This window comes from Anas acuta, chromosome 4, assembly GCF_963932015.1.
Source record: "Anas acuta chromosome 4, bAnaAcu1.1, whole genome shotgun sequence".
NCBI lineage: Eukaryota > Metazoa > Chordata > Aves > Anseriformes > Anatidae > Anas > Anas acuta.
The window spans coordinates 30962766-31209395 of record NC_088982.1 but is presented as its reverse complement, the minus strand read 5'-3'; the positions used below and the strand labels follow the sequence as shown (position 1 = coordinate 31209395).

General features: G+C 42.7%; 3 protein-coding genes and 2 long non-coding RNA genes across 18 annotated transcripts; 1 reads left to right on the top strand and 4 right to left on the bottom strand.

Moving 5' to 3' along the window:
* Positions 1-7003: 7003 nt before the first annotated feature.
* On the bottom strand, positions 7004-29454 carry ABCG2 (ATP binding cassette subfamily G member 2 (JR blood group)). 5 transcript variants are annotated; one of them, XM_068680496.1, is made up of 17 exons: positions 24090-24349; positions 22573-22690; positions 17719-17928; positions 16976-17035; positions 16418-16532; positions 15949-16101; positions 15438-15595; positions 14610-14761; positions 14139-14243; positions 12930-13180; positions 11405-11487; positions 10567-10656; positions 9799-9923; positions 8904-9058; positions 8583-8672; positions 7783-7874; positions 7004-7328 (listed from the first exon to the last, which is right to left on the bottom strand). In XM_068680496.1, the coding sequence occupies exons 3-17, from the start codon at positions 17919-17921 to the stop codon at positions 7178-7180; spliced, it is 1983 nt and encodes a 660-aa protein (XP_068536597.1). In that variant the 5' UTR covers positions 17922-17928; positions 22573-22690; positions 24090-24349; the 3' UTR covers positions 7004-7177. The 5 variants fall into 5 exon arrangements, with proteins under 5 accessions (XP_068536597.1, XP_068536598.1, XP_068536596.1 ...); XM_068680497.1 differs by lacking the exons at positions 22573-22690; positions 24090-24349 and adding an exon at positions 29319-29454; XM_068680495.1 differs by lacking the exon at positions 22573-22690.
* Positions 29455-32964: 3510 nt separating this feature from the next.
* PRKG2 (protein kinase cGMP-dependent 2) lies at positions 32965-77449 on the bottom strand. Of its 3 annotated transcripts, XM_068680486.1 has the most exons (25): positions 75976-77449; positions 75345-75528; positions 73222-73318; positions 72778-72915; positions 71723-71773; positions 70350-70462; positions 64401-65455; positions 60973-61494; positions 54387-54553; positions 53843-53956; positions 51218-51323; positions 49882-49945; positions 49018-49095; positions 47953-48047; positions 46307-46375; positions 45069-45167; positions 44153-44303; positions 42752-42888; positions 42515-42604; positions 40570-40711; positions 39630-39793; positions 38794-38916; positions 37805-37867; positions 36841-36907; positions 32967-35991 (listed from the first exon to the last, which is right to left on the bottom strand). In XM_068680486.1, the coding sequence occupies exons 8-25, from the start codon at positions 61479-61481 to the stop codon at positions 35896-35898; spliced, it is 2334 nt and encodes a 777-aa protein (XP_068536587.1). In that variant the 5' UTR covers positions 61482-61494; positions 64401-65455; positions 70350-70462; positions 71723-71773; positions 72778-72915; positions 73222-73318; positions 75345-75528; positions 75976-77449; the 3' UTR covers positions 32967-35895. The 3 variants fall into 3 exon arrangements, with proteins under 3 accessions (XP_068536590.1, XP_068536587.1, XP_068536588.1); XM_068680487.1 differs by lacking the exon at positions 36841-36907 and having other exon boundaries at positions 75976-77448; XM_068680489.1 differs by lacking the exons at positions 45069-45167; positions 46307-46375; positions 47953-48047; ... (11 more) ...; positions 75345-75528; positions 75976-77449 and having other exon boundaries at positions 32965-35991; positions 44176-44303.
* A 1110-nt stretch (positions 77450-78559) lies between these two features.
* Positions 78560-82951, bottom strand: LOC137855862 (uncharacterized). The gene is made up of 3 exons (XR_011096019.1): positions 80497-82951; positions 79782-79864; positions 78560-79523 (listed from the first exon to the last, which is right to left on the bottom strand). It is a non-coding gene; the product is annotated as an uncharacterized lncRNA (long non-coding RNA).
* Positions 82952-87655: 4704 nt separating this feature from the next.
* Positions 87656-221986, bottom strand: RASGEF1B (RasGEF domain family member 1B). Of its 8 annotated transcripts, XM_068680477.1 has the most exons (15): positions 221942-221986; positions 212924-212977; positions 105226-105408; positions 103732-103854; positions 102724-102861; positions 98517-98729; positions 98346-98420; positions 97232-97327; positions 96831-96933; positions 96029-96108; positions 94645-94740; positions 92292-92387; positions 90949-91072; positions 90187-90259; positions 87656-89029 (listed from the first exon to the last, which is right to left on the bottom strand). In XM_068680477.1, exons 3-15 carry the CDS (start codon positions 105400-105402, stop codon positions 89005-89007), a joined length of 1419 nt encoding a protein of 472 aa, XP_068536578.1. In that variant the 5' UTR covers positions 105403-105408; positions 212924-212977; positions 221942-221986; the 3' UTR covers positions 87656-89004. The 8 variants fall into 8 exon arrangements, with proteins under 8 accessions (XP_068536578.1, XP_068536580.1, XP_068536579.1 ...); XM_068680479.1 differs by lacking the exons at positions 212924-212977; positions 221942-221986 and adding an exon at positions 150296-150318; XM_068680478.1 differs by lacking the exons at positions 212924-212977; positions 221942-221986 and adding an exon at positions 148329-148473.
* On the top strand, positions 182047-187312 carry LOC137855860 (uncharacterized). Its single transcript, XR_011096018.1, has 3 exons — positions 182047-182579; positions 182782-183166; positions 184571-187312. It is a non-coding gene; the product is annotated as an uncharacterized lncRNA (long non-coding RNA).
* Positions 221987-246630: the final 24644 nt, after the last annotated feature.

Sequence of the window (246630 nt, the reverse complement as noted above, 5' to 3'; positions counted from 1 at the left end):
TATATCTGCATAAATCTATCTTCTGCTGTTTCAGGTAGCAGCTCTGACTGCTAATAACTGTGTCCCTTTAGTACTTCACAGTTGCTGTTTAAGCTAACTCCATTACTCTTTTGTTCTTTTCCACTTAATTTTTCCCTTTGTTTCAGACAATCCTACATGTGGAGAGTTGAATGCAGCTTGAAAATCCCAGGCTCACATACCAGCTTTATAGTTCTGCCCGGGCAGCGAAGAGTAGGCAACTGTCTCACCAGCAAAAAAGTAAAATGTATTAATGAGAATAGAGTGTTTAATGTGAAATCATCACAAGTTTTTAACGAAATTCATACATACTGAGTTTAAGTATTAAGCCTCTAGTCAGTGTACAATAAAAGTCACTGAGCGTGGTAAGAGGGAAGTTTTGTTAGTGAATGCTGTGTGTGTATGCTGTAGTATTGTTGACTTTGGAAAATTTCTTCAGAAAGAGGAGCTTGAGATGCATGTTTGCCACATAATTCTTCTGAATTCATTCCCCACAAGCAGAAGGAGGGAGAACAAGAAGTGGAGATAAATCATTTACTTTATGCTTGGAACACATTTGCCTTTTTTGATAGCCAGCAGTGAGATGAATGTAAGTTCTGACAGAAGGAAAACTTTTTTTTTTAATTAAAAAAATGTAAAATATTTAGGATGAAAGAAGCTATTTGCATTTGTTAGAATGATAATCACACAAACACACATTATTGAGAAAATAAAAATGGGTAGCATGGAAGATTCATAGGTCTAATTGAGTCTTTGTTGGCACTGCTGCTATTTAAATTTTAAGACTGTGCTCTCTCTCATGCTGTGCTGTGCTATCATTTTTGTGAAAAACACTAAGACAGTGATTGCACTTGACCAAACAAATTGATGTTTACAAAAATTAGCATTTAGTGTCAGTAAATCATTGCTTTTCAATTCAATGAGGGTCCTTTTTAGAAGACTATTTTAATAAAATGTGCAGAAAACCTAGAACTGTTGGGCTATAGTGAGGAATACTGAAATATTTTATCCAGGAAAGAAAAATTCAATGCTTAAGATATTTATCAGCAACACAGAGAAAACCTGTAAACAGGACATTAAAAATGGCTACAACAATTATCCCTAGAAAAGTAAATAACAAAGTAATAAACATGTATTTAACTAAAATTAAGATCTTGTTGAAAGTTGTAGTAACCACACCAAAAGACAAATTCAAATATATATGAACAAACAGCAAAAATGCATTTATGAAGTTCGGGATTTTTTTTTTAAACTAGGAGATTAAATCATAACATAGTAGTGTAAATTTTGTATTTGTAAGGCAATTCTCTCTTCCAGCAGTTTTTTGGACTCAGGCCACCTGCATAGTCAATGAAGGCTGTTAGTCTGTAATTAGGACAAAATACTTTCAAGAGGGTAACCTTCTTAACTTTATAACAAAAATAAATAATAGTAGTACATGATAAGAATTATTAGGCAGTTTGTTATTGTAAGTATTGGTAATACTTACTTAAATGTATTTATTTCCAAAGTTGTAAGAACTAAAATTTTGAAAACTCAGCCTGAAATTCCATTGGCTACACACAGCAAATCCTCAGCAAAGCTTGATAATGTATTCTGATTAAAATTAATAAAACCTTGCATGAGTAAGTCTTTTAAAGTTTCCTAGAATCCAGATTAAATCACTTACTCTTCAATGTCAAGAAACCACAACAGGAATTTTTATACACAAAAACACATTTTTCAATCAAGTCAGTGACATAATCAGAATGATTACATTTTTACATCGCAGCTGTTTAAGTATGTAAGACAAATCTCAGAAAAAACAATGGTATCAGGCAGTTCTGTCATGTGTAAGCCCCAACCATGCCTGAGCCTTACCACTCTAAATCACTTGGTCTGGGGAACCCTGTCCCCAAGATCTTGCCGACAGGAGCAAGTGTCAGGGATAATTGAGCTCTGAAGCCAAGTGTACGGGGAAAGCAAGGATCCTAGCAAGACCCCTTTGGAGGAGATTAATGAGCAAGGCTTAATGAAGCGTGTACTTGTAAAGGCATGCGTGTAAAATCCATCCCTAACGAGGTGGGGAAAGAAAAGAGATTGTGAGAAAAAGTCAGGACCATTAACCTTGGGGTATTACAAGATGGGTGAGAGTCTAATTCTTGTCACAAGGTCAAGCTTTTACAAAGCAATTATTAAGGATCTCCATCAGATCAGCATACAGACACACACATGTACTCGGAGCCTTTTAACCTTGGCAACTCCAGGCTCATTGCCCTACTGCTAGTAATCACTTTCTTCTTCTTTTTTTTTTTTTTTAATGCTTCTTGACTTTTTTTCCCCCCTTCCATTGCACTTCAATGTACATGTGATAGTGACTACATATTTTTTATCTCCGGAGGTTTTTTGGTGCATTGTTTCTTTTCTTTTATTTTTTTATTTGGGCTGATGGATTTTTTTCTCCTCCAGAAAAAGCATCTCTAATTTTCCTTTTGTTTCTGTGTTGTGCAAGGACCTGCAGTACTCTTCTGCTGATTGCTTTGCACGAACCCATTGCTGTTGATCGCCTCAGTGTTATCTTCTACTTACAAAGGAAAAATACGTAAAATAAACTACAGGTAAGAAACATTGACTGGCAGCTTTGGTACTCTGAAGGCTTTGTTTTTCCCCATCAGTAAACAATCAAAGCAGTACAATAATTACTGATTAGTTCAGCAGGAACCTTGCTGACTAATTTTATTGTTAAGAAAAAAAATATAAATGGAAAGTGGTATTAATGAAAGCTCTATTAGTGTTCTTTGTTCACATCTCTGCAGTTTTCTGCACAAAGCAAGGAATCAAAAGAGAAATTAATGTTGGGGTAATTCCATGAGACAGAGACCTGAATGAAGCAGGAAGAAGGCATTTCTAAAACCATGTTATCTTCTTGGTATGCCTCACAGGTTGGTAATACTACAGCTATTGGGGAATTTGCACAGGTAAAGAAATGAAGTGTTTGTATTTATTTACCACTGTATGTACAGCACCTATTTCTCTTAGCTATCGTGCCTAACGATGTTGGATATAGTTTATAGAAAGTGTGTTACTGAGCTTTCAAAAACAAATCATAGGACTTGCTATATCCCCAGTATGCAAAGAATTTCCCTTGGGTTTCTTAGGAGGTTATATTGTTACGTTGCTGTCTTAGAAGCTCTGATCCAAGCAGTAAAGCCTTAACTGTATACTCAAGTATTTATGGATGCAAGTCATAAAACAAGCTGGAATCCCTGCTTCAGTTCAAGTGCTTTAATAATGACTAGCTACACTTAGGATTTTTCACCAAGTTTCAATATATTTTTTTTCAGTATTTCAATGGAATAATGTAATGACAAAGTGATTTTTTTTTTTTTTTGAGGAGAATGCAAACACGAAAGCTAAAAAAAATATTCCTATCTCATATGCAATGTTTTTTTTAATTTTTACCTAAGAAAGATACCAAATGGTGACATGCTGGATGGCTTTTAAATGCTTGCAAACAGAAAGGAGAATAGAAATCTTCAAAAAGAATGCTGTAATAATTGCAACAATCGCAATAATTAATAACTTTAATAATTGCAACAATTGCCTGCATTGTGAGAGTACCAGGTCCATCTGTGGTGTTCGTGGGAGGCATATTCTTAACAAACATCTACAAAGTACAACCAGGTAAAGGACAGTTTCCAGGCAGTTTGTGTGGTAAATAGGAGGAAAAATACTCCCTCTATCCCTACAACATGGCCAGAGAAGGGCTCATGATTAATTTCTGGTGCACTTCAGATTGCTGATACTTGTCTCTGGAGCTCTGAAAGCTGTGGACTTAATAAACTTAATAAACAGCATGTCGCGTTTATCTGTTCCAGATAGTTGTGACTCATTTAGGTGGTTTGTCCATGAATTCCTCCTAGGGTCCTATGAAATGTTGAAGATGGAGGCAGGACATTCCGACCGCAAAGCACCGATCACCAGACCTTTTCTACCCCAGGAACTGATGACTGTTCCAAGATATTCAGGTAAATAGGCTGCACACTATTTCTTAATAGAGCTAGGGTATGTGAAATAAATTGATGGTAAGTACGGTGTCATTTAAAACCAGAGAAGTGCCATGTTTTAATGAAAACAGCGTCTCTTTATAAGCTGTATGGGAACCTGTTGTCTTGGCATTTTACTCAGCAATCTGTCATCTCAGAGCTTCACCAGAAGAGAGCTGAGGTACCTTATATTTACATCTTTCTTTCATAACCAAAGGGACTGTAGTTAATATTGTTTCCCTTTACAAACAAAATCCACATAGTGCAAGGTGAAAGTTTTCCTGGTGATTAGAGCCCCCAGCTGATGAAAGCTCTCCAATCTATCTGAAGTTACTGGAAAGCGTTACGAGCAGGGCCGTGGTACAGCAGGCTTACTGTCAAGCTATCAAATTCTTCGAATATGGACTACTGAGGCTGATGAATGGAAAAAAAATATATTGTTTTCCCTTGCCTTGGCATCCTGAATGTAAACAAAAATAGGAATGACATTCAACCTCTGCGTTTTTCCTTCCACAAATTCCTTGTATGAGAAATTCTGCTATGTCAGGCTGAATCCTGACATCCTTTTCCATATTTAAATAGCTTTTATGAAATATATTGTCACTGATGTTGAAGGGATGTCACTTAATTAAAATCTGAGCAAAAGAGGAGGATAGGACTTAGTGCTCATATGCTATTTCTTAAATTATTTTCCTGGCAAGTAACTAAATTTCATGTGATCCTGTTATTGCTTTGATTACTTAAAAAAACATAAATATTGTCCCAAAGAAGGCTTATGGAAAATACTGCCTAACTTATTTTCCTTTGCAAAAAAAAATATTTGTGATCTCTTTGTTCAAATAATTATATCTTGTAAATAATTATGTATGAATTTTTGCAGAAAGCACACAAAAATAGACATTGGCTATATCTTAAAACCAAAGCAGAGAGAGAGATGGGTATGGTCACATCTCCCAGAACAAAGTAATACCATGACTATGCTCCCAGATCTCAAAAACAAAAGACACACTTTGAAGAAAAAGCAAATAAGCATCAACTTGGAGATATATCTATTCCAGTGGGGCTGTCCTAAATGATGTGTTGTTTTGGTTTAAATGCAGTCCTTTCTACAGAATTATGGAAGAGCAGATGGGACCTGACTCCTAAAAGAATTAGACCACAATTCGATTTATATAAATTGATATGTCAGTGTAAATAAAATATTTTATATATTTGTATATGTCTGTCAATATATGGAAAGTAGTATAGAGAGGCATTATGTAATAAATTTAATTCTGAAAAGAATCTATAGAAGTAAATGAAATGAGATAAAAGCAAAGTAAGCTGGCTTCCTGATGGGGTTAACATTGAATCCTTAACACCTTCACCCAGCTTCTGTGTATAAGGTGGAAATCTGTCTAAACTCAAAACCTGTTCAGCCACAAAATACAGCTCAAACTGCCATGCTGAGAAACCTGAGGTTTGTTTTGCTGATCTCTTCTTTCTCCCATGAAGCAAAAGACTCAAACTTATACTGCAATTAATATTTACGCTCCGCAGAAAATGTCCATGAGTAGCAAGTGCCTATACTGAGCAAAGAAGTGCCATGAAGATGGAATGTGCACATCCCACATTCAGGGCTTAAACAGGAGCAACTTAAGATTGGTTACTTCATCTTTTTATGCATAGAAAAATCAGAGCCATATGCTGCTTGCTGAGATGTCTCTATGGCAAATACAGATGATATAGAATAAATCTTTTGCTTAAACACAGAAATATTTGTCACGCCACAGGGTTGTAAGATTGTGTCAAGGCTGGGCCTCATCGTCCCACTATAAAACAAAACCAGAAATACTCTATTTGTATATTTATTTTGTTAATTTGGAAGTCTGTATGTTTAGATATGTGGTAAAAATCAAAATAGCAGGTATGTGATGAAATCAAAATAGATATGTGGTAAAATCAAAACGTGGTAAAATCAACTAATAGGGGACCTGAGTAACACAAAACTATTATTCATATTTGGTTCTAGTTGTTAGTGTTACATACATGGAAATGCTTGAAGGTAGACTTTTGGTTCACCCATAACAGTGTAAAAATAAAGAATGTTTGCATAGTTTTTTTAAATAAGGAGATCAATTCATGATAAGAACAAGAAGTTTTCATTTTGAAAAACTAATGTTATTTTATCAAAGTGTAAATGGATGGCAGCATATGTTGTAATGCAAAACTGGCAGGCTGCTTTTAAAACTAAGGATCATAACCTATTTTGGGAAAACCAAGTATGTTCAAGTAACTGAACAGAGAAATATTAACGATCTTCCAAGTACTTAGCTTTTCTCAGTTTTTCAGGGCTCTTGGCAATGTCATGGATCTCTTTTGTGTGTATTATTTTATTGCATGCATTCTCTGTCACTTTGTCATGTGTTTTTGTTTGTTTGTTTTTGTTTTCTGTAAAACTGAGGTCACATTTAACACCTTCCTGTATGATTGCATATGTGTACTTTTTGAGGACTGGCAATAAATTTGTGATTAAGCGATTCAGTGTGGGTGAAGTTGTAAATGAAATCATGTCCATCTTTTGTCTGCCATGAAAGACACTTCTAAAGAATGGTTTTCAGCTGCTAATTCAAGTAATCTTTGCCTTTATAGCAATGGCAAAGAAACCATACTAAATCCTACTGTTTAAAAAAAAAAGATACTGGTTTTAGGACTGGGCCTTCAGGCACTTTCTGAAACAGAAGCACTTCCAAATATTTAAATTCAGTGTGCTGTGTAAAGTCACTATGTGACTAGAACCAAAGCTGCCCTCCGTGCCCGCTGGTGCGAGTACAGGGTTTGTTTTGTCGGGTTAAGCCACTAAATGTTAGTTTCATTTGTTAAATCTCAAACAGGAACGTGCTGAAGGACTGTGTGGTTTGCTGAGGAAATGAGGACTTGTGCACTTGTTACAGCGATAAAGAGAAGTGAAGTGTGCCACGTTTCATTGAAGTACATCAACACTATGTCTTTAATGTTACACAAAGATCAGCGTTACATCAGAGAGCTTTGCGATCAGGAAAGTACAAAGGAGGTATCATAAAAACAATCAAGTCAGTTGCATGGTCAGTTTATCAGGCTGCTGAACAGAGCCAGTTGAGTTTTTATTTCTTGGTTTAAGAAAACTTCTTCATGAAGCGGAGTTTCAGGTATGAAATTGCAAGGAATATTACTGTCATGCAGGCAAGAGCCACGTGATTCTGCCACAGGCCCCAGGTACTCACGTCAATGCCTTGACTTTTAAGATACTGGTCTCCAGTACACCACCTACAGATAAATACAAACAGATTTATAAACGTTGTCTGTTTTAAGTATCTAGGAGGATCCCTAGAAGTTGTCCTCTGATTTCATGTCAATAGGAGGATGGGCAAACCTCTGTTAAATGTTGCTGGTTTATTTTCTATTTATAAGTTTGTTTTTCAGGTAGCTACAGTCAGTTTCTTGCAGGGGGCTGAAACTGATTTTGTTAGGCTTCATGATCATAATGTGCATATGCATTTTAGTAAATACAGTATTAGAAAAGAAAAGCATAATGGCAGGTATGTCTAATATTAACAAAGTGTGACAAAGCACAGACCGTTCTCTGCAGACCGATGCAAAAACCCAGTAAGAGTCCATCTTCCATATAAAAGCTCCTGTGAATTCTGCTGGTCATTGATAAACGTCCATGAACAGACTAAGACTCATGGTGGGATTCATTTTAATGCACCCAAATACTTACATCGGGATTATTGGCTGAGAGTTATCCGTGCCAGGAAACCCTGTGTTGTTGGTGCAAAAGTTCAGACCAGACAGTTCATTAATTTGTAATGCCTTTTAAAGCAAAAGAAACAATGACAATAGAAATTAGCAGGTAAAGGAATGATAAGTTAGCAAGCTGAGACATAATTCAATTGATATATATTGTAAAAGTATGATGGTATAATTATTTATTATGTTGGCCAAATCTACTCTTTACCAAGAGCAGCTCAGTGTCTTTTATGGTTAAGAGAGAAATGTGTGCAGTCCACACAGCACAATGCTCGAGTGTTTGTAAGCTGTAACACCACCCATGGGTTAGAGTGCTTTTGCACAGGAATATCCCAGCCCCAATTTCTCAGTGAAACACCACCATGCCTTAAATTATCAAAAAATGGGAGAGAAGTTGTCAGCTTGATGTGGGTTTGTTTGATGGCAAAGAGAAAAAATACTTTTTGAGGGATAAAACTGTTGTTCTTTATGATGTATCATTTTCGTCCCTCTATGTTCCAGTGCAAAGCTAATTAGTTAGCTTTGTCTCTCTCTCATTTGAGGTCCTTCCTTCTTATTGAAATTAGCTCTTCTAAACAGCCGTGGGTGTTACCTGATGAGAAGCCCTTCTTTCAAGATGATACCACACTAAGTTTGAAGATCGCTGTATTTTAACTAGCTTACCTTTTGCTCATTAATGCATTAAATTTGGAATTTCTTCTACCACTAGTAAAGGGCTTCCTTTTAAGCAAATCATTTTCATGTCAGTACACAGGAAACTACAGCACTTACTGTCATTCCATATCGAGGGATGCTAAAGTACTTGAGCCAGGAAAGCCAGGACATGATGCTCGTGAGATTTACCAGCAACCCAGAGAAAATCTAGAGTGAAAATAAAGAACATTGCTGCGAGCACTTCTCCACATTGCTGGCAGTACTCTGCCTGCTGGAGCTGCTGAGAATACCGCAGGGAAACTCTCCCCGCCTTGCACCCAGCCCCAGGTTGTTTTGGAAAGCACAAATCCAAACTCAACCCCGCAGTCTTTCTGCAGAATTTGGCTGAACTCTGTGCAGTTTGGATTTCTCCCTAGTGAAGTAAACAATGCTACTCACAATCATAAAAACAAATGCGATAGTCATGAATAGGTTGGCTACAGCAACCACGTCGTGTCCTGTTGCGATGGCGAGAGCCATGGAAGTGGCTGTGTAGGACACCATCGTAAGGGTAAACAGCATTATAAAGAAGGCTTCTGCTGTCGGCTTCAAACCTTAAAGAGCAAAACAAGAAAGTTTTCAGTATGACCCTGCCAAAAGCAATACCACAAGCTCTACAGTGCTGTGCTGCCTACAGAATGTCTTGTCTGCCAGCATAGGCTGTGTGGTTGAGACCCAAGACTGCAGTTGGACTGTGACATCCAAAATGTGCATACCCTGTCAGCAGAGTTATGCTAGGAAAACAGTCTGCCTGGGATATGTTTGAGCATGGCATTTGAAGGCGTTACAGTGCTGTAAAAGTCGGTGCTAGCAATTTTCAAATTTCTGCTCATTAACCAGAAGACTTTTCACCAGAAAGTGTAAGTTGATAGTAACTCAAACTACATGATGTTCTTATAAAAACAAACAAACAAACAAACAAAAAAGACACTTTTCCTTTGATAGGTATTATTGCAAGCATAAAAAAGTATCTCGTAAGAGTCACTGAAAGTTAAAACAGCTATAAATGAAAAGGAAGAAATCAAACACGTATGGTAAGGTAATGACTGTGACTCTCCTCTTTCTAGGGGCAGTGGAGAAGTAACACACTGCATGTTCTGACCAGAATGCTCAAATCTTAAGAAGTGTGTCTGTAAAAGCATGGCATGCTGCAGGCAAGCACAATAACCGGTGCCATGCCAATGTAGTGCTCTAGCAAGTATAAATCTACGTATATACATGTGCATATATACAAGTGAGAGCCTTGTTAATTTGTTGGGGGGCTGGTAACAGAAGCGTGGAAGGCAATACTTGCCTAACATGAAGTATGTTATGCAGGTGAAGATGATGCTCGGTAAAGTCCTAACAGGTATCAAATCAGCCATCAGCTTTGAGATGAAATATGCAGCTGTTCCGTAGTACCCGCTGATATACTCATGTCTGGAACACAGAAATATGTACAGCACGTCACAAAATCTGATCACTAAAGTAAATTTGTTTTAACTTGGAGACAAAAGAAGCCTGGTGTAAACTGGAAAAAGGAAAAAAAAAAAATTCTTTCATGGATAGGCTGTAATGTTAGTGTCCAGTAAGCCATTCACTACAGTAATGGTGCTGTTTTCATATGCAAATTAATATGAATACTTGTGCACATGTTTTTTTAGTAAAGGTCTGTATTGGCAAAACAGAGAGAGTAATGTGGAATTAACTTTCCTTTTCTCGGTAGTGCAATCTGTACAGCCTTAAAGAGTCCAGTGAGGCACAATTTAATGTTGTCACTAGCAAGTCACAATCTTACTAATCAATACCTAAATAGGGTGTTCACTGATTTTTTCCTATAAATATTAATTTAAAACTCATATGCAATCATAGATATGCAATCATAGATAGGCATATGCAATCATAGATATGGTTTGGGGGATTTGCAGACAGTTCACTAACAGGCTAAGAGTACGCATGGAGCACTGACAGGGAAGTAATTTGAAAACCATACACAAGGCATACTTAAATGTCCAGGAAGATAAGCAAACAGATGACCTCTCTAACAACAGACCGTGTTCATGTTTTAAAAGGTTTTACTTACATAAATATCTTCTTTTCCACAACAAAGAGTTCAATAGCTGAAATACTGCTGAAGCACTGGTTGGTGGTCAGAAAGAACATGGCACCAACTCTACAAACAGCAGAACGGTAGGCAGCATTAAAAACGTGATACAAATGCAGTTTTTTTGCAGTGTGCCATGTGCAGGCACACATGCACATTGTGGCCCTGGTGTGTGGCAGCGTTTGACCCCCCATACAGCGTTCCCCAGGAATTTGTGTGGCTGCAAATTCGGGGCCACAGCAAAGCTGACATGGTTCGCACAGCATTTTGCTACACGAGGGCAAGGATGGTCTGTTCTTTGATACAGTCAAAAGCTTGAAAATGAATTTCCTATTTTCTTTAGTTTAATTTCCTGAGAGTTTAAAAACTCTCTGGCTGCGAGGCATATGTCTGATAAAAGACAAGGAAAGCTTGCTGTCACACTTTTATAAGTGGTTTAAAACTAGACGGTGGATATGTCAGTGCTCTGAAGCAGTTCCCTGCAGTCTGCTGCAGCTCTGCATTTTCAGCTGCCTGACGGGCACTGAAAAATGTCATCCTGCTGAGGAACATCGTTCCCTTCAGCTGCATGGCTCGGCCAGGCTGCAGCACACCAGGCAGGACCGGGTTCCTGCATCGCTGTTGGGCAGGGAGGAAGGAGACCACCCTCACCTCCACATCACAAAAGCAGCATGACCTGACGTACTGAGGAGGAGCATTTGCTCTAATCAGGCTGATAGGTTCCTAAAGCTCTCAGTGGTTGCTTATCCAATCCTGTCCCATATCCTGTCATAATAATGAGGGAGCTTTTGGAAAGCCAGTGAGTGAACTGACTAACCTGTTCTGGAGGCCAGCGGTGTCGTTTTTAAGTCCAAAGAAAATGGCACCTACAACCAGTCCCAAGAAAGCTGTAACAACCACCTAAATGCAAAAAGAAATAAAAGAGCAGGAAAAGTATTTTTCTCGTTGCTTTCAAAGCCTCAGCAATTATTTTCACTCTCCCCAGTGTACAACTGTGGGGCTCAGTTGCACACCTTATTCACGGGATTTGTTCTTAACAGCATTGGTATCAGGCAGTTCTGTCATCTGTAAGCCCCAGCCATGCCTGAGCCTTACCACACTAAATCACTTGGTCTGGGGAACCCTGTCCCCAAGATCTTGCCGACAGGAGCAGGTGTCAGGGATAATTGAGCTCCGAAGCCAAGTGTACGGGAAAGCAAGGATCCTAGCAAGACCCCTTTGGAGGAGATTAATGAGCAAGGCTTAATGAAGCGTGTACTTGTAAAGGCATGCATGTAAAATCCATCCCTAACGAGGTGGGGAAAGAAAAGAGATTGTGAGAAAAAGTCAGGACCATTAACCTTGGGGTATTACAAGATGGGTGAGAGTCTAATTCTTGTCACAAGGTCAAGCTTTTACAAAGCAATTATTAAGGATCTCCATCAGATCAGCATACAGACACACACACACACACGTACTCGGAGCCTTTTAACCTTGGCGACTCTGGGCTCATTTCCACTCCATGCTGGCTGCTTTGTTCACTTGTTATGTAGAATGTAACGAAGGCAGCAGTCCCTGCCCCTGCCTTGGGCCTGATTTCTCTATTGCTTCCCCTGCTGTGAATCGCTGTGGGAGGTTTGATGGCCTAGAGCCTGCAGGGTTTGGTTGGAGCACTGGGGGATTCCTGAGGCCTGGTAGCCTTTGTGTGTGAAGGCAACACACGACTTTGAACCAGACCACACTTCTGGCTTTGGTTCTGCTGAAAAAGCAGCGCTAACAGGGCCAGTTGGTAGAGCATGCTCATGTTCTGTAGCAAGAGCTAGGCTCTGGTTTTCATGACTTATTTTTCAGAAGGTATCACACTCATTGTGAACAGATGGGAAAGTATCTCTACATACGAGCCAACACTTAGTGAGCTAGGATAATGAATTATGCAATCATAGTCATTGAACTATCCTTGGGTGGAGGTGAGGGGCAAGATTTGAGGGCAAATCCTGCTGTGCTAAGGTTGGACAATCAGCCTAGAGTTTGAGGCATGCTCCTCAGACAAGGTGTGCAACTGTGGAGTTGTCTGTCCCTGGCCAGCAGCAGGGAGCAGAACACCTTGCTGGAGAAGACTCTGCCTCCTGAGGTTTTATGTAGCCCAAAATACATCACTGAACTCATTGCGCTGTTCATGTGGGAGCATTCAGGGCATCCTCTGGTGAGCTGTCAAACAGCACACACTTTTGCACACACTTTTTTTCAGATGCTACCTTCAGTCAAAATACCAAGAGGCAAAACTCTTCCCCACGGCTGGTCTAATACAGGAAAGGCTGAAAGTGAATGTTTATTACAGACCAGATAGATACAAATAACCTTACCTGAGCTATGGAAGCTTGAGGGTTTCCTAGCATATTTTTGAACGTGCGCCTGGACACCCACTTCAGCTGGTGACAGAAGGAATTGGTATATGTAATTTGTCTGAAAAATGCTTTTGTTTTCTTTGTATTCCCCAAAGAAATATTCTCTAGTATTGCTTTTGTTTCTTGGTAGTAGGTAGAGTTGCAGTATTTTTCTGCTAACTTCTCAGCCAAGGTTGTGTTGTATTCAATGTGTTCTTCAATGCTCTCTGCTGGAAAAGTTGAAAAAAAAAAAGAAGATTAAAAAAAAAAAAAAGAGTAATGTAAGGGATGGGAAGATGCGTTAGGAGCTAGGCCTAAAGAGTTCCACAGTTGAGGTGGGAGCATTACTAACGAAGGAGAAGAATTGATATGCTTGTTTAGCTCCAGAGACCCGCTGCACTCAGCCTTGTGCAAAAAAGCATGTGTGAATGCAGGTGAGAGTTGCTGGTTTGGGGATGATTTCAGCCATAGCCCAACTTCAGGGAAGCATTTCCCCATCCCTATTCCCAGCTTACTTGGAGCTGAGAAAAAGGAATTTCAGAACAGATAAGCCGTTGTTCCATTATCTTAAAACTAACTGTCCTGGTAAATATAAATTAAAAAATTATTGTCCTGGTTTGTCCTGGTTTGTTAAAAAATTAAAAAATAATTGTCCTGGTTTGTCATTAGAGCTAGTGCAGGACTTCAGTTGATTTGCCTTGAAGATGAAACCAGCTACTTCCCTGTGCTGAGCTGTAACAAGATTTCCTTAAATTCCCAGACATTACAGCTTCAGCACAGGTAAATATTCTTTTGCCTTTAACACCTAGTAATTTGATTGTGACACAAAAGCATGCAGGTCAGCTTGTTGAAGAAATGGATAGCAACAATAAATGAATAAACACCTCTCTATGAGAGGCAAACTATTGCAGAGACAGGAATATTTTATATAGCAGGGCTGTACGTGAATTTGGTATTTACTTCAGGAAGTGTTAATTATTTTCAGTGTATAAACAAACAGTATGTAGGAAGGTCATAGCCTTAAAGCAGCAGGGCTCAGCAGTACATAATAACCCGAGGCACACAGATAACCGTATGCGTGTACAACACTGTTACTACTCGTCTGGCACTGTGAGGGATGTGTCTGTGCTGGGCTGGACACCTGGCTGCAGACGTGGCAGATATTGCATTCAGCTCTCTGCCTTGTACCTGAGTTGTCTTTGTCGGTCTTGTTCACCATCACCGCCGTGGAGTCCCCGTTGATGATGTCCAGGAAGAAGTCAGCAGGATTGTTGTAAGGCTCGCACTCGTAGCCTGCAGTGACAGCGTGACAAGTGCTAAGTGGCAGCTCGGTGATGGGCAGGAGGCTCGCATGTCTGTACGAGGGATGCGCGGCGCTGCTGAACCCCAGCCTGCTGAATGCCTGCTGAACCCCAGCCCACGCTTTGTCTGATTAACACGTGCCCAGGAACAGCAGATTAGAAGTCAGCCCCATCATCCAAAACACATACAGGTCAAGAGGTGGTACCCCAAGAGAAACACTCAGCCTGTTAAAATCTTGGACTTGCTAATCCATACCACATCCAGCTCTCATGACGTGCTATTGCTGTTTTTCTTGCTCAAGTGCTCATGCAAGCTGGGGATGTAGGCGCAGCAGTCACCACAGTGTGTTATGCTCACCGATAGATTGGAAGTAGGTGATGGCCTGCTGAGCGGGGCCGTGGTACAGCATCCGCCCCGCGGCCAGGAGCGTCAAGCTGTCAAACAGCCGGAATATGGAGTACCGTGGCTGGTGGATGGAGAAGATGATTGTTTTTCCTTGCTTTGCCATCCTGAATGGAGAGTGAAGAGTAACAGAGGTGTTAGCTGCAAGAGTCCTTTCAGCATTTAGACAGAGAATTTGCAAGGTCATTTAAGGCTTGGTCAAGGGCAATTAAGTCAGGATGTGAGAAAGGGGAAGGGGGAAGGAAAAAGGATGCAGAGGAAATCTATAGGTGATACCTAAAGTGCTTCTGTGAGAAAAGGGAAGTTCCCTCTCGCTGGGGAGGCCGCAGGGGGAGAAGGTCCAGGAAGGCTCTGGTGCAAATTGGAAGGCTCTGGAGAGGGGCGTTTAAGTCATTGAAGTGTAAGAAATGTAAAATGATGTAAAATTTGCAAGTTTTTGTTTTCCCAAAGATAGGGCTGAGATGTTGTGATGGGGAAGAATCTAGCTGCGTTCTAACTAATATCTGTAGTCAGACTGTACAGCAGGCCTATTTATCACTGTTCTGGCCAAGGCAGATGTGAAAATAAACACTTGCACCTAAGAACATAGCTGTCAGGGACAGACAGCAGCCCAGGTGTGCACCTGGGACATTGCTTGGCACTGGGAGACCAGACTGCCTTTTCTTACTGCCTTTGCTGTTTTGGCTCGTTGGAAAACAGTGCTACGTGTGATTTCCCTGTCTGCTTATTCTAAACACAATCCAAGTGCAAACCAAGTGCAGGCACTGGTTCCAAGGACATCACCTTTTCAGTAGCAGCAGGACGGCGTTAGCGGTGCTGGCATCGAGTCCAGTGGTTGGCTCATCCAAAAAGAGGATGGTGGGATCTGTGATGAGCTCCATCCCAATATTGGTCCTTTTCCGCTCTCCCCCGGACACCCCACGAGTGAACTGGGTGCCAACCTGGTGCGGAACAAGAAATTTGGGTCAGGTGGCCTGATAACACATGCTGCAGTGACCAGCATCCTCCTGGCACAGCGGCATTCTGGAAGAGCTGTAAGAAATTTCTTAACATCAGAGGTAGCTGCAGTATCCTCACTACCTTTCCCCGTCCCCATGGTGTGATAACACATGCAGTAGCAGCGCAGAGCCTGTACCAGTCACCACGCAGAGGCCTTGTTAATTCTTACAGTACTGAAATTCTCTGGGCTGCTTTACTTTTTTTTCCCTTTTTTTTTTTTTTTCATCTGCCACGTGACTAATTAAATCACTTCATTTTTCTTCGTGATTTAAGCACTGCATTTAAATGCCATTACCTTGGAGTCCGCCACTTTGCTCAAACCCAGCTCCTTGATGATCTGATTAACTCGTTCATTTCTGTCCTGCTCCTTCACAGAGTTTGGCAAACGGAGTGCTGCTGAGAACTGGAAGTTTTCTCTGATGGTCAGGGTTCCCATCACCACATCATCCTTCAAAAGAGAAAGAGCAGATACTCGATGTTCGCTCGGCAATTTGTGTTTCCCCTGATAACTGCATCTAGCTGTGTTTTATGTGGTCCTTGCATGGAGAGGGGTGGTGCCAACTGCCACAACATGTAGCAGGAGCTTCCAAGGAGGAAGGAGGGAAAGGTATGCCCTGAGGGATGTCGTTTTCCTTCACTTCTTGGCATGTGCTGCTCCCCAGCCCACCCCGGACAGACCACGCATTGGTGACACCACCCCTGGGCAAGTGGAGATGACAGCTGTGCACTTGCAGCACTGCTGCCGTTTCTCGCAGCTGTCCTACCTGCACTACGTATCCAGAGGTACATTTAAAGTTGGCAGGCTGAGGAGCTCCGTTGATCAAAATGTCACCAGAAAGCCCGTGAGGGTCTTTCCTTGCAGCCAAAATGTCGAGCAGCCTAGAAGAGAAGGAGGTCACTTTGTGTAATTGGCATGTACGAGGTCAGATGACACAAGATGGACAGCGATGTGTAAGCATTCTGTGGTAGAAACATGCTATTTAGAAAACATCTGGCAGCCTTCGAGGAGCTGAGTTTCTTTTCTCCTGGCTTCTTAAGGAAGTGAGGTCTGTGCAATTTCACAGTTTGTGTCCATTCACTCAATAGCAGAAGCTTAACCCAGAATGATACGCAGTGTATCAGTGAAGTGTGCTACACTTAAATTACATATTTGTCACTTAAGTTGTCTTTTTGATTTCGGGTATTTCTAGAAATCAGTGAGATTTGCATAGTTGTAAATGAAACAAAATCTTTCCCTTAAAGTTTTGTCTATTACTGCAAAATATGTGCAGATTCATTTTCTCCTTGGTGTAAATGATGCATAGAACAGAGGGGACACTTACGAAGATTTACCACTGCCAGTGGGCCCCAAGATTGCATTCAGCCCTGGTTTCATGATGCCACTGTAAGACAAAATAGATAGATGACATCAGTAGTTCAGAGTTTCTCTCAATCTGATTTTCAGGCAGGCTACACTCAGAAGCCAGGTGGAAACAGCTTTTAAGTGTTGAGCTGGGGAGAAGAGCCTGTAGAAATGATGGATGGGGATGCTGCTGCCTTTTCTCCTGGTTGCTGGAGTGTGCACAGGTGTTGCTGCTGATAGTTCTGCCTAGCCCCTAAATGTGCACTCAGCGAGTACTTGTGTACGCAAGAGGCAGGCTGTACGTGCAAATGCCTGCGTGTTGTGATGGCAGCTTTGTCTGGCACTGAACTCTGGTCCCTGTTGTGAGTACCTGGGCTTAGGGTCTGGCCCAGGACAGCCATTCTTGTGGTCTAGCACTGTGCAGCCTTTGAGGCTTGGTTTTACTTTCTGACCCATGCTTCTTCTGCTTTAATTTCTTACTGTGGAAATTTCTGGTTCTACAGATTAAGAAACATACACGGTACACAAGTGGCTCATTTGCCACAGCCACAGTACTCTGGCCATGGCCATAACTCAGGCAGGTGAAAGCAAGGATATCTATTATATGTAACATTTATATAATTCTGCACATTGTGATCAGTGGCTGAGTGATGGCAGCGGGCTTCGCTGCCAGGAACGGAAATAAAAGATGGGCTTACTCCAAAGAGAAGTCAAAATACCTACTTGAGATCTCTCAAAACTTCTTTGCTCGCTGTTTTTCTACAGCACAGGAACCCGGACTTCACCTTCACACTGTAGGAGATGTTGTGGAAAGTTAGTGTGCTTCCTCCCTGGTCTGCCGGGTCTGGAGAGAGCTTGCTGCTCGGGATGCCATTTGTGCTCGACTCTGACATCTGAATGTTTATGTAGGACTGGCCTTCTGCCATTTTTCCTCTAGAAATTAAGAAAATGGGGGGAGGGGAGAAATAACTTGGTTAGGTATGGAGAAGAAAGATGTGTCTGGCCCAGTGTGTGGCACTGGACCTGCTGGGGGCCTTGCAGATGCATCCATCCCAGTCTCTCTCCATCTGGGGAGGAGCCTCCCAGCCCTAGCGAGCCCTTCTCCTGTCTGGGCTCCAGGCACCTTTCACTGCAGGGCTTTGCTGACCTGATGCTCCTCCTGGAGGGCAGCCTGGGACAGAGGAGCGCTGCAGGTAAATCCTGCCAGCATGTTTGAGACTGCCGGCGCAACAGGCTCTCTGAAAGGCCAGCTGCAACCCATGAGGGGCAGGGGGACCTGGCTTGATATTCCTCTCACCCCTGGCACTCCTGTGCAGTGACAGCAAAATTTAGAAATCGTTGGTTTATGTTTATAATCGAAATAATTCGGTGAGGCTACAGGAATGCAGCAACTGGCACCGTTCCCAAGGCTTTCTTTTCCTTGGGCTTGTTTTTATGTCAAATCTAGAAGGCTGTTGCAGTGTAATAGCCATCATTACCCCTCCTCGACTGACCCCTTGTCAGCCAGGCTCCTACCTGTAAGCCCATCTCAAGGTGCAGGCAGTACAGGGAGAACATGCTCCTGGGGGATGCTGCCAGCCTTGCTCAGGCAGAGCTTCGTCCCCTTTGTGCTGCCGAGTGGCACGGGCTAGCTGAGACAGGGACAAGATCCGCCCCCCCCATGTATATCGGGGGGACTGCTCTGACTCTAACTAGGGCAGCTGGCCCTGGGGGAAATGTTGGTAACACAGCAGTTTGGGGAAACAGAGAGGCAAGAGGAGCTGCCAGGAGCTGTGGGAAGGTCAGTCCCCTGCGTTAATGTGGCTGTTCCCTTGCAGCAGGGAACGCAGATGGCGAGACCTTCTCAGGCATGCTGAATAAATGGGAGAGCAGTTAATAAAACGAGCCTCTCCAAAACAGCCATTTAACCTATCGCAGTCATATGGTCACATAAAAACCCAGCCCTTATCTTTTCCAGCATCTTTTCCACTGATGCTGGCATGCTGTTGTGGTTGTCTGACAGCCAGCCAAACCCCTGGCAGCGATGAGCAGAGTGAAGTGCTGCCTTCAGGACCAGGCTTTCTGCATGTGAGGGCTGGTGGCCAGCAGCACGGTCCCACCAAGGCCACCTCTTCTGACAAAACTGGGCAGCCAGCTGCACGATGTGGGTGCAGAATACACCAGAAGAAAGCGCAGCACTGCCCTAGGTATATTGATGCATCTGTACGGCACCTAGATGAGGATTTTACTCACCCAGATTTTTCTCAGCTTAGTGTTTCAGTATTCCCAATGAAACATTGTGAACATGCTGTGTGAGCTGGGAGTCTGTGGAATGGTTTCGCTGATTTTCATTTTGTTTGGGTTTGCTGCTTACTGGCAGGCTGTTCCAGCAGTGCTTTGGGTCACGGCTGGCACAGCGCAGGGAGAGGAGCAAGTGCTACCTGTAGAAGTAATGTCTGTGCGCCCCAGCATGAAGCTTGAAATTTGGTTCTCTCTTTTGGAGACTTTGTTGTGTTGTTTTTTTTTGTTTGTTTGTTTGTTTTTACATTACTGTAGGGTAAGTGCTGCCAGTGAGATGCTCATTTTATAAACAAACCCTTCCACTTCTGATCTATCAATAAGCTTCTCCATAGGAATACAGGAGGATGCTCCTTTATGGCAAATGTAATTGTTAGCTGTTTGTAATTGCTTCTTAAGAATGGATTTGTAAATATTATTGTAGTTCTTGTAGAGAAAATAATTTATCGAGTTTAATGTGAGATAGAGCTATGAAGCATACTAATTCAGAACACTTGGAGGACAAAGAAACAAACTCAACAAAATCTTAATCAAATTGTTTCATATGCAATGTAGAATTCCCTCAATGAAGTTGCCTATAATTCACTGCAAACTGCTTTCAAATATCAAATATTTCAGATCAGAAAGGAGCAGGAGAGTCAATGCTATTGTGTACTGGCCGCCGTATTCAGAAACACTCATTAATATGATGAAATATTTCATATCCTCATCAAACCAGCTCTGGTTAAAATCCAATTTTATATTCAACTGATGCAAAAATAATGATGCGCTCTTTGGGAATATTACAAATTGGATTTATTTGCCCCAAATCTTCTAAAATATTTTTGTTGCAACTGCTTTCAGCATCGATCTCAGTTCAAGCCTAATGGAAAACACTTTCCTTCAGAGAGACTTAGTCTCAGAAAATTTTTTCAGGAGACAAAATATTGGATCTTGAGATTTAACATTTTACTAGTGGCAAAATGAAATTACTTTCTTAAATATACCATGAAATCTCATTGCCTGATGTTCAAATGCAAAGACAAACTCATTGTGCTCACTCTTCTGTGTCTGCTTCTCAGACCTATAAAGTACAAAGTCTTATTCTCTGTTCATATGCAATGGCACAAAGCAAAACTAGAAACAACTAAACATACCACAAACTACCACTGACTTAAACTTACCTTAACTTTTTAACTGCACCAAACCCTATCTGGAGTATTTCAAACAGTTTTAGTGAATCTGATTGAAAGCCTTAAGGTATAGTGTATGTGTAAAAGCTAAGTGACATTCCTTCATGCCAGTCTTCCTCAAAGCTTTGGCACAGGCAAAATGTGCAGTTCAAATACAAAAAAACATCCCAGTAAAGTGGCAGTAAAATTTCAAGTGGCAAAATTCAGCAGTGCATTTTGGATGATTTTTGAAAATCTGTCTGGTTACTGTAAGTATTTTATCTCTATAGAGAATTTGAATTGAAATTACTTAGGGAGGAAGAGTTGTGGTGACCCCAGCAGCTTTTGGCAAAGTTTTCTAGACAAAGGTCAAAGCCTTCAAATTATAACCTGCCCTCCTTTTACTGAATCCTTGAGCCTGCCAGGGAAACTACTATTGAAACAGCTTTAATTTCTCTTATCGATAACGGGTGCAAAGTTTAGCTTTGTGGCGTGCTAGCTGAAATGGTTTCTATTATAAACATGCATCTTAAACTGTGGACAAATATAAATTCAGAGGGCTGCACAGCCTCACACTGCCAGCCCAGCACCGCACAGCCTTCTTTCTCAGGAAAACGCATAGGAAAATAAAACCACCTGAGTAAGTAAGGATAATGTGATTCGGACAATCTGCATGTTGATTGGAAACTGATTTACCGGGGATTTGTAACCTGCCTTCGGTGCAAAGCAGCCCTCTGCACTTGGGTAAGTGTTGTCTGTGGTGCATCAAAACACACAGGCAAGCTCTGAACGCGGCTCTTCCTGCAAAATAGTCTTAACTTTTCACCATTTCACTAATTTGACTTTAACCCTCGAAGCTTTCTCCCCCCATTTACAAATCATATACTCATGAATTCCACACCGAACTTCTTGATCCAATTCCTCAGAGAGCTAGGAAAAAGTAGGCAGGTGTTTTGCCACATTTTCCCAGCCTCTGGATAAAACAGATAACCAAACCCAGGCACACCGTGACAGAAACGCTTTGCAGTGGCAGAACAGCCCCTGTGTGCCCCGGGGGCAGAAGAGCAAGCCCCCAGCCCGAGATGTGCCTGCTGCAGCCACAGCGGTGGGGCTGTGGCCAGTCACTCACCCTCAGCGCTGGGTCAGGACAGCAGGACAGCTGGGGTGGAGGCAGGGTGGTGGGAGCCGTGGGGAGCAGAGCAGTGTCCCCAGCCGCTGGCTCGGCCGGCAGGGACAGGTTGTGGCTCCGGCGTCATCGCGTCTTCTGCTCAAGTTGGGTTCCCCCTGCGCCGTCACCCCGGGGAGTCTCCACCCTCCACAGGGGTATGGAGAGGGCAGGGCCAGGGCAAGGCAGGACTTTCACCTCTTCTTACTTCAGCCCGCTGAGTGGTGGTAGTTTCATGGGATAACGGCAGGGGCATGTCCTTGATGCTGTGCGGGGAACCAAGCCTGGCACAGCCTGATGCAGGCAACTTGGTCCCTGGCACATCCTGAGTCCATGTCCATGCCTGGACATCCTCTCAAAGATGCCGTGGCTTTCCAGCAGCTGTGCTGAGACACACAGTGGAGGTGGTGCTGAGCACTCTGCTCCTCAGGTTTGCTGCCTGTCCTGCTTCCCTGTGCCAGGTCCGCTGCAGTTCCCAAGCTCAGTGCGCCCAAAGGCGAGTCGTGCCTGGAGAAGCTCCGTCTGTCATGTGCCTGCAGCCCCGGCACCGGCACCAAGCCAGCTTTTGTAGATGAGTGAGTTAATCTCTTAATGTTCAGGAATCGCATTCCTGGGCTCTTACCCTTTCTTTTATTACTAATTTTAACATGATTTAATTTTTTTTAATTTATACAAGACTTGCAAGTGTCCTAGCAACTAGTGAAGGCTACAGTGTGGTCCCAGTAGTGCTTGACAAGGTATTTATGTGACTAAATAAACGACTAAATAAATATATAAATAAATCAGTATATGACTAAATAAATACCAGTATCTCATGCAGGGAGCACATCTGCACTCTCACCTGATATCAGGTTGGGTATCCCCTGTTGAGTCAGCAAAAACCAGAGCACATGACCCAGAGGAGGCTATCACTATCATCAGCATGACTGATAAAGCAAAGAAGGAAAACGGAGATGACAAACCCTTGTTGTCATAGATACTCACCCCTAGAATGCAATGTGATTGTTTTGTTTTGTTTTGTTTTCCAGTTGAGGTCACAAATCATTCGTGCAGATCAGTTCCAAGCAGCTCAGTGGGTGCTTGGTCCTGCCTTCGGGACCACCTAAAAGAGAGCTGCAGTCTGAAACAAGGAATGAAAAGTATTCAACCTCTCTTTCTTCAGTGTTGTGGGGGTGGATGGGAGTTATTTAATTTGACTGGGAGGTTTCCTCGCATACAGCAAGCACATAAACTGTTCGGATCAAGTGGGGAGTCAGTCTAGTGAGGCTACTGGGACTAAGCTATGAACTTCACTAGTTGTAGAGATGCTTGAAAGTTTTGTAGGAGTATAGTACTGAGGTAATTCCATTAAAATTAGCAGTAAAAGAAGGACAAACAGTGTGGGCACATGGTTCCTGAGCAGTAAGATGAGATTTCATCAGTGGGGACTCTGACATCTCAGGGGGTTTGCTGTGACTGCAGTCACACAAAGTCTTGGCAGGAGCAGCTGAATCCAGACCTCATGTTGCTGCAGGGCTTGAAACCTGCTCCTTCTGAAGTAACTGATAAGAATGTTGAGAGATAAGGAGCTTCCACCCTAATCAATTTATTTATCTTACTGTCCTCAAGGCCATGCCTGCCATCTGCCTGTCAGCTGCTAAAAAGTCCTGGCACACTTATTTGTCAGATGAGAACGCATGACAAACATTCATACATTTTTCAACATCTATTTCAAGACAAACCTGTGGCCATATCACAAAAAAAGAAAAAAATAAATAAAAACCTGAATATTATTAACTGATTAAGTAGGGAGTTCAGCCTTTCAGACCTGTGTTTTGTGCAGTCAGGTGTGTGACACAGCCCTGTCACAGAGCAGACCTTTGGCCAGCTCACAATACACAGAGCAAGAGATGTCTCATCTCAAACCACGAGTGGGGCGTAGCCTTATCAGACAGTGCTTCAGAATAGCTTTCAGCCATTTGCATGCGCTGTTTAATATTAAATCTGACAGAGGGCCATTACCCCCGGCATCCTGTAGCTTGGGCAGGAGCTGCGGTCCTTGCAGCCACCAGCTGCGAGGCTCCTGGGGCAGCCTGTGGCTCTGCCGAGGTGGGAAGGGCTCCGTGCCGGTACCCCAGCACCTGGAGGCAACATTTGTAAAACAGGAACAGGAACATTTGTGAAACAGGAACTGTAGTTACATAGGAAGAGGAGATGAGCGTTAATTTGGGAAGAACAGTTGTTGCTAAAAAAAGGCCTGCAGTGGCGAGGGCTAGGACGGGCTGTGGAGCCTGAGTCTGATTTTACCTGCGGTGATGCAAAGCAGGAATGGCTCCTGAGCTGAGGAGCAGGGTGGCGTGGTGCAGTAGGGCAATTACACCGTGATATCGCAGGCAAAGCTCTTAGCAGCAAGAACAAGATGAAGATGGTGTGAGACTCGGCACACACACCGTAGGACGTTATCTGTGCTGCAGAAAAGGCCAGTTAAGTCACCAGGACGTAAACATCACATGTATTATTACCTGGTGCAGGGATATCTGGTCAGTGCCACTGATGCTCTGCCTCCTGGTGGGCCTGTCTGGGGCCCCGCGGTCCTCTGGCCTTACGAGCGCCTTGCCTCTGTTCTGCTTTGTGGACCCAAACGTGATGCACGAGCAGTCCCATTTGCAAGCCACGTGGAAAGGGTGAGGCCGGCAGTAAGAGCAGCGGGTAGGTGGCTGTCTGCTGTGTCAGAAGGCTGCTCCGCTATCGAAGTATCGCGAGCTCCTTCTAACGACCACAAGCCACGTCCTGTCTCGCTCTGTGCCCCAGCGGCCTGCTTTCTCTCCGAAACAGAGCCACAGCGAGCGCCGTGCTGGCTGGGAAGTGAACTCGGTGACATTCCCCATGCACGGCCCGGAGTCCAACCAGTACAAGGTCCCGCACCCAGGCGGGGCAGTGCTGAGCCCCAACACAGGCTGGGCAGGGAGCAGGCTGAAGGGATGGCTGTGGGGCTGCATGAAAACCAGGCACGAGCCGGCCACGTGTGCCAGCATCCTGAGAGCCAAGGGCATCTGGGCCCATGGTGCTGGGCTTCCCTGAGGGGCACAGGAAGGACTAGGGATGAGCAGCTGCAAGCCAGAGGGTGGGGGAACTGCTGAAACTTCCCAAAAGCTTAAGCCTTTCCATTCATAGAAAGAGAAGTTAAATATTTAGGGTATCTAGTATCTGAGGGGGAATGAAGAATAAATCCAGAGAGGATTCAGGGAATTGTTGAGCTACCACTACCCAAAACTAAAAAGAAGTAAAAGTTTATGAGGAAGAGGTGTTCAAGGAATTTGGAGTCATGAAATCCAAAGGAAAATAGATACTCCCTGATGGGAGAGAAATGCTGAATAAAGTGCTAATGAGACAAATATTAACTGTTTTACATCAAGAGGGTCATTGGGGAATTCAAGCAATGTGTGATGCTGTGCTATGGAAATATGTACGTGTAGGAATACGTATACTCTAGCTGAACAAGTATGCAGGAGTTGTGTAGTATGTCAAAAGGTAAATAGTAAAATTATCAGCAGTCAGCCCAAAGGGGCAAAGAGCCAGGAATTCAACACTTCCAAAATGTACAGGTAGATTTTACAGAACTCCTTAGAGTAGGTAGATTTGAACACTTGTTAGTCCTGGTAGATCATTTGTCAGGGTGGGTGGAAGCTTTCCCTTCAGTATCTGCTACTGCGAACATAGTAACGAAAGTAATTCTAGAACAAATAACTCCCAGGTATGGAACTGTTGAAAATATTGACTCTGATCAAAGAAATCACTTTATGTCAGAAATACTGCAAGGGCTAATGTGGACTCTAGGAATCAAGTGGAAATTTCACACTCCTTGGCATCTGTCCTCTTCTGGAAGGGTGGAGAGGATCAGACAATAAGCAGCAATTGACTAAGTTCTGGAAACTCAGCTTCCCCAAATGGAGTGCTTACCTTTGGCACTTCTCCAAATTCAAACTGCACCAAGAAAAGATGTGTGAGTTTCACCATATGAAATATGATTTGGATTGCTGCACATGGACAAAGGGAATGGATTACCCCAAATTGAGACAAAAGATGCTTTTCTTAAGAACTGTGTACTCGGGCTGTTGTCCTCTTTGTCATCTCTCAGGACCTGTGGATCATTAGCTCAAACCCCACCCTTGGAAGCCCTGATCCATCCACTCTGAGCAGGAGATTGGGATCTGATGTGAACATGGAGAGAACTGAAACTGCAGCCTGAGTGGGACTGTTCCAAGTGCTCCTGGCTACTGAGACAGCAGCAAGAACGGCTGAGAAACGGTGGACTCATACCTGGGTAAAAGCATCAGCTGACCCTGAGAGACTGCATTAACAAAGACTTTTATGGTTAAAACTGTTAAAACTATCTATTGTAAACCTTTAACTTCTCCTAAGAAGAATTTTTCATGAATTAATGAGTAAAAGGGATTGAATTACACAGACTTGGAGTGTTTCCAGGGAACACTCCCTGGAAGTGGGAGAAAGGGGGGTATTTAATCCCCACCAGAAGAATCCTTATTAGTTTGTGATTTTTATTGTTTTTCTTAATTATTACTTCTTAATTATTATAGGGGTGTATATATACATAGAAAGTATGTATTTTATTCTAGTAATACCTATTCTCAATGGATTAGCGATAGGATGGAAAGAAAATCAGCATTTCCAATTAATCCAGAACATCTCTTGAGTTCTATCTCGAAATAATTGTTGGATTTGCACCCAGATGCCTAGAAAGACTGAAAAGGTCTTGTCCCTGATTGCTATTCCCAGCAGCAACTGTGTCTGGATTCTCTAGATTTCTAAAAATGACAGATCATACCCAGTCCTGGGAAGGAACAGATTTTGAAGTTGAGCTCCCTACACCTAGTCCTAGCTACAATATACTGCATTATCAAAGGTGCCTTTTAAACAACATTGATAGAAAACTTGGGGAAATATTAGTGACCCTGGGTGTGGAAATATCCGTGAAAATAGGGAATAATCCAGACTGTACTAAATATGGTAGCCACGGGAATGCTAATATACATAAGGCACACTAGATAAAACATGAGAACCCTGTAACCAGATGGCCTGTCCCAAATGGCAAGGGGTGGTACTGGCTATGTGGCAATAAAGCCAGGAAGGTGTTGCCCCTAGAATGGAAAGGAGCTTGCACCCTGTAGGCAATAATTCCAAATGTAACCATTATTGAAGACTCACAAAACCAAAGCCCCTTGAGACCACACGCAGAATTAAGTGGACTCCAGGTAATCCTCCAGTAAAATTCTCTGCCATCTCACAGTTTTGCAAGGTGTTTTTTTACCTTGGTTAAGGGTGAATGAATTAGAAAAACCTATTGTAAATATCTCAAAATACAAAAATATTGTAAATATATTGAAGATCTAGAAAATAAGTTAGATAAGTTTGCAAAAATAGTACTCTAGAATCAAATAGCATTAGTTTTATTAATAACCTCATAAGGAGGAGCGTGCACTGTAATTAATAGTAGTTGCTGTATATATGTAGATCAAATGGGATGAATTTGACTGATCTCAAAAATATTTGGGGGAAAAAAAAAACAAACACAACATGATTCTACATAGAGTAGCTCAAGATTTCTAAGTTCCTGGGGACTTAGAAACATTTGGGAGAAACTAATTTTGTGATTACCTGAATAAAATCGGCTCAAACAACTATTTGTTGCTATTGTAATAATAATGGCATTGGATATCTGTCATCCCCCATGACATCCGAAGAAGAATACTGCACTTTAATGTTGGAAAAACTCCAGTGCGGTATGTGAAGAGGTGCAAAAACAACAATAGGAGTAAGAAAAGAAGAGGGGGAAATTGTGGGAAATTCAGTTGTGTTTTTTCAGTAGAGAATAATTTTCTGTATTACAAGGTAGTTGTGTAGTCATAATAAGGAGAAATGCTAAGTAGGTAAGTGGACAGCAGAAGGCCTCACTGTTCCAAAATAAGGTAGAAGCTTGAGAAAAACAGGATGAGCAGTGTGAGAACAGTAAAACAAAGATCACAAGTTCTCAAAACATAAGAAAGGAGAAATTAAAGGGTTGAAAAACAAGAAAAATTGTACATATATGGTATAGTGGAGCGTCGAGTAGCTTGTGAACCTGTAGCACTCAGCCAATGAGGAAACAGGGGAGGTAATCCGGTGTTGGGTAATAGGGAATAAAAGGTTATGATTTGGTTACTAAAATGCACTCCTGATTTACAGGATGCCCACCACTGCAATCACAAATAAAATAGCTTCACAGAAAAATTATTTGAGATTTTTCTCACAGTGGGGTGCCTTGGGTAGGTGGGCTTTTGGGCAGGCAAAGGAGAGAGGAGGGCCTTGGGGCTGGGCAGTGGGAGGGGAGCACACTGGGCGTGCAGACCCTCACTGGAGGTGGGGGTCCAGTCGTGTTGGTCCCTGACCCCAAGGACGCTGTCATGCATCAGGGTGAATAAAGGGTTCGAGATGGACAAAAAGGCACTTTCCCCCCTTCCCACATGTACTCATTGTCTGGTATAGTTCCCACCTTAAGTGTCCAATATTTATATCATATTTGGACAATGATGACAGTTCCTATTAACATGAAGTTATGGCAGTGATTGATTTACCACCTTGGCCACATACCAGATTGCTCCAATGAGCCGGAGCTCCCATTTGCTTAGAACCAGAAAAAGCTTTTATTGAGCTGGAACTGCAGCGAGCTTGGAACAAGCAGGAACAGGAGCTGGGTAGGGCTGGAGCTTTGAGGCACTTTGTAACAAGAAAGAGCATTTCTGGAGCCAGAGCTGTGATTAGCTGCACATTCCATCAACTTCAGGCATCAATTAGCAGCATCAATAATACAACCCAGTCCCCTGGTGGCCTACCCAGGTTCCTCAGCACCAAAGAGAGGTAAACAAACCAAATTGTCTGAAGTCAAAAGAAAGACAAACCAAGCAAGCTGGCTACAGACCAAAGAAGCAAATGGATCAGTGACTAACAAACACGAAACCACAAGCAGAAACACTTCCTCCTAACCCCTAGCCAGTGCCAGCTCCCTCACCTTGGCGTTCCCTGGGGAACTGCTGCTTGCCCAACCCTGCCAGCTGCCCCCCCACACCAAACTGTCAGGGCACTCACCAGACATTGCCTTTAGCACCGATATCCCCCGGTGCTGCCAGGTCCACACTCCTCGTCTGGGCTCAGAGCTGAGGCTTCCTGGCTTTCGGCCATTCCCATGTGCCATCAGCTGTGCTGGAGAAGCCCCCAGTGAGGTGGCAGCCCCAGTGAGGTGGCAGCCTCACGTTGCAGCTGGGAAGACACAGCTCTCGATGCTGCCTGAGCTCCCGGCCCTCCAAAGCAGTCACAGCAACAGCCACCAGGGTGCATGAAAGCAGAGACTGGGGCTCTCAGGAGTCTGCAGTAGGTGAGGGCTGAGGCACCGTGTCTGTAGGCTCAGTCACCCCCAGTTAGCAGACACTAGCATGTCACTTAGGAGACCCAGGTGTCAATATACCATCAGTTAGGGCCAAATCATCACTAGGAAGGCCAGCATCTGTTTCAGGAGCAGAGCAGGTGCTTACCTTACAAGTTAATTCAGAATTCAGCTCTTGAAGCACGTGTGTGCCCCCTGAGCCCTTACCTGTGCGTGTTCCCATGCCCGTGTGCACCCATCCACAAGACACACCACGGCCGGGAGACCCCTGCAGAGGGGCTCCTTTTGGGTAGAAAGTAAGTAAAATTTGTACCTTTTTCATGCTGGTGCCTGAACGTCAGCTCCCGGTCTGTCCATTGTCGTGGTTTCCCAGCGCTGCCACTCGCCCCACCAGGGGCCCTCAGTGCCGGCCACAGCTGGGAGAAAGCCTCCAGCTCGGTGTCCCAGTTTGGGCTGGGAAGGCCGGTGCAGGATGCGGGCAGAGCTGCAGTTACCCGTGCTGCTGCTTGTCGCAGGGTGGCAGCAGAGCTATCACCACTGCTCGCTACTCCCTTTCCTCCTCCTCCAGTGCTGTTCCAGCCCAAGCGCCAGAGCAATAAATCGGAAGCGGTTATAAGTTTTTCTTGACACTTTTATAAGTACTTACGCAAAATATTTAACCTGTTGTCTGTCTCTCCCCGTAGGCAGCAGCAGCTCGTTTGTATGGTTATTGATGGTATACAAGTGCATTTCCATTAAAAAAAAAAACTTAGATCAGATGCTCTTTGGGGTGGTGTCGGGAGAATATTAAAAGACTTCTGGTTTCTGGCTTCTTCCTTGCACCCGACTGCCCGGCCAGCCCTCCACAGTATTTCCTTCTGCAGACAGTTCATTTCCAGATCTCTGCTTTGACCGCCGGGCTCCTCAGCTGCAGATTTCAGTCTCCCAGTGGCTTCGCCCTGGCCATAACGTGGCTGTACCAGTTGTTAGTCAGTTCTGTTGCCCTTACTCCTTCACACATTAAACCCTCCCTGCTGCTATGGGATGGTGCTAGTGGCCCTTAACTTACTTAAATCAGGCAGCACGGCGAGCTCTGCTTAAATAGAAATCCTGAGCCCTGTCCCTGCCCACCTCACCAAAGTTGAGAGCCTCTGGGTAAGGATTAAGGGATGATCAAACAGAGGGGATGTCGTTGTGGGTGTCTATTACAGGCTACCGGGCCAGGATGTCAACACTGATGAATTATTCTTTGACAGATGGTTGAAATGTGGCCGTGGCTTTCAGGACAGTTGGAAGCAGCGACATGCACCAGGCTGCCTGTCCTGCAGGGCTCACCTGTGAACCCCCTGCTCTGCTGCAGGGCCCGGTGTCACCAGGGCACAAGGGGGGGGGGTGGGGCACTGGCTGAGCTGGAAGGTGGCTCCAGTTCTCGGACTGCAGGCCCTGCAAGCACGAGCAGAGGTAGGGGCTTCCCCTAGCTGCCTTCTGCAATAGCTGCATGGATAAATGCCTTGTTTATGTGGTTCTGCACGGTGATGGCTACTGCTAAACAGCGTGCAAGCTCAAACAATAAACCTAACCCAATCTAATCTTCTATTTGTAGAGAGCTTGTTGCAAAACAGATTTCACCCACCACAGAGGAGAAGGTACCTCGGAGCTGTTCAGCTCCTCACAGGAGAGCTGGAGCATCCTCAAACTGCAAATGAAGCCGCTGCCTCCGAGAGGGGCAGTCAGATCCCCAGGAAACACGAAGGGAACCAGGCCAAGCCCCAGCATCCCACTCACCTGGGGAAGCAGGAGCCACTGGCTCTGGGGCAGAAGGTCAGGGCTGAGCTGGGCTCAGTTCAGTCTATGCCTTCTGTGCCACCTGAGTGTTAAACACAGCACGGGGGATGCTCCCACCTCCCTGCCTGCCTGGCTGTGGCACCTCCTAGGCACAGCATGAGCATGAAGTTGGATGCAAAGGGGCTGGGGGAAGTGTCCCCCAGCACAGACACCTGCCTCCGACATCCCCTGCGTAAAGTGCAATGCGCTGACCCAGAGAACAAGGACACCGTCCCCTCTCGCTTGGTCCCCAGCAGAGCAACGTGCCACAGAGGACATAGCTCATGATAAGGTGCAGCACATTTCTGTCGGCTTCCCTAACCAAAAGGAAACATGACAGCAAACGCCAGCAATGTAAGCTCTCGGCAGCCAGGCACTAAAGCTGTGTAGCCATACAACATTGCTGGGGGCCTTTTTGAGACACACCAGGGTGTATTTAAGCTTTCGTTTTCCTGAGCATGTTCTCTTTAGCAAAATGGTGTGTCCAGCCATCTTCCTGGGGACGGACTTCCCTAGTGACTTACTAGATAATTAAGCAGCCATGCCTGCTGCTATCAGCCCAATAATTTAATTGGAATATTCATTCTGGCTTTTGATGTAGCTGGCCAGTGGCCTTGGTAAAGGTAATGGCTTTTGGCTCTGCAAAGAACATCAGATAAGCTTTTAAAAATTACATTTGCCACTTCTCAGCTGCTGTGCATCAATGCAATACTGGCTAAGGGAGGTCAGCCACAGTTTACCCTTGACTTGTGTGGATCAGGAGCTCACCTTATTTCAGTAGCTTTGTGCCAGCTCCCACCAACCAGCCCGAAGTCCCCGTGTATCAGAAGTCACAGTGATCTAACACTGAGGAGTTCTGCGAAAGGATGCACTTGAATGCTGAGGGAAATCTTGCTGATGTCTCGCTATCCCCCAAACAGATTGTCATGCAACATTAGTGGGGCAAACAAGGAACCTCAGACTTGGAAGAAAACAATTAGCCACCTTGTGGCTGCTGTGCAGGCTAAGCTACTCTGAAACTGTAACTCTCTGTCTGGTGTGATTTTGTGCACAATGTAAGGAACCAGGCTGTTATCTCAGGGAACAGAGTAGCTAGCCCCCCCTTTCCTGAGGCCCGATGGGGCAGCTGTGAGGACATGGTGAAGATTAATCACTCCCACTAGCTGGATAGAAATAGCATATACCTGGGAATCTTGGCTTACGCTCTGCTGCTGCTCTTGCCCGTCTGTCCCTCTGAGGTGCTCCCACGTCTCTGTTCTAATGCGGGAGCTGAGAAGAGCTGCTTCTATCTGTGCAGTGCAGGCCAACTGGTCTTCAACTCTGTCCTCCGTTGGGAAGAATCATCACTCCTCCTGCCTCCAGTGGCAGAAGTTAATGGAAAAAAAGCAGAGAGACACCCAGGTTGCTCAGAGCCATGAAATAAAAGCAATTTGACAGAAAGGTGTAACAGAAGTGAGAGCACTGAGGAAAAACCTCAGACAAGTGACCTCAGACGTATCCACAGTGTGCCCAAAACCTGAGTATCAAAACCCGTTTTTAACTGACCTTAAGACTGCGAAGTGCAACAGTAAGTGATAATGTGATCACACTCATAGCTGTCCATTCAGATCTCCCACCATCTCCAGCACCATGGAGGTACTTGAGCCTGAACTGCCAGTCTGAGCTCTTGTTTTACAACATCATAACTCCCCTGGGGCTGGAGTTGAAGCCTGAAGTACTTCCAGCTGTTAAAGACAGTTTGGGATAGTTCAAGTCATGTTTAGTTTGTACTGTATGAGCTTCTGTTTCTGGAAAATTACAGCTCAGTCATCTGCATACATGGCAGAAAAGAAATGAACCAAATGTACTTGGGACCTCTACATAAATACAAAAGGACTTGGGACCTCATTTATTGTAGTGTCTTATGCATTCATTATGTTTTCTCAGTGTCAGCCAGGGAATGCATAGTTGGGGGGGGATGCTGAAAGAAGTAACATCTGTGACTCTGTGCCCAGGGTAGTCTATTCTGCCTCAGTCTCTTCTGAAACATGTGGACCCCAAGCACAATTCAGGACTAAGAATCCAGACCACTGTATGGAATGAGACTGTACAAAGGGAAAGTCCTGCACATTCCACTGTAGACTTCTTTTATTTGCACACACTGCAGGTTAAACAAAATATATGATTGCTGTATAAAGAAAACATATCCTACAGTTGCACAGGCTTAATTGCTAACTGCACTAAACATCCTACTTTTATTTCTTCACTTAAAAAACATATATATATATTATATTTATATATATAATTTATATATATAAAAGAAAATTACCTATAAATACAATGGAAAAATACATTTGAAAGCTTTTTATAAAACTTGGCTCAACAGTATTTTAATAAACATATTTATGAGAGAAAGACATAAACGGACACACAGAGAAACACACATCCATAATGTCTAATGCTTTTCTAAATCCTGAAAAGAGAATCTGCTCTTTGGTGTTATTAAGCAGAGTTAGCTGCAAGAGTTTGAAGCATCTAACGTCCCAGCTTAAAGCCTCTGCTCCACCCTCGTGGCTGTGTATGCTTACCACTACTTCACACAGGCTTTGCTGGCTTCGAGCTCCCATGATAGCTTACAACCAGGCAGGGAAACAGAATTAGAAAAATGGGTCCTGTCTTCCTCCAAGGGCCCCATCCAACCTCCTTTACATTCAGTGGAAAATACTACTTTACTTGGACTGCATTTTCTACAGAATACGTAAAGTGATTTGCTGTCAAACCAATGACCACTCAGCAGTAAAAAATACTTGTTAACATGGAAAAATCAATTAGCCCACACAGTGTAATAAACAAGTTCAATAAGTACATTGTTTTGTTTGTTACAATTTTTTATGGAAGCATTTTGTTAGCCTTCTGCCCAAACCAGCCAAATGAACATTCTGCCACAGCACAACCAGAAGTTCATCCAGCAGAGGTTCAGTAAAGAACAAGTTCCTCCAAAAAGAACATTCCCTCCTCACCAATTACTAAGGGAATCCAGCCCCAGGTCCCTGTAGACTCCTATTAAAGGCAAAATGAAGTTTGGCACTGGCCTTAGGAAGTTGAGGTTCAGGTTCCTTCACTTACCAGAAATGGGGAAAGTGGACAGTCCCTGGGGCAGTCCCTCTGTTGCCCAGTTGGGATAGGTCACGACCAGCAGCTAAGCATACAGCAGTCATCAGTAACTAAGCCCTGAGCACATTTTACAAGTTTACTGGGAGATTTTCCATCGAGCATGTGAAATACAGGATGCTGAGGCATCTTCATTATCTCCATTTAGATTGGATTTTGCCTTAGCGGGAAATGAAACAAATCCTAGTAGGGGCTGCAGATGCACTGAGCTTGGAAGCCCAGCATGACCCCCAGGAACACGTCTGTTCCTACAGCAGTTGTGGCTCATAACAGAGCTCAGCAGAGTTTTTCCATTTAAACCATGAACACACAACATCCAACTGCATTTATTATCCAATCAATGTTTTGGACTGACTCCCCTGTTCTCATGATCTAAAGGATAAGTGACAAAAATCAGGCATATATAAAGTCATATGGGAAAGCACATCTTGCTCTTACTTACACCACTGGCTGACAGTTAAAATTATTTCCTAGAATCCCAGAATCATTCAGGCTGGAAAGGACCTCAGGAAGTCTCCAGTCCAACCTCCTGCTCACAGCAGGGCCAACAATGGATTCAGACTGAGATTCTCAAGGCTCTACCTGATCATATAAGGTGCCCCAAAGCTTTCCCTCCTCCAGGCTGAACAAGTCCATGTCCCTCAGACTCTCCTCGCAGCTTCCTGACCACCTTGTTTGCTTTTTGCTGGCCTTCCTTGCTCAAGCTGTTTGGTGGTTCTGGTTCACAATTTGTTTCCTTGTGCCAAAGAAGGTGAAAATAGAGCTTGAACATTTGAGCAACAAGAAACAATCATATTTCTACATTGTTTTTGAGAAAAGCTTGTCATTTCTTGCTTTCTAAACGTCATTCACAGCCAGGAGGGAGAAAGGAAGATGGTCAAAATAGAACACAATAGTTAAACTGATTCATGAACAGAATTTTCTACAAAAGAAAAAAAAAAAAACACCTCTCTTATTTTCCCACTGTACATGTAGAACTAAGAATAGGTATATGTTAATGAAATATGATTTGAAACGGTATTTCACATCTAGTGAGAACAAGCAGAACATTGAAAATGGGTGGGAGTTTTAGCACTGATGTAAACATATCTAGTGCTTCTGCAAAATACCAATGAAAACTAAAATATCAGTGAAAGAACGTTTGAAGGAGAACACAGGATTCTGTACTTACGTATTTTTTCTTGCAAGGTAAATGATATTTGTCCATCTATTTTATCTTCACACTACATAAAAGCACAGCATTTTAAGAAATTGACATAGCTCTTTGAAGCAGTTAGAGAAACACATACTACAGTCTGCTTCTCCAGGAAACTTCTATTATGCATACAACTCATTTCTTACTGGATTTTCCTTTGATGTGTTACAGCCTGTCTCATATACTCAACTCAGTGCAAAACTAAACTGGTAAGCAGTTTCCAACTGCAGCATCAAATCAACGTTGCAGAAGTCTTTTCTACATGCTTCTGGATGAAAGCGGTTCTGTCCATTACTGGAAAAAGTGAAACAATAAACTTATAATGGAATGAAAAATAAATGCCTATAGTGTCATCTATTGACAAATGCCACATGGGCCTCTAATCCTAACCCTTTTTTAAAAAATTAAGACATATAGGAACTTTTTTAATATCAAAATAGTAGCTAGTGAAACTTCCAATAGCAAAACCATACATCCCACCCACAGTGCCTGAAAATGCTCACAGAGACACCATATATCAAAAAGTATTCAGGTCTCATCTGCATGCCCTTGTTATCTAGAGGCACACAGAGAATTTGGTGTGTTACCCAAACAGATTCTGGTTGCTTCACTGTCTTCTATTCTTCAGGGAACATCATGCTTGTCAAAAACTTTGCGTGCTTTGATTTTAAGCAAGAAACATGAGAACTGGTTTAGAACTGATGCCTATGAGTCTCTATAAATGTCCCGGAAGAAGGAAGTATCAGAAATCCTTGTCCCAGCCTGAAAGTTCATCTGGAGGGGTTCCCTCTTCAGGTGGATAGCTATCAAAGTAGCTGTAATCAGTTGGTCCAGACAACTATGACGTGAAAAACACAAAGAAATAGTTATTTCAGAAGGTACCTTTTGAAAATACTTTCTATTGATTATGCATCGTTTATATTGCTGCCAGTGGAGGGAGGAAAGGCTAACATGACAAGGGATGATTTCTTTCACTGGATTAAATTCCTCCTCCTTTAAAAGCTACAACTCTAGAAACTAACTTGTACAACAGAACAATAGCTTTAGCATCCATGTACAAAAACACTCCCCAAATATTATGAAATCCAGGATTTCATCCAGAGGCCTATAAAGTTAGTAAGAAAACTGGGCCATGCTAAGTTCAGTTTTGATTCAAATTTGTTTAACACCTCATCTACAAACATGGGGTAACTACTCAAAGCAGATCGTGGAATTGTTTATTTCAAATTGTGTTCAAAGTCAGCTTCAGATTCTTTACCCTCAATCTTTTTTTTCATTTTATGGCAAAGAGAAATGGTCTACTTAAAAGGTGAAGTTTATTTATGGATGTGCCATAATACCATGAAAATATAGGAATTTGCATTCTGCACAGTAAAGTGAGCAGTGCATCTTAAAATGCCCATCTAAGAAAATACATTTTTTTGGTTCATCATCACCATTTATTATAATAATGGTGAAAAACTACTGCGAAGTACACAGGCAGAACTACATTTCCATTATCTAACCAAATTTAAGTTATGTATCACTTGGGTCTCTCTCTCCTTCCTTCAGCTTTCATTAAACATGGAGAGCTATAATAATGCAAATACATTTGGGGGAAATTCTGCACTTCTCATCAGTTGTTTCTTTGCAGTCAAGCACCTTTATATTAGTAAAGCATGAAGATATTGAAAGCCAGAGCCAATACCTCTCTTTTTAAAGGTGATGTTAATTTCCTCACTTTCAGACCATCCCAGTTAAAACCATTCAACCACCTGATTAAAAAGAAATGAGAGACTGACAGGGAGAGACTGAGAAACAGACCGTTTTCTGTTAGAAGCATTATATTATTAAAAGTTTAAATGCATGTGAACAAGGGCTATAGAACATTTTTGCATGACAACAGTCCATGTGACAACACACTTGTTAGGAGTGGGAAGCTTCAGCACTGTCTTTTCCATACAAGGAAGCAGTAGCAGGGAGAGCTTCAGAACCAGCAGGTACATGGCATCTCCTCTCTGCAGAAGTGTTGAAGTAGCAGGCAGGCTAAAGTAGATGGTTTAGTGCACATGGATGCATATGCATAAGCAGTACCACACAAAGATGTATGTGCCTGTCGCCTTGGGATTCAGCTCTCTTTTAACAACATGAGAAAAGGGAGACAAATAGAAGAGCCAAAGCACTTCTTTTCCACAGAACAAACTGCAGGGCTTAGAAATAACTAAGATGAAAAGAAAAAGCAGGAAATGTCTAATCCACTGAGGTCTTTCTTGATTAAAAGAAAGAGGACATAAATCTGATATTGCTCCAGAGCCATTAACTACTCTTATTGAACAGCAACTGTTTGGCTTTAGATCAGAGACTCAGGAGATCTAAGAGGGCAGATAATCCTGAATACTACTGGCATTCATTTTTCTGCAAATGGAATTAAACTTCTGTGTCAGCAACCTGTAACAAAAAACAGTCAACAAGAAGATGTTTCTAGCTGATCCTGCTGAGGATTTATGTTGATATTGTTGCTTGCTGAAGTAGCAAACATAATCGAGTATCTCTTACACAATCTGTCTGGAAGGGTCTGAAGCCTTATGGAGTTCGTGGACTGGGTTCTAAAATACCAAAAATATTCTCAAATTAAAAAACAAATTTTCTTCCTGGAAGTTTCTTTCACTTACCTGTGCTTCTTGATGTCATTAATTCCATTCCTCAGATTGCCTAATCTTTCTGTAGGGTTTTGCCTTAAAAACAGAAAAAGAATAAGCATAAAAATTTTGAAAATGTTCTTATTTTTGGAAAAGAGCATTGGTTCTGACTGCTTGCCCTGAACAGTTACTCAGGGAGGAAGCTTGCATACAACATATAGTCAGATGAGGATACATAAGGAGGTGTTTCTCTCTCCTCCTTTCTCCCAAAGATGGAGAAATCTTCCAATTTAGAAGCCAAGACAGTGTCACTCTGCTGTTAGAAGTAGTAGGAAAGCTAAGTGGTTGAATTTTAGTTGCACACCTTACATCTTCTTGGCCAGAAGGTCTGTTCATGAATTGTAAAAGGAGGCAGGCCAAAATTAGCAGCTTCAAAGATCCTTTTAATCCCACTGCGCAAACACAGCTATGTGTTCCTAGAGCCGTGAATGAAATCCCACAGGAGCTGGGACTTCAAAGTCAGCAGTGTCACCAGTCACAGGCTGTGACTGTGACAATGTGCTAATGCTTCTGAGTTAGGCAGCTCCTTTTGAAACAGAACCTTTTTGCACACTTTTGAATGGGCTTAAGCCGGCCCTTAAATCAGGACCTAAGCTTTGTGGAGGAGCCATATGCCTTAGTAATTTTGGAAGCATATCTTAAAACACTGCACTTGGTAATAAAACTTAGTTCTCTATCTCCTTCCTTAGCCCTCAGCTACACACATTTTCCCTGAAATGTCTTTCAGAAAACTACAGAAAAATTCATACTTACAGAGGAAGCCCACACCCTGCATTTAAGGCTGTGCAGACTAAGAGGCGTGACATGCTCAGAGGCATGCATGTGTACTGAACATAATCAGAATGGACCATGTTAGGCATAACAATGTTAAATGGAGTTGTAAGGAATTTATGACTTTAGTCTGGATCTTAAATAGCTCAAACTATCTACACCCAGTCTCTGTCACAAACTGCCCCTCCTACCTGCAAAGTCTGCGGATCAAATCCTCAGGCCGCCTTGTTATTATTTTAGGAAAGTCCAGTTTTTCAATGCCTTTGAGAATCAAATTATACGTCACCATTTGATCAGCCCCGGAGAATGGTGGACTAGAAAAAGAAAACAACGTTACATAAAATTGCTGGCAAGAACACATCTGGTCATTTCTTATCCAAGCAAACATCTGAGAATATGGAAAAACAAAACAAAACAAAACAAAACAAACAAACAAAACCTTCCTAGCTTGACAACCTGCATTTCAGCCTGTTTAAGATAGTTGAAGGGTGTGAAGTTGGCAAACTGCCTGTAGGAATCAGGAATACTGCATGACACGTGTCTGTCAAAGCTAACCCTGCCCCAAGCCTGACTCAGAAGCTTCCATGTTGTACTAACATCAACTGGACACAAAGAAGTGTCACGTAAGTGTGCATGGGGACAAAGAATGAGCCCTGCTCACAGTTCACCCAACCCGCTGCACCCCTTCGCCCACTGAAGGTGAGAACAGCCTGCTGTTAGGTCTTCCTTATAGGGAGCATGAGCATCTGTTAAAGGAACTCTACAATTGTGTCTATAGCCTGTGTCTGGCTCTTTCCTTGGATGGATAAGCCAGAACTGAAGATAGGTCCCCTTCCTCCATCGTCTGTGACATTTCTGAAATGATGTATGAGTAGACACACAGAAGAGACAAAAAAAAACATATCAGTTTGCAAGTTGTTCCTGTTTACTGATGGGGAAAATAACAAAATTCATTTTAAAAATAATCTTTAAAGTGTTCTTCAAAACAGATAAATAAGGTAAGAACTTGGGAGTAGTGGGCACTTACCTGCCAGTAAGGAGTTCGTACACAAGAATCCCAAGGGACCAAAAATCCACACTGAAGTCATGGCCTTTACTCAAAATGACTTCTGGGGCAACATACTCAGGGGTTCCACAAAATGTCCAGGTTTTCTGTCCTGACCCAATCTTCTTTGCAAATCCAAAATCAACCTGATGAAAATGAACATATGCTGTATAACACAGACATGCTTTGCACTGAGAAAGTTTAAGGTCCTAATTGCTTCCACATCTCCTCTAGAGATCTCACAGTCACCAGTAAAAACCAATTGTTCATAGCTGAACAATTACAGTGTTACTGGGAAGGATAGAGAAGTAATTCCATGGGATTACTGAATATTAGTAGTCCCATTTGAGTAGTCCCATTTACTTTCATGAGTAATTTCCCAGATGATTTCTTGTTTTGGATAGAACAACCCGTGTTCTCCTTGAGGATACAAGATTTACCGCCCATGGAAAAGGGTGGGTTGTTCATTGTCCTCAAGAGTGGATGTTTCAAGCTCTCTGATGGATAATCTCTCTCTAATTTTACTGTCATAGACAAGTACAGGAGGAGTTGTTCACTGTGTTCCCTTTCTACAGAGATAATGTAGAACCTATGATTGCTTGAGGCTGGACAGGGAGGGCATTCTGGTCCTGGGAAAAAATGGTTCCTGCCTTTTCATTAAGAATGGCTGGTGGGAGACAGTGCTTTTAGGGTTTACTCTGTGGCAAGAGCTCTTGGAGGCTGCAGATCCCCATTTTGTGGCTTGAAATAGCTTTGCAATGTCTTTGTTCCTCACCACACAACCAGTAGCCTGCCCTCTTTTCTATTGAAAAGTAAGGGATATTAAACTCCAGGATCCTGGTACTATAATTACATGCTGCCTATTTATATCCCCCTGCAAGGAAACAGGATACAGGCACAAAAAGATAACAGTACGTCTTACCAATTTTATGTATCCTTCAGCATCCAAAATTAAATTTTCTGGCTTCAGGTCCCTGTAGACAATTCCTATGTGATGTAGATAGTCCAAAGCTTCTGTCACACACCCAACACAGAACTTGGTAGTGGGTTCATCAAAACTGCCTCTGGAAGAAAAAAAAATCATTAACTTTGCAGACAGTATTAACTTCTAAAAATACCTCACTCAATAATCAGATAACATGTAACACCCAGAACACGAACAACATTTTTGCATTGACATTCTGTATGTCACTCATGTGGTTGAAGCTAAACCAAATATCTTTTCATGAGACAGCCTTTGAATCATCACATTTTGTAAATCATTTTGCTTGTTTTGACAATATTTTGAGTGATACTTCATCTCTCACTGCAAAAAAAATCTCAAAGGTTTAGATACACTGCAAATGCACAATAACCTCATCTAACAGTGAAATGCAGCCACTTTATAATAAAAGAGCCAAATGACACCACAGTAAAAAAAAATAAAAATAAAAATTGAGAACAAGGAATTTTTCAACCAATTGAAATGCCAGGTGCTATCACAAAGAACAACCCCACTTGCAAACAAATTTGCTTTAACCACTTTCTGGTGAAAGAAAGGGAGCAAAATCCTCAGTCCTACCTCCCTGAAGGACAGCACTTCCAAATGTGAAATAAATCAAACACTGTGTTAGGGCAACAGTACTGTTATAACTCAAGAATATCTTCAAACAAATTATTACTGTACTTTTTGCTGAATTTGGTTGTTCCCGTGCTGACAGATTATATCCAACCTTTTCGTACATAAAGAAACAACCAAAAGAGACAATCTCTCCTAACTTGCTTACAGTCTGCACATTTGTGGATGTGTACAAATGAATTACTCCAAGTAATCGTTTTTAGACAAGTTCATGAAAGCAAGCATCTTGCTTCTCTAATGCTAACAGAGATCCCACAGCACTTCTAGCCAGAGCAGGGATTCCATTAGTTGCTAAGAAGGATTCCCCTTCTCTCAGTCAGAGAGGGCTGCTTACAGTGTTTTCTTTCTCAGGCTCATTGCTGACTTTTCAGCAGCATTCAGTGCAATAATCTTATGGCAGTGGCCCATGCCATGGTTGTCAGCAGGGAAAGACTGCTCTGCTGTTAGTTACCTGATAATGCAATGTCTTAGCTTAGGACACACTTCACTCATTCCTTTTCTCAAGTTCTACAGATCCCTATCCTTTTGTATAGGAAGCTGCTGCTCAGTTTTTCATAGGACTTGTTCTCTGCTTTCTGGAGAGATGCTGAACTGTGGTGGTGGGCAGCAGCAAACTCAGAGACACCTGCATTAGAACCACTAGAGACATGTTCTTCCTCTACCTACATAGATGGGGCCAAGGGACACGAGCTGAGCCTGAAGAACAAACAGTTGCAGGGGTTATGTCCTCCAGGCAGCTCAAAGACAGCCTCTGGCACAATGTTTATGCTATCCGGTTCTTATTTTGCAGTATGTTCACTGATGAGCTGCCCTGCTAAAAGCAGTCACATATTGCAAGTCTAGCCATGAATACAGAAACCATACTATCATCGGCTCATGCCTACTCCTTAGAAACCAGCCACCAAGAAAGTTTGAATACCCCAATAGTCTCTTTTTCTCAAATCCAATGGGAAATTAACAGAATGAGACTGAAATGGTATGGCTCTTCTGTGAAACCAGCAGGAAGTATTTATTTTCAGCATCTTGTGTATACAAAGAAGTGATGATTGCTCAACAAATTCTCTAACTTTAGAAAGGAGTGGGGAAGAAAGTATTGTAGGGCTATGAATTTTGAAAATCTGGTCCCTTTCCCATTCACAGCCTCCGTAATAGATCTATACCAGTCAAGCTAAACAGAGAACCTACTCAGCAGATGTATGTAGCTGACTAGTGGTTTCAAAGGACAAGGTTCCATTTCTGTTGCCGTTACCTGTCTCTCAGTAAGCTCCACAATTCGCCTCCAAGGCAAGCCTCCAGTAGCATGTATACGTACTTACTATCCTTGAATGTACGATATAGTCTGTGGAGACACAAAAACAGCTATTTAGGACAAGCAAAATGAATTGCAAGACCCACAATATCTTTTCTCCAGAACTCATTTATGCGAAACCTCATTCTAATGCTGTTCAGTGGGTCAGGTTTTAAGGAAACTCTACGGTGAACTTACTTCACAATGAATGGAGAACATATCTGTTCGAGAATTCTCTTTTCAGAATAGATATGCTCTTGCTGTTTGGTGTCCACTACATGTTTCTTCTTTATACACTTCATTGCAAAAGCGATGTTCTCATTTTTCACTTTAACCTGGGAATAAAAATGGTAAGTATGTATGAGGTAAAGAACTTTTGTCCATTTGTTCTCAATAGGTATATTGGTGTCAGTCCATTTCAACACAGCATGAGACTGAAACTGATGACTAGAATGAGGGATAAATGCCAGATTTTCTGCACAACTATTCTGTATGATTTTAAGTAAAGCATCAGAGCTTTTTAGGGTCCCAGTCCATAGTTGGGAACTTCACTATAATGAAGATAATGCTATCTTTGTCCTTGATGTGTAGAGAAAACAGCAGCAGTTTAGATAGGCACTGTATTTTAAGATTAGTTTATACTGCAATGGGTCCTAATTTCAGTTTGAGGTCTCTAAATACTAGCATAATACAAATAATAATAATAATAAAAAAGCAGAGGTAGTTTATGAAGAATGTTTACAATGAAATATTATCCAAAATGGAAGATAAAACAGGGCTTCCAGGAAATCAAAGTAGCAGCTATCAGTGCTCTATGGCTAGCTAAAAATTTAATTTTTAGCTTATTTTCCAGGTGAAGCTGTAGAATTCCCATACTGGCAGTCAACCAATGTGGAAATTTGTTTGGTGAAGTGTGATTCAGAATAAAACAACTGATTGTCTAGCTACTGTAAAGACTATATGTGTTCATTAGAATCACCTTTTGTTTACCATTAAGTCCAGCAACCTGTAGAAGAACTGTTCACACTTTTTTTTTCAGATATTTGGTACCCAGCCAGAGCAAAGTGGAATTTTAAGACTTAAGTCTAATGAGGCTCTTCACATCCCAGAAACGTATCTGTTCATATTATAGAATATGACCCAAAAGAGCCATTACAAATTGTGGGAAAATTCAAAATGAACACAGCTCAGAATCAGATCGCACTGTTTCCTGTAGCTGTTGCCATACCAAAGCAATTCCAATAACAAAGGCTATGTGACCCTGGAGATCACTTCAGGCAGAATCTGGGGAAAGGACCTGCAATTCAGGGGACACAATACAGGTAGGCACATCGGTAAACATCACAAGCACAAACTGATGAATATACATGTAGTGATGAGGAAGATACTTTTAACAAGAGGTGAAAGCACACAAGAGTAGATTTGTTTTTTTGAACATCTAAGTCCTGAAAATACCGTTTAATAAGCCTTATATAGAATTATCTCTGTCCAGGAGTCACATCATGCAGAATAAATGTTAAAATCCTCCACATCTTTCAGCACCTCAATCAATTATTTAAGACCGAGAACTACTTGAATATGTTTAAAACAAACTCTTACAAGCTCAACCCTTCCGAACCCACCAACACCGAGAGTTGTGACAACTTCTAAATTCTGGAATGGGGAAGAAGAGAACTGGGCTACTTTCTCCTGCAGCTGTATCATCTCCAAAGTCACCTCTTTGGTCGACTGTCCACAGAAGGATCTTCTTCTGCATTAAGACAATTAACATAGGTTAATGCTTTCCTTGCCAGCAATGTGTATCACAGTACCCTAACACTCCTATAAAAAGAGAGGAGAGGTGAGGTGAAATTTCTTCTTAATTTGGAGAAGAAATTTCTCTAGTGTAACAGTTTGAGCAGAATTAGCAGAAACAGAAGTGAATCTATATTTTTACACGGAAGAAAAACATACTCTGCTATTATTCCAGCAGTGCTTAGGCTGAAATCAGAGGCACAGAAACAATAGGTGTGGTCCACCATTAGAAGCAAACCCTTTAACAACACTACTGCTTAGCTGAAACATTAAAAATAGACTGCTTCTTCTATGTCTGCCTATTTCTATTGGAAATTTTATCTTTTGGCAATTTATCTTTTGTACAGTAATACAGTTTCATTAACTCCTTTGGGGGTTGAGGTTGACGTTATTGGTTTTACCAGTCAACTTACCATCAGAAAGCAAAAGATAAGTCCATCATTTGAAAACACTTTCACTTCTTTTCTGTGTTCAGTTTTCTTTGGATAGAGTTAGTTCTTGGTTGAAAATCAATATACTGAGACTCTATGTACTCTAATTTTCAGAAAAGAAAACTCCTTGGACTCAATAACCATACCTACACAGTTTTAGTGTACTGATTCCTATTGTTTCCAAAGGCCCAACTCCATCAGCTACCATCCATGATTTTACTGACATATCTATCACTTTTATTTTTTTGTGTGTGATTATATACTGAAGAAGAACAAATGATCTGACTTACTTTGCATGTCGCTTTTCATCAGCCCGGGTCAGGTTAGCCACGTAGCCTTCAAGGTAGGTTTGGAGCTCCTCATAAGTTCCAACGGTTTGATTAAATGTCCTAAAAACCCAATGAAATAGTATAAACTACTGTACATACTATGGAAAGTGAAAGAAACCAAAATCCATGTTGCTGTATCAGGACTTTACATTGCCCCTAAGCCATGACCCAGGCAGAACTTGACCCTATTATTTAGATGGAACAAGTTTTAAGAGATCTGATTAGGTGCTAACCCGCTGAAGTACCAAATTTGGTTTGTGAAAGGGTAGGGGGACAGAGCACTTGATCTCAGATCATTTCCTGTTATGTTGAAATAATTCAGAGGAGGCTGGACATAGTTTGACTCTCATAGACACCGATTATTAAGCGTGGTTCCACTATCCCAACCACAAGGACTAGCATAGCGTGAGTCTAGGCTATCATTCCTTCCCTCCAATGGACTGCCTGTGCAAGCAGTGCCAAAGCAAGTGACGTCACCTTCTCCTTCTTCACAGTTTAGTGACAGCACTGTGGGAATGATGTACCACCAGCTTCTGGCATGCTTCTCTTCAACCCATTTAAACAAGCTAAAGAACTAAAGAAGAAAATGCATTCAGAGCCCAAGACGTCAGTTCCTGGGTTGGGACAGAATCAGCCCTCAGCAGGACCCTTTTGGGGATTCAGCAAGGAAAAGGAAGGTGGCTGTCCACGTTCCAAGGAGGCATCGTTGAAGCAGTTAGCCCTGAGAAACATGGGTGTGCTGTTTTGCTTTCCACTGGGAATATTCCTCCTTATATCCTCCAACTTTCCACTTTAGGAAGTCTGCAATTGGCTTCTACTGGACAAAAGCAGCAAATTGGGCTGCATGATCCCCTTGACAAATGGACATACCCAAAACAGGGACATGTGAGGGATTTTGCTGTCCCCTGAGCCAAAGAATATTACTTAAATGTCAAATATCACCACCATGAGGAGAGAAAGAAAAGAATGACTGAATTACTCTTAAGTTTCTCTGCTCCCTCTGTATACCCTCTGTGAGCCTTTCTTCATTAGGTCTCTGTCTAAAGCATGACCACAGCTCAGAATACCAGAAGTATAACCATTTGTTCAGTACTCACTTAAGAAAACACTGTGGTTGTGCTCATGCTGAAGTTACTTCTTACTGTTGTTCTGCCTAAGAAGAATGCAGATCATTCCTTAAAGCATAGCATGATACTTACTCTCTATCTATAACAAGGCACTCCACATCATATTCATCTGCAATAACGTTTGCTGATCTGACGTCATCACTAAGAATTGAAACAGATGAGAAGAATTCAGAAGCATATCAAAATCCTTGAAGTATCTTACACTGTACTTATTCACAGAGGGTAACAGCTGCTAGAGGTGAAACTCCTTCAAGGCCTCTGTAGGTTGTATTTGTATTCATATTGTCAAACCAAATACACACAATTCTAGCATTTTACAGGTCCTTACTATTGTCTAGCACAGTTTGTATTCCCGCTTCAATATGGTTCGAATCATGACTCTTTAGAAACCTCCCAGAATATTAGGTGGAGATGTAAATAGCATTCAAACAGATTAACTATGCACTTCAGAACTGATCCTCAGAGATAAAACATTCCACACACCAAACATTCTCCACTCAATCATCCACATAAATATTCATAGAAATGGACGCAAAAGTGCCCAGAAACTCAATTATTTGAGTATTTTCTAAGTTCCTCAATCTTTTGTTGTTGTTTTTTCGTAGCCTGTATGTAAATATTTTAATTTCTGTAAATGTCTTTTTAAGACATAATTCCTTTTACATCAGCCTGAAAATTGTGACTGCTTATTGCCCAAACACGTGAGTGCCTACACGTGAAACAACACAACAATTTTGAACTGTAAAAATAGGTGCAGTTTTCTTCTCTTGGCCCAACTTTCCAGTGGCAGTTTTACATCCAAATGTATTTGGGAGTTTATTGCGCATTATTCATACTTGTCATATTTTCAGTTGTGAGAGGGAATGAAGAAAGCTTACTATAAAATATTTATGTCTTGTGTGAATTTACTCATACAGTTGGTTACTAAAAAAAAGACCTTTCAAGGTCTTAATGTAACCTCTGAGACGTGATTGCCCCGGATACCCTGAGCAGTTCCTAAAGGCCAACAAAGCACAGCAAAAAGAAACTAAAGAAAGGGAATGCTCAAGATAATGAGCACAAAAAAGTTCTTCAAAGTTTAGAAGTTTTTAATTTATTTATTGCAAGTGCTATCCAACACAGGTTTAAAATTAAATGAGTGACCACAGCAACTTCGCTAGGCAAATTCACTACAAAAATTCTATCAGATCCCCAGAAGCCTCTTTCAAAACAGTGCTGACATCATGTAATGCAGCAGTATGGATAAAAATTATCTGGAGCCCAGAAATAATAAACCAGGACCTTCTGACAGCTCATGAAAGCCTGAAAACATTTACTAGGAAGAAGCTATTGACTCATAGGTCACATACTCTCTGTACTCCTAACAATTGAACTTACCCATGCTAGGAGTCATAGAGAGCCTGGAACAATATTTCATGGCAGCTTTTTAGAAACAAAAAGCAACAATGAAGAGAGGGCCAGCAATTTTATTTATTTTTTTTTTTCCAGGAAAAAACAAAGGTAAATGACAGTGTAAGTTTTAAAGTCTTTTCTGGAAACAAAAAACATATTAAGACAAATTCAGCCATTGCCTCGACCTGCTGGCATTTCAAATGGTTTTGATTATATTCATTTGATATTCAAATGGTTTTGATTATATTCAAAACAGCCATGAAGTGTACGATCTGACACAGTGACATATCCATTGAAATACTATACACCAGACAGTGAGAACTAACCTAATGAGAGCCTTTTCTCCGAAATAATCTCCTTTATGTAGACTTTTGATCAGCTGAGGCTGTGAGTGATCTGCAGTACTCTGGGTAACTATCACCTTGAAAGGACAGGAACAAAAAATTAGGAAGGTAAGAGTCAAAGCATTCCATGGTCTCCCCTTCTTTTGGTATATTTCATAAATGCTTAAAACTCAGTGAAGCTGCAGCATTTAACATATAAACGTAAATTCTACTTTTTCTCAAAAATTAAAACCAGTAAACATCCTGCAGCCCCTCCCACATTTTTGATGAAATGGCAAAACCAAACTTATGTATTATTTCTCATCCTCTAACATTTTCTCATCACACCTTTTAAAACAAAGCAAAATAAATTCAATTTCAATGAAAAAAGAAAAATACTTCAGGTTTGCACAGTGGGCAGACATCATATTATCTTTTTGGCTTCTCAGTTAAACAGCCTGCAGAAATATTAACTAACATTTTGTACCTTTACAAATAAATCATCCCTGAGAATTTATGAAATAATCAGAGTTTTATATTTGTGTGTGTTGATTTTTTTAAAAAATAAATATCTTATCATACCACATATTTGAGCACCAATATAGTTTAAAATATTGGAAGAAGCAAATTATATTCTTTAGTTCCTCAAGTAGCACTTTACTGTTTCAAATTAGTTTCCTGGATTGCCAAATCATGAAATAAATACAACGAATAAGGAAAACATGGTTCCTACTGGTGTTTGGACTGTAAAATGGTCTACTTAACCTGTCAGATTATGAAACATGCAGAAGAAAGATCAAATCTCATTTACAAAAAAAATGACATTATATCTTTGCTACAGAGTTGAGAAACTTCAGAACAAACTTGAATTATGTTGTAACAGCATAACATGGCTTCATTGCCAAAGAAAATAAGGTTCCCATCTCTGCAATACAACTCTAGGCTTTTATCACAGCATTGTGAACATAAAAGCAACTGAACAGATTTTACCAAAGACCACACCCCCCAAGATAGCTTTTGAAATAGCAGTGTTTGTATTTGTTATAAGTTTGTTTTATTACATCTTACCTTTCCTTTTGCTATTATAAAGAAGGTATTTCCTTCTTCTCCTTCCCGAATAACATAATCTCCCTTGTCATAGTACTCCTGTTGGGTGATAAAGAGAGAGACAACATTGCCTGATTTAACATTAGCTTCTTTGATAAATTGCATTGTTTGCAGAGCTGTCAATATGTCTCAATGTTCCATTGATGTTTAACTTCCTAACTCCAGCATAGGTTGTGTCCCATAATAATATGCAAGCATTCCACTGTGTAAAGCTTGGTGGCTGATCTGTAACATATCTAAATGCAGTACTATGTAATAAAAAATATTAGCACTGGTATCATCCCTACAAAGCAGGGAAAAAAATAGGATAAAATATAAAAAGCTGTTAAAAGAGTTCCAAATCCAAGTCCAATTTGGGGCTTGTCACCGCAGTGGCAGTGCCTAAATCATCTATTCCAAGCACCAGCTTGGATTAAACCACCAGCTTTTCTGTCTCTGCTATGGAATCCCACCTTCACTGCCCAATTCTTTAACTGTCAGTCAAGAACTTTTTCCATGCTAATTTTCAATTTTGTGATTTGTTAAAAATCCACTTAATTTTTTCTTCTCCTCCAATCATTTGTAGAACTGTTCCAAGACCGGAGTTCCTAAAGACTTTCCCAATACAAATAATATCAATAGCTACCACTACTCTTTCAAGACATCACAGCCATGACTATATACCTAAATTTTACCTCCAAATGCTGTTGTCAGATGCATCCCTAAGACAGACAGGTCTGTTCTCCCTTACATTTTGCAGTGTATGTATTCCAGGACAAATGAAAATATTACATATCCACACTGTATGCCAGTAATACTGTTCAGGAAAACTTAACAGTATCTTACCACCTCCAGGCAGTCCATGATCTTGGTTAGTTTATCTTCAGGTAAATTTTTTAGGAGGGACACACTACCAGAAAACAGAAATGCAAAGCCAAAAAAAAAAAAATCATGACTAACATTTTTTCCCCATAATTTCTTCTCATTATATAATTTGTACAATCACACTTTATAACTAGCTAAACTGGTGTTGTGATACAAAACACATAATATAAAACATGCACTAAATATTTGAAAGGTCAAAACACTCTCACATCTTGCTTTTTAGGTAAGCAGAACTTGCACAATTATAGAAATGTAGCAAACATTGCTTAGTTTGTAAATCACCTTTGTATTTTGTTAGGTAGAAAAAGCTCTAGCAGGCACATGGCCCAAATTCAAAATTAAGTCATACAGAATCCATTCATTGCAAAAACAAAACACTGTAATACTCCCGCAATGTATTTTCAAAAGCATTGCGGAGACTGCGAAATCAGACAAAGTTAGAAACTTCATTATTACTTTTGTAACTATTAAAAGAGAATTCAGCTACTGTGATGACTTAGTGAACTTGCTGCTAAGCATGGAAAAACCTCTCCTCCATAGTACTCTGACTGGTAAAAGTTTGGAAATCATGGAGCTCTCTAGCTACTGGGCTCAACAAAGAAATACTGGTGGAAATCAAAGATGGAGATAAGCAATAGATGCAAAAAGACATGCAGGGCCAGGCTTGAGATCTCAGTTTGAAACCGTATCAGAACGGCGATGCTTTTTAAAGGAAAAGAAAATATGAAATCAGCTAATTATGATTTGGAACCTCTAACTTAATTTCTTCTAAAGGAAAAAACTGCACATTCCTCAGTATTCCCTGTATGAGAGAGTATTATTCTCCTTTACCTCTCTGCAGATTTTGTAGTAATTTATATTGGAAAGAGTTCATAAATAAAGATACATAGTTCTCATATTCAAGTCTCCAAGGGATGAAGAATATATTATTTAATCTACTCCAGCAGCAAATGAACTTCTAGTAGGACGATTTCATTAACTCTCTTCATTGAATGCATCCTTTTAACTTCTAGCCATGTAACCTGCCTATACATTTGTTCCATTACTTAAAAGCATGCATTTCATCAAGCAGATACTGCTGTTTCCTAATGCAATAGATAAAGACAGTCAAAATAAACAAAATAATTATGTGAATCCTAAAAAAAATTGAAAGACATAAATATTAAGGTTATTAAGGCCCTTTGCATTTCTTAATGCACCTCTTTTTGTCCCTTTGTAAGAAACAAGCATAATACTATCGTGCACCTTACCAAGTAGCTTAGACCAGTACTTAGAAACACAAATACATGAGGTTTACCTTCTAAGAAAGCTTCTGTACTGTTCTTGCCTTGTCTGTGCTGTCACTCTCATGATGTTTTGAAACACTTCTCTGTCCAATGCCCATGTTTTTACATCAGTGATTGCTTTAAGAAAACAAAATAAAACCAAACAAAACAACAACAAATCAGAAGTTTCCTTATGATCTGGTGGCAGATATTACAGTATTAGGCCATGGTACAAAATAGACTAGCCTTTACAAATTGCCCAAGGACAAATTTTTAAATCTGCAACACCTAATGCAATCAGACTTTTAAAAGAATCCAGCTCCCACATTAGTAACCCTCACTAAAATAAAGCTTAGATTTCCAAATGGCTCCTTCAGTTTGCGCTTTCAAAGCAGCCCCATGGAATGAGTAACCCTGAACAACTAGCCATTTGCTATGGGCATAATCAGGGCTGAATGCTCATGAAAATATATTCCTAATCATGGATAGACTTTGCACTTGAAAACTCCAATGTAATTTGTAAAACAGATGATCTGAAGGAAGAAAACTTGGCTAAAGTATGTGTGACATAAATGTATGACATAAATGTTGAATGCTACGGCTCAGATCCATCTCTAATTCAGATTGATTACATGCCCATGTTTGTGAGATATGGAAGAAGATAGGAATAACATAGGTGAAGAAATTCATGTAATTTCATTTAATCCTATGATTTTCACACATATTTTCCTCTAATTTAACCATTTTCTAAGGGAAAGAAGAGCAAACAAAACAAACCTTACAGCTTACTGACTATATTTAGGAAGGTAATAAAAATATTAATGCAGCAAGTGTGCACAAGACCCAGCATCAAAGATGCAAACAACTAAGCGGCCTCTGTGTGCAGTCACTGACACAACAGAACATGCTGCACTTTTTATTTCTTTCAGCAAAATACAGTGATTCTATTTAATCTAATCTCTCTCTATTTCTCTCTCTCAAGGTGCTACATTGTACTCAGTAGTTTTCCTTCTGTAAGTTGAAGGAATAAAACTTTTCTCTGGGAAAAATGCTGCAGAAAGCTACAGGAAAATAAAATATAACAACTGATTTCCCCAGTTCGACTATTTATCAGAAACATAAAACCATTTTTACAGGAAAGAACAACGCTAGGTTCAAAAAGATGCAGAGGTCAGTTGTCAGTCATTGTACTTAATCCTGATGTACACATACACTCTTGACTGGCATTTATTAAAAGAGCTCAAAAAATGTTTCTGGATGCTGGAAGGGAAAGCAAAGGTTTTGTTTTGGTTTTGTTTTTCTCCTAAACAACATCTTTCAGTTTACTTTCCATGAAGAAAATATGACAAGTATTAAAGCTTTCCATCTCCTGTATCTTGTACCTTAACTAAATAAACCAATTACATAGCTAGAAAATAAACAAACAAACAAAAACCTGCAATTCCAAAGATGAGACAGAAAAAGAGGAATCTAGAAAGAAACACAGCAGTAAATCTTGTTCTCAGTTTCAAATACAGCTAATGCATATAAAGATGCTGCTGGGTAACCACGGCCATTAAAATGCTGTCTGGCTAAATTCCTTTGCTTGTCATTTTTCAAACGTTGCAGGTAAGGGGGTTGACTAGATCCAGCATCCGCATCAGAGTTTTCGCCTACGTATTTGCTAGCTGTGCTCAGTTTTGGCATTGCAGTGTTCCTCCTTCAGCACGAGGAAACGCAGGAAAGCTAGTGGGGAGGTGTGGATTTCTGGAGGGATTTTAAGTATACAAATACCCTTTCTTGTCAACAATTGGAGAGACCTTGTCCTACCTCAGAAACAATTCACGCTGATCAAGATCCAAAACAGCATGACATCTTACTATGCTGAAACATCACTTTACAATGCTAATACTATACAGCATGCAAAAAAGGAAAATAGGGAACAGATTCAAACGCTAGGATGAAAACTAATCACATTAGTGATGCTGTTCTATTTATCAGACAGCCACACACAAAAAAAAAAAAAAAGAAAGAAAGAAAGAAAGAAAGAAAGAAAGAAAGAAAGAAAGAAAGAAAGAAAGAAAGAAAGAAAGAAAGAAAGAAAGAAAGAAACAATTACAAGAGCTTACTCCATCTACATAGCCAGCAATGATTAAGTACTTAAATTGGGTGCAGGAAGAAAGACCATGAGCTTTTAAAGCAAACAACTTTTGTTTTATTCCATTTGCTCCCTTTTAAGTAAGCATGAACTCTTCATACTTACTGGTGGTTCAAGGTTCCTCGACTGAGACAAGGCCAGAAATGAGCCTCCAAACACGAGTTATTTTCACAGAATGGTGGAGATTGGAAAAATGGGGATGAGGAATGAAAACCCTATTTGGTCACTTACTGGTCTGTCACAGAATAATATGGCAGACTAGAAAAGGAATCTAGGGATATTTAAGGGATAATTCTCCTTAATGCCAGTCACAAATGCAACATGTAAAGGGATCTTGGTGAGACTCAATAACTTAACGATATGGAAACAAAAAAGTACAACAGCAACTAATTCCTACATACTCTATTACCTCTCAAATTAGGATTTTGACATCTCTTAAATGACAGTTTCAAAGATAAACTGGATATCTCAGGAACCTCACAATAGTCCACACCATATTGTTATAAAACACTTTGTATACCTTTCACAGAAGCTGTCCGTGTGCAGTTGTATAAAATGGCTAGTTCACCAAATGCTGTCCACACAGGTATTGAGGAGAGGAGTTTATTCTGCTGAAAGACTTCCAGTCTGCCCTCTGTCAAAAATCAGCAGGATAATACGCATTAAATCTGAGCTCTGTTCCACAGAGAGGAGGGAAAGTAAATCAATGCATTTCTGGCTTCACCACTCCCTCAGGCACAGAAATGGGAGCAGCAAGGATGCAAACAGTGCCTTGAAACGCAGGTATAAACCAGCCTCTCCTGGCCTCTAAGTTTCAGAGCTGGAAGAAGCACTTCAATTTATTTTACCAGGAAATAGCATTAAATCAAGGTTCAAGTTTCTAGGGTATTTTTTGTTGCTCTCACTGATTCACAGAAATCACAGATAAAACTTGCATTGCCCTCAGTGGGGCCAGCATGAGTGATTTAGGAATGCAGATATCAACAATCCTGTCTCTCACAAAGACTTATAAATTATTTTCCTGGTTTTAGCACTTATGCATTGTACAGGCAAGCAGTACTCACCTTTGAGCACAAAAATGTGATTGCCTGGCTCTCCCTGTCTGGTGACATAACTCCCCTGCTGGAAAGTCCTTTCATACATACATTCCACCATATCTCGGATTTGCTGAGGCTCCAGTCTCTTCAAGAACTGATTTTTATTCAGGGCGTCTGTGATGAGCTTCTTCTCACTGGTTTCAATCAAAAAGCAAAGTTTCAAAGATCAAGCACTGCTGGGATATATTATTCACCAGGCATTCATTCCTCTCAACATGCGTTTTCTAATTTCTAACACTGATAACATGACCGGTATCATTGATGCATATTACAATCCTTGCAACTAACATGCATCCCAGAAGCAGTGCCACACCACGGCCTCTCTCCTCCTGCACGATCCCATCAAAGAAAGCATCATGTTAGATGTGAAAAGCCTCCAAGCAGAAGGAACACTCCCCAGATATTTCGCACTGTTTCTCACCATGCTTTCTGCAATGCGTGACCAAAATATACAGCCTTGCTTATGTGAAGGAATGAAATGGGAAAGGTCTGTCTTCACATTCCTCTGCCTGTACAGAAACGGCAATCTGTTATAAAATCAGGTCCATTTCTCTAACATTCCTGTCTATTTTTTTCTTAATAGCCAGCAGAAACAAAACACCAATGATAGTAACAGAGTTAAATTCAACACCAGTGGTATGAAGAGTTTCTTCTTTGTAGTGGGGTAAGCAGCAAGGAAAAAAAGTATGCCAAAGCATGATTAACATGGCACTGCTGGTTCTTAGGAACATGTTAAAAGACATTGGTGGTGGGAAAAATGAAGCAAGCTGTAAATGATTGTGATTAAACAACTGAGAACTTGCCCTGAACCTGCAAAAGGCCATTGATCCTATGGCATTCCCTTGTCATAGCTACTAAACTAAGTCATGAGTGGGACACCATGGGAAGGTCAGCTAGCAGAGTACCTGCTGAACATTGTCCCCACGTTTTCACAATAAGCCCAGGATAGAGGGTGTAAGGGGTGGGCAGGGGTGAGGGCTGGGATTAACGCAGCTCCCTTCAGCACTGCTCTTTGTCCTCTATCTTCCTACACACAAAACTCTGCCTACCTCTGCTGTATCCACTTTCTCTGTGTGGATGACAAAAAAAAACAGCATAAATGCTCCTACCTGTGCAAAAGTGCGGTAGTGGTCTGCCCATTTGGGATGACAAACTGGCCCTGTCTCCTTAAGAAGGAGCAGACAGGGGAGAAGTCTTCCCTAAGCATGCCCCTTGCGAAGTACAACTATACAGGGTGGTTTCATTGAAATGTCTTTGGAAAAGCTTTGGGGTATTCACAAAAGTCGGACAAAAGGCATGTAAAGCAGGCACACTGGAGATCAAGGAGCAGCCTGTGAGGACCCCACTGGCAGTAACAGGCCATCGCCACCCTGATCATCCTCACCTGGGACCTCCATCCACACACCCACTGATCCATTGGCATGCATACTCTATTTACACTCAGGTCTGGGAAGTCTGGTTTTATTTGAGCAATGTTATAGGGATTTATTTTTGTATTTTAGAGGGATTTTGGCACCACACTGTTAGTACTTTGCTTATGTTTCCCGGCTAGAGCTTGCACTTGGACTGATTGATTCTTGGATGAGATTTATGCTGGGTGCTGTCATCACCACCCTGCTCTGTCTAACCTGTCTGGCCCTTGTGGGACAGTATCCTGGTCAGGGAGGGTGCTGTGTGGTCATCTGAGGCTCCTAGCTTGCTTTTCCCTGGGGACCAGCCATGTTCTTACTGCTCCCTGCGATGCTGTCTCTGCACTGTCTCCTGGAGTGGGAAATGTTGATATAGAAAAGGATGTTTTAAAAACAAGATCAGTGTATTTTTCCAGCTGATAGAAGATCTCAGTGGCTGGATTTTAAGAAGGAGAGAATGTGGAAAAATCAAAGCTGGCTGAACTGACTAACAATGAGCGATCAACTGAGATAAAGCTGGCTCTGTGTACACATTGGGAAGCCTGTGAAGTCTGATTGACTGACACATGCTCTAGGTCAAGGGCTTCCTGTAAAAAGCCTTGTAGTGCTTTGAATGCATGCCAGAAATGAATGCATTTAAACAAACACTGCATTGATAAATCTTTTATGGAATTACTGAGTGATTTTTCTTACTGCTGCAGTGAAAGTTACATTCTGCTTTCAAGTCCCCTTGTTCCTATTATGCTGGTGTAGGCAAACTGCCTAACAAAATTAACACCTTCACAGCTTTCTGGAACATCTAAGGCTTCCTCTTGCTTCTATTTGTAAAACAAGGCAAAGCTTTTATCAAACACAGGTAATGTGGGAAAGTTTCCTGAGGGAAATCAGGAATGAACAGAGGTAGACTTAACATGTTACTAGGCATCTAATGTCTGAAAATCAGTAATGGTAATGACAAGAGGCAAGAAAATAAAATCAAGCAGTAATGGTTAAGATTGTGTTTAGAAATAGAGATAATAATTTAGCTTTTCCTGAAAGCAACAGCATTATTAGAATATAGTCTCTAACTTGATTTTCTGCTGAAAATGACCTTGCTTATTTAATTTATCCTGGCCTGCATCATGCACATTATACTGCAATAAAATACAGTAATGGCTTATAAACTGATACTTAAGAGCAAGCACTAAAGCTTGCAGAAATACTGAACCTTCTGATGCTGCTGGTTCAGGAAGTGCAGTGGGCTACTAAGCAAAGGACCTAGAAGTATCATAATCATGCCTCAAGCTCTTCAGTCAGTTGCCTGCTCATTTCATAGGCATCTAGCACAGTACATATTGTTTTGTTTTTCTCTGCTTCCCCTACACCTACCTTAGCTTTAAGACCTGCTGGAAATAATTACTTGTCCTGAAAGGACAGGTGACACTTGATACTGCATTTGTACCAGTTACTGCACTGTTCTTTCTAGAGGCTAAAAAGGGGATGCACAGCTCCATACACCTGTTCTGGTGTTCCTGAGGTATTTCTGGGTCCCACCACTAGCAGGACTTTCCTTTACTGCACTGCTTGAACTTTGCTATAGCGCTCCTGTCCAGGCTTGGTTCCCTTCCCTGCTGTTAGCTATTTTACCAATGTTCCTTGCAGCCCTTGTCAAAACAGTCACACTCCCATAAATACCATTTGACAGTTCAAAAACATCTTTCCGTGAACAGTAGTGAATTCCCTCCCACGAGGAGATACCTGTCATCCCACAGGTTAAGGGTATGACATATTTCAGGATGCACTGATTTCCCTCAATCTAACTTTGTCCTAGTGATGAGAGATCTTGGATTTCTGTTGGTATTGACTGGTAGGAGACATAACTGTTAAATGTGAGATAGGTTTTTATTCTCCCCTCAGGGCTCCATTAAATCCTTACTCTATAAAGGGGAAGCAGCTGCTTACACTAACAACTCTAAAAGCTCCTATAGCCACTGCTAAGATAAAGAAACATTTTTTTTTAAACACGATGGACAGAACTCTGTAGACAGTCAAGGTTAGACTTTGTCCTTTTATGAATGCCAACTGTTTGAATTAGACCTACCTGAAGTATTTACAACCTGTGTAAGGAAACCAAATGCTTGAACCTCTAGGCATTTTATCTCAGTTGCAAGGGGATGACTTCAACAAGTGCACATGTATCACAGGCTTACCTAGGTGGTGGACACAGCACTACTACGCCTCTAGCACTTCTGGTGTTATTTCCTCACTTCTGAAGCATTTGGAAGATCAAAAGATAGCTTGGTCACTATTGCATCAGAAGAAAGACCTCATCCCAGAAGTCTGAGCGAAGTCTTCACCCATTACTTGATTCACTGAGTAAAGTCTGATTTGTTCCCTTGGTGCATATCATGTATGTGAGTTTATAAAATAGCCTTTTGATAAAGGTACTAAACATTCTGAGTCTAAAAGTTGTCCAAAGGACATATATCCAACAAATTATGACTGCAACAGAAAAAAAATATGCCAACTTGCAAATGAGCATTATTCCACAGGAAATGAGTTTTTGATAGTGTACTGCACCTATATTAATTCAAGGCACCAGTTCTTGGTGGTTTTAGTCTAAGTTTCTTGTCTTTCAAAGCCCAAGATATTTGAACAGAGTCACTTCAACTGCATAGCAGAATTCTGCCCATAATGCAGGCTAAAGTTTCAGAGCCTCAGCCAGAAAGTCATGAACTCTTGGAGACAGTTGCAAGTGTATATAAAACCAGAACTATTCTGACATGCCTCTACTTTACTTTCCAGACTTTAAAAAACAAACAAACAAACAAAAAAAAAAAACTACTACAAAGCACCACTTAAAAAAAATAAGTTTTGTTGCTGTAATGCTATTAAGAGTCCATAATCAGCTTTTTAATTGTCTTAGTAACTATTGAGCTATGTCTCTAGATCTACAAATAAAACTTGGATATATTGCCATTTTATATCCTACCAAAAATATATCTAGAAAATGGTTAATTATGGAAGATTACTTGGTAATTTAAGAACAATGGGTAAAATATGAAGTTGAGTTTGAGTTTAATAATGTAAGAAAAGGTAATTTAATCTCTGGCATGATCTATCGAATACTGAGGATACCCTAGAAATCATTTTTCCTAATTCTAGCTCTTCTGATTTAATAAAGATACTCTAAGATTCTATGATATACTTTTCTTCATTCATAATCCTGCCAAGAAATAAGTTCATGTGAGCTCTTGAGTCTGCTACAACAAATGTTCCATCAATATTTAGTGTTAAAAGCTGAAGTTTTGGTTGCATTTCCAAATTTATTTATTTATTTATTTATTTATTTACTTTTTCTCACTTCAGCTTAGGGAGCAACATAGCTAATTCTCTCATGCTAATTACTCTGGCAGAGTTGATGCACTTACTAGCAGTGTGTAATGAAACAAATGATGAGTTCAACTTCACTATAAAATTACTTATACTCAGGACAGTAGTTAGCAGACAAATGAAAGCTGAATTCTCATCTTCCGTAATGGCCATTAAAATAAAAAATGAGGTGCGAATGAAGGAAACATGGATAGCATTGAACAGAAGGAAATAAGGTGAAAAGAATAACACAAAAGCTGGAAATGGTGGGGAGGAGAGTAGGGTGGTCTGTTCTTAGTGCTTTTTCAGTGAATACTAAAAGAGTTGTTTCCATTAAAGTCAAGATCAAATCAATACAGGAATGATGTATTCTAAATTGTTATGGATCTATGGGAGCCCTACCATAACTATTTTGAACCAGACTGTTAAAGATAAAAGGGAGGGAAAATGAAATGGCCAGTTCTCCTTTATCCTTTCTGTTTCATGCCATTGTTTAGGAAGACAAGAAAATGAAGATGGCATTCAAGAAAAATGGCAGTGTTAGAACTGCTTGGCCACTGAATCAGGACAGAAAATTCCTGGCTCTCTAATCTATTGTATGATCAGCATTATGTTTAGACTGCATAAGCTGCAATACTTGCTTTTGTACTGAATGGTGAAGTCTGTGATGCACTTGGTAAATCACCCTGTCCTGTGCTTCACTCTGCAGTGTTATTACAATTCTACTTCTGAAAGCACCCTAGAAAACAATCTGGTGGACTTCAGCACAAGGGTTATGCCAAGAAGATAGGTAGTAACATTTTATCACAAGTTGTAATTACAGTTCCCTTAGTTCCCATACACAGAAAAACACTGCTTGCTGAAGCTTTCAGCTCCTCAGGGTGATTCAGGCAGCCTTTCAGGCTCGAAAGATAGCTTTGAGGATATAACACAGGATGGATGACAACTACATTGAGCCTGATAACTCCTAGTTCTACTGCGGTACAGGTTCAAATGTGTCATGGACTCCTCAAAATAATAAAGCTCCCCACAAAGAGGAAACACTTTGTTTGCTGGCTGAAGTCCACATATTTGCTGGCTATCATGATATTAAATCAGATAACCATAAGGTAAAAGAGGGTCTACAGTATGGGTAAGAACACTAGTCTGAAAATTGTCCACAAGGTGAGCTGCAACTGCTGCTCCTTCTGTCTTCTGTGAAGGTTAGAAGTGTAACGATTCAAAGCAGAAAAAATTAAAATGGGTTCCTTAACAAGGACTGAATCTGGGGGAAGAGGAGGAACCTACTAACAGGTTAATTTGCAAGAGTGAGTTGACCCCGGGCTGACAAAGCTAGTACACAGCTGAGAACTGGTGTCTATTCTGCACTTGAACTGAGGCCACCTGCTTCTTCCTAAGCCATCCATAAGGCAGGACTAAGAATCCACCCCTATGTGAGGACATCTAGCCTTCTGCCCATCAGTACTCCAGAGAACAGCTTAAACTTTAAGCAGTAGGCAAACCTGGACCTGAGACTCGGGTTCTGCTTAGCTGACGGTAAAGACAAACACTGAAGGGGCTAAAAGTGAAGATGCAGATGCCACCCACCACTTGATCTGAAGTTAGGGGGATGCAGATGATTCTTGGTTGAAAGCTAAATGGAAATCCAGCGAGCATCTAACTACCATAGTGACAAAACCTATGCAAAAAAAAAATTGGGTACTCAAATTGTAATTTTTCACAAAGACAGTATCACTGGGATCGCAGCTGTATTCCTGTAACACAAACATACAACCCCTCTGCAATAAGCTTACCTGAAATCCTTTTGGACTCTTGATTTTTCAAAGGAGAACTTAGCTTGCTTGCTCAAATCATACAGCTGTGTTGTTGGCTCTGCAGATACACCTTCCTTAGCTCCTTTCCTCCTGTCAGCAGAGACTTGATTCTTTGGAGTTGCTCTAAATGGAGAAGGCTGAAGAGAGTGTTCTCCTTGAGTATTAATAACATCCTGCAGCTTGTTCAGCTGTATACACTTGCTCTGAAGTTCCTTGGTGAGTTCTGCTATGACCTTAGTCTGCATAGCCAGCTGCTCCTGAAGCTCAGCAACAAGACTTTGACCTTCTTGTAACTCTTCATCTTTTCTTTTCAGCTCCTTTTCCAGTTCAACCACCCTGCTGCAAAGAACATCAGCTTGCCCAGTCACATGGATGCCTAGACCTGGGTCCTTCAGAAACTTATAGTTGCCAGCACAACCAATAGAGAGGTTTGCTACGTGTCTATCTGGCTGTCTCAGGTGCTTGGGTTTCATTGACAAGTTCCCCATTTTGTCCAGAGACCTAGGTGCACAAACACATTTGCAATATTACTTAGTTACACAGCCAGAAGTAAAATATTTTTGTTAAAGGGCAGGTAATTATTTATCTGGCAGCTAGATTTGAGGTAGACTGCAGTAAACATTGTAGCGGATGGCTTTCATCCTTCCCAGTCCTGAAAGCCAGAGAAGGACAGGGCAAAGAAGTAGTGGTGGGTTGGTAGATACAAAGCAAAAGTGGCTGTAACTTTTTGTTTGTTGAAGAAATATATAAGCTCCTATCACCCTAATAAAGAAAAAAAATAATTAAGAAAAGCAAAACGGTCAAGAAGAAAAGTTCATGTTCTATTGTTAAATCAAGAAATATGCTAAATGGAAAAAAGAAAGGTTCTTTAATTTTCCCATTGAGGAATAGCTATTGATCATACAAACTCAACGAGTGGGTATATATCTGTCTGGCTGAAACAACGTGTGGTTTAGTAAAGATATGGGCAAATAACATTTTAAAAAAACAGGCATACTGACCAGGAAACAAGGATCTGGCAGGCTCATAAACTGTCTCCAACTGTGGCCATAAGGAGATCACCATGAAAGAGTATCAACAGGACAACTGTAGAGCCTACTTGATTGAAATGGTGTTCCAAATTTCAGATTACTGAGGCCAATAGGCATTTTTAATCCTCAATAGATCTCTGTTCCTTGTACTTGTCCTGTTTCCCCCCTAACCCCTGTAAACCTCATATCTGCAGAGACTGTGGCAAGGAATTGCATAGGTCTGTTGCTTGCCTGAAGAACTTCCTCCTGTTTGTCTTTCCAGCACAAAACCAGGTACAAATCAAAGTTAGGAGGAGCCAGTTTCAGAAAAAAAATCTCTCTCCTAATCTTTTCTATGCTATTTTGCAAACTTTTGTCCTACCTTTCTGCCTTAATGTGTGTCTGAATTCTTTCCCAAAAAAAAAGGTTCTAGCTTAATCAGTCCTTCCTCATCCAGGACCCACTCCAAAAGTTTCAACAACGTTGCTGTCCTTTGATAACAAATTGAGGGCTGAACACAGTTTGACCTGATGTACTCCCACCAAGAGCAGGCAGCTGGCATTGGTTCTGTAGCTCTTAAACATTAAAAGCTGGTTCAGGCTTGTTAGTGTCACAGCAGCTACTGCTGTCAAGGAATGATCAGCTTTCATGAAAAGCTGTTCCTCTCTGTCATCTACTCAGGAAAAGTGACCAGGAAAAAAGAGCCTGGATTCCTGTTGGAACACTTGCTCTCCCAGCCCTTGTTGCAATCAGCAGCATTCAGTGGGTTTACAAAGTGACCTGCCTTCTTCCCTGGACACAAGCTTTGGCATATCTTCTATTGTTTTAAGAGAAGCAAGGAAGCAGTATCTGCTGCTCAGGTCAGAGTGTATTCAATCCACACATATATGGAAAAGAAATAAAAAAAACTAGCACACTGCTTTTAGTGGTCCAGTATTCAAGAACCATTAACCCACTGCATGCCAGAAGCAATCTTGGAGCAATGTCTGTTTACAGATCCCACATGTGGACCACAACAGTGCCAGGTCACAGCTTGGTGTAGTTTGAGCCTACAGAGATCTCCGCTGGGAGAGAAGGAATGAGTTTAGGGCTGTATTGCCCAGGCACCACACAAAGGTTTTTCAAAAAAAGCCTGCTCAGGTTCCTGATGAAGCCTGTTAAATTGTACCTTGCTATAGCAGAGGCAGAACACCACAGCACAGGAGACTCCTGTCTCAGGTGAAACAAGATTTTTTCCCTTGGATTCCAATCTTTGCCTTATCAATATAGTATTTTACTAAGTTTTATAGAAGTATTGCTGCATGGTGCTTTGGCTTGATGACAGCACTATGCTGTTAATAAAGTTTATAACACATAAATCTGTACTGCAGAAGAGAATTTAAGCAACTTGCACATCAAGGTACCAAATCAACTCATCTCTGAAGAGGGACCTGTATGTTAATACCTATGGCTCAACCAAAGCATGCAATAAAACTAAACTGTTTTGTTACGTAGGTGAAAATGAAGATTACTGGAAATATTGCTAGCACACACAACAGCCTCCCACACAACATGCAGTATCATTCACCGCATTTCAAAAAGGCCATCCCAGACTTAAAAAATGACCTCTGAAAAAGGATAGGGTGAATGCCTAAAGCACAGGAAAACACAGTACGAAGATTGAATGCAGCAGCACAACAGGTTTACCAAATAAAGAGCTGATGACTTGGAGGTTAAAGTTTATAATGTAGCAAATGAACTAGAGTGAAAATACAGGAACTTCTCCCATCGAATGTGCAAAATTTAATAGGCAGTGCACAATGCAGCAAACATCGAGATCTTACTGTTTCCACGCAGTGCCCTTTATTGGCTGCTGGAATAGGAAACTCTCAAGGCCACATATAAACAGGACTCAAGAAAAGCCAGACAGGTAATTAATTCAGCACGACAGTAAGCAATTTAACAGAGAACTCAAAACATTACACCTCAAAGGTTTGAGCAGTCTTCACCTGTAAGTGAAGAGACAAAAGAGAGCATGCCCTGTTCATTTCCTACAAAGCATCTCACATCCTCTGTGGGTCCATCACTGGCCGAGACAGGGCTGGGGAGCAGAGAGACTCACCCTACCTGGAGAGGAGGACACAGACCACTCGGCGGATTCAGCCCAAGCCAGTGCTGGGTGCCCAGGCTGCACTGCTCGCAAACCACAGCCAGACTGGGCTGGTGCCTCTGCCAAGACCCCCCCGGCCTCCTTGTGGGGCTGCTCTCACCTGGCAGGCTCAGCCCGATGCCTCTGCAGAGCTGAGGTGGGTGGAAACGCCACCGCACGCTGTGATCGTTGCCCGTCACCGTGCTCGTTGCCCGTCACGGGTGGCCAGGAGGTGCGGCGGAGGCGGGTGGGGAAGCAGCAGTACTCACCCGGGCCTCGGTGCTGAGGGGGCTGTGGGCCGGAGAGAGGGCCTGGCGTGTCTCACGGGTGGGCGGCTGAGCTGCTGCAGGGATCCTGCAGCCCTCGCTCACCGATCAGCTCCCGGGTGGCGGCACGCAGCCCTCCTGCCTGCTGCAGCCCCTTTGCTTGTCCACGGGTCCGTCCTCGGGCAGGCTGGAGCTCCTTGGCTGCCCCCTGGTCCTGGTTTCACAGGGGTGGGTTGCTCCCGGCAGGTGCCTCCATGGTGCTTCCACACAGCTTCTTCTCTTCGAGGAGTGCTGGCTCTAACAGTGCCAAACGCTGAGTGAAAGGATTTCACAACAGCCGAGGAGCTGCACACACGCTGCTCCTACTGGCGCTGTCAGGCAGGCTCAGCCTGACCCCAAGCTGTAGCCTCTAGGACTCTGGGTCTCCGATTTTCTCCTCTATACTTCACTGCTCCTCTTGGGAGTGTCTTTACATTCACCTCAGATTATTTTTTGCCCCACTCACGAACTCAGAATCACTGCCCAAAGATGCCAGCACTGGAGGAGAAATACCCTAAGTCAGTGGTTTTCACACTGCTCCTGAAATCCCTCCTGCTTTCCCTTCTACATCCTGACAGCCCCACCAGCAAAAAACCTCCACATAGGCATATCAATGACATAAATACTCCAGGCAACTCCATCACATGAGCAAATGCCAATTTCCCCACCTGTAAATCCCCTTTGACTTTAACAGACATCCGTGTTCAGCGTGGCTGCTGCAGTCCCTGCCTGGGGTTGCAGTGAAGCAGCTCACGTAGACTCACAGGACCCCTCTGAGGAGAGCTGCACACATCTACTTACAATCTAGTTCTCGATTACAAAAGACAGAATTATAAATAAACAGTGGCTGTACATTTTGCTGCCTACTCACAACCTCCAAACGCCAATGCTGTAGTGATCAGAGGAGAAGCATTTGATGAGAAAAGATGCCTCAGCAATTGCTTGTGCTCTGAAAGTCAAATTCTGTCACATCCACCGAGGCGTACGGCAGTTTGTCAGTTTGTCAGCATCCTCTTTTCCTGTTGCAAAAGTGTATGTTTTTGTGGGAATCCTGCCAGGAGCACACTTGTCTACAGATACTACATGCTTTATTATCAAAAGACTCAGGCAAGACGAAGGCCCTCCTACACTTGTTTCTGCGCAGGCATGGAAGGAACAAGACTTCCTATTTTAAGTGTTTGCAATCACAGTAGATGAGGTAACAAAAGCGAGGACAGCACAGTCCCAAACAGAGAAATGAAACAAGTAGTCTATGAACAAACAGGAGTGAGTGGCAAAGCTCTGAAATGAAATGAACACACTGTCAAGGCCCTGAAGGCTCTCATAACCCTTAATGGCCCTGACCACCCTCACTGGAGCCCCCTCCCCACAGCTATGGGTCCAGGAGCTCTATTTAAGCTCAGCCAAGGGTCTTTGCTCCTTCATCTTAAACCTTACATATGGAACGATTTTTCAGCTTGACCTTGGATCTGCCTCATCAAGTCGATATTGCCTAATCCTGTGGACTCTTGGCTGGACTGGCTATGATCTCTGGTTCTGCTGGGCTCCTTCACTGAGGTACTGTTGCACTGGGCCCTGGACAGTAAGGTCCTTGCTGTCCAATTTCTGTTTCCCTGTCACCTGCCTGGCTTGTGGCTCATGTTCTCTTTGAAAGCACCTCTCCTCTTGCTGTTCCCTAGCACAATAGACTACTGACTTATGTCTTATGCATAACATCCTCTGTTGTGTACATAGGAATCAGTTCTCAAAGAGCAACATAGCCCAAGCTGCTTCAGATGTGTTTGTTTGTTTTTGTTTTTGTTTTTGTTTTTTTCCCTGTTGACTCTCAATTTGGAAAATGTAAGGTGGAAAAGATATTACAAAGACTCAGATGGGGTGCAAGGGGAGGGTGGAAACACACTCTAGAAAACTAACCCAGTAAAGAAACACTTCAGAGTATACAGAGCCAGCAATATTCCTAGAAATCCCAAGATGTCCTATTCTAAAAAATGTCTGGTATGTGTTACAGAGCCTCGTATCAGATAGCATTTCAGGGTGGCAGTATGAGGGGGATACAGCTGGGAATTCTTGGTTCAATCTAGACTCAGAATGAATTTGATGTGGCACTAGTTAGTTCAAAAACTTCAAAACCTGCTTTTCTGGCTACTTGTTCTAGCTTTATTCTGGGTTTTTCTTCTGCCTTTTGAGCAGGTTAGCACAAGTGTATTATAGCTTAGGTTTGGGGAGTTGGAGGTCATGCTGTTACTTGACCAGCTCAAAGGTGACTCACCTCAACTGAAAGTCACCAGCAATCACCCAGCTTTATATTCCAGAACAGGCGGAAACTGAAAAATACAGGATCTAGAGATCAGCGGTGCAGATTGTTGGGTTCAGCAGTCATAATGAGGTTCTGGACAAGCATGAAGCTGCAGAAATCAAACAGAGCCTTTTACAGATGATGCAAGTAGAAATCAGTCTATCAAGAAGTGTATCCTTTCAGATAACCTGTAATTGCATTCATGGGTCAAAGACATTTTGACTGAGAAAGGAGAATTCCTCCTTCCTCTCCCCATACAGAAATGCCAAAAAACTACCCTACTTAAATGAAAATACCTATTGTAGTGTAACTTAGGTATGTGCATCAAGGACTGAGTGACTAATTTTGTTGTTGACCCAAATTAATTTCTAATGTCTGGCTTCACAGGAGACAGATTTCTTAAATGGCAGCCCAGAAGCAAAGCTCCCTGCCCAAAGGGCTCCTGTGACAGCAGTGACAGACAGGAAGCACTGGGGAGACCTGGTGATGGCAGGTGAGAAGGGCCATCATGGGAAGCATGGGGTTGTGTGTGGGTAAGGTGGAATAAACAGGAATGGGGGGGGAGGAGAGAGAGATCCTCTGGACCCCCAGGTGTCAGTCTGGCTTCACAACAAGTGGACACTGATCTAGCAGCCTATCTGGTCACAGTGGACCTGGAGAAGACTCTAAAAGCCCATACACAGCAAAGCCCTGCACTGTCTCTGGCCACCTTGAGTGTTCATAGAGCTATTGTAAGATGCCCAAACACCCCTCTAAGCCTCTGCAGAGGGATGTGTGAGGAGAGCAGCCATAAAGGAAAAATGTTGACAGAATAAGACATTCACTAAAATACTGACAGAGAAAGATACCTGCCAGCCTTGGATCTCAGAGCCTGGCACCCCAGAGAGCATCCTTGAGAAGTGTAGCTGGCATCTTTGAATCTCAGCTAGGTACCTGAGAAACTGAGACATCCTGAGATCTTTAGTGAGCACAAAAAAATAAAAAAAAATTAAAAAAAAATAAAAATAATTAAAAAAATAAAAAAAAATCTGTGATAAGTAATCAGCCTGGGAAAGCAGCAATCAGCCTGGCTATTGGCTGTTCCAGGTGGGAAAAGAATTTAGCCTGGCTTTCTCACAATAAAAAGGAGATAGAGCTGAAATTGCTCTGAAGCAACTTGGTTTTCACTTTCAATTATTTCCTGGACAGCATGTACTAAAAGAACACCAGTATTGCACAAGCCCTATAGTCTATAATTCCCACTCAATTATTTGCAAGCCTCTGGGACAGTAATAAAACCTGTAAAGTATAATGGGTATGTCCTAATTATAATCCTTTCCATTTGCAATGCTGTCTATTATCAAAAACTGGATCAAATTTACTACCATAAAGTAGGGAGGAGCAGGAACATGAAAATATGGAGCTTTAGATTGTGCCCTGCTGTTATAAAGTTGGCATTTTGAAACAGAGCAAACAATGTTATTAAATATATTTTCCTTGCAGATAAGAATGAAATGGTTGGGGATTACAGATTAGTAATGCTATTCTTCCTTTCTGATTCCTAGACATATTTGCTTTGTGAAAATTTTGTTCTTAATTCTGTGGCTAGTCTGCTGAATCAGTAATTTAAAAGGATGGCTTTTTACCAGGACCAACAAACGCATCATTCACCAGTTTTAATGCCTGAAACAACATCAATTAAAACATGTGGTCTTTTTAAAAAAACAAGTCCAAAGTTCCTCCAGAGCCTCCTGGCATCAGAATCCTTATGTGGTGCTATAGAGATGGTACATGTCCCTAATGTCTTTCAAGAAGCAACAGGACTCATTTCAATATAAGAAAATCAAGACCTTTAAAGTTATGTTTTATCCCTGGCCAGCCTTTCAGAATTGCAAGTTCAATACTGCAATTATTTTTGTGTGTTTTCTGATACTTTTACATGGTATTGCATTTAGAACTGGAAGTAAAAAATGAAACACTCTCCTCTGTTTAGGACAAGTATTACAGAAGAAATATTGTCTCAATTTCAACAAGCCTGCATTTGACCCAGCACTTACACTTGAAGTCAAAGCTTCCCAGGGGGGTTATATCTTGCTGATGTTTTCCAGTTTCAGACACATTACACAACCTTAATTAAGTTACTCTACCTGATGTTCTTTGCCATGGACCATGTGATAATTGCCTGTGTCATTCCTCCCCTAGCAACCCATAAGATGCAGCTTTATAACTACACAACAATAGCCTGCCTAAGTGCAGTGTGTGACCTTAACAATGGTGATCTGATTAAAATGCTACAAGCACATGTCCAAGGCAAATATTCAGCTAGTAGTTTTGTTACATAGGACATCACTACTCATGACCATTAACAGGGGCAGTGAACATATTTAGATTCTACTGGGACCTGGAGGCAAAATCAGATTGACATGATGGAGCACTAAAGTCACCCTGCAGTGGATATAGAGACACGGGGCAGCTACATTTTTGAATCCTGTGACTATGGATATCATAGGACAAATCAGACTAATTAATCTCCCCAGAAGTTCCCACAGCTGACATGCTAATAAAAGACTTAAGACAAGTTCTGTGATAAGCATACTACTCCAGAGCTTCTCAATAGCGTGATTCAGTGAGATACTTTAGGCTGTACATCATTTTAAGCACAAGAACTGGCTGACCTGAGTCAGGAATGCCACCCCGTGCTACTGTACAGGCTGTTGGTTCCACACGCCTTTCACACACCTTGTCAAGACCTTTGAAACCTCTTCTTTTTTCTCTCCTCTAAGCACACAATGACTACAACTTCTCTATCTAACAAAATAGACTACAGTACCTTCTTTCCCATTCAAATTCTTCATTCAGCCTCTCTGTGTTCCCTTGAGCAGACAGAGTCTTTTTTTGTGTTAACATTTCTAAGAAAATAAATGGAAACAAACAATAAATATATAGTCACTGAGGGCAGTTCAGTGCAGAACTAAGAGACAATATACCGTACCTTGCCAGCCCTGAGGCATTTATAAGGAACAGTAAAAAAACAATAAAGCTAGTTTTATTTCCAGGTTGGGAGAACATAACTTGAGATTCATAGAGGAAGCTGAATATGCTAAAAAAAAAAAAAAAAAAAAAAAAAAAGTAGGGAGTAACTGAGTTCTGTGAGTGGCTCTGCCCTCTCTTTATCCAGCAAGGCAATTCAGCATGTGGTGCTCTGAACATGGCTTACAATCTCACACATGTGGCTAGGTGCCCTTCTGTGGTTAGTGTGACCAGGGCACTGCAGGAAGGCACCTGAAAGCTAGGAAAACAAATCCCAAGCCTAATAAGACAGCATAGAAAGATAAATGTCAATTATAGGGACCAGAAAAATGGGGAGCTAGAATCAGAGGTAGGCTTGCATGTGACAAGGGAGAAAGAGACATGACATTTGAGATGTCTGTGAGACAGTGGAATAGAGAAATCACAACTTATAGCTCATAAAGAACATAACTACTACATCTGCAAAAAAAGGCTAGCAGAATTTAGGGAGGTGGCATATTTTTCTCAGACTGAACGCACGAGGCAGGCACGCACTTAGACATTTTTCTGTCTTGAATTACATGTATAGTATTTTCCTGTGGCTTGGCTGTATATGACTGTGTACTTACCATGTCAGCCTTCTTCACTGCTGCCCAACTCCATCCCTTTATCTGGACAAACTGACTCTTGCTTATGACCATGCATGGTTTTTCTTCCTCTGTGATGTGACAGGCCTGTTAGCCTGAAAGAAAAAAAAAAAAAAAGAAAAACAGAAATAAGCAAGAGGAACATATGGTAAAAATGTCTTGCTGGATCCACGTGAATAAACAAACAGCTGTCTATCTGTGTCCTACAGGAGGTCACAGAAGCAGAGATAGCACAAATATATATATATAAAAAAAAAAAAAAAGAAAAAAACAAAAAAAAAAACAAACAAACAAAAAAAAAAGAAAAAAAAAACAAGCATTTGGACTGGAACTTTTTAATTGACAGTGTGGGGGACCTGTCTATTTCTTTACCTCAACAAATTTGAGAGCATTTCTTACAGCAGTACAGAAAAAAGTGTACTTAAGATTGTAATTAAATTATATTTTACCTTTTCATTCATGCAGTTCATTTAGAATTTTTTTAAACATATGTGTGTGCCTATAGGCCCCAAAGGTCAGAGGTGGAGGTTAACTCCAGACCTTGAAGACTGGGGGAGCACAGTGCTCCATCTGCCAGGGTAAATCACACAACCAGTACCCCCTAATACTGATGCCAAATGTGTACCACCACTACCACGTCCTACACAAAGGCTATCTGGAACTTGATGAACCTCACTTTCCAGGCCCTTTGAGATCCTTTGCACTTCCCCTCTCTGCCACTTGGTTCTCCTTTCCTTCTTCCAACTGCTTTTCTGGAGGATATATTTAATTTTTCTGTTCAGTGCAGACATCTGGTGCTTCAGTTGGTGACAGCAGCTGAAGAACTGTAAGGAATAGACTAGGATAGAATAGTTCAGTTGGAAGGGATCTACAAAAATCATTAAGTCCCACTGCCAGGCCACTTAACAAATAACCAGAAATTAAAGCACATTCAGGGCATTATCCAAATGCCTCTTGAACAAGGGTAGCTGAGCAGGGTCTTTTATCTTGCCACTCGGCTTAAGGGTAGAAAAACTAACTGTATTTGCAGCAAGGATTTGTTCTCCTGCTTGCTCCCCATTAGCTCACAGCTCATCTTTGTCCCTTTTCAAGCTATGGGGACCTGCTGCTCCCAGGTGTTGAGGGACAGCTGGCTGTGCACGCTGACTGTGGGCTCCTTCTGCCAACACAGACTCAGTCTGCAGAACGAACAATACCTGCAATGAAACAGGGGAAATATTTACCCTCTCTGAAGTATTACCACATCCATTGCATCTTCAGTGGCTGCTGGCACTTTTAGGATCTGCAATAATCTGTATTTTTATCCCTTTTTTGCACATCACCCGAGGGAAACTGAGGCACATCTAATGAATTACCTGGCCAGGTGGAAGAGTGGCTCTGCTCCACAGGTAACACGCAGACACATACTTGCCCATCCAAAAGGAAAAAGGTGGGGGGTGATACAGACAATGCAGAAAGAAAAGAAAGCAACAGCAACAAAAAGAAAACCAAACAACAAAACAAAACAAACAACAACAACAGCAAAAAAACACAGATCAGTATAATATTCCTCATTCTGGGAAAGTACTCAGGAATCAACAGAGAACATTTCTTCAATACTCCGAGTAAAGCCCACTAAGTTTCCAATCAAGATGACAATTACTCTCTGCTTCTGCAGGAGAGCTACTCCCAGGCAGGCTTCTCCTGTGGTACTCACATGACCAAACTTCTTCAGAAACACTTTTAGAGTTGTGGACCCAAAACAAAAGCTCATCTGAGGATTCTGACAATGTAAGCATATTCTTCTGTAAGGAATCGCTGTATTATAGGGTTCAAAGAATCTTAACTGCTGATTTGGTCAGGACACCTGGATGACGTGTTTCAAGCAGTTCTGGATAACCACATGAGAGTATTTACAAACATCTATAAGCATACTTTTAAAAACTCAATCAGAATAAACATCATAATAGATACAGCTAAGGATTTTGCCAGAAACCAGGGATATTTTCATAGGATTGACTATGATTCTTCAATTCTCACTCCACTCTGAGTGCCTGTGCATGATTACTCATGTTTTGTGTTTCTGAATTTAACTGTTGACTTCAAATATTTCTGGAAGCAAATCTGATCTTTCATAAATGAAGCTGTTGGCATCACTGTGGCTATGAGAAGCAGATCACCAAGACAGCTACAGTGCTCTGTAAACAGGGAAGTCCAGAGCCAACAGGGACAGCTGCTTTATTAAAGGACAACTTCCTAAGCACCATGACAATTAATCAGGATAAATCTCAATTGCAATGGATTTCATTGCTCAACATCTTACTTAAAAAAGGAGCCTGAGGAGCCCAAGCCCCCGTTGGAATGCATATGAAACTATCTTAGCAAAAATGCTCTGTTCCCTGCTAAATAAATGATTAGTTTCCGTTCCAACCTTTGTAATTGAACCAACCTCTTCCGGGAATCCTCACACACTCTCCTCGAGAGCAACAAGCTGGAATTCATCTTCTCACTGCTGAGAAATAGTCACTTACTTCCCATAATATTGACAGAAGGGGATGTATGAGCAGCCCTAGAAAATAAAACTCTCTCCTTATCCTTAGAAGGAGACAACTCTGCCAGCACCACACAGATCTACCCGGAGATGGTCCCCACACGCAAGGGACAAATTAGCTTTTCTGCTTTGCTGACTCTGCCATCCCCACATCACACAGCATCAATAGTGAAGCCAAACACTTAAGCAATGCGCCAACAGTAAATTTGCAATTAAAACAAACAAACAAACAAAAGGCCCAGAACCAATGGCAAATTGTGATACGCCCACAGAGGTATAAGAAAACAGATCATAGCATGAAAAAACGCAGAAATAGATTTTTACCAGATCTGGCATTTATGGTTTCTTGGTTTTGCTTTGTTTTCCAGCCACGCTCTGTTCAGCAAATGAAGGATAATTGAACAGTGCTCTCAGCTTCAACCTGTTTGAAAAGCAGCACAAGGCAGTAAGCATCTCATAGCTGCATTTTGCAGCCATCTCTACAACCTGCACTGGGTGACATAGGCAGCAATGTCTGCCTTGAGAATGTGCTCTGAAATGGGTCTGACTGGTTGTAAAAATACTGCTTTTTGATTTTGCCTTTCTCCCCATGTTTCTGATATGCAACATCAAAGCCTCAGTGGCTGAAAATCACAAACAAACTGGGGCTGGGTGTAGATTAACAACTACCTTTTTACTTTTTTTTCTTTTTTTTTTTTTTTTTTTTTAAGATTTTTATGTCTGTGTGTGTATTTTGTGTCAAGGTTTCAGCTCCAACCTTTTTCTTGATGTAACTTATCTGTTTCAGCAAACTTACCATGTAAATGTCACAACAGATCATTTTGTGAGATTGATTTCAGTTAGTGCTACCTACATTATCTACTTCTTAAGTGATAAACTGCCACTCTGAACAAAAAGCTGCTCTGAGAAATATCCTCTTAGATATTTCACTAAAGAAATACCAAAGCAGAGCAGAGGTACTAAAGAGGGGTGAGAGAGAAGCTGAGCTATCAGATGAGTACAGCACATTGCCAATGCAAACCATCCTCCCCCTTTCACATCAGCCTCTGGTCCCCGACTGTGAAAGCCTGTTGGAGAGCTCTGCCTTCAGCTTTGATGAAAGCAGGGAAACAGCTCGGGCTCTGCATGTAATTCTGTGCAGACTCTGCTGTACCATGGGAAAGGCAAAGGCCACTTTCTGTAGACTTCAGGGTGGAGAAGATGGGCTGCAGATCCCACAGCTATACAGGATACCTTAGTTTCACTGCAAGCTCACTGTATACCTGTTGTTTAAATTAATAATCATTGCAACAGGTATATTTAGGGGACTTTGGGGACTTGTCTGCACCTAATGCTAACTTATAAACATCCATAAGGTCATTTTGATTGTATCTTAAGACCCCATGCAAACAAAAGGATGACTTCTGAACTTGCAGCCCCATCACAGCTCCCCTCACTTCAGCCTCCTCAGAATCCTTTTTCCTGGAACAGAATTACAGTTTGTTAATTCATGCTATAGACAGAAGTCAGCAGGCTTCCTGCACAGTTTTCATCATCTGGGTGAGATATGAAGATGACAGACACATTCAGCCATGTTTCAGAATTAAGCTCGAAAACCAAGGGAAGGGAGGTTTTTCACTCCCAAGTACCGTCACTGTCTATCGCCTTCACACCACAAACATTTATAGCACAGAATATTTCTACAGAAATGGGATTTTCTCACAGCTACAGTCAGACTTCACTGAACTTTCACACAGTGCTGACACTGCTGTCTCCCATTAATTACAGCACTACTCTACTATGGGCTGCTGTAAATCTGGCTTGGATTGTTAAACCCTGTATTACCGTGCTCAGCTTCAGGTGAGCTACTTCAGCGCTTTCCATCACTCTGGCCTAATCTGCCACCTGGAGTAATGGGGTAGACAGTATAAAGCCATAAAATGGGACAGTTTAAAACAGAAAACAAGAAATATGTCAACTCTGGAAAGCACAAAGGCTTCCACTTGATCAACTCATTCACTCCACAAGGTATCTGTGCTGCTCTTCAATTCATTACATGTTTCTGGATCTTTTCATCTCTTCATCTTTCACTTTTTATTTCCCTTACTTTTGTCATTATGTTCAAATTGAAAATTCATCTTCCTAATACCTCCAGGTTTTCTAAGAAGCAAGATTTTTAGGAATTTGTAAATACAATAACATTGGGAATTCATGGCCAGAACTAGAACAAAGTCCTACATAGTTTATATGTAAGAAACCTAATCTGAGAACTGTAACTGAGGTTGTTAACCTTAGCGAGTCTTTATGACAGGTAAACTATTTCCCAAAGATGAACCTAACTTCTAGACCTATCTTTTGATCATGGGGATGAACTGATGGCTCTTTAAAAGAATATGCTCACAGTTGTGCATCTACATAAGAAACACAGCATTAAAGCATGCAAGGGACATACGTTGTCTCAAATTTACCTTGTACTCAGTTCCTAGAAATTTAGAAAGGTCTCATATGAGTGCCATAATTTCCATCATTGTCTCTGAAACATAATCCAGTTGAGCAGATCTCTGTGGATCTGTATCTATTTCTTTGGACATTTGAAACAGCAAAATTTAGTACTTCTCCTTTATCAGTACTCCTGTACCTTGATTTTGCCTGCTGTGTTACGAGAAAGCAGGATCTAGTCAAACCAGGACACAAGAAATAGCTCCAGTGAGTACGGAACATATACTAAACACTCCCAGAAATAGTGCTTCCCACAGGAATTAGCGACCAAGTAGAAAAAGCTATTTTTAGCTTAAATACACACTTTATAAAATTGCTGTTTCTATCTCCTCGGGAGAGAGCAGCCGACACACTTCTCAGGCAACAGCAGTTTTACACATTTTATAATCTAGCTGACAACTGGTCCCATTTCAGCCGTTTATTACATCCACTCTGACTAAACATACACACACAAGCCAGTATAGTCATGCAAAGTATATGTTCCTCCAGGAAACAAGAGCGGGTTTACATGCTAGGGAAATTTACCCTGTTGAAATAGAGACTAGAACTTGATTTCCTGTGGTATTTCAACAGCTGCAGGGGGGAGAGAGACAAACTCACCTCCCCATCCCAGTGTTTGTGCAGCTGACTGGTACTTTTTCATCCAGGGGTGTAAGGTTTTCTGCAGGGCAGAAAATGATGGCACTCACGATGACAGTTTCTTGGCTTTGTACTGATTAGTCACACAGCTTCCTGGAGGTGAGGCGTGCAACCCTTGAGATTCGCTTTCTCCAGGCGATATAAGCATGGCTTTAAGCAAGCTATTGTACTGTTCTATCCTTCCGTCTGCCCGGAGGTGATAGAGAACACGATGTACCCACTCTTTTCCACTGTCTTCAGCTCATTCTTGGGTGATTTTATTTTTGAAAGGACTTTCAGTATCTCAGTGTAGCTCAAGTGGTATTCCACAGTGACAGATATCTTTGCTTATTCCTCCTAGGGTGCTACTCCAGTTTCCATTCCCAGCAGAAACCTCCCAGGCACCATGATGACAGCTGTGAGCCTGGAGCACCTGCCGGCATTGTTGGAACCCAGGGGGCCAATGCAAGCTGCTGCACCATGCTTCTCCAGACACGTACCTCTCCCATCGTGCGTGCCGCTTCATCACTCAGTTTCTGCCGCATTATTCCACAAATACTGTTGGCATTGTGGCTTCCCAAGATAAATCAAATCTGCATTTTCTGCCCCAGTAACAAGTTTGATCCCTCACAGCATGCCTGGCAGTTTTGTGGGCCCACTTGGCTGCAATTGGTTCTCCATTATGCTCCCACATCACATCTATGTGTTCAAGTTGGGCCAACTGGTCAGCCTGGTCTCTCTTCAGACAGGTTTCTCTTCCCAAATTGCCTCTTAGACAGGTAGAAAAGGAAATAATATGCTCTAAATATGATTACAGAAGAACAAAAATGCTTACTTCTTTCTTTGTTGGCATTGTCTGGTTTCAGCTAAGTGAATGCAATGATTATAAATGAGAACAGGTGCAAACAGTTTTCACTATATCTAGTGGTTATTTGTAGTGTTTGCCTAGCTCTGCTAGTCTTACTTTAGCTGTGCAGTGAAACCTGGCAAGCGGAACATTTTTGCAAGATAGAGCCTATTATTCCTAGCAAGAGGAGGGAGAAAAGAGGTACATCAATTTGTTTTAGTAAATGCTAAAGAAGCACTGCTTAAACAAGACCCAGATCCTTCAATGTATGATGCATCTGGAAAGGTCTTCAAGCTCTCCCACTGATAGCAGTAGTAATATATGCACGAGAGGAACTTTATAGGGTTAAGGACTACTGCATGCTCTGTCTGCTAAATGGGGCATCAATCCCAGTGATGAGATGAATCACCCTCTGGAGATACCCAGTTCTTTCCAGTCTTGTAAAATACATAAACAAGGCATTGTTTATGTAGGAAGACACTGTTAAGGCAAATTTAGGCATTGGAACGGGCTGCCCAGGGAAGTGGTTGAGTCACCATCCCTGGAGGTCTTTAATAGACATTTAGATGTAGAGCTCAGTGATATGATTTAGCGGAGGACTGTTAGTGTTGGGTCAGAGGCTGGACAAGGTGATCTTGGAAGTCTCTTCCAACCTAGATGATTCTGTGATTCTGTAACTGCTTTTGGGCCTCCTCCAAGGATTCTGTAACTGCTTTTGGGCCTCATCATTGGATTTTTCTTCAGAAATTACTTTATTTAAACAAGAAGATACCTGGACTCTTCCAAAGGCAGCATAGTTGTTGGAAGACATCTCGTGCTGGTGGAGTATTGCCTTCATCACACAAGCCTTGTGTGAATAGGTTTACTGACAGCTCTACAGGATCAGAGTGACGGGGTACTGGCTGAAGGAAGCAGGGATGTGGTTCTGTTTGAGAACTGCTTCATCAATGTAACTAGCCAGGCCCACTTAACATGAGGTGTTGGATGTCATTAATGTAGAAGCACTAAACTGAAGCTTGGGAGACACGTGTTTAAATTATGGTTTAACTTAAATTATCTAATAAGTAAATCCGACATGATTTATTTATTACAGATTATTTTCATTTGAATCCATGCAATGTGTGTTATCATACATTGTTGCTAACACAAACTAGTTCAAATCATTATCACCTGGGGAAGTCATTCAGCTCCCCAGTGCTGCTACCCCAAATGGGGAGTACGTCCCTGGTCTCTTACCAGCTGTCCTGCTTCCATCCCCCCCTGGGGCCTACTTGCCCATTCCAAGGATCACACCTGCGCAGCAGTTGTGGGGAGCTGGGAGCAGGTCGTGCCTGCAGTCAGAGCTGGGCTCAGGGATATGAGTAAACTCCACTCCTGAGGATGTGTAACTGGAAAAGCACAGTGCTTGAACTGGTGGGATGCTTTGAGACTGTGGGGCTCAAATATAAGAGCATAGCACAGAGGTGACATGCTTGTCTGACTGGTGTTCTGCCAGCTGGAGCTAAAATTACTGATAAAGAAACCTGCAGTTCTTGAACCAGTAAAATAAGGATGCAAATACAAAGAAAATAAAGAAAAAAAAAAAAAAGTCAAAATGTTTGACACACAAAAAATGAAGTCTTCAGCTACTACACATTTCTTACTCAATTCTTCATTTTATTTTTAGTTAAAAAACAAAAAAAAAAACAAAAAAAAAAAACAAAAAAAAAAACAAAACACTAGAAAGTGAAGCCCTTGAATAAAACCTCTGACCACAAAGGGGTCTGTTTCCTTTTGCAGGATTTATACATGTTAATGACAGTGACCTGCATGGGAAAGAGTTAGAGATCTGCCTTTTTAATGGGGAAGCTTCCCAAAATTTCCAGGAGCCAGACTTAGGAGGATATGTAGGCCTGATAGCCCCACAGATGAAGCAAGTAAGGACAGAGAAAGTCTAAGAAAGTCAGATACCTCTGTTAGTCTGTTGAATTTAAGTGCAAACCTGTTATTTTTCATTAGGTGAGGGGGAAAGTGGACAAGAGATGAGCTTCAGCCTGTCTGAAGAGAGGTGGGATTCACTGAAAGCCATCCTGTGTTCGGACCAGATCAAGAATGAGTGGCCAGACCACCATGTCTTAGCAATGTTGTGTGGGACCTTCTCCCTACTATCTATGAGTACAATAGATAAGAAAGTGAATGACTGGGGAGTCTAGGGAGCAACCTTGGCCTGCTACATAAATGGTTGTAGCAGACAGTTCAAGCCTGGCCTTTGGTGAGAGCCTATGCATGCCATATTTCTCACTGGTAATGGAGGAAAGCTGTGCGGGAAGCCAGTGCATACTGGGCTCCCAGAATTGCTCACAAGGGAAGAGAAGCCAAACCAGACTTCTCACCTGCTCTCCGTCCTCTAGCCACTGTGCTGCCTGGGGGATTGAGAGTTGTGCTGCAATGCTCTCATTCACCCTGTTAGTAGTCCTCAGAGCTTCAGCTCAAGCCCAAACAGATGCTAAAGGGGAGACAGTGTGATCTGATGCCAGACACTTTGATGTGTCAGAGCTTGTGTATGCTCAGGCTCCAATTCAAATTGTTCTGTCAAGTGCATTATCAGCATTGCTTATCATAATAAGAACTAATTTCTTTTCTCTGTCAGACTTAACTAAGAGTTAAAGCTGCATTTATGCCGTCCGTTACACTTCGTAGCCATCTGCAAAAGAAGCCAATTTAGCTATGAATGATATTTCAGTGCCTCTGAATTCTCAGTGGTACATTGTGTGATACTATCTCCTTTGCTAATGCACTGAATTTTGCCAGGACTTACACTGTTTAATTTACATAAAATAAACTGCTTCCTAAGATATTTGAAGAGACATACAATGTAGTTCTAATAGTAGGCTGAGAACATTTACCTTGCTAGCAAATCATTATGAATGATAACTCCAGGATGAAGACACAGGTTTTTTACCTTTCTGTAAAACAGAGGTGCTTTTGGGAGGAAAAACTTCACATGCCCTGAAAGGTGGATCTATTCCAGGAAACTGCCTGAGGCTGCGGTACAAATCCGATGAGAATTAAATATCATCATAAACTTTACTGAGCCTATTTCCTAGACAGTCACAGATATCTGAGCTTTTACCTTTAAACAGCTACTTTGTAATTGGACTAAAGCTAAAAAACAAAAAAACAAAAACAAAACAAACAAACAAAAAAACCCACCAGCAATAGCAATTCAGCTAGGACACTACAACCTATTTGGTGCCACTGTAAAATGTTCAGATATTCTGGAGATGGGGACAAGGTAAAATGAGAAACTGAAAAAAAATAAAACAATCAGAGCATGAGCAGAGTCTTTCCTTCTCCTTGTAATTTCACAACCTACTGAGTCAAATTTGACAGATACTGTCAGGTACTACAAATAGACAAAGAGCAGCTAGATGTTGGGATTACCTGCTTGCTCTAGAGATCACCATTTTGGATTAGCTTAAATTACATTTATGTTTGACTCTTCAGGTAAAAGAGCATTGTATGCCAAGATAGATTCACACTGTCTAGGGTGTCACACAAAGCCAAGAAATAAAATAACTGCTGGTGCCTTTCCCCACTGTTCAAACACTCTCAACCCTCTCTCATCAGTGAGGACCTTGCCCTCAGCCAAAAGTGCACAAAAAGAAAATCCCTACCAAAAATCTTTGGTAACCGGTCACTGGAGAGGAAGACTTCACACCCAAGACTGCTGAGGCATGATCTGTGGAGCAGCTGTGTTTATCTCATCCGTGGGCCCTCCCAAAAGGGTGGTGCAGCCAGTCCCTGCCCACACACCCAAATGAGCCCCGCAGCTCTGCCCAGGCTGTACCAGGCCCACCTAAACCACAAGAACCACAGCTGTGCACTGAGCTGGAGAGGCTGGGGAGTCCTTCCTCCACCCCAAGATCCTGCAGGAGGGTGTCCCATTGTGCAGTCAGCTCTGCACTGTGCTCAGGAGCTGGCAGAACCCAGCTGCAGAGGAGATAGTGGGGAATGGGAGCCACAGAGAAACTGCTGCTGCAAACAGTTTTACCTATGACATGTCAAAGATGGGGTGAAGTATGCGTAAGGATTATCCTGCACTAAAAATATCAGCTTAGTGTTTTCTTTGTTCTTTTGTTTTGGGTAGGAACAAAGTCTGCCAAGATTACTGCTGCTTTGCTACTGTGTGCATTGGCTAGAGCCTACTTTAGTGTGTAATCATGGAACCTCAGAGGACTCGTAACTAATTTGTCATGACCTCGAAAAATCGGCAATTTGGTGCAAAAGGTTATACTAAGGCTAATGTCCAGCAGCCATACCCTTCACTTGCTCCCCAATCACTGACAGCATCAGGATCAGGTTCTAGAGGTGCGTGTCAGGGTTTAAGTGACTTACCAAGAGTTATGCAGTAAATCTGACCAGCCTCAGAGACTGTAACTTTCTGTTTTCCTGGAGATAATTCTGATCATCCCTCTAGGAAAAAGGAAACAGTTCAACCCTTAAAATAATCCTCAGGCATTTACTAAAGCCCTTTGATAGGTGCTACCACTTCTTGATACTGTTTCTACCACAGCTTTTTTGACAGTTTTTTCACAGGTCAGTGAAAGCATTCAGCTCCTGAAATAATCTGGATTATACTGAAATGTCTGGATTATACACACTAAGGCAGGAGTACCTTCAGCAGTTCAAAATGTTCATATAAAAACTGGTAGGTTCCAAATTGTTATCACTATCATCATCACTCAGTTACAACAACACCAATGGTGCCACCTGAGACAAAGCAGCGTGGTCCTGCCCCATCACTGGACATGGCACACCTAGGAGCCATGGCTGCTCGTACAAGAGCCTTTCTCTGGCACTGTACCAGCTGTCACATTGCTGACTGAAGTCTGAGCCCTGCGGGGCAGTCCTGCACCTCTGCACCCCTCCTACAACAGGATGCACGGGCCAGGACCAGGCTTGGATTCTCCCCTGGGCCACAATCCTCCCCCCAGCGTCAGCTGCTGAAGAGCACCCTGTGGGAAGCCAGTGCTGGGGCAGCTAACAGCCTCCCACCAAGGAGAGCCTGTGCCAACATTTACAGCCATTTACACCAGCTGGGCAGAGCTCTCCAGGCTCAGGGAGGAAGCGAGCTGGGACTGAGGAGCCTGGTGGGTGTGAGAGCCCCAGCAGCCTTCCCAGGACACAGCCCTGCAGAGCCAGGCTCTGCTGCTGCCCTGTCTGCCAGCAGAGGCACATCTCCAGCTCCTGGCTCTCCATCCTCATCCCTGGAACTACAAAAGCAGCCACAGCCATGCAGGACAGGCTGGCCATGCTGCCTGGCTGGGGAGAGGGGATCCTGCTGCATCGTCCTGCTTTTCTCATTGCTGCCACCACCACAGGCACAGCAGCCAGGCGGGGCTGTCTGGTTTGTCCCCGGTGCTGTCACAGACCTTTCCCCATGTCCCTTCCCAGCTATGTTTCTGACAACACTCCAGTCCTAGCCCATGTTTAGTAACACACGGGGGGAGTGGATGACCTGCAGCTTGTTCTGAGGCTTAACACAATGAGACAAATAAAAGCAACCTGTTTTCCCTCCCCTCTTTCTCTGTTCCAACTCAAGGGCTTCACTGTCGCACTGCAGGTATCAGGCTAGATTGAGATGGGCAAACAGAAATCGCCATATGACCTGTGAAGAAAATCACAGCGCAGGCAAGAAGGCAGGAGGAGCTAACTCATGTGTTCTACAGACCCAAGCATGTGCTAGGAAAAGGCTTTTAAATACCAAGGGCCTAGGACAGATATACATAAATAATTAGGCAACAGGAGCTCTGTAACCCCCACATAAAAATATTTCTACACACGCACTTCAAAATACACACTGAAAGGTGCTAGTGAGCCACATGCCAGTCAGCTAAGTGCCATGTGGTAGCACAGATGAGGTGATCAGGGAATTCCCAAGGCAGGAAATCCCTCACACATTATTTATGTTTGAGACGTTTTGGGTTGCCGATCTGCCCCCTCTCCACGCTGAGATGTCCCTGAGAGGATGGTTCACAACCAGCCTGCAGCACTGGGCTCAGATCATGGAAAGCCCTACATTTCTCAGCTGCTTGGCAAAGTGAGCGACTCCTGACCAGTGCTTCTCCACCAGGGCCACAGACACTGTGTCCCTGTGTGTATGGCAGGGCTCCCTGTAGGCATTACTGGGGCCAGGGCCGCCTTGGTGCACTTCTCTGAGGCAGCTGCAACAGGTGAGGCCCAGGCACAGCCCAGGCCCTTGGACATCCAGAGCTGGGGATCTGCCCTGGTGCATCCCTTGGAGCTCAGCCGAGCTGCTTTGGCTCGCAGCCTGAACATCCCCAGCTGGGAATGCCTGTGTCCCCTGGCACGCATCCCAAAACTGGCCTCTTGCTTGTGCCATTTGTACTGCACGCCACCACAGTCCACAGGAGTAGCACACAGTGATGCTTCTGTTTCCAACTCGCATTTAAATTGAGTTGACTTTCAAAGTTCCTGTCCTGTTACATGCCAGGTACCCTGCAAATATGGCATAGCCTTATACCTCCTGTTCAGTGAGTTCGAAGGAGTAGCTCTGCAGAGAAATTTGCTTTCTGCTTATGTTTGATGTGCTGAAGTTTGGACTCCAATTGTGTTTATCCTTAGCAGTATGACAGGTAGAGTATTTCTCAGAGGTATTGCTCCAAGAGTCACGTAACTATGGGAGAATCACTCTGGTTTTTTTTTTTGAAGAATAGTGGAAATTACAAGCTCTGATAGCTGCAGTGAAAAAATAGTGGGTAGAGAGATCCTAAAATGCACTCACTGGAAAGAACCCTGACTGCATTCGCTCCCAATATTGTGGTATACAAGCTAGACTTCTGTTTTGAGCAGTAAAGGGATTATTTTCAATGTACAGGACTATAAACACCGTGAAAATTGAAAAGGAACTTAGAAGAAAATATTGGCTTCTCCTACTCTGCCATCCCAAAACCACAGATAGTGCAATAAATAAAGCTCAGTAACATACCTTCACTTGTGAACCACTTTTCTTTCAGAGAAATTAAATATAATTTCTCAATAAACAATTTAATGTTGCTTTATCAGAGAAGAATGTAGATGACACATTATAAGCACAGCACAAAGTCACAGCATGGTGCACTACACATCTCGCTCTCTCCTTTCCCTTAGCTTCCAGTGGTTACAGCTGACTGACACTTGCACCTAAAACAGAGATTTACAGATCAGATTTCTTTAATGCTCAGCCCTCAGAATTCAGATAACATCTGTTCTCTGCAATGTTGATTGAGAACATATAGTACCACGCTTTATTTATTTATTTATTTTTAAACGGGAGTCAAATGGCTTCTGGGTATCAGCTCTGTTGATTATCAAACTGGCTTATGTGGGGATCAAGGGACACCATTTGCTATTTTCTCTAGACCTGATTGCACTGCCATACAGAAATGGGCACAAAATACTCAAACAAAAATGAAAGGGAAACCCTAACGTTCTCCATTGGTTACATCAGAGGAGTTTGTTACGCTGGCAGCACTGGTGAAACATGATGTTGGGGGGAAAAAGCATCTCAATAAACATGTTCTTTCCTTATTTCACATGCTAACTTTCTAAACTATCACCTATCCATACTGGTAAGTATATTCCTTACTAATTGCTCTGATTTCATATTAACTTCTACTGTTTTATTATTAGACCCCTCTTGCTAGAACTTCACATTATTATTTCGTTGTAAGCAATAGATCACTTTGTCTAGTTTAACAGATGAAACAATCCTCCAATTCCCTTTGTAACAAGAGTCACGACAGCATTTCTGGTTACAAACAGACTTTCTGTGTCAGCAAGCCCAAAGTTTGACATAGTTCAAATGAAGTTCTATAGTCAAACCAACTATAGTAACATAAACTTTGCTTGCTTGCTTGTTTTTCCATTCAATACCGCTGTCTGTAACTAAATGTCTCAGGAAATGCAAACCCATTTCCTGTCATATCATCTTTTCCCTTGCTGCATAGATCCTCCTCTGACTTCTTCTGTAGACCAGGAAAACCAAAACTAGAAAGAGGTCTAAGGAAAGCCTTTCTCCCTCTGAAATAATCTTAATACTATACTTGCCATTTAAAAAAAAAAAAAAATCAGTTCAAAGGCCAGTTTTTTGTTGTTGTTGTTGTTGTTGTTGTTTGTTTGATTGTTTTCCTTCTAAATACTTTTTTGTTAGGAGGTCCTAGGCTGGTTTATAGTTTAAATGATAATTTCTAAGGAAGGCTATGTCATCGTGACTTTTGACTGCAAGAAGAAACTGGAGTTTACAAAAGCATCCTGTTGTAACACCAAGACGAATGCTCTGTTTGGTGTCCCTCTCTGGAATGGTCTGGTTCCAGATGCTGCTTTCTATTGCAGCTACAAGACCTAAGAACAACTTCTCTTCCAAACTCTGGACTTCATAGGCCAGGGGAGAGAAGCAGTAGCAAAGCACAAAATCCTACCCCACAGGGTATTTGGCCTATAACAAAACATCTTTTGGGGCTGTGCTAGACCTAGAACTTTCTAGCAAAGAGAAAATAAACATACTCCAGAAGAGCTTAATGCAGCACAGCAGAGTAATGGCAGAGCATCTGCTGGTGTCAGTAATGTACTTTCTGGCACTAAGCTTACACTTCACATCCCACTGACCTACTCCATCAGTTTGGAGTCTGCAGTGTCAGTTTAGCAGAAGGCTAATGAGAGTAACACCGTAAATAGGCAGGTTCCCTTGAAAATCCTTACCAGCCTTGTTTTCAAGCTGAAAACCAGCTGATGACAGAAGACTTCATGACCATAAAAGTAGGTTAGGGTACAGCTGCTTGGTAGAAGTGGGACCATCTGGATCTGTCTGACAGCAGCTGCAGGAGCAGGACAGATGGAGTTGCGAGGGAATGAATGTTGAGGGGTTAGCCCCTCTCTCCACACTGCTGTCTCTCCTATGTACCTGGAAAAAATCTGTCCAGCATGCCCAAGAAAAGACAGAGAGGAGCTGATGGAGCCAGCAGACATACTACAGAAGCCTTTTTTTTTTTTTTCCCCCGGCAGAAATACCACAATAAGCCCACAAGGGGTCCCACTGCACACAGCTAATACCAGGACCACCACCCCAAGTGCCAGGGAAATTTCCCAACACAAATAGCCTTGGAAGATGAATCGCATTTTGCTTCCTATCTATAAAAGTAAATTTTACTGCTAGATAAAGCACCTGTTTCCCCTCTGTCAAGACCACACAGCCTAGGAAGGCTGAGAAGAAAAAAAAAAAAAAAAAAGCATCACTTGGAAGTACAGCTTCATTGGAGATGATAGTTTTAAGCAGGCTTTTGCACATTATTGAATGCAAGTTATTTTTTCATTATTATAGCATGAAACTGTACCCAAGTAGGAGAAAGAAAATGGGGGCTTAGCTGGACATCTAAACTCTTCGGAATAAGCTGATTCATAGGGGTCCTTAAGATCCACATTTTTTGTCTGCTTGCACCACAAGGAAAAAGAGGTAGAGGTCATGTGTGAGCTATTTTTACAGCTATTTTTTTTTTGATGCTCCTTCTGTCCCTATTAAGTACCAAGCATCTGCCAGCTCTGAACAGGCATATTAAGTCCTGACTGAACACTCAACCTGTGGAGTTGAGTTCTTGTAACTCCTCATTTCAGAGTCTGCAATGTTTCCTTTAGGAGCTGGTTAGCCATACAGGTCATTTTCTCTCTCATTTGCTACATGTACAAGCTACTAGCTGTTTTTTCAAGCCCATGATAACAGCCTAACAGTAGCTTAGTGTTCACAGTGGACACCCAGAACAGAAGGTTCACGGAACGTGGGAGGAGAGGGTATGGAGTGTGATGAGATTTGCATCACTCTGACATCAAACGCTGAGTTTATAACCCCTACAGGAGCGGCCTCTGGCTTGCCTGGGGCTAAAGAATTTGCATTCTCCTTTCAAGCACCAGTCACAGCCTCCTGCACCTGCTGCCCAGTTACTGTGCCAAGGATGCAGCCGCCTCCTCTGTTGCTGTGTGCTGCCTCTTCTCTGTAAGAACCTGGCCCACAAGACAACACCCAGAGCCCACAGGCTGGAGGGAGACAGCTTAATGCTATTTCTCCTTTCATTTACAAAGGCTCTGTTCAAACACATAAATAACAAATCCATTCCTAAGCCAGGCGTGTAGTCAGACTGTGTTACAGTGCAGAAGAGAAGTGCCTAAGTTATTTTCACAAGTAATCTAACCCTTTGCTACAGATTGTGGCTTTCCTTAAAAATGTAAAAAAAAGAAGGGTAATAAGGATGCAAATATTGTGTCATGGAAGCTACTTTCATTTATGAACCTTATGATGATATCAGCCTATTTTCAGGAGATGTAAAGGTGGAATACACCATTTTTGTCAGCACTGTACATCAATTAAGTCCTGCCTGTAAGCCGCAACAATGGGGAATGCTGTAAAGGGAAAGGTTGGAAAGCCCTCACCTGACAAAAACTGGGATGCAAATCTGTGAACTGCAGAAAGTCTCTTCCTTTCAAAGACCTGGTCTCTTCTTTCTCCTTCACCTTAACTCACTGAATGGGAGAAGAGGAGAGGAATCCTTCTGCAACGTCAGGGCTTGAGGCACTCCCATAGCTGGAGCTCACGGAATATGCAACTCATTGATTTCCAGCACCTTGTTTCCAGCAAACAGGCAGTAGTTAAGGACAGGATGTATTCTCATTATTCTTATTGATTAAGGCTACTTCAGCATGTTCTTATGGAACTCAGAAATTAAATACTTGCCTGAAAAAGGATGGTCAGAAATTAAATACCACTTTATCTGAAAACTCAGGAGATACAGTGCAACAAATAGATATCTTTATTCTTATTTCTTTGCTTTTTTTTTTTTTTTTTTTTTAAGTAACAGTGGCAGGATAATTGCAAATACCTGTTTTCCCAAGTATGTGCCTTTACTTAGTGATTTCACATCCAGGGTGATCTACAGCTACAGTTTCTTTTTTTTTTTCTCATCAGGTTCTTCCTAGGATAAATAGAGTGGCTAAGTATTCAGAGCTACTACAAACTTATTAGGTGTGTAACACAGTGAACTACTTCACAGTCATAACTATAATCCATAAAGCAAACAAAGGGAGACTGCTTTGTTCACAGATGTAGTTGAGAAGCCTCTTTTTTTTTTTTTTTCTTTTCCTTTTTGGCATCTTGTTATTTCTGTCATACTGGATTGTGTTCTCCATTGTTACCCTTTCAAAAAAGCTATTATAAAAATGATTTAAAAACATACTTTCATATTTTAACATAGCTTGTACATCAGTTTCTCAAAGACCATTCTAGAAAAGTCAGCTTGTTCAACCTAATATAAGAAGGTCAAGTATGGAAAATAAGAGTAACAAAACAGCATAGTAAAAATAAGAATGTCTGTAGCATGTAGTGGTTAGTTGTAAACAACTGAAAGAAAGGAAAAAAAAAGCTCTCTAGAAGTTGTAAAATAGTCCAAGCTACAGAGCTACTATATTTTTCTACCAGGTGTGTTTTCTACCACAGCCTTAATTTTATTACTTTATATTTTTTAAATAACTTAATAATGAGTTTGTCTGCCAGCAGCCAACTCAAAAACATAATGGAAAAAAAAAATAGCCACCATTACAGTGGTGGGGAGAAACTCTCCCTCCCCAGCAGCCAATATGTTGTGTCCAGTCCTTTCCCTTGTTAGCAATCTCAGTCAGGCCAAGTTCCTGCTATATTCAGCTTATTAGGAGTGAAGTTCTTCGATGCAAACCTGGATTTCACTGAAAGGAATGGTAATTTTTTCCCCTCCATAATCCAGTATTAACTCTGCAGAGTCCTCGTAGCAGCTAGCTCCAGCATAGGGAGGGGGAAAAATACTTCATCCAGGTGTGAAATGATTCATAGGCGGCATCTGAGTTCTTCAAAGGGTTCTGCCAGCGCTGTCTTCAATCAATAGTTAAGCCAAGAGTGGGCTGTGATTTAATTTCATCTGTCTGATGTGAGAAGCTGCCTGTTTGTTCTTGAGTTAACTTGTCTCATCTTTGTTGACAAGGTGTTTTAACTGACTGCAGTTTTCATCACCTTGAACGCTGCTCAGTACACAAAGAAATAAACCACGCCATGCCCCTTGACGAGCCACGAAACGTAGCAACAGCAGAAACAGCAGCCATCTCGTGCATTAGACTCTGCCCAGAAGTGTTGACCTGAAACAAAGAGGGAAATGTAAAGAAGAGAACCATTATGTACGTCGTCTCAGATAGCTTTGGAGTGACTCAGCTAAGGATCCCGTGGAACTGAGGTCAGCATTACCACAGATCCATCCCTGAGTCTTTCTCGGTCCATCTCGCCTCTGTGTGGGATGCACTGGGCCAGAGTGACCACGCACTGATTGTAATTGTCCTTTTTCCTCCCCTCCCCAAATTCACTGGGACCAGTCAAATGTAACTCTTACATCCCCTCATGATATCCCAGGAAAAAACCCCGTGGTTGTAGTGCACAGCTGCCTCCCAGAGTGGATCAGGAGAATTGGGGCATTATATTCATGGGTGCCTCTGGGCGTTACCGCACCAGCTGCCAGAAACAGTGACAAGAACAACTGCCTAATGGTCAGTTCCTTGGGATAGTGATAGTTTAAAAACTGACGTGGAGGTGTGGTTTATGGGTGAAAACACAGATCTATACCTATTTAATTCTAAATCTCCATCTAGATACCTGATGAGGTTTCTGTGCTGCCACAAATTCACCTTTTTTTTTTTTTTTTTAAATAAGTTAATTGGCAAAGCAGAAGCTAAACCAGTGCTGTAATAGTTCCTGTATCTTTCCATAATTAATAAAATGAAAGAATTGACTCGGCTATGTTCAGCCAGCAGTGAAAGGAAAGCCAGCATTTGCTGCAATTCCTTTTTCCCAGACTGGACTCTAATAAATCGTTACCTGGTTTCATGAATACATTTGACACAGAATGATCATTGTGCAAACCTCTCTGAAAACCTACGTGCAGAAAGGGATGGAGTGGCTCCAGAAATGTCTGCTTGAAGCCAGAGTGCTCTGTAGTACTTGTGAGGAAGTACAGATTTCTTTGAAGTTTAGAATGTGTTTTTCCTACACTGAATAACGTAAGAAATTAATATACACAATTACTGACTTTAATTCCAGTCCCCTAAGGGAGAGAAGGCTTGAGAGGGCTACAGATAAAGACTGTGCTCATTTTTCTAAGAGTCCCAGAGTGAAAGGGGGATTTATACAGATGCTGTGCCCCATCTGTTGAAACATACAGCATGCCATTTGGTTTTAACTATTTGATGCTAGCTCCATATCCTATTCTCTTTATTTATTGATGCGAGTAACCTTTGACACAAACCTCAGAGTCTTCCATCTGTCCTTTTCAATGTGATTCTCAGGACTTTCACTCTCGTAAGAAGCCAAGTAAAGTGCTGCAATCACAAGCAAATACAATACGTTAAACCTACTGGCATTTTTAAGTGTGCTCTCCCTGGAAAATGGATGGAAGTTAATTGAAGCAGGCTTATATTATCCGTCCCTCAGATGAGGGCTCCAGATTCCCATTAGAAAGTACAGCATTTTGCTTATAATTACATACAGACAATACTAACAAAAAGTGTATGAGAACAAAGACTACCCTGAAGGGGAAAAACAACTATTGGAAACTGAAAAGCATGAGAGTGGAAGAAAGCACTCAAGGAAAAAGTGAGCCCAGGGCAATGGTGCTTTACAAGAAACCAGCCAAGTACCAGTTTTCTTTCTCAAGCAGCACCCTTTTAAGTGTCCTGAAAGTCCATATATATACACACTTCAGATGATATTTACAGGGACCACATATCTAAATCATTTTTTTCATTTATTTCATTCAGTTTTTAGAGAAAAGGAAAAAATTGAATTTCCTAGGCCACATGCACATCATGTGAAAAATCTTATTTTCCCACTCATTCGTAAGGGAGAAGCATTTTTTTTTTTTTTTTAACTTCCCAGACAAAGATGTTTCGGGTCAGCCTTTTTTTTTTTTTTTTTTTTTTTTTTACTGGGAAGAAGCAGTAAGTTAACATGGACAGAGACGAGCAATAATTAGTGACACCCGACCTGCATGAAGTCCAGAGCTCCTTACCATCATCACTGAAGACGGGGATGGTGAGCAAATACTGCAGAATCTTCCGATCCCTTTCAAATGGACACTCCACTTGTTTCCATGTCATAAATTCACTGACTTGTTTTGCTAATTCCCAGAATTTCTGCCAGAGTAGAACAGGAAACAAAACAGATGCTATATTGGAGAGTACTAATTACCTGAACATTTTTGAAAGAGAGCGAGCCCTGGATTTCAAGCCCCAGGCTTGGGAACTTCCCAGCTTTTAAACTAGTACTGAACATGACTGAACAACTCAGCTTCTAACTTTTGTGTTTCTACTTCAACCTGGGATGACTTCCCACTCCTCCACCATGGTGAAATTGGTGTTAATCATGAATATAAATAGTAGATCATGATTTGCACTCAATTTCTTTTCAAGGAGCTGATAACAGTTCTGTGCCTAACTTTTAAGTTTGATGATGCTTATTGTTTGCCTGTTTCACAGTGAAGCATTTAGTAATTTCCACATCAAATCTCCAGATGCTTCATACTGACATTTTGAAATCCAGATGTTCCATTTTTTAAGTTAATCGATCTGAAACACTCATTTTTCTTGCTGGAAGTTCATGCCAAAAATAAAAATTCCCCATGTAGTGTGTTGATGTCACTCACTGACAAGCTCTTTTAAGAGAAGTTTAACATGTCTCAAGGGCACTTGACTTCTTTGTGAAAAAGGGCATTCCAGACTATAAACATTGTCTAATTTTAGAACCAGGCTAGTTGAGGCTGATTACAAGAAGTGAAATTACTGTAATTTTGTGTGAGTGACCCAAGCTTCTTTAAAACATAAAGCACAAGAAAACAAATGATTGGGTAAGTGTAAATTCAAAGGCAGAAGAACTCCTGAAAGGGACTCAGAACTTCTTCACTGCTGCTCTGTCACACATTTCTTCAGAGACGATCTTTAACTGTCATGCACAAAATTACTGTATGTGTATCTTGACAAAGGATGGACCTAATTTTTACATTTGAAATTTGAAAAGAAGACCCAAAATACTAAATTGTATAATTTTTGGATAGGCATAATAAGCATGTGAATTGAAATGTTTAGATGAATTTGAGCACTGGGAAGAAGTTCTGACTTTTCCCACTAAAAACCGTGACTGTTGAATAAGTTCCTATAAACACTCCAACTTCAGCAAAAACTGCATTTTCCTGACTACCTCTCAGCTCCTGTGAGAAGTAACAGATTTATTCAAATTACAGTCTAGTTTTGCTTTCCTAGAACCAGTGGAAGCTGAATCGTAGTCTGCCTTCAGCCTTCTGCTGAAGGGGCTGAGTCTATATTAATACCCCGCTCAGTGCCACACTGCTCTACTTACTTCAAAATTGACGTGACCATTTGGAAGACGATTGGCACAGCCCTCATTGAGGAAGTAAATATCTTTGATCAAGAGGCTGAAGAAAGGTATCACGATCTAAGGAAAGAACAAGAATATTCTGAGTCTGGTACTGAATCAAAATATACTGCTCTATAGAGAACAATTAAGTGAAGTCAGGTGGTAGAAAAGGTAAACATAATACCAAATAACCCTGATCTATATAATTTCTCTCTCAATCCACAGAATTTTTGTGTTCACTACATTTTATAATACATAATGTCCTCCCTCAGATGGTTAACTAATCCCTCTGATTTCCTTTCCACGTTTGTGTTAAACAACTGCTTCCATTACCTTGAAGGCTTCATGACATGTAGCTCTCTCAAGGTCACAATTTCAGCACCCACTGGCACTCCACTGCTTGTCCAGTGTGGCTACAAGGTGTGTTTAGAACAACAGTTTGCCTAGCTCACTTCATTTCTATTTCTCTTCCCTCTTGCTTTCACTTTCTCATATTCCTTTGCAGATTCCACAACATACAACTCAAGAGGTGCCTACTTCTTGCACATGCTTTATCAACAAGTATGTGGAAGTCAATTGCTGGGATAAAATGTTGTGGGGAACTGAGGAAATCCTGACCAAAAAACAAACCCACAGGCAAGAGCTGGCAGCTCTAACTCTGTTCTGCTTCTTGGAGTAGGTGCACTATTGATTCTCAGGCTCAGGAACTGTCTACATACAACAGACCAAAGCTGGCAGTGGAAAAAACAAAACCATGCAATTTAATCACAGCAGGCCACCAAGCAACAACAGTAAAGGTAAGGCATCAACCTATTTAACACAAGGGTTAAAATGCAACCTTGTAGGCATAAAATCTCATGGTTTCAGTAGGCACTGAGTAAACAGGCCAGCATGGAAAATATTTGTTGGAATGGCTATTCATATAAGAATGAAGACATGAAGAAGTGAGATCAATTCACTGAAACAGAAGAAATTTCATCCAATAAAAGGTGATGCTGTATTGCCTCCCTGGAAGTTGACATTAACCTCCACTTGTGCCCCAAATTCCTGCAGGGTATCTCTTCAGAATGCAGCTATCCCTCTTGACAGGGACTTGTCTGGTAAAAGAGGGGAGATCTAAGCTAAAGAACAATATGGCAAAGTTTGGAGCTATAAGCCCACTTAAATAAATGACTGTTGATCTACAATTCTGTGAGCTCAAGCAAGAAATTGATCCTTACCGCTGACTGGTTCAAAACAGAACACTTCCTGCTGACTGAACAAATCCAAGTATTTGCCTTTGGAGAATGCTGGAACATGCTTACGTTCTGAAAATGACTGAATTTCTATTTGCATCCTACAAAAATTTGTGTAGCCGCACATCCTTGTTGCAACCGAGCACAAAACAAATATCAGCATATCACAAATTCCAAGCAAGACTTGGCTGCAATATTTCAATATGTAAAAGTTCTTTCTCTGAAGTCTTAAAATTCACTTTTCTCTCAAAAAAAGAAAAAAATCCACATTTAAATGTCCGATATTTTGAATGCTGTTCAAACAGATTCTTAGGACTCAGAGAAAAAAAAACAACAAAACAACAGATTTTATTTACACGTGCATAACATCAGTATAGACATGCAGTCTGCACATGGAATTGCTTCATGCTGCCTGGTAGTTTAAATTATTTGATGAGCACCAAGATCAGGTTTATTAAACACAGCACAAAGTGCTAATGTTGTAAGCAGTTGACGAACAACAGCTCCTAAGTGGATGGCAGCTAGGAAGCTATTTGGCTCCTTTCCACAAGAACTACAACCGAGACTCTGCATGAATGTCTGACCAAATCCACCTTACTTCTTAGAAGCTAATTATTTTTAAAAGTAAAGAAAGATGCCACCTCTGTTAATGCATAATTTGCAGTCATTCCAGAAATCTGCAAAGGGGGATTTTAACCCACTGTATCTCACTAATACCTGACTCAGCTCACCTTTTCCACTAAAACTCCAGAGTATATTTAATGCTCATCGAACAAATACTGAAATACTACGTTTGCAACTTTCAGCCAGTACCAAACAAGACTGGATTTCAGCAGACCGCTGTGACAAACAGTCATTTTCTTGATCCACCTGGTTTCCTCAAATATTGCATTTATCTAGGTGCTAGCTCACAGGTAGTATTTAGACATTCTGAATAGTCAGGGATTCCGTTTTGAGATTTTATTTCAAAAAAAGAAAAAAAAAAACAAAAAACACTGAGGTAGAACTGTTGAAAATCAGACTCCCCAGACAAAAGCTTACCATGTGACTTAACAAGCATATTTCTTTTCTGCCCATTGCCAAGTCATTTGCAAACATACCTTCTCTCTGTTGCTATGAGCTGTCAGGGACCTCTGAGCGGCTCCACGCAGAGCAGTCCGGTAATTATAAAAATTGCTGGAAGGGTCCATCTGATGCTACAAAGCATGAAGAAATGTAAATAATGAGCTCCAGAGAGCCAGCGTCATCACCACACACAACACTTTTTCACTTGAGCAACTATTTTAAAAAGCAAGAGGTCTGTGTAAGAGCACCACAAACACAGCCTTTTAAAGGACTATGGCATCTCTTTATCTGTTCTTTCAATCAGAACAGAAATGCGATTTAAAAAATGTTCGCTCATCACAATGAAAGTCAGGGGCAGGAAAGCAAAGGCAGGCACTATGGACCTTTTCTTTCCCTCTTCACCAATAAAATAGCTTCAGCTTTAACTCAAAAGCCAAAATCATGAATTAAGACAACAGTAGGTCTTGACACTAATATTCTACTCTTCCTATGTATGCAGATTTCTCAGAGCTGACTTGGCTGCAGTGGCAGAGTAAGATCAGGCAGCTAAAGCTGTCAGTGGCCAGGATGACTGCATCGCTCATGAAATGCCCTTAACCAGCACAGCCCAGCCTGCATAATAGGTTTGAATTAAATAGGACTGTGATATTAAGAGCTGATTAAGAGCTTTGCAGCCACCCCTTGACACAAGGAAGGCTATCTCCCACCCAAGGGTGGGGGAAGCAAGTGTGAGGTGGCTACAACTGTCCGGTTTTAATCTGTTGTCATAGCCCGAGTCAAATCTCTGGATGATAGCAATAAGCATTCCGTGTTTGCGTCATGACCAGAACATTGCATTGTCTCTGTATTACTTATAGTCTGAGTTAACCGATTGCCATGTTTGCCATAATTAACTTGTTGGTAAATAATCTGTTGGGTAGATCACAAATTCTTCTATTACTGCACTTACATGATCTTTGCCAAAGGCATCTACTACCTGGAAGTAATTGGCAATCAATCAGTTCAAGATAAATTTCTTTGAATGAACAAGGCAGCTGACTTACAGCTAAACTGCATTTTCAAAGGTAGAACTGCATTAGGTGAATCCACACCAACCTTTTTGAATATATCTGCCTCTCGAGACGTTACCTACTCTTTTTTCTTAATCACAATACTGCCATTTCGGGGGTGTTTTTTAGAAGTAACAAGACAGTTGCTTCAATGTCCTTCTTCCAGGTTGAAAGAGCACAAGATAACTGAAACATTCTCATTATACCTTCTGGAATGCCCACTAAGAGCATATATATATATATATATATATATATATATATATACACACACTAAATTAAGTGTGTCAGAAAGCAGCCATATTTGCACTTCAGAGTTGCTTAAAGTAGCATGCTATTAACAGCCACATGTCCAAGTACTGGTCAAACTTACCTCAAGAATATCAAACTTGGCTGTCTTCACTTTTGCCCATGTTTTCTTTAATCGAGAGACAGGACTCATGTTCATGCCAGCTGGATGTAAGAGAGAGAAATTGTTTGAGCATTCAGAAATCTTTGAGGTGCCTAAAGCTGTTAAGTATTTCTAGAGCAAAGGAGCTATTAACAATAACAAATATTTTCAGCAGAGATACTCTAAACTCAGACTTACTGTTTTCTTGAAATTCCAGTGGTAAAAAAACATTGGAAACAAAAATCAACATCTTTTAAAGAAAAATCTCTTAAAAAAATACCATGCTATAAGTTCATGTGGTCTTGATAAACGTGAATATGGAATAAAAAAGTCAAATGAGTTGTCTTAACACCACCTTTTACAAATGTAATGGAAAGCTATGTTATCTGGGAAATTTTACCATTTCCATAAATATTCCCGATATTTTCCTATCTGATATAAAAGCGTGGAATTTTTACACTGCTAGGATATTCATGGTGCTGTAGAAATAATAGAAGACATCAATCCTCCATATTACAGGAGTGTCTATTCCAACTTAGCATTAGAACTTGTTTCAAAAAACAGAGATTTAGATCTCTGAAGAGTTACAGTGAAAACTTAGCTTCTTCTGTGATGTACACTAACAAGTCATTAATTTCTTACATAAGTAATACTACAAAAACATCTAGCAATTCTCTGCCATTTCCCCTCCCAACTGCACATCGCTGTAGAGTTCCCTATGAAGCACCACAATTCATTTATCCAGACTCAAACAGGGACTAAACATCTCAAGATGCATACTTACAAATAATAGCCATTAAGGAGTTAAAGTTGCCAATGTTAAAACATTCCCGTGCCACGTCGATGAAATACTCTATCACTCTTGCTCTGTGCTTCTTCTTCACAGGCTGCAAGAGATGACATTGGAGCGTTACTTTCAGCTGGAAACAGAGAGCTCTAACGCATCCCCAAAAGAAAGAAATAATGTAGTTTAACATCACCACTTTGTCACATGAACAATGCAGGCGCACAAGTATGATGCTGAAAACATGCAACCTATTTCCTCTTCAGACACATGTGAATACACATGGAGCTGAGAGAACGGAAAGTCCAAGGGCATACTGAAGGGACACCAAACCTAAATAGGCTCCACGGTTTTGACAACTAGACTAAGCAAAACCTTTAGCAGATAAAATCCTTACTTACCATACAGATTTCTGTTGCAACCAGGTAACTGAGCCTGTTGAACCATTCTACATAGGCTTCCAGATTACGGGTCTTCTTTCGATCTCCGTAGCAGCTCTGCAGAAGAAAAAGAGCAATTTTTACTGTAATCTTCACCTTTTCCCTAAAATGGACCTTTTGGCTTTCTGCCTTGCCATCTCGAGACCCTGTCAAGTAACCAGGATCAACTCAATTGCCCTCAAACAAAAACCTTTGAAGTAAAGCAGCAGTGATTGTATCTGGGTATGCATCATTTCTTCCTGAGCTGTTGGCTCAGTAAAGCACTCAAGCAGACATGCAGAATCCATCACCTGCTCTTAATCCCACCAGCATGCTTTGGGGAATTAGGATAGGTTTGTGCAAACAATCAAAGATAAATATCTGCTTAATATTAAATTAAATTGAAATAACTTTGAGAGACTGTCTCACAAAAATACAAATTATAAGCTTGGGTCATCCTATTCTGTTCATCAGTTTTATGTTGGATAGTAACTGTAGTGTTAACTGCCTGATTTATGCTCTTTAAATTAACTGTGCTAAAGTAATTTTGAATCCAGCAGCTAAAGAGCTAATTCCAGCACACTTAGCTAAAAATACAGCATCTTTAACCTTCATTTTATGTGGATATAGAGCTCACTGCCTGCTTTTCATGATGTGTGCTCTACCTACAAACTGCCCCAGTTGTCAGTTTGCTGCAAAGAGTTCAAGAGTTTAGTAAAAGGAAGAACAGATGTTAAAAATGAGTAATGCAAAAGCCAAAGTTAATCTCAGCTTTTTCCAGCTGTAGACTAACTACGTAGGTGGATGGAAGAAAACATTCAGAGGATTAAGTTTCCCCTTAGTTTAAATCAGGAAAAATAGCAAATGTGTTAAACTGATATCAATTTGTTTTCTGAATTCTGGAGCACCTGGACGTTTCCTCCAGAAAGAAAAAGCATTGATAAAACAAAATTATTAAGAGGAGTACAGAAGCATTTTCACTTTACAGTTTGCTTCTGCTGGTTCTCATTTGTTTGCTGGAACTTCTAGTTCACAGGCACCTGAACTCTAGGATGTTAAATGCCACACTTCAGAGCTGCTCAAGATCTCTAATTACCTTGTCATTATCCAAAGGGTCCTTTTGCACAAATGCCTGGACAAATTCTTCTGGTCCAATATAATTAAGTCTCTCCTAAAAAAAGCACACAAGCAATCAAGTCAGATCCTAGGTTAATGTGCATATCAAAGGGAGGAGAAGGATGAAATCATAATGGAAAAATAAACTCACAAGCTCTATGTGTGTAAGCTGTTGAGCTAACGCGTAGGGATCATTGCAGACTGTGATTATGTCCCTCTGGATGGACTGGGGCTTGGTCTTTAAGACCGTGAGGCGATCTGTGGACGTTGCATTAATTTTTGCAAGTACTTCCTCATACTGGCTAACAGTTGCGAGCTTTCGAAGCAGGTTCTGGAGGAGCTGCTGTACGTTCTTCCGATACATCTGTCACGACATGAAACAATTGGGAGACGTTCTCAAAATGTGCAAGGGTACTATATACAGGCTGCACGACAGCAAAACGGAATGATGCTGATGCCTGACAATCCTGTTGTAAACACAAGACACATTCTAGTATGTGAGTATCTGACACTGACATTTCATCAGAACAAAAGGAATCCAGATGAGCATTTAAGCACTGATTGTCTCAGGGCTTTAACAGTGACTTGACTAGCCAAGTTACGATAGGAACAATATGCAGAATCTTCTGCATCAAATGAAGTACCAGTCATGTGATAAAATACAAGAAATGAAAATTCTCCACCTTCTGCTGCTTCCTACATAAGAGTAGGACTTGACTTATGTAGACAGAACTCTGTAACAGCCCCCCAGGTGGTCACTTTTCCAAATTCCAGATACCAGCCTACAGATATTAATGGAAAACAGAAGTAGTTGAAAAAACAGGCATCTAAAACACCTGCTGGCAGCCCATCACAGTGTGATCAGTCAAAGGCCTGAATGTTTCCTGCATTCTAATGAATTTGTGTTTCTCTACCAATCTGTCATTTATATGGATTTCCAAATTCAACCAAATACAACAGCATTGTTTTGGGTCAAATTCATTCTTGAGGTCCCTGCTAAACTTGGCTTGTTACTTGGTAAATAATCGCCTTCTGGTTTCTATATATTTTGATTTCCTAGACAAATACACACTGCAATGTTTTTCACTTAGGGATGGTGTGGGAAGAGTACAGGGGGATCCTAAACTTTTCAAAAAAAAAAAAAAAAAAGGATCAACGCACTCCTCATGAAGACACAAATATTATTTCAAGTGGTGCACTTCAGTAAATAGGTACTAGATGACATACACAAAAATGCCTCACTGACCTATTTCCCTTCCAAATTCTTTGAAATTTGATTTAAAAGAACTTTATGAAGCATTTTCTTGCCCAGCTGGTAAACAATCGAGATTGAAAAAGCATGCGAAATACATTCTGGCTCATTGTGGAAATTGCCTAACAATTAGTGGGTCAATCTTAAAAGCAAAACTAATAAACCACATCTGAAATTGTTCTTTCTGTCAACCCACACAGGGAAAAAAAAATGGTGAAGATGCGAATCCAAGCTACCTGAACTCTTGGTTTAGCATGACCATACAGAACAAGATATCTTGAACTCTTATCTTAGGCTGCAGCACCCTGCTCCCTAAACTCTCATTTCCACTCCAAAAAATTACACACTCCTCTCTCCCTGTAGATGACAGGAAAACAAGTTTACACATCAGTTTCTTAGATGCCTTATGATTAACTTGTCTGTTACCTCCTATATTGATGCAGCAACTTGAGCTGTAAGATCAAGATTATCATTGATACATCTTCCTAAGTCATATTCTGTCTTTTTCTTAAGGCCTTTTTTAAGAAAACACATCCCTCTATATCTGTACCATACCTAGCAAGTCTTGTAGCCACAAATAAAGGGAAGAATGATTATATTTATTTACATTTAAAAAAACTTTGAGGTTTGGACAGCACAGAAGAAAGCGATGGGACACTTCACCCACAGGTCACCGCTTGGTTCCTGTCCTGTACGGATTGTGACTGGAAGTCATTACTGTCTGATAGATGTGGAATATCACATGCTAAATGAGTTTCCACAGTCACTCCCCCTAAATGATATCATACTGGAATAAAAGAGAGGTTGGTACAACGTTGGGCTGCATATGAGAAGAGATTGGGATACAGGACATGGCTTTGGTGTGGCTCTGCATACATGCATCAAATGTTTTGACAGGAAAAGACACCAATAAGTATTTACATGGAACTAATCAGGTGACTGGAGGCAATGGCTGATAATGAAGAGCTTCTGAAAGACTTACCTTGAAACAAAGGTCAGTTAAGCAATAAAAGAGACCAAAACAATATCTGGAAATATTTCATGAGTGTAACCTCTTAGTACACAGAGAAGGAAAAAGTAGCAGGAATAGGATGAAATTGAGGGGAAAATAAATAAATAAATGAAATATCAAGGTTCAATATCTCAAAGACTTTTTTGATGGAGAAATATCTTCGTGTGGTGAATGGTCTTAGCTGGACCCTTACTGATAGCTCTTAACACCAGCGGAGCACAGTAATTCGGAAAGTAGAATAAGAAGCTACAAGTAAAACAGATGTAGTGAACAGGAACAGACAACACCGATTCCTTTGTATCCTTCAAAGTAATGACTCACACAATCACATCCCAGCAATCTGCAGAAAAGCAGGCTCAAGGAATTTGCCATGTGCTGTTCCACACAGCTCACAGTAATGCATGCCAAATTACTGCAGTGCTTGCTTTCCTTTTGTCTGTCTAAAGGAAACCTTGAAGTCACTTGGAGGTCTAGCATGGAAGCTAGGAAAGATCTGAAACTCCCTTCCAGAGTAAGATTGCTCCCCACGGATCATTTTCTAGGAGCTGGTCCAACTTCTGCCCTTCTCCTCTATAGCTGATTTGACTGCTTAAATGTTGTGTACTGCCAGGAACTTCACTGTAGAAAATCTTTCCCTGTTGCTGTTTCCACCCTGCTTTCGCTCCCATCAACTCAACTTTCTGCAGGCTAAACAACTTGCCCTCTTTTTATGCCAATGGGTGTTTTTCAAGTGGATGAGAGTCTGCCATCTTACTACTTTTCCTTGAACTGAATGTCGGTTCCCTATTTTCCTTTTAAAAGAGTATTAAGGAACAAAGCAATACTGTGGGAGTCCTGTAAAGGGAAAGGTGTCTCCCAGCATCCACACTGTGAAAGTAAACTTATTGCCTGTTCACAATCCAAAGCCCCCTATAGATACCTTGTAGCAATTCAAAGTTTGCTCATCAAGTTGTTTTTTTTTTTTTTAATTCATATTCCATACTGTATCTCACTCCTTTCACCCTTCTTCTGTTGTTTCTCCTCCCTTTCACAACACAGAAATTTATTTCAGCTCCTAAATTCATTTTAGGTTTGTTCTTTTTCACCCTGATTTATAGGCTCCCAAGGTCTTTTCAAGCCTTTGGCAGCATTCACACCACCTCCCAGTAAAGCTTACCTACCAAAGCTCGTTAACAGGCTGTTTTATGCCTTGTCCATATCATTATTCAAAGCCTTATGTAAGTAACCCCAAGCTGAGGAAGACTAGAAGCATGATGCGATTTAGCAATTGGTCTTTGTGTTTATAGTTCTTCCAAATGCCACTCCAATGTCTTTTGCAATCTTAGTATTATGCCAGCTACACATGACCTGCTTATTGAAACCTTGTTAACTGCCTTCCCACTAAGTGGGAATAAGCCTTGGATTTTGGTTGAGTTTACTTCAGTATTTACAAGACAAGCATCAATTAAGCAACAAAATATTTCGTAAGACCTCCCTGAAACTTTACTTGCACCTGAGAACTGGCACTTAGAACAAGACCATTCTTCCTGATTTCCTCATGTGCTGCTTTCAGAGGAAGGAATCCAACAGACTTTCTTTGAGTCCATGTCCAATACTTAAAGCACAAGACGATTCTTCCTGATGATTTTATTTTCAAAACTTTTTCCCAAACCTGCTATATCTCTTCCACTGACATAAACATCAGAAGCCCTACTCTAACAAATCTTATTCACACAAATCAAACAAATTACCAGGGGATTTCTCAGATATGCAAGGCTTCCCAGTGTCTTTACCAGCTTCTTCCAAGCAAAACCATTAAGAACAAAAAACAAGCCAAGTTGTGCTCGGCTGCACAACACGCAATTATTTCATGATTTCAGAGATGGGGTGAACTCTGTCTGTGCTTTGGAGAGGATCTTTTCATGCTTCAAGGTTTCTTTCTAGGCCTACGTACCAGGCAGAACTTTTTGTCTTCAATAAGTGTCCTTAAGAACTGCCCTAATAAGTTGGTTTGATTGCCCAGAGCCCTATCATATCATTAACAACAACACCTATGCAATATCTAAGTATTAAAGAACTGCCTTTTTATCCAGTAACTGTGCTCAGACAACTTACCTCGTCACCGCTGGCTATTCTCTGTGCCAGCTCCTTTAAGTTTCTCATCATTCTTTCATCTCGAAAATCATAAGGAAACGTCTCTGTCCATTCAGTCAACAGCTGCAGGATTTTGGGTGCAATTTTTCGTATCCGGTTCTATTGAAAATGGAAAGGAGGAGCATTACACGAAAGAGCAATACAGCACACAGCTAACCCAAAGGAAATATAATCCCTTTCTGTAGGATACCACAGAGTGTAAGGGTATGAAGCTCAGTTAATTTTTTAAGCATAACTTAAATCTGCATTGGATTACAGGCCAGAGCCAATTGGCTTAACTGGGATGGAAATTAGGTCCCAGGTAAGTGGAAAACCTTAGGAAAAAGAAAAAAAAAATCTATATATCCATATATGTAGATGTTTTGCCTTCATTATCAGGAGTGTCACAGTGCAAGACTGTTTCTGTAATTAGTGTTTCTGTAATTTATGGCCAACTATCCAAGGGTTAAGCTTCAGTTACCACTTACACATGCACAATACCTTAGAGTGAGAAAATGGTGTAATGATTCACATTTGTTAATTTAATTTGTGTTATATTCTCCTGGGGAGGAGGTACCATGCAAACATCCACATCCTGCTTCCTTTCACTCTAGGCACTACACAAACACTGACAAAATGCATTCCCTTGTAAGCGGACAGCAAGCTAAGCCACGCCAGCAAGACTGAAGCAAGACAGTAGCTTAAGCACGTGAGACGCGTCAGTGCAATTGCCATTCACGTGCTTAATTCATTGTTATGTCTTTCCAACTTTTTGGCTCTATATGTTAAGGCTTTTGGAATGCTGAAACAAAAGCCATCACTGCAGGATATGTCATTAATAGCCATTGCTTTTATTTCTGTCCCTCGCAGTGGTAAATTGAACAGTGCTGCAGCAGCATCAGTCCTCATGCAGGATGGGCCAAGCAGCGTGAAGATTTCCCACAAATGTCAGTGACTAAAAGGTTAGATTCTCAGAGTGAGGGATATTACCTTGTCCAGGCCAGGCTCACTTAGTCTCTGCTGCTCAATGCACAGATGGCAAACTTTGGCCATGAGCTCGTAGGGATGCATGAAGAGGCGTGAACTGAGAAGGAAGGTGAATATGTACGTCCTCTGCAAACAAGAGGAAGACAGAGAAAGGGATAAATCACCACCATTTAGTATTTTCTCATTATTTGTTCCCGACAAATCAGTTCCTAATACTTTAGTATCTGCAAAACAGAACTGTGCATGTGGCTGTGCCAAGTGCTATTACTACAGCAGTAAGCATTTAATTGAACACTTGTCATTGCTCCAGACTCAGCATTGTACCATCATGCTTGAGCCAAATTAGGCAAGATTAGACCAAAACAAGACAGGGCTGGGCTGGTTTAGCTCTTGTTTTGTACGTGGTGTTCTTACAAGCCTAGTACCTGAAATTACACTGAATAAAATTTCAGCTCATCTCCCTTGCTCTGCAGTACACCTCTGTGAGAACCAGTACCTGATGGCACAACTCTTCCTAGCCCAACAGTGTAAAAAAAATCATACTGCAAGTCCAAGCTACGTAGAGTACCAACACAGATCTTGCTTGCTTCCATATTTCTCTGGTTTAAACAAACAGTCCTCAGGCAGTGAACAAAAAATAAGTCAGTTAAGCAGGCTGTCCAACTTTCCCAACTTCACCACACAGACCATCTCTACCGTGCTGTATGTGCCTGTTTTGACTTCAGTATACCATGCACCATCACCTCATGCTCCCTTTAAGAAGGAAGACCCAGATTAGGTTCAACTCCTGGAATTGTAAATGCACCTATGACATCAACAAAAGCTGAATACAAGCAGATTTATGTCCTCAGCCAGAGTCTTTCAACAAAAAGTGATGTAGTTTGTCCCGTGGCCGTTTCCTTTCCCAGATCTTCTGGTATCATTCTTCTTTTCTAAATGATATATAAAATATCTCAATGCACAGATGCATCTGGACAGGACAAAAATTCTCAAATGAGAAATGCCCTGTTGTCATGTCCAATTGCTGTTGATTCCAAACAATGTGGTACTAGTTTGACATTTCAGTTGATAATTGCAAAATATGTGTGGGCCTGAGACGCATGGGACACATGCATTAAGTACTGTTTATTCTTAAACTAAACACATTGATCAAGTCACGCTGGTTGTCCTTTCTCCTCAGCTTGCTGTCAAAAGATTTGACAGATTTTTAAGGGTCAGTGGTACATACAATCCATTGAACAGTAAGCCACGCTAGGTATTTTCTTTATAAATGAGTCACAAGGGTTGCGCTCCATAACAGCAGTAATAGAGGATTAGATTTCCAATGTCAGGTGAGTTCCTGCATGCTGAACTCACTCGAAGCATGTTTACCAGCCAGCTGAACCCATTCCTTAGCAATTTCATGTGACGCATTCTGCTTTTGCTGTGTGCCTGAAAGCTTCCCTTCCTCAGATACATCAGGCCTAGCCACACAGCTCGCTGGGTGCACATACTTACATCAGGATAGTAATCCACGTTGGGTACTAAGTGCTGGATCAGAGCTTCCAGAGACCCCGACAAGAGGTTGTTGTCATGGTAATAGAGGCCTCCACAGCTGTCTTCTTTGGACTGATAGAGATTCCTGTTGTAGCCGCTGCTGTCAAACATCGCTGCAAAGGGAGGTGTCTGCGGCATCCTTTCCTGAGGAGACACATGCACAGAAGAGATACAACTTTATTATCAGAAGGTGTGACACAAAAGGCATTCTGCACGTGAGATGACTTTGCACTAGGAAAAACAAACAAACAAGCAAACCAATATCACACCTTGGGTCACTGGCACACAGTAATAAGGATTGCATTGTCTTGCAGCCCATGCAAAAGTCCAGTGAAGGCTCTCATCACTGCCTATCACAATTGCCAGGCTCTTCTTTCGTATCTTGGCATTTCTTTAAGTTACAGATAAGAGGTCGAGGTTAGGAGTGAGAAGGAACATTCAAGATTCTTGTCACAGGTTTTGGGAAAGCAAACTTCCTCTGAACACTTCTGGGCACATGGTATAACGTTCTTCGACAGCTTTGGGCAACCCCGACAGCAGAGCCATGAGAGCAGCACACTGATGTGGCAGCACGTTCAGGCTGTCGGGGGCAGGCAGAGCCCAACAGAGGGACAGCATGAAGGGAAACCCTGAAAAAAGGTGGTGCATGAGGACAGTCTCCTTATGTGACACAACTGCCACATTCTCCTAACTTCACCCTGATAAATCAGCGCTTGGTTTTCCCTTTAACACTGTGACAGGCGTGATCCAGGCTAACACCAGATGCTTTGGAGCATCTACCTCCACTCCACAGAAATTTGGAAGGATATGCCCACATACAGCCTGTAAGTGCTGTCCAAGTTTACCTATGTTTTCAAAGATGCAAGCAGAGTCAGAGCTCTGTTAACCTTCCTCAAAATTTAATAAGGCGGCGAAAAATCCAGCCCTCTGCTTTCCAGCTTCAGTCTCCTAAGGAAAAATGAAGGAATTCCTCACCAGTCTGCATCTCAGGGTCTGCAGAACAAAAATGCCTTACTGGGGAAAATGATGAGCCTGTGCTGTGGGCTGTTCAGCCATCCACGGTGGTGGGTGGGCGGCAAGGGGGATGGGACCACCCACGAGCAGTTTTGGTGACGCAGCATGCGAAAGGGCAGAAAGATAAAATCACTGTGATTACTCGCCGGCTGGTTTTACTCTCCTTTCCTCTCCTCCCCTGCCTTCTGCTAGCAGCCGGTCTTGTCGGTGTAAGGAACCTGGGTTTTTACAGCCTTGACTGCAAGCCAAGTTTATGCCCACCTTCTAAACCACAAATATGGGCAGTTTTCAGCTCTACTACAGCAGCTACTGTGTGCTGAGTGCTAATGGCCCGGTCATATTTGGGGAGTAGACGCAGCAAATACAAAACCCTACCGTGCACTGCTTCCACTCCTCTCCACAGCTACGAGGCATGGGAGGCAAAATTGTGAAGGTAATTTCTACAGGCTGCCGCGCTTGTGTGCTGACGGAGCATGTGCCTGAAAAGAGCTGTAATGCCTCTGAGCCATCATTGTAAGTGCAGATGCTGTTGCTTTTCTCCCCATTGTATCAAATCCTATTTGTGGAAAAGGTTCTTTAGAGCCCCAGACCTCGCCGAACACCAGTCTGCAAAGGCACCCGGTTTTGAGAACAACTAGCAATGTGACAGCCCGGAGATAAGTAGCACGCTGCCATCTGTGTGCTCCGCAGCTCGCAACAAAGCACTTTTCAGAGGGAGCTGGGTAGAGATGAGAAGCTATTAAGTTATTAGCTAGATTCCTGGGGACCTAAAGCACCGCGCACAGAGCCAAAGCCTCCCTGCTTCTGGCAGCACGTCTGGACAATGGAGGCATTCAAACCAGCACAAGACTGAGGGATTCAGTAAGTAAACAATAAGGGAAAGCCAAACTCCAGTGCTCCGATGGAGAGGGACAGGGAACAGAGCCTCCTGGCCTACATGACCTGCGCTAATCCTGCTTCGCAAGAAGCCAACTGATATTTGCATCAAAAAGGGACAAAGCGAGGAGTCTCCGTGTCTGAAAAGTCACATTAGTCGCTCTGTGCAGCTGTTCACCCAGGGATACAATTCTGGCCAGCCTGACGAACTGGGGAGAGGAGAGGAATAAAGTAAGTACAAGCGCTGCAGCACAAGGTGCAGGCCTGACCCGAACGAGGCTCCTGCACAAGAGATACCGGGCAGGTACAATGCAGCCTGACCACTGTCACCCTCTGCAATGATAAAGCTTTCTGTAGCTTTATCTGAACTCTACAGTCTGCTCGTGTTGGAAAATGTCCTGCTTGTACCATGGCGTAGAAGTTGTTTCAGCTACCATGGCGATGCTTCATAGCCAAAAGAGAAGCGGTAACGGAGAGGGTGCAAACTGCCACCCACCCAGCAAGCGTTTGTAACCCTGTGGCTGTAAGGTAATGCTCCACAGGGAAAGAAACACTACTTTGGTTCTGCAACACCACTCAGCATTGATTTTGGTGCTGTAAAAATAACTACGTGAGGAGCTGGTTTTGATCCAGGCCTCACATTAACCAAATCAGCCCCATTCAGCGTTAGACTGGAAGCTGCAGAGGTTTCACCCCATCTGACCAGCAAATGCTTGTGATCTCACACAACCAGCAGCACCCCAGAGCAGTTAGGTACTATCTGATTTCATCAAAGGCTGAGGTGATGCAGCATTTGGGGAAAAGCCCCCGCTTCCATCAAAGCACTAACGTCTGGCACGGTAAGAACTGGAACAGGTGTGAGTCACAGAAAGGTTTTCTCCAACTCATTTTACACAGGCATGGTATGTAATACTACCCTTTAAAATATGTGATTTTTTTATTTTTTTTTTTTTAGAAAGTCAGCAGGCAGTGCTTAACTCTAATAACTCCCAAAGGGAGAGACCTTTTAGAAACTTCCAGTCCCCTAGCTCTTAGTACAATTAGTCCCAGAATCATGCAGATCCTTTTTCGGATGGATCTAAATTTGCGACACAGAGTCTCCTGGTGTCTGAATCAAGAGGAAACACAAAAATATCCTTAGGTCATTTCTAGATGTCCTGATTCATAACAATGAAATAAAACTCCACAAAGACTGCCCCTGAAAAGTACATGTTGTTTGCTGTTTGCTGTCTATTTCTGGAAGCCACTTGACAGAGATGGTTTGGTCCTGCTTCAGCGAGATGCCACGCCGTACTAGGGAAGAGATGTCCTGTGCGCCCCGAGTTCAGGCACGGCAGATTTCATTCCTAAGTGAACAAGACAGAGGGCACGTTCTCTGTGCAGCGAAAAGGGATGATATCAAAGTGTGACGGAGATAAATATAGCACAGCCAACAGGATGATTCATATAACACGTGTGCTTTTCCACCAGGGTTCCTCAAGTACCCTGACCCTTTTGCTCTATTTCACGTGGAGCTGGAGACAAAAAGCAGCACGCTTTGTTCTAATTAGCTCAGGAGCTAAATACATAATGCCAACCCTGCCTTCAGAATAACCCGAGTGGAAGTGAAATGCCAGGCACAGGGCAGAATCTGGCCCACAAAGTCTTGGTGTACAGAGCAGATGTATCTTAGGACCTGAAAATATTGATAAGCCACCACAATACATCTGACAGGCTGGAACTAGAAAAACAGACAGAAAAGATGACTCTAGTGAAAAACATCCCAAGTTAAAATTGGAACTTTTAACCTGGGTTTTGGAAACATTTGGCTATTTCTAACATGCAAAACGTTTGTTTATTTTTGTATTTATTTTAATTCTAACTTGATCTGACTTGAAGGAATGAGCACTGAAATAATTTCCTGGCTCTAGAAGTGATGCTTTCCTGTAACAGATACAAGTCTGTAACTCCGCATTGTGGAAAGACAAATAAAGCTTGTTTCTGCATTTGGTGTCATCAGGGAGAATGTGAGATCCTGGACATTAAGGTCCCATAACTCTGACTTCAAATAGCACGCTCACAGAAAAGAAGCCTCAACAGTCCTCACAAGAGCTGTGTAAATAAAATGTCAGAACCGAAGGCGACACGCTCAAAACCCCACTGTTTCCTGGGGTTTCCTTGCCAAGATCCAGTCTGGCAGAACTAAAGGAATCAGGACAAAGCTTCCAGCCTGCCAAGTGCTCATCCAAACCTCTATGTTCAGTGACAGAAAAAAAATCAGTTTTCTACTAGCAGCAGAGGAAGATTGTATTAGTTAGTTGGTTTTTTTTTTTGTGTACATTAAAGAGCCTAACAGGGGTATAAACCAAAACAAACAATGTGGGTAATGTGCATCCTTCAAGGGGGCACCCACAGAGAGGTTCAGTACTAACCCTGAAAGCTGCCTTTAAAGCCACTGCCAAACATCTCCAGCTCTTCTCTTAGTTCAGGTATCTCCCACACCACATGGGAGCGGTCACCGAATTTGTACCAGTCCGAAAGCACACCTCCTCACCCAGGATGCCGACCTCAAATGTGCAATTACATCCCCACAGAGCTGCTTCACCACACACGTCAGAAACCCCAAACCGCATTTACAGAAGGATTGCACTCCCCAGCGTGTTCTCGATGGAGGCCGTTATAAAGCTGGGGCATGGCAAAACAGAGGAGTGCTGGGACTACGGATCTTAACAGTTTGCACTAAAATGGGAAAACAGGAGCAAGTTAGGATGAGCTTCCCCGGAAACCCACAGAAAGGAAGTAAGGACGAGGTGCTTAGCTGCAACATCCAGCCTTATCTTAACTATTTCTCAGTGTCTGTGAAAAGCGTAGAGCATTTTATACAACAATCCAGGCTACCCAGAACAAAAGCATACCAGACCCAGAGGCCACCCTTTGCATTCCACACAACTTGGGCGTGTTTGCTTTGTTTACAAAGCATCTGGTTTTTGCACTGAAACGTAAAGTGAAATTCTACAGCTCATGCTATTACCAAGATAAGAAATCTGAAAACTCCCAGACCAGTGCTTCATACGCCTTACGGAAACAATCACTGAAGGATCCTAGCTCAAGTTTTGTTTCTTGCAGTTCTTCCCTGATGTATTTGTTTGCCTACTCGGACAGTGTGACTTTAGCACCAACTTTGACTTACCCTTCCTCACCTATATACTGTCCTCGCCAGAAAATAATTGAGAAATATTTCTTGTAAGAGGCAGGGAACTGTAAATGGTATTTTGTACTCACAGAGTAGGTGGAGAGGCAAGCAACATATCTTTTCCTGGATGAAATCAAGAGCAAGGTAAGAGGAACTAAGGAGGAATTCACCACAGAGTAACATGAGGGCTGAAACTATCTGGAAGTGATCCTGCTGGACGGTGACATAACAGCAGAAATACATTTTACATCCAGAAGAGAACAGTGAGTGCATCGTGGCCTCTGGCAGGGCAAGCAAAGATCTTCGGCAGGCAAAACAAAGTAAGTGAGCCTTGAGCCACCTCTTCATTTTCACTGAAATCAGAGGATGAACAATTCTGTAAAGTTCTCAAGAAATGACCCAGGCAAGAATAGGCTGTAAAAGAAAAATGCCAGGATGCAAAGAACAGAGCAGGAAGTGAATTTCAATGAAAGGCTTTTTCCTCCTAAATGCGGAAAGGAACTCCTCTTTCTTCATTCTTGGTAAAAATAGATCCAGCTGATGATGTGGGAAGGGTCAGATGCACTACTGCTGACTGATCACCCACGTATGAGAACTTTGGCACAGTAATTAGGCAGGTCCTGAGTAATTCGAAACTAAAGCCCTAGGATACCGAACTAACTGCAAGCGTGATGGACATGCACGCGCTTGTGTGTACATTTGGGAGCATTAAGAAAAGCGCAGGGCGTTACTGAGCGTGCTTTGAATTTCTCAGAATCTGCAAGGGTAGAAAAAAAGGGAAGATAAAGAAGCTCCTCGTGATGCTGATGTGCTCTAACTCCTTGCCTGAAGAACCAAGCCCCCCTTCTACCCTTTCCCCACACTCTTCTTCCCTGAGGCAGGGAACTCAACATGCATCCAGCAGCGCTGAGGGTGGCTGTGCAGGCAGGCAGACTACAGCATGGCACAAATCCCAGGTGCGGGAAAATCACACAGGCCAAGGGAGAGAACAGGACATATGTTCCTCCAGACCAAAACAAATCAAGCTGTCTGTATTGCTGGACTCTCAGATGCAGCAGCCTTTAAACACAGAACATGAGAACAAGACCGCACATAGAGTGTATTATGAGCTTTCTCAACACACTTGTTATCTGATCATGATGGCAATGCAGCTGAGATTTTTATCTGTAGGTTAAAACTGAAAATGACGTTTATTCTTCAAAAAAGGCAGACATTATGTGAACTGTATACCATCACTGACTGAAAAATCTTTTAGCAAGTTTTTTTTTCCCCTAGTGGTCAACATCAGGATGACGTCCCTTTAACATTTTCATTCAATTCCTGCTCAAGATAGGGCTTGTTCTCCCATTACTGTTTCTTTCAACTTGTAAATCTCTTTGATAATCCCACATCGTATTTTTTCCCATGTCAGAGGAAAGGTTTAAAACATGAGCCAAGTACGTATCTGTTATCAGTGACATGATGGATTTGCACAGCAGTAATTATATGTCACAAGCCTCCAAAGATCCTAGAGAAGTTCAGTCCACCGCACGCTCCATAGCGATTCCTGTAAACCTCGACTGATTTATGGAATGAATTACATGGCAAAGCATGCACAAAGGCCTCAGACCAGCCAAAGCATGCAATGAAATACCACCCATCTTTAACAGCAGACAACACACCAAGCTATCTTTCCTACCAAAATTTATGAGCAGACAGCTGGACCGAAAGCCAGGAAAGTTCGATGCACAACCAGTACTGGGATCATGTTAAGAACCTACTATTTTTTTAAATATCTCCTAGGATGTATTTCATGTAGATAAAAATAATAAATGGACCTTTTCCATTTATTATATAATATAGATGCATATATGTTATATATTTATCCATATATATATTATATACCCAATAATGTTCAAGTGCTCCAAGCACTTTCTTTAAAACCAAACCAATACATAAGCTGAGCATGATCTCCTCAGTCCAAAACGTTACATTTAATTCATGATCAAGAAAAACAGCATATTACTGGCTGCCCAACAGAGAGTGTTAAGAAATCAGCTGGAACTGCTGAGGGCAAAACTGAGAGCTTTGAAATAAGAGTACAAGCATATTTAACACACATGAGCACAATACTAAAGCCTCATGTTTTTGTTTTTTTTTTATTTATTTATTTTTAACTTGCTGAAGCAGGGTGAGGTTTTTAGAAATGCACAGCATTCTTCTGTACTTCTCAGGGTGCAAACAGAGGAGTTTTGCCATGTGCTCTGCTGGGAGCAGACAGCTCTTGAACTTTATAGTCCTAAAAGACAAAATGCTGTGGAAAAAAGAATATACTCATTAAACCCACCTCTGCACACAGTCAGCACACAGTCAGGGCTCCCCTCCACCAGCACGGTGCAGCTCTCGAGGCCGGAGCAGCTCACCAGCCCAGCCTCCTGCGCGCTGAGCTGCTCATCGATCAGCTGATGAACTCCTGCAGTCAGGAGTTTTAAGGCAAACCATCAGCAGCGATGATTTGCTTCAAAACATCACGTTTAAAACTCAAGTGATTCAGCAGGTGATTCACGGTGGCTCAGCTGTCCAGGAACGGGGAGCAGGGTGGGGTGGACAGCTGGGAGCTGAGATGTCATCTGTGCTATGCCATCCCCACCAGTGAATCAGAGCCCCGACTCTCTCTATCATTTCCGTAGCACGCGTAACACCTCCCGTGGGCTTCAAACTTCGCCTGCTCCATTCTTCATGCAAGCGAAGGAACAAAAACTGATGCTGCCAACAGAGATGGGGGTGTTTTTCCCCATCTCAATGAGGTATCTCATTGAGCTGATCTCAATGAGGTATCAAATTCCCGCTAACCCTGGGGAACACGATCCATTTTATGTGACAGGGACACGAACCTCCATAATCCTAACCCACCTCAGGTCACTAAGGCCAAAAGACAGACTTTATCGGCACGCTCGTGGCGACAAGTGGGTCCGAATAAGCACACAGGGACAACAAGCTTCACAAACAACTGCTCACATCTGCGTCCACAGCCAACCAACAAAAGCATCATTTCAGTGCCCAGACCTGGCAGCTGAGAGTTGGGTCTGCTTCTGACTCTGCTACAAACTCCTCACGTGGCTTTAGTCAAGTCACTCGGTTTCTCATTACCGCATTCCTCTCCTCGACAGTACAAAGAGGGATTAGTGTGGGGTTACCTCCTTTCATTAAGTTCCAAGATCTTTTTTCAGAAGGGGCACAGAAGGTGTATCACGCAGTTTTAATGCCAGAAGCGCAGTACCGGCCTTGAGCGGGGAGCTCTCTTCTAATGGTTCCCCCCCTCCTCAACCTCATCAGAGCCAGACACCCTTTGAATTTAAAGCTGTAGCTCTTTGCAGACATCTGTGCTTGGTCTTCTGGTGAAACCCACAATACGCTTAAGAGAGCACCATTCCCTTTCATAATCGTAACAGCCAGCCAGGTTGTAATTTACAACAGCAGGCTGTAATATTGTTAAATAACAGTCCTTATTTCAGTTTATTTAACTGGCCCTACCTAAAACCTCACCATACGTCACTTTTACGTTTAGATAATGCAGAAAAAAAAATGCTGGTTTGAGGCAAGAGGTTCACATCACCTCTGGTTTTCCTTTTAGTAACAGCTTGTTTCCATGAACAGCTGAAGTTTTACCAACAGTCATGGTTATGCAGCTAGTTAAAAGCAGCCTATATGAGAATTCACAGAACCACAGAATCATCTAGGTTGGAAGAGACCTCCAGACAAACAGAAACCTGAACCTTTCAGTGTCCAGGTTGCAGATAAAGAGGGATGGACCTATTCTGGCTGTAAAGAGCAAACAGAGCTCTGTATGCGAGTCAGCAGTACTTGCCTGAAACCTCTTTGGCTGCATATCAGCAGTAGTTTCTCCAGCAGAGCTGGCTCTGAGGCACAGCGGACTCGTAAAGCAGCTGGCTGCAGTCAGTTCGACCAGCTGCTTGGGAAAGCAAGGAGGAAAAGTACCCAGCCAAACTGACTGCAAAGACTTTCTGCCCTAGTGTAGGCAGGGCTGTAATAGGAATCCACCGGCACGCTGTATCTGCTGGTACCTGTCAGCCCTGGGGACCCGGCAGGGACCCTTGGGCTCTGCAACTGATGGGCCAAAGCCTCCCGGCCTTTGAAAGGCTTACACTTACTAAGGCAACACACACGAGGTATGGCATTCAGCGAACACACACCAGCTTGGGTTGTGAAAGGATCATCATAAACTCAGGGTAATAGCATCCCAATCTCTGCAGGGTGCTTAAGGGAGGGTCAAGTCACAGCGCTGATGGGCAGGTGCCGTCAGGTCAGCACGCTGCTCTCGTGCAGAAAGCGCCTGCCCTGCTACCCGTGAGAGCAATTATCTGTGAAAATCCCCCACTGCCCAACCTGACTCAAGCATATTTATCCTCTGTCTTACTGGTCGTGAAGCCAAATGCCTCGGTGTGCTGGCTGCTGCAGACTCACAGCTTCCCGGGCTCTTCTCTCCACTGGCGTGTGAGCTGGTATTTCTGGCCTTGTTTTCAGCTGTGACAAGACGTAAGTGGAATACCTGACCCCATGGGAGGGGCAGGTGACCTAGGGAACATTTTACTCTGGGGAGAAGATGTATTTTAATGAATCAAAAGCAAAGCAGTCAGAATACGCAGTCAGAATACGTGAATCTGAGTCATGCAGTGCTATTCTAGAGCTACCTGGGAAGACTGAGCTCTATTGTTTCCACGATCCTTCCCATTTTCTAATTAAAAAGGCAGGCATACCGAGTGCAATCCGCACACATTCCTCACTGTAGTGATTTAGCTTTTTTAATGCTACTATAATCGAGAAGAAATTAAGACTAGCTTTCAGCTAGAGGTAGAATCTTTGTCTCCTGTTTGTAAATGATGCCTTGTCCCTGCTGCGGCTGCAGGACGCGCTCTGGAACTTTTGTTGCAAGCTCATTTTGTAGTCAAGTGTTTATGAGATGATGTGGCTCAGCCCCACAAACCTATGCCAAGCAAAGGGCTCTTGTCAGTGCATGCAGAGTACACCTGCATACTGACCAACATTTTGAAAAAGATGCTTATGCAGGAACAGTCAGAAATCCTGTCTCTCCTTCACTGAAATGTGCCCACCCTATTCCAAGTGACACCTTTATTCCCTACTGCCCAACTGCATGCTGAGCAGCAAAAAAGTGGTCAAATGACTGTTTCAGCTCAGCATGTTTGCCTACTTTTCAAAGACAGAATTAGGTTTTGATTAAGGAACACTGCATAAAGACACAAGGAAATGAGTGGCTTGGATTATCTTTACCTCCAGAAGTCGAGGTTGTCTTCTCCAGACAGTGCTCCTTAAAACAAATCTCCTCTGACAGCTCCCCTGGCTCAGGGCTGGAGCGTTGACACTAATCTCTCCAAATGGGTGAGAAGGATCACAGCTAATGAGAGGAGCTCCATGGACTGAACAGGGACACAGTGGCAAGGAACAACACACCCACGCCAAGAAAGAAGCGAGTACTACGAGCTCATCTGTTTCTCAGTCATTTCGTGGAACTCCCACCACGATTTCTACGTGTAATGACGAACTAGCTCGTTCTCTGTTTCAACATCCCAGCACAAGCTGCCTGCAGCCTTGCATAGAAGGAAAAGTTTCTAAACGCTCTGATTTAGAAAGGAAAGCCCCGGAGTGCGAACCATGCAAGTCTTCTTATGCCTCCTCTCGTTGCGACACCTAGTGCTGGATACTCAGAAAAGCTTGGAGCCACGAAGCATCCGGGTTTGCAGCAGCTAGCCCTAGCTCTACATCTTTGGCCCCAAACATCGGTTAACCCTTTCACAGCTGATTATTTCTGAGGCACTTGAGAGTACCAGTTCTAAGTTTTAGCCATTTAGCTTTGTAGCAACTTTTCCAAGGTGAACGTCAACACCGAAGCAGTCAGGTAATAAAAGGTAGCCAGGAAGATCCACCTACATAATAGTGTCAGCTCAAGTGGGTGTCGTAACACCAGACCCTTATAGCCATGTAGTATAAACTGGCAATGCGATCCACACACAGCCCCTTCCTATCTTTGCCCCAGTCAAACCAATTTTTTATTTTTTATTTTTAAACTATTCCTGCTTAGGAAAATCAACTCCCTCGTTTTCAGATTTTCTACTTCTCACTCCTTTCGATGGGACTCCAGTCTAAAACTGTCGTTCCCATCACAGCGTGCCAGCAGCTCGCTCACCGCACCAGGAACAGGTACCAGGCACCTTCCTCACTGCACCGCCCGAGGGCTGCCCAGGTAGCTCATCAAACTACAGCACAGGTAACAACGCACTGTGCTGCCCCCAGAGCGCCCAGGAGAAGGAGACCATTGAGAACCGAAACAAACAGGGATTTGTTGTGCTGGACAAAAAGCATTTTCATCAGCTACTACTGTGATCTTAACCCCCGAGAGACCGGTACTTTCTTTTTCTCTTTTACAAGGAGTTAACCAAACCTACAATAGCCTGTTTCAGTCCTGCCTGTTTAAAGCAGCAATGCCCCATCACTGACCCAAAAATCAAAGCAATGTCTTACCTATTAGGTCTCTCCACCACGGCTCACCAGCTACCTACTTGTCCGGAGTACACTTAGCACTGATTTTCAGCTGATTCCCGGCTTCTAACACATTTCATTTGAAAGCTGCAGAAGAAGGCTGAGGGAGACATCTCTCAGAAGCTGTTCCCAGCTTTCAGAATAAAGAGGCGGAACGGAGACGCAGTGCTGCCAGCCAGGGTCCCCATCTCCCACCAGCAGCACGTTCCCTCAGGGGCAGGCTCCCTGACAGCAAGCCCCCAGCTCTCCTGCCGTGCGGGGACAGCTGTCGGTCTGGGCTGAGAGCACCTCTTTGTCCAGGGCTGAGTTTTTCAGGCTGTTTTTCTCCTTGGGGAGGAGCTGGCTCTCCTCCGCTCTGCTTGGGGGAACTCCTCTCGGAGTTTTCCCCGCCGCCCCGCGCTGTATTTAGCTTTACACACAGGCAGGCAGGGAGGCACTGCTCGGTGTTAGGGCTGCCTTGGTCTGCAGCCTGCTGCCAGAGCGGCGGAGTTGTGGTCTCCGGTCACTCCTTGGCCATTGCTCTCGCTGTCTCCCACCTGCATACGCTTGGCTGAGGACGGGGCGCTGAAGTTTCACCTGCCACACGCAGCCCGTGTCCCGACAGCGAGCAGCCCACCGCCACCTGTCCCACCCGAGCACCCTACAACAACCACAACCTGGTGAATCGGTGCTTTTCCATCCTCCCCACCCAAATCAGCAGCCAGCAAGCGAACAGCTGGGTTTAAATGAAAACGAGGAAAGCATCTCAGGGCATCACACTCCTGTGCGTTTCAGGACCTATTCCCGTGCTGATACAGAGAAGGTGGCAGGAAAAAGCACGCACCCACCCGACCTCCAAGTGCTTTTTCTGCTGGGTGAGCGCAGCACCAGCACCACAACCCCCCAGAAACAAACAGAGGAGACAGACAGCAGCCGGGAGGAAAGGCTGTCCCTACCACAGGAGCCGGACAGACAGACGGATGGACGGACACGGAGCCCCCGGACCCTACCTGGCGGTGGCCACAGGCGCTCCGGGCCACGGCTGCCGCTGCCTGGCCGCCCGCAGCCCCCCCCCCCGGGCCGCCTCACAGGGCGGAGGCGGAGCCGAGGAGGCCTCGCCCCGGCCCCGCCGCCTCAGGGCGGGCAGCGAGGGGGGAGCGAGGCTCGGAGCCCCTGCCAAGGGGCCATGCCCGGCTCCCTGCACTCAGAGCCAGGCCCAGACCCCCCCCAGGCAGCCCACTCGGCGGTCAAATCGGGTCAGAGCTCATCGCTTACATGTGAAGCTACCCACAAGCATCAAATCTCCCAGTAATTGAAGAAAAACCATCCCCAGTAGTTACACGCTTGCAAGACAGGTGCCTCTGGCTATTTCTGTGCTCAACAGCCGAAGAAACACATAAACTTGAGCTGCTTTGGCCAGTCATGAGGTCCTACCTGTATTTCCAGCTCTATAAATTCAGTCTCTAGAAAGAAATACTTTAAAAATCTGTTTTTAAAATTATTGAGTTGGCAGGATAATAATAGCAAGTTGCCCACACGATCCCCTTCTGGAATCCGGACTTGATAAATGTGCACGTGAGATCTCCCAAAACAAGGTGCGAGTTCTTCAGCTTGGGGATTCGCGCCCAAGCCCGCCCTGTCCCCTTGCACAGTGTCACGGGGCAAGGCAATTAAATGACACTGGTGCGTAACTTCAGGAGAGGATGACACGAGGCCAAGTCAGAGGCCACAGCAGTTTCATATGCACCTTTCTCGTCCTTTTTCTCACTTTGGTGTATGTCTGGGGGTGGTGCTGCTTGTCTTCCTCAGGCTCCACTCCGTAAGGTTTCTTTCTAACGCCATTTCCTGTCTGTAACAGGTTTCCCAGTGCAATACATCATTCAATATTCTTGCTAAATTCCTGTTTACCCTACAAATCTACAACTCTTGTTGGCATACCTACAAGAAATCCACTCGAAAAAAATTCAGACTTCATCCGGATAAAGGATTTTCCCTTTTTCCTTTTGCCCCCTTCAGAAACCAAAGAGTGGTTTTCTCCTCCCCTCATCTCATGTATTTTCAGCCACACTCTTTAACTTAAAGCAGAATCATTCTACTGAAGTGACGGTACATTTGCACACATTAAGCCCGGTTTATTTTGGTCCTGGCTGACCAGAGCGAAGGCAGACCCCGTGTTTCCCAGTGGAGAGGACAACCCCAGAGCGGCAGCAGGGCGGTGCAGAGAGCCACGCGTTGCCTGTGAATCAGCAGCGCTGCGCTGCTGCAAGAGTGGCAAGTGCTCCAGCTCACCGGGCCACAACGAAGTATCGCGTTAGGCAAGAGAGGCAATTCGTCTGCTGTGCCTGGCATTGCTCGGCCGCTCTGCAGTAGTGCAGGCGGTTATGAATCACTTGGCAAGAGTTTAGAGGAGGTCACAAACTGTAAGGAGGTGAGAGAAACACAATTATGAGTCAACATTTCTAGGACGTGCCCAATCTGGATTGCTAAAATGTGTTGCTTATTTGTTCTTATAATTTTGTATAGGGTACCGGTCACAACAGCAACACGGATTAAGGGAATTAAGCTCAAATAAAAAGTAAAAAAAAAAAAAATAGATGGGATCTGATTAAATCAATTAGACTGATGCACACTAAATGCAGTCGCTGTGCAAAGTTTTCCTACAACTCAGACCCATGCCCATGGCTGGATCTGCTGGCACAAAGGCCAACATTTAAGCCAGGCTTTAACACAGACCCTCCACTGTGGTGGAAATACAGGCTACGAACTCAAATCGCAAACCACTCTGTCCATATATTTGAGCTCTTAGGAAAATCTGATCCCAAGTCCCATTGTATCTCCACCCTCATTACTACTGTAAAAAACCTGTTTACTGAATGTAGAATCTGAATGTGTTACTTCCAAACAAACATTATTGTAGGATAGAAGAGGTTTTTTCATCTGTTAGATAGTTACAATCCCTCACCAACAAATGCATACAAAATTACCATGCAGAGTAGTAGTAAGCAGGCTCCTGACCATTTGAGAAAAGGCAGGGTGAAACACCAGTGCTGATATCAACTATCAAAGAACATGGTATGTAATTCCCAAACTTTCAATACTTGCATAGAACAAAAAATATATTTTTTCAAGATAATTCAGGTTACTTTTTTGATAACTAGTAGCTATGCTGGTAAGTTTCATGTCAACATATTCATACCTTCCAGTGTTTCTCTGAGACGTAAGAATTAAAAGTTATACAGAATGGAAGGGGAAGGGAAGACTGTTTAATGTAATCGTATGACATAAGGAAATGAAACTTGAGAAAAATCACCATGCCTGGAAATACCTACAACGGATAACGAGATTTGCTACTTCTCTGCAGTTTCTGTTGTAGACTAACTTCCACAAGTTTCTGATGGTTGAATATCTGTCTACTGATAAAACAGCCCACTCCCTCTTCCTTATTTCAAATGTCAACTATTTTTGTCTTACCTCTGAGGAATTTGGGTGACAGCGGATTTTGTGGAAACAGCAAAAATTCTTATTTCAGTTCTAAAGAAAATAGTCTGCAACTCTGTACAAGAAAGCAAGTCAGTTCTGACCTACCAAACTAGAGAAAGCTTCAGACCCTAACTTGGTGAGGATGTAAACTGGTACCATTACCAGTCTTCTCCCCTCTCTCGAACAGCACACCTTTCAGCTTTTATCCTTCCAGCTCCCTTAGTTGTTCATATCCCTGTTTCCCTCACTACTCTGGGGGGAATTCTAGCCCTGAGTTTATGTACAGAGCATACAGTGTTGCTTGTGCTATGCCCCTCAGCCAAACACTTGTTATTTCCTAGTAATAAACGAGAAACCACTTCCCTCAGTTTACCAAGTGATCTTTTACTAGTTAGGTCGTGCAAGTGCTGCCTGTATTACTATTAACCAGTGTCGAATTTTAAGCAATAAGAGAAAAATACTCCGTCCTATTTCAGCAAGCAACTGTCTGGACAGTTCTGTCAGAGCAATGTGAAACACTCAGCCAGACTAGCTGCTAGCCGCCTGCTGCAACTCCAAAGGAACCATCAAAAAAGAATTAAGAGAAAACGGCTGATGTCCGTTCTTTTAACATTTCAATACTTGTTGTTGTGTAAACCTCTCGGGCCCTACCCTGTGGTCTGTAGCACTTCCCTGCATGGAGCAGGAAGACATCAGGTTTCATTTAAGCCCTACGGTTATTCACATTGAACTTGAACTAGGATCATATTAAAACCAGATTACAAATCATTTAAGAGCTATTAATGCTTGCCAAAACTAACCTGCGGTTTCAAATAAGGGGAAGGTCAAAATAAATGAAAAGTAGCATTTAACTCATTGTAGAGAAGTCGTGTTACATACAGAGCACATAACATACATTTGGCATTTCAAAAAGTACTTAGCAGAATCCCATACACAGCGGCTTCTTAACACAGACCGATGAAAAGTTTCAGACTTTGCATTCATTTATCCCAAATTCAAAAGCAAGAATTAATTTGGCAATATCAGCACACATATTTAGATCTGTGCACAGAAATCCTACTGAAATCATTGAGATACCTACACAGGTGAAAGCATTTCCAGCCCCTGATACCAAACATCTTGTCTTATTCTGATTTTCAAAAAACTACTTCAGGCTCAATTTATAGTGTTAAATTAGTTTAGGGGCCTAAGCCCAGAAGATCACTTAAGCTTTGCCTTCAAGTTAGAAATTATGAATATGCTTCAGCAATTGACAAAGGAGAACACAAAAGCATAGTCTTAAGTGTTTTGATGGAGCAGTGTGACAGTGCAATTGAGAACCAAGACTAAGAGATTTCTGGTGAGCACACAGTACTTTCTGTAACACGTACTTTGCAATGAGACTTACAACTTGGTCACAATTTAAACAACCTGAACTAAAGCTGCTGATGCCAGGGGGCCAGGTGCCCTTCACAATCAGTGCAAGTCTCAGGTAAAATTATTTTTGCTCTTCTGAAAATGTACTGGGCAGAAGTCCAATATTTTATGCCCCTGTGTTTTCTACACTTCTTTTTTACATGTTACTGTTATCTTCTGAGAAGACACTCGGAGACTTGACATTTGGAAGAATATGCTCACTGTCATTAGCCTTGAATATTTCCAGGTAAGAAACGCCCAAATTCAAACAAACTAAATTTCTGAAAGCTGCCTGCTCTACAAGCCCATGTGAGCCTGCCAGCACAGCTCCTTCTTTCTCACTAGTGACAACTCAGCCAGGGGCCTGAGCTGGACTCGTGCTGAAAGGACCCCTTACACCTCCGTGCAGTGGGCATTGGAGCTGGAGACAGCCTCCGGTAGCCCCCTCAGCAGCCTCCCTGTTAGCACCAAGACCATGCGAAAGAAATGGAAGCAGACTGACAACAATATGGAAGGATTAAATACTACATGGTAGATGGGAGAAGGAAATTGAGCATTGGGATGATATAGCTAAGGAGGAATTGTACAGGAAATAAGGAGGTGGCTTTTCTCGCAAGTCTAGCCTCAAGGGATATCAGTACTCTTTGGAAAGGAGATAGGTACTGCCTAGACACCAAAGAAAGGCACAAATCTATCAAGTTTTATATTATGTGGCAGGCCAGGGGGTGCAGTACCCAACTTTTGAAGCTTTATTCAGGAGCCAAAGTTTCAGAGTTAACAGGGCAACTCTGCAAGGACCCCATTCAGTCATCTCACACTCCACACATGGTGCTTCTGTCAATTAAGTGGGTGACAACCCGTGCGTAACAACGAAGATCAAGTCTTGGAAACCACTCACCTTCAGAATATTCACCTTGACTGCTGACCTGGGTGAAGAACAGAAGGAAAAGACAGATGTCCACTGAAGAGCATTAATTTCTCTCCCAAGTAGCAAAGAGGATTTATCCAAGCTACTACAGCTCACGTGTCCTAGGACTGTTATAAGGTATCACCCAAGTTCTGCTTTATTTCCTGTGAAACCTGTGAGGCAAGCGGTGAAGATGACCACAGCAATGGGTTGCCACAATCTAAACTCTAAGAACAATCGTTACACTCTTTGTCATGATATCTAACTGAATTATCTTGACCTTTCCACAGGACCAGTCCACATGACAGTGAGATACCTGTAATTCAAGCCAGATATAGCTGAAATTATGTTGGAGAAGCAACTTCAGCTCTCAAGGACAAACAGCAGCTCCTTCCTTTAACGTGGCTTATAGGCTGCTTCTTACCTGGCAGTCGCATTGCATCCTTGATGTTAATGCAGAGAGGAGCCACTAGCTGTGATGAAAAATGCCAGGAGTTCTCTTACTTTAAAAATGTATTTACACTAGGAACAAATGGCTCCATCTCCTTTTAAGTGAACATCACTTTGACAGTACTATTGGGGTACTATACAAATTTGAAACTACTGAAAACCAAGTACAGCACAATGCAAGACATGTCATGAGTTCCTGATGTCTCTTAAATGCTGGGAAACACAGGAGGTAGGTAGAGTCGATTCCAGCTCCGCGTGGCTTACTCCTGATTTTTTACCTCTCAAGTTGTTGATTCACTGCAGTCACTTGCCTTATTAATGGCCCATGTTTAACTGACCCCAAATGAATAAACTGTCCAGAGTGAATTAAATTTCCTGTTTATTTGCATAAAATTTCCCCCGAATATCTCACAAATAAATCCTTTCACCTGTCGGCAGATGTGATAAATGTTCCACTTGTTTCTAACGATGAAGAAACCCTTCCCATGGCACATGATGTAGCAAGTGAGCACGTAAGGCCAAGAACGGAACCAAATCCAGATCCCTTCACTGGCTGCCAGAGCCCAGTTTACGGGAAGGTGCTCCTAACTGCAAAGCCGACTACCCAAAACACATAAAATACCTTGTGCAAATATTGTCTTTTTAAACTATGGATAAAAGCTCTGCTGTAGGACCCTGTCTGATGATACACAGATGACGGATAACCCCAGGAGAAACTGGAACACTGAATGTGAACTGACTCCTGCCCTTTCTGGATCACTGCAAATACTTGAAACTGCTACATGCCTTGAGCTTTAAAAGTCCCAAACCCCTCCTTTACCAGCCTTGTTCCAAAGGGGGATGCTGGCATCTTTGTTTCTGTTTAGTTACTGATGTAGGGTTGCTGTTGCAGGAGGCTTTCCCCCCTGCCTACCAAACAAGGGACCATCCCCACCTTCTCCTGCCTCTCCCCCCTTTCACGTTTCAGCCTGACATCCTCTCAAACCTACCTGACAGCCTGCAGCAATCGCCCTGTGAATGGCAAGCAATTTCCTCATTGACGGCCTCCCATTTACTCTGACATCTGCCAGCGCTCCCTGACACTTGAATAAGCATCAAGACATTAACAGTCTGGCGCAGGTTTATGGGTTTGAATAATAATGTTCATGGGGCTCCCTGCACTCATGCAGGCAGCCAGAAAAATCCCTTGCTCACTAAATTTTGCCGTCCTAGGGGCTGGGAACGGTGGAGCCCGATGTGTTTGGATGAGTGGCACCTCGTGCAGAGGCCTGACGCAGAAGTAGGGAACGCAGCCGGTGCCTCTCCCCTTGGGCAGCGGGGCTGGGAGCGGGGCTGTGGGAGCCAACTTGCTGCTTTGGGAAAATAACAGGGAAGAGCAAACGGAAACAAAGGAAGCCTGCAGAAATTAAAACAAAACAAACAAAAGCCCCGCACAAAAACAAACAAGCCATCTCCTCCCAAAGCCAAAACCTTCTTCTGCTTTTTCTAACATTCATAAACCCTGCCTCAAGTGGTGAACTGGCACGGAAGAGCTCTGAACTGCCTTTCGTGCACGGAGTCTCATACTGCAAGTATCATGAGGACAAAACAGTCTCAAATTAATGGATTATCAAGGTGAGAAAATGGTCCAGCTACGGTTGCTTGGAGCTTATAGTAGCCCATGGTTTATTTCTCTTGTGTGTACGTGCATGTTACGCAGCCAGTCTGGGACTCTGGCACAGTGGAGAACATCCCAGCTCAAGAGAGGTCCTCCTCCATCACTTCCAACCATCCTAACCACGTCAGCCACCTCCTGGAGGAAATTCATCCTTCTAGCCTGCGGCAGTGATGGCTCTCAGACAAACCTCAAAGCACTAGTTAGTGAGACCCTTCTGTACCAGATGACTTGCAGGAAGCCTGGTATGCCTCCCAGATGTTTAATAAAACATGACAGTGCCCTCTACAAGTCTTTGGACAGAGTTCAGTCATCTCTACCCACAACCAGTGCACAAAGGATTCAAAGGCTTCCCAAACCACAACTTTTGTTTTCAAGTACGAATAAAATATGCACATGCATTTCTCTGTGCTTGCTATTTTGCGAAGGGTATGTTTTCCACCACTGTGTACTGAAAAACAGGCTTACAGTTCAGCAGGATAGGCGAAATGAAGCAATGTCCTGAAGACTAAGAAAATAATGCCATTAGTACTTTTATAGTGTTGCTCCAACTGGAGATTGGTGAGAAAGAAAGGAAGATTTATTATAGATGAAAACAGTTTGACAGCCTATGTGAAAGGAATTTGGTGGTGACCTCTGTCAAGTTCCGGGGAGCAACACATCCACATCTTCAGACCTGTCACGACAGTAGCCAACAGCTGCCCGGGGAATAGCAGTCCCATTCTGCAAATATTTTCAAGATGCTGAAAATTCCCTCCCAAACCATGATACAAATTTGAAATCACACCCAAAAATAGAATGGTCATGAAAAAACAATTCCAACCATTTCAGATTGAAAAGTTCTATAGTTTTTAAAAGCTCAAATTTCAAATTCAATTTTTTTTTTATTTAAAACCTTATGTAAATTAGCCAACATGGCAAAACAAAAGGTTGGCTTGAATAAAAATAATAATAAAAAAGCACATTTACAGCTGGGAATATTTAAGCAGGATATCTGAACACTTTCAAATCCTTCCCCCCCACACGCCCAAAAAGCTTATCAGATGTTTTTCAAAATTTGTACTTTTTTCCAAAATCTGCTTTTTTTTTTTTTTTTTTTTTTTTACACCAGTTGTCGGTTCTGTTAAATTGCCTGGTCAAGAGACAAGGAAGTGTCACTGACAAGCTTACCACCACCTCCACTTAATCGAAAGGCTGCCTGCTGCGTCCCCAGCTGTCCCCCTCCAGCTTCCAGACGCAAGGAGGATTACAAAACCCTGCAGAATAAAACTGTCCTAGAGCTAGCTACCTCCCTTCCCCCAACACGTGCAACAGACTAGCTGCTACACCCAAAGCACAATAAATAGCTGGCTCTCAGCATTCAACCCTTTTTTTTTTTTTTAATTTAATTTTGATGATTTTTATACTTATTTTTATTTTAGCACAGTGTGTGTGTCCCAGAAAGCTTGGAGTCTGAGCTCGCAAACTGCAGGACACACTGGCCACCAGACAGGACGTAAGGTGAAACACAAAAGCAAACAAAAGCTTCTTCAGCTACAGGTATGAGCCCTGGTTGTGGCAGCTGTGTATTTAGATAAGCATCTCTCCCTGCACAAACCTGCTGAGATTTTGCCTTCCTGAAAAACTGTGGGATAGAAAGGCTGGAAACTGATACTTCTGTGGTCTTTTCTGCCGTTATTCTCTGCATCTGCAAGTACTTGTCACTGAGTCAACACTTTTAATGGGTAAAAAATGAACACAACAAAGTCTCAAATAAAACAATGTAGGGTTAGTAGCTTGTACTGACACCATTTGACTCTGCAGTGCTTCATTTTATTAAGTAATATTCAACTGAAAACTGTTTAAATATTACTTCATCCAAGAGAAATGGCTTCAAACCAGCTAGTCTTGCAATGGAAGAAGTGGTACATGCTTGAAGGCTTGTCTAAATATGGTTTAGCAGGCATATTTTTACACTCACGATAGGCTGCAACTCGTCTGCTGTGTCAGTTCACTAGCATTCAATGGCAGCTTGCTTCCTCCCCCCCTCCTCTTATAGGATAATAAAAACTACAGGCACTCTGCCAGAAACCAAGATTCAAATTCTGCAAACTCTTAATGCACATGCTTGACTTTAATAGGAGCTGACCCAGGAGAGACTCCTTAAACATTTACACGCTTCAGACCGAGCACATGAATGTAGGTATGTAGGTCAGAGCTGAAAGGAAGGAGATTTACACTGATGAGTGATGTCCCCCTCATGTTCACAAAGAGGTTTAAATTTTACTGCTTTACTGTTGTCATCAACCTAGCACAGCCGTACTGCTGTAACGGAGCAGATATCAGATAGAAAATACTTAAAAATATGCATATATATTTCATACTTCAAAGTAAATACAATACTTGAACAAAATAATTTCCATTTGCTTCCAGCTAGAGAAATTCAGTAACACCTCAATTTTTTCCCATTTGCCAAATAATCAAGCTGGGATACATCAGTACAAATTTATTTACTTCTGAGGAGTGAGCACGCATTATTGTACTCAGAGCCAGGCCTGCACCTTCCTTTTTCCAGTATAGGGGAGAACTTGGCTAAATTCAGATTAAAAAATAGATAAAGATTGCTGAGAATAATCAATGTAAAAGTGCACATCCTACTGCAAAATTAATAACCACTCTTTGAGGACAGGATTAGTTTACCAGTAAGCTCAGACAACCCACAATGCCAAATGAGCAGGTGGCATTCTGTATAGTCATGCAGAAGTTTCTGCCTCTCTTGGCAAACAAAAGAGCATGATCAAAGCCAAAAGGGTTTTTGCTTTTGCTGACAGCCAACACTGTCTTCCATGAGCTCCTTCTATTTTCTTCCTCAGCCTGTGCATGTCCTGCAGGGCCATACAGGCCTTGTCTCATGTCACTTGCTCACACAGATCAGATGTTAGCCTTAAACGCATTGTAAGGCAGCCCTAAGAAAGTTCCTACCTCATAAGAAATTCCCTCAAATATTATGCTTTGGGAGAAGGAGGGAATGCATTTGAATAAACAAGGACGGACTTGGATAAAATAAACTCCAGCCACAAAAGCAACAACAGAACTTGAGGCTGTAGCAGCTAATTAAGGGGGACTGCAGTCTGTAAGAGGAAATCAGAGGTCATTACGTGCAGTTTTCACTAATCCGTTTCATTACAGTTTAAGCTCTGTACAGCTGTGCTGTAATCAAACAGGGGGAATGCCAGCAAGGAACAGTATGAAATCCACGTGCATTTCCGTCTGTTAAAAGTCTCTCACATGTAAAAACCCCAAGCCTGCACCGTGTGGCTTCAAAAGCAAAGGCAGGGAGGTGACGACACCGTTTTTCCAGAGTAAATGACAGATCAATGGACTCCAGTTTTTGAACCATCATGGGCCTTCTCCATCCCCCTCCCAACAGATACAAATCAGAGCTGCAGAAATACAAAACTGAAAGCTATGCGGCTGCCAGGAAACACAGGCAAAGGGAAAGAAGCTTTGTGAAACCTTGGAGATAACATCACAATGGGCACTGTTGACTATAATGAACTAAAGGGCAAGCAGCAATGGTCTTTTCCTCATTCTGTCACTGCAAAACCAGCGTCTTTCTACATAGCTGCTGGACAAGCCCTGTCTCCAAAAAGAAAGGGTGTCATCATGCACACCCAGAGCATGGTGACAAAAAATAGAACCAGAAATAAAAAACACTTCCCCCAAGCCAGCTCCCAACAGTTAGCAGAATGTTTATGAGCATCATTTACAATGGCAACCACCAGACCTCAGAGCACCAGGTTGAGCTGCCAAGTACCAACAGGACCCAGCCTCTTAAAATACAGTAGCAAGGAGAGGTGGTGGCTAAACCAGCAGTAGGTGATCACCCCACTAGTTTTAGTTATTGAACTTGACCAGAGAAGGACCTTTTCCCTGGGTTCTGGTGTTCTAGAACACCATCAAGTCTCAGGTGAAAACTGGAATTTATTTTTCAAGAGATATGATGGAGAAGAATTTGCCAGGCTCATCTGAAAGTCTTACCGTTACACGTCTGTAATAAGATGAACCCACTGAGTTCAAGCAATAGGGATTTCTTTCCAATAGTCTTTCCCAACAGATCTCCGCTGTATTTCACAGAATAGATTCTGCTTTCCTTTACCAACATGCAACCTCTGTGCTACAGAACTTGGAAGTTTTTCCTTCACAAGCTTTGAAGGTGTGCAGGTGAGATACTGCTCAATGGAGCCACAGGGGCCCATTTGGGAAATAAATTTTAGATTGTTGCAGGCCCAACTTCTGAAATATCAGTCCTTGAAGGGTGTGCTCTGGTGATGCTCGTTTGAGAGAAGCCACACGTGTGAACAATTCCGATAGCCTGGAAGCCAGACCCAGTACCAAAATGTAAATAAATTCAACTGGCGCTAAAAGTGGTAAATATAAACTGAGTTCTCAGGGAGTGAAAGAATATCTCCCTCTTCCTCTCCCTTCAATAATTCTTCTATTTACTAGCATCATCCTGAGCGGAAGCGAAACTGCAAATGCGACAACATTGACAAGTATAAGAGCCTTTTGTTGTAGGGACCAATAACTTTAAATTGCAGCCTGTGCTGCAACAAATCACCCATCTGCAGAGCCGGTGATAGAAAAATTACTTCAGAGAGCCAATATGTGGACTAAAGGCATTATTTAATGTGTCTGCCAGAAAGCCCTTCATAAAAATTCATGACTCCAGCAGCTGGTCTTAGTTACCATGAGACTTCTTGTGTGTTCTTCTACGGAAAGCAGAGAAACCTTACTCCATGTTTCATCAAAAGAGCTGTGCTTGATTTAACTGTGGCGCACAAGGCAATGCTCCCATCACCAACCACTACAGAGGTGGCTTTTTTGTCACCTATGGCTCAGGGGCATCATTCCAGTCTGCTCTACTCACCTTAGGATCAGGCAGTAAGGGGCTTTAAACACGATCAGACCCAGCAGAAGTAACCCAGAAAGCCTTAAGGGTTGTGCTTCATTCATCAGAAGCAACAAAATCCTCAAAGGAGCACTGCTACTAGCGTCTGCCTGAATTTGTTCAACAATTTTACTCCACAGTAAGCATAATCTTTACTGGAGAATATAAAAGTCATTTCATATGGTGATACACAGCTGCTTCCTTTCTTGTCAAAGCCTTCCAAACGTATCTTTCTATATGGCCCCTCTGAAGTGTCAAAAGATCCGCTTCAAATGGGAAACAAAAATACCAGTGTGAAGCAGAGGGCTGTTGCTTCCTACAGTGCACTACTCAAAAAAAAGGGAAATAGATGATAAAGTTTAATTCAACTGGTCCCAGACCCAGCTTGTTAACCAGTCCACCTCTCCAAACACTCTTTGGAGATGTTTTCTTTGGAGATTCTGACTGCAGTCAGAAACTAATCCGGAGGGGAAAGAAGCCCTTGACACCCACATCCCTCTCGGGGTGGATGGTGCTGGCAGCAGCAGTCACTGAGGGTGCCTGCTTGCTTCCCAAGGACACCCTCATAGCTGGAGCTCTCAGAACCAGATGTCCTTACCAGACAAACAACAGTGATTCATTTAGGCATTTTTAAACTCCGGTGTTCCAGCTCTGAGGCCAACTTGCTAACCACCGGGTCATCTTCCCTTCCAGCAACAAACAAACAGGGTCAAAGACCAAAAAGCGCTGAACACGATAGCCTAGCTGAAGCTGAGGCCTGAGTTTCTATAAGAACACCTGATGATGACTAACTTATTACCTTCAGAAGGCAGACAAGATTCCTGGTAGTTTTCTTTCTCCTTCATGCTTTGTGTCTATTTCTAGCTCTGGCTTGCATCGAGTACGTGAGTTTACCATACTGCCCTGGATAACGTGATTCTCTCAATATCCTTCCCCGACCCTTCTTCCTTCATTGCCACGTGCTATTAAGGAACATCTGTGGAATAGCTGCCGGTAAATTCTTGAAAATTACTTTCCTGGCATTTCATTATTTTCTTGGAAGGCAAAAAAGATACAAAAAGAAAAAAATGAGGAAACACAATGGAAGGGCTCTTCATTTTAAATTCAGTAGTTGGCAGGTCACAACATTTGCTCGGATCATCAGGGGGTTTCTAGCTGAGAACCAGCTCCTGCTTGGAAGCCATTGCTGGAGCAGAGCAGGTCAGGAAGACCAGAAGGGTTTTGCTTGGCCCTCCCAAGAGAGAGATCTTTTTCTCTCTTAGTTCTCATGTGCCTTTTTAATTGTAGAGATTTCTAACCCATGGCCAATAATTTACTGCTGTTTATGCCAGCATTAGAATTCACCCTGACAGACACTTTCAGAAAAGACTTGCTGTAATTATGAGATTGCTTTCTCTTCCCCCCCCCCACCTCCCCTTGTTTGTGGCATTGCAATAATGATGGCTATTACTTTTATTACTGAGATACTTAGCATGAAGTGTGGAAATTTCCCATCTCTTACAGTGCTTTCAACTGAAGTAATGCACTAATTTAAAAAATTTACCACGCTGGGGTTTAGAAAATAATTCAGGAAAAGAAGGCATCCTTGTAATTGACATTTTGTCATTTGTGAGGTCTAGAATAGCTATGCTGATGGGAAATCCAGCATTATACTAATCATTATTTTACTGTTGTCATCATGCTTCTTTCTTTTAGGACATGAATGGTGGCTCAGCTACTATTTCAGAAGCAGGAGAAATCTTGTTATTCTCCAGCAAACATAGGGAACTATATCTGGTGGACTTCCTCTGGAGGTTTTTTCATTGAAATATGACAGCTTCTCCAGAAGTGAGCATTCTCAAAATTATTTGTTTGCTGGTATTTTTTGAAGCTTGCTTTAACTGAGTGTACTTAGGAACATGTTTTTGGTGATAATAGTAAGGACAAACAAATTTCAAGTTGCACAGATACTTGAGTGTATAAATCGTGCAACCAATTCACAAATTACGCTAGGGTTTTTCCAACACTAATAGAAGCAACTTCAAAATCTGCAATCTTTTCCTATGTGGTACTTTTAAGTGCCTTAAAATGGAGCTAGCTTTTTTTTTTTTTTTTTTTTGCAGCATAGGGAACTATGAAAAAAAGGTGCAGGGGCTTTACCGCTGATGTGCAAGAATGGAAGTCTCAAACGCCAGGCTGAAGTTTTACTGCTGAGTAGAAAAGATGATTTCTCTGCTTCTGATGGGATCACCCTCTCCAGCTACTTCCTGAGACAACGTATAGCCTAGCAGGAGTACAGACAGATTAAAAGCAAGGAAAAGCATCAACAACAAGCAGTTGAATCCTGACTAAATGCGAGAGAGGTACAGTCTGTGCCAGTCTGTTATCTTTCCCCAACTACAATGTCCTGCACTCCGCAGAACACGCTGGAAAAGGCTTCTGCCTAAAGGATCCTATGAAGGCTTCAGAGCAGCTCGTGAGAGCTCCCAGGGAGATGGAGCTAAACTCCCATTTCTGAGATGAGGCTGTGTGTCAAAGACATGCTGGGTCTCCCAGCGCCGTAGCTCAGTCTGCCCATATTTGTGCTAGTTATGTCTTCCCCTTGCACTTTGTTGTGACATGTGGATCCAATCAGCATCCTGATCCTTTTTGGATATCGCATACTTGCTTTGCTCGAGTTTTACCACCCCACCGCACACTTCCTTTGAAAGCTCGCCTCCCTCCTCATCGCTGACTTCCTTGGGTTTAATAATTCCCTCCACGCTGTCTGCGTTCTGGGCACAAAGGGAAAGTTTGATGACTGCAACCCAGACCCAGACAGAACAGCGCACACCCCGCCACGCTGCAAATTGCACTCCCAGGATGTGAGCTGCGGTGGGGCTTAATGGCTCGAAGAGCAGTCAGTCCTTAATGCTTTACAGGACTGCAGACATCCCGCCCAACCCCAGGCATCAGTACTGTTCTTGAGCTAATGCCAGTTCCTTCCGCAGAGCCCAGGGGCTGATCTGGACACACGGGAAATGGAACAACACACAGGAGACCAACCTGCTTCAGCAGAAAAAATGCCCAGGCTCCATGGGCTTCTGTTTTGTTCCATCTCACCACCTCCCAGCCTTGCAGCCCTAAGGTGAGTTATGCTTTCCCCTGAAGTAAGGGCAGCTCAATTTTTATCCAGCCTTCAATCACCAATTGTCTCCAAATTACCCCGCAAAGTCCCACGCCAGCTGCCTTTACCACAAGTAACTTTTCATGGTAGAAAGAGGAACTGAGGAAATAACGCCACTTACGAAATGCTTTTGCTCCATAGAAAGGCAGAAAACATTGCTAGATAGCACAGAAACAGCTTTCCAAATTCTCCCTGACAAAGCCCATCCCTGCCCAACAACCACATTTCCCTCTGAGACTTTAAAACTCCATCTATTAAAATACGGGTCGGATACAGATTGTCATGCACAGGCTTATAAATTACACTAAAAGTCTTACTCCTGCCTTTGCCCTGTGTGCTTTCTCCCAGTCAGCTCACCCTGGCAGGGGGCAGGGAATCACAGAGCACAGGTTGCTGACGTGGCAGGGCCATGGGCTCACTGGGCAACCTGTGTGGCATCTCACCGTGTGCTTTAGCAAGCTCCTCAGCCAAGCCCAGCTGCTTCTTTCTATTGCCTCTGCCAGTAACATGGCCTGCAAAGAAGTCAGCAGGGTTTGCAGACGCTGGCTTCACTCTTGCAGCTGAGTCTAGCTGGATATTACAGGGTAAGGCGTCTGTGCCAACGCACAAGTTCCCTTTGTTTTGTGCGGCCGTTACCATCACAAGCCCTCTGAGCGTGCATAAGACTTCCAAAAATTTAAGGGGTAAATTCATGAGTTAACTGCTGTGTATACATTCAAAACTCTCCAATGCTGTTTAGGGCTACAGTACACGTCTAAACTTGTGGGCTCTTTACTCCTCCTGTTACAAACTCCAGAGTTCGACTGCAAACGTTCATTTAGCAAAAGCAGACAACTGCCTGAGGAGGCTTCAGAAATCTTGGCACTCATCCGTGAGCTGGAGGCAACTGCATTTTGGATCCTCAGCTTCCAAGGGACCAATTCAAACAGCAAAATGGCAGCTATGGGATGCGTTCTTCAGGCTACAGACCCTCTGTATAGATTCAGAATATTATCCAAGTATTCTCTTTACAGATTCCTCTTAGATCCACCTGGCTTACAGGCAGGTAAATCCAGTGATCAAACCGAAAACACCCAGCCTGGAAACTGCATTCTTTAGTTCTCATTCCTGCTACACTTGGTAGTTCCCAGGCTTTCCTTCCCAGCAGATCTGCAGGGCAGGCAGTCGTTTTCATCTATGTGTTACTCCAAAGGCAGGAGTAACACATAGGAGTATTCTTTTTCCAGATCTCCACATTTATCTTACCTCCAAGCACAAACCACTGAACAGACTGCAAATAATGCAAAGTTCATTAGAAAATCAAGTTAGCTCAGAAGTGAGTGGTCTAAAATCAAAACTAAGTTACATAACTCCGAAAATCACATTCTGCATCCTTACTGCAGGGATATTTATTTATTCTCCCCCCATCACTTGCATTTTGAATTCATTGCACCACCAGCATCATCACAGAGCTTTTTTCCATCTATACAGTCCCTTGCTGTTGATATTTTCCTTCTGGAGCAGAGCGAGGTCACTCCAGGGATCAGCAAGTTTGTTGGAGCTCACCGCAGGAGTTTCAGGTGCGGAAGTCCTTTAGAGGTCTCCTCAGCAGGAAACCACTCTTCATTTTATGTCATTTGCAGTGTACTCCATTGAGCAAACACACGGAAGACAGTACTCAAAGACCTTTATCTCTGTAGCTCTTATCACCAATTACAATTTGGGACTCAAACATTGTACTTAAAGACAAATAAACTATAAGCAACAAGAACTTCCTAAGAAAAGAGCTGCTGGCAACCAGAGCCGTCGTGGGCCTGCGTTCACGTGTTAGGATAAGTCACGCAGTCTCATCTGCCTACATTTAGCTGGAGTGTCTGGAGCAGCTGTTAAAAATTTTGGTAAGCAACAGGGGACCAGTGAAGCTTCTAATAAGGGATCTTCACCCCTGGCCCATCCTCATGCGAACAGTCAATGAATACATAACTGCAGTAAAGCCAACCATCTGCCCCTGAAGTCCTAAAGGCAATGCATGCTGTCCTAACCACAGAGATTCAAATACAGCTTAAGGGGTTAGGAGGTGCTCACTGACCCAGCCCATCAGCACGCTTGAGTACAACATCACTCCAAAGCTGTGATGAAAGCTGCCAGTGAAATGAGGTTTTCAGGTTTCACAAAAGGCACGTCTCAGAGGCGAGAAAAAAAGCACATCAACTAACAGTACGCTCCAGAAGTTTTCATGTAAGGGGCTATTTACAAACAGATGTAAGCATGCTGCTCAGAACTATCTATTTGTCCTTAAAATAATTTTTTTCAACAGAGCATTAGCTCATAAATCTACACATGTGAACTTCTCAGAAGTTAGCCCTGGAGGCAGGGCCCTCATCCTGCACAACACAGAGCTGCACAGCAGCTGTATTCCCACTACACAGAGATCCTGACGGACGGCAGTGACCAACCTGCAAACCTTTTCTATCAGTGGGCCTGCTTGTGCCCTCTGGACTTTTCTTCTTCTTCTTCACGGCAGAGCCAAGCCAGAGACCACACTCAGATTGCATGCACTATAATAAGAACAAATCCTACACCTGCAAATAATTCAGTTCCACAAGACTATTCACATACACTGCCTTGGAAGTGTCAGACTTTCAAGTAATTTCATACTATCCATCATTTCTTCCAACCTTTGCTCCATGTAGCTGACCCATGAGTCACAATAACACGAAGGCACATAGGATGGGGAGAGAGAAAGGTTACTCTTACTACTTTTGCTGTAAATAGATAAGGAGACACAAAAAAAGAGCTCATGAGAAACTCTGCTTTCAGTTCTGCCACTGAAAACAAAGACATAACCAATTCAGAAAAGCGTGGATTGAAACTCATTTTTTTCCTTTGTTGTTCTTTTTGCTGAAACATGGAGTTGATCTACCATTAAAGTGGTCTAGGGATAGCTGAGACTCAAGACTATGGTTTAAGGAAGTCCATAAAAAAGACTGTCACATGATAAAAGCAAAAAGCAGATGTTCTCCTTGACTTCCGATTTTGATTTACGTTGGTTGTATTTTAAGTCACTTTCCTTTGCAACCACATGCCTAATGCTGATAGCGGGGAAATCTCAGACTCGCACACATTTTTAGAACCAAACCACTGGAAATGGTTTGTCAGTTGTTCACAATTCTGACACTCACACACAAACAGAAGTCACCCAGCTGGTTTAATACGAAAGCTTTCTCATTTCAGAGCACTACCTTACTGAGAATTCTTCACAACTGCCGGAATATCCGCTACTAATTTTCTTTAATAACTTTTTTTTTTAAATCATCTCCAAACACAGAAGTCAGCAGGCACTTCTGCACTGGCTTAAATGAGGGAGGTTATCCCAAAAGTGTCTGTGTTTCCATGTGCATATGCCCCTGAGCCTCACGAGGACTGTTGCTAGCTTTTATGGAACAAGGCCATGATATGAACTTTTCCTTTTGAATTTCAAAGAAGAGCCAAATGCTTACCAGAAACTTCAAATAGGTTTTGAATTTGATACAATCTAAAAATGTATAGCAACAAATAAAGAAACGCTATCAAGCAATCTTCAGATTGCTCGGAGCAATGTCCTTGCACCATACAAACCCAAGTATGTGCGGGGGAGCCGTACCACCAAGTAAGAGCCTGAAGTTTTCCACTTGTTATTCCACAACAACGCTTGTGAACAAAAGATAAAAAGATTTACATCAGCCTCCACGTTTGGCACATTTTGGAGACCGCAACTCAGAACCAACAGTCAGGCCTAGCTGTATGCAACGCTTGCAGAAAAACAGGTCTTGCTACACAGAGCCTGAATCTGAGAGACTCCCCCCCCCTTTATTTACACTTGCTTCAGAGAGCTCAGGATCAAGCTGCTGAAGGGAAGCCATTTGCATAGGTATGCTCTGAATATATCTACAGAGCCTGAAAAACAGACGTTTCATACAAAGAAACAATACATGCTTTGCTGTGAGGCATCTGGCAAATAAAACAGGTCCTCAGGGACAATGAGGCCCTTTTTTGTTTGTTTGTTTGTGTTAAAAGGGAAGCAAAGCTACCCAGAAGGCTGCAGAGTGACAGTAATGCCCATGTATTGAAGATTTCCAGTATACACTTGCCAGAGGGAACAAAGATTTTGTACCCTGGGTGACTTCTCATTTTTCTGAGCACAGCCCTGAAACGTCCCTGCCTCTGCTAGGTGGGACACAAGCCAGCACCAACCTGAAAGCTGCTTGAGATCACAGGTGCTGCAGAGCACCTGGGGGGGGAAGCAGAGACTGTCTCCTGGTGCGAGCTCCTGCCCCCTGTTTGGGAAGTTGGCTGAGGAGCGTGGCAGAGGTGAGCTGCAGCCCAAGGCAAGCAACATCCAGCATCTCCACACCCGGCAGGCGGTGCGCGCCTAACCCTGGCAGGGAAACTGATATTTGTTTGACTCTTCGGGAATTTCTTCCATTAAAACTATTAGATTATTGATCAGGCCTTTACAGAGCTGGTAAGAACCGTCCCAGACAAAATGCAGGCTACTACTAGGATTAGTGAAGGATATATTGGCAGTAACCAGGAGGAAAAAAAATCTCATCACAAAGGCAACCACTGAGCCTGTTTTCCGTCTCAAATTCCCAAAAAACAGAAGAAATTGCAGCTTCTCCCAAGCAATACTTCGTTTTGAAAAATGTTATTTTGGGGAAACTGGGAGAGCAAAGGAAAATCGTTATCAGAATACAAGAACCTACTGGGAAAAAATCCTTTTCATTTTATCCTTCTAGCTAAATGATACAAAAGGCAGTACAGAGGCTGAGGGCAAACAGATCAATAAAATGCATTTTTTGCAATGGTATTTTCTGAGAAAGACTCCTGTGATGTAGAGATTATACAGCAGTGTAGGCTTGCTAACAAATGGTAAATGCTTATTTCCCATCCACTTTCCTCTGCAAAGAAAACTTGGCAAAAATACTTTGGTTTCAAGGACGTATTTATGTCATCACGAAGAACTTGGCTAGGGCAGGTAAGACCTGCTCTGACAGAGACTGGGCATGCAGAGTCCTCTTACTGATGGTGATACAGAGAGGCAGGAGGAAGACTTTCAGGCATTTCAGGAAGAAATGAAACTCTTAAGGCTGAAACTTTGGAAGCCATGCTTGTGAACTGCACTTAAAGTTTCTAACTGAACTGCATCTTGGTTTTGCATCACTGATAGTTTCACAGCTCTGCTGCCTGCACCTTCAAGTAGAAGGGCAGCTGCTAAAGCACACAGCATGCTGAGAGCAGAGCTTTACAAATGTTTGCTTCCTTCTTTGTGGTCCCAGCAAGACTAAACATCTCACTGGAAATTATTTCAGGGGCTGAAGGACAAAACGTCTTCTCCCCCCCCCACCTGGATAGGGGGTGTTTAGGGTTAGGTGACCTATTATGCAGAACATGGTGTATTTTGACACAATACCACCACCACATACTCTCTACTTATTACTATTACAGCAACAAATACAAGCTTTTTTAAAAATCAGCATGCATTTGAAGATACAGAATAAAGAGGAGCTCGCTTTACCTTTAGATCAACTTCTCACCTTTCTCACCAGTCTTCTGAATTAAAGTAAAAGATGTGCCAAGTCATGGGAGAGAGCTGAAATGCAAGCCTGTTCAGTTCCCTTCCCCTAAAATGTACAGTTAGCTATAAGGTAGAGGAAGTTATGCTTCTATGTTATATACTGACAATGTTATGAACTGTACTGTTTGAAGGGAAATTGTTGTTACAACAGTTAACAACAGCTCTACCTGTAGAAATATGAAGCACTCCAAGAAACTCTGAAAGCAGTGAGGTTTCTTCGAGGCTGGCAATGTTTAGCACCATTCACGTTCACAACACAGCAGAAATTTCATTCTTGCAGGAGAGCTGTCAAGAAGTGCCATTTTAGGTCTAAAATAGTTGAAAAACGAAGACTCCCATGTGGCTCATGCACTGCCTTCTCAGCAGCAAGAAGTTTCTGAGATGGCTGGCAGGCTAGCATCCCTTACACTGCACGCAATTCTGTCTCACTGACAAAAGACAAGAACTCCAGTGTTTCTTACGTACTGCTACAACGGTCAACTTACTTGCTGATTCACTTGGTGTTTTTCACTACAGCAGCTTTTAAAGTATGCAAACTTTTATTTTATAAGACAGTAAAGTTATGATTTTGCTGATGTTAGGCCAAGCAGTATTAAAAGGCTATTAAACTAATGCTGCAGCACTTGCTAGATCCTGCAGAGCCCTGCTCATTCCACTGAAGGGAAGTTGCCATGGGAATGGAGTAATTGCACGTCTCCCCAGGGGAAGAAAACCCTTCCTCGTCTTACTGAGTTTATCAGGAGGCATTAAAAAATCCATCCCTCTGATTAGGTCACACCTTCACAGTGGGATGCTCATAATCTTGAACCTCTGCATATCCCTCCCATGGTACCATGGTAGGGGAGCAGTCTAGAGGCATTTCCCCAGCTCAGTAGGTTGAAAAACAGATGCAAGACCATGTGCTGCCCACATAACACCCTTTGGCAGCCCCTTGTAACTTCAAGATGTTACTGTGCAAGGCAGAAGCAATTACACTGAAGCCAGGGAAGTGGATCCCAGCTCTGTAGTAGGGTTCTCGTGGTGGATAATGATCTCAAACCAGCTCTGCCATGGTAACAATTCACTGAATATAGAACTGCCACCTTATCCAGCCATGCCCTTAGGCTGTGAATACTGAGAATATTGAAAACATTGCAAGTATTGACTTGTTGCAGGGTCATTGGCTTGAAAAAGAACAACTTCCAGGCTGCTTTACCTTTTGCTCTCAGAGCAGAGCTTGAGGATTTGATGTGTTATCCCTTTTCACCTACTCCGCAAGGCAGAAGCGCACAAACGTAATGACACCAAAGACATTTGCTGTTCTGAGAAAACTCCAATTTAAAAAAATCCTAGAAGATCTTGAACCGACAGGATTCTTAACCAAACACAGTAGCAAATTTCATAGACGACAGGGCTGGAATGGTCTTCAGAAACACACTGTCTGTCCCAAGAGACGTTCCTTCAACATTTGAGAACTGAACTTTAGATCACATATAAAATGAATAAAATCATTTTTTTTTCCTTTTTTTTTTTGAGAACTCAGTGAAGTTAACATGAAATAGCTAATTCACAAGATCAAAGTATAACAGCAACTTCTAGCAGCTGATCTCCTAGCTAAGTGAAGTTGAATTTTGTTCTCCAGCTGTTGAGCCAAACCTTCAGCTAGTACAAATTTGCATAACATTGTGGAAATCAATGGAAAGGCCCTGGTTACTATAACATGCATAAGAATTACCAAATTGCATAGTGTACAGCAAGATTATTCATATATAAAAACATGACTGCGTGCACCCTTGCCCTGCAAACAACTTCTCAAGCAATCCCCTGCCACTTTCCCCTGGCCACACACACGTGCTTGGCCCCCAGCTTCCCTACTTATACTTCCAGAGAAATAGTAATCCTGCATTTGTCCAGATGTTTTGAGAAGTCTCCCAGCTGATTCCCTGATTATTTCTACAAAGCAAGTACGAATGCCTTCTGAAAAATCACCAAGGACTTTGGAGAAACAGGAATTTAAAGCAGAAGCAGATATTGGGAAAAACAAAGCATCGCAGGCTGAAACATATGGCAAGCTGTCTGTGCAACAATACCAGCTTGTAGAAAGAGAGCTAAAACCAGATAAAATATTCCTCACTACAATAAACCCAGGAATCAAACAACAATTCTACCTTTAATCAGTTAAAAAGAATAGGGAAGACTCCCAGGATGCAGAAGCCAGAGCCTGAGAGAAACACCACCTTTCTTTTCCTTATTAATCTAGTCACCTCTGTGCTTTTGAAGCTTCACAGCTAATAGCCTGGAGATTTTTAATGCCCTTGCTGCTTCAGAAACACAAAACAAAACAAATCTGAGATTCTCATTTAAATTTATGATTCCAGGAGCTAGGATTTCAAGAAGAAAACATTAGAGAGCAGGAAATCCAAACTGAGGTCAACAGAGCCTGCATTGCCTAAATATTGAGGCAAAGTGAGACCGGGAGCTGTGTACCTTTTGCATTGAGCAGAATCCCTGAGCACCAGGGTCTGTTCTCCCTCATCGTCTCCATCATGCCACAGAGACACGCTGCCTTCAGACTGGCCTGAATGAAAATCCCTAGGCTGCTTTGCTCACCTTGCCAGGTCACAGCTTGCTTGTACCTTCCACAGGTACAGGGAAAAGGGGAGAAGCAAGCTCTGCAGGGCTGTTTCAGAAAACAGCCGATAAAAACAAAACATCCAGACAAGGCTCTTACTACGACTCTTCTTGCCTGGCATCAAGTGGGCAAGGCTCAGAGGTAAATCCGCTGCTGCCATATGATGGGGCCACTAAATGGCACCACTAGAATTTGGGCAGGAATGTAAAATAAATATAAAAAATATAAATTTAAGCAGACATGCGCCACCACCACCCCCTCAAACTCTGCGTTCTTGCTCTGAATCAACCCAGACACTATCAATTTGCCAATTTTCAGTATGTGTGTGTGGGTGTTGGAGGAAAGTATTAAGTTCTGCTTTTGTCCAGAAAAAACTCAAACACATTCCTAGTACTAGAGTGGGAAAATGCACATCTCTGCTCTCTAACTTTGTTCCATTAATTTCACCAATAAAAATGATCTTTCTTCTTGGCAGGCATATTATTTTCATGTTTTGAAGTCTGTCTGCATTTCAAAGGGAAATGTTTTCTTTAACAACATACAAGAGATGCAAACAGACTGTCAGAGAAAATACAGGGCTCACTAGGGCTGATGCTGACATAACCTTCCAAATGAACTCTCTTCGGGTTGTTTTATCCTTTAATACAGGAAATTTAGTTCTAATTCCCACAAAAGGTGTCTCTGGGCAACTAAACAAATCCGATTTCTTTCATGTAATTGTACTAATTTTAATCACAAGCAGCTTGTAATCACTGAAATACTTTCTGACTAGACCCATTACAGCATTTGACACTGATGCACACAAAGCAGCACTGGGTGATTAGCCTGCATCGTTAGCGGGAGATGTTTCACCTCCTGACGATTAAATCTTCTTGACGCTTGCTGTCCCGTTTCCCAGGGCTGTTTGACCACTCACTCACACCTGCACTCATTCACCTGAGGTCAGGGATAGTCCCTCAGCGCAGAAATACCATAATATAAAGCAACCTTCCGTTTGCGCACATGCAGTAAATAAAGGGAAAACTAACCTGCCTCAAAACTCATGAAAAGAGAAAGAGCCACTTCTCCCGGGCAGATGACAACTTAAGGAGCTTCTCCCCCTGCAGCTCATGCCCAGCTCACCCCTGCCTGTGGCTGGTACAACGTTGGAGCCCATGGCAGGAGTCAAGCTTGGGTACTGGTAAGAAGTAAAGGGAAAGATTTTATATCTGCCTCCCAAAGCATTTCACCCTTTTGTCCCACCAACAGTTCTCCCAGCACACCTGAAGACAAACAAAGCCAGAAAAAAACACCAAGAGATGCAGAACCACGTCCCTTCTGGCAGTAGCACATGTATAAACATACCTCTGCATTAATTTTAGGCAGCCAGGACAGCACGTTGTTACTTACAGAGACACCAGGGATGGATGTGGGAACTCTCTGTTCTGAGCACGTCCCCTTTGATATCCAACGAGGTGCAAAGTGCCACTTACATCTCAGTAGGGTCTGGCCAGCATCCTGCTACACCTGCTGTTCCACATCGCGGTGCCAGTACAGCCATGGTACTGAGGCTGTGTGCTGGTGACAGCCCTGCCCAGCCAGCAGGACAGAAGCCTTTATCTAGGCTTGGTTCCACCGAGTGAAGATGATTTTTAACAGCACTGCCTGCACCCGCAGGGGAAGGAGTGAATGCAGTTGACTAAAAGCACAGATTTCCTTTTGAGAGTCTACCTGTCTCAGCACAGTACTTCACTAAATTCCTACTGCATGCAGGGCACATTGCTCCAGCAGCATCAGGATTTTCCCCTCTAAAGCATGAGCTGTGGCACGAGGAACTGCTAAGTCCATTCCTACCGGGAAGAAAGCATGATCTGAAAAAATTTCCACGTCATCTGTTTTGGGGAAACAACACTGTCAGGAAGTCTCTACAGGCACACACGTCCTTGCAAAGGGATCTGATGAGCACCAGAGCCAAAGCACCAGGATGATGTGGGGAAGGACTATAGTGGAGAAAAGTGGTTAGATCAGCTCCACCTTTGTCACTGCTCGGAGAGAAGAAATACTGTGTTCAGTAACATAGCTGCTCGCTCACTCACTGTTCAGCGGCCTTTTTGAGGCATTTCATCCTGTGCTAAGACACAGGAGGGGAAAGGAATACCCCTGGCTTCAACATTAAGCATCCAAGTAACTCTAAAAATTTCATCTTTTTCCCCCCCCCCATTCTGATTCAACTTCATTGGCAGTTCTTCTGTCTCTTTTCCCCTAGTGCACATAAATAAAATGAGTCAAAGTTTTATTCAAGTCATTCGGGCTTCAATCCAGCCAAGGATATCCTCCTAACTTAAGAGCACACTGTGTGTCTGTAATGAAGCCTCTTGAGCATTTTGTGCATTTGTGGAGTGTTTGGACAGATGGAACCCAGAAAGTCCAGCACTTGGCAAGCCTGAACCCAACACAATCACTCCTGGGTTGACAGCTCATTTTGCCTGCACCTCGGTAAAGATCACCAAGCTTCACTCAGAAGACCAGCACTCACAGAAAAAAGTTGTTTGTCTCATTCACTTCATCCCAGTGGTAGCATCCAACACTCAGGGCTGAAAAGCAGTATTTAGAACAATCAGATATTTAAAATAGAGAACTACACTACATTTTAGATTGCAGAAACTTTCCCCTGTAGTGGGAGAACAAAGGGAAGAAAAAAATCCAGCAGTTACATATTCTTGTGTAACAAGGTTTTGATTTGCCTTTTGCTTCTCTTTGCTCAAAGGATGCTAGCAGGTGGTACCATAATTATATTTTACTATTTCCAAGCACAGAAACATTAAGTTGTCAAGTTAAATACCCAGGAGGTAGACAAGGAACTTAACCAAGACAGGTATTTTCTACTACTTGCTGTGATTCAGTTGTAATCCTGAAAGTCATCGCAGATTGCATGAAATCACCTCAAAATTTGAGCCCAACTCAACACAAATGTTTACTGAGTTTCACATGAAACTTAGACTATTGCTTTTGGCTGGAAACCATGGGAAATATGTTAACTTCATATGATCAGACCACAAAATGGATGAAAAAGAGCAGTCTAATCTGAGCTTTGTTTTGAAAGATTTGGTTTTGTTCAAAGTCAAAACAAAGCCCAGCTACTCGGAGTTCACGTGATGCAAAAACAGAAATAAAACATACACGACGTCCCTGAGAAATGAAAGAGTGGTATTTTGCACAGTACTACTACTTGCTTTTATATGTGGAGTGGAAATAACTTTTCTCCACTGTTTCCCATGCCTTTTTTCCAAGGGTTTATATGAAGACCAAGATCTACCTCAAACAATATCTTTGCTGAGACCGTGGTGAAGAAAGCATTGGTTTGGGGGTTATTTGCTTTTTTCCTTAAATATTAAATAAAACTAAACAAACAAAACAAAACAAAAAATGCTAGAGACATCTGTTCTGCACTCAAGGGATTGATTTTGGTAAATTTTAGTTAAAAATTGAATGCTGTGACCCAACAAACCAATTTTATTTTAATCAATATTTGTGATCATGTGTGACAGAAAACATTTATCTGTTTTCCAGTGCTTGTATATAATCTGTAACACAAGCCAAACAGCATGGATAACTATATCACCAATAATCCTACCTATCCTACACCCACGATATGGCAAGGTGCCACATTTAGAGGACGGTGACAGATCTCCAGACTTGGAAAAAAAAAAAATAGCCCTCCCAAGACCAGCTATACAAGTGGGGGTGATGTGGTGGGCAGGCCATCTATCAGCTTCAAGTTTCATCACCATCACATTTGACTGCATTCAAGTCCCAGAAATGAGCTCCATGAATTAATTCTTTCTTCTGGATGTTTGTATCCAGTTTTGTAGCTTATATAAATATTGCCACAGATGTGAAGATCGGGTCAAGAGATAAGACCAGCTGTTTGTATGTTCCGAAGAGTAGGCGTGTGGGGTGAAAGATGTGAGAGTTTAACACCTGCATGAGTCAGGAAGTTCTTAATACATACAGGCAATGACATGAATTTCCACTGAAATATCTGGATTTCTCAGGAGCTGTCACAGTCACTAGCTGCCAGAGATAAATAACATCTGAGGAAAAAGGACACAGTGGACAGAACCTCTGGAAAATTCCTAAAAGGCAGAAGGACCACAAGAAATAGGCTAACACCAAGACATTATCCTCTCAGAGAAATCTGAAGACCAAAGCTAGGCCATCAGCTTCTAGGACTGTGGGTCCAAGAAGTGTCCACAGCATGCCAGCCAAATACACGACACTTTTTAGGTAACATCCTGATATAAGCAAATAAAGCTTGCTTTTAGTTTCAGTTTTCTTTTTTCCCCCAGTGGGCTTGGTCTTTTCTATGCTTTAAATAATTAACCACCTTTGTTTGTATTTAATCTAGTTTGAATTAAGACTTACTGCAAAGTCAGTGGTAAAAATCACATTGCTTGAAGGTAAGGCCTTAAGACACACGGCTGTGAGCTCGGCTGGCTGAAAGCTCCTCTGGGGCTGCACTTCACAGCAGCCAAAGAGCAACAGGACATGGCACCATGCCAAGCACACAGCCCTGCTGGGCAGTCGGTATTGCTGGAGATGGGCTGAAGAGAAAAGCTTCCTCAGAGGCCAGTAAAAAGCAGGAGAAATCTCTGGCAAGTTGTAGTGGGCTTACGTGGCATGGTTTTGGTAGCTGGGGGCTATACGAGTGGCTTCTGTGAGAAGCTGCCCCATGTTAGGTAAGGGCCACACTGCTGACCAGAGCCAAGCCAATGAGCGATGTTGTTTGTACCTCTGTGAGAGCAGATTTAAGACAGGGAAAAAATAATGCTGCCACACAGCAGCTGGGAGAGTGAGAGGACTGAGGAACAGCCTTGCAGGTGCCAAGGCCAGTGAAGAAGGAGGGGGAGAGGTGCTCCAGGCGCCGGAGCAGAAGTCCCCTGCGGCCTGTGGTGAGGACCATGGTGAAGCAGGATGTCCCCCTGCAGCCCATGGAGTACCACGGTGGAGCAGGGTTCCACGCTGCAGCCCGTGGAGAGGAGCCCACGCAGGAGCAGGTGACCTGGCAGGAGCTGCTGCCTGTGGGGGACCCAGGTTGGAGCAGTTTGCCCCTGAGGGATGGACCCCATGGTACAGACCCGTATCTGGGGCAGTTCTTGAAGAGCAGCTGCCTGTGGGCAGATCAGCAAGGACTGCATCCTGTGGAAGTGACCCCACGGCACAGGGGACAAGAGTGACTGAGAAGGAGCAGTGGAGAAGAAGCTCTATGGACGGACCATAACCCCTATTCCCCCACGCCACTCAGGGGGAGGAGGTGGAAGAGGGTGGATGGGGGGGGGAAGGTGCTTTTGGTTTCTTTCCTTTGTTTCTCACTTCTCTAGCTTGTTAGTAATAAGCAATAAATCTTACTGTCTCCCTATGCCAAGTCTGTTTTGCCCATCACAATAATTACTGTGTGTTCTCCTCGTCCTTATCTCAACCCTTGAGCCCTTTGCATCGTATTTCATCTCATTCTCCCTCTTTGAGGAGGGAGAATGAGAGAGAGGTTGTGGTGGAGCTCGGTCGCCCACCCAAGTAAAACCACCACACAAGTGACAGTCTTCAGGACATGGTTAAATCCTCAAGTCCAAAGGAGTTTTGACAGCATGCAGTCTGCTGTACAGAGAGGGCCTCTGGAGCTGAACAACTCCTTGGCTGCGATTCCAGTTCAAGCTGGACTGTTGCTGCCTGCTTGCAGTATTTCAAATGTTTCCCCAAAATCATGTGATGCCACTATCTATAGCACAGATTGCCTTAAAAACCAGATGCCAAGCAGCCTTGGGATGCCCACAAGTTCCTATGCAGATCCAGGCTGAGACCCAGAGGTCCCTGGGACCACTTTACACAGCAGAAGAAAGCGGCACCCAAAACCTCATCGCCTCCCGGGTGCAGTGCCCTCTGAAATCCTGTTAAAACAGGGCTGAATGAAAACACACACCCATTTCAGGGGTTTCCATTACAAGTTCTGCCCAAGGTCTCCTTCTGCAGTTAATTTCCTTGGCTCCGCAAGTACCCAGTGCCCAGCAGTAACCCCTGGCTAATAATAAAACTAGCCGATACAGGCAGTGCGCTGAAGTTTACTGACAAGAGGCTGGAACAGTCTGATAGTGGGGGAAAAACACCAACCCTGCACCAACTATGCCAGTGCTTCCAGCTTCAGAACAGCTCGCTATCACCCAGCAGTCACCGAGGGTATTACAAACACAGTTTGTGAAAAAGACCCCTGCTCCTTTTATGCTTTCGGGAATTATTCATAGATCCATTGCACTTCATATCTCCAAGTCAAAAATTAAAGAGGCCTTTCAGCCAGAATGACATGTGCTAAAAGTCAATTTAAATAGTGCTACCAAAGGCTGAGGATTTAAAAACCCATCCTGACATTTAATAATTTTTAAAACACTCCGGAGACTTCCAGCTCCCCATGTCATTACATACCATCACTTCTGAACTAGCAGAGAATTCAGGAAGCTCAGTTCTCCAGAGCTTTATTCCCGGTCAGTTTGCTGTTTGTTTACTCTAAATCAGCTCTCCTCACCAGAGAGCTCCTAGCCAGGTCAATAAAAGCACTCTAACAGCTGTGTGGCTACAAAGGGCTAAACCATTCCCCTCCTGCTGACTTCTCCAAGTGGATCTTGGAGGCTGCGGGGCTGGCACTTGTTGTCCGTTGCCAGAGGCACTGGTACCCATGAGAATCCCTCACGCAGTTTTTGGGAGGCCACGGCTACAGAGCACCCTCCCGTTTGCCAGCAGATCCACTGCAGTGCTTAGATCCCACTGTGCACAACAAATATGTCATTTCATAACACTAAGGAAGTGATTTAGAAAATGGTATTTTCTAATGGGAATTTGAAAGCTAGAGGCTGTCTGAACACGTCTCTGCTCACTGTGCAGGCCGCAGCTTTGCCACTGACTTCAACAGAAGCTATACTAGGTTCTTTGGAAATTCCCTTCAAGCCACACAAAGAAGCTGTAAAAATTATGGGAGGGGGATTTCCACGGAGGAAATGAGAGTAGTATCCTGTCTCCAGAAAGGCTAAAAATAGAAAAAGAAGGAAAACCCCAGAAACTTCCTTCTGCCCCGATGGACATGCTGCACATTGCAGCCTTGTGCCAGAGGACTTCCAGTCACAGCAACTCAAGAGCTCCACTTCTTTTCTGAGCCTGTTTTGTGTAATCGTGCTCCATGACAGAAAGGCAGCATAGCTTAATCACCTGAGTAGCTGCATACCCCCGAGATGAAACAACCCCCCCCCAAACTTAATCTTACTTGTTTTGTTCCTACCTTACAGGTGTTTTTTGTTATCTGCCAGCGCTCCGAAGGACAGGGGTTGCTCATTATCAACCACCAGTAGTGCTGAGGGCACTTTGCCAGCTACCACTGGACATGGCAGAGTGCAAGATCTGCCAGCTCCTCGAAGTAATGGCCAAAAAATCCCATCTATAGGCACTCCTGATGCTTCTGCTCTTTCAAGGCGACTGACAAATGGCATCTTACAGGCAGCTGCTTGGGACCTCATGTGTGCATTGCTCAAGCAGCTCCATTTCTGCTGGGTGCCACCCACGTCATATAGAAAATACCATTAAGACAAGCAGCATTGTTGGGGATATGCTTTGCGTTGAGAGAATGTGCGAGCATTTGTGTTCAATTTAAGACAAGCTCGTCAGAACCAGAGTCAAATGGGATCTATGTACGTGCAAAACATGCACAAACTGAAATAACGCTAGCAGTCCCATTTGAGAAGCATCAGGCAAACTTAGTACAAATGTACAGGTTTTTTTTGAGGCAGCTAATCTCACATGGTGTCCCCTCACATAGCAACAGAGCTTGCTGCTAGTGGGGTAAATTGAGCAGACTTCTCTGAAGGAGCTTCAGATATTTCAGCCTATTTTTATTTGGCCTCTGCTGGATACAGTAGGATCCCAAGGAGGAGGACAGTGCTGCATTCTCCAAACCATGTGGGAAAGCAGAGAACCTGCAGTCAGTTCTCAGCAAATTTAGTCCCACTAGCATAGCTCCTGATCAACAAAATAGGAATAGGCAATTTTTCCATCCTTTATCTTATGTTGTCTATCAAAAATTGTGGGAAGCAAACCATTTTCTCCTCTGCCCCTGGAAAGTGCTTGCCGCAGTGCAGACCCCCAGAACCAGCGTTCCCACATCAAAATTGTGCACAACAGCCCCCTCTCCAAGTCTTTATAACGGAGAAAAGTGAGAAATAGCCCTCAGTAGCTCCCTCTTTTTCCCCTGCTGAATGGCCTTCCCCTTCACCAGTTCATCCCAGCACTCACATGAGGCTCACATGAGTTTCCATCTGACCACCTTCCTTTTCGCAAGCACGCTTGCTCAAAGCTCACAGCTTCGCTTCTAGCCTGGGAGAACCTCCCACAGCCCCCTTCAGCTCAGATCTTCCAGGCTGCAGCTCTCCAGCCTGCCCGCAGATCCCCCTCAGTGACAGCTGGCTATTGCTCCTGGGTCCCCCCAGTCACATTTCTTTTGCGTTACACTTGACACTCGAGGTCAAACACCACAGAAGCTTTGATGCTGCAGGGATATTCACTCCATCCATCTCTTGGGGTCAGGCAGTTCCAGGATGAGCAGCACAGACAGAAGAGCTGCTTCCCTCCCCCCTGCTTGGTCCTGCAGTGAGCATCCACAGCAGGGAGCAACTCCCAGTGCTGCTTCTCCTGCTACAGCAGCAGTACAGTGTCCTCCTCGCTCAGGTAGGTAGGAGTGAATCCTAGAATGGTTTGGGTTGGAAAGGACCTTAAAGATCATCTAATCCCAACCCTGCTGCCATGGGCAAGTACAGCAACCACTGTCCATGTTACCATTATCCAATGAGAATGCCCTCCCACATTACAGAGGGATTACAGCCACCTCCTTTCAGAAGCATCCATGCTATTAAATACTCACAAAGACTGATCTCTCATGCTCTTCAAATCAAAAGCTGTGTTATTTTCTCTGATAGTCACATACAAGCTAGCCAGTTGCATTCATTTTCTGCCACAGTTAACTTCTCATAAGCTATTCTATTGTGAATAATGCTTTGTAGCCATCTCTTTGCTTGCTTGATTTAAAAAACAAAACAAAAACACACACAAAACAACACCACACATTTGCAAGGAGTCAGCAGCTCAAGTACCTCTTGCTTTTTGAAAACGTCTAGCCTGTAGAGAGCAGGTTGCTACGTGTCCCTGCCTTTTCAGGTCAGCTTTCCTACATGTAAGAGCAACAGCATCATTACAGACCTGATGGATAAAATGCAGCCTGTCAAACTGAAAGAAATCCATCTTCCTTGTTCATTTCCATTTAGACTCCTCTTTACAACCACCATTCAGCATCCATGTCATGTGCAGCTCAAGCTTCCAATTTGTATTCCATAAACGGTGCCCTCTGTTTCCTCGTCCTTCTCTCACAATAAGCTGTGACAAATCTGTTATCGTGCAAGCCCCTTTACACTAACTCCACTTAGAGAAATACAGAGCTCATTCCATTTTCAGGCTGCAGAGCCATCAGGCTGAGTAACTTGCCTCCCAGCAACATGCTTTCATGGCAAGTAATCCACTCCTACCATGGGTAGGGGGGTACAGACAGTGACACTGCACAGCAGGGAATAAGTTGCCTTCTACTCTCCACAATTTTTTAGGTTGTTGTTAAAGTAAGGTGAAAGCAGCCCTGCTGCTGTCAATGAGAATTGTGTTACTGATCTCTACAGGGAAAATATTTCAGCCAGACTTTATGGTTGAAGAACTAGAGCTGAACCACAGCATGGCATTTTGATGGTGGGCCTGAAGCTTGAGTGAGGGTTCGCTTCAAAGTCCTAAGTCGCTCTCTTCCCACATCCAGACAGCACAACCTCCCCATAAAACTATCACCTCTACAAAAGCTGTCCACAGCCTAGAAAGATCCTTGGGGTATGCTCTGTTGTAAAATCAGTACAGCCTGATAGCACACAACCAATGAAACCACATATTTTTTACTCAAATTTTAAGAGAATAAACCTTAATACCAAATGAAGACATTCCTATCTCTGTTCCTAAAGCCATTCTCAAGATGCTAAAGGAACAGCAGCAGGAAAAGGGAAATCAGAAAAAAAAAATTAAAATAAAAGCCCAGAGAAGTTAGGGGGAAAGTGAACCTGCTTACAGCTTCACAAGCAGACATCCTGCTGGCTAGAAAGATGGCTGTTTGTCTGCTGAGGGGCATTAACACATTGCTCAGTTCTATCTGATGGGAACAGCTAGCTGGGTTAACAAGCATTTTATCTTTGGATAACGTGTCACAGGCTTTAGAAATGACCCCATAGGATGGAGAATGAATGTTCTCCCTTCTGTTATACCCCCCTGATAGAACAGAAGCCGGACTCCCACTCGCTCTGCCTGAGCACAAGATGCTGTCGCAGCATCTTCCCAATCACCTCCTCCTCTGCTCTGCAGCTGTCACCACACCTTGCAGCCCAGCACAGCCTGCATGTGGCGAACAGGACCGTGGCCTCTAGAACTGGCATTACATCAGCTCACCGTTACCAACTCCCCAGCCCCCGCCCCAGGAAAAATGGGATTTCAACTTGGCCATTTATTTTCTTGAAATACAGATGACCAAAATCTTTTCCAGCCATCTCTTTCCAACAGGATGCATGCTCCTGTTAGGAAGGGAATTCAACTGAGGTTGTGAAGGAGAGGAAGCAGCTGCTGTTAAACACCTTTCTCTTGTACCCTAGTGTGATTACCAGTCACATGCCTGGTTGTCTTTGCCCAGTACATGCCGCCCATTTTATCTGCTACCTTTTTCAAATAACATTTCAAGAGCTTTCTTTATCGTCAGGGTGAGAAGGCTTTTCTGCCAACAACCAGGGAGAGAGAATGAGGAGGGAAAGCAAAGCTTGCAGCTCTTACTGACAGAAGCACGGATCCCGCTGCACCGTCACGTTGCGTTATTCAACAGGCTGATACAGGCATTTCACCGGGTCGGCTGTTTACAGCTTGCTTCGTTTTGTTCATGAGAAGCATGTGAAGCTGCTACACAAGCTGGGCCAAAATCATCTGTTATGTAAATAGATGCAATTCACTAAGTTAAAACAGCGGAGAGCTACACTGAATACACACACTGGTTTTCGGTCAGTTTGCCCCTTTATACAATAAAACAGCATTGTGTAGAGAGTGCAGAACCCATTCAGTAGAATGAAATGTTCCCAAAAAAGCTTCTTTAGCTTCATCCAAAAGAAGCAACAACTGCCAGTAAATAGTTTTTTTCAACCTAAAGTAATTGTAAGGCACCATCTCACAAAACACAACACATTGCAAGTACGTTCATGGTTTCTCTGAGCTAAACATGTGGCGTGTGCTAACTACCCCATGCAGAATACAGGAACATTTAACTTCGAGTTTGCCAACAGCACATGTGGGCACAGTGCCAGCACAGCTGCCAGCAAGGGCTGCCACACCTGGTCTGCAAACAGCTTGTGGAGGTGGGCCATAGCCTTCCTGCTGCAACGGGTGGTGCAGGCTCTAGGCACACTAGGGACCACATCAGCTTCCACGGTCTAGGAGGAAGGCTCACCTTCATAAAGGACAAAAAGCCAGGTCTGGGTTTTCAGAGACAGCTACGATGTGGATTTCTTCAAAGCCATGCAAACGCTTGGCATTGAGCAGCTCTCCTTCCTCTTTCTCCCACCAGTTTCACTAGGCCCGCTGACTGCAGTGGAGTTCCTCCTGATGTAGTCACAGGAGGATGAGCTGGCAGCATTTGCGGCGTGTTTAGAAAGCAGAGTCTCACCTCTGCTTCCTCCAAACCTGCCTATGTCAAAAGAGAAAGCCCAAACTGCTGGAGCCTTCAGTTCCTCTTCCTGGGGACTCGTCTGTAGGGGCAGCCGACACTCCCGATCCCACTGCAGAGCAATGGGACCAGCCCCTGCACACCAGGCAGCTGGAGGCTATCGGGTACGGCTGGCCCTTTGTGCAAAATGGCTTTCTTCCAAGTAAAATCCTCAGTCACACATTTATCTACCTTAATTATCTTTCCTATTATCAGCTAATAGGTGAGAACACAAAGAGGCCAAGACACATCACCAGGACTGTATGAGTAATACAAGTTCACTTGTCTCAAATCAGAGCAATCAGAAGCATTAATCATCTAATGTAGAAGCAGAGTTGTAATTTTCTTGCTAATGAAAAACAAACCACCCTGAACAGCCCCTGACAAGCAGGCAGGTTCTGAAATGGACTCTTTGTACTAAATACCCTTATTTTGTAGCATTCATCTGTGGGCAGCAGATACTGACACAGCCCCAGCCACCCACAAGTCCTTACTTATCGCTGAAGGAGGCAAGAGTTGACGGGCTGTGCTGAGACACTGCAGACAAAGGGAAAGAAAAAGAAAAGCCTGACACAGGAGGACAGCTTTTCAGTCTGGATTCACTGCACAACCACATGCAGTGTATGCACTCTGCTTTACAATTAGCTCTCTGGAAAGAACAGCACACCCCATGGAAAGAGTAGGTGAGACTATTTCTTGTGCATCTTGAAAGCAAGCACACAAGTCAGTGCTCTGCTGAGCCCCACCTTATTCTTCGGTGCTGAGAGGATGTGAGGATGTTTCAGCCCCAGGGAAAAGAAGCTGACAGAAAAAAAAAAATTAGTTTGATCACTAATTTTATGATCAACACTGCTTGTAGAGTAGTCTCACCTTTCATAAATTTATGTAGTTTAAACACGTGTGGGCCCCTTACACTTTCATTCTGACTCCACTACTTTAAACTGCTAGGGCTGATTTGAAATACTCCTAAAACACATCTGAAAAGTTTCTGACAGCTGTCTGGATGGTAGGGCCATGAAACAGCTCAGCGGCAGACAAGAAGGATGCAGGACACCTATGCTTTTGGGGCAGAGGTGTAAAAGCTATTTAGTTTCTAGATAACTACCTAGAAATACTAGATAACTATCTAGGAATCCAGAAGTTCAGGACACAAAGAGTCACTTCTGGATCCTTCCACTACTTCCATTTAGATAAAGCTGGACAAGCCATCCATGCCCAGAACTTGACGTAGATAGAAGAAAGAAAAAAAAAAAAAAACATAAAAAAAAAAACACAAACCTGCATCAACCATGGAAACTTTGGTTCTGTAAGTTTACACAGAAATGGTCTGTGTTCGTGCTCTGGCATACAACAAACTTTATTTTCTGCTAACAAGTTATTCTCCTGTGCTTGCATAAATGGACCTATTAAAATCAACAGGTACACTTTGACAGCATGACGTACAAGTATCAGAAGACGGGCAAATCATGTTTACCTCTGCAACATGATATATTTGGGAAACCACAACAGATGGCGGATATGCAGCTTGGAGTCCAGACCAAAAACTGGCAAGATAGGAATATTCACCGTATCCCAGGCATGGTGATCTGGACCAGTGACATCTTCACTGCTCTGCAGAACTGGTGCAAGGACTAGGCAGTGCTTGGATAAATAGGTTTACGAATTATCCTATAAATAAGTTGCACCACAGGCAGAAAGTACAACAGGCAAAGTGACATACTCAGTTTACATAACGCTGTAAAAAAGAATCAAGTTGCTACTATTCAAAACCTAAAAGAAAAATCAGCAAGGACATAAATTGCTTCTGGCTATCCCACAACAGCTAGCTCAGCACCTTCTGCAGATTTAATTATATTTTGGTTCAAAACATTCAGTACAATGCAGTAATATGTAAGTAAATAGTAACAAATGACCACATCCGTCCCTTTCTAAGCACAAGGTTAAGTGAAAACCAGCTATACAGCAGTTCACCTATTTCAATGTGAAGAAAGGACAAAAAAAAAAAAAACAAAACACCCAGCATTTGAAAACCAAATACACATCCATTCAGCTGCATTTTTTCCAATGCCTGGAACATTTGCTCTGCAATTGAAAAAATTGTCTTCGTCCAAAATTCCTGCAAAATCCTATGTGTCTGTTCAATATGACAATGCAGTGTCATGCAGCATAAGAGCACACACACAATCGCACAACTAACTATATTCTTTGACTCTCTTGCAGGCAAACAAAGCAAACGGCATCTGCCTCTTCTGCTAGGAGTCCATATCATTATTTATCACAGAATCTTCCTTTGCAAGGCTTCTCTACAGCATCCTCTCCTGAAAGCTCATTTCATATAATTCCACCCAAGTTGCTGCTGCTTTTTCAGCTGTGTGTCCTCCGATCTGTTACGTACTAACATAAATTTAAGTCCAAAACATCTGCTGCAATACCAGAAACATGCTTTTCTCCCTCTCTCGGCAAAGCATTTCCAGATCCACCTTACTCCTTTTCCTCCAGTAAGAAGCCAGTGTTTTTCTTCTCCTGGCATGCTCTTTCACCACCCTAACCTTTGAATTATCTGCTAGCTACGTAGTGGATTTCCTAAGGTTTAAAACAGTCTTGTTGTACTAAGACCTTTGTCCTTCCCTTCCAAATGACATAAGAGGTAAGTGACAGAACGTGACGATGATTTTCATCTGAAAGTACAAAACAGCTTCTCAAATGCCACTACCACATGCCATATTCCTCCTACACTGCCTTTTCTACTCAGAATGAGCTGGTTTCATTAAACGGACCCAGAGTATGGCACTCCATCTGTCCTGCCCATTTACAGCATCCCAAGTGACGATTTCCAGAAGTGACTAATCTTCTCGGGCTCTTTAGCTTTTCAAAGTTACTGTATGGTATCTTCCAAAAGGTGGCCAGAGCGCACTGCATTCTAACCTCTGTAAACCTAGCCCTCTCGTTGTGATGGCTCAAGGTGAACACACTCAAAACCTCCGACAGTGAGAAGAGCAGGACACCTAAAGTATGTTGGCCATTTTGTTCCAGGTTTACCCTTTCTGAAGGTGTCCTGAATGTGCAGTTCTGAAGTTGTGTACCTTCAAAACCTTGTTGCTCCCACCTTGGCCTCTGTGTAGCTGCTGACACCCGAGCGAGGCAGCTGTGAAACACTGTACAGACAGACACACTTTGCCTAGAGAAAACTAACCATCCTAGCCAAAGGAAGAAGAGAATCAGGTCTGTGAATCAGCGCGCTTTGAAAAACTAATTGCCAGCACCACCTCTATGAGACTGCAGTTCCTTTTGAACTGACCCAAACACAGCCCATGTTCACTTCTGTCACACAGTTGTCTCTAGTCTCAAGAGAAGAGCCACAGCTTCAGCTTACATTTATTTGGCCCAGAAATGCCATGTTGAAAGCAAAGCAAGGGAGTCATTTTCCATCTGAGCACAATGCATTCGACATAGCATTTATCCTACACAGTCTTTAGCAACTCAGTTTTCCTAGAAGAAAAGAAGTTTCCCAAATTGTATGCTTTGTTTGTCAATTTTAACCAAACTTAAGTGCCAAGAACACAGACTGGGCTTTTAAAAGTTAAAAGAAAGACTCTGCTCAGAAATTCATGTTTAATCTGAACTTCCATTGTCAACTTTGTAGCTGTCAAAACCAGCTGTTATCTTGGAGGGCTGAGCCAAAAATGAAGCAGAGGACTTAAATACTTCCTTAATGACTCCCATTCTTTCTTTGCTCTTGCTGAGCAACATCCCCCGTAAGCCAGGGTTTCAAAACAGAATTAAAACTCAAGAACAGAGAGCTTCTGAAATCAGGCAAAAGCTCAATCTAAGAGGCAGAAGCATGGTTTCTTTAGTCTGTGTCTTGCTAGCGGGGAAAAAAATTAGGATTCCCCTCACCTAAAGACAGATAGAAATGATTTGAATTGATCTTTGAGAGTCCCCCAGCAGACCAAGGAGAGAGACATGCACTTCTCAGGTGTGACTCACTTTCTTTGAAGGCCAACTTTAAAATAGATCAGACAGATCGCACCTTAAAGCGCCTCTTCTCCAAACACACGGGCAGTCTAGACGCTAAGGTACGGATTGCTCCACTGTAGCCACATAATATAGGTAAGAGTAGTAAGTGTGATTTCCTGCCAAGTAACTCCAGCATAACAATCAAGCGTAATTGCTCACTCACTCAAATCCTGGAAACTGCTTTGAGAAGTTCATGCAATTTGATCAAGAAAGGGGAGGAAAAAGGGAGCCTCTAGTTCAGTTCCACCAAGACATATTTGGTGGAACATATTCCTTAAGGAATTCCTTTATTGTCCCTACTTATTTTAAAAAGGAAAAAAAAAGTTTAAATGACATCTAACAGGAAGAGAAAAACATCAAATGATTTCTTGCAGGGCCCTATTCTTGTAATGCTGCTGAACCCATGCCAGAGAACAGCCAACGGTTTCAGGATAAATCTGCTTCATAACATTCATGTCCCACATTCCCTCCCAGCAGCCAGAAGTATGTACTACAACAGAAGGGGACAACTACGGCAGGGAACATTTCATCTGTAACAGCTCATGTGCCTTCACTGGTAGCATGAATCTCATTAGTAAACCATTCAGGCAGTATCACTGCGCCCAGTGTATTCTAAGAAAAACAAGATTCAAGAGTCCATTGACTTCTAAGCTTATAACACAGCAGGAATAGGCTTATTCTTCACCACCACGAGGACATGAGAGATATATTTAGAATCCTCCTGTAAACAGAACCACAGATGGAGAAAATTATTTTCTTGCAGAAGAGACTGCCAGCACATTTTGTGCCCTTGCAAGGGCACAGCTTATGATGTACATACACATCAGCTCCAGATGATCTGTTTTTCAACACTGCTCCATTTAAGCACTGCAAAGTGCAGGCACCCACTGCACAGAAACTATGCCAAGGCAGCTCTGCTATTACACATGTGAAGTGTCAACAGCCCTGGCTGGAGGGGGGCCCGAGATTTCTCCCTTGCACGGACACATGCACACACACCTGTGTGTTCACTCTTACAGCATCCTACCTCATGCAGTGGCCAAAAGCTCACGTCAGCAAGTTAAAAAGCAAGAGCCAGGCTGTCCAACAGCAGCTCTGAAGTGCTCATGAGCTCTGGCCTTTATGGTGTGCACTGTAAGCAACAATTCCTGCTGCTGCAACAAATATTGCCCCCTGCAGAAGACAAATGCACAGTTCTTTTGTTTTCAGTAACTTAGCAGAAATGTAAAGAAAACCCCAACCATGAACAGCAGAGTTCTTTACGTTTTGATTGCGAAGGCCAACACATCTGGAGGAACAGCAGAAACAAGCCTTGGGAGGGATGCACAGAAAGCGTAAGCTGGTTTTCATCTCAGCTTCTCCAAGGATTTTAGGATTTTCAGACCCAATTTTAAATCCTTTACCAGAACACATACTCAGAGGGAATAATCACAACAGCTTAAAAAGCCCAGCCCTTGTAACAGATGGGTTGTCCTTGCGGGTCAGCTGCGGGCTGAGAGCCCCTTTCCTAAAAGCTCTCTCTGCAGCGATACGCATCCCTCAGATGTGAGGGCACAGCAGGCTGCAGAGCCACAACAGTCAGTGTGTGGCAGCGGGGCTGCCTCCGGCCGGGCAAGTTCCCAACCATTTTGGAGTGCTTTAGAGTTGATCATAAGAGCAAGTGGTGTTTTAGGGTTATAACTCTGAAAATAAAGTCAGAATGGACATCATCATTGGGTTGGTTTTGTTCAAATGGAGTTGGAAGTATTACTGCCTGTTCTGGGCTTTTTAATGATGCGGAAATTTGTCCCTTTGAGCTCTGATCCAGCAAATTAATTAATCTACTGGCAGGCCCAGCAAAGCATGCAGCTTAGGATCTAAACAGTAGATACAAACTAGTCTGTAGCTATCAGCAAGATTAGAGTTCCTAAAAATAAACCTGTAAAACTGTCTAATTCACCTTGAAAGATAAAAAGGTTTCTTTGTCCATCCAATCACCAAAGAAACAGAAGATTGTCAATTATATCATATACTTATTTTCTTCAGAGGCTTGGGTACATCTCCACAGTCCTGTTCCTTGCAGCTAGGGCGAATATGGACATGGGTTTGGGAGAAGGACAAACTCTTTCTGTGACTGTCATTAAACAAGTGTCTTTTTATAGGATGATGCATTGCAGCATGTTTGTTTTAAATTGCTTCAAGTCCTTGAGTAAATTGCAATTAAATAAAGCACCCATCTAAGACTGTTTATTTATTTGTTGCAAGCTGCTTACGTTCAGGAAAAATATTATTTCCTCTATCAGCTGGTTAACAAGCATATGAGAGTCACACTGAGCAGGCAAACACATAATTCAAAGCTGTTCTTTAAAATAGGAAAACCTTCATCTTTTGCCCAAAGCTTTCCAGGCATTCTAGCAAGTTGCAACAAGAAAAAAATCCTGTAACTAACAGACAGAAAAATCCTGCCAATAGTCCACAAAAGACAAGAAACTAAAAGGTACTCATTATGACAGCATAGAAGGACTGGAATAACCTCACCATCCCATCAGAAATCTAAAGAAAATACATATGACTTTTGCAAAGATGCCACAAAACCACTCTGGTACAGATTAAAAATCATGAAGCACTATCATGAAACTAATTGTTTCTGATTTAAACGTGTTAAGCAGGCATGTAGCTAAAAACGTTCTCCCTTTTCTCCCCCTCCATCTGTTGAGCAGAGTTTGTTCTCAGTAGACAATCTGGAAAGCCATACCAACTTTGGTTCACTGCAAACAGAATCCTTTTTTTTGCCATCGGACTCCGACTTTTAGCACTCAGGTTTAATTGTTTTAACTACATTTTTAGTTGAAAATCATACGCGCTACGTTCCTTGACTGACAGAACTATTTCCACACTACATTCCTTGAAAAACACTCTGAAACACAGTACCATGAAGTGCACTGCAAGGCAGATGACAGAACACTAACTTCAGATATATGTCTACTTGCACCCAGGCTACATTTCCAACTGTGTTTTTCAGGTGGGAATAATAAAATTTTAAAATTACAGTCAGACTCCTGCTGAATGCAGTAATTGTCCCGTCAGATTAGAGGGCAGAAGACCCTTAGAGAGCCTTGTCTGCAGAAACTAAACACACCGTGCTGAAAGTACAGTTAGCAATGGGATGTTTATCTTGCAGAATAAACACAGCGCTTAAAGCAAAGGGCATCTAAAGGCAGGTAAGCACACAGGAGACCTTCAAAGGAAGCCCTGGAGAATCTGGAGGGCAGGAATGCGGGGCAGGCAGCACACGCAGGCCTGGACGGAGCGGGTGGCTGCTAATATCTAAGGTGAGTGACCCCACTGCACAAAGCAGCCTTAGGAGAGGCTGCCTTCAGTGCTCCAAGGAATGCTCTTAAACCTCAGCGCAACAAAACGTGACCCATTCCGAGATAAAAGAAGCCCAGACATTACAAGCGAGGGTAACTTGCTCGAGCTGATTTCACACACCCCCAGCCTTAGCTAGTTTCTCTCATAGCAGGCATTCATTAAAAAACTCAAAGCAATTCATCACTTCCTCCTACACACAAACTGTTTGATGCAGTCCTTGAGTACAGCAAGGGAGCATCGGGCCAAATGCATCACTGTCATCGCCCTGCTTCTCACTATTTGCCACAAGCATTGCTACAGGCCACTGTTGGAAAATACATGACAAGATGTGCACAGCTTTGGTCTCACCTGGTGCTGTCATTATGCTGCTGCCTGGTGTTCGCAGCACTCACATGAGAGATGTTTGTGTGTGCTCATTATTTTGAGGTGTTTTTTTCCGAACAAGCAAGTGAAGTCCATAGGCTATGGCGGCTAATAAAATGCTTTGTGCAGGATGGTTTAAGGAATATGAAGTTCTCTCAGAGGAAGAAGACATGCTTGCCAGAAGCAGAATGTGTTTTTATATGGTTAAGAGTATAACTGGGCCGGTCAGAGCAGCAGCTGAGGCTAGGCTTTGAAGTCAGCAGCAGAGAAATATTCATGAGTCAAGAGGATCTTCCTTCAGAGCTAAGCTTGCTTGCCTGCTGACATTCGAGGTGAGCAAAATAGGAACAAAATCAATGACTAAGCAAAAAAAGCTCAGCTGGGTTGGAATTCCTGACCCTGAACTATGGTCAAGACCATTACATCTCCTCAGACTCGCTTCTTACAGTGAATTGTGAAGGTCCCCTGGTCAGGGATGCTGCCTTCCCTCGCGATGGTTATACTGCCGCATAAATCACCACTGAACCAGCATCAAGCACAAACCAGCTGACTCAGGGGCTCAAAGCTTTAACTGATTACATTGTTGGTTCACGACCTACACTCATTTCAAGAGCTTCTTGAGGGACAGCCTCACAACTTCTCTGAATTACCTAAACATCTAAAAGGCAAAGCTCTCTTGAATGTCAGGCTGTTTATCTTCCACTCTTCAAGATATGTGAAGTGTAAAATACCAGCGCTAGTTTAAGCCTGGACCCAATTCTACAGTTTATTTGCATTTATTTACAGTTTATTTACAGGCCTTCTCTCCTGCCAGGGCTGCTAGGGAAACACACAGTCCACCATGGAGCTGGCAGGGTCAGTGGGGAGCTGCTGTCAAGTCTATGGGGGAACAGACCCAAAGAAATGGGCCCTGTGCAAGGCACTCCTTGTGCCCAGGGCAACACACAGAACAAGAGAGATGAGAAATAAAGGCAAAAGGGCTGTGGGGACAAGAGGCACTCCCTGTGCTGCCTGTGCCAGTGTTTGTGCCAATGGGCCAGGAAGAAGTGCTCCCATCTCATCCTCTGCAGGAGGGTTAACCTGTCCACAGACCAGGACGAGGGAACAGAGAGGAAAAACATGTAGGCAAGAAAAGCAAGATGGAGAGCAGCACAGCACTGAATCACCCAGCTGTTGACAGGCATGCCATTCTTTCCACAGTCACGTGAAGCCACCACCTCCTCTGGGCAGGGACACAGCCCCTGGTGTGACCTCTCCCCCCCAGCCACGCTCCCATGCAACAAGCTCAGCCCGGCACCTTCCTGCAGAAAGCACCGTGCTCTTGTTAAAAACATCGCCCTTAACCCAAGCCATTTATTTCCCCTGGTTTGTTCAAAACCCTTTCAGGAGCACAGTAGTTCCCTAAATGTACACTGCTCTTAACTCCCCACGTAGGTTTTTGTTATTTTATAGCTGCCTGACGCTTTCTTGTGCTGGACTGAGTGGCTCGTGAATTTTTCCTTTGGTTTTCTGTAGCCCTTGTGGAAAAATCTCCCTTGCAAGAGTAGAATTCAAAAGAAATTAATATCCTTGTGATAAGTAGTGTTTAGGACTTAAAGTATTAGGTGTATACTTAAAGTATTTAGGACTTAAAGGTGAATCACATCCAGCTCACTAGTAACATTTCTTAAGGAAACTTACTGAGTTCTGCAGCTGTTAAGTACACATTATACTCCAACACACACACACACAAAAAACCCTTTGGTCTCTCCACTTCCTTCTCCTGCTGTCACAGCTTCAGCTTCCTCTTTCTCTTTTGTTTTCCTGATTAAACCAGACCGAGGTTTTTCATCATTGTGAAGCACGAACTTTATTTTCAGCTTGTTTCATGGTGCGGGCACTCCTGCTTTGGGGCAATGACCTAAGATGCTCCTTGCATTGCTGCCCGGTTCTGCTTTCATTTCTCCAGGCAGGGCCATCACCTGACTGCCTTCTCCAGTCTGCCCTGCCAAGTACACTGTGCAATTCAAAAGAGAAAGCTAAAAACATAGCTCATTCTTCACACAGAAAGAGCAGAAATCCTTAATTGTCGCTAACAATTTTGAATCACTAGAAACATCCCTGGAGACAACACAACAGGGCCTGAAGAGGCCTCTTCTTGGACCTTGAGAAGCTCCCTGTCCAGCAGCGATGAACCCAGGTGCCAAGGCCTCTCCTGAACCGTCAGATGCTGATTTTATAATAGAAGAGGGGGTTTGAGGAGCTTTGGCCTCTGGTAATGCTGTATAATGTAGCAAGCAATTGCAGCCATGCAGCATCTGCAGAGCTCCACCTCCTAACCAACCTGTACTTCCCCATTTCCACAAGAAAACAGTTCTGGCTGTTAAAACAACAGACCACAGTTAAGCTCATCTTTGGAAGTAATTCACTCTTAAGACACCACTGTTATCAAGTCTCCCAGTTCAGCACAAATGGGCCTTTCACTAACCTGCCAGTATCCAAGCCATGCGCTCTGTTTTCCTGCACTGCCTTTTACTGTCTGTCTGCCTGCACTGTAGCTAACATACGCTCACTCGGTCTCCTCTCCATACCCACCTGTGTCACGTACGCTGCCCAACAAACCAATCCCAACCAGCAAAGGACAGCCTAAAGCACTTCAAAAGCATCCTAGAACTGGCCGATATTCTGGGAGCTGGAGAGCAAGCTTTTAAATTATCTGACTCTGCTCAAGGTAACGATGTGTTATTGACCTGCTACACTTGCACACACAGACGGTTTACTCTCGTGGGCTAAGGTGCACTATGAAATTTAACAGGAAACCTAACAAGGCAAGGCAAAGAGCATTATTTCATCCTTAGCTTTGATGAGAACTAATGTCTCAAGTACCAGACACATTCAGTGACTGATCCTAGGTCCCACATAAGTCTGAGGGACAATTAGCAACTAAACCCACACCTTAGGTGTCTTTTCTATCAGTATGGGAATACAAAGCAAAAATGGAAACTGAAAAGTCTTCTCAGCTACGGCTTTGCAGAAACCAACTGTCCCTTTCAACAAGCTGTCTTGCCATGCAGTAACAGAAAAAAAACAACTGCCTCAACAGCAAACACAACCTTCTGTGAATTCATTTCGAGAGTCTGTGTTCCCATGGGGATCCTTTGATGTCTAATAAAAGATCTCATCCTACAACCTTTCCTCGTGGTTCTCTTTTCTCTCTTCAGCTGCTTTACTCATGCAAAAGCTGAATTTCCTTTGGTCCCCTGCTCTACTACTGTCTTGTGTTTGCGTGACCGGAATTTCATTTTAATTTGAGCTTAAGCCCCACCACCACGGCAACCTCAGCACGTGTTCATCATGTGCCAGCACAGTAATGCCAGAGAACAGCAACTCCTAAATGCCTGCCTGCTCACCTGTCAAGCTGCAGGACAGCCTGTGCCAGTCTGGGCTATCAGGCCAGGGGACCCAAGTCCAAGGGAACAGCTCGGTGGCACCAGAGTCAGGTCAACAACAAGACTGAGTCAGTAACCATAACCACTTCCAGACCATCTTAGTAAAACTCACTCTCATCACCTGAAGATCCCTGCAATCAAAGTTTGTTATTTCCACAGATAAGCCCTTAACACAGTTCACATTGATGCAGTGTTTTCTGCAACTTTTTTGGACTTTCCAAAGCTAATACTGCAGAGTGTGGGTGTAACCCCAGGAAAAGTAGCCACAGGCAGCAGAAGCAATACTGCATATAAGCCTTGCAATTTTATGCCTACAGAGAAGATTTGTTAGGAAGAGGTAACTTCATCTGCATTAACTAGACAATGTTCTTTCCCCCCAAAGGAGGGAATTAGTACCATAACTGTAGGATCAAACCTGTAAGTCAACATCTACAGAAGAACTACAGACACTGGTTTTAGCTAGCATGGGGAATTTAACAAGAAAACTGAAAAGCAGATGTAGATATATGAGTTGTGAACATTTTTCCTCTCACCAGATCACTCTGGCATTGCAGCTACCATTCTTGAAAAGGTCTCGGATCACACTGCTGGGTGCTGGGATTAATGCCAGAGCAGTTTAGCTGACTGTAGTCTGTAAGAGAAGAACTCCTGAGACTGCTGACCAGATCGGTCTGTAAACCCTTATCTAAAGGGTCTTAGTAGCAAAAGCCATTAGATTTCACTATAAATTCATTTTTAGTAGGCCTAATCCTCAGGCAAAGTACACAGTCGGGAAGTTAGGTCCTCATCATCGGTGAGCGTCTGTCCCAAGAAGCTGTGTTATATTGTATTGGAGCAAAGAAGCATACACGGAGCGATGAGCACACTGCTTTGTAGTCCTATTGCCGAATCTTAACTGACACACACATATGAACTCTGGCTCAGAGCAGCGACTGAACGCGCAACGCACAAGGAAGCTTACTCTTTAATTATGAAGAAAGCATCAATCAATACCTGTCTGGGGCAGCGACTGCAGCAAAGTTCCTTTTCACTACTGCTGAATCATTATCTTTCAACACCTACACAGCTTCACCCACTGTTTACAGGAATGAATAGTGTCACGAGTGACCGACAGGAGAGCTTTACAAACCCATGAAGTGGTGAACGAAGCTCTTTACAACGTAGTCCACCCCGTGTCAGTCAGACCTGTCTCCTGCTGTTCAGTAAAGGCCAGATAATAACACCTGCTGAGTACCTTCTGTTGTGCTCAGTTTAAGACTGGGATGATTTCAGTATTTAGCTCCAAGTTAAACTATTTTTGAAAACTCATGAGCATAAGAACTTTCTTTCTTTCACACCAGCAGTACTTTTCATAAGCACAAGACTAGATATATTAATGCTGGCTGATCTAGAAGTAAGGGTTATTTTTTTTTTTTCCTGATTTTAAACACCATTCATCCCGTTAGAAAACGGAGCTGTGTCACAAGTGACCTTTTCAGAGGAAAGTGATCTATTCAAGGTGACTATCATCAGGAAAGTCAAACCTGTTTTTCAGCTAGCAAAGGTCAGTATTTGTCTCTGTGCCTGGGTTAACCACTGCAGTTTCATCCCCCTAGAGCTCACGTTACCTCTTGTGGGGCTTGTTCCCTGCATGGAATATAAATACCTCAATGTGTCCCAGCTGAACTGCTATGGAGGGTCATCAAAGATTTAGTGTAGTACCTACTGTAGACTGTAGTAAAGTGCTTTATGATCAATGCCTTGATTTCGGGATGTGATTCGTGACGATTAGTATGTTCTGTGCAGCTGCTGCTTTTTCCAGACTATAAAGTACATGGATTAAGTTACACATGTTAGTAATGTCATTTTTTCTAAGCTTTTTTGTACCTCTGAGAGCAAACCGATAAAGACAAGAGAAGTAACAGCATTATGAAACAGCTTTCACAAATACCCAAGCCAATGAAGGGATCCAATCCCGATCCTTAGGAGTGCTTGTGAATGCTGTAGCTTAATTGCCATGCTAAAGCTGTACTAAAAAAATCCAAGTTATGACCTGAGCTAACAAAATGAGAGTTCACCTGCAGGTTACGGATCCGCAGTAGTTAATGGGAGGATTTCCAATTTATGTAACTCAATTTGGATGACCAAAAAAAGTCTTTTAACAATTTGTAAAATGGAGGTTTAAGAAGTAACACATTTCCTGCTCTTAGGTAAGTAAAGATACTACATCATCAGGCAAAGATCATGTGCCACCTACAGACAATATTCAACGTGCTTCACCCTTGTGACATTTAAAACGTGCGTGCTCTCCCACCCTGATTACAACCTCAGGCCCATCAGAGATGGAACATCCTCAGATCCTGTTGTTAAACTCATCTCCTTCAGAGCCATCCTTCTTTTTGACTGCAGACACAGAGAGGACTTGACCTCTCTCCGGAGGGCCCCTGTGAACAGGAAAACATGGGCAGGCAGCATGCTAGAGAAAACAGACCAACTCCCCTCTCCTTTCACCTTATTATGAGGGAGGTTCTAACCAATTTAACCACCACCCTTCACTACTCAGCCCTGACTGCACAGCACCGTGACATGTGTCCCACACAGCCAAAAAATCTGGGAACTATCATTTAGTTTATTTTAAGAACCTCAGGGAGAAAAGCTCCAGCAGCAGCCAACTGTGACAGAGGGGAGGGCAAGCCTCTTTCCAGATGACCCATCCCTCCCACTCTCTCATTGAAGCACCAGCATATCAATTACAACATAAATTAACCGCCAGGGTGGGTTAGCAAATGATTAAGCACTGAACCGGTCTAGCCCATAAAGCCAAGAGAGAAACAACAAAGGAAAAGGAGGGCAGGGGAAGTCGGTCTGGATTTGGCCTCTAACCCCCTCCCCTCCCTGGACCTACCAGAAAGCTGAGCCCCGCTGAACTGTGCCATGCCCAAGTCATCAGGGTGGGGTGAGGACGTGGTACAGTCCCCAGGGAAACTTTTGCATCAGCTTTCTGAAGTGAAACGTTACAAAAATCCACGGTCCACTGGAACTCTTGTACTCAAATGAGACTCACTCTCATGTCCAATGAAAAGATGCCTTTAGTACTTGCCGTGACTATTGTACACAGAAATAGCATTCCATCTCACACGGAGTATAAATAACTTCGTCACATTCATAAGCTGCTAGCGCAATGCCACTTAAGTTGTGGTTAGAGTTTAAAAGAGATCAATGAAATTAAGTTCTGCACACCAAAAATAAACAAATTAAGGGCCTGAGATTAACTGGTTTAGCTAAAGCCATCTTAACCTTACAAAATAAATTCTTGCATTTCCATAGTTTGGCCTATATCATAACCTACATGTCGGTAGATTGTGTAAGCATGGTTTAACTAAACCAGTTCCAAGTGAAATTCTGAGGATAAATATCTCTTATTATACAAAATTTTGATACAAGAATAATATCTGAAAAAAGGATAAAAATCCACAAATGAAGAGATGTCACCCCTAAATTCCATACTTGAAGCTGCAGTTTAAAGTAGTAACACAGGTCAGCAGAAGGTTCTCAGCTGGTAAAACTATCACAGCACAGACAGCAATGGTTGAGTTTGGCTTCAAAAATACATTCTCGACATGCAATGCTCTGTCAAAGGCCATCTGATTTGGACAGTTTGAAACTTGTATCTCGATCTGAAGTTTTGATATTTGTCCAAAAAGCTCTGTTTGGATCAAAGGAAACGGATAGGATGAGTGATCTATCAGAAGATAACAAATGTAAAGAAAACCTTTGGCATCGTTTGGAGACAATAGCCTAAAATAAAGCTTAACTGAATTCAATTCCCAAATTTTGGGGAAGCATAGAAATTCAAGTCTAGTGTGTAAAGGATTGATCAGGTACAGAGGGCTCCAAAATTTGGCAGAAAACCAGAGCATGTGCATCTCTGGAAGAAAGTAGGGCTACAATTTGGGATTAAAGCTGGCACTCAGTGAAGTAAATAAAAATTTAGCAGAGGTTCTATCATTCATTCCTTCCTCTTGAATTGCTGCCCACAATCCCACAGCATGTTTTAAGAAGTTGAAGACATTAGGAAACAGTTTCACAAAATGGAGAGCAAGCAGAAAACTTTCTGGTGAGCCAATTAAAGGACATCACTGGAGGAGGTGGAGAAAACTTGAGCACAGAGCGTCCATAAGCTCCAAGTATATTCATGTGGCCTGATGGCACTCCTGCAATTTTGCTTTTATTCCACAACACAATTCTGCAATGTGACAGTCACACTGAATGTGTCACTAAGTGCATGTATTGTGCTTCTTCTCCACCCCCCAATAAACTTAAGTCACGTGGTAAGGCATGGTTACTCCAGCGTGTACCATGTATTTTGTGATATTGCTAGCGTCATTTATTCAGGACTTGAGAATGCAGAAGCAAGCAACAGCAGGACAGATAAGATTTTGGGGCAACTCCTTCATAGCCACTGTAAATTGAGACTAAAACAGAAAGGAAAGCATAGTAAAGTCATAAGGTTGCTTGGATTAAGAGCCCGGGATATGGGATGCTTCTGAACAACAACAACAACAGAGAAAATGTGAAAGGACATTTCAGAAACTGATTCTGACACACTCCAAAGCTGTGACTTCTCCTCCATTAAATTCATAGGGTGCCTGAAAACAGCTACAGGTTTTTGTATGTTTCAACAAGAGCTATTGCAAACCACAGACAAATTCTAACCATGAAATTCCTTACCTGCATTCTGCAAAATAAATGCTTCAGGGGAATCTGAACCTTGACTTTTGCTGACTCAGGCCTACACGTCCAGCCAGCATCTTTAGAGAACCTCAGAAGGCATGCCATCCCCAAACGGGTAACTTTCACTCTGCCTACCAAAAATCCCAAACAAAGTTTTCTTACCAACAATTCCAACACATTTTACAGTTGTTCTAGATCTATCCATCCCTCCTTGTTCCTGTTCTGATATGATGTCCTCTGCCCCTGCTTCTTGCAAGACTCAAGTCCCATCAGGTTACAGTAACGGCATATACCAACATCCTGGTAATTCGTACTTGAACCCAACAAGCTTAAGCCTATGACTCAAAACATCGTGTGTACCGATGTGTGTGCCTGGCTAACAACCAATTATTCCGAATTTCACAATTTCCAGTTTCCAGTGAACTCTGAGCTAAACATCTTCATCAATCTTAAATTCAATGTGAAACTGAATCCCACTGAAAGCCATTCAGAAACATCATTGACCCTGTACAAAATAAACAAAAACTTCCAACTTTCTCTTCTTTGATATCTTTGTTTAGATGTCTTGAGATATTCAAGCAAAAATAAAGCCAGTGACACTTCCATAGAATATGAGAGCAAATAAAAGGTCTTTGCAGCAACAAGTCTCCCAGAACAGAGACTTTAGGTATTTGAAACAACATATTAAGAAGTTGCTGTCTGGAGAAGACTGATATTTACACAGCCTATTAAAGAGATCTGAGCACCAGAAAGTTTCCTTTGATGTCAATGGCAGCTGCCAGATGCACTGCACTTCTGAAAACAAATCAGGGTGCTGCTGTGACCTCTGGTCATCTTCTCAAGTGCCCTGTTCTGTTAAAAATTGTCATTTCAGAGAGGGAGTTCTACAGCTGAGTGACTATTCAAGAGCTTAGCAAGAACTCGCACACAAGACTGTTGGAAAAAAAAAAAAAAATATTTGTGAGGAATTAGTCTAAGGGAAACAGTACTATAGTAGTACAGAAGTTTACTTGATATTTGAGCAACAGATGTATTTTGACTCCTATCATGTAATTACGCATTTCATGGTTTGATAAAGTCTTTTAACCTCTCATTATCACTCTTCCAAGAGGTTATTTTTTCAGGTAGTTTACAAACTCAGTGCTGTCCCAACTATCTCCTCCCTCCTCTTTGGGATGTAGCAGGTTGCTGTGGCTAAGGTGCAGGAGATCAGGGATTAGGCTTGTAGATTCAGTCAAGTGGTTATGGAACAAGTCAGGAGCCAGGGATCCAATGCACAGGCAACATCCTTCTCAGTGGGTGCGAACCGGGCCTTTATTTAACAACCAACAAAGTAAAACAGCCAGGTTGCACTCTCCAAGTTTTGCCAAACCAAGTACTATGGCTGCAGATACAATGAAATTTGAGCAAAAACCTTCAAGTCCAGAGATTTTCAGAAAAGCTGCCAGCTTTACGTCACAACTTCATGTCAGTATTCCATTTGGAGAGCAGGAAAAGGAATAAGTATTCAAATCAGGGTCAGAGTTGAACAAAATCAGAAATGCTAATCATACACTAAAACAAGCAATTTAAAAATGAACCAAAGAGTCAGAAGCATATTCAAAGGCTGCTTCCTACAGTTCCACCCTGCTGACTACACTGTTCCAACACCACTTGCTCCAAGTCACCAGGTTTGTCTTCAGTCACAAGGGACTGCATATAGAGACCGTGTGGGAGCCTGAAACATTGCTGCAATGCAAGCTCTTCAAAAGTATACACAGCTGAGCGTGACTGTTCTCAAACAAGAACCAGCAGACACTGAATGGAACTAACAGCAGTCCAGCCAAAAAACAAAGAGCAGAACACGACACATGGAATTCACTGCAGAAGGCAGCTCTGGTTCCTAAAAGGTAGCCTAAGTTCAAACTTAGACCAAAAATTTCATGGAAGAGAAATCTATCCACCGCTGAAGAACAGCTACATACTGAGAATATTTCAAAGACATGGACGTAGATGGGGCAAATCTCACCTAAGCATGCCCTCTTGTTACTGCTCTCTGGGTATTTACCTATGGGCACAGTATATTCCTTAGTAGACTGCAGCCATCTCGAGTCTGACCTTGTATTGTCACTGCCATGGGCTTAGTTATACCTGCCAGGAGATCACCTGGATCAGGCAGGTACTCTGTTCTTCCTACCTATTATTGCATGGCCACACAATTCTTCCCTAAGTTTCATTACAACCAGTAGATGTAAGCAAAACAAGACTGTTTTGGACTGATGCAAACACCCTGAATTACTCACAGGGGAGAAGGGCTATGGCAAAGGTTCTCATGTCACACACGAGCGTAAGGTGGCTAATCAAGGGAGAGGCACGTTGACATGCTGCCAAGTAACCCGTCACCCAAAGCCCAACTTCACTGCACATTTTGCTGGCGTTCCCAAGAACAAAAGGTGCCATCTTGCAAGGCAATTTTCATGGTTCATGAGTTGCCTGGTGGGCTGCCTCCAGCAGCCCCATGACCAGACAGCTGTTACTTCGCTCACACAAGGGGGGAGGCACGTGATAGCTTTCCTAGCAGAAACCGCTCCGAAAGGAGCTAGCAGAAGGAGCAAGGTGCAGTTCCTGTTAAGAGCCTACACAAAGCAAGAAATAGAAATAAACAGACCTCACTGCTGTAGAATAAGCAAACAAGCAACTTCCAAGAAGTTTGCTTTGCCTATTTAGCAGTTCTGATCCACACCACATGTTTAAATGTAATCACTCCAAACCTTACTTAAAGGCAATAATAACATCTCGGGACATCTGAAGGAAAAAGAGAAAAAATGGAAAAAAAAAAATCAGACCAGTTACAAAAGCCGCATGCAGCAATGAATGAAGGAAAGACACTGAATATCAGGATATCAGGAGCCACAGTACTGAAACCCTACCTTAGTAAATATGCTACTTTTACATTTTAATGTCAACTACATTCACTCCCCCTGCCTAGGCACTCAAATTGCTGAAGCAAAAGAAAACGTGGAAGGTGGCAACAGACCAGCAGCAGCTGCAGCTGACGCAGCTACCTGCCACCAAAAAGGCTCATTCAGAAAGGGACAAAGTTGAAACCTGAACGGTACCCCTGTAAAACTGAACATGATATCTGAACATTTTTGCTGTGAAACTTTACAATTGAGAACTAATCCTGCATTAATTGATGCATCAGCTGAAATCAGGGTAGGAGGAATAAATATCGCTAATACTAAGAGCTCCAGGCATAAAGCCATGGTATCTGATGAACAGCAGCTGAGATGAAACTAGGGATGGAGGGCTGTTAAACGAGGGGTGCTGGACCGGAGGCTGCTGTACTAATGCTCTGTCAGTTCCCATCAAATGGTGTGTCTCTTTAACTGAAAATTTGGTTTCTGTTGTTTGTTTTTTTAAGAACTCAGTGCTAAGAAGCTTTACGCTACATGAACAGAACTTGCAGCTCTTCAGGTGCAGGTATTTTTCACTGGACAGAGCTCTACTAGCTGTCAACCTGAGACAGCATCACACCTTCGCTTGGATTTTGTCTTTAAGCCCAGTTTTTGAAAAGGGCTGGGGGAGAAAGAAACTGATCGCCCCTCAACAGCCCCGTTCCTCTCACCCCCACAGAAGGTGCCCGAGCTCCAGGGCATTTGCAGCCCAAGCAGAGCTGCGCCACAGCAATTGGCAACTGTTCAAGGGAAGCACATCAGACAGCATCAAAACACTGCAGGCCTGGTAATGCAGATTCCCAAGCAAGCTGGGACTGCTCTGTAACCACCCTGCCCTTCGGGTGGGGGAGATGCATCAAAACAGCAAGATAAATCAAACACCTGACAGTGCGGGACATCACAAAGCCTGTTTTAGTCAAAGCTGCCTGTCTCTTCGGGAATCTGCCAGTTAATAACACTAGGAGATGAATGGCATCACTAAGCTCTACATCTAAATGTCTTTTAAAGACCTCCAGGGAGGGTGACTCCCCCACTTCCTTGGGCAGCCCATTCCAATGTCTAACAACCCTTTCGGTAAAGAAGTTCTTCCTCATATCCAACCTAAAACACCCCTGGTGCAACTTTAGCCCGTTCCCCCTCATCCTGTCACCAGGCACGTGGGAGAATAGACCAACTCCCACCTCTCTACAGCCTCTTTTAATGTACTTTTGGCACATCATACTATTTAGGACAAAAAAAACAGGGTTTGATATCCGTGTTGGATTGGTGATCCTCTAATAAGCCCCCAACTTTGCTCGAGTGCTTCAGAGAAATAACCTACCCAACTTCAGAAAGCACCTGGATTCTTGGCAGGATTCCTCTGTTGCCAGAAACCAAGTGCAGGCAAACTTCATTCATTTTTATCCTACCTAATACACTGAAACTGAGTAGCCTCCTTAGCTGTGTAAGCATGCAGTTCTGTAGCTTCTGCTATACAGTGAGCATCTGTTTTCATTGAACGGTCAACATTAAAACCTTGCTTTTCTTCCTTGTCTGCTCACAATAAAGTATACCACAACAGTACTGTAATTCTTACTTCTAGCATGTCCTATCCAGCAATGGTTTGCATTTAAGCTCATCTGCTACGTCTCCAAATCTTTGCAGCTCTGTGAGGTCCTGCCAACATGCTGCAAACTCGTTTCTAGTTTTTGCTAACACGTAGTTATGTGCCACTTGCCTATTCCGCCCCCTTGCTGTTGACCCTTTCTGTTCATCTATACACTAGCAGATAACAATTGTTCAGCTTGAACTTTCAGCCCTGATTCCGATAGCTTGTGTCAAAGAAAAAATACTTGGAGTTTTGATTTGCTTCCCACTGCCACAGAACACAAGATAAACAGGAAATACATGACATGTGGAAATGCAGACCAGACGCACAGAAGGCACCGCTTATAGGCAGGAAATCAATAACCACTCACAACTGTCTTCTCCAATTCAAAAAACATTAGGCAGACTTACCCAAGACCATGCCAGATAAAAATATTTTTCTTCATTAAAGTAGCTGTACTACTATGCTAATACTACTTGGTCAAGCACTGGAGGAGGCTGCCCAGGGAAGCCCCTGTCCCTGGAGGCATTTAAGAGACATGTGGACGTGGCACTAAGGGACGTGGTTTAATGGTCCAACTCTGTAGGTCAGGTTGAGAGTCGGGCTTGATTTTGAAGGTCTCTTCCACCCTCTTAATGATTCTATGATTTCTAGCTTACCTTATGCTTAAAGAAAGCTCCAGTTTTGTCTTTGACACTTTGCCAGACCTAAGCTAGCAATCTCAAGGAGGCCTGCCCTGCGGGAATCAAAGACTACATGAGTGACATCTCAAAACAAATTCACGTCACTGCTTTCAGAGCAGGACTCTCCCATTACTTTCTCCAGATAAGCAGACTCCTACATTCTGTCTTTTCCTCATTACTCACCAAATGATCATTCTTTAAAATATGCCCTTTAAAAAGCAGTTACCAAACCTCCCACATAAACAAGAAGGGAAAAAAATTCATCACAGTTCTAAAGTTTGTGTATATCACACTGATAGCATAGACTCAGACTACATGGAAAAAGTGGCACAAGATCCCTCTGGACTGTAGCAGCTGTCTAAATTTCTTCCAGGTGATGAAGACAGTCGTTTAGAAGGGAACAGGCTTTAGAGAACACATAAATCAGTAGAACTAGGGAAAATCTCAGCCTAAGTAGGAGTTTCATGAAATCGTGGTGGTGTTTTTTTTGGAAATAACATTCACAGGGAGATATGGGCCTGGATACCCTTGCAACAAATAAACTCATGTACACCAGCTTGCTAACAGCACCTTTGTGTTAGAAGGCTGCCCTCATTTCTCATGTACTATTACCAAATTCTGGGACAAGCTGCAGTAATTGTTGAGATAAAAGCATGAGAGAAAAAAAATGGAAAAGAAAAATGAACAAATCAATAGACAGCTTACAAAACCTTATATAGACCTCAAATTTAAGTGCACTCAGAACCATTTAAAGGGTATTTTCAGCCAAAACAGCTATATCACTAAGCATTTATTTTGAAGCCTTCCCTAACTTGCTTCAAACACAGGTGAGCCCATGCTCAGTGCCAGCCAGAGTGGGTCAGAGACTCACAATGGCTCCAAACATTGCTCTTGAGGAATGGATGAAAGAAAATAGTCGCCGAGTACACCAGAATAGTTTTTAGAAATAACCAGAAATAGTAAGGACCAGCTGAAATCAATAGCATTTTATCTTCTGTATTTCCGGGAAGGAACAGAGTGCCTAGCACAGCTCAGAGGTGTTGCCCTCAGCTCTAGCAAACCTATGGCAAGCACGCAGGCTGCTGCCCCAAGGGGTGCTGGCTGCACCCACTGCTGCCCAGATGGGATATCCCATCAGCAGTTATCCATTCCAACTGGACAGCAACAGCACCATCTATGTTACATAGCCCACCTAGAACACAAATCAAGATGAACAAAAAAGACAGATCTTTTTTTTTGCCAGGTTATATTTGTTTGGCCTTTCATATTACACGCAACTCTAGTACTTATTAAAAAGTTTCAAATATGCAGTTTCAGCCGTTGGCAAACCTAAGTTCTGCAGTAAGCCCAAGGCTCTGCAATAGGTCATCCAGAACAAACAGCACCTTCTATGTTTACATTCTCCAATTCACTTCCTTTTGTATTTCCAGATCTGCACAGTGCCCTCAGATAAAGGGCAGCACTTGTACTTCAAGTAGTGTGACAGCTGGGCATGCTGTTACATGATCTATACCTTCCTGCAGTCTGTTCTCTATGTATAAATACATAAATATAGATACACAGAATCTACATAATAGGTAATATATATTTAAATGTACCTGAAATGTTTAGTTATTATACCTTTGTGACTTCCTAATCCATAACGGCAGGAGTAACTGCAGTACTTCACCTGAAAAAGCCTATTCTTTCCATACCACTGGTATTTTATTTGCATGTTATACATGTTTCTGTATCACCTATGATTGCCATTATGATTGTCTTATCATACTACGCTTTCATTGTAAGTAGCCACTCTTAGCTATGTAACTGGTAGGTAAGAGAACAATATAGAAAACAGCATATAGGAGAGAACATATAGAATATAACAAGAATATAAAGAGAACAATAACCTTTTTTCCCTTTCCTTCTACAGACTTGCATCTGCGTTCTCTTTGTGGTGGTTTTGGTTATCTGTTAGTTACCCAGAACTGAAGTTACATACCCTGCTGTGCAGAGCTATATATAACCTTTAGGCCAGCTGCCAATGCTTCCTCCAAATGTGATCCAAGCAGGATGCATATATAAACTGTTAGGGCATAGAAAAGAGTCAGGTGATGAGCATGCAACAGGCAAATTACTGTGCTGGATATGAATTCTCAAGTCCAGACCTGTCAACACATACGTGCTTTTGGTCTATTGATGGAGCCGTGCTGAAATAGTCACAGGACTTGCTCCTAAGTTTGAAAAAAAGAAAACCAATCATGTCTAGGCTTTTGACAGCAATTTTATATAACTTCAGCCAGACCAAAACCAAGCACATTTCCCTATATGCTGCAATGAGTATTTGCTGTGCAATTAACATGATAGAAGTCTGCATTTTTGACAGTCTTTATTATAAAAGTTTTGCAACCTCCTCATCCCACAGATCTCTGGTATGCCATCTGTCCCCTAGATATATTTCCCATTATTCAAAACAAAGGAGATGTAACAAAGTCCATCCTGTAAGCAATAAAGCTAATATTGTTACCTATACTTGTGTGCATTATCAGTTTTGGTTGTGCATCCCCCATTACTTTCTGCAAACCAGGAACCCCATTCATTTTGTTACATCAGCACATGGCTTTTCATAAAAGCAAAAACAAAATCCTCACACACTCAGACTTTGAGAACTTTTAGAGAAATGATATTCATCCTCAGTACCAGAGAAGCTTTTAAAGATGTATTTTTAATACTGACTCCTCGTCCTATCAACGTTACTTCAGAAGTCAATTTAACATATACCACCATGAGCATCCTCCAGATTGGTAACAGACTGCGGAAAGCAGATGTTTTCCCGTTACAATCTGAACAGGCACATGGCAGCCAAAACCTTTTCCAGTGAGTCACATTTTCGCAAACATCACATTCCTTTGTTGTGCTTGGAAATGAAGGCAAAACACTGATGACCCCTGGCAGACTTCTCTCTCTCCCACCCACACCCCGTGAGCAGTCCAGGGAGACAAAGCTAACCCACGAGCTGCACACAGACAGGAAAAGTTCCTCTTTGGAGGCCAACTCCAATTTATTTACATGTATCACAGCCGTATTTCAGGCCTTGCCTTCTGCTTAGGACAAGCCTTCATTTCTCCCAAGAGATGAAGATTCTCTTTTCCGTCTCAATTTTCCACCTGTCAAGCAGCAAAAGTTGTTCAAATTCAGAGGCCTAAAAGGTAGAAGGATCCAGGATACTCTTTGTATGGGCTGCTATGTAATTATTGATGCTACTTTGATCTGGTGATAAGCAGCTGGAGAGGATTTGATTTATTCCAAGCACACTGAGCCTCAGCACCTTTGGAAGCATTCTCTGCATTGGACAAAGTCTGTGTTTTAGTTTTAATATCTTGCTTCTAGTGACACCTGGCAGGTCTATCACAAAAGGAAGGCTGAGTATAAAAACGTTGAGTACTTACAAAATAATTTATCCCCAAGGAGACTTTGCAGCCTTAAAATTCACAGCCATCTCATCTAGCCTCAAATTGACTGCTTATGCTTTTTGACACTTACTACGCTAATATGAGGAATCCCTCTCACACATTAGTGCCACATCAGTTTAGGAATTCTGACAGTGACAGATAAGCTGAATGCTATCTGGGAAACCAGTTTTGCATGTCTTTCTGCTTGGGATGAGAAGTCAGCATCTTGAAAAAGCCCTGTCCTCACTTGGACATGCAGTAAAAAAGAAAACCTTATAAAGGTAAATGAATACTTTCATTAATTCAAGATGTTGTATAATACAGCTTTAAATATAAGTGAATCATTATTTAACTAAAGTTGCTCATTACCTGCATTTCTCTTAAACACTTTCTAAAAAGGTCAGGTTTGGTCAGGGTGAGTAACAGTGATGTTTGAATATCATGAACAGTTGTACTGCAGATTTAAGAAGGTACCAAACTCAGTTCACAGCACTAACTCCAAGAAGAAATTAGTAATTGAGCTTTCTAAACGTTGGATGCAGTACACTGTTATTGGCTTTTACCATGGGACAGCCTCTATTTGCAAGACACCAGCAACAAAATTCCTGTTAGCTTCAATGAAGCATGGAAAAAGCTCTGTAAAGAACTTGGGATCTGATAATGTAAAGTGATTCCTACACAATTTTTCATGTCGTCTTAACATCTATTTTGATACTTTTATTATTGGAGCTTAACTTGAAAGCACCCTAACAAATCTGATCCTCAGCTGCTAATATGCATGAGAAAAAAATACACATACACACCACTGAAACCTCCATTCTCCCCAGCCAAGTTGCAACTCATCTGACTTTCTACTCCAGAAAACAGTCAGTGCTCCTGCCAGAAAAGCGACTGAAATGAAACACAGCAAAATCCATTCCTCTGCTCTACAGGGTAGGTATGTACAGTATATTTTGGAGTTTTGTCCTGGGACCCAGGTTTAAATGACTCAAAACTCTGAGGCTTCCACGATTATCCAAGACATTATTTCACACTTCTCACCATTGCAACCTGATTTTCCTCTGACACGGGAACATTTCTTTTCTTCCCCAGTCTCATCCTGTTCTAACTCTTCACATCATCAACAGTTCAACTGTTTGCTGTCTCAGCTCTTCTTTGAGGATCATTGTACATGCTTCCCAATCTATCTACATTATTTGCCAATTGCTTTCCTCTTGCCATCAATTTAAGCGCTCTCCAGTTTTCTTAATCATTTCGTAGTCCACACAATTATCAGAAAGGTATTAGAAAAGGCTACAATGATCTCCTGTTATCTGTGTATCAGCTGTACTGAATACATCCTTAGAGATGCTTACAAATTTGCTTCTTCAGGCTCTTTGTTGCTTCTGGTTTGCGTTTGAAAATTCAAAAGAATACTCTGGACTTTGTTGCAATTACAATTCGCAAGCAGCACCACTGCCTCATCCTTATTAGTTCAGATGCAATATTTTCAGCCCTACGTGACTTCACCAGTAAAACGAAGCATGAAGGCAGCTTCCCGCAGAGTAAGAGGGAAGAAAGCTGTTGTACACCGGGTGCTCAGCACTCAGAGTAGGGCCCTTCAGTTGGTGCTGAGGAGTAATGATAGACAAGGTGCCCTGGTCAGACCAAAGCACTGTCCAGACCTTTTCTGCATCTCCAGGAGTGTGTTAACATGCAGATCTTCAAGACTAGGGTTACTGATGGAGGTCTATTTGACAGTCTCTCCAGTAAAGCATGTGGGAGCTGAGAGTGCAAGCACAGAGCTTTACTGGGTTGGACGTGGAGTCTGTGTGTTGAGCAACACTCAGTGGATTTCTTTTTGATGAGTTTTTATTCAACAAGATGTAGGGCTGCAAGTGCAATCTTTTCCTATGCAAAGGGAGAAGAGCAGTAAGCCTGAGAACTTACAGCAGAGAAATATTAGCACTTGACTGAGTAGTTTCTGCCTTCTTTTCCTTCCATTATAGCATCTCACAACTTCAAACAAAATCCTGCCTCTTACTAAGTTATGACAACTGCCAGCCCAGTGTGACACTGACATCCACTCGAGTCCCCCAGGACACAGCACTATTGGTAATGGTGTGATCAGACAACTTTCTTTGGAAGGGTACTGACAGTCACCACTATTCAACAGCATCAGCCCCTTATTCATCCCACCAGGTCAATTTCATCTTTCATTTACCACCCATCAGGATTTTATTTATTTAATTTATTTTAAAGGCCTGTACTGGCCAAAGGAATGCAAAGGCTCCAAGCTAAAATATGCCAGCTCAAAGAGCTGAACAGGGCTCAGACAGTGGTTGTCTGTCCCTCACGTCTTCCCCTTCAAACCAGGAATACCTTATTTCCCCAGTCATGAAGTTACAAAGCACCAAACAGATGGAGTGGCATTCAGCGACAGGAACCTTTACTGCAGCAGTACATGACACAGACACCCTACCGCAGGGCTAAAGGGCAGCATCTCACAAAATCCAGTTACCCAGTCAGATGGAGACTTCACATGTAAGACGTCTTTCTCTCAGGGCTCTTTCTATCACAGACACAGACAAGAAAAAGAACAGCCTTCTTGTTCTGCCTCAAGAGGACAAAGACAATTTGCAGCACTGAGACCATGAATCAGGCAGTGAGCGTTCTGGGGAGAAAAGAAGCCCTCTCACATGCTTTCCACAGCATCACTGTGACCCTGCTGGCCTGTACATAAATCTGAATTCAGAAGCAAACACACTGCCCCATGTGCTTTAACAAACAGCTTACCTAAGACATGCAATGCTGGCCATGGAAAGCTCAGGGCAGAAAGCTGTCCCGGAGCCACAGCAGCCCAGAAAGAGAGCTGGAACACAGCAGCAGCTGGAGGTTTCCATTCGACATGTTGGAAAGCTCAACAACATGCTCACGCTATCAAGCTGTAAGCAATTAACCACTTTGCAAACATACACTTTCTATACAAGAAAACACTGGTTTCAGGATCTGGTAGCATCCTACATTTGTGGCTTTGATGCCATCAATAACATGTTAGGAAAAGCTTTAGACTTCTTGCTATTTGCCACTTGAAATGGGTCTTCTTGCATTTCTCGTAGAGAGTTCTCCAGCAGAAATACATGTAAAAGATGACAAGCAAATGCCAAATGGTTGAGTTCAGTTACTGCTTTGATTCAGGAGACAATGAGGACTGCTTCTGCTGCCTGTATCACAGAGCACAGCAGCTTACCTCAAGCTGCTGGGGCTCCTGAGCAAGCAGCTAACCGCAGACTATCCAAGACAAGAAACACATTTGGTTCCTCTGTACGGCACTAGTGCTGTCTGCAGAGCCACGGGTGAGTCCTTGCTGTTCAGTTAGGTCCTGACACTGCTTTCAGTTGTCCAATATATGGCCGTTCCTGGTAGCAAAGCTGGCAGCAGCTTCCAGAGAGGCAAGGACCCCCAGAGCATCTCCAGCTCTGAACTCCATCTGCACCCACAGAGTGCCACATCATGTTTCTGAACTGGCTCGACACTTGAGCACAGAGTTTTTACCACCTCAGAGAATTTGCTGTGTTTCTTCTAGAGACTATTAAGACTTGTTACAAGTTTCTGCATCTGGCCCAGCAAATGCAGGAGACCAATCACACCATCATTCTTCTCCAAGCCTTCCAAGCTGCTCTTACTTGAGCTTCTTTACATCAGCTTTACGTCAACACCATCCTTAGGGGTGTTAATTTCATGCTTCCAACCTACTGTAAAGCCCCTGCTCCAGGAAGGCCAGCAAACTCGGGCTTAGTTTAATCCATGTGAATCATTCCACTGAGACTAATAAGAAAAGGTAGCATATGAACTTAAGTGCTTTGCTGAACTGGGGCCAAAGCCTCCTAAACCATTTTAACCACAGGAGACAGAAATCAGAGCCTCAGGCTTTTGCTCTACAGCTTTATATCATATTACAAAGTTCCCCGCTTCCAGACCCCTGCCTTCTGAATTAGAGCCAACAGGCTTACAGGATTGTCCAGAAGACAGTCAAGTTTATGACTTGACTAGGGTTTTCCCACATCTTGTGCCATTTCACATCTTCTTTCCTTTTGTTTATATGTTATTCTGTCCTCTCTAAATGAATCCTACTTCCTTAAAGAAAAAAGCAGGAAACCAACACCCTAGCTCAGCATCAGCAACTCCCTCCACCACAAGGTACCTATGTCAAGCCAACTCCAAAGGTTTTCTCATGATTTTCAGAGCAGCATTAGCCTGTGACATCAGTTTTCTGGCTAAGTATGCCACTAGCCCTTTACCCCAACACCTTACAACAGATTATTTGGATCTATAGTGCACGCTAAACAGGATCTGATTATTACAACATTACTTCCAAACCTGAGCTCACCCATCTAAGGAAAAAAGAGAAAAAAAGAGGTTCTCCACAAAATTCGTGGAGTCATTTTCAGAACTGCATGGATTTTGACAAGATTTCTAAGTAAAAGATTCGATCTCCTTTCAATTTTGAACCTGCAGAATTTCCAAGCAAACTGCAATTACCACAAGAGAAACTGGGAGTTTTCAGAACAGGTCCTGAACTGCCTGATTCTGCTATCAAGTGATAGCAGAAGTTACGGGGCTTTTCCATCATCCAGTTGCCAGCACCATGTATCTGTCCCACAGACTGCAATTATGAGGAGCCACTGAAGCATGTGACAACTTGGACATGCACATGTGTGGGGAAACAGCCTGTCCCACCAGCCTGAATGCTCTTCAGCAAGGAAACAAAGATGCAGCACAGCAACCAAAAATCCATGAGACCATGGAAAGCAATCATGGGTCTGATATCAGAAACTCAATTAATGCTCAGCTGTAACAGGACTGTACACTTAAAGGTTAGGAAGAGGCTGTAGCTCCAAGGAAGATTCTAGCTTTATGTCTTTGCACCTCTTCACATTAGCAGGGAAATACAAGGTGTCTCCGGAACAAGATAAGGAAAGGTTTCCTCCTGTCATCTCTTCAGAGGCTAAAATAAGCTGCTCAAAACATACTCAGCTGGCCTGAACCCAGGAACAGGTCTTACTGTGCAAACTGGATGAGGTATTCAGGCACGTGAGTTCTGCTGCCCGCTGATCCCATTGCTGACATTTACCTGCCACCCTGGGGAGCAGGGAGGAAGTTTGAGACAATTTGTAACACTGGACAAGCAGGAGCACAAGACAAGGCAGTACAAGCTCCTTAAAAACAGTAAGTGCCTGACCTTTTTTCTGCTTCTCTGTGCTGCAGATGCACTGCTCGAGATAAGGGAAAGATGAGGGACGGATTAATCTGAGGAAGTAACACATCTACACATTTATGCTTGCCTCTGGAGCCCTTCTCAGCCAGCCTGCTTTATCTCCCATTACACAAAGCTGCAACTCACCTCACAGGTCTCCCAATTGCCTTGCAGACAGCAGTATCTACAATCAGGCCCTTTGGAGTCAGACCTCTTTGTCAGCTGCCTGTATTTTCACAGAGCCACTGAAAGCAAGTGTTTCTTGAAGCAGCCAACAACCACACAATGAAACCAAGTGAGTGCTTTTTAAATATCTTGGAAGCAGACTGCACGCCTGTGGTTCAGGGAAGAAGCTAGTCACAATGAGGCCATGTCAGAAGTAAGAACTGGCTATAGCCAAATCTCATTCGCTGCACCCAGGGAACAATCACCTTGGCAGGAAGGATAAGGAAGCCTGAAGAGCTGTGCTCAAAAACCATGCCACATTTCCCTTTGGCCTGGCAGCAGTTTTTCAACTGATGATTTCTGGGAACATGCTGCAACACCCTTCTGTAAAGCAGTAAGCAAGCAAGTAGAGCCTGGCTTTGACACTTATGACAAAGGTTGGGTATCATTTCCCTAAATGTAGACCCTTTTACATTTCAGGAATAGATGAGGTTTAAATTATGAATTCTCTTACATGGGGAAAATATCTCTCCAGTGTCTTCACTGTGAAAATCATGAAGTAGCACACACATGCTACAATTCACTGATGTAAAAAGAATAGGAGCAATTTCAATCACCTCTTCAGTTAGTTTATCTTTGTGCAGCATTTACAAAGTGGGAAGCACTGAGTGGCTGCAAAGGAACTCCATCCCTGGGAATTTAAGTCCGTCTCTTGGTTACTAGACAAGTAACAGTTATGTGGTTAATGTACTGATTTTTAAACTGCTGCAAAAGGAGTTTAAGTTATGAGCTATTAAGGTCACCCAACTTAGTGAACAATTTGATCTGTTATTAGTACAAGTCACTGCTCATCTCCCCACAACATCTCAAAGGAAGCTCCCACAGACCTTCAACTGCAGCAGACTGTCAGTAAAGTGCACAGAACGTGACTGAACATCTGATACAGGCCCTGAGATACCACTCAGGTGCTATACAGAAATAAACTACGATGAGTAAAGAATGAAGTTGCAAAGTTAAATTTTCAGAGTTAGAAGATCTAAATACGAGATAACCTGGACATTTAGCAAAGAACATTTAACCTCAAAAGTTTGACACATCAAGTGCAATTAAAACAAGTCTGTCCTGAATGCCACCACCTTCATCTGAACTGAGAACTAATTTTGCGCTGTATGTCTAATCTCAGCCAAGATTAACAGAATCTATTACATTACCAAATAAAAAATAGTAATACGATCTATGAAGCCAGTAATACTGATACTTCTAGCATTGCTCTCACCTCTTAGAAGCAGTGACTGCCACAGCCACAGACTGCCTTGCAACAGTTGCATGGCAAGCAAGCAAAAATAAGGGCACAGGAGACATGTTATTTTCTTAATTTTGCCACCTTTACAATGTTTCCCTAACATGCCAGGAGCATATTTTGTTGCCGCGATGCTCATCTTGTTGCCTGAGTAGTATGACCATACCAGACCATTAACACTACCAAGTTCATATGAGTAAGCGATTTTCCAGACAAGAGAAAAAAGGATCATGAAGATTTCAGGTTTACTCCCCATATTCATTTTCACAGTGTAACACATTTAACACACACACACACACACATATATATGTATATATATTACCTAGAAGCAATCTGCATCAGACACAAAGACTTCCCTACGCAGCCCTGCAACATCAGTTAAATACTGCAGAAAAAAGACCACCCTCCCTTTTGGTAAGCTGAGCCACTGTTTTAGGACAGGACAGCAGTAGCAGAAATACTCATTAATAACACAATCCCATATTCTTCTGTTCCTAGGTTCAAGTGCCCAAACCCTCATACTTGAGCCAGGAGATCAAAGATGAATCTAAATTCATGCAAACTCCCCTTGTCCAAATTTTGCCATCACCAATTTCCTTTCTGGACTTCAGGACTAAAACATGTTAATGCCCTGGGCCAGGACTTCACTGGATGTAAAAGAGCACGTCTTCAAAGCCAAGAAAAGTAGCTTTACCTAATCATTAGCTAGCAGCCTAGCCCACTGTGACTTTCATGACTTCATCCATTGAAGGGCTGTATTTTTGTTTCTACTTGCAGTGCTCCACGCGTGTAGCTGTAAGCACAGAACAGCACTGGCTAGGCACCGTAACAGGACCTCACTGACTGAACGCCACGTGTTCCCTGCACCTGTACAGGTCAGCCTCAGCACAGAAGAAAGATTCCATCATTCTGTCTGGACTGTTTTCTCTCAAGCAATGGAAAGGGCATCATTCTGAACAGTGTGGCAACAAACCAAGGTGACACCATAACTGCTAAGAGCTTGGAGAAAGTATTAAATATGAAATAGAAAGGAAATATTCGGTCAGATCCAATTATCCTGATGAGCCTGAGAGGTAAATTATTGAAGTTCTTGGCATATGCACCGGTACATAGACTATCCTGAACCAACAACCACCTCAGGAAAAGATATGGCTGCATCTCTTAGTATCTTTAGGCTGATCCTCTGCAAGGGAGCAGTTTCACCTTGTGCCTCATGCTGAAGTGGATTGAAGTTTCCTCATGCCTTTCTTTCATCTCCTCCACCTCTTGTGTAAGAGACCAGAGTACAGAGCCTGCCCCTCCAAGGGTTAAGAGATGTCTCAGAACAAGGCAAGCTGAGCATTTGCTTTTAATTCTGTCCCTTCCTCTGCTCCCAGCCTCAGTTTTTCACTTTGCCTTTTAAGCTTGCACATGCCATGTGAGCTTGTGGGATAACTGACCAGCCTGAGACTAAGAAAGCCTTTTTGCTTTGAAACCAGCAAAACTAGTTCAGGAATTGCAACTACATGTAGTCAAGCCTGCCCTGTAATTAGCTTTAAATAAAGGTCCCCTCGACAGGAAACTAAATACCCAGACTGTTTAACAATGACTAGCACAGCGGACAGGGCTTTTACTCCTTTGCTTCCAACACAGCAGCAGCTTTTCTGCAAAGCACAATCCAAGCAGCACAGTAAAGCACTACAACAACAACCATTTACAAAAGGCTCTTATTTGGGCTCTCAGAGAGGACATTTAAGTGTGGCATGATGCCTTTCCTCACAAATCAGTTGTTCCCAGGTGGAAGACTGCATTCATTCCCTGCAGCCACAACCACAAACCCAAGAAAGCCATTAGTGACCCAGCCACATGACAAAGCCTGGGGCACCCACAGACCCTACACAGAAGAGACAGCCTTCCAAATGGATCAAGGGGCCAGAGGTTGCTGCTGCTGGCTGGGGGCTGCTCTGCCTGGCTCCCCAGAACAAAGCACAGTGATGAAGTGGGCTGAGTACACGGTTCCCATGTACGGTGGGCAGTACACGGCTGCCCCTGCCTCTGAGGAAAGCATCCAGTAACCATCATGCCTGAATGTCAAGCGCCAGCTCCACTTCCACCAGGGCTTACCAAAGAAGAATAAAGCCTACTCCAGCTTCCCATGACCTTCGCTGTAAGATGAACTGATTCAATTAGCCATTTTCCCTGATTTACCACTTTTAAGAATCATTTAAATGGGTGGGAAGACTTCATTTGTTCAAAAAGCTTTTTGAACTTGGTTTCAAAGGTTACACGACCCAAGGATACTAAAAAGGCCTCAAGAGGCAGACTGTCATTTCAGCGTGTGCAAAATATTTAGCTGAAGGTAATACAGCTTCCCCCTGCACTGATGTTTTTAATCTGGTTTGCTCCCCTTCATCCACTGGTTAGTGATGAAAACACCAAGTCCCTCATGTCTTCAATACAGTGTATTGAGCTTTACAGAGGCACCTGTGCCACCTCATTCCTTGAAAAAGATTTCTAGGTTTCATTTAGCTCTGCTTTACAACCTGAGAAGACCTTTTGAGCTACAGCTGACTTGCTGCCTGCAACAGTCCTTGTTCCAGCATAGAGCTGAAAATTAAGGTCTCTAGTTGTATACTACAAAGAAAAATAGCAAGGTCAAACCATCCAATTTTGTCTTACTTTACACTTGGAAAAATGTTACCTAAGCACTTCTAAAACCTGATGGTCTCAGCTAAACAAACCGATGCTTGACCTGAAATTGCTGCAAAGTGAATGCCTGCTCAGTGCCCTTTGCAAGCCAGACTGCTCTGAGAAGTAAAATTCAAATGTGCTGAAAAGTTATGAGCAAAATTACAGCAACTGGGACCTTGCACCAACTTGGCTGTTACTGTCTATAAATAACCTGGTTGTTGATCCTGGCCCCTTGTTCTAGGAAAAGCATCCCATGATTAGGATTTCAGTGCTGTGAGAAGGATGGGAGAGAGCGAAACAGATGGAGCTGAAGACTTGGTGAGACTGAATTTTAATTTGCAAGCAGGATTACAATTCAAAGGGCCCTCAATTTCTTCCCTTCCTCCTAGATACCATCAAGTTTACAAGTATTTCAAAGCACTAACAGCACTGCAGCTGACAGGTATGTACCCAGTGATTGTTACAGAGTAATACCACCCAGCTGTGAAGTAGTTGTATTCTACTCTTTTTACTTCTCAGCTATTGAAATCTTTTAGCTGTGTAGATGGGTAAATGAAGTACATCTGGAAGGATGCCTCATTAGAAAATTGTTTCTTTAGATTTAAGTAGTATTGTGACCAGGGTGACTCCTAGAACTCTGATCTGACACTTGCAATTTTATCTAGGCAGTTTGGTTTAAGAAATCAGGGACATCTCCTAATAGCTGCTCCTTAGAAGTTAAACACCCCAAACATTCCTTATGGACTCCATCTGGCCAAGATGAAGTCCTGCTCTTTTCAGAGGAGACCAAACATTACTGTACTTTGTGAATTAAGCAGGAACCCCAAGTGTGCAACACTGGACCAAAAGATCCTCCCACCTTCTTGTCTGCATGGTTTTCTTCCACCTCTTTTCAGTTTTGAGGCTCCCTTGGAAATCTTCCCCACAGTCAGACCTACAAACAACAAGCCTGAGGTGGGATGGGCAGCATTTGCTTGCTTGCTTGCTTTCATGCACCACTTAGAAGACAGCAGACCACCAGGCGTTCATTGGTACAGGACTAAAAACCTGTTTTACAAGACCCATGTCTGAGATAGAGCAGCGGTGCTATTACAGTGTATCACTAACAACAAGTTTAGGCTTTTCCTCAGATCCTCAAGCTTGCTGTGTAAGAACGCCGTCCAAACAATGAATGCAAACACGGCAGGTCATAAAGTAAAGGAAGGGTATTTTTACAGGCATAAAGGTGGGAAGAGAAAAGGCCATGTTCCGTGGGGCTGAATTAATAGCACTGCATATCTGGAACTGCTGACCTAAGCAAAGTGTAGATCCATGAGATGGTGCCATCCTTCCCAGCCAATCTCCCTTGAGACAGATCTTGCCTTTCCATCGCTGCTGCCTCAAATTAATTTGCAGTTTCAAAGCCAATTGCAGTTCAGCCAAAGACAGAACCCTGTGTGAACGCTTCCAAACTAATTTGGAATAGCCATCTACAAGGTCAGTCGGGAAATCAGTTACACCAATGAGGCTGTGAGGGTCAGTCACGGGCCAGCCTTACAGCTAGAAAGTACTGCAGGAGTTCTGAGTAACTCAGCATTTCCCCTGTCACTGCTCTAAAATGAGAGGCAACAATCAGAACCACCGGAGTGGCAAGTTTGGCCTACATCATCGTCACACCCTTGCAAAATAAGGGAATAATATCCTGTCAGCTTTCTTTTATCTACAGGAAACAGAAGCAGTAAAGTCTTGAGAGCTGAGTCAATCTGTAAGTGTAAGGCAGTGATAGTAATAGAACCCAGATATCTTCCCACTCTCTCTTCCGTGCTGTCACCACAAACCCACCCTAATCACAAGCACACTGCGTGATGACAGATGATCTGCAGTTCATTCTGCCTCTAAAAGTCCCCTCGTTAGCATCCTGAAAACCTGAAATAGCTCTAGACCCATAATTCCAGGTTTAGCCATTTCTCTTCATGCTTCTATCCAAAATTTAATAGACAACATGTGCAAGACAGCGATCAAGAGCTGTTCTAGTATGTACCCTCCACTCGAAGGAACCTTCACCTGCAGCTCTGTCCTGGTTTCAGTTAGAACAGAATTAATTTTCTTCCTAGTAGCTGGTGGAATGCTGTGTTTTGGCTTAGGATGAGAAGAGTGCTGATAACACCCCGATGCTTTAATTGTTGCAGAGCAGTGCTTATACTAAGCCAAGGACATCTCAGCCTTTTGCTCTGTCCTGCCAACGGGCAGGCTGGGGGTGCAGTAAGAGCTGGGAGGGGACAGACCCAGGACAGGTGACCCAAACTAGCCAAAGGGGTATTCCATACCATCTGACATCATGCTAAACAATATATAGGGGTGGCTAGCCGGGGGGGAGGGGACTGGACTGCTTGGGGTTAGGCTGGGCATCGGTCAGCGAGTGGTGAGCAATTGCATTGTGCATCACTTGTTTGTACATATTATTATTACTTTCCTATTATCACCATTGTATTATTATTATTATTATTGTTATTATTATTTTTGTTATTATTATTTTCCTGTCTTATTAAACTGTCTTTATCTCAACTCACGGGCTTCACTTTCCATTTCTCTCCCCCGTCCCAGAGAGGGAGTGGGGAGGGTGAGCGAACGGCTGCGTGGTGTTTAGCTGCCAGCCAGGTTAAACCACGACAAGCTCCGAAGCCATCAGGTTAGCTTCCTCTCTTCAGAGTCTATTCCCCTCAACTCTACCTCTGCAGCTTTGACTTGTACTACATCCCTCTCGCTTTCTCCGTAGTTCAGTTTTGTGCAGAAGGCATTGTTCCTTCTCCTTTCGGACACACCTTTTTCCCTTTCTCAAGATACTCATTTCTATATTTTCAGTTCTCTTTTCTTCAATGGTCTGTCCTATCCTAGGTCACTGGCTATTACACTACTACCAGTGACGTGGTACTACAAGATGTTTCATTAAATGGCTTACAAAACATGTTACATGATGCAGTAAGAGCAGGAATCAGCTTCTGGGCTGTCTCCAATTTAGGCATCCACCTTGGAATAAGCTTCGTTCAGAGATTCATACATCTCTGCTGTCTACAAAGGGGGCCAAAAAGTCTGGCTATGGCTTACACATCTATATGCAGAGACCTAAGTTCATATGCCTTCAGCTACAAACTGTATCCCATGTAGCATCCTAAACACTGGCTAACAGATCTCAGATCACAACTATGAGCAGTAAACAGATCAGTAAATGCGTACAATTCTCCAGCAAGTTCGACAGAGATCTGGCCTTGGTCTGTAGTATTTAGACGCCAAAGAAACCCAAGGAAGCACAGGGCTATGTTTTAGTAAAACTTGCAAACAGGACAATGTGGACTCCCATCACTGGCAAAAATTTTCAAGATTATATGGCTTCCTAAAGAAAATAACTAATTTCCACATGTCCTACAGCCCACAGACTAGATTACAGTCTTTCTAGCTTTATAATACACAAAGACCTTTTTTCTTTTCTGAGTTTCTTCCTTATGTCCCCCTTTTCAAAAAGCCCCTCTTCAAAAACCCTCAGTGCAGCAGCCATTACCTTCACCTGCTCCTACAGTGACTTTTAGGAGACTGTATTTATTCCTTCCCTGTCTTAGCACATGTCCTGCCTATTCTGGTTACACAACTTTAATAATCTCAGTTAGAGAACTCTTACTGCAGCAACATCCTCTGCAATTTTTTTCCCTTCCCACCACTCTATTAGGAAGCTCCGAAAGCCCTCTCACACCTGACACTCACGGTCACCAACAGGCTGTACACAAAAACACTTGGCACACTGACAAACTGAACTCAAGCAGACTTCACATTGTGCTTCCTCATCAAAAGAACGGGCTAAACTCATTCCCTTCTGCAGTCACACTACCCTATATATGATGGGATCTCTTCCAAGTCTTTCTGTGTTGCCTCTACCTTCAATTTGCACCCAAGTCACTAACACTCAGGAATTAGATGTGATGACTTACATGCCTGCCTGTTAGACAAATGGATTATTCCTTAGGAATACTTGGTTTTCTGCAGCAGATATGAGTCAACTGCAGTTATTAGTGAATCTGAGGTGTTCTGCTCTCAAGCATCATACAACTATGAGTACGTTCCATAGCAAACTGCTTAACACAAACAATTGTATTGCTGTGGAAGTAGGCTTATGTCCTGAAAAACATATAGATAAAATACCCATGCAACAGCACTGTTATGCAGGGGTCCTGCCCTCCATCAGGAGTTCCCACTGCTCTGCATGGGGTTCAGTGTCCTCACCTCTACTGGTCTTGGGTCAGCCTGTCACTCGATGGCTGATGCTGTCTTGTGCCACTGTTTGATGCTGCATACCTGTATCAGCCCCCTCGCTGCTCCACAGTCAAGCCCCACACTGTGTCCCATACTGAAAGGCCACATTTAACTGACCTGCTGAGAGAAAGCTGATCTACTCATGCTGCTGAATTGCACAAATTAGCAGTGTGCAAATTACTTAGGGAATTCCAATAGTAACAGTGCAATTAAAGCACTACGATACCTGAATTTCTTTAAGAGCTGCACATTCCCTGTGGCTTCTGTGTTCCAGCATTAGCAATGAGTTCTAAACGATTTGTTCAAGGATGCAAACACAGCAAGATCCAACCAAGCAGTCAATCAAATCAGAGCCAGTCATCTTAGACAAAAAAAGTGATGGGGAAAGTTCACGTGCTTCAGAAAAACAAAGCTTTCAACCTTGATTCAGTACGTACCCTGAAGTTTCACAAAACCTCCTATCAGGATTTTAGCTTTGAAGGATGGGCTTATCTCGGAGCAAATTTCTCCATCACATAATGCAAAACACTGAATTCCATCCAGGGACCTGCATTTATCGTGACACCTGCATTTTGTTTTGGCACCATTCTGCAACTAGCAGGGACCAGCAACTTTTAAACTATGCACCTAGCTTTCTAGTATGCTTTAGTCATGACTTGAACTGCAGAACACTTATACAGCAAGAAGTATTGCTGAATTCTCTGTCACGATGACCAACTCTGCACTTACCTCCTCCCCAGTAATCACAAGTTTGTTCAAACTCCCAGCTCCATAAAACATACAGAAAAAGAACTGAAATAGAAGCCTGTTTATTTCCTACTTAACTTTGAACAGTCCTTCAACTAAAAGCAAGAGCCAGGCTCTAGGTGGGTACAAACAGCATCAAAATCCAGGGCACCAGTAACTTTTATGTGCAGAAAAGAACAGGCAACTTGCTTTTGATTCAGCAAGTTTCTTTTCTTCCGGATGATGAGCCCTCGAAAGATTCAGGTAACTATGTGCTGTTTGCAAGATGCACTCATCTTTCTGAGCACTGCACATTACAGGCTGCACGTTCTTGTACAGAATGCAGGATACACTTTCCCATATAGGTCTACCTTTGGCTTGGGTACAGGCAGTTTATTTGCAATGGCAAGGTTAGCAAAGAATTGCATAGATAGTTCACATTGGTCAGGAAAAGGTGAGAGGAAACCATTTCAAACCAGCCATTTTCCACTATGCCTTTAATGTAAAGTTAATTGTGAACTGCAGATATGCTTAAGACAGTTTTCAGCTGGTAATCCTCTCCAGAAGGACTTTTCACAATTATTATTTCTGACAGTTTGTTACTCATCCATAATATGCTGCTTTTCTGTTCATAATGCTTCTCACTTCAGACTGACTTATTTCACAGCCAGAAAGCCAGTGTCATGAAGAAACACAGTGCATCCAACACTGACCGTGAAGAGCTCATCTGAGAAAGATGACTGAGATAACTTCCTCTTGTGGTTCTCGGAGCTATTAGTATTTCTGTTCTCCAAAACTAAGGGCTCTGGGACAAATTCATTGTCAGTAGCAGTCTATGCTCCTGCAGAAGCACAGGACTACTCCTGAGGAGATGATCTCCAAGACCTGCACTACCAAGCAAGCAGAAGCCTTGTTCATGTTCCCTGTGGCTTAGCTCTATCATCTGAAAGGAGTTCGCTGCTTCAGCTTTGTCAGTGGCTGAAATTGGTGTAAGGCTCCAGAGGAATCGCACTACAGCTCAGATCCTGAGCCAGGGCCCAGTTTAAGCAGCAAAGCTTGACCTTAGACCATGGAGTGTCAGGAAGGCATCTATCCCCTCGAACCCAGGATAGTGCTGGAAGAAGAAAACCCAGTCTCTCCACAGCTGTTCCTTGCATGGAAACAGGAAGGACGAGAGGGAGAAGAAATCAATCATCACTCCTTCAAAGCGGCTTTCAAAGCCTTTTCCAGCACACACCCCTCCTCCTAGCCTGCAGATCACAAGGAACCAGGGATCCTGCTGAAGTCACACATCCCCCCCATTCAGTGACCGGCAACACATATAATGCTGTCTGCTAGTCCTCCAAAACCCACCTCCTGATGCTCTCGCACACGGTGTTTCAGCCTCATCCTAGAGTCAGCAATCACCCCCTGAAAAGAGCAAAGGAATCCCCTGAGGCTACATCTTACTTTGTACTGGGAAATTCCCATTCCAGTTTTCTCCCCTGAGCAACTTCCAACACCTTCACATGCAAGGAATAGCCAGATCAGTGCCTAGTAGGGGGTTCTTCAAAGTCATATAGCTTAATCCATTTGTGCTATAATTAAATCAACTCCAAATGCAATTCATCAAGAAAACAAACTTTGAGTGAAATTCTACTCATCTTCCATCATTACTGACACATGGCAATGCTTAAAAGCTGGAGGAACAAAAAGCAAGAAGTCTTCTCTTATTATTCTGGCATCTAATAACCACTTTTGTAGGTCCCTAAAAAAATGGAAGTTGCAATTTTATTTAAATATTAATCTGAACTGGATTGCTTGGCCTTCCTTGATCATTAAACCAGGTAAACAGCCATGATTTTTTTTTTTAAATGTTTTATAAGCCTAACATACAGATCAATCTTAAGAGTAAACACTTTATACATTTCTTTTCTTTTAAGCTATTTGGTATCATCACATTTAGATGTGCTTTTCAGAACCACCTGGAAATGTATGAAACCTGTCCTTCTCCGGTCTCTGAGAACCCCCCTCTCCTCCCCTCCCCTTGTACAGTAAAATACAACCAGCCTAACAAAGGACCAAGACAGGTGAAGAATTTAAAAGGTATTCCCAACACCTGCACAGCCCCAGGCCTGCTCCAAGGGGAGCTATTGGCCAAGTTCCTATTGCCTTTGGTAACAGCATGTGGCACTACAGGGGGCCTACATTGTGTGGAGTGCATCACCCTAATTTAAGAATATTCAAAAAAAAAAAAAAAAACAGGGGCAGGGAGAGCTTTCTCCATTTTAGTTTTCGATTCCTCACTCAGAGCTTGTAGTAATATACATGTATAACCTTTGCCCAAATATCAACAACTTAAGTAACATCAGGACAAAGCTGCCACTGACTTACAGGGGTCAGAAGCTCACACTGAAAGCAAGCTCCCAAAATAACAGCTGCATGCAACATTTGACCTAGTCAGGGATGGCTACGTTTCACCTAACGTAAAAGGAAAAATGCATTTCCATACTGTGAGGAAACCTAAATTCCCAGAGGACACTGGTAGCATTGAGACAGGAACCAGGAGACCTGCATCTGTGAAAACAATTCCTCCATGCAAGCTCAAAAAACTCATCTGTGTTCCATGAAGAGCAGCCTCTCCAAAAGACACTTGACCTGCTTCCTCAACTCGCTCTCCCTTTTTTGACTTGAACCGTCTTGTATTTAAGAAAAATTTAGGTAGCCTATAAGGAGCAAAGAAAAGAACTGCAGACAGAATTCCACAATCCACTCCTCCACCATCAAGCAACTCAGCACCTGGCATTTATCTCAGCCATCAGCACAGGAGAGTGGCAGGCAGAGCGGCGCTGGGACATCTGACTGACAGCTGGTGCTGTCAAGATAAATTACTTGCCAAGGGCGCGCTGACCTTCTGGCAAACTCCTGCAAGCTGAAGGACTGCACTACCACTGCCCACCCGTCAGCCTTATCCATGGGCAGAAGAACCTTGCTCCCCCTCGATCCGCCTTCTATCTGAAGACATCTGTTCTCAGCAGGAGCCAAGGTAGCGCTCTCACCTTGCAGCAGGCACCTGGGAGTCTGCACGGCACTTCAGGAATGCTTTGTTTCTTGCGCGGACACAACAATCATGTTCCAGGATTTCTTGATACATTATATTTTATGTCAGAAGAAATGTTGACTCCCAACAGCCACCAGCAACAGGGCGATGCTTTTGATGGCCATTTTTAGGACCTGTATATCCATTTGTTCTAAGAGTATTTTAAAATATTACCACTAGCTTTATTGCTCATTCATCAAAAACAGTTCTACTGAGCTGTTTTTTCTGCTGTGCCTCTACCTCATATTCACCATGCGGTGCTGCTGCGAGTCCTCTTCTTCTATATGCTAAATGCCACGCTGCATTTGCACAGCCTATTTCACCCTTCCTCTAATTGGAGGACACAAAAGTAAAAAAGTTTTCAAATAGAAATATTTCTATTTGATGATCATAGAGCAGCTCGGGTCTACCCCATGCCTACTTCCAGAAAGTTGAAAGAAACCAAGTTTTTAATCATAATTAGGTCCAATTTATACCACAAAGAAGCGTTTACCAAAAATAACACACTTAAGTGTTCTTATCACATTTCCAGCAGCCAATCCCTTGAAAAAGGCAGAAACAAATAGCTGGCATCATAAATCTTCTGTTGCCACCATTATAATGTATAGGAGCCTGAGCTGCATTTCAGAGGTAATTAGTACCCTGTGTGTCAGTGAGCCAATAATTGCACTCTGTTTGGAAAGCTGTTTGGTGCACGTCTCAGTTTACACAATGAAACACGCTGTATTTTCCCTCAGGTTAAAACCAAGGTTGACATTCTGAGTAAAGGAAACATGCACGGAAAGGCAATGAAGCTTCCTCAGAGGATGCTTGCTATTTCAGAGCTCTAGTTTGGAACAACAGCCTCTGACCTATGGCCAGCCCAGCTTAATTACCCTGTCCCATTAGTCACAAACAGCTGCGCCAGGCCAGCAACGAAGTCAGTCTCACACTGATGTTGGGGACTGCTAACTCGCTCACTGATACTCAGGGGTAGCTGGGCTTCACACAGGCTGCTGCTTAAAAGGCAGCTTTTCATTGTTTAAACAACCACTTGGTTCAGCTCACTGATCTGGCAAAAAACTGGGCCTCACTCCATCGCTGCCTTTTTTTTTTAGAGGAAGAAATTGTTCCTCTTCCTCCTGTAGCTATGCTAGTACTTGCTTGGATCTAAGACATGTGATGGAAGTAACTCCATACGCATAACTCCAGGGTACTTCAAGAGCTTTCACCATGCTGCAAACTGAACAACTATCAACAATTTACATGGCATGAGGTCAGCATATGCCATTTCTCAGCCCTCCTTCCCTTTATCTAATAATAAAAACATGAATAGCATTTTGGACATTCGGTGCTGAATCACTGATTAATAGGTGAAGTTAAAGGTTACCTGCAGCTGGGATGGCTCCAACTGCTGTTGTTCCTGTACTGGGATAACAAGTACTCCTTCAAAAACAGTGGTTTTCTCACTTTCAGGGTCCCCTCTGTTTAAAAGGATTCAGAGAATACAAATACAGAAGCAGAGTGCAGTCCTGAGACAAGCAAAACATAAAAAACACTGGCTGAAAACATCGTGAGCTCTGCTGCTCTCACTTGGTACCCTTGGAGCAAGCAAGTTACTCTTTTCCACATACATGTTCAAAGAACTGACATTTTCCAGTGAAGTTGCTACACTCAGTTTTTGGTCACTGTACAGAGCCTCTCATCTGTATTAATTAGCTGCCCAGCAAGCTCCTTCAAGTAGTAGCTCCTGTTGGAAAATACACTAACTGATAATTCCCAAGACAAGCCTACCAATTGCTAATTAAACTGGAGCACAGACTCTATTTGCAGAGAAGGTTTCCAGGTGATTCAGGAGAAGAAGCCAGCTCTCCTCACATAAATCATCCCTCTGGTTTGTGACTTCCTCCCCTGTATTCCCTGCAAAGACAAGTGCTGGAACTCTTTGCAGCGTGTGCAGGCTTGAAGGGGAAAATGCCCGTCTGACTTCATAGCTCCTTTCCCATCAGAAAAAGGTCCTCTGGGGCAGGAATCTTGATTTATTATCAGTGGCACTGATGACTGTAAGATCCACAAGTCACAATCACCACACACACGTATGTATGGCTATTCATGTAGCACACAAGCCATCTTGTCTTTCCCTAAGGGTGCCGTTTTAATAACTAACCATAACTGGCAATTTGTCACGTCTAACGAGCAGAAAGCCTTCATCAGAGACACTATGGAAACATCAATGCTACTCTGAACCAACTGTATTTTTTTGTTTTGTTTTGTTGTTCAAACACACAAACATTATTTCAGGGAAGATCAAAAATATTTCCAAAGCACAACTCTAAAGACGTCCTGTGAAATCCAAGCACTCACTTGCTGATTGATCACAGTGCTGGGTTTACCTTCTGATTTTACTTTCTTACAGTTCTGTCTCAAGGCTATCCTTAGCCTCAGAATGTCCACGTGTTAGTTAATAGCTCTAATCAAGCAGAAGAATTCCCAAGTAGATGAATTCCCAAGCGTTTGTCAGCACAGATATTTTGCAGAGATAATTGCTCAATAACAATGATTTCCCATCCTTTGAAGAGAGCCATTTCCATGCCAAAAGGTTGAAGCTTTTCAGAAGGACATTAGCACCTCAGCACCTAACAGCTCAGCACAGATTCACAGAATAATTTAGGTTGGAAGGGCCATTAAAGCCCACCTGGTTCCAGCCCCCTGCCAAGGGCAGGTTCTCCTCTCACCAGCCCAGGCTGGCCTTGGGCACTGCCAGGGATGGGGCAACCACAGTGTCTTGGGGCAGCCCGAACCAGGGCCTCACAAAGCACATGGTGGGGAATTTCTTCCTTGCATGAAATGTAGATCTACCTTCTTTTAGTTTAAAACCATTAGTCCTTGTTCTATCACTACATATCATTGCTAAAAGGATCTCCCCAACTTTCCTGTAGGCCCCTTTAGGTACTGGAAGCCTGCTATAAGGTCTTCCTAGAGCCTTCTCTTCTCCAGGCTTTACAACCCCAATTCCCTCAGCCTGTCTTTGTAGGAGAGGTGCTCCAGTCCTCTGAACATCCTCACAGCCTCCTCTGGACTTGTTCTAATGGGTCCCTGTCCTTCTTATACTGGGGGATCCAGTGCTGAATGCAGGTCTCCAGGTGGGGTCTCACAGGAGCAGAGGGGGAGCACCACCTCCCTCCACCAGCTAGTCATTCTCTTTTGATGCAGGCCAGGATACCATTGCCAGCTCCTGATGAGCTTCTCGCCAACCAACATCCCCAAGTCCTCCTCCTCAGGGCAGCTCTCAATCCATTCTCCACCCAGCCCGTATTTGTCCTTAGGGTTGTCCCAGCCCACAAGCAGGACCTTGCAGGTGGCCTTGTTGAACTCCATGAGGTAAGCGCAGCCCATCTCTCAGGCCTGTCAAGGTCCTTCTGGGTGGCATCCCTTCCCTCCAGCATGTCAGCTGCACCACACAGCTTGGTGTCATCTGCAAACTTGCTGATTCATTGACTTAGAGCAATAATAAAAAAAGGGATGGAGGCCTTTTCTGACCAGCCGTGTAAAAAGCACACCACTGTTCCATCCTTACTAATTATGACATGCCTAGTGGATGAGGGAAAGGCTGTGGTCTACCTAGACTTCAGTAAAGCTTTTGACACTGTTTCCCACAGCATTCTCCTGGAGAAACTGGCTGCTCATGGCTTGGAAGGGTGCACATCTCACTGGGTAACAAGCTGGCTGGGTGGCCAGGCCCAAAGAGTCATGTAAATTGAGTTAAATCCAGCTGGAGGACAATCACTAGTGAAGTCCCACAGGGCACAGTACCGGGACCTGTCCTCTTTAATATATTTATCAATGATCTGGATGAGGGGATTGAGTGCATCCTCAGTAAGTTCGCAGATGACACCAAGTTAGGTGCATGTGCTGATCTGCTAGACTGCAGGAAGGCTCTGCAGGAGGACCCGGATAGGTTGGACCGATGGGCTGAAGCCAACAATACGACATTCAACAAGGCCAAGTGCTGGGTCCTGCACTTGGGGCACAACAACCCCAAGCAGAGCTACAGGCTGGGGGAAGAGTGGCTGGAAAGCTGGCCAGTGGGAAGGGAGCTGGGGGGATTTGTTGGTAGCTCACTGAACAGGAGCCAGCAGCGTGCTCAGGTGGCCAAGAAGGCCAATGGCATCCTGGCTTGTATCAGAAACAGTGTGGCCAGCAGGACTAGGGAAGTGGTTGCTCCTCTGTACTTGGCTCTGGGGAGGCTGCACCTTGAGTACTGTGTTCAGTTTGGGGCCCCTCACTACACAAAGGACATTGAGGTGCTGCAGCATGTCCAGAGAAGGGCATCGAAGCTGGTGAGGGGTCTGGAGAACAAGTCTGAAGAGGAGCAGTTGAGGAAACCGTGTTTATTTAGCACAGAGAAAATAAGGCACAGGGGACAACTCTCTACAAGTACCTCAAAGGAGGCTGTAGTAGGTGGGGTCAGTCTCTTTCTCCCAGGCTGAAGAACATGAGAAAAGGGCCTCAAGTTGCACCTGGGGAGTTTTAGGTCCAATATTGGGGAAGAAAAAAGTCTCTACTGAAAGAGTTATGAGGCATTGGAACAGTTTGCCCAGGGAAGTAGTTGAGTCACCATCCCTGTAGGGATTCAACGAAGGCGGAGCTGTGGTGCTTAGGGATATGGTTTACTGGTGGACTGGGTAGTGCTAGTTTAATGGGTGGACTTGATATTAGAGATCTTTTCCAACCAGAATGATTCAATGGTTCTGGGATTAGAAATTGTCATGGTTTTTCAACTACTACATGTTTGGAACCTATATTTCCACACAATTTAGTCTGTGTGAGGTACAGGGCAACAAAGAACAAGACAGCTGGATGGACCTGGGGAGATCCGAGCTCAAGCCTCCATTTTCTCACTTTATCCCGAAGCTGACTGCGTGACAAAGGGAAAACTTCTAGCACATGGAACTCTAAATCAACCTGAAGAAGCTGTACTCCAATATAGCGCAGCAGTCAGCCCTTTTTACAAGGCAGTTTAAGTTAACACTTCAGTGGCATCTGACTTGTAACTTCTTCCCTTACATACCGCACCCTATGCTACCTGGGTCTGTCCGCCTGGAGAAGCAAACTCTAATAGTAGCTAAGCATCTACCACATAAAACTGCAGGGGAAGATTATCTTGCTTTGAAAAATACAAGTCCTTTATAAAGGAGGTGTTTTAGGAGGGCTACGCACCCCTGCATTACCTATCGGGGTCAGTTTCCCCCACCAGCTTGGCTGCCAGTGCAGCCAGTGTCAGCCTAGCCCACGTGCTCCATTTTCTCCAGTCATTTTCAATGCACACAAAGGTAGGTGGCGGCCACAGTGAAGAATCAAAACACACTGCCAGTAGTTGAAGCCAACTATGCCCCCTGAATTATTTTAATAGTGGAGATGAGTAAACAGCAAAGTTCAGGAAAAAAAAAAAAAAAAGGAGCAAGTAAGCATTTCAAGTTTGTTACAAGAGTATGTGAAAGCCAAGTGGTGTGGCTGAGTAGAAAGCACTGGAAGTTACTACCAGCTCCGATGGATTGTCACTGAGGTCCTTGGCTTTGTTTTCCCCCCCAAAAAAAATTGGCATGAATGGTGGGGAAAATGTTAAGGAAACAAAATCTTGGAGAAGTGCATTATTTAAGCAAGCCTCGAGCTGTCAGCATGCCAAACATCAGCTCTGTTTCTAGTAAATAAAATATAAACAGATATTCAGAACTGCCATCTTCCCAGGAAAACTTGGCAGGCACTGGTTTTCTACTGCCCTTCTGGTACTGCTGCCCAAACAAGCTGGCCACCAACCAAGCTGCAAGCTGAAACCAGCTGAAATAGCTGTAGCAGTTTCAAGTCAGCCCAGGCTGACTGCAGACATGTGTTGTTTGATCTGCTCAAAGTACTCTCTCTACCAGACCACAGCTTCAGAACTGCTTCTTACTACTTCCCATAGACCTTAAGACAGCTGAAAAAGCAAAGAAGCTGATGAGGCCTGGAGAAAAGGTTGATTCTCTAAAACTGTTAAGCAGCAAACCTGAGTTACAAAGCACCTAGATACTCACCAATGCTTATGTGTGACCTCTCACGATACAAAAGGTCTGGCATTAGCAGCTAAAATAGCAGCTTTTGGGAGAGACCTTCATCCCCTAGTGGTTTTTGCATTACAGGAAGAACAGAATATACAGACCCATCCTTTACTGTAAGCCAGTGTCTGAAGATACAAGTGCTTACTGGAATACAGTTTCAGAACTTAACCATTTAATAGAAGATCAGTTAGTGAGAGCACGTAACACTAAGGATCTTATCAAGCATATTTACATTGTGCAACTTGTGTCAAAAAGCTCTAAAGCTGAGGAGTGTTTAGGCAGCTACTCAGCAAGCCAGGTTTTTCTCCCTCCATAGTCGTGTTATTTCCAGGGACCTTATTTAAATGTAGAAGGGAAATAAGATGTATGTATGTTTTTCAGCAGAGTTTAGGGTATCGAAGAGTTCCACTAAGACAAACCTTACAGTGCACATGAAAAGACTAATGAAGGGCTCTGTGCCAACCAAGACAGACATTACACTGCAGAAGTTACTGAGATGCTGTACTTTCATTAAGGGACTCATTATGTGAACATCACAACTCACTTGCCATGTAGTAGCACAGTGAGATTTCATTATTTCAGACAAACCACATCAGATTAATCTCAGCTTCAGGAAATGTGACTAACCTGACCTTAGGAAACAAATGTTACTTTTCCTCATTATAAACCAAACATTGCCACAGTAGGGGCTATAGTAATTATCTGAAAGGTGTAAATTCTGTACACTTACATCAATCATAATCAGACAAGACCAACAGGATCTCTACAAAGCAGGCTAAATGAACAGGAACAGCAGAAACCCATTGTGAACAAATTTAATTAAAAACAAACAAACAAAAAAACCCATGCTCCAACCCAACAGAGATGGAAGGAAACAAAGGGAACTATCAGATGGGGACATGAATTCCAGAACATCCCCCAGCAGCAGGAAGCCAAGCTGTAGATTGCCACGTAGGTAACTGCACAGAGCACCTCTGGCCCAAGCAGCCCCATCAGGCAGGCCCTCAAAAGCTCGAGTCATTAGCCTGGAAGTTTTATCTCCAGCCTGCCAGCAATTCCCTCCTGTATACAAAATTCGAGTTACCTGCATTTCTGCCAGGTTTAAGCAGAACAAGTCTGGTGTCCTTGTCCTAACAATCCCACTGTGGGACATTGCCACCTTGTGGGTCCTGCTAGTACGGAACAAGAAGCTGAAGGAAGAAGACAAAATTCCCTAACAGTCCAGGTATAATGGTAAATCCCAGTACAGAAGTTTTCGTTCATACGTTTAATAAATCAAACAGCATTTCTGAAAGAAAAGCCATAGATAGGATCCAAGTAAAAATCAGACCAGATGAACCCTTTTAACCAGAGCACCCAGAAACTGACAAAAAGTGATCCAGAACTTCCACTCCTAGACCAGCTTCCTAAGCAGAACCCAGCAGCTGATCTTCCAAAACAAACAGGTATCACTCAGACCAAGCAACAAGTTATTCTCATGCTCTGCAACATTTTTCTCCTGACCAAATACCTGAAAGTGCATGGTTAAGTGGGAGCCTAGTGTTTTTATGGGTGGAGAAGGTAGCATTTTATTTAGTAAGTTAATACAACAGGTTAATTGCCCTTCTATGCTTCAGTTATCAGCATCATTAGCACATAACTTAATAGCCAAGTAAACTGGCCAAAACAAAAGCATTCTTCAAAGAAGTCCTTGGAACTTCAGAGATATGTTGTCTGTCCTGTTGGGACTTCATTCTCCTTGCAAAATTAAACTGTATTTGCTTTAAGAAAAGTCACAAACAATTTCATACTTTTTTTCCCCCACAAATGAGGACTGGGCCCTTATTTACCTTGAAGAACTGAAGAGATCTCAAATACATTCTAAGCTGTATTCTTTTCCTTTTAATTCTTTTCCATTTACCAGAAATGACAAGTGTCATCTCATCTTTTTGTAATACACCACCCAAGGACACTGAGTGCCACATACATTTAATCAAAGGCATTATCCCCAGTGATCACTAGAGCTAAATGAACAGGTTAACAAAAACCTAGAGAACTGAAATTAGAAGTGATTAAGTTAACAACACTCAAGTTCTCTTCCCTGTTTCTGTCATTCAGCTTTTAGTCCCCTCATTATAAAGCTGTCATTACTTTCACTAGTCTGCCAGTCACTGAACACCCTCCTAGGGCGTAAAAAACTCAGGATTCAATGGCAGCCCTTCATCATGCAGAAATGACACCACGCAGTTGCATTTCCACCTGCAATTAATTTAGAAATGTATTTGGATTTTTTTTTAAAATGTCAGGGAATATTAATGGCATTTTACTGACTAAAAGCAGCAGCCCTATTAGCTTTAGGTTTTGCTTCTGATTTACCCTTCTTTTATTCTCTCACCACTGGAAACCACCACCTCTGTCTCAGATTCCTAGCTACTTCAGAACACCTACCTGCCTCCTATCCCCATAATGCAAAGGAATAGGGATTTCTATGAAGAGAATCCTTATTTTTTCCCCTTATAATAATCCCAATGAAAACAACAAGAACATTATCTGGCCACACTATCTTGTTCTATACCTCTGAGTCAGAAAAGACAGCTAACTGCATGCATTTTTCCCATATCTTTGTGTTTCAGGCCTAACATGGGTCTAGTTCCTTGCTTGGGGACTGACACAACTGCAGAGAGTCAGAAATTCCCATTTACCACAGCTTGCACCAAACTTCTGTAGCACCAAACTCCTAATAGTACAAGCTGCTCTTCATAGCAAGCAGCAATCCTACGCTGAGACAACCTGCCAATAACTTTTTGTACAACAGCACCATCTGGATACTCCTACCAGAAACAGGCTTGTTATTTAACTCATTTATCTTTCACGGGAGGATGCTTTGTACAGTCATCATTGCGCTAACTATTCAGCATGAGTTGTGAATTAAAAAAAAACACATCCCACAAGGCCAAATTATGAGGTAGACTGTTTTCTACTTATTTACACTGCTTGAGCATCTCACTTGGAAAGCTAAGATAACGTGGGATCCTTCCCCCATCCCACCACCTAAGGTGCTGTGCCTCCTCCACTTTTCAACTCTACCACTCAGTCATGCAAAGGGTTTGGTGCAAAAAGACAGAAATCTGCTCTACAGCCATGCAGAACTGCAGACCTACTTGTTTCAGGTAGCTGCTCAAGTGCACAGCTTGACCATGTTGCTAAATGAACTCCTGTTTTTGGGCTGGGACTCCCATCCGTTCTCACCAGTTTTTGTCACTAGCTGCTTGGGGTTTGGAGCTATCTGTACAATTCCAGTAAAGCCATTTTATTATTTTCCTGCTCTACTTAAGTTTTAAATGGATGTATTTAAACACACAACGATCATATAGAATTTGCATGCTACTTCATTGGAGACAGGAAAAATCTGCCAAAGATTTCACTGGATCAGGAAATTTGTTTGAATTCGTGTGCACTCCGATGGATCCCTTACATTATCACAAAAGCAGAGGTAGTATTTGTCTTTGCTTCACTCTCCCCATTTTTCTCCTCCAATATACCAATGAATAATGCTGATGGGTAGCCAAGGGCTGACACAGTACAAGTGAACCAGCCTGTGCCTTAACAAAACCTTGCAGCACTACCAGCAACTGCTATCTCCAGCCACCTTTCATGCCAGCAGTAGCAGCAGGCTACGGTGCAAGGAGAAGCTGCCACTGATCAGTCTCCCCAAAGCCTGCCAGCCCGGCTTTAAGTTGCAGGGGAGAGTTAGAGAAATCAAGAGGAAGAAAGGATTGAGCAAGCCTGTGATGACAGCTTCTGTCAAGTAGTTTTAGTCTGGAGAGGTTCCCAGCATGTTTACAATATTCATCAGGTTCTTTTGAAAGAAGGTGTCCACAGCGGGAGCTACGCTGTAATCAGGATGGCCAGAGCTGTGCAGACGCACAGATGGGATGCCTCCAAAGCCTGCTACTTCCATAGCAGCCTAAAAACCCCCCGGTTTCAGGCTGCTAACCCCGTGTTAGATACCATCCACTGTGAGAGCAGTGTAATCTCTTCAAATTAACATTCACAATGACACCTTGCCCACAAAAGGGGCACAACTGTGGGTAGAATGGCAGACCACAGAGAGCAGGCAAAGCATCACAGAGCCCATCCCTTCTAGGTCACTGGTCCAAACACACAGCAGATTACAAGGGCACAAAACATGACCATCTGCTGTGTCTCTGGCATGCTGCACAGAGTAAGCTTTGTGATCTTAAGCCAGGTCTCAGTAAACAAGCATTCACAAAGACACCAGCATTAATTATATACAATCCCGTACATATCACAAGTGCTCAGCACTGCTGCCAAGTCCCACGTTAGCAGCCACAGCAGGTGCACCCACTGCTTCTGGTGGCCAGCTCTGCAGCCGGAGCTGAGCTTTCAGACCTACCTCGGGACCAAGGTGCCCAGCACACCACAAGTCTGGGTCAAAGCGCCAGCGCAGAGCAGTGAAAAAGGCGGCGTGCCAGCACAGCATTCATCTCTGCCCATTGCCTGTATACTTCTCATCTTTGAGTCAGCTATGGACAAGAAGCACAAAACAAGACCAAGAACAAGCAGCCAGGAGCCTGCCTCAAGCCCACTGCACTTTGGTAGCAGAAGGCGCTGAATGGCAGCTGCACAAGGAAAGCTGATGCCACAAGCAGGGGAACAGGAAGCACTGCAGGCATTTTCATGTCACAAGAGGGAAGAAAGCATGGATGTCTGGAAAGCAGTGGAAGATAACACATTTAACAAAATATTCATCCCTGTGGGATGTATCTCCATTCCTGCAGTGTTTCCAAAACACAAGACAATCAACAGTTGTTTTTTTTTTTTTTTTTTTTCAGACAACGAAGTATGAAATTATGCCTGATTTCTACAGAGTAAGAAATTGGAGAGATGCTGCTCTTCGGGTGTTAAACTCTGCCTCTGCAGCAAAGTCTGGCACCTTTGATAGCTATGAGCAAGATACAAGTAACAATGCATTATTAAATATGGACTGACATTCCCATTAGAGGATCCCTTTTAGCAGGAAAAAAAAAAAAATCAAATACTCCAAAATCCACAGTATGGCTATGTCAGCACACTTTCTTAGCCCCCAATGACATAAATTCACCTTACGAGTTGGAACCTGATTATTAGGTACCACTGCAACAGGGCAAAGACCAAAAGGCTAATAGAGAACTTCAAACTACATGTCAATCTAAAATACATTTCTAGCTCTTATGGCCAGTGAGGGTTTGTGGTCTCTAAAAACACACAAGATTTACTACCACTCATCAGGAAAGATCATGAAAACACCGCCATCATCAGAATAGACAAAAGTGTTTCTTGCAGCTGGTCATTCTGCTGTGAGCATCCAGAAGTAACACACAAGTGAAGCAACCCTCATGACGAAACACAAGAAACAGACAAGGAGACAGTCCCATTCTAAACTGTAATTACGGCACAACAAATGGCATATTTTTATACACCAGGAGCTTAATTAAGGAAGAAATATAGTACAATAGTAAACTACACAATTTGATCATTATTACACACAAAAAAAACCACAGCTAAACAATTTCTCATCAGCCCTCCAAGTTAGAGGGACAGTTTTGCACCAAAAAAAAAAAAAAAAAAAGGCAGAAAAAAACAGCCCTAGGTTCTTCCATGAGGGGTACCAGATTAAAGGGGGAAGTGAAAGAAAAACTTGGCAACACTTCAAGGAAAGTAGACACCCGACACTACCACAGGCTATATTACTAGAGCCCTTTGGAAAGAGATTGCTAAGCATGAAAATGAAGTTTAGACAATCCAGAGTACAGCAGCACACCAAGCTAGGTCCTCAGTACTGAGATGTCAGGTTACTGTCCAACAAATATTCTGGTATGATAAATATGAAGGCCAGGGAATTCCAACAGGATTAGGAAATCCCAACCTAGCTCCTCCTCCAAAAAAATCTTTGTGAACTACTGCTCTATCCAAGTCTTCAGTCAGTACCTTCCCCTGCCTGGTCTAGGGCTTTCCACCACTCATCCACACGACAATCATCAAAACAATCCTGATGAAGGGGCCCAGCTTCAAGCTTTAACATCCCACAGAACTGTAGTACCAGGCTGGCCCACGCTTTGCATGCCTCCCTAAGCACTATTTTCACTGCATTTTAATCACATTTGGATTTATCCTTACTGCTTTGTCTGTGGTCCCCAGCAGAGCACTGCAATACTAACTTTTACATGGGGGCATCACAAGTCAAACACACTGGCAAACCTCAGATCTTCAAGCTTTTTGAAGTAACAGCTGAATTCCAGGCTGCTTCAGGAAACTACATCCACCATATAACCTTTTTGCTCATTAGAGACAAGACAGCAACTGTAACTACTCCTCGTGTTCTTTTCAGTTTCATCTTAGTGGCTTTTTTTTTTTTTACTTGCATTTTTAAGTGTGAGGAGGTATAAAAATATTATTTTCCACAGTTTGGGAAATAGCACTGGAGCAAAACAAGTGTTTATTGCTAAAGGGATCTTTCAAAGTTGCTTAAAAGCTATTATATTCAAAACAATACATTTTAACTACTCTTAAGTTTCATCCTGATTGTGCTCTTTTTGCTGTACTCAAAGATGAATCCTGCCTAATACAAGCTCCATCTTTTTAATACCATCTCGTTTGCAGGTCTGTGTAAACAATTCTATGATAGGGCTCTAGGAACAAGGCTCATTATTTGGTGTGTGCCCTGTTTGATTCTGAAATGCCACGGAAAAACACTTAGCAGTACCTGATTTTACAGCCATTTTGAAGCAGACTAGGACATGACTTTACAACCTGCAGCAGCATTCGGCTGGTTAAGCACTAATCCAACATTCTTTGGCTATGTCTCCATGACATCGATTTCAAATGGATCCATGTTCTGCTTTCATGCTTTTAGAGTTGAACAGAACTTTCCTCACAGATTTAAACAGCACAGCTGAGGCATCACCTTCAGCTTATAGATAATTTAAATCCAACACAGGAAGTGAAGCCAACAGAAGTGGATTTCCTTTATTTTGCAGAGTTTTGAGAAGGAAAGCAGCTGTGGCAACTTGCCCAACAAAGTGTTGGTACTAAATTAGATCAGTTGATCAAAAAAAAATTTGAGCACTCAAGTAGGATCGAGTCCTAGCTGTGTTGATAGCCCTCCCCTCCTCTGCAAGATTCACAACTCATCCATAACATGCCACATATGCCTCCCTCAAAATGCAGTTGAAAACCGAGCCCTCCCCTTGGCGGGCTCGTACAGGACTGGCACACAGGGCCTAAGTTTCCATTTTAAATGCTAGAGCAAGGCCTAAATGCAGAGCATAGAGGGTTAAGAGAGAAACAAGAATTTCAGTTCCAAAAGGAACTTTAAGCCGTCTCAGGGAAACAACACTGACAAAGGGCAACTACTAAAGAACTGAAGCCAGGAGAACAGGAAACAAAAGGTTTTCCTTTGCATATTTCCAAAACATGCAAGGCCGAATTAAACTCTAATTACAGCCTGATGGCAGAAAACAAGCCTCTGCAGCATGTACCAGGGCTTACTAAACAGAATGAGCCAGGGGCTTAACACATTGTATAACACTCCTGCCATAGCTTTACAAACATCTCTTGCAGCATGATTTTACTCCAGCATTGATCACTTCCTTTAAAGTATATTGCCCGTTTTTCTTAAGGAAATCCTACAGCACATGAATTGCAATAAACTCAAACACATCTTCTAGAATCCACAAAAAGACAGCTCGAATTATAAATGTCTCTACCCTACAGGATTGCTATCACTAAAAATGCTAAGAGATTTAACACCAAGGCAGACAATCTTCAGAAACATATAATTCTCATATTAATGTCTTAGCAGTAATGCCTGACAATTTTTACATTTATTACTCAAGTTAAAGAAGGTCCTTTTTAAGCTGTTTTATATTGTTATCACAAACATCCACAGAAAAACAAACTATACGAAGTTCCAAAATGTGTTACATATTAGGAAAACACACCAGCTTCAAGGCTACAGGACAGGACAGAGATGTTATTTCCTGGCTCCTCTGATAGAAAAAAAAAAAAAAAGGAGATATTATGCTTAGTCAAATTATGACGCCAAATTTCACTGGTCCTGCCAAATTTCACATCTTAGTAGCAGAAGTTAGCCTTGCTAATGTTACTGAAACTAAGGATCACAAGTCCTAAGTAGCTAGTGTAAGAAGAGTAACAGTGGTAACAGGTTTCTGGAACCATCTGATATCCTGGCCATCCTTCTTGCTCCCCAGGAAATAAATGCAGAGAAGGGGGAAGATACATACAACTTATAACCGTGACAGGACCAGTTACAGACAGCTGAGCTTTATAATGAAGTCCAAGTGCTTTTTCCTAAAGAATATACAGGGAGAAAACACGGACAGAAATCATCTTTGCTCCTGCTGATTTTGGAAACTCAAGTCAATGGGGGCTGACTAAGAACTGCAGCATTCAGACCCCATGCTGTGCATCCCCCAGCAGAAGGCTCAGCTGCTGGTATTGTGATCCTCATTACAATGCAATTCATCACAGTCAGCAGATAATCCTCTGGGGTTCAGTTTGCTAAACCACACAGCACTAAGATGAACTCCTATTCTGCAAGGTTCATCAACACATAAGCAATCATGACATTAAATACTGGTGTAAGGAACACAGGAAGTGCTTGTCAGGGAAGGCAAAGCACTTCAGTATCTCAGCAGTCCACACAAGTCAGTGCATTCTGGCTAGCACCCCCAGCAAACCTGAGCATGCTGTTGTTGCAGCTATATACGTTATCTGTCAACAGGCAGATGGAGACAGACAAAACTCATGTGTTGTTCTCCTTTGCCCCTTCCATGTAGTTATGTCTTAGTGAACATGCTGACACAATATTAGACGTGAACTTTTACTTACTATTTTGAGTACAAAAATGCAGCATCATAATTATTTTCACTTATCCCATGTCTGGTTGTTCCTGTCTTCGTTCTCAAACTTACTTGTGTTTCCCAATCATCAACAGGAATCCTCAGCTTGAAAATCATCTATTGATCTCACCCCCACCCCTTTCATAGAATCATAGAAACACAAGGTTGGAAAGGACCTACAAGAATATCACCCAACTTGGTGTCTTCTGCAAATTTACCGAGGGTACACTCAAACCCCTCACCCAGGTCATCAATAAAGATACTAAACAAGATAGGCCCCAGTACCAGCCCCTGGGGGACAGCACTTGTAACGGGATGCCAGCTGGACTTAACTCTATTAACCACTACCTGCTGGGCATGGCCCTCCAGCCAGTTCTTTACTCAGAGAAGAACATACCTGTGCAGGCCATGGGCAGCCAGTTTCCCCAGGTATCCAAGCAGAAGAAGGAATTTCTTGAAGGGATGAAGGATTGTGAAGGATTGTGAAAGGACTGTTAATAGTGTACTTGGAATGCATTACCAAGTTTTATTTTGCAATTACATGATTAAGATGCATGAAATGTGTATGTCCCTTCATAAAATAAATGACTTTATACTAGCTCACCTATTTTCCTGTGTTTTTCACTCCACAGCTGCTTCTTGAGATAGAGCTGTGGCTGGAAACAAAGCCTGAAAAACTGCCACCTGCTACTGCTCGGGGTAATCTGAAGAGAGTCTACTCACTGAGTGATGCCCTGGGCTTCTTCAGGCTCAGAATGCACACAGGTTTACCTCTCAAATCAAACTTGCTTCCAAGCCTCTGAAAAAAACACTTGGTGACTTGTGTCCTTTTTAAGGTTTTTTTCCTGTGAGGGGAGAAGGGGCAAATAAATTGCTTGATACCATGGACAAGTCTTGTTTCTGCACCCAGTTGATCTACCTGCCCTGACAGTGTATGTCCTCAGAACATTTCTTAGGCCCCTCTGTACTAATGAAGAACTTCACAATACAGTGTTTCTGTAAAACTCCATTTTCCTTTGGAGAAAAATTCACACCTGCATTTGGGTTACTCTTCTCATTCCTTTCCCATTACTTGTTTTTTAACCTCTGCTTCTCCACTTCAATCTGATCAAACAGACTATTTCAACGTCTGCCCTTGATGGCTTCTCTGTCATCAAATATACCTCGGCTAAATAATTTTTGTCAAACGTCTTGTCTTTCAGTAGCGAATCATGCTCAGACACGAGCAATGATGTGGTACATTTAATACCGGGAGCTTTTTGGAGAGACTGTGGCCTTCTCAGCAGTGCCACCTACCTACCAATAAGCAAAGTGTTAACATGATCCCAAACCACACCGCCCTGGGCAGGACTTGCTTTCTATTCTGAATAACACTAAGCCGTTTACTCCCACATGCTGCGATTGAATGCACTAGACCTTCCTTCACAATGCGATCCGCAACCAGTCATTAAACTATTGGACATTAGTCTTGAACCATAACATTAGCCATTCCAAGTTCTTTCACACACTTCTAAGGCAGCCAACCTACAGAAGCTCCAGCTTTTCTCTCAAACCAGACTCTACTTGACATTTCTCCCAAAGACAACACGTTTTTAACTCCACTCCGGTCTTCCCATGCTCAACATCACATTTCCCAGCACCACTGGAACATGCTGCACTGGTGACAACTCCATGATTTCTTCAATATTGCAGAATGAAAAAAAAGCCCTAGGTAATGCAAAACTAAATTCATGCCTTCCTGTAGAAAATAAAGGCAGTTTTCTCATTGCTTTGGTTGAAAAAAAAAAAAAAAAAAAAAAAAAAAAAAAAAAAAAAAAAAAAAAGTCAAGTTCAACTAGAAGACAAAAACATGAAAATCAACCCACACAAATCCAAGTAATCCAGAAACTGCAATTTCTGGAAGTCACTAATTAGGAAGAAGTTCAGAAGAGTAAGCCTGATGCATAAAATATAAACATTTGAAAAAAAAAAAAAAGGCAATATGAACTCTGTGACACGTGCAAGAACTACCAAAGCCATGTCCTACAAAGGTACTAGAAAGCAGAGACAAAACCAGCAACAGCCTCGAGCTGACAGAAGCACTATAAAACCTGCCTGTCGTTACAGCCTGTTGTGCAGACTGGCAGAGAACAGTCAAACTCTGTAGCATAGAAGAGTTATCTATATTAGTAGTGAAATACATCAAATAAGAGACCTGATAGTTATAAAGAAGGAATGCATTTAGATCCTTTTCTTGCAAACCAAAAAAATAATCTTCCAAAGCCACAGTTATTGACTCAAGCAAGATGATGGCCAAGAACAATCCTTATATGAAGAAACTCTCCCCCAGATATGTAAGTATGTAGACCAACGGCACAGAAGGCTTCTTACAGTCCTGTGACAATCGTGTCTACATCACATAAAAGAACACTGTTGGAACTCCTTTCCTCTTTTTTCTTTTTTTCTCCTCTTGTAATTAACCTCTACATACGTTTAAAAGATTCAACCTGAAATCTTTCAGAAATACAAATCCAAGCGGTTTTCCCTGCAATTGGCATTACTTTAAGTAAAGCCTTACATCAAGTCAAAGATCAAGCTAGCCCATTTAATATTAAAAAAAAAGACCCAGAAGCAATACAGGATTGTTTCCATAGGGTGCTAAGCCACGGCACAGCAACCCTTTTTACTGAAGCTGGATACATGCTCACAATGGCTAGGGTGATCCAAAACCAAATTTTTTTCCTCAGGTGAATTCTGTTCCAAATACCTAATCCATAATGGTTCCTTCTGCCCCTTTTAACTTTCCATCCCTCCTGATGTGTATTAAAAGCAATGTACTAAAAGTTCAAGTAAAAGTAACATTAAGCTATCTGGACAGCTTGGCAGCAACATTTCCCATAATCATCTGTGCTCAAAGTCAGAACAGGGAGCAACATGCCAAAAACTTTACCCCAGAAACTGAAGGCAAAATGAAATGGTGTTCATCTCTGTTTCAATCACAGGTTTTCAAGTTCCCTGCCGCATTACACTACTTACTTGCAGAGGCTGCTTGGTCTTAGGAGCACCCAGGCACATACATGTAGTTGCCATTGTTTTCTTAATATATTAAAAAGATGCGCACAATGGAAGGTTAGCTTACCTGTTTGTGGGCAGTTAAGGGCTTCTCCTTGGCCAATGTCCTGAAAAGCACAGTCTGAAAAATAAAGGACATAAGATCCATTAGTCTGGACAACTACTGTTGTATTTTCTGGAGAATGAACAAAACACCTTTCTTTTAACAAAACGGCTCTAAACATTGAAACAAATCACTACTGTACAGTAAAACAGTTTCCCTTGGTATAAAGTCATGCATGCTACCCTTAGGTTCTTCTAGTCCTTTGGCTAGGTGACATGGAATAAAAAAGTTTCTCTTGCGTGAAGTTGTGCAACATATGCTGTAATGTATACAGTTGTTTTACATGATACAATATTCCGGGCTTGAAGTTCTGTAAAAGAGCATACTCAAAGTTCCAGTAGGAGTTAACCACAAGTAGGAAGACCCAATGGAACCCTAAGTAGTCTTTTTTTCCCCCAACCCCCCAGTAATCACAGTATCAATGCACAAAAGCACTTAAAGTACAGTCCAGCAAAACTTTTACAAATCAAATGTGAATGTTGTCCCTTGCACAACTCTCCGCAGTGGTCAGTTTCAGCTGTTCTGGTAAGTTTTCCCTCCTACTGTAACAGACAAGGCATTCCTGGAGGGGTGTTAGGCTCAAAGAGACACTCCTAAGTGAGAGGTCAGTCAGAAAACACCCGTGCTCTATGTGTCACCCTCCATCCACTTGCAGAAGGGCCATTAACTTTCAACAAACCACCGATACCTTTGACAAGAAATCTGTGTTCACATACCAGGACCTCATTTTATCTCCTTGTCAGTATGAATCTGCACAACACAGCAAGCACTTCGGCATCTCAGCACATGATGCACAATATTCCTAAAGTACTAACAATGACCGTAACCTGGTGCCCACCAACTTGGGTTTGTGCACAGCAATGCTTTCAATAACATCCTCAACTTCTAAACAGAACGTTACATCAAGAATGAGCACTGACCTGCTAGAAATACATTAGTTCTTTTCCTTCATCAAGCCCTACTCAAGTCTCTAATCAGTTTTATTTCCAGAACAGTTATCAACACCAACCCAGCAATAAAATATACAGAAATAATCTAAAATACTAACCCAAATGTAGCTGATAATTTGTATTTTCCCGTGCCCCAGTGAAGAGACTGTTAACTGTGCCAGCAGGATCAACCCTCCAGTCTAATGACCATCATCTGCATCCTATTTAGATAATGAAGGTTTGCAGCACAATTAATGGAAAAGCTGTTGGGATAAAATGCAAAACAGGGCAAAGAAAACTACTTATCCTCATTTAATGCAAAGTGTAGCTAATAGCTCACCCAATAAAGACATAATATTTGCCTGTGAGACGACCTAAAAACTTAAGAGTTCAAGGCAAAATTAGGCTCTCAAACTGGAATCAGTTGATACATTTTTTTTCCTTAAACATGTTCAGCATTTCAACTCTAGGCAAGCATTTCCTCAAAAAGGCTGGAGAAATGAGCACTAAACATTTTCAGCCTACTGTATGCCCAAAGGCTGCTCAGCATATTAGTCAAGCACGGAAGGTAATAATCCTCAGTGCTTGTTCACAGTAGTTTCACCCACATTGACGGGAACTGGTGCATTGAGACATTTTCTGCCACTGAAGCTGAATCCCCTGTGTGATGCAGCACACAGCACGAAGCAGAGATGTTCTGTTACAGAACACCTGAAGCTAGACAACTCAGACTTCGTGTAACTGAAATTCACACATGTGATCCAAAGCATTCTCAGATAAACATTAAGAAGCCAACAGAAAAATAACAAACATTTATAAAAATAGGTTCCAAAACTTAGAATGAGTTTTTTGGCTAAGAAAAACAAACATTATGTTTCATATATTACTGGGGTTTCTTCTACTGAAGTTCACAGGAGCAGAAAGATACATACTTCTGTCTGTTAAGTGACAGGGTTAGAACCCTAAGACTGTATCCAGCCTCAGAGGAAGCCCTGAAGGTTTCATCTGAAAATACTCTTAGCAAGACAAGTCAAAGGGGAGGGAATTTCCCATGGAAGTCCAAATACATATACTGAACAAATTAGTGACCTTTTAAATCTTTTACTTGTGAATATGAGTTTAAAAGGAAAAGTAGTTCAACAAGTCTTCTCTTCCATTGTTTCTCATCCTAAAAATCAAAACTTTTACCCTCCATAGTAACTGCAATATATCAGACAACTGGGCTTACTCTTGTAAAAACAAGATCTAGCACTACATAACTACTGGGTCAAGCACGGCCATGAAGCTGAAATACATTTTTGCATCCTAAATGCTACCTCATTCTCCACAAAACACATTGTCCCAAAGGACAATCAGTGACATCTTTCCAGCACAGCCACACCTTCACTTGACCTGAATTTCCTCAGCCTTGGACTTAACCTCTTATCTTCTTCCTGCCTGAAGAAAAAGATTCCTTACCTTTCAAAATGGCAGGACTGCTTCCCTGCTGCTGTTAGTCAACCATCAACCGGAAAGCTTCTAGGACTAGACAAAACCTCATCACCACCAGGCCTGGGTTTTATTTAAGAAACTAGCCTACCAGCTAAGAATCAGCCCCTCCCCGATTCCAGCTGTTCATGTCAGGAAAGGACTCTCTACCAGGTTATAGCACAATCAACCCTCACACACAGGCATGAGCAACAAGACTGAGTACCACAAAAACGCCTGAAGTCTCAGATTCCCAAGAGCCCACGGTTTCCCCATTTATAACATCCCCACATCCACACTAATTTCTTATGGAAAGCAGGCAGGTGGCTCAGGTCGTGAGAAATCACAGGTGTGTTACCCTTGAGATTTGGAGAAGAAATTTATGATTAACTCAAACAAAATGTTTCAGTGGATTGATATAAGCATCCTATAATGCCCTTCAGTTGCCACTTGCAAAACCAACCCAATTCTACTCACCAGGAAGCCATCTTCAGTGTTTGAGCATACTCAGTTAAGAACCTCTCAAAGGGCTCAAAGACATTCAGATGTTAGGCTGTCACCTGCTAGGGAAAACACCTGAAGGTGACAGGAGCTGCAGGTCTCGGCACTTTCAAAATCAGCCTCTTTTGTGTAGCCACCTGTCCTCATTGCACACAAGAAGTCATGTTCAAGTTCTTCCAACTACATTTTCATTTTTATTGCATCAGTTAGATTACATTCAGCAACAGTGCTAATTATACAGAAGTCTTTGTAGTGAGTTTTTCTTCTCTGAATTCACATTATCCTTTTTCTCTCCCGCTAATAGCTCCTCTGCTCTGCCTGAGGTTTAGCGTGGGCTATTGGAATATGTGAGGGAGCCTCAGAACCTGTTTTAACTAGCAACTTGAATACATGCAGTGTATTTATGACCCAAGTCAAACACAAGAAAAAGCAATCGCACCACACTATCCTGTTAGTTACAGCAATAAAAGCAGTTAATTAGCATTAACTCATTTAGTCACCGAGAATCTTCTTAGCGACTTGGGTTCAGTTTTCAGCTCATAGGAAGAACCCAAATTTGATATACACTTTCTCACACATCAGAAAAGCAGAGGCCCTCATTAAAGCATTTTGCTTGGATTAAAAACCACCTTAGCCTGATCTCTGCTACCCATTTCTGTATGAGTAGAAAAACCAATTTCATTTCATCTCAACCTCTCAGCAGTTCTGCCCTTTATCTGTATCTGTTTTTCCCAATTTACTACACTCAAAGAAACTGGCACTGCGCAGAACCTAACATAAATGTGTTTTTAAGCCCAAGACAATTCCTGCTGTTGCAGCTACAGCTACCCAGAAATTCAGCCAAACAGCTTGAGCTACCCTGTTAACAAACAGATGAATGTTCCTGCCAGGTTAAAAGGTTTCAACACATGACTCACAAGGCAAGGTTAACAAATGTATTTTTTCCTAATACGTGTTTCAAGTGCAGAACGGTAATTGCACGAAAACAGCTACACACTATGTATGAAGTGGTATAATTGCTCATAAGTCACAACAAGACATTAACACCTGAGAACATGAAGAAAGGAAAATCTCTTCATTGGCTGCATAGCTTGTCACAACCAGTTGGGCTGCCTAATTGTACAGCAGGGTTGCACTCAGAGGCGTATGTCAAGCTCACAGATCAGTTCTCATTCTGTACTGCATTTCCAGAGTTAACAATTAAGAAAAATATAAATAGGGAGAAAGGAACAGGAGGTACCCTGTAACCACTGGGGGAAAAAAAAAAAAAAAAAAAAAGAAAAAAAGCACGTGAATTCAAAGTGTAATTTTTAGGGCTAAAATTCCAGAAAAAAAAAAGTTTTATCCTTTATCGCCAGTTTAATGAGGCTTTCACTGTTGCGTTGAACAAATTGTCATGATAGAAGTACTGAATTAAGATTTTCACTGCGATAATTTTCACTTCCAAGAGCATCAGTACTTTAAACCATAATGGACCTCCCGCCCACCCCATACTGAAATATAAAAAGGACCAAAAAATGGACAGGAAATTATCACTGAGCTGTTCGCAGCTGAGATAACTGCTAGTGTAATCACTTTTTTCAGTTTACTTGAGTTCAAAGTCTTTTTTCCAGCAGATTTTCACCTGTCCCTTTAACCCCCATCCTTTCTTCTTCATCGGTTAATCCTCTGTGGCCAGTAGGTTCAGAAGCCTACCAGCCTACACTCATTGCCAACAGACTGCATTAAAAGCGTAATAGCGGCTGATGAAGTGAACACAAGGGGCAAGTTCAGAGATGCAGAGAGTCATTACCATAATCACCAGCTATTACACATCTTTTAAACCAAAGCAGAATAGTAATGATTGCCCCAAGTAACTATCTGATGGGTTCTTAAAACCTAAGCTCTGATGCTGGCGAAACAGCCCTCATTTGCTACCAGAGCTGCTGTGACAGCTTGACAAGAAATCAATAGCTACACTGCCCACTGGAAAAAAAGAGGAAAACCTGACAAGTTTGTCCCACAGCTAGGGCACTGATGGATAGATCCTTACGCTACTTACCCCCACCTGCTACAAAACACCATTTCTGTTTCAAGACTCCCACGGGCCTTCTCCATCAAGGCCTAAGGACAGGGAACGCTTCAGTGCTGCAGCTGACAGCTCCACTCCGTCCTCCACCAGTGGCATCAGTAGACATCACATGTGGGGTCTAAGCATAAGCTGCTCCAGGAGCACCAGCATGATCCCCCAGGTTTCTTCAAAGGCTACACCCAAATAATGCTCAGGAAACAGGCTGGCAATAAAGAGTGGTTGCTTTTGATGCATTCACCAGGAGATGCAAAATAAGGTGGCTCGCAGCAAACCTATTCACTGAAGAGTACCTTATTAGAGCTTGCAAATTAACTAAGATCCAGCTCATTAGAAAAATTACAGCTTTCATCAGAACACTTATCCTTTTCAGGAAGCAGTTCACTTAACTGGAGATACAGACAGATAAACATATTTAAGGGAAACCATTTAAATACTACCAAAATGCTCACGTAGGCAGTATTTCAAGGAGGCCTGTCTGAACCAAGCACATGTCTAAAGCAGTCTGAAAGGAGTCTCACCTCTTAATTGACAGTATATGCAATACTTAACTTTAAGCAACGAAATTGAATTGGGCTTTCCATCAACACTAGCAAAGTGTCCTTTGCTTGGAAAAAAAGCCTTACTTCTGGCCAAGCAGTGTTGATAAGGATTTAGAGGAACAATTTTTACCTAGGAGTAGAGGGAACAGCCCTGAAGGCTAAAAGGCTTTTACAAGTTCAAGCGTAGCTGGTACCTTCTTTCCCTACAGGATCTTGTATTTAGACTGCACAGGAAACACTCAAGACACCTGCCAACCTCTCACAAGGAAAGGAAGCTGATCTGTAACAAAATCTGTGAGAAAAACTGAGTGATATTTATAGCCTAACTCAAGTTTAGTGACCTTGCCTAAGCATTGTAACCTGTCCAAACCTGTACAGTATTCCAAGTTTTAGTCTTTCCAGAACCAAACATACAGGGACAGTTTTTCTGAAGATGCAACTCACTTCCAGTGCTTTCCCCATCTTTAAAGATCCCGGACTCCCACTTGTTAACTTGGCTGGTGAAAGTCAGTTCATTCACTTAGGACATGCTAATAACACTAAAAAAAATATCTGTTCAACTTTGTGCAGAAAACAACCTAGGAAACAAGTCTATTTACCGGACAGACCACATAACACACTTAAGCTTAGCATAAAAATTTATTCTGAATTATGACATAGCTCTGTAGGGTCCATCACACAACATTCATGTTTCCCCTACAGTAGTCACAGCTGGGTAAAGCAAGCACACACGACTGACAGCAGCAGTTCCAGCACCGAGCAAGCGAGGCCAGCCCAAGGTACGCTGGTGAACACAACTTCCTAACGATGGGATTTGCAGCACTTAAGATCCTTCAGCCTTGCATGCGATCATGCTCCACAGAGAACATTAACCACGTTATTTCAAGACAGATAACCACATTACTTCTCATGCATGGCAGCCAGACAGCCAACCATGCATGCAATCCCACTGAGAGACGCAGACAGCCTCCTAGCTCCTCTCTCAGAGGCCCAGTTCCCACAGCACAGCCCAAGGGGAAGAAACGCTGAGGGGCAGTTCATCTAGAGAACAGAGCACGCCTTCCAGAGTTGGTGCACATCACTGTTTCCATTAGAACAATCAGTGAGCTTTACTAATTCTATATGTGCTTGCTTGGAGACACTTAGCCAGTCATAATTACATAGGCATAATGAAAGCAGACCCCTAGAGGCCACACTACCTGCCAGCCATCTCTACACACAGATTTGTATGCCCCTTTTATCTTTAAAAGATAGTGGAAGCACATGGGGAAGAGCAGCTGCGGTGACAAAGTCTTCCCAGTAAGTTTTGACTGATGTCATTTTTCTATGATTTAAAGAACAAATCAAAGAGGACAAGGATTTTAGCTTCTGCTATCAAGTCTGTCAGAAGGCAGCTTAGTTTTCCAGCTGGAAAGCTTAAAGCACCTGGGCTAGCAAGGTAGGGCAAACACGCACCCTTTGTGTTCTGCCACTAGTTTCATCAGCCAGAAGCTTATTTCTTGAAGGGTTTGGCTTCTCTTCCTGGTTCAGGCTAAATAAGCTGCTTCCTGCACCCTTCACTGTTACCTCAAGCCCCCCTCCACTCTCCTGCACTCGGACTCCATCCTCTACATGCAGGGTACAAGGAGGTAGGTGTTCCTTTTCTCATACCAGGAGAAAACATCACTCCAGGGTCATGTTTCTCCTCCTAAGCAGGATATGAGCACACACACACACATTCCTTTTCTCACAACAAAACATCACATTTCTGCCCTATACCTCTGATTGGAGTTAAGATCTAGTTGGCCTAACACTACCCACTGCTATTAGCAGTAGAGCAAAGAAGAAATGTACGGTAGTGCCCGCATGACTGGCTATTTCACTGGTGAGCTGGCATCACTTGATACAACGGCTAATGCTGTACTGATGCAAAGGAAAAAAGGCAAAAGGTTACCAACTTCTCTGCCTTGTCAAGTTTACTTCCCCACAGCCTTTTCAACCAAGCCCTGCAGGCATGCTAGCATTATAAGCAAATAATGAAGCATCTGGGGAGTCTGCAGTGGGAGCACTCCAACAGCACAGCTCACTACCACAGCTCATTATATTTGCATGAGGCAGCAAAGCGTAAGAGGGACCAGCAAGTGCAGTGTTTGAAAAGAACAAAGGTAACAAGGTTAGTGGGCTAGGGAGCGAGGAAAACCCAGAATTAGCAGAAAGCTTAAGGAGACAGTACAGAAACAAAACAAAAAGGGTGATAGTAGGGAAAGCATCCTGAAATTTAACTTGAGAAACTCATCAGGATGGCAAGGAAAATACCAGGTGTCAGTAATAATTCACATTCTACCATTTCCTCCCCCCCCCCGATATCTACCTGACAGACTGCCAGCACTAACCATGTCTGACTCCAGCTGTTGTCCCTGGCACACTGACCACAGGCAGTCTCTTCCCCTGCACATGATCCTTAAAACCGTGAAGGGAAAACCCCAGGGAAGTGACAGCTTTTTAACCTCAGCTCGGTATTAGACCACTCAAAGATTTCAGTTTTATTAATTGTTGTTTGTAGGCAAGTGCAAAGAACTCCATGTGTGTCACTGGGGCACTTTTCAGCTGTGATTTTTGAGCAGCTTAAGGACAGGCTTGCACCTGCCACTCATCTCCTATCTTCAACCTTCCTGCTTGATACTGCACTCTAAACAGTTTTCCAGCCACCCATGTCAAAAGATAATTTCCTTGAAGTAGAAAGAAAATGAAAAAGCACATAAAATGGGAAAACATCAGTTCAGTTCTCCATCAACTCCCAGATTTACACATATCACCCAGTAATTACTAACTACAAGGGCCAAGTGTGAAAGCTCCATTTGCATACAGCCCCGCTCAGATTTGCGACTGTAGGCAAAATTGCCAATTATCCACAAAAAACATCAGTGCAAGGTCTCCTAAAAATGTAGCCCTAGGCCTGTTGGAAAAATCTCTTTCAATTCCTGCTCAAGTCATTGAGAATCCTTCCAGTGACCTTAAAGGCTCTGGAGTTTTGTGACTGCCTTGGCATTACAAATGCACGTTTCTTCCAGTGACCCAAGGTCTGACACTACCATCCTCATTTATCTGCAACCTCAGTGAGACCATTTAGTAAAACAAATGGTTGAGACTGGTCTAATGAAACAGATACAAAATTGTATAACATGAAATCAGATCTAGTCTTTTCAACACCAAACACCAAGTGGTTTTAGGGTGATGAACTATGTGATTTTCAAATGAAAACCACTTGAAAAAATAAGTTTAGATCAGCTTGTTACTGCATGATTTAAACCCAAAATATCATTACTGCTTAAATGATAACTTACTAATGCATGCATCCAGGTCAGTAGGCAGTCAGAGAAAGCATTAGGTCACTCAAGAATTCTCAGTTTTCTAGCATGGTCAGAACACAAAGGCACCCAAATGCTTTATAGGGGAAATAAAACAAATCAACTGTTTAAAAAAAGTTTGAGCATACCTTCTGCTTAGTGCTTTGCTTCACACCACCACGGGACTGTCTGGACTAGAAAAGAAGGAAAACAAATTCAGCGGGGAGAAAAAGAAAAGGTAAAAACATACCACAGAAAAATCATTTAAAGTACTCATGGCTGCTTTTCCAAGTTCTTATCAGAGTTATCTGTCACCATATCCTTTTCCTACACCCCATCCACACACCAGTCTGCAAGCAGCACTTAGTGCTCGATCCCAGCAGCCAGACCAAGCAGGACACAAGCCAGCAGGTCCCTGGGCACCTCTCCTGCATGGAGCAGGTCTGCAGTTGCAGAAACCACCAGAACTGCACTTGCTCCCAGCCTCAGCTACTGACTGGACACAACTGGAGCAGTGTGCAATGCTCCCTGCTTCTTGGGAACTACAGCGTCAAGGAAACAGGGTGTAAAGTCAAGTCTGTATCAAGTCAACTGTGGCTTTCATCCCTGCCCCTCTATCAGGAGCAGTGTAGATGAGAAGCCATCCTCCAAATACAGCTCAGATATGTGGAATTAAATATTTTTCACCTAAGAATCACACATCACAGAAGAGAAACTTGCCTAGACAACACTCATGATTCTTCTTAAAGAGCTTCATGTTCAGAGACAATTTGATCAAAGGAATAAAGCCACTAAGGCAACACAAGAAATCCGGAAGCCAGTAAAGGATAATTAATTTTAAACAGCAAGCAGAACAGTTAATTGTGCTGTGTCTCCTCTCTAACCAAACATTTAAATAACTTGAGATCAAATCCTGAGGTTTAACGCTTTGCCCCTGCACAGCCCTGAAATTCTGCTAGCCTTTAGTTAAGCGCACCCAAAGGCAGGATGTGCAAGTGAGCAAGTCAGCTAATAACATGCACCTTGATAGAGTCTGTACTGAATTGGCTTCAACAGGTGTTTGATGGCACTCTGGCAAACCTTAAAACAATGAAAATAAGAGGCCATCCAAGTAAGATACATAAGCAATTTCTGGATCCCACCCAGAGCACTGGGCAAGTCGGACATTTACTGTATGACTCTGCAGGTAACCATTCAGAAGGCCCAGCTGAGCAGTAACAACTAGAGACACAGCTTTTATCAGCACCAGCAAAGAACACATGAAGTTGGTGTAAAATCAGCAGAACTGATAAGCTCTGAGTTTCTGCACAATCCCTAACCATTACTCAGCTACAGCTTTTGGAAGAAAAAAAAAACTTCTGCAAAAAAAGTCACGCTTTTTTCTAGCAGAAAGAGCCTTTAGACCATCTTGTCAACAACACTGTTGCCAGATGTCACTAACACCAAATTAAAGAAAAAACAAACATTCACTTGATACATAATTGGTTATTCCCAAGTACACTAGGCAATTCAGTGGATACATTAAAAGAGTTTATTTCAAATGAACTCTTAAATAATTTAAGAGCAAACTCATTATGGACATTTGGTAAGACAACCTTATTCAAGAGGCTTACAAAACCAGTCCCACATATAATGATATTCCCTGCCAACTGCATTGCAAGTACATTATCAAAGTCCAACACAAAAACAAAGAAGCAAACAACAAGAACATGCTGCTGCCACTTGTTCTGTGTGCATTTGTCACAAATTGAATCACATGTTTTATTAACCAATATCCTGAAATGTGGAGACCCCCCCGAACTTAATAGGCTGTCTTCCTCTGTGTGTAGTCAAGGTCTCACCACTCCAGTGGTGCTCAGCCTTCAGTACCTCTGTAGCCAGGCTCACCTCAGCCAAGGGGAGCTCAGCCTAGCAGAGTTCCTTGGAAAAGCAATCCAAAACACCCACTCAGAACAAGAAGCAAGCGCACCATTCAGGAAAAGTAGCACAAACGTTACTTGCAAGTATGCCGTTCCTACCTGTGCTTTACACTTTTATATGTGGACTCAAAGAAAATCATTTGTACCTAAATACCTTTATAAACAGCCAGGAAAGAGTTCCATGTTTAAACACAATGCTCAAACTTCAGTCATTCAGAAATGAGAAACAGCATGATTTTTAGCCATACTGCAACCCATCTTAACTCTACGGCTGCCAGGGCTACCACTTACACCACCTTCCCAGTTACATCTATCTCAAGCTAACACTTTAGATACAGTTTGTATGACAGGCTACAACATTTTAATAAATTAAAAAATAATAATAAAAAAATACCATCTTATTAAGTTAAGACCACAGATTTATTAATTGCATTCATCTCTCCTTCAACAAAATACTCATCTCCACTGACTGTTTTGCCTTACCAGCTTCAAAAACACTTAAGACACTTAAAACAAGTGCATCTCACTTGTTCTTTAGCAACAAAATGCAACTAGCCAATAAAGCTTGCCAGTCTTACCTTTAGGCCTTACAAGTCAAAAACCTTTTTAAAGGTTTTAAGACCATTAAAAAACAAACAAAAAAAATCAAAAGACTTTGAAACCTTTAAAACCTTTTTAAAAGCATTTTTAAAGGTTTTAGACCTTTAAAACCTTCTTAAAGGTTTTTAACCTTTTTTTTAGACAACAGCCCTGACACCTGAGATATCCCAAGCAACCTTAAGCCACTGAAGCATACGTTTACAGTGCAGTTATTTCCAAGTGAGCTCTAAGGATCTAATGTCTTCTCCAGACTGCTGCATCAGGCTTGCATAAAATTGTTTTTCACTCCCAAAAAGTAGCTGTGGGTCTCCAGAAGCACACACCTGCTATGAAGCATGGCTGAAGCCTTGCCTCCAGGAGGACGATACAAAAAGCCTCAAAGCCTAGGGAAATGGCCCACCCAGTACCATAGCTGGTTTGTGCTGAAAAACGTTCTTGCCACTGACTTATTCCAGGTCTCTGCCTTGCAATAGGAGGGGGAAAGTTGAGCTCAGTTCTAAAGCACTTGTTTGTGTTGCAGAAACATTGTTATTTTTGTTTTCTCTTTCCTCAAAATGATTTTTTTTTCCCCCACATTGAGTATTTCCCTTAAAGTTAGGCATCTAGATCAAATGCTCTGAACATCTCTTCTCGAATAACGGATGATCAAGAAAGGCTAGAATAAAAATCAATTCCAAACAAATCACAGATGTTCAAGAAACATCTTGTCTATTCAGCACTGGAAGCTAACTGTATGCAGAAAGACCTGCCTCCTGAGGCCTCCTTGCAAGAGTTCATGCCTCCGTTCTTCTTTCAGTAGCTGCTCACATGCTTCTGCCAAGCTACATGCATTCTGTCAGAAGAAATCAAGTCAAATGGACTCCACTTGTCAAACAGAGGCATGTAAGCACTGGAGGGAAAGAACAGACATGATGCTGAGCAGGCTAAATTAAATCTCATGCTAAGAATTGGATAGCTTACTTTTCAAATTTGAAGACAACCACAGAGAATTAAACATAAGTTTACAATACAACACCAGCCAAACACCACACCTTGCTGGTGTTGAACTTGCATACGAGTCACTTGAACTTGAAATCATACACAGGGGCAACATTTTTTGTACCTAACAATAGTAACAAAATGTGAATGCTTCCTTCTTTCCCCTCCCATGGAAATACTACAATGAATCCCAGCAATGAAATTACGTCAGGTATTGTTCTCATACCTTTTCTAATCAAGTGCACTTTCTCAGTTTAATGGATTCTAGCTGAAAATCTGATCAAACCTTACAGCTGAAGAAAACTGCCCCCTACTGTTATCATTCCTTAGCATACAACATTTTCTTTGTATCACTTCAATGCACATGAAAAATACAAGACAAGTAATCCCCATTGCAAGTAATGTGGGCTGATATTTTCATTAAACATTCAGGATTCAGACAGGGGAAAGACAACCAGGAAGTTCATTTTAAGGTCAGTACACACAAGCTATTCCACAATGCACAGCGCAGAATAGAAATCTAACATGCACACTCTGAAACATTGATTAGTTCTCCTAAATTGAGGATAGCAAAAATTCACTCTATAGTTATAGAAGACAGTGTTTGTTGCAAGAAAGCTCTCATGGCCAATAGCTTCTTAAATAATTCTTGGATCTTTAGAACTGTATCATTCCTTTCAGACCTTAACCCCAATGATTTAATTAGCCTCCCAGGCAGACAAACTTTGCCCATCTTTAAGAGCTGTAAAGGCTAATGGTGCAGACCCTCTCATAGGTAACAAATCCCAACCCTCTTTTATTTTGTATATACTGAAGTCCTGAGTGAAGAGATTAAAACCACAACATTTGGCCTCAACAACAGCTCAGGAGTACTGACAGGTTTAGCACAAGGTGGCTGTGATTATCCAAGCCCTGCTGTAGGGACAGCTCAACTGCTGGTAGCTGCTGCTGAAATATTACTACACGTTCAGTTTAGCTGACACGGGTGAAAAGCATCCTAAATGACTAAAATGAGCTTGAATCGCTGCTGCTATAACAATGTTTGATTCCTATTTCTGAATCTGAATTCTCATTTTGCTTACAAGCAGGTACATTTTCAGGTTTTCATTGACTAAGCAAGCTGACACATGTCACACTCAGTCACCTTCCCTTCAGAGCTGTGGCCAGCTCCAACAACTCTACCTCTAGTCCCCACCCCCAGCTTTTTAAGCATTGAAGTCCTGTGTCTATACAGGAGACTAAGCTTTCATGGGAGACGTTGAACATCTGTATAGAAAACAATTAGTTCTTGAACCCTAAAGAACTTGGAGAATGAAGATGGCAAATATCCAGATGCAGAATAGCTTAGAGCTTCCATTATTTCATGCTGCCTGCCAACAAACCCCTGCTCAGTAGGGCACCTAGTTGAGAACAGCCCCAAGAAACTGCATCTCAGGAGTCAAGTCCAGAGGATTAAGCCTCAGCAACAGACCCACACACTTTAACCTTAAGACACTTGAAATTCTGAATAGGATTTCCAAAAGCGTTACCACCACTCCACCTCTGATATCACTGCTGTCTAAGTAAAGGGACCACAAAGCACTCGAGAAGCTCACTCTGTCACATGGCAGTGCTGTCAGCTCCACGTGCATCTCCATCCTCAACCACGAAAATACGTTAAAACTTGCCCAAAATTGGACTCTATAGGATTTACAACCATAAAGTTTCTTCTGTTTTTAAATTGATGTACTCACAGTTGTCACCACATACAGTTTCGAACTATGTTTTAATCTAGCCAATCCAGTCATCCCTCACTGTCCTTCAGCAAATAAATAACATCTGGAACACTTAGTTTAGGACTTAGCTCTTCCTGCTAGCAAGTATCTGAAGCTCACAGGAATGAACTCTTTTCCTATAACAACAACAAAGTCCCTTATGTGAGCCATTTCACTTGCATTTTACAAACAAACTGTGTCAAACCTTCCCTCTGCTTGGCTCTTTTTGAGCATACAAATTAAAATAAACTACCAGAAGAACAGAAAGAGGGATGCATTTATGCTTGCTTACTTTTCTCCTCAGGGGAAAAAAACAATTTATGAGATTAGGAACAGTTCAGTAAACAAAGGAGGCAAGGCAGCTGCTTCAAGCTCAGGGAGAAAAAAAGGGAAGGAACAAGTAAAGGGGGAAAAAAATAAATAAATAATCAAACAGGGCAGAATCCTGCAGTGATTTTTTCAGATAAAACCTTGAGCTTTCTACTTCCAGGTCCAAGAATCTGAATGACATTAGTCATCTTAAGAAGCAACAGCTTGAGTAAAGCTAAAGGTAAAATTCCTTACACTCAGAAGATATCAAGTGTTTGCAGTAGATGAAATGCTCTTTGATTACACCACGCTCTCTCTCCACCCCTCCCACCCCCCAGTACAGCAGAAACAAAGTGTTCTGTTTCTTTCCTGCCCCCCCAAGAAATTGAGGGACTGTCCATTGAATATCTTCCTGAAATCTGCAAGTCAAATGACAATGCCCAACTCCGCAGGACCTAATCCCAGCACTGATAAAGAGAAATTGCATGCCCAGAACTAAGAAGGATCCAGGTCTGAAGATGAACAGATATGACTGGTGGCTGATTTATAAAGGACGCTGCTGGTACGCTGAACATGTCTGAAGACTGTCAACTGCTGTAACATTTCACATTTGTTCTGTGATGTGACAGTTTTTAACTCCTGAAGTTAACCAGGAGTTAAACGCTCTTTAACGATTAAGAGATTAAAAACCCACACCCCTTGCAGTCATCATTGTTAGGAAAGTCTTGCAAACATGTTCATAGACACTCTGAAGTTTAACTGTCATGAACACATGAAGATGCTGTAGCTTTTCTGTATGCTTAGGCCTTGAGCAATCTTTTGAGTTCTAGGTACATTTCCTTGCATTTATCTCAAAGAAATGTTAGCCAGACATAGCCCTTATGATTGGGCACCTAATTGCAGTTTCAGGTCTCAGTGCTCTTAAGTATCTCATTACTGGTCAGCAGAAAGATGTAGGCGGTACAAAACGGATTGAACAAATCCACTAGTGATAAATACAGACCTTGGACAGTAACGCTGGCAGTCGAGCCACTGATAGAAGCCATGAACACAGCTGCCTGCTGCTCTCCAGGGTTTGGGTTAGTCTTCGATAGATTTGTCAACTGTAAATTATGATTTCCAATTTTAAATTTTGGAAATCATGGTGACGTATCATAACCTCTTTGCTATATCACAAGTTGGTATTTACACAGGCACGTGCCAGAGCAATTAATTCTATTTTGAACTAAGGCTGACTATTAAGCTCCCATAGCATTATGACTCCTAAGGCCTTCTGAATACTTTTTGTATAGTTTTTAATCTGACTCTGTGAAATGATGACAATTTTAAGATGGGCATCCTGGCAAGAAAGCTACAAGCTATTTTCTCCTGTGCACATCATCTCCACCTAGCTTTCACTTAAACCCTCTTAGCCAGTAGAGTAGTCACACTAGTCAAGGATTAAAGTTCCTTTTAAGCTACAGATTTAGACGTTAAAGATTCCCCAGTCCAGCAATCAATATGACTTGACAGCTATTACGAATGTGTCCAATAAGTTTACTCTTGAATTCAGTCTGAAGTTAATGTTAAGGAGTAGTAACAAGTATTTATAATCCTTTCAGTTAAAAGCCCAGACTTCTGTACCTTGTTAGAATCCTAGTATCTTTCAACCAAAATCTATTTGGAGTACTACAGGCCCTGCATTTGGATTACAATTAAACTGAGAGCAACATGGAAAGCTTGTTACTTGGTCATCAGCAAATCCAGCAGGTAATCCAAGCAGACTTTTTTGTATGCTAGGCTTTGAACCACCATTCAACCACTTCAGTTACATCAAGGTCTCAAGAGGAACTTTCCTCTGTACAAACACAAGGTGTTTATGCATGAGCAACTGAAGCATTCTCTTGGGGGTGAACTTCTCTGATCACATTTGCGTGTAATTAATGGACAAATCACATCACTCTCTAATAGCTCTCTAAACCAGTTGTGGGTCACCAAGGAACTAAGACTGAACAACAGGCAAAACCCGGCTTGTAGCTAAATCAGTCCGCTGTTTTGACCAAGTACTTCTCCAGAAACTGTTTCATCATTTGGCCTAGCAACGTTTTGCTGGACTTGTGCTTTAATTACAAGACCCGGGGACAACCAGTGATTGGGTCTGGGATTTCCCATTGTGTTTATATGGACTTTCCCAAACCTAAAGGTAGCATTTCCCAACGAGCACCCAGAAGTACACACACCAAACATTACAGACACTGTTCTCTACAGACATTCTGGAGGTGCAGACTTGCCAATATCAAACACAAGGCAGATCACACCACGCTTTGAACATCTCGTTCTCGTGTGACAGATGCTGACAGTTTGAACAAACATCACCCCCGCTAGCATTTTGTTATTGGTTTCAGACTGCTTTGTCACATTTTTCATTATCAATGAGAAGAGCACAATTAAGACTGCATAAAAATTGAGGTAGGATGAAGTTGAAGGTCAGCACATCTAAAGGTAGCTGCGTATATGTAAACAAAGCTGTTTAGCTCCTACTGGAAGCACCAGAGACCTAGCAAAGGAACAGTAGCCAACAGCCCCAGCTGACCAACACAAAATGCCTGTTTCCCAACCAAAACGATTACAGACTCTATTGGTTGCCTAAATATAGGTGCACAGAACCATTTCAAGTGCTACCAGGCATGCCAGCTGGCCTGCAGCTGCTCCTTGGCAGCCATGTGGTTGTGGGTGACTGCCAGGTTCCAGAACCACCAGTTCCTACATCTGTTATTATCCTGAGAGACTGCCCCAGAAACACAGGCCAAGCAAAGCAGGCCATGTTAATTCCTTGCAGACCAGTTATCATCAAGCCAATACTGAGCTGACTTTGGGAAAAAAAGTTTCTCCAGTGTAATAGATTGTTCCAGGTCTCATTCTGGACAGTGATAGCTATTGAAATGAAATTTCATTCTATCATGAGTAGTCCTAGCTCCTTCATTGCCACTCATGCTCACCTGCTGGTCTGCAGAGCACTTACCTCCACAGCAGCCCTGCCACATCACCTAGCTAGAGCACAGACTTGCCTGGGACAAACTCTACTAAAACCCAGAGGCTGCCCAGGAGACCTGATGCCTGCTAGCTTCCACTTGCAAAGTGTGGCCTCAGACGGGTCTGAAGAGCGTTCGCCAAACTGAGGGAAGGCTCTGCACACCCAGCCGTGCCAGGCGCAATCACAGCTGGCAAACCAGGTCCCGTTGAGCAACAAGGGCCACAGGGCAGGCACAGCTGGAAGCCTCTCACTACCCCCCAAGCTGCCCCATGACTGCAACCACTGAGCACTGTGCACCCAAAGCCTGCTTGAGGATAGCTCTCTCACCCATCAGCTCCATTCAGGCTGCCTTAAGCACTCCAATCAAGCTTCTGGAGCGAGACCACCAATTCATTTGGGTTTCACCACCAGAGACAGGCTCACGCTCAGCTGAAGAGCTACATGCTAAACCCCATCTCTTAAATGGAGAAATTTAATTATGGTACTTGCAATCTGCTGTGATGGGTGGTTATAGCAATCACCCAAGCACAGGACAAAAAGTACACCAAGCAATTGGTTGAACTAGAACAGATCTTTCAAGTCATGCTTTCAAGAAGCTATTTACCACAGGAGGTTAAGGCACAGAACAGCAAGTGAGCTCACATATATTGCCGACAATTAAGACACGGGATAACGCAAACTAAGCGGGAAACTTAAATTAAAAACATCGACAATTTATTTGCCAACTTACTTATACTTTTATCAGGTATAATCCATGCGGTGGAAGAACTGCACAATTCCAAACTAATAAACCTTTTTGTGCTGTTTCTCCAGACAAAATTGAGTTCAGCAGTACCTCGTTTGAAATACCAGCCAAATCCCCAAATGCATGCTAAAAGGCAAACTCTTCCTCTGCTCCTGTTGCCCACACAAAGGGACACTGCTGCAGTAAGTTGCTATCCAGGTTTGGACTAGAGCCCCTAAAACCAGGCAAACAACCCTCCCATTAAATACACTGCACGGGGGGGTAAAATCCTCTCCTGAGCCTTTAGACCAGACTTCTCCAAAGCACTGAGAGTTCACCTAGAAGGAACATGACAGAGGCAATACCCTCATCCTAAAGTTGAGGAACTTCATTTTCCGAACCATATTCTTTCCAGAACACTAGAAATGCCTGCAGCACTATCTTCACCCCCAAAATCAGACAGGGAACTTAAGGTGTGTGCTGTGTCTTGCTATACACACACCAAGGGAGCTTGTTTGTCGGCTGGTAGTTGAGACACGTGCATATATTTGGGGGTGAGAGAACCGATGTTCATTTCCTAAGCCAAGCACTTTTCAGGTGAGCAGTGAGCAGCAGCAGGCAATTAAGCTCCATCTCTTTGTCCACCACCATGTGGAACACTAAGCCCCTCGGGGGTTACTATTACACAGAACACAAAACATCCCAGTTTCCTGAACCCCTGCCCCAGCCCTGGCTACTGCTCAGTGGAGAAGAGGCGCGCAAGCTGCCAGAAGGTACCTGCAACACCCCGGAGACATTTAAAAATCACTAGTCAGACAGCATCGCTGCACAGTCACCTACCTCACATGCAGAAGAGGCGCCCTTATCTGGCAACACGCAGCCTAGGAGCTCAGCAAGAAACTTTGCCATATATGAGCAGGGAGGAAGGGGTCTTCCTTGTCACCGTGCCAGGCAAATATCCTTCAGCAAGAGAGGAGATCAGCAGAAAAATTCTTCCTCGCTGCCAAGCCAGGGCCGCTCTTTTCTGGGCTTGTTATCCGGGCCATCCACCAGCATATTCCTGCTCTGTCATTTCAACAAGGCTGCGCAGGTTCACTGCGTAGTAGCTTACCAAAATAAACAAATCAAGTAAGGCACCAGCACAGTGCCTGGGCTTTTCAATGTTTGCTTCTCCCCTTTCCCCGCTGAATGTCACTATTATCATAGAAAAGGAAAGGGGCCCCACAGAGGGGTGGTAAGAGGGACAACGCTGCAGGACTGCTGGCAAACAGACGAGCACTGGCAAATTAGCTCAAGTTGCCTGTGGTACAGGATTTGTCCTGTGCACGGCGCATACACCTCCTTCCTGTACACACGCACAAAACACTCCCTGACAGGATCCTTTTCTATTTACACTCAGGAATACTCGACTACTTCAAAGTCAAATGGCAAAAGAAAAAAAACAAACCCATTTCCAGCCCTGACTACCAATGAGTAACACCCTCCATAGATCATCTTTTTGTCAGCAAGAAAGAAACTTGCCCGGAGCCTCCGTGCCCCTCCTGAGGCGGTGAGTAGGGCTTGGGGCTAAGGCTCCACACCTCAGTTTGTCAGAGTAGGATGCACTGCATGTTCAGTTTCATGCACTCTGCAGTTGTATAAAAAACAATCTTGCCTGAAGCTTATGGAAATTTATCAACCCAGTGAAATACAACTGACTCCACATCAGCGCTGAGTATCTCAAGTCCAAGCCTTGACAGTTGCTGTGCTAGGCTTATTTTTCTGCTCTGCTACAAGTGAGTGCAGGGCACAGACAGTCCAAGAAAAAAAATGTCTCTGTGCACCACTGTTCTCAAAGCTGCACAGGCTTACTGCAAGCACAGGCACAGGAAGTTCCTAATGCCACTTATACATTTAGGTTACGTATCAAAACCCTAATTCTCAGTGAAAAGTCCGAAAAAAATAAATTCAGAGGAGTTCAATTTCTCTGCTCCAGGAAAAACTGGCTTGACAGCTTGGAAGCAGCTGAAGTAGCACGTGGTACAGTTTAAGCACCTCAATTAGCCCTAAAAGTCAAGCAAATGTTATTACAGCCATTATGGCTCCTGGCTCTATCAGCAATCTCACAACATCTTGCATTTTCAAGCAGTTCTAAAGCATCTAATCCACTTCTCCTCTCAAGGACGCTTTATTTGCTTGCCGTACAGCAAGTATTGTGCAGTTACCACGCAGGTCAAACCACAAGTGGAGTCGGATGCAGTCAGTGGCAAGGAAGGAGCAGAACATTAGCACTAACACATCCTGTTTGCAGAAGGCAGCTGAACTGGCCACTCACCCAATGCAAGTCTCTTGTACAATGGAGTCAAAAAATAAAACCCTGCTTTGCACATACTAGTTTAGAGAGAGCAAGTGTAGCAGTCTAGACAATAAACAGCCTGCATAACTAATATTCTCCTTTGTTTCTGTCAGCATCCACACAAGTGGCAGCAGAATTAAACTGCTTTAACACACTAAAAACCCTTGAAGTGTTTCCCTTAACATTCTAATACTTCTTGATACAACACCTAGTTCCTACCTGTAGAGGGCTTGGAAGCCCCAATTAGTCCAACAGGCTTTAAACCACCTAGCACAGCAACTGATCAGATGCGCTAGCATAACACTGGGACGGAGAAAACAACAGTTGATCAAAGTCAAGCATTTTAACTTGCAAGCAGACCATGGACCCACACGGCATCTTCAAGGGAGACCATTTCACATCTGAGACTTCAGAACACTGTTCCATACTTGCAAACCAAAAACAGGGGCAAATGTCCTGTCTTCCTCTGACAAACGGGGAACCAAACACTTAATAGAAGCATTCAAAGTTTTTCTCCCAGTCAGAAGCACCCGTGGCACAAAGTTTCTAAAATGGAATACAAGGCATAACAATCTTCTTTTGCTACCCATAAAAAAATGGAAACCCCTACATTTTCAGACACTCTTCTATAGGTTAGTTGCCCTCCTGCTTTCAGACTGGATTTATACCTCCACTGAAGGGCTTCTGCTGCACTGGAACACTAGCAGGGAACTCAAACATGTGAAGATTTACCTATATAAATAAAAATGAGGAAAGAGAGCAAGCAGAAAACCTCCAAACCCCATCCTTTACCAATTTCATAAGCCTGTTGGACAGAGATCAGACTGTCCTTTTAAAATCTTTCTTTATTCTGGGCAGGTGACAAAGGGGTCAATATATTGCACCTTATGCACTCAGGAGGAAGGACTTGTTCTTTTGTCACCTCAGCTGATGCCAAGGGTATTACAATAGCAACTCTGTTGCCTTACTCCCTTCCATACTCAGAGATTTCAGGGAATGCCAAATATTTTCAGTTCCACGTCTGAAACACAACCCTCTATCAATGCCTCCCTTAATAACCAGGCACAGGGGTTACGTGGGACAAACAACTCATTTCTGTGTCACCACTGTCATCAGGTGACGATCAAACCAAAGGCTTACTGCACTGCTTATTCTGCATCAGGACGTAAGCGACATGCTCCTCAGCTCCCGGCACGGTGACAGGAAGGCTCCTGTAGGCCTAATGACAGGGAGAGATGTGCTTCCAGTGCCTCCTCCATCCCAAGCAGACCAGAGGGGCCTGCCAGAAGCACCCCCAGCCACAAACAAGGCACCACACCTGGCAGTATTGGCCAGTGGGCTCCGTCCACAAAAGTCCTCGTCAGTTCTCCTTCCTTTGGCTGGCAGGAGGTTTCTCTCTGGCTGGGATTTGCAGAACTTCCATTCAAGCAAGTAAGGCCATTCTGTGAGGCTACAATAAGCAAGGACAAGTCCTCTCAAGGGAGAACAGCCAACCTGCTGGATTAGTAAATCCACAACTCTTGCCACAAATCCCTCTGCATATTACTGAAGGCCAAATAAAACAGTTGAAAAAGCTGTTCCACAAAATGCTGCACTGACCCCTTTCACTTTGACTTCATGATGGCTAGATATGTTCTCAAAATTGACACAAAGCTGACAACATGGAAAAAAAACAATGACTCTCCAACCCTGCAGTGAACCACATCACTAAGCATCAAATTCCTTCAAATTCAGCCATCCTGACCTGAGGTCAAATCAGTCAAGGCAAGAACAATTCTCGATACTCAAAGGGCAGAAGATGACAAATAATCCAAGGCATCACTGAAACTCTGTTCTGAGTTGTCACTCAATCTTTTGAAACATAAGAGCACAAAAAGGAAGAACGAACCTGCAAAGGTCCTTAAGGCACCTTAACAAGACCTTTCCATATTTATTCAAGAAAAGCAAATAGTGTTTGGAGACTACGGGTGATATCAAGTGTTTTTACGCTTGTTTAAGTCACCTATACCATTGCATGTGCATGTTTTGCAAAGGGAACAACAAGCTTAGACCTACCCCCAGCCCCACTGCTACTTACTTTACGGCCTGAACATTCCATGTGTTCCTGCATTTTCAAATTAATTGCTGCTTCACTAACAAACCCAAGGGATTTGTGTCCTCTCTTCCACTGGAAAGGGAGTTTGTTCATTTAATATTTGAGCCAGTTTTATACGGGCATGCTCCTGGCTAGAATGCAATGAGTACACAAGAAGGTACTCTGGAGGTTTCACTCCTGTCCCCAGCTCAGGTGCAGGAGGAACACCACCCGCTGTGTTCCAAGCCAGTCAATCAAACTCCACGCTCCACACATTTAATGTCATGCCTGACAACAACCCTGAGGGGATTATCCGAGGCCTAGGATGTTCTACACTATTTTAAGACATTATTCAAGAATATTAAATAATGCAAGTAAAACCTTGTCTGCTGATAAATACTTCATGCCTTTTTATAGCTGTTCATTCCTCACCAACTGCACGAGTCACTGCTTTAGAAGCTACCACAAATTTTGAAATGGATGTCCCTTTGAAACAGTTTGCAACACAAGTGGCAAGCTCAACACCTGCTGTAAACACCTTTCCTTTTCCTCAAAGTCCCTTCCCCCCCCCCCCCCGCCATGCTATAAATGTAACTAAGTCAGGTTTGCAATACATTATTAGCAAAGTTTGCAACAGGCAAAGCTAAAAGGTGTCCCTAAAAGCAAAGTTCTTGCAAACATATTGTGCTAGACAGAAATTATGCAATGTACTGAACATATGATAACTTTGGTAGTCTCTAAAGGAAAAAGACATTTGACTTTCACCGACATAAAAACCAAGAGCAACACAATGCATAAAACATACCAACTGGGTTTTGGATACTTTGATGGTTGTCTTTGGAGTCTTCTTGCAAGGCAGACATCATTGGCATCCATCTTTACATGCTCCTAGGATATACTTTGTTTCTAAGGCCTGAAAGGAAGAGGTAAATAGTTACACTGTGATTGATTATAATATTTGGCACATGAAGTTAGTAAACACAGGGCAACCATAACTCTATTATACTTCCATGAGGCAAAGCTTATGCAGAGGATTGCTTAGGCCCATTATGATCAATAAACATCAACACCTGACACTGCCTGCTCAAATGAGGATCAAAGGCACTTAAAATCCCATGTGGCCTGGACACCGTCCCACAGTGCAAGGCAAGTATGCCGTAACAAGATGTCTGACGGCAAGTCAGGTGCCCTCAGGCAAAGACCCCCCCACACCATCTGCTGCTTCTTCAGGGCTCATCTCAGCTCAGTAGCCAAGCAGGTGGCCGCCTCTAGGCTCCCCCATGCCACAGCCACCAAGCCCCTGGGCATGTGAGGCAGCAGGCGCGGAGCCTGCTCCACTGCTTGTACAAGGGCCCCAGCTGCTGCATGCAGTGCCAAGTGCCCAGGATGGTGGGGCATTGCTGGGCTCTGTCTCACAGGGCAGCCCTGTTCCTTTGGCCTTGGCCACCTGTGAAGCCTCTTGTTTTGGGATGTTGAGGTCTGTGGCATCCCTACAGCCCAGGGACAGGTCTGAGGGTCTCCTGGTCACCCACTGCAAACCAGACTAGGCATTGTCAGCTGTCATCTTCTCTGCACCCAGGCCTGGTGACAGGAGGGTCCCTGTGCTCCTCATCATTACCCTGCTCCTCTTCTGCCTCACAGCTCCACACCACAACTCTTTCTTCCTTCTCTGCCAGCTCGGCTGCTGCTGCAAGGGAAGGAGGACACCGTGAGCCACCAGAAGCACTGGCTCCTCGCTGTGGCACCCTGTGAGGCCTGAAGCTTGGAGCACCCTCCCTCAGCCAGGCTGGTTTCTTCCTTGCAGCCCCAGCAAGGAGGCTTCTCCATTCTCCCATCCTCTGCTTTCTGCCCTGCTGCCTCTCGCTCATAAGAAAAATCTGGCTCATGCTCAGTGGGAAGTGCTGGTGATCCTTCTGCAGCCTTCCTCCAGAGACAGCATGGCCCTGAGTCGAGGCTGAAGTTGCCCTTCAGAGCTGTCAGTGAAAGAAAACAGCAGAGGTCCAGTGTTGAATGGAATCGATCCCCATGAAAATGGTTTTTATGCATGAAAATAGCACTCCATTACCACTGCCCCAAATGTCAGTTTGTATACTCTAAAGTTATGTCAGAATTTCCCCCAAAAAATGCTTTTTTTTTCCCCTCAGTTACCTCAGCTTTTTCCTCCAAAAAAAGCTCAGTGTCACTTCCAAGTTTCTGCAGGTTTTCCCCAAAATATGTCCAATTACCCTCTACAGTTAACTCCATCCCCTCCATCACTCCCCCCTATAAATTATTATAGATTTTAAATTGTTATAGATTTTCCCTATATAAGTTACCTCAGGTTGTTCACCGACAGTATCATTTAATATCCTCTAAGGGTACCTCAGCTTTTCTACCCAAAAATGTAATTTTACATCAACCAATGTCACTGCAACTTTCCCCCCAAAACGCTCATTTTATCCCTTCTATGTTACCTCCTATTCCCCTCTAAAAGTTCTCATTTTTGTCCTATCTAAGGTCCCAAATTTCCAACTGCTAAAATGTACATTGTATCATCTAGTTGCTTCAGGTTTTCCCTCCAAAAACGCTTTTTGTCACCTAAAAGTTACCACAGATTTTCCCATGGAAGATAATTATTTTGTCCCCTCGGCATTACTTCAAATTTTCTGTCCAAGAACCTTCATTTTGTTCCTTTTCTTAACTCAGATTTCCCTCCCTCCCAAACTGCACAACTTTCTCTCAAAATATCATTTTATATCTTCTTATATTACCACAGCTTTCCCCCCTAAAATGCTCATTTTACCCCCTTTGAGTTACCTATTTTTTCCCCAAAATAACAGTTTGTGTACTCTAAAACTATATCAGTCTTTCCCTTAAAAAAAAAAAGTTCATTTTTTCTCCTGTTACCTCATCTTTTTTTCTCCAAAAAAGCTCATTTAGTCCCTTCTGAGTTTCCACAGATTTTCCCTAAAATGTCCATTTACCCTCTACACTTAATTCAACAACACCTCCCCCCCCCAAAAAAAAAAAAAAAATCATTTTCCCCTTCTAAATTACTATAAATTTTTCCCTCAAAAAATACTCAGCTTTCCTGTGTAAGTTACCTCAGTTTGTTCCCCAGAAGTGCCACTTTATATCCTCTAAAGTTACATTAACGTTTCTGTCAAAAAATGCTCAATTTGTCTCCTATTTGTTAACTGAGGTTTTCCTTCAGGAAAAGCTTGTTTTGTCCCCTGTAAGTTTCCTCATGTAATTTTCCCTCTGTTACCTCAGATTTCCCCCTTTCCACATTGCTCCATTTCTCCCCAGGATGTATTCTCTAATTTTATATCCTCTAAAGTTATGTCAGATATTCTGGGAAAAAGAGTCCCGTTTTTCCATCTAAGTTACCTCATATTCCCCCCTCCCCAAAAAATGCCTGTGTTGTCGCCTCCAGGCTAGCTCTAATTCTTCTTCCAAAAACCTTCATTTTGCCCTCTCCAGTTTACCTCAGATTTCCCTCCAAAACATCATTTTGTACCACTGAGAGCTGCCTCAGCCTTCCCCCCCCCAAAACTCAGGCTGTATTATCCACAGCTACCTCGGTGTTTCCCTGAGAAAATGCCTTTTGTGCCCCCCAAGCCACACCAGCTTCTCTCTCAGAGAAAAAGCTTTTTTGTTTGTTCGTTTGTTTTGTTTTGTTTCTCCTCAGCGCCAGCCCGCGCTTTCCCTCAGGCCCTCCCGCCTCGCCTCACGCCCCGCGGCCAGGCGCTCTGAGGGGCCGGGGCAGCCGCTAGGAGCTCGTTTGCTGCCCTTGCCGCTTTACCCCCTCCTCTGCAGAGCACCCTCTGAACAGCACCTTTTTAAATCTTCCAGCCTGTGGGAGGAGGTCTGCAGAGCTGTGTGGAGCTGCAGCAGGACCAGACTTGCACAAAGTGGGAACACCTTGCAAGGTAATTGCTTGTGCTAGTTGCTTAAAGTGATGATTTCTTTTCCGTATCTGTTTCTTGCTGTAGTCCACAGAATGGCAAGACCTGGCTGGGCTGCTGCTCCCACCACACCTCATGCTAGGATCTGAGTGCATCCAGCCCAGGAGAGGGCTTACACCACTGGCTGCAACACCAGAGGCCTCCTTTCCAACCTGCAAGGAAAATAAAGGCTACTTAGTAAGTATGGCACAGGTGCATCCTAAAACTCAGAATCCTATTTAATACATCAAAGTGGGAGGGCTTGGCACAAAGGAAGAGACCAAAACAACAACAAAAAAAAGAAGTCAAAATCAGTTAGTTAAAGGCACCTGTCACTCTTCTGCCTATCTGGGGAGAAGTGATATTGACAAGGGAGAGAAATTGGGGAAAAAGAAGAAGAGCAAAAATAGCAACAGAGAGCAGATTGATACTACAAAATGGGATATTATTATGGGAATCCCACCAAAATACCTTTAAACACAAATCTGGAAGAGCACACTATGCACTATGGCATGGTGAGTTCAATGCTCTGACCAAACTGTTTGGTGCAAGCTGCTTCATGACATAGTTATGTCCAGTCTTACTTTTTGTGCTACATGGAAAAAAAAATCACACACACACAAACACAAAAACTTGTATACATTTTTAACTATATTATCTCTCTGTTCAACAGTAAACCTGACTTCCAGTCAAGAAGTGTGTTAAGGAAAGTATTTAGATGCTATATTACATTTATACCACTACTCTTGAAAATCAAAATAGCTGTGGTAATTTTTGTTACTAAAATGCAGATTGACAGCTCTGTAAACCTAAAGGGAGAAAAATATTATGAAATTTAATTCATTAGTTTTAGAAGAAAAGAGAAAAAGGGAAATCTCTCTGCAAAGCCAACAAAGGAAAGGAGTGCTTTACTCCAGGAGCAGCAGAATGGGAGGGCATCCTACAAGGGGTGCCGTGGTTAGGGACTAACACCTGCACTCAGGTTCTTGGTCTTCAAACACCAGAGCAGGGTGGAAGCAGCAGTGATAAGTGCTTCCAACTCCTTGGCTGCCTTGACTGATGCATTTCCTATTCCTTCTTTTTTTTCTCCACCACGTGCTGTGCTACCATCCACCCATTCTGACATGGCAGTGCATCTTCACACGGACCTTGGGATAAAGAGCCAGGATTGTGCGTGGTGAGTTTCTGAACTATTCTGACTTATTTTTATGTAGTCAGCTTCAGCAGCTAGGGAGAAATACACCCTTCCACAAACAACAAAAGCCTAGCAGATAAAAAAGTCTTTTTCAAGTAGCTGGAATAAGAGCCAAAGTAAAAAGATGACAAAGATAAAGAAACAATCAAATCCATGGTAGGGATCATCATGAACTAGTGAGAAAGCTATTTTTCTCTTCTTTAAGAGCCCCATATGAGTGTTTCCCACAAAATTCTTGACTACTCCTTGCTCCCTACACCTGCTTCACTTCGCATCTCCACAGAGAAAAGCGGGTAGGACACTTCATGCCACAGACATTGGTCCTTAAACAAAAGGGAGAACTACTGTCTGCCCAGATCTCAGTTCTGCAGACACCAAGTGTAGTGTCAAAACAGTGTATAATGCTGTCAGTTAATGTTTCCATCTGGTCATAAGAAGAATCCTAGGAGGCAACAGTTGCTTAATACAATATTTAATTTGAAAGCAATACAGCAAGATTCCTTCACAGCTTTCTCTACCAGTTCTGAAGGCATTTAGGTTCAGATTTCTATTTCTTCCCATATGGAAGAAAAAATTCCTACTGCTATGAAAGTGCTTTATTCCTAGAATACACAGTTAGTAGTAGTATTCCAGAAGTGACTACAGTCCTACAATTTATATGCCAGAACTGGAAATGGTTCCTGGGAGCAGAAAATGTTTTCCTGTGCTGACGCAAATCCTGACCAAACCACAACAGGAGACCGCTGTGTAAATTAATGATGAACATCTCTAAAAACCACAAGCATGGACTTTACTAATCCCACAGTTCTGATGCACACAAATACACTGTCCTTACACTGATAATTTGTGACTCATGCTCATATGCAAACAATCAGAAAGAAAAATGCTCTAGGACCTGGCAAAGAGACCTTTTTAATAGTGTCTGTGGAGACTGGGTTGGTGATGTTGGCCTGTAATGACTGATGTGTGGCAGATGGCAGCGCCCTTGGTGTCATGTCCAAGTTGCATGATGTCCCACGTGAGATCCAGGAAGCTGCAAGCAAGGAAAACATACGTTAGATAAAACATAAAACCATTCGCTATGCTGAGTGTTGTGCACTCACACAAATAGACAGCTAAGCACCACAGAGGCAATGGCTCACTTCCCCTGTGTGCCTGGTGGGACAGAGAAAGAGGAAAGGAAGAGTAAAAATCAATAAAAACTTATTGGTTGAGATAAAAAAAATAAGTAAAAAGTGAAGAAGTAGTAGGGTAGAAATAAAACACAACAAAACAAGTGATGCAGAGGTAATTGCTTACCAGCTCACACAGTTAGACTTGTTGAGCCAGTTTCCAAGCAAAAAGATGCCAACCTCCCTCTTCCCTTTTTATTGCTTGACTTTATACGGTGTGGAATACCTCTTTGGTTCCTCTGGGATATCTGCCTTGTTGTGCCCCTTCCCAACCTCTTGCACACACCCCAGTCTGTTTTCAAGGTGGGCAGAGAGGAAAAACCAGCCTTGATGCTGTGCAAAACCACAGATAAAACATCATTGCATTACCAGCATTGGGTTTGGTCACAAACCTAAAACATATAACTATAGCAGCTGCTACAAAGAAAATTAATTCCATCCCAGCCAGACCCAGAACACAGATAAGCAGGGAGCTGTCCTTACAATGAATGCAGTGTCAAGCACCGCCTGTTAATACAATTCTTCCCTCCTTACCAGCCTTGGGGGTCCCAGGCAGCCAACCAGGTGGTTGCACTATGATTTGGAACAGACAAGGGAAGATGTCCACTTCAAGAGGAAAAAAAAACATCTCTAAGATGCAAATTTTACACAAACTAAGACAGGAACCAGGATTTCAGTTCCTCACTAGAGTAAATGCTTTATCTGAGTACTGAAGTGTAAGAAAGAAAACACAAATAGATCTGAAGACACAGCACTTGTATCCTTGCTACCCCTCTGAGGCTTCCAGAGAGCGCACATTAGTGCCTTATGCAAACAAACACCATACCTAGACCCAGACTGAGGGCAGGTCACAGTTATTCCCTGCACTAATACAAACTGGACGGTATCTTCTCTCAAAAAAAACTTCTCACTTATGTGTGTGCAATCATTTTGGTGCGTGGAAAATTGGATCTGTTACCGCTTTACTTATAAAGCCAAACATGCATGGAGTAGCCTCAAATCCATTTTCCTAAACAAAAAAGTCAAAATCCTGTCTTGTCAAAGGGATGTGTATATGCTTCCACGTAAACCATGAAAACAGGCTTACACTTTCTAAGGACAAACAGTTATGTTTTGGCTAGGTGATTTGCTGCCAAGGACAGGATAACCATTTCCATTCATCATACCTGTGCAATTTAGGGTGTTGAACACCTGCAGTTTTTTTTTTACTAGGGAAACTACCCCAGAGAAACTACCAAGGACTTGGTCCCTTCTGGACAGCAGTGCTGAAACCTCACACTTGCTGCTGTGCGAGTAACTGACTGTTCACCAGCTCTCCTCCTGACTGTCCATCTACATTCACAGCAAGTCTTAAATGTGCCCTTCAATTGCAACTTCTTCAGGGCTGTCTGACTCAAGAAACTGTACAGACTTTGATACTAAGTTGTTTTCTCTGCTTTTCTCTAAGTCAATAAGCAGTTCTACTTTTGCAGACTTTACTAAAGCACGGTGAGGTGTATGTCAGTGGACAACACCACACACACAGCTACCCTTTCTCCCAAGAATCAGCCATCCCTTTCTCCCAAGTTATTTTGGTTAATCGATAAGTTTTATAGACATTCATTTTGGAAAAAAAAAGAAAAAAAGTGAATAACCCCACCCAAATATATTTTTTATCCATCAGATTCTTAGAAAACAGCACTCTTTGGGTTCTTTTACTTCATTTTCTGCTCTAGAACAGATTTTCCTTTTAAATAGCTTGCCTTCAGCACTAGAATCCATAAATGGACAGAGAATATTTCTGATGCGCTTGGAGATTTGCATTCAGACACAAGTTACAGCTGGTTGCTAAATCTGCCTGAATACCGTGCATTATTATGACACCCTGTCCCGTGTAGAGAATCCCCTTCTGTGCAGCAATTTCACTTCACTTGTAACAAGACTTCACGTCTCCCATATCTGTGTTTTCCTGTCAGCCTCTCCTCTAAAACCTCTTGCACTCCTTTTAAAATAGAAAGAAGGAGTACCACTTTCAACTTCTCATTTGAGTTTGCCAAATTTTATATTTTAAATGCCAGTAATGAAATCAAACATGCTTCAAAATCTCCTTCATATGTCTCCCCACCTTCAATATTTAAAGAGGCTTTTTGGAAGACCACCCTCAACAAGAAGTGTCTGAGTAGATGCTTGTAACCTATATGTATGAACTCCTATTGGCACATCCCATCTTCTGAAACTCAGGTGATATTTTATAAAAAATATTTTTAGCAATTTGGTTTCCTCTGTCCCACAGTTGTTGCACAGATTATTTCCCCCAACACACTTGTGCTCAAAATGCTAAGATGAACGCTTGACTGATTCTTTAGTTTAGCCACTGACTGTTCTGGTCATGATTTAGAGATTACACCACCAGTAAATCCTGTAGGAGGGCAGCTCTGAATCCACAGGAGATGGCCCTGGCTAATGATTTAGGCTACTTGCTTATCCTCAAAATATCTAAAAATACAATCAGCCTGTTTGATATCCAATTCCTCAAAGCTCTTTTCTTGTCCATTCTCCTTTCCTTCTTCCTTTGTCTTGAGGAGTTAAGGTTCTCAATTATATTAACATCTATGAACCCCTCTGCTTCAGAGGCTTTGTCTTTGTATAGCTGCCTCCTGTTATCGTAAGTTAAACTGAATTTTTGTCCCTGGGTGCATTTGTTATAACTATCCTTATTCATTCTGGTATAGGATCTGTTCCTATTCATTCTTAAATCCTTTCTTTGCCATGCTGCAAATGCTACTGTGTTGTCAGGGTGTTCTCTAAGTCATTAATTTCCCCATGTGCCTCATTATCAATAGTTACTTCAGTCTTGTTAGGATTATTAAATACATTTGAAGCAATGCTGTGGTACAAGTCACATGCAAAGGCACATGCTTTGAGGAGGCAGGTGTCTCTATTCTATGTTCAAAAAAGCTCAGGGTACTTTGCTACTTTGCGTATGCTGCATCAGTTTAATAAAAGTATCTTGCTTTGCATGTGAAATTAAAAACATTTTGATACAACTTCCTCAGTTGTGCTTATGTGTTCTGGCCTGAGGACTAGTGAAAAATCTTCAAAACATCCCAATCAGTAACACTGCACAGAAATTGCCTCAAATACAAAATAAAAACATTGGACCTTACAGGGACAGCGAAGAAACAAGGCCAAAATCTATTCAGCCACCTCCTAACCTTGAGGCTTCCTAAGGTCTTAAGAGAGGGTCTGAGCTCTAGCCACATACCGCTGGGGTTTTTTGTATTCTTTTTACTGAGAACTCATGAGATTACCACACTAGCAAGACTTGGTTAACGTGCCAGCTAACTCCTCCTTCATAATGTGAAGATACAAATTAAGCTCTTCCATCAGAATCTATATTCACAGAAAAAAAAAAAATCCAGATTTGATTTACTATGCATAATTTATCAACTCAGCTTTTTTTTTTTAAACTAGGGTTCACATTTTTAAAGGTATTGAACAGCCTAAGATGCTACATGTGCACTTCAGCAGGATTTTCTAGTTATCCAGAAATATCTAGATATCTAGAAAATCCTGGGTGTTCTAAAATCTCGTCTTGATACCATCAAAACTAAATGGCGTGGGTACTCTAACTCAGCCTTCTCAGCTGTAAAATTCTGGTGTTGTTCATTATCTAAAACGACTTGCATTACATGGCCCTTATGGAAGCCATTTATACTTTATGGAGTACAAATTTTCAAATGGCTTTCAAGATTTTTTTTTGCCTAAAAATTTATCACTTCACTTTGATAATTTTTAGGATGATTTTTCCTCATCCAGGCTAGGAACAAGTACCAGCTGAGAGCGATTCCCGTCGTATATACTTACAACTGAACAGATGGAACTCAAAATGCTCCGCAAACACTGGAGAGCTCAGATATAAAGCATGCCTTTCAGACCAACTTCATTATACATTATTCAATTTGTCACACACCCCCAGCCCCCGGCCCTCTCTAAAACACATAGCTGGTACTGTTTGCACTTTAATTAGCAATTGCTATCTCCAGTGCAACCTCTATGCCAATTAATGTGACGAGGGAGATCCAAATCCAATTCCTATTGTATGCACAGTTACACTCCCTTCACTTCTTAGTGACAATTACATTGCAGTTTCTTGTGCCCATATGTTACTGGCTCCAAATTCCTTATTTGGCCAGGGCTCATTCTGTAGGGTTTTGGGTTTTAAAAACAAAATCCTTCTTCCTTTCACTCTTGCTTGAAAAATCAGCAGGATTTTATCTAGGAAAGTTGACAGCCTTCAAAAATGGTTAACTTTACAAAAATGCACTAGTGTGCTACAATATTATGAGATGAAATTAAAAGTGTAAATTTTACATTTGAAAAAGTTAATGACATTAGCCCTCTATTCTTATTACAGTAATCTCAGTACTCCAGGAAAGCGCGTAAGCATTCCAGTTATACTGATACACAGTGGTATATTCATTTCTCAACCAGGTGACACTGGTTTTCTAAACAAAGGTCTGTTTTATCTAGGAACTAGCTGTAGCTATCAATGTTATCAAACTAAAGGAAATGGTCCGTAGCTTTGTACTGGTACAAATGGGGAGAAACTATGAAAAACATGCCACTTGTGATCGAGTCATGGCACACCGAGGTGCTGAGCACTACTCCAGCATTCAACTGCACAAAACAAGCAGGGCATCTGTCAGAATTTCAAACATCAGGGGATGAATGGGAGGAATCCACGATGAGAACTATACAAAACTGGTCTGCTGACATTTTCCTCACAAAACGAATACTTGGCCAACAGTATGTGAAATGCCAATGGGAACTGCATGACACATGATGCTCCGTGAGTAT

Bases quoted from the DNA above. Each gene is read 5' to 3' on its own strand.
- PRKG2 (XM_068680486.1), bottom strand. From the start codon at position 61,481: ATGGGGAACTTGTCAATGAAACCCAAGCACCTGAGACAGCCAGATAGA. The intron at 38,917-39,629 runs GTAAGTGCCCAC...TTCTTTTTCTAG, and splicing joins TACGAACTCCTTACTGGCAG to TCCACCATTCTCCGGGGCTG. The intron at 37,868-38,793 runs GTAGGAGGGGCA...TCTGTTTTTAAG, and splicing joins TTGATCCGCAGACTTTGCAG to GCAAAACCCTACAGAAAGAT.
- RASGEF1B (XM_068680478.1), bottom strand. From the start codon at position 148,382: ATGAGCAACCCCTGTCCTTCGGAGCGCTGGCAGATAACAAAAAACACC. The intron at 105,409-148,328 runs GTAGGAACAAAA...GTGTCTCCTCAG, and splicing joins TAACAAAAAACACCTGTAAG to GAAAGGATGCCGCAGACACC. The intron at 89,030-90,186 runs GTTTGTGTCAAA...TCTTTGTTTCAG, and splicing joins GACAGATGGAAGACTCTGAG to GTCAACACTTCTGGGCAGAG.
- ABCG2 (XM_068680497.1), bottom strand. From the start codon at position 17,921: ATGGCAGAAGGCCAGTCCTACATAAACATTCAGATGTCAGAGTCGAGC. The intron at 14,244-14,609 runs GTGAGCATAACA...CTGTCACTGCAG, and splicing joins CACCTACTTCCAATCTATCG to GCTACGAGTGCGAGCCTTAC. The intron at 9,059-9,798 runs GCAAGTATTGCC...TTGCTCTTTAAG, and splicing joins CATAACATACTTCATGTTAG to GTTTGAAGCCGACAGCAGAA.